Source organism: Schistocerca gregaria, chromosome 6, assembly GCF_023897955.1.
Source record: "Schistocerca gregaria isolate iqSchGreg1 chromosome 6, iqSchGreg1.2, whole genome shotgun sequence".
Lineage (NCBI taxonomy): Eukaryota > Metazoa > Arthropoda > Insecta > Orthoptera > Acrididae > Schistocerca > Schistocerca gregaria.
The window spans coordinates 86,065,920-86,354,277 of record NC_064925.1 but is presented as its reverse complement, the minus strand read 5'-3'; the positions used below and the strand labels follow the sequence as shown (position 1 = coordinate 86,354,277).

At 41.5% G+C, this 288,358-nt stretch overlaps 1 protein-coding gene across 2 annotated transcripts; it reads right to left on the bottom strand.

The window, feature by feature from the left end:
- Positions 1–87,921: 87,921 nt before the first annotated feature.
- On the bottom strand, positions 87,922–243,866 carry LOC126278356 (THO complex subunit 5 homolog). 2 transcript variants are annotated; one of them, XM_049978411.1, is made up of 14 exons: positions 243,668–243,866; positions 243,081–243,430; positions 222,678–222,753; positions 222,036–222,221; positions 210,003–210,135; positions 203,758–203,864; positions 186,905–187,028; positions 174,381–174,486; positions 166,792–167,008; positions 154,216–154,318; positions 120,393–120,584; positions 107,898–108,013; positions 88,268–88,455; positions 87,922–88,159 (listed from the first exon to the last, which is right to left on the bottom strand). In XM_049978411.1, the coding sequence occupies exons 1-14, from the start codon at positions 243,764–243,766 to the stop codon at positions 88,093–88,095; spliced, it is 2,064 nt and encodes a 687-aa protein (XP_049834368.1). In that variant the 5' UTR covers positions 243,767–243,866; the 3' UTR covers positions 87,922–88,092. The 2 variants fall into 2 exon arrangements, with proteins under 2 accessions (XP_049834368.1, XP_049834369.1); XM_049978412.1 differs by having other exon boundaries at positions 243,703–243,782.
- Between the last annotated feature and the right edge of the window lie 44,492 nt (positions 243,867–288,358).

The window sequence follows — 288,358 nt, the reverse complement described above, 5'->3', positions numbered from 1 at the left end:
ACGAAATACTATAAACCGGTTCCGCAACATGCTGTTTACTGACGAGACCTCATTTGATCGTGATAGTGTTTTGAACAGCAGGAATAGCCATGTGTGGGATGAGGGAAAACCCTCACGCTGTAGTAGAGTTGCACCATCACGTACTTTTTGCTGTGAATATTTGGGCCGGCATTGTAGACGACAATCTCAACGGGCCATTGAACCGGTACGGCTCGCTACTAATTTTTTTTTTGTCTTTTGAAACCACCCGCCTTTTCGGTACTCGCCGCTATGTCAATCTCGAGATTGGATTGGAGTCTCTGGTCGCCGCATATCTTTGGCGAGTCGGTTGTGGGGGGGGGGGGGGGGGGGGGGGAACGCCATAGGCTCGAAGATCCTAGTGTGGAGGGCCGGTGTTGTCCCGAGGAGGATCATCGTGTGGTTATTCAAGGGCTGAGAAGTGATTTCTTGGTTCTGGCCTTGAATTCCGACGAAGAGTTACGGCAAGTTTGGTGCATGAGGTGAACACAAGGATTCTAAAAAGGTACACTTTGGTGGCGCGTATAACAGACTTGTGTGTGGTGTAAGCTTTGCTTCGATACTGCAGTCTGCAGACAGAGCGCTGCTTGGGAGAACAGCGTTGATATTGGCATTGTCATATGTTTAGCTGCTTTAAAGTAAATGAGTGTTTTGGATCGAAGGTGGATCCAAGTGAGGCACCGAATCATTGCTTATCTTATTAAGAAACCTTAGTCGGACCCAGCGTGTTCAACTGTTATCTACAGTTATATCACATAATTTGACACTCTCGTAGTGTCTACGAGTGAACCTTGGAGGTACTGTTAAGTGTTTGTAGTAGGGGAAAGATTGACTGAGGAGCTTTTCAGTCGGACGCTTATGAATCGTGTTAGTTACATTTCACTTCTTATGGTATTTTACGGATATATGTGTGACAGAAACCGCCGATAGTATTTTCATAATTTAGCTTGGGACGTCATTCTGTGGTTTGGTGTGGCCTTCCCAAGAGTTTAAAACCCCAAATATTTTCTTACTGCCTTGCTGGAGTTGCCTTGCGTCAGTTGTTGATTTGTGTCTTGTCTACCTCACCGTACTGCTGTTTGGTGCGGTGCGGTATAGTCGAAGTGTTTAGCAGTACCGTATGTACTCCCTCGCCCGCTTTAAGATTTGCGAGGTGCATCCACATCGAAGTATATTCCTAGTATGCAAGTTGTGTGAGTTGGTTGCGCCCTGTCAACGTTTTGTTCATCGTGGAAAATCTTTCTCGTGCCGCATATGACTCTGAAGGACAGCGCATCACCACGACAAAATCAAAAGATATGTACTGTACATTTTTAACGGATGTAACCACTGAGTTTAAGAATAGATTTGTGTTTTTTGATTGAACAGTGATTTATTATCAAAGGATATTCTTAAAAATTTATTTTATTTACTAGAGATTCATCAAGAATATGAACTGATTTAATCACACTATGTAAGCATGGAAGTAGTTGCCAGGGAGTAACTGATGAATTCATAACCAAATTCCTTTTACCAAATGGGAATTTTATTCACTTTAATAGTGCCTAAAAGCATTTTTTAAAAGAAACAGTTTTAAAATTATAATCAGAAAGCACCCTCTAAATATCAAAATTACAATTTATTCAGAGGGAGAAAGAAACAAGTTTTGACTGTATGAGCTTTTGGACAGAGAACCTTGCCGCTCCTTTTCGACACGGCCGTAGTTATGACCGCTCACAGCAGCCTCTGAAAGACTACACTGGTGCAAATCTGCAACACACCAGATAACTTTAAACTAAGAATTTTAACAATTTACACAAGCACACACACTATGCACCCCCCAGTACAAGGGATGGAAATGGTACAAAACAATAACTATTAAGAAATTAGCCTTGCCACCGAAGGAGCAACTTGATTTTAACTTCTAAGAAAAGTCTTATGGTGAAACGGTGGCAACTTTATATACTAAAACGATGATTTAAATATAAGCCCATGAAACGCAATCTTATATAAAATTCTTCATGGTTGGCCAAACAATAGTTACGATGCTCTACAGTACACAGATGCAGCCTCTCAAGATCATAGCCAATAGTATCAAAGCTTCCAAAGATATTGGGGTATTAGGCCGTTACACTCCAAGCATTAAATTCGTTAACACACCAAATCTGACAAACATGACAGAGGCAGCTGCTAACGTACGGTAGATTGATAGGGAGGTTACCAAACAACCCGAACCACAGGTTGCTCTATTCCGCCCTTACTCTACAAGGGAAAAACGGACCACCCAATTTATAAACAACCATCTTCCCGCGGATGGGAAAACGGGGAAGAATGGTGGGACGACCCCAAAGCAAAACGGCTGGTGACCTCGCCAAGAAACAAGTAGAATTTAACAAGAGTAAATCAAACAACATATCACCAATCGCTTAACTTCTAATAAACTGCGATTTCTCGAGAAGACCTGGCGCAGCACCCCCAAATCGCTCTCCCGAACAGTCCGCTGCCAGCCGCTTCAACGGACGCAAGAAGGCGCGCCGATCTCCCGTCTCACGGCGGCGCAGCTCGCACCGGCCAGACTGATGTCGTGGGTTGACACTGTTGGTGCCGTTTCGGCCGCGAAGTCATTACCCCTCGCTATACGCCGCGGCCCACTGGACTCACGTGGGCCGACGCTCAAGACGGACAAGTCATCTTGTGTCTCAGTGCGCGACCGACCAACGGATCGATCCAACCACCAATGACCATTGCCTGAGCAAACTCGAGTAGACTGACGGCCTAACACGCAGACTCAGGTGCAGGAACTAAGCCCCGACCGGGCGAACACTCGCTGAGTTCTCTTACTGGCGGAGTGGAAAGACTCTCATTTTGCCGGCTTTGAAGGTTGATCCGAATGACAGACAGACACTAACTGCCTAACAAATGCGGACGAGAGACATAGTAGCAAGCTGGGGACGAGAGACTGGCTCAGACTGACCGACTGGTGAGCTCATAGCGTCCCTTAAATGCACGTGAACAGGCAACCTTTCCGCTTTCCAACCAGAGGGAGGCACCAAAGCTGCGACTGCCACAGCGGCGTCACCGCCAGAAAAGGAGGGCTGCTTCACACTACGCGATGCGGCGCGCGGCGCGCTCTTCAAAACAGCAATTTTCACCACGGCTCATTGATTTTGAAAGAGAAAGTTTTACATACCTGGTTAATTATAAAATTTATGATTAATTATGTCATATTTCGTTGGCGGTAGTATGAATCATACATAAGGAAGTTTATGGCGTAAAGTGTTTAAAAGGAAGGGAAATATTTTGTGATACAGTGCACATTATAGAGGCTATGGGATTTGAGTGCACATTGACGGCAATCAGATTTTATTGCATTTAAGTTGTTTTAACTAAAAATTTTGGTGATCAATATTTTATTGCCTTTAGAGATCACAGGTCATATCTACGAAAATTTTGGTATTGCCATGTTGCGTTAGAGTCTTTTATTTAACCTTGCAATGTGGAATTTGTATTTTTTTCCCTGTGTTTAAAAAGGATTTTGAGTTTTAAGTGTTGTAATTTGATTTTGAGAGCTGTACTTTGACCTATTAAAATACTTCAGGAACTTTCATTAACAAACTACACTCCTGGAAATTGAAATAAGAACACCGTGAATTCATTGTCCCAGGAAGGGGAAACTTTATTGACACATTCCTGGGGTCAGATACATCACATGATCACACTGACAGAACCACAGGCACATACACACAGGCAACAGAGCATGCACAATGTCGGCACTAGTACAGTGTATATCCACCTTTCGCAGCAATGCAGGCTGCTATTCTCCCATGGAGACGATCGTAGAGATGCTGGTTGTAGTCCTGTGGAACGGCTTGCCATGCCATTTCCACCTGGCGCCTCAGTTGGACCAGCGTTCGTTTTGGACGTGCAGACCGCATGAGACGACGCTTCATCCAGTCCCAAACATGCTCAATGGGGGACAGATCCGGAGATCTTGCTGGCCAGGGTAGTTGACTTACATCTTCTAGAGCACGTTGGGTGGCACGGGATACATGCGGACGTGCATTGTCCTGTTGGAACAGCAAGTTCCCTTGCCGGTCTAGGAATGGTAGAACGATGGGTTCGATGACGGTTTGCATGTACCGTGCACTATTCAGTGTCCCCTCGACGATCACCAGAGGTGTATGGCCAGTGTAGGAGATCGCTCCCCACACCATGATGCCGGGTGTTGGCCCTGTGTGCCTCGGTCGTATGCAGTCCTGATTGTGGCGCTCGCCAAACACGCATACGACCATCATTGGCACCAAGGCAGAAGCGACTCTCATCGCTGAAGACGACACGTCTCCATTCGTCCTTCCATTCACGCCTGTCGCGACACCACTGGAGGTGGGCTGCACGATGTTGGGGCGTGAGCGGAAGACGGCCTAACGGTGTGCGGGACCGTATCCCAGCTTCATGGAGACGTTTGCGAATGGTCCTCGCCGATACCCCAGGAGCAACAGTGTCCCTAATTTGCTGGGAAGTGGCTGTGCGGTCCCCTACGGCACTGTGTAGGATCCTACGGTCTTGGCGTGCATCCGTGCGTCGCTGCGGTCCGGTCCCAGGTCGACGGGCATGTGCACCTTCCGCCGACCACTGGCGACAACATCGATGTACTGTGGAGACCTCACGCCCCACGTGTTGAGCAATTCGGCGGTACGTCCACCCGGCCTCCCACATGCCCACTATACGCCCTCGCTCAAAGTCTGTCAACTGCACATACGGTTCACGTCCACGCTGTCGCGGCATGCTACCAGTGTTAAAGACTGCGATGGAGCTCCGTATGCCACGGCAAACTGGCTGACACTGACGGCGGCGGTGCACAAATGCTGCGCAGCTAGCGCCATTCGACGGCCAACACCGCGGTTCCTGGTGTGTCCGCCGTGCCGTGCGTGTGATCATTGCTTGTACAGCCCTCTCGCAGTGTCCGGAGCAAGTATGGTGGGTCTGACACACCGGTGTCAATGTGTTCTTTTTTCCATTTCCAGGAGTGTATATTGAGGATCTTGTTATTCGTGATAACGAATGTTCATTCACTATCTCAAAATCAAGTTAATAAAGTTGTAAAATTTTAAAGAAAAAAAGGACTTTTATTAGAAAAACAGTGCCTACCCGTACCCCCCAAAACTTCCATGTATTCAAAGCACTGGCCTTCGGACGTTGTCTGATGTTTTCCCTGGTATCTGCCGGCCGTTGTGGCCGAGCGGTTCTAGGCCTGGAACCGCGTGGCCACTACGATAACCCTGCATCAGGCATGTATGTGTGTGATGTCCTTAGGTTAGTTAGGTTTAAGTAGTTCTAAGTTCTAGGGGACTGACGACCTCAGATGTTAAGTCTCATAATGCTCAGAGCCATTTGAACCCCAGTATCTCTCACAGCCAATGCCTGTGAGTCGTCCTAATGGCCACCTGTACTTGAGGTTCTTGCAATGGGTTTTACCTGAGTTGTTGGTGAACGTGAAACGTCCCCTTAGAAAAATTGAACAAAACTGTGCTTAAACTGACACACAATATTTTTAGCGCAACGCAATCTGACTTCCAAAAATCCCTACAAAAGAATGACCCTGACTAACATTAACCTATATGTTTCACAAATCACTTACCTCACAAAAATCTTTGTTACTCGAACTACTGCAATACAGCAAGCGCCACTACTGCCAGCTAAATAAAAGATTCAAACTACGGAAGGCACTAACTACTGATAGGCATAGTTAGCAAATGAAAGTTTTTAATACAGAACAATTGTATTTACCTTACTAGTGTTCAAAAGTCATAATGTATATAGCAGTTCATGACATCCAATCTTACAAATTTCAGAACTCCGCCACCTCTCTCCCCACATCCACCACTGCTGGCGGCTCACCTCCAACTGCGCAACGCTACGCGCCGTTCACATCCAGCTGCCCAACACTACAATAGCGAGTATTACAACAATGCCAACCAGCCACAGACTGCACGCAGCACAGCCAGTGATCTTCATACAGAGCGCTACGTGGCGTTACCAATAAAAAAACTTAAACAGCCTACTTACAAACGTACCCTTGGGTGTTCGTAAGAGGATGTGGATACAACATGATGGTGCACGGCCTCACTTCAGTGTGGATGTCCTCAACCATCTCAATGCTATACCTCCCTGTCACTGGACTGGAAGGGGAGGTCCTATTTCATGGCATGCGTCGTCACCTGACCTGAATCCACTTGAATATTTCTTGTGGGGATATCTAGCTACTTGTGTATGAGGCCGCAGTGGATGAGGACATGGAATTAGTTGCCAGACTTGTAGCTGCCCGTGATGTGATTCAAAGACACCAGGGATATTTGTCAGAGTGCGTCAGAACCTTGTTCGCCGATGTCATTGGTTGCATTGAGGTTGATGGCCGTCAGTTTTAGCACATTTTGTAAGGGACAGTACAAATGATACGTTCATTGTGTCAATAATAGTGTCTGCAGTTAACTGTAACTAACATACACTACTGGCCATTAAAATTGCTACACCACGAAGATGACGTGCTGCAGACGCGAAATTTAACAGACAGGAAGAATATGCTGTGATATGCAAATGATTACCTTTTCAGAGCATTCACACAAGGTTGGTGCCGATGGCGACACCTACAATCTGCTGACTTGAGGAACGTTTCCAACCGATTTCTCATACATAAACAGTTGTTGACCGGCGTTGCCTGGTGAAACGTTGTTGTGATGCCTCGTGTAAGGAGGAGAAATGCGTACCATCACGTTTCCGACTTTGATAAAGGTCGGATTGTAGCCTATCGCGATTGCGGTTTATCGTATCGCGACATTGCTGCTCGCGCTGGTCGAGATCCAATGACTGTTAGCAGAATATGGAAACGGTGGGTTCAGGAGGGTAATAAGGGAGTGTTGGATCCCAACGGCCTCTTATCACTAGCAGTCGAGATGACAGGCATCTTATCCGCATGGCTGCAACGGATCGTGCAGCCACGTCTCGATCCATGAGTCAACAGATGGGGACGTTTGCAAGACAACAACCATCTGCACGAACAGTTCGACGACGTTTGCAGTAGCATGGACTATCAGCTCGGAGACCATGGCTGTGTTAACCTTGACGCTGCGTCACAGACAGGAGCACCTGCGATGGTGTACTCAACGACGAACTTGGATGCACGAATGGCGAAACGACATTTTTTCGGATGAATCCAGGTTCTGTTTACAGCATCATGATGGTCGCATCCGTGTTTGGCGACATCGCGGTGAACGCACAATGGAAGCGTGTATTCGTCATCGCCACACTGGCGTGTCACCCGGCGTGATGGTATGGGGTGCCATTGGTTACACAACTCGCTCACCTCTTGTTCGTATTGACGGCACTTTGAACAGTGGACGTTACATTTCAGATGTGTTACGACCCATGGCTCTACCAATAATTCGATCCCTGCGAAACCCTACATTTCAGCAGGATAATGCACGACCACATGTTGCAAGTCCTGTACGGGCCTTTATGGATACAGAAAATGTTGGACTGCTACCCTGGCCAGCACATTATCCAGATCTCTCACCAACTGAAAAGTCTGGTCAATCGTGGCCTACCAACTGGCTCATCACAATATGCCACTCACTTCTCTTGATGAACTGTGGTATCGTGTTCAAGCTGCATGGGCAGCTGTGCCTGTATACGCCATGCAAGCTCTGTTTGATTCAATGCCCAGGCGTATTAAGGCCGTTATTACGGCCAGAGGTGGTTATTCTGGGTACTGATTTCTCAGGATCTGTGCACCCAAATTGCGTGACAATGTAATCACATGTCAGTTCTAGTATAATAGATTTGTACAATGAATACCCGTTTATCAAAAAAGTACACAGTTCTGTGATTTTATTTATATTATCTTCTTAATTGGCTTCTCAAACTCCAGTTTCCCTACCTGAAATTGTTCAGTAGAGCATCCTCTGTGTCCTGTTAAATTTTTGCGCACTCTTACGGAAACACCCTGTAGATACATGAACAGACAAAATGTTGCGCATGAATTGGCATGAACATAGCAAATAATATTTTAACATAATTTCAAATGTGCTAGTATAACTAAGTGTTATGGAGTTTAAGGGAAAAATCTATATAAAATACTTACATAAAAAGAAAAAATAATTTTTAAACAAGAAAAACAAACATTTGTTTTGTAAATAAAACCGCTTATACATGCTACAACTTCATTTGTTTTTCCCAGACGTGTTTAGCCTTTTCCTTGCTCTAAGGCGTCTTCAGTGGGGTCTATATCAATACAGTTTTGTTATATTTAGATTATCAAACAGTTCACGTTTTTTATGTAATTAAGTAATTACTTACTGTTTGCTGTGCTCTGGAGGTTGCAGTACCACTTTATTTTCGAAATGTAACTCAGTTTTGTATTCCGAACTTTTTCACATTGTTCACCATGCTTCTACTTATTTCTTGTGGTGTACTATTATTCTTTTGTCACTAGATATCGCTGTTTACCCAAACACTGTGCTTTTAACAACGTATATATTGTAACTTCATTGTGTGTTTCCGCCTCTTTGGTTTGTTTACCTGCACGTTGCCAACCTAATGAAATATATGTTCAAAACCAACTTGTATTCATGACGTTTATATTTATGTGTGTGTGTGTGTATGTGTGTGTGTGTGTGTGCGTGTGTGCTGAAGAGTGTGTATATGTTCTTTTATTTTTTATATATATGCACACTCTTCAGCTCTCTCTCCGCACGCACGCACACACACACACACACACACACACACACACACACACACACACACACACACACTTTGGGTAGAGTATTTACTAAACAAATCGTTCTGTGAGATTTCGATGCCCTTGTGTTTTGTGTTCGCCTTTTTCAAATATAACGATGCTCGTAATTTTCCGGATTCTGGGCGCCCATCCCTGCAAAAGACATTTGTTTAATAACACGGACGTGTATGGTACAACTTGATCCACTAGCTGTTGCAACACTCTGCAACAATTCTGTCTTCTTATTATTGTCAACCTCAGTTTCTCCTGGACAAATGGAATCACAACATCACTATTCATACGCTGCTCTATCCAGAGCAAAGTTGCTGATGGTACTTTATGTCTTCCGTGGTTCGGCAACACAAATCTGAGTAGGTGCTGCACTGATATCTCCCAGTCTGTCTTCATCGAGCCATCGTATCGTCTCTGGGTTGATAATACAGTGGGTGATCGAACCTTGTTTGTTACAAGTTTGTATGGAAATCCCCAACCATCTGTTACCATTTGGTCCCTAACGTACGCGTCCCATTTTTCTACTCGTGTTTCTTGTAGTAAGTAGTTCCTTATACTATTGTGACTGTTCGGTAGAAACAGCCTTCTCTGTCGTTCAGTTTCCCCAAAGTGTAAGTAGGCTGTTTAGGTTTTTATGTTGGTAACGTCACGCAGCGCTTTGTATAAAAATCACTGACTATGTTGAGTGCAGTCTGTGGCTGGTTGGCATTGTTGGAATATTGGCTATTGTAGCGTTGGGCAGTTGGATGTGAACAGCACGTAGCTTTCCGCAGTTGGAGGTGAGCCGCCAGCTGTGGTGGATGTGGAGAGAGAGATATTGTTTTGAGAGCGGACGATCTGGACCTGTGTCCCGTCAGAAAAGGGAAATTTGTAAGACTGGATGCCATGAACTGATACATATATGATGACTTTTGAACGCTATTAACGTAAATGCAATGTTTGTTCTCTATCAAAATCTTTCATTTGCTAACTATGCCTATCAGTAGTTAGTGCCTTAAGTAGTTAGAATCTTTTATTTAGCTGGAAATATTGGCCCTCGCTGTATTGCAGTAGTTCGAGTAACTAAGATTTTTGTGAGGTAACTGATTCATGAAAGGTATAGGTTATTGCTAGTCAGGGCCATTCTTTTGTGGGGATTATTGAAAGTCAGACCGCGTAGCGCTAAAAAAAGTTGTGTGTCAGTTTAGTGATGATCAGAATAAGTAAAGAGAGAACTGTCTGAGTAGATTCAGTTTTACTCAGCCGTCTTTGTATCAAATAACGTAGAAGTTTACAAGCACAGTAATTCATAATTTTTTTTAAGGGGACGTTTCAGAAGGATCTCTGGTAGTATCTTTTCACCTGCCTTGCTCTGCATCTTGAAGACCCTTTTGAATTCCTAACAAATTCTGGGATCGCCTTCTGTTGCGCCACCTGCAACGCTTGCACCATTTCGTCGGCTTTGACGCCAACAACTTCTTTGAAGTGGTTGTAAGTTGAAATCTGTCATTAAAAATCTGTTGTTGAAATCTGCCTTTAAAAGTTCCCAATTCGCTCTGCATAGATTGTATGGTCTCTCGTGCTGAATCTTAACGTCAGCAATTGTTTAGTAAATGAGATTATGGCCACTTGTTGGAAGTTCGTCACATACGTTCCAGTCTACAGTGTTGTCACTGAGTTTCGAGCTTGAGAGGGAGATACCTATATTTGTTGCCGCACCTATGTGGTTTTGGAAAGTAGACTCATGAAATGAAGACAAAGTTGTTGTATAGTGTCCTGAATGCAGAGTCCCCAGAGACTTGCCGAGCGGTTCTAGGAGCTACAGTCTGGAACGGCGCGACCGCTACTATCGCAGGTTCAAATCCTGCCTCGAGCATGGATGTGTGTGATGTCCCCAGGTTAGTTAGGTTTACGTAGTTCTAAGTTCTAGGGGACTGATGACCTCAGAAGTTAAGTCCCATAGTGCTCAGAGCCATTTGAACCATTTGAACCCCAGAGACTTGGCGATGAGTGACACGTCAGAGGTACTGTGCGGCGTTCTTTTCGTCTGCCCCTGAAGCTTCCGTGACATAACACGAAACTACTACACTCGCGGCCGCAGTGAGGACAGACTTGGCGATGTGCGGTGCACAAGAGGAACTCCGTCGCGTTCCTTACGTCCTCCCTAGATGTCTCCGTGGCGTCACGTGAAACCATACTCCTCAACGCAGCCAGGATTCCTCACAGACTTCGCAACGTCGCGCGACAGGAATTGTGCGGTGCACTGTTCTGTGAATTTGGTCGGAAACGATTACCGCCGTACTCGGATTAGCAGCCTGATGTGCTGCCGGTGGTAATCTGTCGAAAATAATGGTCCCAAGCCTCGCTTTTATGCACGAAACAGGGTTATGCTTCACTAATCCAACGTCAAAAAGTCCAGTAGCTACCCATCTACTTTCAGGTAAAATTCCTAGATCCGGCAACTGGATCGAAAAGATTCACCGGTAACAGAAATTGCCATTGATAATTACCCAAACAATCAAACAGCGAGACAGTTCAGTGTCCACAAGGGAAAAAGTGACTCAAAAGATATCACTCGTTTATTACTTTAGAACCATTTAATTACAACTCAACAAAACCATTTTTTATTGCCGTACACTTTTCACCTGTATTATTTGCAAGGTGTGTTCAGTGCACTGGAATATATATGTATTTGTGTTTAAAATATTTTGCTTTACGTTTCACACATTCTATATCGAGATTATCAACAGTTCCATACTTTCTTCTTATCTATGATGGAGTGATGGTAAAAAATTTCCACTTAAAAATTCGTAGATGCTGGACTATTAGTATTCTTTTTCCTATTTTACACCTGTTTTTCTTTTGCTTTCTGTCACACGAAATTTCGTTTCCACAGTACTAGAAAATGAACATTTGTTTCCCTGATGTTATGTTCTGAATGGTGTTTACCACTCTTGAATTATGTTGCTGACTGTTGTATGTGTTTATGTACTTTAAGTGATCTATCCCTGTATGTGTGTGTGTGTGTGTGTGTGAGAGAGAGAGAGAGAGACAGAGAGAGAGAGAGAGAGAGAGAGAGAGAGAGAGAGAGAGAGAGAGAGACAGTAAGTTTAAGTACTGGCAGAATTGAAGCTGTAAGGACGAGTCGTGAGTCGTGCTTGGGTAGCTTAGCTGGTAGAGCACTTGCCCTTGAAAGACAAAGGTCCCGAGTTCGAGTCTCGGTCCGGCACACAGTTTTAATCTGTCAGGACGTTTCAGTACGTTTAAGTGATAATGAAAAGTTTTTTAAAAACTATTTTTGTCTTTGTAACTCTCTCTCTCTCTCTCTCTCTCTCTCTCTCTCTCTCTCTCTCTCTCTCTCTCTCTCTCTGTGTGTGTGTGTGTGTGTGTGTGTGTGTGTGTGTGTGTGTGTGCGTGTGTTTGTTTTTTTTGCGTGGTTATTTTAATGTGGTTGTATATATGGTTTCAACATGGCTGTATGAATGACAGGAATTTTTTTTTACTTTTTCATGTCTTTTGTTAAATTTAGAAGAGTGAAAATCTCATTTTGGAAACATCCCCTAGGCTGTGGCTAAGCCATGTCTCCGCAATATCCTTTCTTCCAGGAGTGCTAGTTTTGTGTTGAGATTTGTCTGGCTGTTTATCACACTGTTTTCTCTGCTATTACTTTCTGGGAATGCTAATGCCCCTACATTGTCATAAGCCACTTTTTCAGGTTGTTTGCCCTAATTATTTTCATTATTTTGTTCTAAGTTGGTTTGACGGTTGCTGTGGTGTTATAAGTGTTGGCACCAGCATCTAAAACATAACAACAAGTAAACAAAGGTTCATTTCCTAGTCGTGTGAAAACGAAATTTCCCATGGCAGAAAGCAGAAGAAGAACACACGTAGACCAGCATCTACAAAATTTGTAAGTAGAAAATCACAAGATCATAGAGAAGCAGAATGTGCCACAACGGCTTATAATCTCAGTATACAATGTTCAAAACGTAGAACAAAATGGTTGGACACATATATGTGTACTTTTCAGGCCACTAGACGCTTTACCAGCAACAAAGATGAAGATTCCTTTGTTTAATTGTGATTACACGGTTCTAGAGTAGTAATTATCAACTGAGACCGACAGGACAGAAAATAGTTAAATGACTCTTAGGTTTACATAGACATAATTGAAGTTTGCTGGTATCAGTTAACCTCCGAGCTAAAACAGTCTCATGCACTAAGACAGTATTGTCAACTAGCTATTCTCGCCACGAAAGGCTCTGAGTTCTCTGTTTTCGTCAAACGATGTCAACGCTTACTGACACACAATACTCGCTGAAAAACAGAAAGGTGCCTGAGAAGAGGTCGACTCGCGTGCACGGAAACGTACTGCGGATTCTCTCAGACTTCAGTACTCCATTCATTCTCCTGGTTGATCACAAAGGCTCACCTACTTGTGGCTGCACAAAATAAAGAACGGGAGACAACACCTCAGCCGCAGAGGGTACACGACTTCCCACATGTGGCGTCGGCAAAATGCCGCGATTTCGTGAGTTACCCTCCGCTTCGTGAAATTGTTTAAAATACAGCCCTGTCAGACACTCAGAAAGCCGTAGCCAAAAGTGGACGTTCTCACTGACCATACTCCTGCTGCTGCTTCTTGATGCCCTTCTGTCTGGTGCTGACCTTTGTCAGGACATTAAGGACCTCTTCTGGAACCGCCATCATGGGCAAATTTTTCGCTGTACTCGCCACGTAGGCTCCAGCATAGGGTAAAACACAGGGTGACCCACAAGTACATTATATTTGAAAAATCAACACATTTTGAAAATTCGGTATTTCACGGAATAATGTAGGCGGAGACGTAAAAAATTGACAGATATACATGAAACTACGTGGGGTTTTATTGAAACCAAAAAAGATGCGCAAAATGACCAACAGATGGCGCTTCGTACTGTGCAAAAGCAATAATTAGCATAACAAATTATTTTTATCAATGACAATGTTCTTTATAACAATTTCTCTACATGTGGAGCGTCATACACCATCAATACCTTGCAGTCGAGGAACAATATTGTGAAGAATATTGTATAGCATATCGCAAGGTATGCTGAGAAATTGCTGTTAGGTGTTGTCTTTCAGTATCCCTAATGAGGTCGGGCGACCGCGGTCGGCCTGCGACTTCTCGTAGTCCCGAAACCAATAATCACAACCATTGACATGTGGCGACCTGGGAAGCGGAAGTGTTGGCTCAGTAAGCATTCCTCTCCAAACGATGTTCGTAAGAGATCTTTCACATGGGCATTACCCATGACGCTAACAGTCTGAAACGCATCATCCCCCGTTTCCTAGACGAAAAAGGGTCCGATCACGATTAATGTGGCAACTCCACACCACACAGTGACTTTCTTGTCATGCAGTGGGTTATTCACGGCAGTTCTAATATTTTCGGGAGCCCAAGTTCTGCAGTTGTGAGTTTTGCAGACCTGCAAGGTGGGAAATGGGCTTTATCGGTCCACAACACATTAGACATACATGGAAGAATCCTGGAGATACTAAAAGGTATCAGATAGATTATATAATGGTAAGACAGAGATTTAGGGACCAGGTTTTAAATTGTAGGACATTTCCAGGGGCAGATGTGGACTCTGACCACAATCTATTGGTTATGAACTGTAGAGTAAAACTGAAGAAATTGCAAAAAGGTGGGAATTTAAGGAGATGGGACCTGGATAAACTGAAAGAACCAGAGGTTGTACAGAGTTTCAGGGAGAGCAAAAGGAAACAATTGACAGAAATGGGGGAAAGAAATACAGTAGAAGAAGAATGGGTAGCTTTGAGGGATGAAGTAGTGAAGGCAGCAGAGGATCAAGTAGGTAAAAAGACGAGGGTTAGTTGGGTAACAGAAGAAATATTGAATTTAATTGATGAAAGGAGAAAATATAAAAATGCGGTAAATGAAGCAGGCAAAAAGGAATACAAACGTCTCAAAAATGAGATCGACAGCTGAATAAAATCCCATTTCTCCTTGTGAGCGGACGTGGGCCATCCTTAGCCAAACAAAAATCACCATTTCCAAGCAACCGGAAACTGGCCTTCATCTTTAGCTGAACAAAGATCCCTATTTCCATGCGAGCGGAAACTGGCTGAGTTGGCTACAAAGTGATGGACAAAATGATACGTCACAAGTCTTTCTGCATTTGCTTATGAGCGTCCAACAAAAATCTATGCTGTAGACAACACCTTCGTTAACAAACAATCTTGTAGTGCTGATAACCCTATGTGACAAGTCGTTTCTGCAGGGGAGACCAGGAATAGGTGGCATAGCTTTTGTTTCTTGATTTTATATTATTTTGCGCAATATTTTGAGAGGTTTAAAGACTGCAGCGGATAGCTTAACTTTTTAACTACAAAATCATGAAAGACCCACCAATTAAAAATGTGTTTTAGGTAACCCAATAAACACTTTTCCTCTACGCTTGTGACTCTATCAACCAATCGTGGCTGCAGGGTTAGTTGGCATGCCCCAGGGGTAATTTAGTATGGATTAGGCTACTTAGGCAGAACACGGCAATTTTCGAGGAAAAACAATTCGTTTTATCAAAAGATTGGGTAACTTCCTTTTCAAAGAATAAATTATTCAACAAATAAATTCATCGTAAATAAATAGCACTTGAATAGAAATAAACTCTTTTAACTGTATAAACAACATTATGAACTTAAATGTATAAAAAGACAATGAAATCTTCAAGATTTTTTTCTTCTCATTGGCCCATCCAGCCGCGATTCCATCTTTGGTAGGAATATCTGTTAGAATAGCAGTAAACTTTCTTTTTGGATGACAAATGAATTGCTGTCGTGTCCCAGTTGTGGGTAAAGTGCGAAAAATAAATTTTATGTATTGTTATAGCTACCTATAGTTATCCAAATAGAATTAGCTCAGTGTTTTAAATTAAACACGCATGCAAGAGTTGGGAGCTGGTTTATTGGAACATGTGGGTTCAATTTACGTACAATTTTACTTTGGTCATAGGTAACTGAATCACCCTCGTCTGTCCACTTCCAGTTTTTACCGTACTGACAATGGTGGACACACGAATCCCTTTGACATCTATTTCAAAGGTCTTTCCAGGGTCCTTACGGGCATGGTACTTTAACAAAAGGTCATTTACACGGTCTTCAGGGTGATCAGGAGGTCCTTGAGTTTATGAGGAATCCATTGTTGGTCTCGGTTGATGTGAACTGTTGGCATCTTTTTGCGGTTCTCCAGGGTTCATGAAAACTGAAATGAGAACCCTCACCAGCATCATGACAGGAGGCTGACGGTGCAAGCTCTTCCCCGTCTAGAAGTTCGTCAGCCTCTGAACTATCGTTATCTGTCGTCTCTCTTGGCATAACTAATTTTTAATACGTCGTCATCAAAATTCGTAGAAGAAAAATCCAAAATCGACGTTTCCAGGGAGGTTCCTTCTTCTTCGACTTGTCAGTCTTAGCCACGCTGCTCTTCTCCACTGTAGATGGCTTTTTCTTCTCAATGGCCCATACAGCCGTGATTCCATCTTTGGTGGGAGTATCTGTTAGAATAGCTGTAAACTTTCTTTTTGAGTGACAATTGAATTGCTGTCGTGACCCAGTTGTGGGGAAAGTGCGAATTTCTTCTGAGGTGATGTGCATTTATTTATTTTTTACAAAAATTGTTTCTTTGTTAATGAATGGTAAGGAGGAGTTAGTGGGCATAGCTGTGGTGCAAGTTGCTATAGGTATGCCAACTGACTCCATGTCTCTGCCAACTAGCTTGACAGAAATATCAAAAAGGAAATCGATAACACACAATGCTAAAAAAAATGGTTCAAATGGCTCTGAGCACTATGAGACTCAACATCAGAGGTCATCCAGTCACCTAGAACTTAGAACTACTTAAACCTAACTAACCTAAGGACATCACACATATCCATGCCCGAGGCAGGATTCGAACCTACTACCGTAGCCGTCACGCCGTTCCAGACTGAAGCGCCTAGTACCGTTCGGCCACACCGGCCGGCGCACAATGCTAAACGTGAGAAACAAAAGATTATGTTACATCCATGCAACCACAGTTAACCACTCATTCGAAAACCGCCATAGGTAGCCCGTAAATTCGGTCTATAGGTTCACCAACAGCCGTGACGAGGTGGATACACCAGTTCCCATCAGATCACCGAAGATAAGCACTGTCGGGCTTGGCCAGTACTTGGACGGATGACCGTCCAGGTATACCACGCACTGCTGACGTTTCTCCCTTTGCCTTTACGGTAGAGAGAACAGGACGGGTGGTGGCGTGGAATCCCTAGTCACAAGTCTTTGGGCCAGATGTCCTGAATTCAATTCCAAGTCTTCCTGCAGTCTCATGAAGTGAGGACAGGTAACATTGTTAATGGTGATCTGTCCATTAGATGGGCACTTCAAGTTCGGCGGCCCCTTGATGGTCTTTGAGAGGAGTAGGCTATGTGCTGGTACCGGGTTCGCCCTCTCCCATCTCTCATCATGTCCAACACGAACATAACAATCTACACACACATACACAAACACACTGTAAGGTGGCTACAATTTCACACCTTAAAAGCACTCATCCACATACTTTGCCGTGATCTACAAACACAATTAGGTATAACATGATATGTTGTACATCGTATATATGAATATATAAAGGAGACTGACATTGTCACGTACATATTGTAAATAATTGTTAACACATATTGCATGAAAGATGACGGAGTGTCTTTACTATAAAAATGGCATAATGAATGATTGCCTATACTAGTAGAGGTTGGAATGCCAGTGGAAATGAAACGGCTGGTGGAACTGAAGTCCTGGGTGGAAGGCCCACATAGGTGTGTTGGTCCTGCTTCAACACAGGAAATAGCAAGACGGACGTCGTAGCGCCTAAGCGCTGGAGCACAGTAGTCGCGACCGGTCGGTGTTGTAGCCGAACCGACGGATTATACTTCGGAAGCGCTGAAAATCTTGGACGCAGGTGAGAGGAATGGAGAAGCGGCACCTCGGAAACCACGCAGGCTGGGTTATTTCCAAGGGGGGGGGCTCTCCTCTCTAATTTCTTCCTCTTGTTAGGAGTTGTTGCGGAGAAGATTGTTGTCCCGCGGGGACATTTCCTTCGCTGTTACTTTGTGTGTTGGGATATTCTGTTCTTTAGGTATTCTGTTTTGTTGAGAGGTGTGTGATTCGTTTGTTTTACTCAGGAGAGTATTGTCTTTGGTCTCTTATATTTGTCATTTGTTTGGTCGTATTGACCTAGTGTGTTGATTAGCTGGTTTTTTGCGGTTTCGGCTGTGGCATAAAACTGTTCTGCCAGGAGTCGAAACCGTGTTTGAAGTGTTTCGATATCCGCAGCAGCATGTAGATCTGCTGTGGGGAATCGTGGAGGTACGTTTAGGGCTCGCCGTAGGGCTCGGTTTTGAATTTTTTGTAGGCGGCCTATTGTCGATCTGGCTGCATATCCCCATACGGGGCATGCGTATTCCAGTATCGGCCTAATAAGGCTTCTATAGACCGCCACTCCAGTGCTGGGGTCTAGTGTACTGTGTTCATTCAATATTGGGTAGAGGACCTGCATCCTGCCAAGGGCTTTTCTGCGGAGTTCCTCGATGTGGCACTTCCAAGTTAGTCGCTTGTCCAGTGTCACACCGAGGTATCTCGCCGTGTTCCTTCAGGGGAGATTTTGCCCTTGTAGCTGCAGCAGTTGGATGGGTCGTCTTAGGGGGCGGCGTTTTCCGAGACGTCTTGTTATCATTAGAGCCTGCGTCTTTCCGTATTTAATGAAATTCGCCATTTCTTGGCCCATGCGTCTGTGCTATTTAATGCTGTTTGTAAACGTCTGGTAGCCAGGTTCCTGTTCGTGGAGCAGGAGAAGAACGCGTTGTCGTCTGCGTATTGCGCTCTTTGGACGTGCTGCGTGACAGGGATGTCGGCAGTATAAAGGTTGTACAGGGTAGGACCCAGTACTGACCCTTGAGGCACTCCTGCGCGTATTCTTCTCCTGCTCGACTACGATCTATCGATCTTGACGGAGAATGTCCTACCGGTTAGATAGCTCTGTATAAGTTTTACTATCGTCCCTGGGAAGCCTTGGGTGTACATTTTGTGTAAGATTCCGGTGTGCCAGACTGAGTCAAAAGGCTTGGCAACGTTTAATAAGACAATCCCGCAGTAGCCCTTTCGGTTGAAGCTGTCTGTAGCTGCTTCAACTACCCTCATTATTTGTTGGGGCGGAGTGTTGTTGCTGGAAACCGAATTGAAATTTTGGAATGATTGCTCTCTTTTGATGCGGTCTTGAATCGGAGTTAAGAGGAGGCGCTCGTACAGTTTGCTGAGGGTGGACAGGAGACTAATTGGTCTGTAGAGCTGCGGGAACACCGGGTCTTTTCCTGGTTTTGCGATCGCGACTACTTCTGCGTGTTTCCATTGGGTCGGGATATTTCCAAGGATTTTTACTCAGAAGCGTACCATTGCACGAGTATAGGTTTTTCCTCGCAAACTTTCCCCACTGGACGACAAAAGACTAAAATATGGTTGGTCGGCGTTCGGAAGAATCTGTAGAGAGGGAGAATATTCCGTGGTTTCGGGAATATGATTCGTTCTCGGAATCACGAGGGTGGGGAGCCAAGCCTTCCTGGGAATCCAGCGCTGGAGAGACGCGGTCTTCCATTGTGAGCGCCCGTGTGTGACGGTCGCTCAGTATCAGCTTCTTGTTGATACGGCCGGACTTGCTGTCTTTGCTCTCACGAGATTTTGTAGTTAGAACGGTTAGGCACTGTACTGCTGTGAACTTATAAGATGCTGGACTTCGGCTCTGGGCTGGAAGTCGTCGTTGAGTATGCAGCGTTCAGTGATTGAGACCACTTTTTCAGCCTATAGTTACGTTGAGACGTTATCTGAACTCCGTCCTTGTGGCTGGGAATTCGCGTTTCTTGTCTGTAGAACACAGAGAGGAGAAGGCAGTATTAGAGTATAGTAGCCAGAGGACCGCCTTCAGCCGTCCTACCCTTTGAAACAGTTTATTTTGTGGCTGGAGTTCTTCCAACGTCGCAGACCTGTACGAGAACCATCACTCCGACGCACCGGACGCAGTACATACGGTGATATTGCTAATTGCTTTGGCATATTAGGGGCTATGTGGCTAAACAGCTGTGATCACATAGGATACATTTCCACTGGAGTTGCACTCGATTGCAGATCATCTTTAAAAGCTGTGTTTGGTACATACACTCCTGGAAATGGAAAAAAGAACACATTGACACCGGTGTGTCAGGCCCACCATACTTGCTCCGGACACTGCGAGAGGGCTGTACAAGCAATGATCACACACACGGCGCAGCGGACACACCAGGAACCGCGGTGTTGGCCGTCGAATGGCGCTAGCTGCGCAGCATTTGTGTACCGCCGCCGTCAGTGTCAGCCAGTTTGCCGTGGCATACGTAGCTCCATCGCAGTCTTTAACACTGGTAGCATGCCGCGACAGCGTGGACGTGAACCGTATGTGCAGTTGACGGACTTTGAGCGAGGGCGTATAGTGGGCATGCGGGAGGCCGGGTGGACGTACCGCCGAATTGCTCAACACGTGGGGCGTGAGGTCTCCACAGTACATCGATGCTGTCGCCAGTGGTCGGCGGAAGGTGCACGTGCCCGTCGACCTGGGACCGGACCGCAGCGATGCACAGGTGCACGCCAAGACCGTAGGATCCTACGCAGTGCCGTAGGGGACCGCACCGCCACTTCCCAGCAAATTAGGGACACTGTTGCTCCTGGGGTATCGGCGAGGACCATTCGCAAACGTCTCCATGAAGCTGGGCTACGGTCCCGCACACCGTTAGGCCGTCTTCCGCTCACGCCCCAACATCGTGCAGCCCGCCTCCAGTGGTGTCGCGACAGGCGTGAATGGAGGGACGAATGGAGACGTGTCGTCTTCAGCGATGAGAGTCGCTTCTGCCTTGGTGCCAATGATGGTCGTATGCGTGTTTGGCGAGCGCCACAATCAGGACTGCATACGACCGAGGCACACAGGGCCAACACCCGGCATCATGGTGTGGGGAGCGATCTCCTACACTGGCCGTACACCTCTGGTGATCGTCGAAGGGACACTGAATAGTGCACGGTACATCCAAACCGTCATCGAACCCATCGTTCTACCATTCCTAGACCGGCAAGGGAACTTGCTGTTCCAACAGGACAATGCACGTCCGCATGTATCCCGTGCCACCCAACGTGCTCTAGAAGGTGTAAGTCAACTACCCTGGCCAGCAAGATCTCCGGATCTGTCCCCCTTTGAGCATGTTTGGGACTGGGTGAAGCGTCGTCTCACGCGGTCTGCACGTCCAGCACGAACGCTGGTCCAACTGAGGCGCCAGGTGGAAATGGCATGGCAAGCCGTTCCACAGGACTACAACCAGCATCTCTACGATCGTCTCCATGGGAGAATAGCAGCCTGCATTGCTGCGGAAGGTGGATATACACTGTACTAGTGCCGACATTGTGCATGCTCTGTTGCCTGTGTCTATGTGCCTGTGGTTCTGTGAGTGTGATCATGTGATGTATCTGACCCCAGGAATGTGTCAATAAAGTTTCCCCTTCCTGGGACAATGAATTCACGGTGTTCTTATTTCAATTTCCAGTAGTGTAGATGATGTCATTCATTTCGCGTTATTTGTATTAGATCGCTCAGTCATAATAAAAGGGCAGAGTTGCTCAATGGATCAGCAATTTCAGTTAGGAAATATAAACATTTGTAATAAAGATTGTTTTTAATATACAATAAATGTATAAGCAGCAACAACGTTTATCATTTCTCTTAATCATTCATTTCTGTTTACGTTGGATTTTATATGTTAAAGAGCATTAAGAGATCCTAAGATCTGCTTCAGGGGGTAGTCAGACAGGGCCAAATCTTCATTTTAGCGTTTATTATTTTCCGTTGCGCACAGTCATTTAACACCCGCCTGCAGTAGCATCTTGGAACGAACACACACACACACACACACACACACACACACACACACACACACAAACACGCACGCACATCACAGTCACCTACACTTAACAGATATACTTAAGTAAAGAGCTTCCATGCTTCACGCAGGAAAGGTACCTGCGGGCGCGAAGGCTAGGGTAACCTTTCCTATTAGACAACTGAACCTGCCCTTCGGTATCTCCCAACCATTCATGCAGTACTACTCTTTCTTCAATAAAAAAAAAAAAATTACGATGACAAAATGTTCTCACTAGTCAGAAAAACGATGAAACGAAGGTTGTTGCTTCGTGACGCTTCCAAGCAGACTGAAGTTACGGTGGATAGTGCACCTGTACATACGCTCCCCGTTAGTTCGTTGACGGCGCTCTAGTTCCTCGATAACAGGAAATAGAAGCTATATGCCAACTAGCCCCTTATGCGAACCAACCCTGATCTCTACTACTATTAGAGGTTCTATTATACTTCGCAGAGTCACGCCTTAATGTTATATTCGTTTCTGCTGCGTATTTACCGTTCAGAATAAGGTACTGGATTCTATTAGTCAAACTTTCATCGAGCCAGTGGAACAATGTAAAACGCGGTTAGGAAACCCAAAATGACGGAATCAGTCTGTTCACGTGCTTCTACTGTTTGCAAGATGTCGTATACGAATAAAGCGACCTGAGTTTCACACGAGTGGTTTGTCCTCAAGTCATATAGATCTTTCAAAGAAGCAGCTCCAGGAGACTGCACTGTCGGGCTGGGAATTGAAACGTATTCCTCTAGAATCCGAGTCCATTGACTCAGTATTGTAGACTAGGCACTGGTTGCTTCAATGAAATTTTTCCCTAGTTCCAAACAAGAATGTAATAGTATTGGTACGAAGGCCACTATACATTGCACAGTAGAGACAAAGGATCGAACTGCGACCATAGAAGTCGCTGATAGTAGTAGTCTTTCCCTACGTTTTCGTCGTTCGTACGGTCACATTTTTGGCAATACTGGATGATTTGGTGGACATCTTTGACGTAGAAGTCTGCCTCTTAGCAGTTCAGGAAAAGATCCACTTCGAAAATTACTTCGTTCTCATTCTGGAAATGCCTAACACTAAATGGTTTCTTTCATCTGAGGAGAGAAGAAGTTCCTGAGGACCTTCTCTAAAGCTCTGGAAGAATTTACCGCCTACTGTAATGACAACCTCCTGAAGCCAAACACTGTCAAAACTCAGACCTGTTTATTAGGCCTCAAGAAGAAACAAGCCGCTAAGACTCTTCAGATCGTCTGGGAAAGAACTGCTCGTGAACAGTCAGACTCTGAATTATCTGGAAGTGACTCTGGGCTGTACACTTACATTTAAGAAATACTGCGTAAACATGAAACAGAATGTGTCTGCCAGAAAGAACGTAGTGCAGCGATCGACAGATACCAAATGGGCAGCTCACCCATGCAGAGTGAGAAACAGTGCGCCAGCGCTATGTTACTCCAGTGCTGACTGTGCGTGTTCGGCATCATGGTGCAAGTCCAGCCATAACAGAAACGTTCATGTGACACCTAATGAGATCTCTCGCGTTATGCAAGGGAAAGACTACGGAAGCCCACACTTTATGTTGCTGTCAGCAGCACATCCTCAGCTGAAATCAAGAAAGAGCTTCTTGGCAAAAACTGAAGATGTTACAGGAACACCACAGCAAGCAAGGATCTCAGAGTGGCGGGACAAATGTCAACATTTGGAAAAATGGATGGTTCCGAAGGACAATCTCCCTCCTGGTCATTCGGAGAAGGAGACCACATGGAAGGCTCTCAACAGACTACGCTCCAATACCGCGAGATGCAAGAGCAGTCTGCAGAAGTGTGCCTTCCTGCAGAGTCGGTTTTTTTACAAGTGTGATGCTGCGAAGACTAATAAACATCTGCTGTAGTGTTCTTCATTTCTAGCGAAATGCACCATGACAGAGCCGAACGAAGGCGACAGTGAAAGCACTCAATGTGGTCAGTTATACTAGTCAACCAATGTACAAACTGATGTCAGCGATCGATTTCCTTTTGTTGATTACAAACTTTGTACTTCTGACACGGTAATACATAAAAATGTCAGTAGAACATGGAGGGTGGAGGGGGAGCGGGGAAAGAAGTAACATTTTGATTGTGCACTCAACAGAATGAACTGAGTCACAGTTGTGGGACAAACACACCCTCTTGGAGATGTTTTCGCCGCTCTTCAACTAGAAGGGCTTCCGTAACCGCTTCTGGAGGTTAGTGTGCTCCAGTGACGGTACTAGCACGCTGTGTTACCATCACTAGGTGGCAGTCCAAAAAAACAGTATGACATTGCCCAATGGTGTTTGGGTCTTCACTCTTTAAGGTGGTGTTGAATCCGTATGTTTCTACTGGTTGTTTTGCTCCTTTGTTTCGGTGTCGTAGTGATTAGGTGGCTAAAGGAGACACCTGGATTGGACTGACAGAGCTGCAACACTGCTGCTGTTGTCTCGGTTTGGCGGGCTTTCTGAATGGGTGCTCACAGAGCGCCAAGCCCCCCCCCCTCCCCTCCCCCAGTTATCTTGTGAGCCTTGATTCTTCACACAGACAGCTTTTGCCACGTAGTACTCCGTCACTCATATTTGACCACACTGGAAGCTTCTGCACCACCAAACCACTGTGTCATGTGATGGAGCATTGCAGTACACTCAACCAACTAAGCACGGGTTGTTCCAGGCGTTGTTCACCTTAAAACGCGGGAAAAGAGTTACTGCATGACAATTCTCTCTATTTTGGCTCGTCTAGCAGCTTGCTACGGCACTGTGGCGCGGGGATTTGAATGTGTACCAGAATTACCGGCATGTTCTGGCAAACAAACGGAAAACTAATCACGTAATTTTATGTTTTCCAGGAGATAATTAAAACTTTACGACTACCCCTTCGATGTATAATAATGTTCCTGAAAATTGCAACACCCAGAGGTAATTGTGTGAATCACTCCAAAATCGGAGGGTGTGTAGAACAATTGAATCATAATAAGTGATTAAGATTGGAGAGAGATGACATGCAAGTAGGCCCAGTAACGCCATCTTTCGTGCGTTCACATGCATCAGTGTTAGCCACATCTAGTTAGTGCAAAGGTATCATATAAATTGGAAACGTGCAAGCAAGTGTGCGATGTCTCATCGATGTCAAAGGTTCGAGAATCAACATGTGAGTAAGGTCGAATGTGGCAAAGTGATTGGTCTGTGGGAAACGAGTTTGCCATATCGTGACACTGACGCTCATACATTGCACATGCTATGACAGTAATGATGTGTGAGGAACTGTGGATGGAAGAGGTTCACACACAGTAACAAATGGGTACTTGACCAGGCCAGGATGATCGCTACCTTGTCTTATGACTTTAACCAGCGGAACAGCTCTGTTAAAAGTTTTGGTTCGATGCCATCTGCCATCTGCTGAGGACTGGACTAGTGGCATGCAGGTCTTTGTGTTGATTTTCACTGACTAGAGACCACCATCGTCTCAGACTGTAATGGGCATGTCATTTGTGCTGAGTGGCAAAATGTATTGTTGTTGGAAGTGTTTCGCTTCAACTTGTCCTACAGTGACGGCTGTGTGTGTGTTACATGCTACCATTGTGAACGCAGTGGGGCAGACTGCATTATTGAGCAGCACAGCGGACAAACGCAAAGAGTGGTGATTTTGGAGCTCCATTAGCTGTAATATGCAATCTTGCTTCCTATGTCTTGAAGGAAATCTAAACAGCAACCACTACGTCAGGAAAGTTATAGAGTCTGAGGCACTGCTTCTCCGAAGAATGATGTGTACGACTGCTTTCCTGGCCTGCAAATTCACCTCACAAGTGGTCCTTCATACCTGTCTGGCATAGGGTCGGCAACTTGTTCATTCTGATCCTCCTGCAATCCCTGTCAGTGTTTTATAGACACACCTAGAAACCAAAAAGACCTAGAGGCTATGATTGCAGAAAGTGGCAGCTCTACACTGCATTGGATTTTATCATTCAAAGTGCATGAGCAGTTCTGTATTTATTTATTTATTTTATTGTTCCGTGGTACCAAATTAAGAAGAAGTCTCCATGGTCATGGAACGAGTCAATACATGAAATTATAACACGACAGTAGAAACAGATAAAATGAAATATAAGAAACATATTCAGGCGACAAATCGTAAATTTAAATAAAGAAAATCAACAATGTAACACTGGAATTTGCTTAATTTTTCAGCTCTTTCAGGAGCTCCTCGACAGAATAGAAGGAGTGAGCCATGAGTAAACTCTTCAGTTTAGACTTAAAAGTGTTTGGACTACTGCTAAGGTTTTTGAGTTCTTGTGGTAGCTTATTGAAAATGGATGCAGCAGAATACTGCACTCTTTTCTGCACAAGAGTCAAGGAAGTGCATTCCACACGCAGACTTGATTTCTGCCTAGTATTAACTGAGTGAAAGCTGCTAACTCTTGGGAATAAGCTAATATTGCTAACAACAAACGACATTAAAGAAAATGTATACGGTGAGGGCAGTGTCAGAATTCCCAGACTATTGAATAGGGGTCGACAAGAGGTTCTCGAACTTACACCACATATAGCTCGAACAGCCCGTTTTTGAGCCAAAAATACCCTTTTTGAATCAGAAAAAAATAATACCATACGCCATAAGCGTATGAAAATATGCGAAGTAGACTACATTTCATGTTGAACTGTCACTTGTTTCAGATACTGTTCTAATGGTAAATAAAGCAGCATTTAGCTTCCGAACAAGATCCTGAACATGGGCTTTCCACAACAGCTTACTATCTCTCCGAACGGCTAGGAACTTGAACTGATCCGTCTCGCTTATAATATGCCATTCTGTCTGATTAAAATATCAGTTCTTGTTGAAATGTGAGTTAGAAACTGTAAAAACTCAGTCTCACTGTGATTTAGCATCAAATTATTTTCCACAAGCCACGAAGTTATTTCATGAATTACATTATTTGATACTGTTTCAATATTACACACAAGATCCTTCACTACCAAGCAGGTGTCATCAGCAAACAGAAATGTTTTTGAATCATCTGTAATACTGGAAGGCAGATCATTTATATAAATAAGAAACAGCAGTGGCCCACGCACCGACCTTTGGGAAAGGCCCCACTTAACAGTGGCCCATTGGGACTGAACATCACTACCACTCTCAATACTGCGGAGAATTACCTGCTGCTTTCTGTTCTTAAAGCAAGAGGCGAACCAATTGTAAGCTACTCCCCTTACTCCATAATGGTCCAACTTCTGCAGTAATATTTTGTGGTCAACACAGTCAAAAGCCTTCGTTAGATCAAGGAAAACACCTAGCGTTCGCAACCTTTTATTTAATCCGCCCAAAACCTCACAGAGAAAAGAGAATACAGCATTTTCAGTTGTTAAACCATTTCTAAAACCAAACTGTACATTTGGCAGCAAATTATGTGAATTTAAATGCTCCAGTGACCTTGCATATACAACCTTCTCGATAACTTTAGCAAACACCGATGGCATACAAAAGGGTCTAAAATTGTCAACATTACCCCTGTCTCCCTTTTTATAAAGTGACTTCACTACCGAGTACTTTAATCGGTCTGTAAATGTAACCGTTCGCGTACTCTCAAGTTCCTTACCTGTAGAATAAATTTCATTGTAATCACGTGTCCCTGGTGTTGCAATTTTCTCAAACAGTGGTCTAGATGTGGAGAGAAACTACCCATCCCAATCAACGCCATTTAAGGATTCAAAGCTGCACAGTGACATGGCGGACACATGGTGCCCGGACCAGGAGCGATCGTCTGACGTCACAGCCGCGCCTCCAACGACGTGGCTGGAAAGAGATGAGGGCGGAAAGCAGGCGTCTGCGGCTGGCCACAAAGGCGCTTTGTCCCGAGAGCGGTAATGGCGCATCCCGTTAAGGCCTGGGGATATCGCCTGCGTTAATTACAGCCCCGGGCCCGCCATTGTTGTTCGAGGAAGTCCCGAGCATGCACGCGGGGACATTACGTGCCCTTGTTGCCCTCCCGACGAAGGGACACGCCCTTCTAAAGAGCAGTGATTTGTCGTCGGCAGCCGATGTAAGATAAACTCCGCGAATGTGTGCGACGGAGTTTTGCATAAGACGTCGCCTCCTTCTACTTGACAGCGAGCGAGCTAGCACATTTGGTGGGATGCTCGCCCCCTAACACGAAAACTACTAGGGCACAAGTCGCGACTGGCCCTCTTACAGACCTCTCGCCACTATTGTATGACTGGCGTGTTTTCCGACCATCCTCACCACGGAACTTACTTTCCACTTCCCTCCACACATTAATTACGACAATTAACTGATTTAATAGCCTTTACCTCCCATCATCCATTCAGTAAAAGCATTTCCAAACACCGTTTGTATTGCTGCTTACCGTCTCCGGAACACATTACCTGACTCTAGTTCATTTTTATATTCACTGTACAGTGGCAGGACAAAAATACGGAAACACAACGAGAAATGCATGATCGCACATAAACGCAGGTGCTAGCCAAACCTGCGGATTGCGCTTTTGTATCTGGCTAAGAACAACACCTGCGCAATGCCCTCGATACATTGAAACTGTCATTCGTTGTCAGAACAGTGTTCTTTGTAATCGTTGATTGCATTATGTAGGAGCTAAGTGAATTCAAACGTGGGCAAATTGTTGGTGCTGCTTTGATGGATGCTTCCGTAACGAAGGGAACGGAACTGTTTGGCGTTTCAAGAGGTGCTGTATTGCAGAATTTTTACTTGAGCCTTGGTGGCTTTCTAGCGACATATCAATATCACTATTCTGAAGATCTTTGACTAACATGTTGCTGTTAATTAAAACTTCCAGGCTAAGAGGTATTTGTCAAACAGTAGAAAATCTTCCTCCTGACGTTTTCTTGCCAACTGTGGACGACATCTTCCGAGGTGAGTCAACGACTGGCTGCTGGGCCCTTGACGCCCCGTTTATGATATATACACTACTGGCCATTAATATTGCTACACCACGAAGACGACGTGCTACAGATGCGAAATTTAACAGACAGGAAGAAGATGCTGTGATGTGCAAATGATTAGCTTTTCAGAGTATTCACACAAGGTTGGCGCCGGTGGCGACACCAACAACCTGCTGACATGAGGAAAGTTTCCAACCGATTTCTCATACGCAAACGGTAGTTTGCCTGGTGAAACGTTGTTGTGATGCCTCGTGTAAGGAGGAGAAATGCATCCTATCGCGATTGCGGTGCATCGTATCGCGACATTGCTGCTCGCGTTTGTCGAGATCCAATTACTGTTAGCAGAATATGGAATCGGTGGGTTCAGGAGGGTAATAGGGAACGCCGTGCTGGATTCCAAAGGCCTCGTACCACCAGCAGTCGAGATGACAGGCATCTTATTCGCATGGCTGTAACGGATCGTGCAGCCACGTCTCAACCCTTGAGTCAACAAATGGGGACGTTTGCAAGGCAACAACCATCTGTACGAACAGTTCGACGACGTTTGCAGCAGCATGGACTATCAGCTCGGAGACCACGGTTGCGGTTACCTTTGACGCTGCATCACAGACAGGAACGCCTACGGTGGTGTACTCAACGACGAACCTGGGTACACGAATGGCAAAACGTCACTTTTTCGGAAGAATTCAGGTTCTGTTTACAGCATCATGATGGTCGCATCCGTGTTTGGCGACACAGCGGTGAACGCGCATTGGAAGCATGTATTCGTCATCTCCATACTGGCGTATCACCCGGCTTGATGGAATGGGGTGCCATTGGTTACACATCTCGGTCACCTGTTGTTCGCATTGACGGAACTTTGAACAGTGGACGTTACATTTCAAATGTGTTACGAGCCGTGGCTCTACCCTTCATTCGATCACTGCGAAACCCTACATTTCTGCAGGATAATGCACGACCGCATGTTGAAGGTCCTGTGCGGGCCTTTCTGGATACAGACATTGTTCGACTTCTATCCTGGCCAGCACATTCTACAGATCTCTCACCAATTGAAAACATCTGGTCAATGGTGGCCGAGCAAATGGCTCCTCACAATACGCCAGTCACTACTCTTGATGGACTGTGGTATCGTGTGAAGCTGCATGGGCAGCTGTACCTTTACACGCCATCCAAGCTCTGTTTGTCTCAATGTCCAGGCGTATCAAGGCCGTTATTACGGCCAGAGGTGGTTGTTCTGGGTACTGATTTCTCAGGATCTATGCACCCAAACTGCTTGAAAATGTAATCACATGTCAGTTCTGGTATAATATATTTGTCCTATGAATACCCGTTTCTCATCTGCATTTCTTCTTGGTGTAGCAATTTTAATGGCCAGTTATGTAGAGCGCATAGCGGGTGCGACCACTCGTCACTTGCTGTCGACAGTGAAAGTGTCTCTGGCTAACGTCATTACTACCGATCACAGATAATCGATTGTCACATCGTTGCTACAAAGTCGACCACCACATCGTATCTAACTTTAAGCCTTCTTCTTCTTTTCTATTAATTTTTTTTTTGTGTTTAAAAATTTCTATGACTTCTCTGTAAATACGTGCATACTAATGCGATGCCTTAGCTAGCACGCTTGTCTCACTAAATTTCATTTCATGATCACCGTCTTCAGAAACATGCTCCACTACAGTCGATTTGTCGGTGTTTCCTAGACGACAGATCCCTTTTGTGTTCGGTTCGGCGGGTGTTAACATTTCTTTTCGTGGTTCCAATATCAGCTTTACCACAACTACACGGAATTTTTTACACCCCAGGTTTTGCAAAAGGGTGTCGTGCGTCTTTCGTCGATATTAAACATTCACTGATCTTTTTGGTGGGTCTAAAGGTTGTTTCAACTGAAAATTTTGCCAGAACTTTTCCAATACGGTCTGTAATATTATGGATAAAAGGAAGGAAAAAACTTTCCCAGTCGACGGCTGTTGTTGCTGTACGTTTTCGGACACTTTTCTTCTAGGATGGAATGCTCGATCTATCTTATTATCAGCGTATTCATTTTTGTTAAAAGCTATTCGCAAATGATTTACTTCCTCTTGCAAATGAACTGGCTCACAGATTGTTTTAGCCCTGTCCACCAATGTTTTAATAACACTTCTGTCTGGGATGATGGGACATTTGCGAAGTAGCACTCCTCGACATGCAGCACCTACCATTTATGTGTAAGAAATAACATTTTCGACTGCACTTAATCAATATAAAAGTTCATTTTGTGTTACTTGCATGTAGGTGTAATATGGAGAAATGGCATTACGGATCTTGGCTGTAGTTCGTCTTGAAGCCGGAACGGCGTATTAAGAACAATACAACGTTAGCTGGCTACTCTCCACGATAGCTTCTTCTTCTTATTTACTGTCGTGTGGACGCAGCAGTGGTTTTAAATAGTAGTTTAATGGCGCTTATGTGAATACCACTGTGTAAGGAAAACATTTTCTAATTTTAAATGTGTTCACTGAGTCCCGTAGTTAAATTTTATTGAAAAAATTGCATCTGCTCGTAAGCGTCTGTTTATACACCGGAATTAACACTCTGCACATTAAAAAGTGTCGTTACAACATACGTTTGACCAGAATAATGGTTTTGTACCGTTTGTATAACATGTTACCAAATTACCAAGACTCCACATTATACTAAATAATTAACTAGTTATTAAACTTCTCTGGGAATTGCCCAGCTGCTCATATGCGTCTTTTTCACACACTGAAGAGTCAAAGAAAAAAATGTGTGTGAAATCTCGTGGGACTTGACTACTAAGGTCATCAGACCCTAAGCTTACACACTAGCCGCCCAGGGTGGCCGAGCGGTTCTAGACGCTACAGTCTGGAACCGCACGACCGCTACGGTCGCAGGCTCGAATCCTGCCTCGGACATGGATGTGTTTGATGTCCTTAGGTTAGTTAGGTTTAAGTAGTTCTAAGTTCTAGGGGACTGATGACCTCAGAAGTTAAGTCCCATAGTGGTCAGAGCCATTTGAACCATTTGAACTTACACACTACTTAACCTAAATTATCTTTAGGGCAAACACACACACCCATGGCCGAGGGAGGACTCGAACCTCAGCCGGGACCAGCCACATATATTGTGTAGCGCCCCCGCGATCACGCAGAACTGCCGCAACACGACGTGGCATGGACTCGACTAACGCCTGAAGTAGTGCTGGAGGGAATTGACACCATGAATCCTGCAGGGCTGTCCATAAACCCGTAAGAGTACGAGAGGGTGGAGATCTCTTATGAACAGCACATCGCAAGGCATCCCAGATATGCTCAATTATGTTTATGTCTGGGAAGTGTTTAAACTTAGAACCGTGTTCCTGGAGCCACTCTGTAGCAATTCTGACATGTGGGGTGTCGCATTGTCCTGCTGGAATTGCCCAAGTCCCTCGGAATGCACAATGGACATGAATGGATGCAGATGATCAGACAAGACGCTTACGTACGTAACACCTGTCAAAGTTGTATCTAGCTGTATCAGAGATCCCATATCACTTCAGCTGCACACGCCCCACACCATTACAGAGCCTCTAACAGCTTGAACAGTCGGCTGCTGACATGCAAGTTCCACGGTTCATTAAGTTGTCTCCATACTTGAACACATCGATCCCTTTGATACAATTTGACACGAGTCTCGTCCGACCAGGCAATATGTTTCCAGTCATCAGCAGTCCAATGTCAGTGTTGATGCGTGCAGGCGAAGCGAAAAGCTTTCTGTCGTGCAGTCATCAAGGGTACAAGAGCGGCTCCGAAATCTCATAGCGAAGATGTTTCGTTGAATGGTTCGCACACTGACACTTGTTGATTGCCCAGCACTGAAACTTGCAGCAATTTGCGGAAGTGTTGCACTTCTGTCACATTGGATGATTCTCGTCAGTCGTCGTTGGTCCTGTTCTTGTAGGATCTTCTTCTGGCCGCAATGATGTCGGAGATTTAATGCTTTACCGGATTTCTGAAAGTCACGGCACACTCATGAAGTGATCCTACGAGAAAATCCCCACTTCATCGCTACTTGGAAACGCTGCGTCCCATCGCTCGTGAGCCAACTATAACACAATGTTCTAAGGCACTTGAATCTTGACAACCTGCTATTGCAGCAGGAGCAACCGATCTAACAACTGAGCTTTTTTTTCCTTTATTGTATTTCAATTTCCCATCGGGGCGGGCTGGCAGCAGCATATGAGCTGCTCTTCAGCTGAAAGACATAGAACAAACAATAGAAAACATTTAAAAATAACAAAGGAGAAAACATGGTGAACATAGATATAAAAAAGGGGGAACATCATGGAACAAAATAGACAAAAAGAGGCGACTGTAAAATGGAAATAAAAACCGCAAAAAAGGAGCGCACACAAAAAAACACATACTGGGAGAATTAAAAGAACACAAGGCACAGTATGACCGGAGCATAAAAGTATCGACAGATGGCGTAGCACAAAACAAACTGACAGTAACGTTAAGTACAAGGCCAGCACACAATTAAAATCACACCTCTCAATGCACAGGAGAAACAACACTAAACACAACACTGACGTCACACACTGATGATCAAAAGGTAGGATCTGCCAGGTGCAAGGATATGAGGGAGAAGGGAAGAAGGACGTTAGGGTAAGAGAGAGGGGCAGATGGGCAGGGGGCGCGCCGAAGAGGGCCAGGTAGGGAGGAATGTGGAAGGGGAAGAGACAAGGATGGGGTGCAGGGTCTTAAGGGGAGAAGGAGGGAAATCCACCCTGGGGAGGAGGGGAACAAGGCCAGATTATAGTTGGAAGGAAGAGTATATGTCACGGTGAAGTTCACCATCCAGAGGGGGAGGCGCTGGAATTTGCCCTGATGAAGGAGATGGAGGGTGTGGAGGTGGAGAGAGGAAGGAATACAGTGATAGAGGCACGGCAATGGGTGGGGGTGGAGAGGAAGGAGGAAACCAGGGGGTGGGGGGGATCAAGTCTGTGGACAGTGTTAAGGATGTGGAGATGTTGGAGGAACAGGAGGAGGTGGGGGAAGGGGATGAGTTCATACAGGAGCCACATGGGGGATGGAAGGTGGATATGGAAGGCAAGGGGAATGCATGGCGTTTGAGGATTTGGAGGGCCTAGTAAAAGCGGGTGGGTGCGGAGATCCAGGCAATGCTGGCATAACAGAGGATAGGACAGGAGGGATTTGTAGGTGTGGAGGATGGTGGAAAGATGCAATCCCCATGTCCGGCCAGACGGGAGTTTTAGGAGGGGGAGGTGGGAATGGGCTTTCTGCTGGATAGTTTGCAGGTGAGGGGTCCAGGTGAGGTGATGGTTGAGGGTAAGGCCAAGATATCTCAGGGCGGGGGTGAGCTGGATGGGACAACCATAAGGGGGTGAGGTAGAAATCATGGGGACGGAAGAAGTGGGTGGTGCGGCCTATGATGATTGCCTGGGTTTTGGAGGGGTTGAGACAGAGGAATCACTGGTTACACCAAGTGGTGAACTGGTTAAGGTGGGTTTGGAGGGTGTGTTGGGACTGTTGAAGGGTAGGATAGAAAGCCAGGAAGGCGGTGTCATCAGCATACTGGAGGAGGTGGACAGATGGGGCTGGCTTGGGTATATCAGCTGTATACAAGAAATAAAGGAGGAGGGAGAGGACAGAGCCCCGGGGGGACCCCAGCAGTGGGATAAAAGATACGGGAGTTGGTGTTGTGGAGGGTGACATAGGAAGGACAGCATGAGAGGACGGAAGCGACCAGACGGACAAAATTTATAGGCAGGGCATAGGTTTGGAGTTTAAAGAGATCGGGATGCCTTATGCGCTCATAGGCATTTTGGAGGTCGATGGAATCAAAAATGGCAGAGCGATGGCAGTTGAGCTGGAGGGAGAGAAGGTGAACGAGGTTAAGGAATTGGTCTTAAACAAAGATGGAGGATCAGAAGCCACACTGGGTAAGGGGGAGGAGGTGGTGTTGATTAAGGTGCTGATGGATACAGTCGGAGAGGATGGATACAAAGAACTTACTGAACATGGAGGTGAGGCAGATGGGACGATAGGAAGAGGCTACAGAAGGGGGTTTGTTGGGTTTGAGGAATAAGAGGATACGGGAAGCCTTCCACAAGTCAGGGTAGAAGCCAGTAGAGAGGATGACGGTATAGAGATAGGCAAGGATAGTCAGGAAGGAATAAGGGCTTTCTCTAAGGTGGTGGTAAGTGACACAGTCATGATCAGGGGCCGTGTTGCGTTTGGACTGGAGGATAAGTTTAATATCTTGTCCTTTGATTGGAGTGTTGATGCTGGAGGGAGACAACTTCAAAAAAAAAATGTTCAGATGTGTGTGAAATCTTATGGGACTTAACTGCTAAGGTCATCAGTCCCTAAGCTTACACAATACTTAACCTAAATTATACTAAGGACAAACACACACATCCATACCCGAGGGAGGACTCGAACCTCTGCCGGGACCAGCCGTACAGTCCATGAATGCAGTGCCTTAGGTGGCTTGGCTAATCCCATGCAGTGGGGGCAACTGCCCCAAGTACTGGAGACTAGGAGCAAGTGGAGTGACCGAGGTACTGCCACGTTCCACGATGTTGGGGAAAAGAGAATAATCAAAATGGGGATCATGTGGGATGGAGAAGACGTCGGAAAAGTGGGAAGTGAAGTGGTTGGCCTTACTGAGGTTGTCAGGAAGGGGGCGGTTGCTATGGAGAAGGGAGTAGTGGGGAAAGAAATGGGACCCATTAAGGCGATGGAAGGTGGACCAGTACTTGGAGGAGTTGATAGGGAAGGTGGCGTTGAGTCGTTGGCAGGTCTGGCGCCAGTCTCAGCGTTTCGTTGCTGTAATAAGGTCCCGTACGTGTCACTGTATTTGCTGGTGGCGTTAGAGTGTATCCCTGTCATGAGTGCGCAGGTAGGAGCAATAGAGGCGGCGGGATTCACTGAGAAGAAGGAGGAGGACAGCCTGCAGAGGGAGAGTCGACAGTGGGGGTGGATGGTTTTAGTAGGAGCATCGGCCTCCACGGCGTCAGTAATTACCTTCTGAAGGAAGGACGAAGGATGGGTGATGTCGTCAGGACGGCGATAGGTAAGAGGGTGGCTTTTGACCTGGGTGGCGGTGGAGTCCCAGTAGGCATCCCAGTTGGCGCAGTGGTAGTCATGGACGACCTTGGCAGCGGTTGTAGGGTGGGGAGCCGGAGGGGACAACTGCACCAGACACTTGTTGTCTTATATAGGCTCTGCCGACCGGAGCGCCGTATTCTGCCTGTTTACACATTTCTGTATTTGAATATGCATACCTATATCAATTTCTTTGGTGTTTCAGTGTATTACGATTAGCGCCCTCATCTGCTCTCGTTTTACACTAAAAAGTGTTATTGTTTCATTGTGATTATATGTAAACTTTGTGATCAAAAGTATCCAGACACTTGGCTGAAAATGACTTAAAAGTTCGTGGTGCCCTCCATCGGTACTGCTGCAATTCAATATGGTGTTGGCCCACCCTTAGCCCTGATGACAGCTTCCACTCTTGAAGGCATACATTCAGTCAGGTGCAGGTTCTTGGTGAATGATAGCCCATTATTCACGAAGTGCTGCACTGAGGAGAGGTATCAATGTCGGTCGGTGAGATGTGACACGAAGTCGGCGTTCCGAAACATCCCTAAGGTGTTCCATAGGATTCAGATCAGGGCACTGTGCAGGCCAGTCCGCTACAGGAATGCTATTGTCGTGTAACCACTCAGGCCGTGCATTATGAGCAGGTGCTCGATCGTGTTGAAAGATGAAATCGCCATCCCCGAATTACTCTTCAACAGTGGGAAACAAGAAGGTGCTTAAAACATCAAGGTAGGCCTGTGCTGTGATAGTGCCACGCAAAACAACAATGGGCGCAAGCCACCTCCATGAAAAACACGACCACACCATAACACCACTGCCACCGAATTATGCTGTTGGCACTACACACGCTGGCAGATAACGTTCACCCGACATTTGCCATACCCACAGCCCGCCATTGGATCGCCACATTGTGTACCGTGATTCGTCACCTCACACAACGTTTTTCCACTGTTCAATCGTCCAGTGTTTACGCTCCTTACAACAACCGAAGCGTCGTTTGGCATTTACGGCGTGATGTGTGGCTATGAGCAAAAAAAGGGACTTCACAGCTATGGTCATCAGCCCCCTAGAACTTAGAACTACTTAAACCTAACTAAGCTAAGGACATCGCACTCACCCAGTCATCACGATGCAGAGAAAGTCCCTGACCCCGCCGGGAATCGAACCCGGGAACCCGGGGGCTATGAGCAGCTGCTCGACCATGATATCCAATTTTCTCACCTCCAGCCTAACGTTCATAGTATTTGCAGTGGATTTTGATGCAGTTTGAAATTTCTGTGTGATGGTCCGGATAGATGTCCGCCTATTACACATTAAGATCGTCTTCAACTGTCTGTGGTCTCTGTCATTCAACAGACGAGATCGGCTTGTGCGCTTTTGGGCTGTACGTGTCGCCTCACGTTTTCACTCCACTATCACATCGAAAACAGTGGCCTAGGGTTCTTTAGGAGTGCAGAAATCTAGCGAACAGACGTATGACACAAATGACACCCAATCACCTGACCACGTTCGAAGTCCGTGAGTTCTGCGGAGTGCCCTATTCTACTCTCTCACGATGAATATTGAGGTAGCTGATAAGGAATACATGGCAGTAGGTGGCAGCACAATGCATCTAATATAAAAAACGTACGTTTTGGGCGGTGTCTGGGTACTTTTGATATATAGCAATAACACTTATTAACATAAAACAGGCACAGATCGGGACGCTAATCGCAATAAAGAAGGGACACACGCGCCATATTAATTTCCCGCAACTGAAAAATCATGTAAAATTTCTTTCCAGCTATGCAATTATCGTAGATAGCATAGTCCAGAAGCAAATGTATCCAAATCCAACATACATAACATACAGTTTGTTTTAAGCTTAACTAAAATGAACTTGACGGGTCGGTAAAAAGCTGTCAGTCGGAGAAGTCAGTCCCACTAACTGTAGAATATAATAAAATCATCTGTTTTATTTCTGAAACTCAAGGATACCGTAACACTTAACCTTTAAAATTATAACAGACTTACATTGACAACTTAAAGTTAATTTCCATGAAGCAACAATTTTATACGAACTCCTTGCACAAAATTAGGATTTCAATATATGAATTCAATAACTTTCTTTCAATATAAAGTAAGTAGACACAATCATACGATACAGTCTGTAAATTTCAGTAGGTAATTAACAATTTTGTCATTTATTTTGTCTAGTGTCTGGAGTTTTTGCGGTGTAAGGTATCGTTTAAAAATGTCTGGCTGTTGGAACAGAAAACGTGTTGCACAGCAGGAAGCCACAAGTACGAAGGTAATGTAACATTCGTTCCCGAATGACATTCAACTGTAGAAAGTCTGTATTACGTACTGCCAATGAAAAGTTCGTTTCAGTATTACATAACCGTATGTTAGGTATATTTCACATCCAATGATTACGTCTGTGACCGGCAAGCAGAACTACTTACATTTTCAGTTTCCAACGGTACCGGGCTAGAAGTTATATTATCATTATTGCGTAGTTACTCTAATAGCTGCAATTTGTTTTGACAGTGCCGAATGTGTATTGCATTAACATTTCCTGTCGCACGTCTCCACTCTCCGCAATGGCACTCAAATAATTCCATTCATTCCGCCACCCACACACGCTAACGTCTTCTTCTTTTGTGCCACTTACACTTGCCCGTCGCAAGTCGCAGCTGTGTCGAAAGATCCATGTGGCATATTTGTAAACAACGTCGGTATCTGTATTTATACAGGTATACTGAATATTTGTTCAGCAATACTTGGCGTAAAGCGTCCCTATGTACCTATGCTGGTGTGCCACGCACCCCTTGCACGCCCTGTTAAAGACCACCCCTTCAGTTATTTCCGCACTTATACCTGTAAGGCTTTCGTTAATCTGACGTGACTATTCCCTTCCTGCTCGATCCAGTGTTAGTTTTATCTGCTCTGACTGTTATCTGGGTGCCGGCCGCCGTGGTCTAGCGGTTCTAGGCGCTCAGTCCGGAACCGCGCGACTGCTCCGGTCGCAGGTTCGAATCCTGCCTCGGGCATGGAAGTGTGTGATGTCCTTAGGTTAGTTAGGTTTAAGTAGTTCTAAGTTCTAGGGGACTGATGACCATAGATGTTAAGTCCCATAGTGCTCAGAGCCATTTGAACCATTTGTTATCTTGGTATTTGATGTATTGTTAATTTAATTTTATATGCTGGTTTCAGGATACTTCCATGCATGTATCCAGACTTTTTCCTTAATCTTCCAAATTGCTTTTCATTTTGTCATCTTGTCTCTTGTCAAGATCATTTAGCTTCGCGTCGACATCTTGCGAGATACGGTCAGAATTACTTTTTATCATTTTTTCTAGTCTCTGACATAACATCATGAATGGATCTATTACTCGAGGTGGTTGTTGAACAGTTTCAGATGAAGGCAGATGTACCTGCACCTCAGTCTCAATGGCGACCACGTCTGTAATTTCGACAATAAATTCCGCCATGTCGCAGTTTTCGAAGCTTTCTTGGGATGGTATTTCCTCTACGTACCCTATGTTATCTATTTCACCAGCCATCTTCATAACAAAATTAAAATCCAAAATTAAAATCCAAAAAATTAATGTCCTTTACTCAAGCGTGAGCATGAGCAGCGCCGTTACCAATAATGCAGTCCTTCACAGAACTTTCAAGCAGAAGCGAACCACATTACAGAACAGAGCAAAGTAGCGCCGACATTTTAACTACACGTGCTGCAAAAGCGGCCATCTTAGTGCCACCAACCTTGAGTATACAACATTTAGAACAATTACAAATTTTTCTTGAATTTCAAATTGAAAGAAAATTTCTAATAGGTTATGATACGTCCATGGTAAAATCTCAAGATTCGTGACATTAAAAAGCAAGTGGCTCTTCAACGTTGCCCTCAGCTGGTATTTTTTCTGGTTGTTGTGATGGCTGCAATGTATTATCGTAATATTGGATATTATCCTCTTTAAGTTCCAACACATACAAAGTGCTGCTTCTTTTAATTTCCTGTTTTATATTTCTCTTTAAGCTTGCCTTCGTCGTAATATTTTTGTTTCGTCAGGCACCATATTCAGCCTAAAACATACATACACCAAAGAAAATATTTTTAACATCTGCACATACAATTAGTTCAGTCGCACGTCGCCGAGTGCAACAATGTATCTTTCCTTACCGGCCGAATAAAATTTGGAAAAAATATTTTGCTGTTACGAAAATGTATGCAATGCAGTTAAGAAAGGTTTTCCTCGGGAAAAGCATGTCACAAATACGATCCCACGATGGGGTTACTAGTTTAATACACATCACAAAATTTATAATTACTTAGTTAACTCTCATCAGGTTTAATGCTTTACTTATGGAATCACGATTTAGAGTCCTCCGTACCCAAAGACTGCAAAGTTACACAGGTCACAGCAATATTCAAGAAAGGTAGCAGGAGTAATCCACTAAATTACAGGCCCATATCGTTAACGTCGATATGCAGCAGGATTTTAGAACAGATATTGTGTTCAAACATTATGAATTACCTCGAAGAAAACTGTCTATTGGCACACAGTCAACATGGGTTTAGGAAACATCGTTCCTGTGAAACACAACTAGCTCTTTATTCACATGAAGTGTTAAGTGTTATTGACAAGGGATTTCAGATCGATTCCGTATTTCTGGATTTCCGAAAGGCTTTTGACACTGTACCTCATAAGCGACTTGTAGTGAAATTGCGTGCTTATGGAATATCGTCTGAGTTATGTGACTGCATTTGTGATTTCCTGTCAGAGAGATCACAGTTCGTGGTAATTGACGGAAAATCATCGAGTAAAACAGAAGTGATTTCTGGTATTCCCCAAGGTAGTACTACAGGCCCTTTGCTATTCTTTATCTATGTAAACGATTTGGGAGACTACCTGAGCAGCAGTCTTCGGTTGTTTGCAGATGACGCTGTCGTTTATCGACTAATAAAGTCATCAGAAGATCAAAACAAAATTGCAAAACGATTTAGAAAAGATATCTGTATGGTACAAAAATTGGCAGTTGACCCTAAATAACGAAAAGTGTGAGGTCATCCACATGAGTGCCAAAAGGAACTCGTTAAACTTCGGTTACACGATAAATCAGTCTAACCTAAAAGCCGTAAATTCAACTAAATACCTAGATATTACAATTACGAACAACTTAAATTGGAAGGAACGACTAGAAAACGTTGTGGGGAAGGCTAACCAAAGACTGCGTTTTATTGGCAGGACACTTAGAAAATGTAAGAGACCTACTAGAATACTGCTGCTCGGTGTGGGATCCTTACCATATAGGACTGATGGAGTACATCGAAAACGTTCAAAGAAGGGCATCACGTTTTGTATTATCGCGAAATATGGGAGAGAATGTCACAGAAATGATACAGGGTTTGGGCTGGACATAATAAAAAGAAAGGCGTTTTCCGTTGCGACGGAATCTTCTCACGAAATTCCAATCACCAGCTTTCTCCTCCGAATGCGAAAATACACTCCTGGAAATTGAAATAAGAACACCGTGAATTCATTGTCCCAGGAAGGGGAAACTTTATTGACACATTCCTGGGGTCAGATACATCACATGATCACACTGACAGAACCACAGGCACATAGACACAGGCAACAGAGCATGCACAATGTCGGCACTAGTACAGTGTATATCCACCTTTCGCAGCAATGCAGGCTGCTATTCTCCCATGGAGACAATCGTAGAGATGCTGGATGTAGTCCTGTGGAACGGCTTGCCATGCCATTTCCACCTGGCGCCTCAGTTGGACCAGCGTTCGTGCTGGACGTGCAGACCGCGTGAGACGACGCTTCATCCAGTCCCAAACATGCTCAATTGGGGACAGATCCGGAGATCTTGCTGGGCAGGGTAGTTGACTTACACCTTCTAGAGCACGTTGGCTGGCACGGGATACATGCGGACGTGCCCAGGAGCAACAGTGTCCCTAATTTGCTGGGAAGTGGCGGTGCGGTCCCCTACGGCACTGCGTAGGATCCTACGGTCTTGGCGTGCATCCGTGCGTCGCTGCGATCCGGTCCCAGGTCGACGGGCACGTGCACCTTCCGCCGACCACTGGCGACAACATCGATGTACTGTGGAGACCTCACGCCCCACGTGTTGAGCAATTCGGCGGTACGTCCACCCGGCCTCCCGCATGCCCACTACACGCCCTCGCTCAAAGTCCGTCAACTGCACATACGGTTCACGTCCACGCTGTCGCGGCATGCTACCAGTGTTAAAGACTGCGATGGAGCTCCGTATGCCACGGCAAAGTGGCTGACACTGACGGCGGCGGTGCACAAATGCTGCGCAGCGAGCGCCATTCGACGGCCAACACCGCGGTTCCTGATGTGTCCGCTGTGCCGTGCGTGTGATCATTGCTTGTACAGCCCTCTCGCAGTGTCCGGAGCAAGTATGGTGGGTCTGACACACCGGTGTCAATGTGTTCTTTTTTCCATTTCCAGGAGTGTATTTTGTTGACACCGACCTACATAGGGAGAAACGATCACCACGACAAAATAAGGGAAATCAGAGCTCGTACGGAAAGATATTGGTGTTCGTTCTTTCCGCGCGCTGTAGGAGATTGGAATAATAGATAATTGTGAAGGTGGTTCGATGAACCCTCTGCCAGGCACTTAACTATGATTTGCAGAGTAGTTGTAGATGTAGATGTATCAGGTCGTTGGGGCTCTTTTACGTTATCATGGTTGAAAGCGTTGTCCGCGAAAAGTATTATACTGACTTCCACGCACAAAGTGGAAAAAGGTATGAGATCGGACTTTGAAAAAAAAAAAAAAGTTCTTTGTATGTGCGTAGGATTTCCGTATCTAGCTGCGACCTCGTCGTTGCACTCTGGGACGGGGGTGTAGAAATAAAGTGAAAAAATTGTTTACTATAATTACTTTTTATTTAGAACACAATTATATGGGACTTGTTACTGAAGTAGCTGGTACACCATATTTTTTGGAAGATTTCAACTTTTTCAGCAGATCTTTTTCCCTTTTGCGTATTTATAAAACCTCATGCAAGTCACTTTGTAGTTAAACTGGCACTGTAAGATTGATTCCACAGTCCCTGGCAGCAGCCGATTTCTTTCATCGCACTGGATCGACATCTTCCCACAGTGACGTTGTGTGCGCTAATAGAACACAAATACTCGCATGATTTTAGCGGCGTGCATTTACGTTCAGGATTTTAGACTTCCTTAAGAAAGTAAATCCACCTTTCTCCTATGGAGTGTTTAGACTTTCCTTCTTCCGAGTCACGCTTGGTGTCTAAAAAGCTTTGCAGGTTCATATATTCCTGAAAACAATTGTCGCCTGAAATCTTCACGCCATTTTCAGTCAGGAATAGAAATCCATTGTCTCTTCCTCAAATCTCGAAATAAAACCTATTATTTCTTGGTTAGAGTTCTCATTCTTTTATTTGTTCTAATTCATCTTGGTTTGCATGCCAATAAAATTGGCTCTCTTCCTTTCATTGACATCTTTAAGTGGCGATTAATATATTTCTTGTGACGTTTCAGGCTTTTCCGAGGTTCTGTTGCAAGTACATTTCTCGGGTTTGCTTCCGGATCGTATTGTGTATCTCCCACAATATTTCATCGACGCAAGTGCTCGACACCTTCAGGAACAACTACCACTACCTGAAGATCGGACTAGTGAAAAAATGTGAAATTTTTAGGTGGCCTGTCTTCGGCATAAAGAAATTGTTTTAATGGAATCCAAAGCTTAAGAATTCTCCCAACTCGGGCATTAAGGATAGCCATCTTGTTTCTGAGTGATATACAACAGTCTGAACACAAGGTATAAGCAGAACTCTTCCAGCTTCTCTGACCTTACCGTATATATTGAAACATAATTAAATATTTTCATAATGATTATTTCAATATCGACGGAGAAGACTCCAGCAGCGCTTGATTGTGAAGAGTATGGGCAGGGCATCCAATTCCTTCGACATTTTTTCCCCTAGTTTTTTAATTTAATGAAACACATTATTCCGCTGGCCACGTCGATGAAGCCTTCCGAAGTTGTCTCCACAAAAAGTGATTAATTTATCTAATAGAATTTTCAGTTGTCTTAAAGTGTCTACAGAAAAAATTGCAACTATCTCCGATGTTTCGTTGTTCGGCGAATCGGACTTCAACAGCTTTCGTTGGATTCCGTTAGTTTCAGTAAAGTATTGAACAACGAAAGTAAACATCTTTTCAGCGTTGTAGTTCGGTGGCTATACCGTAAAATGAAACATCTGGCAGTTGTTTTATCAGTCGGACACGGAGTGTTGTGCGCGAATATTTTTAACAGTCGCTGTAGTTTTGAGCCTGGCTGTAGACAGCTTTGGAGTCAGGATACATTGCTGCATTCAATTTTACGCTACAATCAGCAGAACTGAAGGACTGATAATGTCTGACGGCTTTATGAGTTGTTGTTAGTCCTGCAGCAGCAACGAGCAATTCTTCCTGGATATCTTCTTTCATCATGAATGTAGAAATAGCCTTTGTTGTTGATGCTACCACGAACCCACTTCTACGATTCTTCGTAGAAATGTGATTCCTCACATCTGCCTTTCCTCCGCGAGTTTCTGAGATGAAACAGCTACTAACCTCACACAACGCTTCCTGACCCGTACGTTGTATAACCATCCGAAAAGTGGCACTTTCTCTGTACATCTTTTGGCATTTTCATAAGCTGCGAAAAGTTTATTAGACGGTAAACCGTCGACAGTAACACTATAACCATCGAGAATCACGTTAATATGCACTTCACCTCCTATATACCCGCAATAAACACTTGAAGTATTACTAACTTGCACTCTTTGTTCGTTTGACGTTTAGAAAGAATCGTCTTATCAGATCACTGTTCAAATGGGAATTGCCCGAGTCTTCAGCGTGGCAGTACTTAAATAGTTCCAGCCTCGTGCTACTGGAGAAGTCTGGTTTTTCGAATGATGGCACTAGATCTAGAAGGTGCTTGCATCGTCGATACATGCAACGCTATGTGTGAAATGACTTCGTCAACACAACCTTGTTGACGTAAATAAAACTGAGGCTTCATTTACATGTTGCTCTAAATGTAAATGTCGTGTGACTATGACCTCCCGAGGGTAGACCGTTCGCTGGGTGCAAGTCTTTCGATGTTGCGCTAATAGATGGCGCTACTTCAGTACTTGAGCCAAGAGGGTGATAATTTTTTTTTCAAAATTGGGAAAAAATTGGGTCTTCTCCGGGTGTTGGTTCAAGAAGGTCAATGACGGTGACGGTCCCGATATATCGGGGCGGATGGCAACACTGTATGTGCATAATTGTGAAACGACAAGACGTGATAGGCTATCGGTCAGTTTGCTTCCAAACAATGTGCACAAAATCTTGATACACAACAGGAATATTAAAACTCATAAACCAGATTAACGTATTTAGTTCAAACGGATCCGGCAAATGACTGCCGACACATTAGTCTAAAGTTGACTTATTATTCAGTAATAATTGCAAATTACACAGAGCAAACACAAGTTCCTCTGCTCACTAAGCAAACACAAGAAAAAGCGGACATCAGAAGAGAAACACAGCGCTTCTGTACTCTTATCTTTAAAGAAATGAATAGCGTTCGGATACAACCTTTGCTGGTTTTCGATATACACAGTCTGTGAATCAAATCTACAATTCACTCTCCTCTGATTAACATCAAATTTATCCTCCATGAAATAACTCTCATATAGCTTGATTATTTCTTCACAACATAGAGAACAAACGAACTTCAGTACACTTTTAAAAGAGTCGTTCCATATCTAAACATCTTCAGGGGAAAAAAAATCCATTCAAAACATTTATTTACATTGATCACAGTACTCCAGATTTTTACGCCCTACTCAGCTTATTTGATATTGTTAATAATATAGTCACATTATTCAGCAGTACTAAGAAATTCATCAATGTAGAGAGTTGGCCACGCCAAACCTTTTACGGCTACTGGCAAGTTATTGAAGATTCGTGTTCCTGAATACTGGATACCTTTCTGGACCGAAGTATGTGACTTTAAATCTTTCTGAAGATTATTCGTCTTTATAGTGCTGATTCCGTTAACTGAGCTGTGCACAGATCTCCCCTTTGGAGGTTCGAGTCCCCCCTCGGGCATGGGTGTCCTTAGCATAAGTTAGTTTAAGTTAAGTTAAATAGAGTGTGTAAGCTTCGGGACCGATGACCTCAGCAGCTTGGTCCCATAAGACCTTACCACAAAAAAACTGAGCTGTTCAGTTGAAAAACACATTATTTATAATAAATTCCATGAAGGGCTAAATATATTGAGGAGGAGCAGTTCATTGAACAGGCTTCTGAAGGACGTTCTTCAATTCACATTACAAATAACTCATATGTTTTTGGACTTGGGAAACTTGGAACGGCTCCAAGTGAGCCGCTACATGGCTTGTTACAAGAGTCACATGTTCAAAACACACCTGGGTGTCCTTCCGACACTCAGGGAATTTTAATCTGGAATCATGTTACATTATCACTCTTAGTATAGTCTGCAAATGTGAATGCAGATCGTCTGCTGGAATATGCGTGGGCTGTCTGCTGTGGCTTCTCTGAATGTGGAGATGCAGTTTAGCCAACCATTGTATCAAATAGAGTGCGACTGCACTGGACCAGAGAGACATAAATTCCCCGCGCGTTAGCAGGCCCCGTTAGGCTGGCAAATAGCCGCTGTGCAGACTCTCTGAGCCCTTCCGGCCACTGTGTGTGGACACCGGACGAGGAGAGACGGTTAGGCATTTCCTGCTGAGACTCTGGTGAGTATAGACGCTCTGCGTGATGGCTCCTATAGTTATCTTAGTTAGGACATATAGTCAGGTTGCACAAAGTTGCTAATTTTTTTTTTGTATCAGTGATGACGGGCCATCATTCCATAACCATACCATTAAGTAAAGTGAGTGATCAACGAGTTATTTTCATGATTTTATTAAATAAAATGTTGTTATGTAAAATTGTTTGTCTTACAGCGACGTCTTATTTCCGTTACCATTCCAGTTAAGTTATTCAAACTCTCAACTTAAAGTTAACCAATAATCAGAAATTTTGTAGTGATATTAGCTTAAGCAAACGGTCTTAGGCGTCTTTCACAAAAGATACAGGTTCCATTTTCAAGTTGAGAATGCCTGCCAAGGGTTTGCGGAAAGCAAGTATCATGCAAACTGTACCTTGGCTTGATGAGCTGCCCCGAAGTAAGACACCGTGTGACATTAGGGAACCAAAGTAAGCGCCGTTTATTGGCTCTTTTATTTTTATTTTCTTACGTCTGAGAACACCTCCATTCCAAACAAACATTTCTTCAGGCATTTCAGCAATTCTGTGGTTTGTTCTTCTCAGTGGACTTTATAATCAAACTGTAATCCCAAGAATTTAACACTGTCAACCTCTTCTGTTTGCTTCTCTCATACCTTAAGCTTAACTTGGGAACCATCTGTTCAATATACATACTGAGTAACAGGAGGTATAGGCTACAGCTGTGTCTCACTTACTTTGTTACTGCCTGTTTTCCACGTCCTACTGCAGTTTGATTCTTATATGCTGCACTAAAAATATTCGGCAGCCTGTTAGTAAGATTAATATGGGGTGTGTCCACTTAAGCCTTTACGACGGCTTGAATTCTGCTGAGGACACTTTCAGTGAGGTGTCTGAATTCCTGTGGAGGAATGGTAGCTTGTTCTTCCTCCAGGGCCAAAACCATAGAAGGTAGCGGTGTTAAGATGCTGGGGCCCAGAGCGAAGGCGACGTTCTGAGTCATTCTGAAAGTCTTCCAATGGATTTAGGTCTGGACTCCGAACAGACCAGTCATTTTCACGAATGTTATTGTCCATCAGCCATTGCCTCACAAATGCTGCCTTATGCCAGAGTGCATTATCATTCTGATACAAATAGTCTCTGAACTGTTCCTCTGTTGTACGCAATACACAGTGCTGTACATGGTGTTTAAAAAAAAGGACTTTACAACTTTAAATTTCATATAAATTTATTGAAAGAATATACAGAGCTGGGTGTAGTGTTATTTTGTAGGGAAACACATCAACGGTGTTTTTTTTTTTTACCTTAAACTGAAGATGTTGTATGTGACTTGCGTTAATTATCCTGCACACATCCCATCGGACGTCGGTTTCTTCCCAAACTCGCTGTAGCATTGTAGTGGTGTAACTTGATCAGTGGCACAGTTAATTCTTGCTCTTAAGTTCAGGTAGAGAAACCGGTACAGGAGATACAAACACGATGTCCTTGATGAATCCCCATAGAAAAAAAATCGAGTGGTGTCAGGTCTGGGGAACGTTGGGACCATGTAATTGGAAAATGACGACAGAACCATTGACCTGGAAAGCGGACACTGAGAAAATTCCGGACGTCAGCCCGGTAGTGGGGTGCTGCACCATGTTGTATGAAGCAAACATTTCGTTCTTGGTCATCCTCATCGATCTGTGGTATCAAAAATTGTTGTAAACGCGTTGATAGTTCTCTCACGGAAAAAAAGGAGCTGTACACTTTGTTCTTGCTCAATGCACAAAAAAACGTTCAGTTTAGAGCTGTCACGAAGATTTTGCAATGCTTGATGTGGATTTCCACTGCCCCAAGTGCTACAGTTATAGTTGTTAACCTTGCTACTTAAGTGAAAAGTCGACTTGTCAGAAAAGATGACTTTGTCCAAGAAATGTTCAGCCTCATGTAATCCATTAAACATATGCACACTCTACTTCTTGCGAGCGACTTTATCAATGTCTTTAATTGCCTGTACGATCGCCAGTCTGTATGGTTTCAAAACAAACATTTTATCAACACACGCCAAATAGACGTATGTGAGATTTGTAGTTCGTGAGATGCACGCCGGGTCGATTTTGTAGGGCTGTTGACAAAACGGTCTCACTAGGTCGACGACGTCGCTAGAGTTGCTTGGACGACACGATGATTTTCCATGTTTTACCGAGCACCCTGTTTCTGCAAAACATTTGTGCCACTCATAAACTGTAGGTGTACTAGGAGGATTTTTAGCGTACTTCATGCGGAAATTACGCTGAACTGTTGTCGCCGACTTCGATTCTACAGACCAAAACACACAGCTAGCACACTCGGGTCCAGTAAGGCAGCCATCGTTAGCGCAACGGCTGCCAGCGCTCCTTACGGTGCGTTTCGGCACTATCGAACTACGCGAGACAAAACTCGTATTTCCCTACAAATCCACACTGCAATCATCTCTGTAGGTACTATTAATTAATTAATATGAATTTTCAAAAGTTCTAAAGTTCTTTTTGAAACACCTTGTACAATGTGTTCTTATACAATAAAGCGCCAAATAAACTGGTATAGACGTACGTATTCAACCACAGAGATACGTAAACAGGAAGAATATGGCGCTGCAAAATGGTTCAAATTGCTCTGAGCGCTATGAGACTTGACTTCTGAGGTCATCAGTCCCCTATAACTTAGAACTTCTTAAACCTAACTAACCTAAGGACATCACACACATCCATGCCCGAGGCAGGATTCGAAACTGCGACCATAGCGGTCACGCGGTTCCAGACTGTAGCGCCTAGAACCTTGTTGCCTGATTGGACGAGTCTCATTTCCAATGGACGTGTACGTGTATGGAGATAACCTGCTTAATCCATGGACCCTGCATATCAGCAGGGGACTGTTCAAGCTGCTGGAGCCTCTGTAATGGTGTGGAGCGTGTCCGGTTGGAGTGGATATAGGACCCCTGATACGATTCTGACAGGTGACATGTACATAAGCATCCTGCGTGATCAACAGCATCCGTTCATGTCCATTGCGCATTCCGACGGACTTGGCATTGCGACACTCTACACGTCCAGGATTTCTATATAGCGGCTCCAGAAACACTCTGAGTTTAAACACTTCCGCTGGCCACCAGTCTCCCCAGACATGAACATTATTTAGCGTATCTGGGATGCCTTGCAACCTGCTGTTCAGAAGAGATCTCCACCCCTTCGTACTCTTACGGTTTTATGGAAAGTCCTGCAGGATTCATTAAGTCAGTTCCCTCCTGCTCCACTTCATACATTAGTCGAGTTCATGCCACGTCGTGTTGCTGCACTACCGCATGCTCGCGGGGGACCTACACGATATTAGGCAGGTGTACCAGTTTCTTTGGCTCTTCAGTGTACATTCGCATTAAGCGGCTTCATAAGCACAATACGGCGACCACACCCTCACCACGAAAACTGCGAACATACTTCAAGATCATATCCTTCGTACTTCATCGTTGGTGTTCCAGTTGATGCCAGGTAATGTTCTCCAGGCGTTCGCCAAATCTAAATTTTGCTATCGAATTGCCACAGGGTATAACCTCATTAATCATCCAAATCACTTGGTTCCAGTCATTCACTGACCAGTGGCGTCACTCTTTACGTCACATCAAGCTTGTCATTCACTACAGTCACGCGCGGAGTGCTTGGCCATAATACCCCACTTGCTTTAATGCACTATGCACAGACATTTAATTGCTGGTCTGCTGGTAGCATTTCGGAATCACGAATATTCCTCTCCTTGATTTCACATGATTTTTTACAACGAACCCTGCCTCCCACCTCTCCCCATGCCTATCTTTCAGTACATAAGGGCTGTCTGATCAAAATTTAGCTATGTCTGTTCCTTCTCATTTCCGCTACACCAACAGTCAACTTTGGCAGCTGTAGAAGGGTTGAAATATATCTGACGGATTTGTGACTCTGACGACATCCAATGACCAGCCCTTGTTCGAAGTCATTGAGATATCATGGCCGACCCACTTTGCTATCACTGCTTCTCTACTTTCACTGAAAATTTCCGTACATACCTGTCGGCACTATACGTGATGGCAGGCTATGTTCTCCAGGTATCCGCCAAATCTAAACCCTTCCACGGACTGCCTTTCCTTTTTTACTGGCCTTTCGTGACGTCTAATGGTGAACTCCACATCACACAACTTTCATCAGATTGTGAACGAGTTGTTCCTAAATTCATGAACTTTTATCCAAGATTTTGACTCTTGCAGTGGTGAGAGGTCACTGCAAACGTGAGAATTATTCCAAGAACCAGCGGCGTTTTATAACTAGACTCTTACCCGCGTCGGCCGTGCGACAATAAATTTGCAGACGCAGGCCACACACTCTGTCCGTCGCAACTTTCGGGACCCAATTAGCTTAGAAATATGCGCTGGATGCCACTCGCATCTGTGCTGAGGAGTGGCCTGTTTACTTTACCGCCATGTTGGGAGTGCTGCGAGACGCACAGACAGCTATTATGTCCGCGTTCGGCGAATTTACGCAGAGTAAGTTCGGTCGTAACAGAGCTCCGCGTTCAATTAAGATTCCTCCGCTGTGGTATGGGGCACCGGAATTAATTGCTCGCAGATGCTGCCTGGATGCCTAAGACCATGCGACATGTTTTCCTCCCAAGGAGCTTGTTGCAAACTTACGGTTCGTCTGGGGTTCCTACGTATTTTAGAGCTTCAGTCTTCTGCTACGGAACTTCACTATTATATTGTTGTCGCAGCACTTCTGCTCTGAAAGCATAACCTTCAGCTGTACTTTTGTTTTCATAATTATGCCTTTTGCTCTGTAGTTCTAACCCCATCCCAGAACTCTTATCGTCTTCCCTATTTTTCTGGCATTAACAAGTTGCTTATCCAAAACAATCATCTGTAGCACATTTTTTGGTTCGCGTGATTGTTATTTCTTCCATGGTACTTCCATACATTTATACTGTAGAGTGCATAGCGTACGAGGTGCGTTCAGAAAAAAATGCAATTTTGTCACTTCACGTGTTCTACAAGTCCAGTTCACGCTAGTCTTTCGTAATTGTTAAGATGATGAAAATGACAAGCGTCGTGAACGTCCCAGCGCGTCGTAAAGCGCAATGAAATAGTAGTAGTAGTAGTAGTAGTAGTAGTAGTAGTAGTAGAAGAAGAAGAAGAAGAAGAATATCAGTTTTACGAGGATGTTCGACATGTCTTCGTATCTCATAAGAACAACAAAAACCAAGTAATTCGCATAAACAGACATTTACAGTTTCGCAAGTCTAGAATGATAAGGAAGGGACAGATAGTCCGCCGTGGCCTTATAGTAGGAACCAGCCTGGAGTTTGCCTGAAATAGTTTAGAAAAAACACGGAAAATCTCAATCAGGATGGCTGGATGAAGACTGGAGCTTTCAAACTCCCCGACATCAGGACACTATGTTTAAAACAGTGCTACCTCATTCGGTTTACCGCTACTGGACGGTACTGTTTTACAAATAAGTTATTTAATAATAATAAAAGAATAATGCTTCACTTTTCGTTCATTTCTGTCTCCCAGTCACTATACACACTACACAAATGGTTCAAATGGCTCTGAGCACTATGGGACTCAACTGCTGTGGTTATCAGTACCCTAGAACTTAAAACTAATTAAACCTAACTAACCTAAGGACATCACACACATCCATGCCCGAGGCAGGATTCGAACCTGCGACCGTAGCACACACTACACACCCATTGTTTCATAACACTACACACGCCATCAACTTATATTAGGATCATTTTGTGCAGCCCAGCTTCCCATTTGCTAGCCTGAAAAACTAGTCAGCATCCCTCCACAAAGAGTGAGATGTTGAGCTCAGAAAGAGGACAAGGTGTTATTATTATATGTAGCTACTCTGGGTTATCGAAGTAATCCTTCAATGTGCACAATGTCTGGCCAACAGGTACTTTTTAACTGTCTTATTAAATAAGTTTGTTTTAGCAATTTCTTTAATCTCCATGGGTAATTCATTACACAGCCTTTTGTCCTGATAGAAAGTGCTGTTTGGGTTTTATGTTTATTCTAAATTGGTAAATGTACCGTGGAATGTAATGGGAAAAACTAAATATATGGTTATTAACGATCACTGAAACACAATCAGAGAAGTCGCCGATTGGGTTGACATATTAATTACCTCGTATCATGAAATTATTTCGGACGTATTGAGTAATAAGCGTGTGACAGAAAAATTTGTTCCAAAATTGCTGAATTTTGTACAAGAACAGCGGTGAATGAAATTATTCAGCAGTTAGTAGATGAAAACAACAACAAAGCAGAATTATTGAAACGTTTCTTCACAGTTGCTGAAACATGGGTTTACGGATATGAGGTCAAAACTAACGCTCAATAGTCGCACTGGAAGCATTCTGAATCGCAAGCACTGAAAAAAGCCCGACAAATGCTGTCAAATGTGAAGGCTATGCTTAATACGTTCTTTGATTTTTAACGGCATAGTGCACCTTTAGTTCTTGTCACAGGGTTGAACGGTCAACAACGAGCACTACTATTAAAGTTTAACGCCGTTCGCTTCAGGCAATCATAAAAAGCCTGGATTTGTGGCTTTTGCTTCGAGACAACGCACCGTCTGACACTTCGTTGCTTGTTCGTAAATTTCTTACCAAAATAACATTATAATGATGTTCATAATTTTTAACATTTTTATGCAGCGACAGCAACTGATATTGTTTATATAGGAATATACAGCCTACAGTTGCGCGTTAACTTTATCGTTTACCTAGGTTTCAACGTTAGTAATAACGTCTTCCTCAGAACGTGCAAAAATTTATTGTAATGTGCTAGTAAATTATATTAGATATGGTTATCCTACAGGATGCATCATGTAGTACTTACATAAAATATTATTTAAATGTTTGCCTAAAATAAGCCATGTCCTAAGTCAACTTTATAAAACTTGATTCATAACCATAAGGTTTTGTCACTGCCATTAAACAAGCTGCAGCAAATTCACTTTAAGCCCGTTGTATGGGCCTCATCGTGTGACTAGAGACTGCGGACCGCGAGGGCTTCGCGGTCTGCCTCACAGAGGGCGGTGCGCATGCCCGAGACGTATAGAACCAAACACTTATTACGCACGCGTCAGATAACATTTTTGCTATGAATTAATTTTATACTTTTTGCAGGTTCTGAAGAAGACGTTATTACAAACGTTTAAACGTAGGTAAACGATAAAGTTAACCTGCAACTGTAGGTTATATATTATAATGATGTCTCAGCCTGCTTATCCGACAGACATGGCCCCATGTGATTTTTTTTCTTGTCAAAAATAAATAAAAGCTTACAGAACTGTCGTTTTAAAGACACAAATGAACGCTGGGATAAGTGTGTGATACGTAAAATTATATGGACGCTACAAATAATTCAATACCTTTTTGCTGACAGTACGAGTAATGTAACTGATAATGATAAACAGAAGGCCGAAATTGTAAACCTAGCTTTCGAAAACCTCGTTTACGGTAGAGGACTGCAGCACTATTCCCCCTTTCACCTATCGAACAAAAGCAAGGATGGCTGACATAGTGGTTCTTGTATCTGGGATAGTAAAACAGGTAAGATCCTTAGACGCCAGGAAGGCATCGGGAGCAGACGGTATCCCCGTAAGATTTTATGTTGACTATGCTACAAATATAGTACCGTTCTTATCCATCATCTATCAGAGATCATTGAAACAGCGGAAAGTTCCACGGGACTGGAAGAAGGCCCAGGTCACAGCTTTCTATAAAAAGGGTAAAAATCGGATGCACATAATTACCGGCCAATTTCACTGACATCGATTTGTTGCAGAATCATAAAACATATTTTTTGTTCAGACATAATGACCTTTCTAGACTCTGAGAAGCTCATCTGCAGAAACCAGCACGGTTTTAGGAAACAGCGTTCATGCGAGACACAGCTGGCCCTCTTTGTGCATGATATACAACAGGCTCTAGATACCGGCTCCCAGGTTGATGCCATATTTCTCGACTTTCGAAAGGCGTTCGACTCAGTTCCGCACTGTCGCTTGCTCCAAAAGGTGCTCGTTTACGGTCTATCCGATGACATGTGCGGTTAGACAGAAAGTTTTCTAACAGACAGGGAGCAGTATGTCGTCCTGAACGGGGTGACTTCAACAGAAAAAAGCGTAACTTCAGTTGTGCCCCAGGACAGCGTAATAGGTTCGCTGCTTTTTACAATTTGCACAAACAACCTGGTTGATGGTATTGACAGCGGCATTAGACTGTTTGCCGATGATGCTGTAGTCTACAGGACAGTAGTATCACACGAAAGTTGTGAAAAAATCAATCAGGATTTGCAGAAAATGGTGTTATGACTGGCAGTTATCTCTCAATATTAGTAAGTGTTACCTACTGCGTATAATAAGGCTAAAATCCCAATTAATGTACGAGTACAAAACAAATGCCCAGTCTCTGGAAGCGGTAACATCCATAAAGTATCTGGGTGTGACTATTCGAAATGATCTCAAATGGAATGATCAGATTCCACAAGCAACGTGTAAGGCAACTCTAGATTGCGGTTTATTGGTACAATCCTGAAGTGATGCAGTCCTCCAACGAAGGAAATAGCTTATAATACGTTACTTCGTCCAGTCTTAGAGTATTGTTCGTCTGTGTGGGACCCTTACCAGTTGGATCTCATTCAAGAGATTGAGAAGGTCCAAAGAAGAGCGGCAAGATTCGTGACTGGTACATTTAGCCGTCATGAGAGCGTTACAAATCTCATAGAAAGTTTGAAGGGGGACACACTTGCAAGTAGACGGCGCGCTAAACGGAAGTGGCTGCTCACTAAATTCCGAAACCCGATCTTAACCGAGGATGTAGAGCATATATTATTACCACCAACTTTAAAATCGCGCAATGATTGCCATTCAAATATAAGGGAGATTAGAGCTCGTACTGAGGCGTTCAGAGAGTCGTTTCTCCCTCGCACGATCCGTGATTGGAACACAGGGGGGAATATGACATTGGCGCGAATTGTGCCCTCCGCCACGCACCGCTTGGTGGCTAGCGGAGTATATATGTAGATGTAGATACCTATTTGGAATTATTTTGAAGGGGATAACATTGATACGAATGAAGAATAGAAATTGTTTCACAAAAATTCCCATTATTCTTAACATACTGTAAACCAGGGTTACTTTGCACCACTTTATTGACAAAAAGTTGCGTCCGAGCAAAATGAGACAGTTGTAGATAGAATATTCAGATTAAATTTATTTGTAAACCTCCAGAAGGATTTAGGAACATGGTAAATCAGTTATATTTTTGAAAATGAAATTTCTTTTCTATTTATGGTCAATTGAAAAATTGTGCAAAGTTAACCATAGGAAGGGGTTACTTTGCACCATCATGACTTTGCTATTTCGTTATGAGATATGTTGCATTGTTTGACAGTCTGAGTCATACATTGGATCTTAAAATCAAGAAGTAATCAACGTTTTATGTTTTAGATGCAAAAAAAGTCAAATTTTATAATTTTCAATGCGATAGGTTCCGCCGCTGCGATGAAATTTTTGAATGATTTCTTGAAGCCTTCAGCTGCCATTTTCTTTACTTCCTGTACGATTGTACAATTTCGGCCTTAGGCCATTTTCAAGTATCTAAAACGGAAGTTTCATACTTTGGATACATTAGTGACCTTTGTGTATTTGATGTAGGAACAAGTCATATCTGTAGATGTATTGGGTGCATTATAACTTACTTTATTGATTATTTCTTGGTATTAGATGGTGGTTCATGGTGTGGGTTCCTGATCCTGATGTCATGTCCTAGTTCATGAACCACGGGCAACGTATGAGTGGCCAAGTAAGTGGTCCTGACAGTCGGGTTAGCAGTTACTTTGGAATAAGGCTGGGCATCTCGGACATATCCTGAGTCATTGTCACCTTTGTGCTCAAACGGCAAAGACTTCCAAAAAACCGTTAGGGTTAAAACCCAATGGGACCTGGGGCAAGTAAGGCTAGCAACCTGCTTCCCTGGTGCTTTAAATGTGTTGCTGGCAGCAATCAGAGCAAAATGCCTCGGACCTTTGGAGGTGACGGAGGTCCACCTCTAATTGACAAACCAGGGACTTCTAAGATGTGACTCGGCAAACGAATGGTAACGAGATGGGGAGCTATTAATATCAATGGGGGCTACTCTGGGAAGAAGGTAGAGTTGCCAGATGCTGCAAGTAATATAGGGTTGGACGTTTTAGCTGTTATTGACATTCGGGTAAGGGGTGAGAAAGTAGAGGAAGTGGGAGAATACAAGGTTTACCTGTCAGGAGTCAAAGCAGGAATAGCACAATGGGGTGTAGGGCTTTACATCAGGAAAGAAATGGAACCCAGTATAGTTGCAATAAGGTACGTAAACGAACGACTAAATTGGATAGATTTGACGGTGTCTAGCAAGAAAATTAGGATTGTGTCAATATATTCGCATTGTGAAGGGACAGATCAAGATAAGATGGATAGTTTTGATGACGCACTCAGTGACGTAGTTGTTAGAGTAAAGGACAAGGACAGTGTTCTGCTCATGTGTGAGTTTAATGCCAGGATTGGAAATCGAACAGAAGGGTATGAAAAGGTTATGGGTAAATTTGGAGAGAATATGGAGGCCAACAGGAACGGGAAACAACTCTTGGATTTCTGTGCCAGTATGGTCTTAGTAATCACAAACTCCTTTTTTAAACATAAGGACATTCACCGGTATACTTGGGAAGGCAGGGGAACCAGAACTATCATTGTCTATATAATAACAGATCAGAAATTCAGGAAGGCTGTGAGGGACACACGTGTACTCAGGGGATTCTTTGATGACACTGATCACTATTTAATCTGCAGTGAAAATGGTATTGTGAGGCCAAAAGTGCAGCAAGTCAGGTCCATATGTAGGAGGATAAGAGTGGAGAAACTTCAGGATAAGGAAATCAGGCACAAGTACATAACAGTGATCTCACAAAGGTACCAGTTAGTTGGATGTAGTCAATTACAGTCATTGGAAAAGGAATGGACAAGGTACAGGGACACAGTACTCGAAGTGGCATGAAGCAAACAGCTTGGTGGAATGACACAGTCAAGGCAGCCTGTAAAAGGAAAAATATGGCGTATAAAAAATGGCTACATACTAGAACTCAGGTAGACAGAGAAAGTTATGTTGAAGAAAGAAACAAAGCCAAACAGATAATTGCAGCATCCAAGAAGAAATCTTGGGAAGACTTTGGAAACAGGTTGGAGACTTTGGGTCAAGCTGCTGGAAAACCATTCTGGAGTGTAATTAGCAGTCTTCGAAACGGAGGTAAGACGGAAATGACGAGTATTTTGGACAGGTCAGGAAAACTGCTGGTGAATCCTGTTGATGCCCTGTTCAGATGGAGGGAATATTTTGAAGAGTTGCTCAATGTAGGTGAAAATACGATCAGCAATGTTTCAGCTTTCGAGGTAGAATGGGATAGGAATGATGATGGAAATAGGATCACATTTGAGGAAGTGGAGAAAATGGTCAATATATTGCAGTGCAATAAAGCAGCTGGGGTGGATGAAATTAAGTCGGAACTCATCAAATACAGTCGAACGTCAGGTCTTAAATGGCTACACAGGATAATTGAAATGGCCTGGGAGTCGGGACAGGTTCCATCAGACTGGACAAAATCAGTAATCGCACCAATCTTTAAACATGGAAACAGAAAAGATTGTAACAACTACAGAGGTATCTCTTTAATCAGCGTTGTGGGTAAAATCTTCTCAGGTATTGTTGAAAGGAAAGTGCGACTATTAGCTGACGACAAATTGAATGAAAATCTGTGTAGGTTTAGGACTCTTAGAGGTTGTCAGGACCAGATCTTTAACTTACGACAAATAATGGAGAAGTGTTACGAGTGGAACAGGGAATTCTATCTATGCTTTATAGATCTAGAAAAGGCATATGACCGGGTTCCTGGGAGGACGTTATTGTCTTTTCTACGAGATTATGGAATAGGAGACAAACTTTTGCAAGCAATTAAAGGTCTTTACATAGATAGACAGGCAGCAGTTAGAGTTGACGGTAAATTGAGTTCATGGTTCAGAGTAGTTTCAGGGGTAAGACAAGGCTGCAACCTGTCTCCACTGTTGTTCATATTATTTATGGATTATATGTTGAAAACAATAAACTGGCTGGGTGAGATTAAGATATGTGAACACAAAATAAGCAGTCTCGCATATGTGGATGACTTAGTTATGATGGCAGATTAGATTGAAAGTATGCAAAGTAATATTTCAGAGCTGGACCAGAAATGTAAGGACTATGGTATGAAGATTAGCATCTCCAAAACGAAAGTAATGTCAGTGGGAAAGAGATATAAACGGATTGAGTGCCAAATAGGAGGAACAAAGTTAGAACAGTTGGACAGTTTCAAGTACTTAGGATGCATATTCTCACAGGATGGCAACATAGTGAAAGAACTGGAAGCGAGGTGTAGCAAAGCTAATGCAGTGAGCTCTCAGCTACGATCTGGTCTCTTCTGCAAGAAGGAAGTCAGTACCAAGACTAAGTTATCTGTGCACCGTTCAATCTTTCGACCAACTTTGTTGTATGGGAGCGAAAGCTGGGTGGATTCAGGTTACCTTATCAATAAGGTTGAGGTTACGGATATGAAAGTAGCTGGGATGATTGCAGATACTAGTAGATGGGAACAATGGCAGGAGAGTGTCCACAATGAGGAAATCAAAGAAAAACTGGGAATAAACTCTATAGATGTAGCAGTCAGGAAGAACAGACTTAGGTGGTGTGGGCATGTTCACGCATGGGAGAAGCAAGGTTACACAAGAGACTCATGGTTTCAGCAGTAGAGGGTAGGAGGAGTCGGGGTAGACCAAGGAGAAGGGTACCTGGATTCGGTTAAGAATGATTTTGAAGTAATAGGCTTCCAACGTCAGAAGAGGCATCAATGTTAGCACTGAATAGGGGATCATGGAGGAATTTTATAAGGGGGACTATGCTCCAGACTGAACGCTGAAAGGTATAATCAGTCTTAAATGATGATGATGATAACAGATTATGTCATATACGTCGTTGCTCCTATGACAACATGTTATTCTCGTAAATTATTTCGAGATATTCACGCTATTTTAGAAGCACGTTACTTTCGACCAGTTGTTGCAAAGCTGTTATATATAACATACTTAACACTAGGAAGATAATAATTATTTTACAGAATTTTGCTACTTAACCTGCATATGCTTTTGTTCTCAGTTATATTTAATTATCGCTCATCACGGGTGTAAATATGACTGTATGACATTTCTTTAAAATAACTTGTAAATATTTGTTGTTATTGTAGGAGCGCGTCATTTTTGAATAGTTGGTACAAAGATCTTATATATCACATTTATCACAGTATTCTCAAGAAATAGTACTGAGAACCACATAAGTCTAATAACAACTGCTTTATGGTTGCGTGTTGTTTCGTGTTACAGTCATATTTATTAAACAGTGTAGCGATAATTTTACATCCTATGCTTCTTTAACACTTCGCCCTAAAACTGGTAGAAAGTTGTCTAGAAATTGCCCATTTCGCAGGTCTTGTTGCTCATTTAAAATCTTTTAGAAGTATGTAGATTTCGGTCTCTTCCATTACATTCACGACGTTTCCTTTCTGTAGCTTATGTAATATTTAAAGTGATCCATCTATATTAGATATTTTTTGGTTGGTGTCTTTTAAGTGTGCAGCAAATGTGGATGGGTTATTGTCGCTTATTGTCATGTGTTCTTTAAATCGTGTACTAAATTTTCTTCCTGTTTGTCCAATGTAAAATTTCGGCAATGCTTCGCAGTTAATTTTGTAGTTTCCTGTTGTAAGTTGATACAGTAAGAAAAATATGGTTAACTTATGTGTGTTCATAACACAAATATCTATGTAAACAATTAGGCAAACCATTTCCTATCAATTTCTGGAACGGAATACAAGACTCTCCTAGATATTTGTTTGGAAGGATTAATTCCTCCGAGTACGTCCTCCCATTATTTGCATAGCCTTGATAACTACACAGTCTTCTTTAACTTTCATTATCTGCCCAGGAAATATTTCACCGTCGTACTGGAAGGTAGCAAATTCCCCACAAATCCTCTTGACAGGTTTCCAAACTTCCCTTTCACTTCTATCATCATCAAAACTGATTTCAGAGTCGGAATACTCTTGAAATGTAGAAAGTTGTCAGTATCTTCAGAATGAGAGTCGAATATTACCTTCTGCCTGAACTTCTTATTGGTTTTAGAAATGTTAGAGGCTGATGGTGGTGGCTGAATTGCAGTAGATGTGTAGGAAGTAGAACCATCACTTGCATGGGCAATAATTTTACCTGCTTCTACTTGTATTCGTTTCCTGCCCCGTTTTGGCCCTCCACCTGTCGTAACTATCTTTTGTTTCTCTTACAGGTATTTCGCCGGCCGCTGTGGTCTCGCGGTTCTAGGCGCGCAGTCCGGAACCGTGCGACTGCTACGGTCGCAGGTTCGAATCCTGCCTCGGGCATGGATGTGTGTGATGTCCTTAGGTTAGTTAGGTTTAAGTAGTTCTAAGTTCTAGGGGACTGATGACCACAGCAGTTGAGTCCCATAGTGCTCAGAGCAATTTGATTTTTGAATCTTACAGGTATTTACTGAAACTCGATTCTACGTCCTCTGCATCCTCTACCATGTTGGTGGTTCTGGTAATAGGGGTGCAATGGTGCTTGCATATATTCCACACTTTAAGAAACCAGAATTCATATTTGCAGCAGCATATTCTGTTACGGTCTCATACAGTTCCTTCAAAAGCGCTGGAAAATCTTGTTTTGGAAGCACAGTATTTTTTATTCCATTTGGGCTGTCTTTGTAATCGGACAAAATACATCTCCATTTTCTCTTCAGTGGTCCAAAGAAAGCAACATCTAAGGGCTGTGTAAGATGAGTGCCATTGGGGGGCAGGCACACAAATTCGATTTCATTTTGCATGCATAACCATAGCACATCTTGCGTGGTGTGAGAGGAAAAATTATCTCCTAACACTACTTTCTTCCCCTCTAACCGTTTAAGTCTCAGAGACAACACAGACTGGAATCAGTCAAAAAATGCCACAGAGTCAAACCAACCACTTGGTGTGTTGTTGTATCTGGCATCTTTCGGTCTATTTTCAGTCCACGTACTCCACATATTGGCAGTCTTATATACGAGGGTGAGTCAAATGAAAACCATAAATTTGTAATAACAAATCGAAATTTCTGGCCATTATCCTGTAAGTCGGTAAGCGTGCTACAAACAACGTGCAAAATGGCCTGTAGGTGGCAGCATAGTGCAGATCCACACACACCATCGCAGTATGAGTATAAAGATGGCGGCCCCACCTGTGACTTGCACCAAGGAAGAACAGCGTTCTGTTATTCGGTTTCTGCGTAGTGACAGTGTGAAACCTATTGAAATTCATCGACGAATGAAGGTTCATTACGGTGATGCATGTTTATCACAGCAGCAAGTCTACGAATGGAGTAGGAAGTTCACAAATGGTGTGACTTCAGTGCAAGATGCTCCTCGTCCAGGTCAGGCACAACGAGTTGTGACTCCACAGAACATTGCAACAGTTGAAGCCATAGTGAAGGAAAGCCGCCGAGTGGAACTGAATGACACTGCAGCATGTTTACAAATTAGTCATGGATCAGCACGCCACATTGTGCATGATCTGCTCCAGTTTCAGAAAGTGTCTGGAAGATGGTGCCACGGCAGCTGACTCCTGAAATGAGAGATCGACGTTTGCTGCTTGTGAAAAACTTCTTCGGTGATTTGAACAAGAAGGTGATGGCTTCCTTTCAAGAATAATTACTGGGAAGGAAACCTGGGTACACTTCCACCAACCGGGAACGAAGAGAGCAAGTAAGAAATGGCGCCATGCCTCATCACCAAAACCAAAGAAGTTTCAAACAGAACCATCAGCAGGGAAGGTTATGCTGACTCTCTTTTCGGACGAAAAAGGCGTCATTTTGGAGCATTACATGCCTAGAGGGACCACTGTCACCGGTGCATCATACAAAGATCTCCTAAAACAATCATCTGCGGCCTGCAATAAAATCAAAGCGACGTCGATTGCTGTCAGCAGGTGTCCTTTTGAAAAATGATAATGCAAGGCCTCACACTGCCCGTACAACAGTTGCAACAGTCACAGACCTGCATTTTGAGTGTCTTCCTCATCCACCATACTCACCAGACCATGCCCAAGGGGGGGGGGGGGGGTGGAAGTTCCGTTGTGATGAAGAGGTACGCCAAGCGGTGCGAGGACTACCAAAAGCATTTTTTTCTAAAGGAATTTAGGCACTTTGTAAGCGCTGGAGGACTGGCATTGAGCGTGGGTGAGATTGTGTTGGAAATTAATACAGCTTTGTACCACTTCTGCACAATAAATAATATTTAAAAAATATTTGATGTTTTCATTTGACTCACCCTCGTACAGCTTAACGAGGAAGAAGTTCTTCAGGTGCATTGCCACAGTACATCAAGGAAATGCTAGTTTTTGACATGTTTCGTATTCTCTCTGGATATTTCATTTCTCTCTCGGTAAGTACTTTCTTCTGACCAGGATTATCACTCAATTTCGTTCCACCATAGATCCATATGTTCTGTTTCGAAACATCTTTGACAACTTCAGTCAAGTGTCTTTATATATACTTACAGCAAAGTGGGCAGACAAGCACTGATGCCATTTCATAAAAGATTGAATCCAATCATTACCTGGAAAGTTGTTCTTGAACTGGGGTATACACCTTCCCCTGGCTTGCAAATAATACTTAACAATAACAATCAACAAATGTTTCTTCTTCTTGAGATGAAAAACATGTTGGTTTTCCTGGCTTCTTGGAGTGTTTACCCTTCAGTTTTTAATTAATTGTCCCCCTGGGGATTTTGCAATAACCTTCAGCGGCCCTCTGGGTCATTTTCCACTTCTCACTGCTTCAAGACACACTTCCATTTTTTCCAGTGAATAGTTATTATATAGTCTGGAACCTAAGCACCGTTTGTGTACCCTTGGCATGATAAATGAGAAATAGGAAAAATCTAAATAATTCAAACAAGTTAAATAATACTGTTTAGTATTTTAGGATGTTTCTGTAATGATGACGGCATAATTTAATAACATAGAACCAAATGGCGATATCAAAATCTAATTTCAATAACTGGTGCAAAGTAACCCCATATTAGCCTCAAATCTGTCTTGGTGGCAATATTGTTCTCTGACACAAAATACTTTAACATGAGATTAACAAACTATATCAGAGATTGTGAATTAAAAAAAAAAGTAATTTGATATGAATCTTACCTTCTTGTTATGTGTGCTGGTTGTGATCGAAAATAATTAACTTCACTTACATTTCACTCACTCGATGCTCATTGTCGGTGAGTATTGTTGACACAATGCATTTGCATACCATCTATAGACGAAAGGAGAAAACAAATTGATTTAGTTCCCTCAAATGCCACTAGAGTCTTCAAAATAGTTTTCTAAAGATGATGCAAAGTTACCCTAGTTTAAGGTACTTCATAAATGTAACTCTTTCCAGCACGATATTGTTTCATTTTGAGTATTTGACAAGAAGTTGATGTGGAAATGAAGCTGAGAGTTTGACAAGAGCTGCAGTTGTTAAGAAAATGCGTTAGATTTTCGAGTAAACATGGTACTTTGCATGTTTATGATCAGATAATTTGATATTGTTAATAATGTATACACATTAGTCGGTTAGGTCACCTTGTAAACTTTGTTTTTGAACTCTTTTATGGACATGTCTAGATGTCGGACATGGAAAGCCCCTTCCTTTATGGAGAATCTTTTACAATACCAGCAATCCTTTAAATCACAATAATAATAAAATTTCATTAAAACCAATATTTTGATCTTATTTGTTGTTTACAATATGTTTCATAGACTAAGTCTCATAACAAGAAGATAGCTTCTCTTTTCGGTTTGCCTGAGTGATTCTGTCTACATTTCCTTGAATGGCTTCATACTTTTATCACTCAAAGATAGAAGAACTATTTTATGATCATATTGTTCTCATCAGCCTAAGTAGCTACAAAGGAAAATGTAACATTTTCAGATGGCAGTCCACCACCTGCAAAGCCATTTCTAACATATTATTCTGCTTGCGGTCGAGATATGCAGGCAATACACAAAGATGCAGACACAAACGAGGATATAGACAGACCCAATGAAGACACTTCAAGTGAAAATGGTGCAGACGGAATTTATCAGTAATGAGCAAACTGAATGCCACAATCATAACTGATAAACATAGAACAGATACACAATCAAAAGCAAGATAAATCATACACACACAGGAACTGTGAAACACAGAGAACCCTTCATTTACAGTACATGTAAAGTAAAATTAATACTGTACCTCATTCCCAGGTATCTAGCTGCAAAAGGACACGCAAAATCTGTGCACTTGAGTATTAGGTTAAAACAAATCTCTCTCCCCCAAAACGACTAATTAATACTTGTCTTATTTCTACTCAACGGAAAAAGACAATCTGCTGAAGTCTTTAACTCTACAAGTCTTTATAAGTGATTGACTCAGTGTGACCGAGAAGTCTCTGAATTTTACTAACCACTCAAAAATGAAAATGCTATTTACTATGCAGTCTTAGAAGGGCGTAGCAGTATAATAGTATTTCTCGAAGGTAACGTGACCGTGGGTGCAGGTCTTGACTATACATCCATTCTGCCTCAGTCCGCACGATCTATCAGATGCTGAAGGATACCATGACGAAGTTGTGTTTCACCAAACAAAACCACTATGTATGTTTTTTAAACAGTGATCAGAATAATATTCCAAAGTTTGCGAAAGTTGTGTATCATATTAATTCTCCTGCCGCCAATTGCATCAAGCGACACACTGGCCTAACTCTTGCTCGTGAAACCATTCATTATACTCGTCGAAAGTTGACTTTGTTTCCGAGGAATTGCTTCGGCTTCATTTAATCATTTCTTCAAAAATTTCTGCAAGTTCTTGTGATTGGCTGGACGACGCTTCATGGTCGCAATCTGTCTGGGAATTTCATTCTGTAACCGCCTGGCATTAGGTGAAGTTTGAAAGTTTCCGTGGCTCAGAGTCTACTACCACAGCTCGACGTTCAGTGATAAATCTCACTCAGAAAGCTTTTGACTACGCATCTGTATACTTGATAGGGGAAGGATTAAACTTTACACCGGCTCCCAAGCGTTTGCCACTGGTTGATTTTATTAGTTCTGTTGAACTGGTTGTTTTTAAACTACCTCTTGATGTTGCAGCGGATGCTGAGGTACGTCCATCCATGAGTAATATCACAGTAACTGGTAGGGCTGCTTTAAGTTCACTTACAGTTGATCAGGATCTTATTTTTTTTTTACCTGCGGAAAAGGGGAATGCTATAACTGTTTTGGACAAACGGTATTATGTCCAAACCATGCAGTGTTTACTGTCTGATTCACCGTCTTGTACGATCTGGGCTGACCGCACAAAAAGTATTAAAATGAAGACTAACAACCTCCTGTAGGGAAGTTCCTTGTCGCAGAAGATTATTTATTTATTTAATGGTATAGCTAGGGCCCCCCGTCGGGCAGACTGTTCACTGGGTGCCGGTCTTTCAATTTGACGCCACTTCGGCGACCTGCAGTCGATGAGGATGAAAGGACGATGCTGAGGACAGCACAACACCCAGTGCCTGGGTGGAGATAAATCCCCGACTCAGCTGGGAATCGAACACAGGCGCAGGGGATAACAACCCGCCACGCTGACCATTCAGCTACCGGGGCGGACATAAAGACTACAACGAGTCTTAATTCTTATCGTACTCTTCCCTCTAGGTTATACGGCCTCCCTAAGATCTACAAGGAAGGGGTTCCTCTTCAACTGTGAGCATCATTAGTGCTCCGATATACATGGTAGCTAAAAAGCTTGCTATTCTGTTGAGTCCAATGGTGGGTCAGTGGGAGCACCACATTCAGAACTCGGCAGATTTCTTATCTCAGTTAGAGGGAAAGTGTTTGAATGCCTCTGATATTCTAACTCATTCAATGTGACCTCTCTCTTCAATAGCATTCCTCTGTCTGATCGTTACAGTTGATTGAGGTTAGGTTTGGTGCTGAATTACCAAAACAGTTTCGATGTGTTTTGTCTTCCACTTAATTTTTATTCAATGTTTGTATGCCTACGAGCAGACATACGGACTTATGATGGAAAGCTCATTGTCACCTATAATTGCCAGGTTGTTTATGGAAGATTTCAAGGAACGTGCTTTGGAGTCGGCGACCTTGAAACCTGCATGGTTTTTTTATTCATTACGTACACGATACTTTTGTTGCTTGTCCTCACAGCAGTGAGAATTTGAACGAATTTTCAGAAAATCTGGATTAAATCCACCAAAATATTTGTTTCACACTGGAGGTGGAAAAGGAAGGCCATCTTCCCTGCCTTGATGTGTTAGTCTAGAGAAAGGGTGGTGATACGTTATGACATGCCATTTATAGGAGCACTCCGACTTCAGGCCATAAGTGGCCCATCGGGACCATCTGACAACCGTGTCATCTTCACTGAGGATGCGGATAGGAGGGGCATGTGGCCAGCACACCGCTCTCCTGGTCGTTATGATGGTTTTCTTTGACCGGAGCCACTACTATTCGGTCGAGTAACTCCTTAGTTGGCATCACGAGGCTTAGTGCACCCCGAAAAAGGGCAACAGCTCATGGCGGCCCGGATGGTCACCCGTCCAAGTGGTGGCCACGCTCAACAGCGCTTAACTTCGGTGATCTGACAGGAACTGATGTATCCACTGCGGCAAGGCCTGTGCCCCGTTTATAGGAGGACTACTCACATTGACTTGTATCTGCAGGTTGACAGTTGTCACCATCAGGCTCAACGTGAAGGAGTACTTTGGCTCTTGGTTCACTGGGCCCACATCATCTCAAAGCCTGATAGTTTGTCAGTTTCATCTCGGAGTCAGCTTCCGTCAAAATGGTTACAGTGAAAGACAGATCAGACGTGCATGGTGCTATCAACGAACTATGCACCGGGCTGAATGATGATAATACCGAGGTGACACCAAAGTCTACAGCCTTTTTTTGCCAAGCACAGAGAGCATTTCGTAGAGGATTGGTCGTATTTTGCGGAAATATGATGTGCTTTTTTCGACCACCACCTAACAAGGGGACTCTGCATACTGTAAATCACAGATTTTGATGCGCTTCAAATATGTTGTAGAGGCACTTACCCTAAGTACCTGGCTATCTGGTTTTGCGCGATTTCTATACCTGTAACATTACATATATTCCGAGAAAGTCAGTGCAGTGCAGCAGTAAAGGTTCACCGCTACTGCGATGGAGGTACCGTGTTAAAATCCTCCTTGTGTACTTTTTTTATACAAAATCGACCGAATTTTTCAATTTTATTTCAAAGAGTATCAACAAACAGTGTGAGGTGTGCGAAATTATAAAGATATATTCAGTTATTAATTTATTTCAAATATTCACTCCGTTTGTGGTTCGCATCATATTCTCCTAATCATCTTCTTCATTGTAATCTATCAATTCATCATCAATAATGATCTGTCTTTCGGCCAAGAGATGCTGTATTGCGATACATATCTCATCGCGAATTGCAACGGAATTGGCAGAGATCACGCTAGGCAGTATATTCGTTACGACATTCTAATCGCGGAGTAGATTTTCGCGTATTTAATGGCATTTGTGATTTCGCCCTTTGATTCCTTGTTCAACTCCTCTACTTGTGGATCTTCTTCTGGCTCCACTACTGCAGAAACACTGGGTTCTTGCATTTCACAGAATTTTTTTAACACACGGCACTAGAGACGCTTTGTGAGGCAACTGATGTTGTAGTTAGATGCGAACGTAAAGGAATGCAACTCGCATCCTCATTGGCCTAGGATCTGGGGTTGCCGTCACGGGTAACGGTACTCACAGGAGAGGGGACGATAATGGGCGAAGATTGATTTCAGGTAATAAAAGAAGCAACCATTGGAAAAAAAGGACACGAGTAGAATTTGAACATGGTACCTACAACGCGGTAGCCATGAAACTTCACCGCTGCACTACGCTGGCTTGCTCGAAATATATGTAATGATACGGGTATACAAAGCACGCAGTGAACTTCAAAATCGATTTTCTCAAAAACCAAGGCCCGTCGCTAAAATACCGGATGGCCAGGTACTCAGGGTAAGTGCCTCTACAACATACTTGAAACGCATAAAATGTCGTGATTTACAGTATGGAGCGCCCCTTGTAAGATCAGGATCCTTCTGGGTTCCATAAAGGATGATCTTGGTGTGCGTAAGCCATGTGTCTACCATATTCCTTGCAGTTGTGCCATGTTATATATTGGTCAGACTATCAGAACTGTGGAGAACCGGTGTACTGAGCGCAAGCATCACATACAGTTATAGTATCCGAGCAGATCTACCATTGCAGAACATTGTCTTGGCACCGGTCGTCCTATGAAATCTAACAACGTGGAGATTCTAGCATTCATTTCCAGCTATTGAGATAGTGTTTTAAGGAAGATGCTGAAATTAAATTAGTACGTAACCTCATAATTAGAGATAGTAGTTTTTGTTCAAATTCTGCATGGAATCCTGCTCTCTGCCTCGTCAAAAAATAGCTGGACGGAGTTCATGCTACCTCACCTGATTGAGATCGGTCATCTTTGGTTTGTAGTGGCGCTAGCGGTTCTACTATATGAGTGTTATCTTTCTGAACTTTCTCTGAAAACCGAGGTTTTATATCATGTAGGCAAAAAAAGAAGGAAGTTGTCGTTAAGTCATAAACCTGAAGCCATCTTAAGTAGCCCAAAACATTACGATCACAGCACTCATACCCCCATGGTTCATAATTGTGGGGCAGGCGCTGAATGATGCGTGATAGGTAAGATTTCAGAGTGAGAAGATGTGTAAAACTACAATGAAACTAATGCACTGACAATCTAAAAAAAAACAAGAACTCTATTCCGCTTGTAAGTATAACTATGCAGTTCTGTATCTTTGACATTTCACTAATCCTTCACTTTATTGGCATGCACAAGACACTGTAGCGACGCTGCCGTGGGCTAATTCAAGCTCGCCGGTGTGTGTGTGTGTGTGTGTGTGTGTGTGCTGTGCGCGTGTGTCAGTGCAGTGCTGTGCTGTGCGGTCGTAATTACTGTACACGACGTTTGTGTAGTTCCGCGCTCAGCCTCCAGAGGCGCTGTGTTTTCTAGCTTTTATATACGTTCTGTTTATTATTATTATTCCTTGTTTTTTGAGTTAGTAAGAGTTCCGTGCCTCCTGGCTTGTGTGGACGAGTACTATTTTCTCTCCTAACTACGGAAGTTTTCCGAGGATTAAGGATCCTTCTGTAGAGGCCGGAAGCAAAATTTTGTAACTCCGATCGGTCCATGCATGCCGGACGTCGTCAGATACGCGCTCGCAATTAAGTTATTGTTGCTCAACTGAAGGTCTTCATTCTTATGAATCACGTTAAGCAAAGGTCGGACAGCCACCAGTTTAGCTGAACCCGACAACACAATAAGATGCCTTGCTTCGTTTCTCCTTGTACACGTGTGTATAGTCTAACGAAGAACACATACGTATTTGCAAACGTGAACATTAAAAATATTATGCACATGAGCTGAGAGCCGAAAATGCCACAGACAGGAAGCAGTAGCTGTAAGCAAGCAACCGTTGGTCTCGAAGTTCCAGCTTCATTTGCTATCGATAAAAATATAGCAAAAGTGCAATAAAATTTATTACGAAGGACTATTTTCACATCATATCGATCTCTCTTCTTGGTTATTAGAGATCTATCAACAAAAACAAGTTACTTTAACGAGGCCAAATGTGCCGTATTACTGGAGCAATTACGCATTCAAGAACACAAAAACATTCGAAATTGCCTTGCTTATGTTGTTCACGTAACCACTGTAATTTTTAGTGTTTAAAACAGCTAGTGCGTGTACACGACACAAACAATGAAGAAGAATCAATCGCTAACAGTAGTCTGCTAATGTTTTGGATTATTTAAGATGGTGGCAGGCCCCGCCCACTCAGGCGTCAAAACAACGCACGGCGTAAGTCTTTAGTGCCATCTACCTCCATGTTTTAAATTCCCTTGCACAGCACGTATTTGCTGCAGACATGCCTCAACAAGTGCAGGGTGTTTTTCGTGTGGAAATATCCGCGGTTGTCGACGTCTTCGTCCGGATACTTTCCCGTAAGTTATTTGAACATTAATCACACTGTACTTTGAAATGAGTATTACACTTTCCGACACAAATCGACTAACTTCTGACAATGATAGCGTCGTAGTTTTTCATAGAACGTCATTTTGACATCACGCGCAATATCGACAACCGCATGATCGGCTGTCGACGTTGTGGCAAGGAAAAATATGAATGCTATTGCTCCTCGATTCACTTGCACCAATTAAGCTGTACTCTTAGGTTCCTGCCTAACCACACATTCAGAAATCGCTAAATGTTTATTTTATCCTTCGATCTCATATCAGAAATAACGTAAAGAACAATGAATGTTGCAGGGCATACTTGTATTACATTCACAAGAGAAACGCTGGCTGAACTAACAACGCTAACATGAAAAAAATATTTGAATGTGGTTGGAGGTACCCTCGAAAACTTCTCTCCTTCATACCTCCTCTGTGTTGCCACAGATGACGTGCCACTGATCTCATTTGTACTGAGAACGCAGAACACGCGAGGTGCCGATTTCCTCCCATCGCCATGAGTGAAATGCATAAATTCTAATTAATGTTCACTGACCTGCAGTCTTCTATAGCTGTTGTTCCGTGCACAGAAAACAGCGCGTAGGTCTTGAGGCTGTCATATACCAGCGAGGAACTGATATCTTAGAAATAATTCAATTTCCAATTGGTTTGTTTATACAGGACGCCACTCCCTTTTTTATTAGCAGAATACCAGAAACTGCACAATTTCATTCCAATTTAGAGTCACAAATAACTTCCATTCTTCAACAAAATAACGAACTGCGTATTTCCGTAATTACTATCACACTGTTCTCAACTACATGACCAAATAACCAAAAATGATAATAAAGTCTAAACTGTTACTGCGCAGACAACTTGCCCGTTCTCTGAAACTGCCGAACCAGCTCTTGACATTTTACAGCCTCACTACTTTGTCCGCCATCGAAATTCGGCGCCATCCGAAGATCACCGAAGTGCTTTGTCCGCCTTTGCGTTTAGCAGTTCTTTATTATTCTTCTGGTTATTAATACTTGTTAAATAATGGAATAACAGCACGCTATTAAAAGCTGCTTTAATGTGAAATACACGTAAATATGCTGTTTAGTTTGTTTAATATTAATAACAGAATATTATCGTTTTGGCGCGCAACATCCGAATGCAGCAGCCAATTTCGGAGGAGGAGCACAGTTTAGGCGGTCTTTCTCACGATACCCATACCAAACAAACCATCTGTCATTGGTACCCCACACCATATTACGCCATCTTGCCACTGCTGGTTTCTCAACATCTCTAAAAAAAAAAGAGCTTCTTGTAGCCGAATGTGATGGCTGTAAAGCCAGAAACATTACACAACCCCTCCATCTGAGATTTCAAAAAATTGAGATGTTGGCGCTGGTAACAATCAATCTGGGAAACTAAAAAAAAAATTAATCAAATTTTCGTATTTTTTTAGCTCCCATCTCTCAATTTGTTATTGTTTTTCAAAAATAGAATCTATTTTATATTTATTCATTCCCAGATTATTAATCAACTTATACAATCATAAACTTAAGTATTTTGTGATTAGATAAAACTGATTGTTACTCTCAATAAATTCGTGTACCACTTTATATCCCAAAATCATCAATCTTTAGTAACACTTTCTATACTAATTACATTATCCCTTTAAATAGTCAAGATTTTTCAAAGTAGTATTATTCTGCACCTTTATTTTGTCGGAAGTGTTTCGTTAATTTACAATCTACCATTCCTGCTGTAATACTCTACAGCATTCCACTATCTTCTAGCCAATTTTATTCAACTGTTAAACTACTATTGACGCATTGCCATCCATTAAATTCAACAAAGTATTTCTCATAAAAAGTTAAATTGCTACACCACTAACATTGGCGCATTGCCGCCCTTTCAATTCGGTGAAACCTTCTTTAACTTTACCTCTTTGTTATATCGGCACCATACCGTTATGCACTTATTTATATTTGAATGCATCATAAGGAGTCCACTTCATATGGTTAAAAACACTGCTTTTTTCTAAAAAAAAAAAAGTTTGAAGGTACTCCAACATAGGATATAATCGAAAATTACTTATAACTGAAGCATGGGATACCACCCATCTGCTTTTAACCATGACGTCATCATGTCGAACTTAAAAAAAAAAAAAAAAAAAAAAAAAATCGAACTTAAAAAAAAAAAAAAAAAGTATTGCACTCTTCAGTTGACTTAAAACAATTCAAGGAAATATTATCAAACACATATTTTAACCTATAAAACACCACTTAAAGACACAATACAACAAAAACCATCCACACCTATCACCTATCAACAACAACAATAGAAACTACACGACAAAAATCTTTTGTAGCCTCGTTTGGCTCCCAAAATGGCACAGATGCTGGATGGTATCCGGGGTTTCAATTGGCCCAATTTTTAACACAGCTGAAATTTTTTTTAACTATAAAACTACAGTATAACTTACGTTAATAGCATTACAACAGTTTCCAAACTGACTTTAGTTCATGGCTGCTGTAGTCTTCACATTTTCCTACTTTACTCTTGCCATCAGTAGCAAAGATGTCTGCCTTTTATGAACCAAGACCGTACGTAGTCTATGGGCTGGAACAACATCGGTGGAGGACCAACCAACTTTATGAACATCAGATTGCTGACTGTGGAAAGATGAAATGAAGCTCTTGTTGGTTGGCTGGGGTGGCCGAGCAGTTCTAGGCGCTATCTGGAACCGCACGACCACTACGGTAGCAGGTTCGAATCCTGCTCGGGCATGGCTCTGTGTGCTGTCCCTAAGTTAGTTAGGTTTAAGTAGCTCTAAGTTCTAGGGGACTGATGACCTCAGAAGTTAAGTCCCATAGTGCTCAGAGACATTTGAACCATTTGAGGCTCTTGTCAGCAAGATGATCAGATTCATTTGGGAAAACCTACATTCATATTCACTCGTTGATAAAGGAACACATTTCAGGGCATTCTGAAGAGGAAGAAGGGATGCTGGAATTTTATTCTCCATCAAACAACAAAACAAAGACGGCAATGAATCGCGAAGGATCATGGTAGCGGGACCGTAGAGACATCTATCGGTAGCTCGGCATTTGAGCGTTTGCATATCTGTTTAGCACTACTGTCGACCACTATTAGCAGGCAAGGGCACTACATGCTTGTCGAACTGGCTGCCAGCGATTCAATTGTCGAGAACGGTTGCCGCAGCTTCGAAATGCTTGAAACTGTCAATGACATCGCTTTTTAACCAAAAACTGCACTGGTATAGTTCGTATTGCAATTAATGACACGAAATCATGAAATAAAAATTTACGTCCTTGAAATAAATCTTTGGCACTCTCCCAAGTTCTCAACATCGTAAAAAAATTACTTCGTTGACGGAAAAGTTTAGGGGTACGCATCCCCCAGAAAAACAGGACTGGTTACAAATATAACAAACACACCACCGATACATTACATAAATGCGTGGAGACGAAAGAACTTTACACTCACACCTTTTACAACAAAATAGGCAAGTAGCTCACAACAGCAACCCATGTGGTCTTGCATTGTGAAACTCCAGACTCTTCAAAGTGGTGTTCTCCCAAAGTGTCCATTCTCCCCAGCTCCAGCACAATTCCACGAAACAACACAAAATTATTTAAATTAGATTCCTAATAATTTTAAACAAATCTTAAGTAAATGTGTTTTCATACGCTATTACACTGTAAGTATATAACACATGATGTTTTGTTTTGATTTTGTGAGATTATAAAAAATGCCACTGTTTACATTGTATTACGACAGTGGTTCATCAATTTTTTTGTTTTGGTCACAGCTGAAGCTATACAAAGCTTGGCCATTGCCTTCACCCTGTTTACTCATTTCATCTGTTGCTACCGACCTGCTTCGCTAATGACTCACGCCGAAAGCCGGTGTCACCTACTATGCTCTTTAAATTTTGCCTACGGAGGCTCACAATTGTGATTCAGATACATTGAGAAAACCCTTCAGAATATTGCTTCCACCACAATGCACAAACACTCATTTATCAAATCGTTGCTTCATTCCACACTATATGGTATCATGCCTTCTACATTTTAGTGCTATTGTTGCTACAATAAGTACTAGTGCAACTCTATTCCTGTAATGACTGTGTTTTTTCTACTGACTTCCATACATGAGCATTATGTGACTTAGTGATATGTTGGGGCTAATTGTCTTATTCTTAGCTAGACCTTTATTCCAAATTACTTTCATATTTAAAACCAGTGTGTGGCATTACTATCTATACTTCATATTAAGTGGCCTTCAATTTGAATCTTATTTACTATGTTTGTCTTTTATGAGACCATCTCAGTGTTGTGTCTTATTTTGACAATATGTCTACTCCTTTGCACTTCATAAAATAGATGGCGGAAACCACTCCACCCATTAAATACTACTACTTAACGGCTGACTCACTTTCGAGTTTCCTGTCGCCTAATAACAATACTTGTGCTTTATCTCCCTACGTAAATAATTGGCTGACTTTTCTGTCACCTAATCTACAGCTCTCCATTTACCTCTTTTCTCTCTTCATAAACAACTGGCAGACTTTTCTGTCGCCTAATAACCATAACTCTCTAATTACCATAAACCTCTATGGCAGGACCACTCCTAGCCTATAAGTGTGTCATAATTCATTACAGCGGAAACCACTTCACCATTTCAATTCATAACGATATGTCTATGTTGACACAATATGTACATCATCTTGAGACAACATTTAGTTATTTCCATTATTTTCGCCACCTGAATTGCTTCTATTGTGTGTTGTCATATTCACTTATCTGTTTTATAGTCGCCCACTTCTTCTGCAGCCTTCAGCTTATTTCTGTGTGTTATTTCAGCTGCGTTATGTATAATAGCTCGTCTTGCTTTCTTTTTCTCAGAATATTTTCAGACATAAAGGTTTGTGTAATGCTGTTATAAATATTTAAAAATTGTTCCACTACATATTTTTTGTTATGTGCATTAATCTGGTACTGGTGTCTTTTTGAAACTGTATACTGTTTCTTCTCGTTGATGTATCTGTAATCCTCTCTTGTACACTCTGGCCTGTTACAATCAGTCAAATGTCTGTTCTGCACCCATGCTATGCGAATGTTTATTCTGCTGGCTTACTTTATTTGTGTCGTAGCTTGTTTCTTGTTGTCATATTCAGTATCAGAAAATTTGCTCATCTTAACATTGATAGTGAAGAATGCTAAAAAGGGCAGATGTAGTTCTGAATGAAAGAAGGGGATGAACTAACAGCAGTATGAAGTATGCTGTGAGTTAACTCGGGAACCTGGTAATCGTCAATTACCAAGCAATACAAAGCACGTTATTGCCCTTGAGGTTAGAATTCCTAATATTTTTTTCATTTCACTGATTGATATTCCATCTAATAATTGTTACGTCGATATGTCCATGATAGAATGAGGCACTTCATTCACAACTTTCTCAAATTCAACCACGTAATCTAGCCCCATATGATGCTTCTTGAAACTGAACTGATAACTTCGTCTCTCAAAGATGAATGCAGTATACAGTTGACCATTTGTTGTTGTTGTTGTTGTTGTTGGGATGTTTAAGGGGGACTAAACAGCTAAGGTCATCAGTCCCCCATTCCAAAAACAGGCGAAACAAAATTTACGGAACAAGTAAAACCCCAAGGGGGGAGGAGACACCCCTACCCCCAGTCACTGAAAGAACACCAATGTGGCAGCGAACACTAGAGACAAGAAGAGTACAGATGAACACCGGACAGAAAGAAACGGAAGAAAAGAAGAGGGCCGGAGACTGGTTGACTGACCATGGGAACAAAAATTGGGAAAGAGTCAACCATCCGAATACACATTAAAATCTGCAACCAATGAGACACTCGAGGACAAGATACACAGAAAGGGAAAGGGACAGGTACCCCTAAATGGAACCATAAAAAGGACTACCACGGATAAAATTTAAAACGTCGTCAGCCATGGAGGCATCGTCGCATAAAACCAAAGGCAACGGGAGATTAAAAGTCTGCCGGAGGGTGCGCAGGCGGGGACACGCCAACAAAATGTGGGCTACTGTCAACCGGGACCCATACTAACACGGGGGGGGGGGGGGATCCTCCTGACGCAAAAGATGTCTGTGCGTCAGGTAGGTATGGCCGATTCGGAGCCGAAACAGTATGACAGAGTCCCTGCGAGAAGCTCGCAGGGAGGACCGCCACACATCGGTCGTCTCCTTAACAGCCCGCAGTTTATTCGGCGAAGTCAGGCTACGCCACTCGTCACGCCACATCTAAAGCACCTTACGGCACAATGCCAGCTGCAAATCACGAGCCGGGAGGCCGATTGCCAAAGTGGGGGCGTCGACCGCCCCTTTGGCCAGCCTGTCGACACGTTCATTCCCCGGGATGCCAACGTGACCTGACGTCCAAACAAAGATCACCGAACGACCAGAGCGGGTAATGGCAAAAAGAGACTCCTGAATAAAGGATACCAGAGGAGAAGAGGTATAGCAGCGGTCGATAGCCTGGAGGCTGCTCAGGGAGTCACTGCAGATGTCGATGGACGTACCTGAGCAGTAATGCATATGCTCAAGAGCGCGCAATATGGCCACGAGCTCTGCAGTAAAAATACTGCAGCCAGCCGGCAAGGAGCGCTGTTCAACATGGGCAGTGTGAGCAAAAGCATAGGCAGGACGACCATCCACCAGGGAACCATCAGTGTAGACAGGCTCACAGCCTGAAAATGAGGCGACGAGCGCAAGAAAACGGTGACGGAGGGCCACATGCGGAACCGAGTCCTTGGGTTCCCGTGCCAAGTCCAGGCGGACAGACGGACGGGTCATACACCAGGGAGGCGTGGGTGCACAGGTCCGGAAGGGCGGCAGAAGAGGGAACGACCCCAGTTCCGACAGCAGGGAATGGACGCAGACAGCAATGGAAAGCCCAGACCTAGGTTGCCGGTCGGGCAGAGGGAGGACCCTGGCAGGGAAAAGCAGGTGATGATTGGGATGGCCCGGTGAGCAATGCACGTGGACAGCATAGTCGACGAGCAGTCGGTGGCGGCGAATCCGCAGTGGGGGAACCCCGGCCTCCACCAGTAGACTATCCATGGGGCTCGTACAGAGAGCGCCAGTTGCAAGCCGAACCCCACAGTGGTGTATGGGGTCCAACAACGTCAACACTGAGGGTGATGCAGACCCATAGGCCAGGCTCCCATAATCAAGCCTGGACTGCACAAGGGCTCTGTACAATCGCAACAGTGTGCTGCGATCTGCACCCCAAGACACATGGCTCAGGCAGCGGAGGGCATTGAGGTGCTAACAGCACTTTAGCTTCAGCTGAGTAATATGAGGAACCCATGTGAGCCGGGCATCAAAGACGAGTCCTAAGAAGCGGCTAGTGTCCACCACTTCAAGTAGGTGACCGTCGAGGTAAAGTTCGGGATGAGGGTGGACCGTCCGACGCCTGCAGAAGTGCATAACTTGAGTCTTGGCCGCAGAGAACTGAAATCCATGAGTCAGAGCCCATGATACCGCCTTGCGAACGGCTGCTTGCAGCCTGCGTTCGGCGACTCCTGTAGTCGTTGAGCTGAATGAGATGCAGAAGTCATCGGCATACAAAGAAGGAGACACCGATGACCCCATGGCTGCAGCCAGACCATTAATGGCCACTAGAAATAAGGAAACGCTCAACACCGAGCCCTGCGGGACCCCATTTTCCTGTATATAAGATGAACTAGAGGCGGCACCGACTTGCACCCGGAAAGAGCGGCGCAATAAAAAGTTGTGAAGAAAAGCTGGGAGCTGACCACGAAGACCCCACTCGCGCAACGTAGCAAGGATGTAATGCCTCCATATTGTGTCACATGCCTTCCGCAGATCAAAAAATACAGCAACGAGATGCTGACGGCAGGAAAAGGCTGTACGGATAGCAGATTCCAGCCGCACCAAATTGTCCGCAGCAGACCGGCCCTGACGGAAGCCACCCTGGGATGGAGCGAGGAGACCGCGCGACTCAAGGACCCAACTGAAACGCCGCCCCACCATACATTCGTGCAATTTGCACAAAACATTGGTGAGGGTAATGGGACGATAGCTGTCCACCGCCAGAGGGTCCGCACCGGGCTTCAAGATGGGGATGATAACACCCTCTCGCCATTGCGACGGGAACACGCCCTCGCTCCAAATGCGGATAAAGATGGTGAGGATGTATCTCTGGTAGTCCCCGGAGAGATGCTTCAGCATCTGCGCGTGGATGCAGTCCGGTCCTGGCGCTGTACCAGGGCAATCGGCGAGGGCAGCGAGGAATTCCCTCTCGCTGAAACGAGCATTGTATTTTTCAGAACGACGTGTGTGGAATGATAACGACGTCCGCTCGGCGCACTCCTTTAGAGAGCGAAAGGCAGGAGGGTACGTTGCAGTCGCAGAGCTCGTAGCAAAGTGCGTGGCAAGGTGGTCAGCAACGGTGGCAGCATCCGTGCAGACAGCGCCATCCAGGGAGATTCCAGGGACACCCATAGGGGTCTGGTATCCATAAATCCGCCGGATGCGGGACCACACGAGCGACGGGGAGACACAGGAGCCCAAGGATGAAATGTACCTCTCCCAGCACTCCTGCTTACGCCGTGCAATAAGACGACGGGCCAAGGCACGGAGCTTCTTAAAGGCGATGAGTGTCGCCAGAGACGGGTGCCGCTTATGACGCTGGAGAGCCCGCCTACGGCCGCGAATAGCCTTAGCAATCTCCGGCAACCACCAGGGGACAGCCTTCCTCCGAGGGAGTCCAGAAGAGCGGGGGATGGCTGTCTCGGCCGAAGAAATTATTGACGAGGTCAAGACACGGACCACCTCGTCAATGTCACCCTGTGGGGGAGAAGCAATGGTGGCAGCAGAAGTAAAAGCCGGCCAGTCAGCCCTGTTGAGAGCCCAGCGGGACAGGCGCCCAGAAGAATGACACTGGGGCAGTGACAAATAGATGGGAAAATGGTCGCTACCACACAGGTCAGGATGCACTCTCCAGTGAAGGGATGGGACAAGTCCGGGGCTGCAAAGAGAGAGATCGATGGCCGAGAACGAGCCATGGGCCACACTGTAATGCGTGGGAGCACCGGTGTTCAAGAGGCTAAGGTCGAGCTGAGCCAACACATGCTCCACAGCGCGACCGCGGTCATCGGAGACAGTCCCACCCCATAGAGGGTTGTGGGCATTGAAATCGCCCAGAAGCAGCAATGGCGGCGGGAGGTGAGCCAGCAGCGCAGCCAAGACATGTCGGGGGAGCTGCCCATACGGAGGAACGTAAACAGAGCAAACAGTAATAGCCGGCGAGAGCTCAATCCTGACAGCGACTGCCTCTAAAGGCGTCAGAAGCGGTACTGGCGAGCTACAGAGTGGTGAACAAAGAGGCAAATTCCACCTGAAGCTCGTTGACAGTCAGCGCGGTTCTTATAGTATCCCCGATAACCGCGAAGGGCAGGGGTCCGCATTGCTGGAAACCAAGTTTCCTGAAGAGCAATGCACAGAACAGGGGAAACACTCAGAAGCATCCGCCGCAATTCCACTGGAGAATGGAAGCAGGAAGGGACTGGGAGGGCGTGAAGGCGACTAAGAGGCAGACGGCGCTGCAGAGTCAATGGCCGCCACTGGGCGAGAGTCACCTGTGTCCATAGGAGAGGCCCCCGAGGGTTCCGTGAGGGCGAAATCCGCGGCAGAGGCGAGGATCTCCACCTCATCCCCAGAGCCAGAACTATTGACAGCAGGTGGTACCGAAACTGCCGGAGCGTCCTTCTTCTTGGACACGTTCCGTTCCTTCTTCTCGCGTCTGTCCTTTGGCTTAGAGGGCTGGGAGAGTTTCTCTGAAGGAGCGTCGGAGGCTGACGACGACGCAGAAGCCCTACGACCAGCAGGTGGAGGAACCTTCAGCCACTGGCTGACATCCAGCGGGGTAGCAGAAGAAACGGAAGAAGGGAGGGCCCCGAGGGACCCCTTCCACGAGAGAGGAGCCGGCAGAGACAACGCCGGCGGAGAAGGATGGGGAGGGGGAGGGATCAAGCCCCCTGGTTTTGGAGCAGATGTCACTCCCGAAGCATGTGCGGGGGGAGTGACAGAAGGGGGTTTGCCCCCAACTGCTAAGGGGGCAACAGAGGAAGGCTTTCCCCCAGACACGAAGGGAGCAGACAGAGATGTACGGCCCTGACGGCCCACTGAAGGCGGCACAGAGGAGGCGACAACTGCCGCCTGCGAGGGCGACGATAATGTGGCTGAAGCATAAGAAGTTTGAAGAGGGGCAGGATGCAACCTTTCAAATTTCAGTTTTGCCTCGCGATAAGTAAGCCGGTCCAGGGTCTTAAATTCCATAATCTTCCGCTCCTTATGAAGAACGGGGCAGTCCGGCGAGCATGGAGAGTGGTGTTCCCCACAGTTGACACAGACAGGCGGAGACGCACATGGAGAATCGGGATGAGAGGGGCGTCCACAATCTCGACATGTGGCGCTGGATGGGCAACGGGAGGACATATGCCCAAACTTCCAGCACTGGAAGCACCGCATCGGGGGAGGGACGTATGGCTTGATGTCACAACGGTAAACCATTACCTTGACCTTCTCAGGCAATACAGCACCCTCGAAGGCCAAGATAAAGGCACCGGTGGCCACCCTGTTGGTCTTGGGTCCTCTGTGCACACGACGGACAAAATGCACACCACGTCGTTCCAAGTCAGCTCTCAGCTCGTCATCAGACTGTAACAAGAGGTCGCGATGGTAAATAATCCCCTGGACCATATTTAAGCTACTGCGGGTAGTGACGGTAACAGGGACGTCTCCCAGCTTATCACACAAGAGCAACGCCCGTGACTGGGCTGGGGAGGACGTCTTGAGGAGGATGGACCCATTCCTCATTTTAGACAACCCCGCCACTTCCCCAAACTTATCCTCCAGGTGTTCCACAAAAAACATAGGCTTTGTCGAAAGAAAGGAGTCACCATCAGTCCTGCTGCAGACAAGGTATTGTGGTACATAAGGCTCCTGCTTGGCACTAGATCTGCGTCCCTCCCACGGCGCAGCCGAGGGGAACGACTGAGGATCATATTGTGCAGCATCGAATTCAATTCTGCCTCGCTTAGAGACGCTGGTGGCAGTGCGACCACCAGCTGACCATTTGTTGCTAGGGCCTCTGAGATATACTGACGCCGCACAACTTTGGTACGAGACCTTCTATTACTGTACTCCTATCCATTTCTGGTACAATGACTTTTTCACCATCAAGCCTTCTGCCAACAGATACTTCAGACGTCAGCTGTCACTCTGTTTCGTGTGCCGCAAGACCAGTCTTGATTCAAGAATGGTTGATCAGATTCTTTATGTGTTTTACATGTGATACTGACCTCTGTTCCCCATAATTTTGCTGCTCCTTCTAACCTACTGACAACGAATTAGATTTTTTTGTTATTCAATCGTGTTTTCAGAAATGATGTCCTCAGACTGTCTAACGAAGGCCAGTGGGTGTATAGTTCCCTTGCTAGAGAAATGATGGAACTTATACGCATTAACGTAATTTGCTATGTTACTTACATGAACCGCACCAGCCTTTCTTTCTTGTTCACACCAAATTTCTACTTCATTTTCTACTTCGTCTTACATTTCAATAAGTACTTTTTGCTCTATTTCTCTCAATTTGTCCTGAATCGCACTTGTGAAATAACTAAGTGTTTCATGGTCACTTTGGATACTTTGTAAATTATTCCAACGTAATGTGTGCTTATCCTGACACGGTTTGATAACTTTGCTTTGCTAATTTCATTAATTGTTATTTTTATCATCCCATTTTGATCCTGCAAAATCTTACCTAAAGTTTTGGTTTTATGGTCAATCTTTTGATTCATTTCTGTCTTACAAACATCTAATTTTTTACCTGACTCTTTCGTTTTATAATCTATTTACTTGCAATGTCCTTCAGGTTTAGCTTCAAGATTTGTAACATTTTGTTCCAAAGCACAGAACTCCTCGGTAATTGGAGCTATTTCTACCTTAACTTCTTTAAACTCCTCCTTATTTTCTTTTAATTGCTTACCTATTTTCTGATGTGCAATTTTTTGTTTTTGTAAAATTAATTTTAGCTTGGACCTTATATCCTGATTATCCTGAGTTGGTAAAGTGTTAGCTGACACTGTACTATGATTACTTCTTTTACCGCACACATTTTACTAATACTAATGTTCCAACCACAAATCTTAGATTGCTATATATATAACCGCAAAATTTACACTACTTGTCTTCTTCCATGTACTGCTGCTGATTTTCGTAGCTGTGGGCTGCACCGCTGGCTTCAACTCGGCTGTTGTGGTAGGCTAAAGCTGACACTTCAGAAGCGCCATGTAGTGTTAACTGCGCTGGCTGCTGCCTGCTGCCGTCGCACCTGTTGTCTGTGGCCGCCTCACACTGCTCTGCAGGCTGCGCCGTCCCCTAACCTGAAGTATCTTGAAGTGATGATTTATAACTAATCCCATGGACCGCGCACACAGCGTAAACTTTTATTCTCATAGCACTTCAGGATTTTCTATTCCTCAGCTAACGATACTACTGTCATTGTATCGGAAAATTTGATTTTGCAGCATCAGATATTACAGTTCAACTAAAGTACAAAAACAGTTCAAACATAGTTCAAAGCCTACATATATCAGTTCTCATGCAGTTCCCTGGTCATTCACAGTTCACACATCTCACAGTACTTGTACAGTTCACTGTTTGGTTACAGTTCATAGTTCTCGCTAATAAAATCTAGCCTCATAATCCCAAAGCAGTTTTCAAAGATTATTCCCTCCAGGGATGCCATGTATCGGAAGATGAAAAAGAGAGAGAGAGGTGAGAGAGAGAAAGTGTATACGTGCCTATTATAAATTCATTCCCTCGAAAACATCTCTCCTCCTTACCTCCTCTGTGTTACCACACATGACATGAGTAGTAAGATAACGAGAGCATCATCTCATTGCGGGACGCCTACACCAGGGGCAAGCATACATTCAGGGGTAAACCTATTGTTCTCTTTTGATTGACAGGCCCTTAACCTATTGTTCTGCTACTTAGACCATGACCCCCTGGGGATTATCCTTCTCTTTGATTGACAGGTCATTAACCTGTTGTTCCCCCACCCTTTCCTTCCCTTCGTCCTCTCAAGCCTTCAGGAAACCTCCAACCCCTTCCCCACCCCCTCGCTGATACAAGTACACTTTTGGCCCTAAGTTATTCGAATATCCCCCTCTCACTCTACCAATTTGATTGATTACTTAATTAAATTGATGAATTATTAACCCTTCCTCATCTGGTGAACCCTACAACCCTCTCCTCCTCTCTCCCGTACCTAGAAATTGACAGCTCTATGCTGAGAAAGGATCTCAAGACAGGAAATTCAATTAAATAGCAGAGGTTAATTGCTTATTTATAAAAAAATTCCGTATTCTGGGGTTGGATCTCTCTTGCTCATCATTCTCAGCTGACTGGGAGGGTCTTGTAAAATACATTGAAAACAAGTAATTAAATCGATTGCCTTTATTTTCAGGCAGATTGCGCAAGGGGTATCGTCATGAAACACCCGACACACATAACTACACCATCACAGATCCCTTAAACATGTGTGAAAAACTTTTTCACCTCTCTTCACCCATGCAGACTGTCCCAGCCATGCACCCCAGGGCCCGCACCACACCAGCGAGAGCCTGAGAAGTGGGAGCATGCTCAGGCCCTGCGACTGACAGACCAGATGTCACGCTAATCACCAAACAAAAGCACCCGCGAAACTCCTATCAAAACACAAGATATCTCTCTATTTCTCCTCGTGCTACAGAAGAATGCTGAAGATTAGATGGGTAGATCACATATCTAATGAGGAGGTATTGAATAGAATTGGGGAGAAGAGGAGTTTGTGGCACAACTTGACAAGAATTGGTAGGAAATGTTCTGAGGCATCAAGGGATCATAAATTTAGCATTGGAGGGCAGTGTGGAGGGTAAAAATCATAGAGGGAGACCAAGAGATGAATACACTAAGCAGATTCAGAAGGATGTAGGTTGCAGTAAGTACTGGAGATCAAGAAGCTTGCACAGGATAGAGTAGCATGGAAAGCTGAATCAAACCAGTATCAGGACTGAAGACCACAACAACAATGTGCCATTGCCAGTCCTTTACGCACTATCGATTGCAGTCGGACTGAACCGCAAACAAAAAGCAGCCTTTTTTCTGTAAAACCCTGTGGAATACCGACGCAAGCGTGAACTCCTTCCAAGGCAAATGCCTGACTGAGAATAGATGCAGAAATATTGCTCAAGTTAATAAATAATTAATTTCCAGTCACATGATAGTGATGTAGGGGATATAAGGGTGACATGGTAGCTAAAATCTCACACACACAAACTGACGATGTCTCAAAACTAATAGCCAGCTGACTCGAAATACACCTTTAAAAAAAAAAAGATCATTGTATACAGAGAGAGAGAGAGAGAGAGAGAGAGAGAGAGAGAGAGAGAGAGAGAGAGAGAGAGAGAGAGCTGTAGTTTGCTTGGCAGATGACACAGGAACTAGCATGAGATATTTCATTCAGCCATGGACTCTAAACTACCCCAGCCTTCCTGTGCACTTACCTTGAGGTACACTTCATGAACTTTTTCAGGAGGTATTAAATCTGGCGCGGAATATCACATCTTGAAGATGTCACAGATGTTGTTTCAGAAGAAGTGCAACGGCAAATATTAATAAATCATTAATGTAGCGTTTAAACACTTTGCTTCATACACTTTAAAACTACTCAAAATAAGAAAAATATCGACACTACAAATTAGTTTGTGTGCATAAACAATAATGTTCAGTTTTTGATGAGAAATTTCATTAAATATTTGATGTCACGACTGGAACTGGTGATGTATGAAACTGTAGTTGGAATTTCAGATTTCGAGGCGAATTTATACCATCACAGGTACAGAGTCTCCAACCACTACAGGTTTGCTAAGCGTATTTTCTTTTTTAAAAGATCTGTAGACTTTGCATGTTGATTGGTGCTCTCCACTACACAAGAACGAAGAAGGAGCAAGGAAAGGATCTACTGACGGTAGGATGGTAACATCAACAAAAACCACCGCGATTTATTGAGAAACACGATCAATTAATGGCTAGACGACTTATACCATTGAAAACACACTCACATCCCACATACTCACCTTCCAGACACCCACACACACCTTGTTGCAATAGAGTGCCAGTGCTCAGAGACCGACCGTAAATGTGGCCCCTGACCGCAGCCATGGTAGCACGTGTCAGCCAGAGAGAAGCACACCTGCTATGGAGGGCCCCCACCCTAGGAGGACATGGTGGTAGGAGCTCGAACACTATCAATATTCCCAGTACAAACAACCATCATATCGAGGCAAAACGCTGAAACACTCTAAATATTGTTTGACAAAGGTGTCACAATGATCACAACAATCATGAAACTGCATTTGTGTGGTAGAGTTTGGAAATGGTTGTGAATGGTCATCATATCTTTATTCGAACAAACCTAGTTATTCTCATCAGCCATCATGCCAAGTAGTGCTTGGCAGCGGCAGGAGATATGGCACGAATTTTTACAACTTTTATACAAGTTTATCTGTTCAAATCCGGTGAGTACAGTGCCCTGGTGTCAAGAAACTTAACCATGTAATATCTGTAAACACTACAGGAAGGCCAACATTATTTTTTTTCTGAACAAATATTTTTTCGTAATGCATAAATCGCGGGAAAGTTATAAATATGTTGACGCAAAATTGGGTGCAAATTAATATTGTGGACATAGGTAATTTGACAGGAACGATAAAAAAATGACGTAAATGGAAAAATGTTAATTCCGGGAACATAAAACTGGGGTTATACTGTATTTGGAGTCTGTTGTCAGTGACCTGAAAGACGGTGAAGGGCTGTGTTAGACATTGTAAATACGTGTCCAAGTCTCTCTGGCATTTTTAAAGGGGAGAAACATAGATGGGCACTTTCACCCTGGGAAATGACCACTGTCTGTATTGCACGGTTACTTTGTGTTAGTTGATCCTTTAGAACTGAATTTATAGGTGGAGCAACTGAATTTGCTGTTCATGTTATTGTTGAAACTTGCTGTTCGAAGAGTTTCATGAGCTTTCTTTCCATGGTACTCTGATAATCTTTTACCTCATCGCCAATTATTATAACCAAGAGTTGACTGAATGTAGGGAATGACACAAAATGCTGTAATGACTGTGGTCAGGGACCGTCAACAATTGGATCTCCCGAGTGTGAACAGAAAAGACAATGAGGAAATGGACAAGTCGAGACTGCGCTACATACAAACAAAGTCCAACAACTGATACAAAGAGAGGAAATATGAGACTTCATGAAACAGACCAAGCACAAATAGTGCATTACAACAGTGAGACAACAGGAGTGTGAATCGATCAGAGTCTGATACTGCTGCACATTGTAACTTTGTAGAATGGTCATGGACTCTTAATAGGCTAGCAGGATGGTATGTGGTGCCACAGGGTTCTGTGCTCATTGTTTTCACAAACTGGTTGCCATAATGTAGCTTACTGTTCCATTAAAGTTCCTTAAAAGTGTGCCACATTCTTTACTTTCCTTTTAATATAAAGGCCAAAACTTTTGTTTATAATTAGAACTACTCAAATTATTGCCACTCTTATATGTTATCGACTATTATGTTCTTCTTTTTAATTGTCAGAATCTAATACACAATGCTCAGATCCATTACTCACTCAGTTTTTCATCCACGTACCACCAACACATTCATCTGAAGCTATACAAGTAATACTCAGAGAAACTATATCAGAACTACAGAATCATTATGCTGAACTGTTAATCACTTCCCATGTCTTTTCACAATGCTTATAACAGTAGAAAACCAGCATGAATTTACTACCATTGTGATACACTGTTATGTTTCTACCATGTTAAGTACTGCTTTGCTCTTCAGGTTACAAAAATACTGCACACCACTGAACTCAAGATAGTATACAACACTACAATACACACAAATTTTTTCATTGGCCACAGCCAAAACTTTAATTTTTAATTTTTTTTAATAAGCTTTGTGAACCAGAGTTGGAAAAATGCAATAATTAGATGGATTCCATCAATCATTTTTGGTTGTTCACAGAAATAATGTAAACTGATTTCAACTCGCACAATGTGAATGTTCTTCCAACTACCGCTGTGTGAATATACCACCTCCAAGTTGAAGATATTTGTATGGCCTGCAACGATTCCGTCCCCTGTAATGAAAAGAGAATATTTAACACTGCTGATAGTTCAAAAAACATGTGACAGAACTTCACTCTCTGCCACAACAGCCTCAATGATACTGAATCAGAGATACTTACTTTACAGGTTTCAGAAAAATTTTATCTCTCGGGAATTCTGGTGGAGCTATACCCGTTGCTCCTGATGCTTCCAGAAAGACATCAAAGCAGGACATGAGGCGCATAATCTGACACATCAATAATGTCTGTCCCCAACTGCGGCCTTGTATAAGTTCCATCCAGTGTGTGTTAAGTTCTTTTTCCATATCCTGAAATCATTGACAAAGTCTCAAATAATAGATAATATGGTAAAACATTCATGTTGTGAAAGAACTGTGAAAGCTGTAAGTCATTTTGAACAAATGAGCATATAGTGGAATCACAACACATAAGATGTTTCAAATAAGTAGCCTATACAATTATTTTAAGATTCATGTGATTATGTAAGTGTTGCCATCTTAATAGAGAACACAGTTACTGTGTCAATCACCTGTTGATACAAGTTCTCCAGTTATGTGTCTCTCTTATCTTTTCCCTTTTCTTTCACCCATCACAAGTCAATTATTTTTCTTTGTGATGAATCTAGGTTTTGGTAAGATATTTGGAATGTTATAGCCGTGTGCATCACTGCTGAAGCATTACCGCCTGTTACCAGTTCACTGAGCCACCTCCACCACAGTCACTCCACATTGATTCATTCCTCTAGTTGGTAAGTAAGAAATAACTTTCACAAACAATGATTGTACATTTGTAAAGTGTACTGATATCACCACAGTATTTTGTCTTCAATTTTGTAATTCACAGTGAATATCTTCAAACCTTCTTAGATTATGGAATTTCTGATAAGATCCAGTGATGCATCTATGAACTCTCAGAAATTTTGTTTCAGTTGCCTGGATACTACTTTTGTCTCCAAAGTTTCTCACTGTAGTTTCATCACCCATCTGCAGTCATCTCTCTATAAACGTAGGTGTGTCCATAACCATTGTGGGAATAGTTGTGTAACGAATTACAGACAACAACTTCAGGCTTATCATCAGATGGAGGTGTTATAAGAACATTATGCTGTGGACCAAGTTTAGCTAGATGCTGTGCTGATGCTGCTGGCTGAAATGATGGAAATTTAGTAATCGGTGCTGAAACATTTATGAATCCGAAAGTTTCTTATGTTTCAGGTAGTTGCAGTTAACTGCCTTGTGGTAACCATATCAAATATATTCCTATGATGTACATTATCATGCTATGTACACAAATATATACAGTATTTAGTTGCACTTGGTTCTACACTGATGCACCGAAAATTAAGAATGGATGTTTTTACAAAGAATATGGGTATGATGGATGTCACACTTTACTACCTCATGGTCTTTGGCATGAGATGCATTGTATTACAGTGCAAATATCAGTAGTACAGATATTACATTTAAGTAATTCTGCTAGCTGCAAGAATTTTTTATATGGGCAATATAAATGTAATATGGGTTAAAAGTAATGCAAAGGTAAACGAATAGAGTGGAATATTTATACTGTGTGTGTGTGTGTGTGTGTGTGTGTGTGTGTGTGTGTGTGTGTGTGTGTGTGTGTGTGTGTGTGTGTGTGTGCGTGTGTGTGTGTGTGTGTGTAAGTTACAGGTATGTTGTAGTTGTTACATGACAAGGAGAACAAAATTAATGCAGGAAGAAGAATATGTGTTAGTATTGTCTTTTTGTTGTTTTCGTGCCAGGTTGTCCTGGAAATACTAAAAGAAAAAGCTCTATGTTGATTCAGTTTGTTCACTTAGGATCTTTTGAGGTGATTTCAGTTTGTGGATGTAAATCTTGTAATTGTTCAAGGAGGTATTCCTTTCTCAGCAATGTCTAATACAGAAAGATTGTCATTGATATCACCAAAAGTGTGTTCAGGATGAGCAATATGTGATATAAAGCTGGACTTATTTAAGTTTTTGAGTCAAAGGGCATCCATATGTTCTTTGTAGTGGGTTGCAAAATTTCTCCGTTTGGCGTATCTAGAAGCAAGAATTGGAGTTCGTATATGCCAGAATTGTTATGCCAGTCTCCATAACAACTATTATTGTGAAAAAATTTATTTTGTAATCAATTGTCAGCGTGGAAGACAGGCAAATTTTGGCATTTCTTTCTTAGCTTGTAATGGTGATGGTGGTTGCTTAAGTTAACTTTGGATTTTTTCAACTATGCTGTTTATCACAGAGGTGTTATAACCATTATTTTGGGCTACAGGTTTAAATATATTCATTTCTTTACATGCATCTTTTTCAATAATAAGGGTGTGGAGCATATGGTTTATAGATGACCTCAAGAAAGCAGTTTCATGCTCGTCTGGGTGGTAGGAGGTATTGTTAATGGCAACATCACTGGTAGTGAGTTTTCTGTGTATTTGGAAGCTATGCTTGTTATTGTGGGTAGAGATAGCCGTGACATGGAAATTAATTCCTTCAGTGGTATGATGCTCAACTGTGAATTTGATATTTGGGTTATACAGCTCTTTGATAAACACCATAATTGGGGCAAAAAAAAAAAAAAAAAAAAAAGTGAACTTAAGCAACCACCATCACCATTACAAACTAAGAAAGAAATGCCAAAATTCGTCTGTCTTCCATTCCTAGGGGAAATGTCATATAAACTTGCAAATCTTTTCAGACCACACAACATAAAAATATCCTTCCACATTAACAAAAAAACTACAAAATAAAATTGTTCACAATAATAAATACACTGGAGAGTGGTATAAAAATTCTGGCATATAGAAACTCACATGCTCCTGTTCTTGCTTCAACATAAGTCCACCAGGGAGGAATTTTGCAAAATGCTACAAAGAACATACGGACGCCCTTCAACTCAAAAACTTTGTCCAGCTTTGTGTCACATATTGCTCATCACAAACACTCTGTTGGTGATATCAGTGTCAATCTTTCTGGGCTAAACATTTCTAAGAAAGGAATACAGATGGACTTACTTACATCGTACATATCCCACTCTTATTTGTTTACCTTTGTACAACTTTTAACACATATTATATTTTTATTGTCAGCATAAAACATTACTGCAGGTAGCAAAATTTAATTGAATATAATATCTGTACTAAATGGAAAATGAAGGATGGAACGTAATATTATTCGAAAAGGATATTTGCTACTCTCTATAAAGGGGAGATGCTGTGTCACAGATAGGCACAGCAACTGTCTGAATATGAGCTTTCGGCCTTTGTCTGAGATAGGACACACACACACACACACACACACACACACACACACACACACACACACACACGTCTGTCTCTGGCTGCTGAGGCCAGACTGCGAGCAGCCCAAATTGATTATGTAAATTATAGGAACATATTTGATATGGATAACACAACACAGTGTACTGTAAGTACCTAAAATATAAGAAACTTTCAGTTTCACAAATGTTTCATCACCAATTACTAAATTTCCACCAGCAGCATCAGTACTGCATGGAGGGGGGGGGGGGGGGGGTAATGCTATGGAGAATATATATATATATATATATATATATATATATATATATATATATATTATGGCGCTGGTATGCCATACTGGTACCTGTGGTGGGAAAAAACGCTAAAACCGTTACTTTAAGACATCTAAATTAAAAAATAAACTCTCCCCCCTCCCCCCAAAAGGGTAAGCAGTAAGAGACATCTTGTACAGGCGTGTCATAATATTTTCTTAAACTCTTATAAAAAACCACACACCTCTGAAAATTCTCCCAGTGACTGGACATATGATTCAGAGGAACCAAATTCACTGTAGATTATGAGAACTAGTTCTCTGTACCATAATTAAATGTTCTGAGACCATACTTTACAGTATTATTTATGACATGCAGTTGCAATTAGCTCAAAGTGGATGAATTTTAGATTTTTAGTAAATTTTCTTCCACCACAGTTCAATGGAGAATTGACAGCACAGTACGCACTTACTTGACACAGATGAAAACCGTCACATACTGTAAAGTTTTTTATTGCATGGAAAATGTATTTGTGTGTTTCTTTGAAGTGTCCTTTGGCAATCTCTGACATAGTCCATGTTTAAAATCAAAGTACTGAACTGAATAAGGAAAAGTTTTATATATTTCCTCAGTTTGAAGCATCTAACGACACACACACACACACACACACACACACACACACACACACACACACACACACACACACAAAAAAAAAAAAAAAGCATTACGCAGTTCATCTACGACTACATCTCAACTGTATGGGTCAAGAACATTTTCCGAGATAGTCGTTGCCTAAGTTCATCACCACGGCATCTTCTTCAGACGTTATGTTTCTTCCAAAAGAAAATTATAATTGTTTTATTTTTATGACACTACCATTGTGCCAGAATGTCTTTTTGTGTCTTCTGATATTTCACTACAGCTTTCCTTCCTTCAAACTTTATCAAAAGCATGGTGGGCAAATCACACACTTTGCTGTAAAGTCATTTTCTTTCATGAAGCATGGGGAAAAAATCATTGTTTCCTAACCAGTCTTTGTTGTAAGCCATGTATCTTTTAACTTCATACTACTGAAATGACAAGTGAAATAAATGTTAGTGTCAGTGGTGTAGAGAAACAGCTGAATTCATTACAACTGAACAAAGTTTCAGCATCCAATAGAATCCTTACCTGATTCTGTGCTGAATTTGTGACTGAGTTTGCCCCTCTTTTAACCATAATCTATCACAGACACCTCAAACAAAAAGTCATGTCCAGAACCGATTTAACACCCGATTACAGCAAGAGTAGTACAACTGATCCACAAAAGTATCATCCAATATCGTTGACATCCTTTCGGTGTAGAAACCTAGAATATACTCTGAGATCAAACATAATGAATTATCTTGAATAGAATGACCTACTCCATGCCAACCAGCACGGATTCTGTAAACATTGACCCTGTGTAGTCCAACTCACACTTTTCTCACATGACACATGGAAAGCTTTGGATCAGGCATTCAGGTAGATGCACTATTCCTTGGTTTCTCAAAAGGATTTGGCTCAGTCCTACACCAATGATTATTATCAAAAGGATGACCTTATGGGGTATCAGATGAAATCTGTGACTGGATTGAGGACTTTTTTGTTAGGGAGCACACAGCATGTTATCTTGGATGGAGAATATGTAAAAGTAACTTAGGGGGGGGGTCACCCAAGGAAGTGTGTTTGGACCCTTGCTGTTCATGTAATAAATTAATGACATTGCAGGCAATATTAATAGCAATCTCAAACTTTTTGCAGATGATACAGTTATCTATAATGAAGTACTGACCGAAAAAAGCTGTATAAATATTCAGTCAGATCTTGATAAGATTTCAAAGTGATACAAAGATTGGCTTTAAATGTTCCGAAATTTAAAATTGTGCATTTCAAAAAAAAAAAAAAAACCTTAACATCCTATGACTACATTATCAATTAATCACAGCTGGCCAACTCATACAAATCCCTGGGTGTAACAATCTGTAGGGATATGAAATGGAATGATCACATAGGCTTACTCATGGATAAAGCTGGTGGTAGACTTTGGCTTATTGGTATAATACTGGAGAAGTGTAATCAGTCTAAAGAGGAGATTGCTTACAAATCACTTGAGCAACCCATTCTAGACTATTGCTGTAGTGTGAGACCCATACCGAATATGACAAAGTGGGGATATTGAAGATATACCGAGAACGTCAGCACGAATGGTCACAAGTTTGTTGGACCTGTCGAAAAGTGTCACAGAGATGCTGAAGAATGGAACTGGCAGACTCTTGAAGGTAGACGTAAAGTATCCTGAGAAAGTCTACTACGTTTCAAGAACCAGCCTTAAATGACTCTAGGAACGTACTACAATCCCATACTTATACCGTATTTACTCGAATCTAAGCCGCACTTTTTTTCCGGTTTTAGTAATCCAAAAAACCGCCTGCGGCTTAGAATCGAGTGCACAGCAAACGGAAGTTCTGAAAAATGGTAGGTGCCGCCACAACTAACTTCTGCCGTCGAATATATGTAGCGCTACACAGGCATGCTTTATAGGCACAAAGATAAATACTGGCGCCAAAACCTCTGCGTCAGTAAATAAATATAAAATAAAATAAAAAGAGGTGGAAGACGAGCTTTTTTTTTTCTCCGCCCCGAGTTTCGACCAGTGCATTTTCATACATTATCCAACGAAGTAAATACAAATTCCGTATTGTTCATCTTCGAATGTAGCAGAATTTCAATGTACGACGAAAATCCGACTGGCAAGACTGTTTGGGATGTTAGTCAATATGGCCAACTCTACGTTCTGATTTTTTTTTCTACCTGTGAGAAGAGATGGTTGCTAATAGGAACCTGATGAAATGTGAATCACAGGCAGTATTCTCTTCACCATAACAATAATACGAGTATAAACATTTTGCTATGTATTCTTTCGTATTTGCTGCTACCTCACTTAAATCCTGTCTGCCTAATAAACTACGAAACTAGAGTAAGACAACAGCAAACGCGGAAGAATATACGTATCGTGTCATGCTTATATTCGTATTATTCTTATGCCTAATAGTGATATAGTCAGAAATGAAGCACGGCAACTGACTAGATTTTTAATTGATGTACTAAAGAAGCGGCAGCAAAGATTTTCAAATGGAGAAAAATTTTCGCCTAACTCTCGTTCAGAACATGTTCTATCATACGCAGTCTATTATTTGGTTCTTGTTGATCATTATAAAAAAAAAGGCAGCAGTGTAAGTAACAACAAATAGAAGTCTCTTGCCATTGTTTTCTCTTTTTTTTTTTTTTTTAATTGTAAGCGGCGGTAGACCGCACAAAAGCAAGCCATGCCGCGATCGGCGACAGGCCGTAAACACGCACTATCAGAATGTGACAAACAATGCATGACACAGTACAGTAATGCATTTTCAGCTTAGAGTGACGTAAACACCTATAACAAAGAAAACGGCACTTATCAGATCAAAGCAAAATAAGCAATTGAAGCACGTGAAAAAGGAAGGGTACCCGTATAAATATGGACAGAGCGCCTGACACATAGCAAAGGCTACCTGGTAAAGCTTAACTGCTAAGCTTACGACTCGAACCAAACTACTGTAGCTGTATCGTCATTCATTCGACCTAAATTGTATCTCATATTACAATAGACCAACTCTGTTTCGATTTGGAGATGCGGCCTGAAACTTTTCTCTCCCCTTGAATTTCGAGTCTCAAATTTCAGGTGCGGCTTAGATTCGGGAATTTTTTTTCCCCTTTATTTCGAGCCTCATTTTTCAGGTGCGGCTTAGATTCGAGTAAATACGGTAACTCACATTGGGAACATAAGGAATTATAATACTTACAGCATGTACAGAGGCATTCAAACCATCATTCTTCCAGCACTCCATATTTGAAGGGAACAGGAAGAAACCCTAACAACTGCTAAAATGGCACATACCCTCTGCTGTGCACTTAACAATGGTTTGCAGTGTATAAGTGTACATGGAAATCTAGAACTTTCGTCTTTGGAACAGATGAACTTGACGAACTGTCTTCATCATTAGAGGAAGGTCAACACATGTTTTCTGAACACTGATTATTTCTAATTCTAAAATGCTCAAACTGGATGTGAAATGTGTTGACAACTTAAATACCCAATAATCCCTAATTTAACAGGTAAATACGTATACTGAATCATAAATAGCGATTGTTGGGGGGGGGGGGGGGGGAATCACACTTTGTTTGTTCTTCCTCGCGCAAGGTGACATAAAAGCTTGTTCTAAGTTCCTTACCAAAATCCTGGACAGTACTTTAAATTCTGGACAATTCTGCCAAAAACTGGATGGGTAGTAACCCTCCGTATCATACTTATGTAGACAGGTTGAAAGTCTCTGTATTAGATGACAGACTTAACCTGATTTTAACCACAAACGAACATCATAACATCTAAAACAGTTTTCGAGAAATGACAGCCACAAGGAAGTCATGGTCACAACCGGTGTCTACCTTTCACCTGTTATCATTGCATCCCATGCTAACAAACATCAGAACAGTTGTTACATATGCTTGATTTTGAATGCTGTTCAATCCAATATAAAAGTAGGGCGGGGAGTGGTGGTGGTAATGTGGCCTATGACCTTGACATATGTGAAAGATTAGACTTCTTGTAGAGAAATATCTATTACACACAAAGCTAGCCCACAATTTGGGATGGATTATTCTATTGAAAGCCAAAGTAAAGTATATTGATATTGTTTGTTTTTAAATTACGTTCTTGTCATTTTGTATGTGATATCCTTCTGCCAAAATAGTTTTATGCTTCTTCAAGCACATTATTGACAACTGTATGTACACTTTCAAAATAAATCTTGGAAACAGAATTGAATAAATTTATCCTGCATTTTGAGAGAACCTTGACTGCATCCCATTACTTTGGAACATGCCTCCATTTTCCTCAGAAAATAGGGGAAGGAATGATGATGATGATGATGAGCCTGAAAATAAAAATAGGACAAACCACAAAACGCAGAAAAAATGTAATGCTGTGGTGATGACTTCTGCTGTTATGCAAAGTTTTGGAAGGTGATAATGGAATCAATGGTGATGTCTATTAAAACGCATATCATTTGATTGAGATACAAAGCACTTGCAAAGGAGGCCATGACGTTGGTATGACAGATTTACTTCAAACTTTGTACACCTTTAGTAGGCCATTAAAACAACATAATGTGCAAGTAGTAAGGTGCACTATGCTGGCAATTTTGAAAAAATTGCAAGAGAAGTTTTATGTGTCTATTATGTAACTGACGTATCTGAGTGAAGGAATCCCGCAAACACATATGTTCTTGAAACTTCCTGGCAGATTAAAACTGTGTACAGGACCAAGACTCGAACATGGGACCTTTGCCTTTCGCGGGCAAGTGCTCTACCAACTGTGCTACCCAAGCATGACTCACGCCCCATCCTCACAGTTTTACTCCTGCCAGTACCTCATCTCCCACCTTTCAAACTTTACAGAAGCTCTCCTGCATACCTTGCAGAACTAGCACTCCTGAAAGAAAGGATATTGCAGAGACATGGCTTAGCCACAGCCTTGGGGATGCTTCCAGAATGAGATTTTCACTCTGCAGCGGAGTGTGCGCTGATATGAAACTTCCCGGCAGATTACAACTGTGTGCCAGACCGAGATTCGAACTCGGGAGCTTTGCCTTTTGTGGGCAAGTGCTCTGCGACAGGCAAAGGTCCCGAGTTCGAATCTCAGTCCGGCACAGAGTTTTAATCTGACAGGCAGTTTCATATCAGTGTACACTCCGCTGCAGAGTGAAAATCTCATTCACGTATGTTCTTAATCTATATTTTTTCGTCACTGTTCACATTATTTAATTTATATGACATTTGAGAGGTAATATAATGGAAGAAAGTGAAAAAAACAAGAACGTGCATTTTTGTGAAGTCGGAGTGAATTTCATTTGTTATTTGACTATTTACTACTATTAATTAAATTTTCAAGGACAAAGGACAGGCTTGGAAACCCCAAGTCACACCTTGATAAATAATGATGCAAACAATGTTATTCAAAATCAGTAGTGCAGTATGTCTCAATGTTCCAGACCACAAGAGTAATGTACAATTACTTGTCGGATGTGCTCTCAACATTGCAAGTTGCAGGATGGTATTTATCACACAGATAAGGAAAACATAAATTGAAACAGCATCTACTACATTGATGAATGCAGTTTTCCTTCATTTATAGGGAATGTTCAGAGTTGACATTTTGAAAAATGTCTTTTTCATCTGACAGTTTGGATGCAAACCATGCATAACGCAACATTTTGGCAAACAAAGGTGCTGACAACTGCTGATATACTATGGAATGGATTTTAATAGCATCTTTGCGAGAAGCACTTTCTCATTTGTTGTCAATCAAAAATGAACATTTCTGAAGGCACTTGACAAAGTTTTTTACTTGCTGACAGAAATAAATGTGGCATGGTTGGCAAATCAGAGTACGTATGATGTATGACTTTAGCTGTGCAAGCTGGAAGACCTGCGTCAATGGTAAAGATGTCATCGCATGAATCAGGATGTGTTTCTTCCTTTACTTGTCGAAAGTTGTAAATATGTTTGTTCTACTAATTACATTTAATTAAAAATATAAATAGTCAAAGGACATACAATTCAGTACAACTTCATGCAAATACATATGCTTTTTTTTAAAAAAAAAAACTGTATTACTCTCAAATGTCACACAGATGAAATAATATGACCAGTGATGAAAAAATATATAAGTCTGAGCATGATTCGAACCGTCACCTTACATACATTTGTCTTACTTAGTTCGAATGCTAATCACTTGACCACCATGAACTCTAACGTCTAGTTCTTATGCACACATGCATAAACTCTCTCCTCCTAAACAGCCCATGAAGGCCCAATGGTACCGACCGGCCGCCGTGTCATCCTCAGCCACAGGTGTCACTGGATGCAGACATGGACAGGCATGTGGTCATCACACTGCTCTCCCGGGCGTATGTCAGTTTACGAGACCGGAGCTGCTACTTCTCAATCAAGCAGCTCCTCAGTTTGCCTCACAAGGGCTAACTGCACCCCGCTTGCCAAAAGTGCTCGACAGACCAGATGGTTACCCATCCAAGTGCTAGCCCAGCCCGACAGCGCTTAAGTGTGTCGTTAGCCAATGCACGGTCTGGAGCACCACACTGCACTACTGATGACATCATCCAGCTGGTGAATGCACTCACTACCAAGGACCGCTGAGTGACAGTGAAAGCCATAGCCCCCGTGGTCGGATAGAGCGTCGGAAGTGTTCACACCATCATGAAGGAACACCTGCACATGTGCAAAGTGTGTGCCCAATGGGTGCCCCACACTCTCCAATCACACCAGGAAGCATGTCGAGTGGCCCACTGTCTTGCTCATCTGCAGCACTATGCTCGGTAAGGGAATGTGTTCCTGGCACAAGTGGTGGCTGGAGACAAGTCATGGTGTCATCACTTAGAACCAGAATCAAAATAAAGTCTCCAGTGGAAGCATCCAGGATCACCATCAACAAAAAAATCCAAGGGCATCCACACGAGTGCAGGAAAGGTTATGCTGACATTTTTCTTTGACCAAGATGGCCCCCTTCTGATTCACTTTCTGCAGCATGGGACAACAGTGAATGCCCAGTGTTACTCGCAAACCTTGGCCATCCTTCGCCAAGTGATCAAATCAAAATGACCATGCAATCTCACCCATTGGGTCATTCTGCTCCACAACAATGCAAAGCCTTATATGGTCAACACAGTCGTGGGACTCCTGCAGAAATTCAAATGGGAGGTTTTGCTCACCCTCCATACAGTCTGGACCCCTCTCCCATTATTATGGCACTTTTTGTCCCCTTAAAAAGGCTCTGAAGTGCAAATGATTCACCTCGGATGACAATGTCCAGCTGTAGGTGTGTAACTGGTTAACATCGCAGCCCCGGGAAATTTATGAGACAGCCATTCACCGCCTTGTGTCACAATGGGGCAAGTGTCTCAACAGCCAGGGTCAATCCTTCTAACAAACAGGTATTGGATTCTGTAATTATGCCTCTGGCTCATTTCTTTTTGAATGCCCCTTATACAATAGCTGTAGTGTTATTTGAGTCCTAGATATTAAACAGTGGTCACTGCACACATATGAGATCGGGCAGTGTGATGGGAGTTTGTTTCCACAGATTATGAAGGCAGAAAAGCAAACACAGTACCTCTGTTAAGATATATCAGACTCGTGAAGTGACCTATGCTAATTAATAATACTGGTTGTCTGACACTAGCAGTTGAATATAGTTACAAAATAGATAATATAGATGTATTCAGAATACAAGCTAGATTTTTTCTGGACAACAGACCACATGTAACCACCAATTTTGATCCTTAGCAACACACTAAACATGCCAGGCATGTGTGAATGTGTGCCATTCTCTTGCAGCACAAACAGGGTTTAGTGACCCTCTGCAACTGCTTATAGTGGGCTGACTCTCTTGGTAATCGATCAGGGGCAATTCGAATCTCGCTGCTATTATTTAGCAGTCAACATCACTTACTTACTAGCTGAATATTTTAATTTCCTACAGCATTCTATATATGCATAAATATGAACTATCCCTGCTGAGATAGCAGTTCCGCTCTGTCTGTATATTCGTGTGTGCTTAATAAATGTACTTTAAGTGCAAAATGTTAGTTGATGGTCTTGCTTTTGCAAATGATACCTGACTTGGGAATCTATGTGACAATATAATCACGTGATCTCCTAATAAAATAATGTACACAATCATAAGAAAATGCACACTGCAAATCATTTTATGGAATTTCAAACAATACCTTATGCTCAATATGAAATTGCATCATGGTCTGGGGATAGTGTGTCTGACTACTAATTTACACATCCTATGTTCCAGGTTTGATACCAGCTACTGCTTAGATTCTGAATAAAAGCCATCAGCAATGGCCACTCACAACATCCATTGTAAGGAGTTACCCTGTTTCTGCCAAAGTCTCGTCAAAGAGGACGGAGGTGTAGAGATTCAGGATACATTCCTGCCTTTGAGGTGGTGAACTGCCCCTGAAGGCAGATTAATCCATAATGACCAATGGCATGAGAATGCAATGGAAACCACTGCAAATAATGCATAAAATGTGTGCCCACAAGGTGTGTGGCCTGTATAGAAAAGTATCATGACCATCTCTCCAGTGGCAGAAGATTAGAGATTAGTTCACTATTTGATCTGCAGGAAGCGTCTTTCAAGGGCATGCTGAGGAAAAGACTGAAAAAAACTATGAGAGAGTAACATGCTATGAGGTGAGCTGGAGTATGGAGTGTCAGCAATCTGAATGCGGCAGGGAAGCTAAAAGATCTGAAAATGGTAGTGCTGCAGTGTCTGGGATGGTCAGCCACTAACGTAGGTGATACTACTGAGTAGCTCAAGATCAGAAGGTCAATGTACCATTACCCTGGTTAGGGAGACCAGTAATGAATGGATGCCTGCTAGATGCCCAGTGGCGTATAACAGACGCAGTATGGACAACATGTACTTTTTCTTTTGGCTTTACAACACTGCATGGCTCTTTGCTCCTTAACAATTTCCTTCCATTCTTCCCCTCTCATTTACTTTCATTCTCTGTCCTCTGATTCCTAGGCTCTAATGTTTTCTCCCACACTGTTCAGCCATCATTTACGTGGTCTTTCTTTTAATCTTCTTCCTGCTGGTTTATATTAGAAGACCTTGTTTGTAGGCCTTGTGTTCTCCACCCTTAGGATGTGTCCCAGGAAGGCTATTCTTTTAATTAGTCTTGCAATATCAGTTTCCTGTATGAGGTAATCCACCTCCTAACTGGTCCTTGCTCTCGCCAAGGCCAGCCCATTTCGGACCCCTCAATAACTTTTCCATAGTATTCTTCATTCAAATATTCTGAGTTGTTGTTTATCAGTGCTGGTTAGTGTCCATGTTTCACATCCATATGTAACCACTGGCCTAACCATAACCTTACATACAGTCATTCTGTCAATTCACCATCCCTGATGTCATTAGTTTTTTAAATGCACGATAACACTTATTACCACTTGAAAAATGTGCTTTCATTTTAGTGGACATGGAGTTTACTTTATTAATATTAGCCCCAGGATATTCAAAATCCTCTACAAAACTCCATTAAAACCTGCTGCTGACTAGTTATCCAAGTTGTTCTCTCCTATTCTATGGACCTTCACATATTTAGTCTTTGATTCATTAATTTCCAGTCACTTATGCTGTGCCAGCTTTGTCCAGGTCCACCACTACTCTCTCTTTTGCCAACTAATAACTTCAATGTAATTAGCATACGCAGCCAGCTGTGTGGTCCTTATACCTATGGGCCTTATTAGTTGTTGTATAATTCCTTCTAAGGTAAAACTGCAAAGTACTGTGGAAAGATCACCACCCTGTCCAACTCCTTTATTGATATTGTAATGGTTGGTTAACTCCCCATCCACTTTAACTGTTGCCTTGTAACCTGCCACTGTTGTCTTAATAACCTAAATATATTTGGATGGTATGCCAATCAGTTTTATTCTTCTTCCACATCTTCCTTATTGAGACTTTGGAAGGCCTGTTGACGTAGATATCATTGAGTTCTATATAGAAACAAGATTAAAATGTCTCCAATGAAATACGAAGAATTAAGCAAACTACATATAATGAAAAGAGGGTAGAAGCAGCAAGCGTATGTAGAAAAATGAGACTTAAAATGGAAGATATAAGATATGAAAGAGCATTACAATAGGAATGAGAATAGAAAGTTTTACAGGAAGTTAAAGAACACATGGGTAGACTAAAAATAATTGGCTGCAAGGATAAAGATGGAAATTTGCTGACAGAAAAGAGAAAAGTGATGGACAGATGGAGGGAATATTTAAAGAAATCTTGGAGGGTGATCATACTGACTGAGAGCAATGGATATACCATTCAATAGAACCAAAAATAGAAGAGGCTACTCTTGCAGAAGTACAGAAGGTGATAAACTGTCAAAAAATCACCAAATCTTCAGGAGAGGATGGAATAATTGCCGAGCCATTACACAGAGGAGGCATTATTTCACACAAATGGATACATAAACTTATCTGTTTAGTCTGGAATCAAGAAGGAATTCCAGAAGAATGGACTATAGGTGTAATCTATCCTGTATATGAGAAAGGTGACAAGGCATGTTGCTCTAACTACAGAGGGATCAATCTGCTGGATATGACATGTAAAGTTTAGTCTGTTACCCTCTGCAATAGACTGGCCCCAAGTGTGGTGGATATAATGAGTGATTTTAGGCCTAAGTGATCAACTGCAGCCCATATATTCGTTCTTAGACAAATACAGAATAAAGCATACAAATACAATACAGAACTTAACAATATCTATGCGGACTACAAGCAGGCCTTACACAATCTAAATAATATTGACAACAGAACTATTATTATTCAAAATACAACAGTAGTTGGTGTGTTGCTCCTGGCAGCCATTGCTCTTAGGTCACAAGCAGCATGCACACAATCAGGGGTGCCTTTGTCAGCACATGGCCAGCGTTCAGAGGTGGGTACGACTGCTGAGGCAGCAGGTCATTCCCTTGCACATCTACTGCACTGCCTAATGGCAGTCAAACATCTAAGCACAGGACGTGCTGAGTTTGCAGCTCTCTCCCTATGACATCATTTTGCTGCATTGGCACCAGACAATTCAATGACCCAGAGTAGGGAGACTGTCAACACTCTCCCTTTCCATGGCTTATTGCATTACCACACAAGGCATCTCAATTTTTACAGGCCTGGCTATGCTAAGTACATTATTTTGTGGTGCAACAGTGCAATGATTCAATACAGTATGAATCAATGAAGTGGAGTGGAAAGAGGATAAGGATTTCTAATCAAATGTGCAGTAATGCCAAATGCAGCAGAAAACATCATAACAGGAGTTGGAGTTCAGTTACAACAACATCATAAACAGAAGATGAAGTGACTGAGAAAGTGTATGAGCCACTTACCAAGCAACTCAGTAGATAAAGGGTGGTGAAAAACTGATCATCAGGGGCACTGGAAGGAATAGAAGACACTGGGAGAATATGGGCTTGGTAGCAGGAATGGGAGAGGATTTTTTGTGCAAATACACTGAAAGTGAGAAGCAGCAAAATCTAACATCAGTATGCCATTCCAATGTCAGATTAAAAATTATCAAAATAATAGTATCTATATGATGGGTATAATCACACTTTGTAAAGTGGAGTCATTGCCAAGCCATACCAAACTGGGTGTCTCAGCATGTAGATAACTACAAACTCACTGAAATGTATGGCAGACAGGTACTTATACTTATTTACATGCAGGGACAGCCAGTTCAACAGATCTTGACAATGATATCATTTAGAAAACTCTAATTATACCCAAAATGTAAGTAGTATTAGTTTGATAATTTTGGATCTGACACTGGATTGGCACGCTAATGTTAAATATTGATTCTTCTCCCATTCTATGCATTTTTACATAATATTTTATCAGTATTGTACTTGATAGTGGTTTAAGGCCGAAAGAAGTTTGTATCGTCAAATTGCAGAAATATCATTCAAATATTATTGCATAACTATGACTCAAAAATATGAAAAGATTATCAAACGTCAGATAGTAATAGAAAATACTTAACCAATAACTGCAAGATGAGGAGGAATATTTGGAAAAAACCCCGCAAGCTCAGAAAGTTACCAGCTGGATTAAATCATAGCGAGAGAGAAATCAATTATTGGACTGAAAGGTACGCCCTGGAGAAAATGCAGAGACAGATCACAATTTAGCAATCATTAAAAGTAAGGTGAAGTTTAAGAGAATCACCCAGAAGAAGCAGTGTATAAAGAAGTGAGATACTCAAACAATGAGGGATGATGATGATGAAGAGTTTGAAGTTCTGGTAGCCTGTAAATACTCGAATCACAGTAGGTAATTCTGTTGATAAAGAACAGACTTCCCTAAAAATGACACTCACAGAAGTCTGGCAGAAAAATATGTGGGCAAGGAAAATAACTGTGAAGAAATCTTGGGTAACAGAAGAATTACTTCAATTGACCAAAGGAAGAAGGAAATGCAAAAATGATCACGAAAATAAAAGATTACAGTAATATATGTAACTTAGGAATGAAACTGATAGAAGTGCAAGGCACCTAAAGTGAAATGGCTCCATGAAAGAAGTCGAGAATTCAAAAAATAAATTGTTGTCAGAAGCATAGCTTTGGCATATACAAGTGAGAATTCACTTATGAGTGAAATTAAAAGCAAAAGTGTCAACTTTGTGATTATACAAGGAATTCCACAGTTAAAAGCTGAGAAAAGAGTTGGTACATGGTATGGCTACACGGAGGACCACTCTTAGGGGAAGGAAAGTCTGCTGATTTGATGGATAGATGAGTTTGTAAGGAACTGAACTAGTGTGGGAATTGGTCTTTCAAAAATGGGGAAAAAGTTTGATTTTAACTTGGGGAATAAAGGGAGGTGGTATAGGACAGGTGTATGAGGTATGTATTAAAAATAAATTATTAAAGTAGTCAGGCAATAACAGATAATATCTTACAGGGACAGAAGATGCAACTACACTTGACGTCGCTTTCAGATTTGAATACACCTAACAAATGACTAAGAACATTATGGTAAATATGTTTTTGAGCTCTAGGCAACAGAGAGTGGCAACGAAGAGAAAATGTTGGTGAGATACAAAAACCGACCAAGCAGTTAGGAAGAAAGAAGTGTGGCGTACTATGTCCTGCACACACAAATACAGAGAGCTGTTGAGTTCTCATGAATGGAAGTACCAGAAGCAGAGGAAACCACAGCCTTCTGCTGGTGCACGATCCATAAAGATCTGCAAGAAGCGTGCTGCAAGATGTATGTATAACCATCTACAGAGACTACTGGTTATTAGTGTAGCATCAAAGATGGTGTGTTATCTATTACTAGGGATGGGAAAATTTTGAGAAAATGATAAGTGTGAAAAATAATGTGAAATTTGTAGTTTTTAACACAACACAGGCAATTTTTACAAAATGTCATGGTATTTGTCATTTTCCATTATTAGATATGTTATAAATCTTCTGAGGGCAACAGTTTAACAATGTTTGTAACTAATAGTTAATGAACAGAGATATAGCATTTTCTCTACTGATCTCCTTGAGGCTGGGATCCATGTATAATCTTAAAAAGACAGTTCACTTCATGCATAATGAAGAATAATGTGACATCAGAAGTAGGGGGAAAAAAATCACCAGAACTGGCAAAAATCACTGAATTTGGCAATAAACACACCGAATCTGGCAAGAAGTAACACCAAATTTCACAAAAAATAACACCAAATTTGGCAAAAAGCACATAATTTAGGAAAAACAACTCTGTAATATAAAAAAATATAACAGAAATTGACATACAATAGCACGGATATTGACAAGAACACGGAAATTAGAAAAAAACAACACCAAAATTGGCAAAATACAACACCAAAATTGGCAAAATACAACACCAAAATTGGCAAAATACAACACCAAAATTGGCAAAATACAACACCAAAATTGGCAAAATACAACACTGAAATTGGCAAAAAACAGTACTGTAATTGGAGAAAAATAAAATCGAAATCGGAGGGGGAGGGGTAGGGGGAGGGGGGGAGGGGGAGGGGGGGGAAGGGGAAAGGGGGAGGAGAGGGGGGAGAGGGGGGAGAGGGGGGAGAGGGGGAAGAGGGGAAAAGGGGAAGGGGAAAGGGAAAGGAAGAAAAAATGCAGGAAAGGAAAATACATGCCGAAACTGGAGAAAAATACACAGAAGAGGGAAAATCACAAACAAAGGGGAAAAAATGCATCAAAGGAAAAAAATAACATGGAAACAAACAAAATAAAATAATAGAGAATTTGACAACAAAGTGGCATTTAGTGTGGCAAAAAATAGTATCAAACTTGGAAAAAAATAACACCGAATTTGACAAATAGAAACCAGCAAATCTGGTAAAAATAACATCAAAATTCACCATGAAATGAAACGATTTTTTACTGCCCCAATGTATCACATTCCATGCAAAAGTGGCACAGTCTATACTGGATAAACAACTAAGCCTGTTGAGATCTTATATTCAAAAGACTGAAGACACATGAGATTAAATACACTAGGGCTAAAGACACACGAGACTAAATAACCTATCGAGTTGGCAAAACACTGCTTCAAACTAGAACATAAAGGTGAGGTACGACAACACTAACAAATTATGGCCCAGATTTCACAATCCTGTAACAGCTTTATAAGGGAATCTGTGGAAACACCACCATCAGAAACATTCGTTAACGGGGTGACAATATGCCACTTCAGCAAGGCACAGGATCCTGAACTAAGCCTACAAATGGAGTGGAGACGGTGTGGGATCAAATTCAAAATAGTTTGTTACATCTCCTGAGGCTTTTGAGTGCAGCGAATCTTGTAGGAGAAGCTCAGAAGTGATTCAGAACAGATTATTTCATGTTGTCCTGTTGAGAAGAGTATATAAGCTCAAAGAATCCTATAAGCTACAATGTTCCAGCTCAAATGCCAGCAAACTGGACTCGCATTCAGTAGGATGAAGGTTCAAACCCGTATCTGGCCATCCTGATTTAGGTTTTCCATGATTTCCCTAAATTGCTTCAGTCATGCCTGGAGGGAGTTCCTTTGAAAGGGCATCGCAGACTTACTTCCCCATACTTCCCTAAGCTGATGGGACCGATGACTTCCCACAAATCAACAAACCTATATATCAAATGCCCACTTGTGGGCAGATGGATGGCTGCTGGCAGCAGTGGATAGGGATGGACAAACAACTGATGAATGGTCAGTCAGGTAGCCAAGCTGCAGCCAAGGTAATGCACCTGCCAAGTGCAAACGGGCACAGGTAGTCAGCCGGCTCACACATGAGCAGATGTGCAATAGGGGTACCTCACAGGCACCCTATCCACCCTGTACCTGCCTGCAGGGGAGCTGAGCGATCTCGCAAGTACCTGTGTCCCATGGGGCAATGCTCTATCAGATTGTTCTAGGTCCTTCAGCAGTGTCAGCAGCGGCTGACAGTGCAAGTGAATCACCTCTTTTAATTACTGTGAAAAAAAAAACACACACACACACACACACACAAACTTAATTTCTCAGTGATGATCTGTGAATAGTGCACTTACCCTGACAGCGTCATTGTTTGTGCTGTTGTGTTCCCCATGCCACAACAGTTGGAGACAGAATATAGGAGGAATTCGAGGATAATCACATTTAATCGCTATCAGTGAAACCAGTTTAGCTGCAACATTTTCAAATCATAAAACATTAACTATCACGCATTTATATGTTGCTACAAGAAATGATTTATAAATTTAAATGCTAGACTAGGTTACAGATTAAAAATTCAGTTAAAAATAGTGCCAACCACTGATTATTGCAGGAAAATTTTTTTGAACTTCTTTCAGTGCCTCCATGACACAAAACAATGTTTTGTACTGAGTACTCAAAGGTTTCCTTTCTAGTCATACAGAGCTTAGCATCAAAGACTAATATAAAATATCAAATGGAACAAAAATATTGAATACACAATCACTGAAAATGAATGGAGAACCAACTGTCTCCTCCTGGTAAAAAAAGTCAATGAGACCTGTCACTTGGGTATCAGTGCCACAATACTGTAAAATACACGATTTATTACTCAGCATATTTACAATGATGATACACGAATGAAGAACACTCGTGTAAGAGAAACTTTGCAGTAACTAAATGCTTTAACATCACTGTGGAATTATTCACCACATCTCACAACTGTGTTATTTGGACTAAAACATTTCTCTTTATTGCTGCATTTAGAGTAGAAATTATAGCAATATCGAGCTAAGCACATGCACAGTTCAAAAGAAATTTGTATTTAAAAACTCAATTTCAAAACATTACTGATACAAAAATAATATAGCTTCATTTTTTATGGCCTTCAATTCGAAGATTGGTCTGATTGGGTTCACAACACTAGCCTATCATGTGTAAGCCTCTTCGTCTCTGGCAAACTACTGCAACTAACATACATTTGAACCCATTTACTGTATATTTGGCTCTTGGTCTCCCTCTACAATTTTTACCACTTACTTCTCTCCATTAGCAAACTAGATGGTTGACACCTCATGGTATGTGCTATCAATCAATCCTTTCTTCTTTTATGCCACAATATTTTTCCCAATTTCATTCAGAACTCCCTCATTAGTTATTCAATCTACCAATCTAGTCTGCAACATTCTTCTGTAGTACTGTGTTTCAGAAGATTCCATTCTCTTCTTGTTTGTATTGTTTATTTGCCAAGTTTCCCTCCTTACAAAGCTACACTTAGACAAATATCGTTGGAACACATTTTCTTGCATTTAAATTTATATTCCATATTAACTACTTATCTTTTTCAGATATGCTTTTCTTGCTACTGCCAATCTGCATTTTTATATCCTCCCCACTTCTGCTGTCCTCAATTATTTTGCTACCCAACTAGCAGAACACACTGACTGCTTTTAGTGTCCCATTCTCTAGTCATAGATTCTATCAGTATCACTTGATTCAATTCAGCTAAATTCCATTGCTTTTGTTTTACTTTTCCTGATGATCGCCTTAGAGAGATCTTTTCAAGAGAATACCCATTGTGTTCAGCTCATTTTCCAAGTCTGTTGTCATGTCTGACAAATTTCTTCTTGGTTTCCACCATCACTTGCACACCAGATGGAATAGTTTTGTCATGGCTGAGCCTCCAAAGAATCTTGATAATTTTGAGGGAATATCATCTGCTTCAAGGGTTCTAGCAAATTCTTCTCACAGTATCATATCTCCTATTCCATCTTAATCCACTATTTCTCCCTATTCTTTAACATTGTCTCTGACTTCATTTCCCTTGTAAAGTTTTCGCATATGTTGTTTCCAGCACTGCCCCTGGAAATGTTTTGCAAGTTAGACTCTGGTTTTGAAATATCTGTCTTATTACTATATAATCAAACTGAAACCTTCCGATGGCTCTAGGTCCCTTTGATACATACACCTTTGTTTCATGATTCTTAAACCACTTATTAGCACTGATTAAACTATGCTCTAAGAAAAATTCTACCAGGTGGCTTTTCCTTTCATTTATTTCCCCCCAGTCCAATGTTCTACTATTATTTCAACATTTTAAATTCCATAGTTCTTACTTGCTACAGTTTTACCTTGAAAATGACAGGGTGTGCACCTGTCAAAATATTGGCAGTTGTCAGTAAAATCAACCAGCTGCATTCCCTTAAGTTATTTGAACATTGTAGATACTGGGAGAAAAACAGGTCTCCTCAGACAGTATTTGAATCTCTTCAGCATTTGTGGAATGGATCTAGTGGACTTGCAAACATATACTATATTGTAGGAATTGGCTACATGTCTATCTTGGCTAAAATAATGTGTTCACTATGTTGTGCATAACAGCATATCTGCATTCCCATTTTCTTAGCCATTATTAGACCTATTACTGCATTACCTCTATTTGATTTTATATTCATAATCCTGTACTCATATAATCAGACGTCCTGTTCTTCCAACCACCACACTTCATTAATTTCCACTATTCTAACTCCAAACTGTTAATTTCCCTTTTTAAATTCTCTAGCCTACCTACCTGATTAATGGATTTAAGAACCTACGCTTTGGCATGCAGAATGCCAGTTTTGTTTTTCCTGATGACTACATCCTCCTGAGTAGTTCCCATCTGGAGATCTGAATTGTAAGCAACTTCACCTTCAAAATATTTTACTCAAGAATATGTCATTGGCTTAGGTCCTATAGTAGAGCTGCATGCCTTTGGGGAAACAAGAACTGTAGTTTCCCCTTGCTTTCAGCTGTTCATGGCAGTAGCATAGGAAGGTCATGTTGGCTATGTTACAAAGCCAGATCAGTCAATAACCCAACCGCAACTACCGGAAAGGCTGTTTTTACCACCTCAGGAGCCACAGGTTTGCCTCACATCTCTACATATATTTCTCCATTGTAGCTACTTGGTATGGTACTATTATTCAGGAATGAAAGCCACCGCATTCCCAATAGATCCAAGGTTCATGATGGGAAATTGTAATAGTATGATTATGAATAAAAATTATATTCAGGCTATTGTGCATTATATGTTATAATCAAGTCTCTTTTTGTTATTTAAATAACACAGAGTAGTTTCAGTAACTAAAACAGATAGGATCTTTACATGTAAGGTACAGTAGCCTAGATATAATTTTAATTGAGACTTCAGTGTTAGTATTAATTATACATTAGGATTTCACCATGACTACTGGGAAGACTAACATCGACATGTAGACACTGAGCTCAGGTGACAATATATAACTAGAAGAGACTGCGATTATACTGTTGTAAAAGCTGCTTTCAAATGTACAATTAAATCATTTGTCTAATCAACATTATAATCAATATTTTTTGCAAAAGCGAGTTAGGAGTTAGAATAGCTTGGTATCTGACATGTGTCATCTGCTGGTTAAATTGTGTCTACCTCACCATTGTTGAAATACAAAATTCTTTATTGTGGTGAACAACATTGTACACGAAGGCATCGGGGTGACACACCAAATGTTGTAACAAGCAGGGAGCAAAAGCACTTGAATAAAGGGAAGAAATGTAAAGTTAATATTTGTAACTAAAAGGACAATAAATACAAGACAGCAAGTGATTGTGGATGCCCTTATTTATGAAGGAGAACTGCTCCTGTACCTGGAAAAGCTTCACCTAATGAGTTGATTGGAACAGTGTTGTAATTGCTGCTCATAACAAAAAAACATTTCTCACAATTCGGTAGCCAATAAGTTGTACACAAGGTGTGGCAATTAAATAACTGACCTGGTTCCACAAAATATTTTATTGGTCACCAATTACATTATAAACTTTATCACCTTCAATGTACTCTCCCTGCAGATATCTACAACACTCCATATGAATTTTCCTTTGTTGAAAGCAGTGGTGGAAGTTCACTGCTGTCAACTTGTTGAGAACATCTGTTGCTCTAGCTTTCACTGCTTCTTCATTGTCAAATCGTATTCCCTTTGCCTTTCTGGCTTTTTTTTTGGGTGGGAGGGTGGTGGGGGGAGAGACCACAGGGAGCCAGGTCAGGCAAATGCTGTGGGTGGTCCAGTTCTGCAAATAACACCTTCACAGATAAGGCAGAAAGGACTGGCATACTCTTGGTAAAGTATCCCCAATTTGCCTTCACTCATTCATGATTGTCTCAGTGAATGTAGATAATTCCACACTAGACAAAGAGAAAGAAAGAACAGTCATCATGGCTTTGAAACTTGATTTGCTCATCTTCACCCCACCCCCAGTAAGGTTCAGCTCTTCCACCGTATTAGTTGGCACTTTGTTTCCGGGTAAGAAATCATGACTCATCACAAGTAAGACTCTTGTCTTTTTCTGTGTAATTATTAACACTGTTTCAAATGACTGCTGAAATGTTCATTTTCGATTCCTTTTGGCACTATTTTCATGCAAACATTGTGCATGTTGAATGAGTCATGCACAATATGAGGTATACTTCCTCTGTTAATTCCTGAGATTTCAGCAAGAGCTTGGAAACTCAGACAACAATTTTCATGGATCAATTTACGAAGTTTCTCAATGTTGCCATCCATTTTTTTATGTTGATAGTTGTCCAGGATATAGATTGACTTCGATCATTTCATGTCCCTCCAAAAAATCTTTGAACCATTAAAAAGCTCATATTCACAATGAACATTCACATCCGTACAGTTCTCTTTCTTCATGTCTATATATTTGTTTCTCAATATAGTCACCCTGGCGGCCAACACATTGTTCCCAATCAGAGACCAGTTTGTTAATACGATCACTGTAGAACATTTGACTTTGTTGATGGAGTCACAGCATCACCTCTGCTTGCACTGCTTCATCACTATCAAAGTGAAGTTCTCAAAGGTGTTTTTTAAGTTTTGGAGATAGATGAAAATCAAATGGGGTCAAGTCGGAACTGTAAGGAGGATGACGAATGACCGTGAGCCAAAGGCACTGGATTGTTGCATATCACGCAGCACTTCTGCGTGATATGGTACTGTCATCCAGAATCAGAGGGTGCTCCATCTGTGGACGAACTCTTCAAATTCGTACTTTCAGTTTTGTGAGAGTTTTCTCATGCGCTGACACAGTCATGTTACACAGTGCCATGTTACACACAACACTTAAGAGCCCTCAAGCAGCTGAGGGTTGCAATTTGCATCAGCAAAGGGGGAAAGTTGACCAGGTAATATGCACAAATGTAATACTTCAACTGATATTGAGAACAAAATAAAAAAATTTGGAGGCATTATGTTTTGACATAACCACAAATGCTGGAACGAAGAGGTGAAACGAAAGACCAGAGAAGGCAGTGAAGAATCGGCAGCCAATGGTAGATGGAATCGGACTGTATCGCGCCATGCGCGACACCTGCAACAGGTGCATATAAAAGCAGCTCATGCTAGCCTCAGCCGCACAAGATCAGTCTGAGTCTGCAATGTGATTATTGCTACGTTGTACAGATCTGTAACAAGTGGTTACTTGGACTTGGTGTATAGCAAGAACTGTATTGTTTTTACGTTGCCTCTCACTAGCGACATTTGCTGTAGAAAAGTTATGTATTGTCAATTTGCCTTCCTAGAAATAAAACTATTAATGTTGTTTGTTTGAAATTGTTATATAGCATTCTGAGAATGCTGCAACCTGTAGGCACCTTATTAGCGACGAGAGGGCAAGACAACACACATTACTTTTTAGCATATCCTCATATTAGTGTAACACTTAGTCAAAACTGGAATGTTGTTAACAGAATTCCTGTCTTTTAGATGGTTTTTATTTGATATTAGAAATTATGTTAGAAATGTTTAAAATATTAGGATGGAATTTTGTTCTTTTTTTAGGAAAGAATTTACCACTGTAAGTTTTTATATGGGAGATTTTACACACATGATTATGACAAGCAGCCTCAATGTTTGGCTTTCCAGTGGACTGAGATGGCTGCTGAAAGTAACACTGCTTCCACGAGGTTTTTGCATGAAAGCATTGCCAGGAAGGGCACAGCAGAAAAAACTTCAGGCATTCTAAAGTATGTTCTTACACATTTCAATTCGCTCAATGATGGTGGTGTTTGATATCTGATAATCTGGCCTGGCTGTTGTATTGAGGAGAACAACAAGCTGATGATTTCCTTTTTAAAAAATCTGGTTGCCTATGAATTTTTCACATAGCATCTCAACAGAGGTAACAAAAATATTATGAGTGATGTGGACTAGAGACAACTGTCACACCTCATTAATGAGATTTGGTTTCAGCCCAACAGGTACTGCTGCTTTCAATGACCGCAGGTTCATTTTGACTATTTTCTGTATGAAAAATATGAAGGGCAAGGCATTCAACAGTCATTTGCAATTGTGCAATGCAAAATACCATGGTCCCTGTGCCACATAATCTTTAATGTCTTTGATGGGCCAAACAACACAGGAATTAGACAGTACCTAATTGTGCCATGCAGAGTTGATGCGCAGTTAGAGGAGCCATGTCACGGATTGCACAGCCCCTACTGCTGGAGGTTCGAGTCCTCCCTCAGGCATGGATGTGTGTGTTGTCCTTAGCATAAGTTAGTTGAAGTAGTGTGTAAGTCTAGGGATTGATGACTTCAGCAGGAATTCACACACATTTGAACATTTTTGGAGATGTGGTGCGATCTGAAGAGCCACAATTTTGTCCCTTTCAAATAATGTATGGTGTATGGCGTTGAGTGGTCTACCGTCCCACTGAGTAGGATAAACTGCAGTGTGTGGAGGGTACAGTTTGGACTGGAGGGGTTCTGTGATGTTATGGAGGTATTTTTTATACCATGACTTTGGCCCATTCATTCATGTTACCCTGACCATGAACTAAGACATTTACTTGAAAATCTTTGGTGTACAACTGTTGCCACTACTTCTGCATCTTCGTGATGAGTATGTCGTGGACACTTCAGTTTTCTAAGATGACAACACATACCATCAAAGGGCAGCATGTCTTTGTCCCTGGTTGTCAAACACTCTGACTTTGACAGGCTCACTATCACACAAAAACACACACAAAATTCAAGCTTTCGCAACCCATGGTTGCTTCATCAGGAAAGAGGAAAAGACAAAAGGATGTGGGTTTTAAGGGAGAGGGTGAGGAGTCATTCCAATCCCGGGAGTGGAAAGACTTACCTTAAGGGGAAAAAAGGACAGGCATACACTCGCGCGCGCTCGTGCGCGCACACACACACACACACACACACACACACACACACACACACACACACATATCCATCTGCACATATACAGACACAGGCAGACATTTGTAAATGCAAAGAGGTTGGGCAGAGATGTCAGTCGAGGCAGAAGTACAGAGGCAAAGATGTTGTTGAATGACAGCTGAGGGGTACGAGGGGCGGCAACTTGAAATTAGCAGAGGTTGAGGCCTGGTGGGTAACGGGAAGAGAGAATATATTGAACGGCAAGTTCCCATCTCCAGATAACCCGCACAGTGTAACACTGTGTCAAGATGTGCTGGCCGTGCACCAAGGCATGTTTAGCCACAGGGTGATCCTCATTATCAACAAACACTGTCTGCCTGTGTCCGTTCATGCGAATGGACAGTTTGTTGCTGGTCGTTGACACATAGAAGGCTTCACAGGGTAGGCATGTCAGTTGGTAAATCACGTGGGTGCTTTCACGCGTGGCTCTGTCTTTGATCGTGTACACCTTCCGGGTTACAGAACTGGAGTAGATGGTGGTGGGAGGGTGCATAGGGCAGGTTTTACACCAGGGGCAGTTACAAGGGTAAAAGCCAGAGGGTAGGGAAGGTGAATTGGGGATTTCATAGGGATGAACCAAGAGGTAACGAAGGTTAGGTGGACAGCGGAAAGACACTCTTGGTGGAGTGGGGAGGATTTCATGAAGGATGGATCTCATTTCAGGGCAGGAATTGAGGAAGTCGTATCCCTGCTAAAGAGCCACATTCAGAGTCTGATCCAGTCCCGGAAAGTATCCTGTCACAAATGTGGCACTTTTGGGGTTCTTCTGTGGGAGGTTCTGAGTTTGACGGGATGAGGAAGTGGCTCTAACTATTTGCTTCTGTACCAGGTCGGGAGGGTAGTTGTGGGATGCGAAAGCTGTTTTCAGGTTATTGGTGTAATGCTTCAGGGATTCAGGACTGGAGCAGATTCGTTTGCCACGAAGACCTAAGCTGTAGGGCAGGGACTGTTTCATATGGAATGGGTGGCAGCTGTCATAATGGAGGTACTGTTGCTTGTTAGTGGGTTTGATGTGCAAGTGTATACCTGTCCTTTTTTCCCCTTAAGGTAAGTCTTTCCACTCCCGGGATTGGAATGACTCCTTACCCTCTCCCTTAACACCCACATCCTTTTGTCTTTCCCTCTCCCTCCCTCCTATCTTTGTTTTATATATATATGTGTGTGTGTTGTGCCTGTCTACCAGCACTTTCCCGCTTGGTAAGTCTTGGAATCTTTGTTTTTAATATACACTCCTGGAAATTGAAATAAGAACACCGTGAATTCATTGTCCCAGGAAGGGGAAACTTTATTGACACATTCCTGGGGTCAGATACATCACATGATCACACTGACAGAACCACAGACACATACACACAGGCAACAGAGCATGCACAATGTCAGCACTAGTACAGTGTATATCCACCTTTCGCAGCAATGCAGGCTGCTATTCTCCCATGGAGACGATCATAGAGATGCTGGATGTAGTCCTGTGGAACGGCTTGCCATGCCATTTCCACCTGGCTCCTCAGTTGGACCAGCGTTCGTGCTGGACGTGCAGACCGCGTGAGACGACGCTTCATCCAGTCCCAAACATGCTCAATGGGGGACAGATCCGGAGATCTTGCTGGCCAGGGTAGTTGACTTACACCTTCTAGAGCACGTTGGGTGGCACGGGATACATGCGGACGTGCATTGTCCTGTTGGAACAGCAAGTTCCCTTGCCGGTCTAGGAATGGTAGAACGATGGGTTCGATGACGGTTTGGATGTACCGTGCACTATTCAGTGTCCCCTCGACGATCACTAGAGGTGTATGGCCAGTGTAGGAGATCGCTCCCCACACCATGATGCCGGGTGTTGGCCCTGTGTGCCTCGGTCGTATTCAGTCCTGATTGTGGTGCTCACCTGAACGGCGCCAAACACTCATACGACCATCATTGGCACCAAGGCAGAAGCAACTCTCATCGCTGAAGATGACACGTCTCCATTCGTCCCTCCATTCACGCCTGTCGCGACATCACTGGAGGCGGGCTGCACGATGTTGGGGCGTGAGCGGAAGACGGCCTAACTGTGTGCAGGACCGTAGCCTAGCTTCATGGAGACGGTTGCGAATGGTCCTCACCGATACCCCAGGAGCAACAGTGTCCCTAATTTGCTGGGAGGTGGCGGTGCAGTCCCCTACGGCACTGCGTAGGATCCTACGGTCTTGGCATGCATCCGTGCGTCGCTGCGGTCCGGTCCCAGGTCGACGGGCACTTGCACCTTGCGCCGACCACTGGCGACAACATCGATGTACTGTGGAGACTTCACGCCCCACGTGTTGAGCAATTCGGCGGTACGTCCACCCGGCCTCCCGCATGCCCACTATACGCCCTCGCTCAAAGTCCATCAACTGCACATACGGTTCACGTCCACGCTGTCGCGGCATGCTACCAGTGTTAAAGACTGCGATGGAGCTCCGTATGCCATGGCAAACTGGCTGACACTGACGGCGGCGGTGCACAAATGCTGCGCAGCTAGCGCCATTCGACGGCCAACACCGTGGTTCCTGGTGTGTCCGCTGTGCCGTGCGTGTGATCATTGCTTGTACAGCCCTCTCGCAGTGTCCGGAGCAAGTATGGTGGGTCTGACACACCGGTGTCAATGTGTTCTTTTTTCCATTTCCATGTTGAATATATCAAAGAAAGTGTATGAGGCTATGTGGAACAGGAAGTGAATTTTGGCAGCCAACACCTCCAACATTTGGTGGCGTATGGAGTTAATCACCAATAAGTGGCTTCAGCTAGATATGATATACACAAAAACATTTATGGACTCTCTTTATTGCCAAGTTGAGACCTTTGTGAAAGCCAAAGGCAACATTACACTGCTTTAGTTTGGTGTCTCCTGATGATGTCTAATTTTTTGTCAATTGTGTTTGTATTCCATTCTGAATTTAGAATTTTGCTGCTATTTATCTGCAGTCTTCATGAACTTTCTGCCCCTAACGCAATGTTGGTATTAAATGTTACTAATTCTGGGACTTTACATGAATGCTCCAGCAGTTTTCTGATATTATATTAACAATTCTTTTTTTTCCGATTTGCAAGGACAAAAGTTCCCACTCAAAGTAATGTGGCTGACCTGTCTTCAGGTTTGGTTGCCATTTTATAATGGATGTGGAATGGGTTCTAATTGTACGCCCCCTCCCCCTGTGCCATGTGCACACCACACGTACTCTATTTCATGCTGAGTAACCCCTTTCTTCGTGTAGTGATTGTCTAATCTATTAAAGGGGGGGGGGGGGAGGTTGGTTGGTTTTTTGGGGGAAGAGACCAAACAATGAGGTCATCGGTCTCATCGGATTAGGAAAGGACAGGGAAGGAAGTCGGCCGTGCCCTTTCAGAGGAACCATCCCGGCATTTGCCTGGAGCGATTTAGGGAAATCACAGAAAACCTAAATCAGGATGGCCGGATGCGGGATTGAACCGTCGTCCTCCTGAATGCGAGTCCAGTGTGCTAACCACCGCGCCACCTCGCTCGGTGGGGGGAGGGGGGGGGGTCGGGGGGGGGGGGGGGGGGGGGACCTGTGATTTTTCCACCCAACAGAGATTGAGAAATTGGCATTCGACATAGTCACAACATCATTTGAGACACTGGTTTACACCTTTTCTGAATACAATGCTTGCATCTTTGTCTACACCCGCCCTCACTACAGGTGGGTCCATGCTTCACCTGTCCTTCCATTTTAACCACCCTTAACCTACCTGCCTCTTCCCTTAAAGAAAAGAGCAAATATTTCCAAAAGCTTGGATAGTGTGCCATACTGTTAATTTACTAAATATATCACCTCCTAAATGTATGTACTGGCTAGCAATGCTGTCCTATATTTTAATAAATTGTACTTTTCTCTTTTTAGCTAAATTTGATCGAAGAGGATGCTTTATTGTTGCTATATGCACCATGTGATCAGGTGAATAATTACAGGGCTAACATCTACTTCATGACAGAGGTTTGAATTTAGAAATAAACTATCAATCACTGTAGTGCTGTTTCCTGCTACTTGTTACTACTCTGAACAATACTATCTGAATTGGGGTCAATATTGAAATTGCTATGTACATATGCTTCCCAATTACTGAAGCAGTTCAATACAATACTTGCTGCAATACTTATTGAGACATATGTTCTTTGATTTTATTGTTTACAGAGCCACTCAAACTTTCCTTTAACATATATTAAAAACAAAGATTCCAAGACTTACCAAGCGGGAAAGCGCCGGCAGACAGGCACAATGAACAAAACACACAAACACACACACAGAATTACTAGCTTTCGCAACCGATGGTTGCTTCTTCAGGAAAGAGGGAAGGAAAGGGAAAGACGAAAGGATGTGGGTTTTAAGGGAGAGGGTAAGGAGTCATTCCAATCCCGGGAGCGGAAAGACTTTTCCCTTAGGGGGAAAGAAGGACAGACGTACACTCGCACACACACACATATCCATCCGCACGTACACAGACACAAGGTGACATATTTAAAGGCAAAGAGTAAGGGCAGAGATGTCAGTCGAGGCGGAAGTACAGAGGCAAAGAAGTTGTTGAAAGACAGGTGAGGTATGAGCGGCAGCAACTTGAAATTAGCGAAGTTGCCACCGCTCATACCTCACCTGTCTTTCAACAACTTCTTTGCCTCTGTACTTCCGCCTCGACTGACATCTCTGCCCTTACTCTTTGCCTTTAAATATGTCACCTTGTGCCTGTGTACGTGCGGATGGATATGTGTGTGTGTGTGTGCGAGTGTACACCTGTCCTTCTTTCCCCTAAGGGAAGTCTTTCCGCTCCCGGGATTGGAATGACTCCTTACCCTCTCCCTTAAAACCCACATCCTTTCGTCTTTCCCTTTCCTTCCCTCTTTCCTGAAGAAGCAACCATCGGTTGCAAAAGCCAGTAATTCTGTGTGTGTGTTTGTGTGTTTTGTTCATTGTGCCTGTCTGCCGGCGCTTTTCCGCTTGGTAAGTTTTGGAATCTTTGTTTTTAATATATTTTTCCCATGTGGAAGTTTCTTTCTATTTTATTTCCTTTAACATACTTAGAATAATGTAATGCAAACTTGTACTCCTCTACTACCAATAGTATTTGACTCTTTTCAGTCTTTTCCCATATTATACCACATCTACATTACTTCATTATAGGCCCAGTCAAAGTGAAATGCAGGTTTTCCACTGCATTCACATTGGCAACAATACACAAATATGAAATCTATTAGTTAACATGTAAAGTGAAAATGAAAAGAACTACTGTATGGCAATACTTCCCTTAAAATAGGTTGTCTGCTACTTGTTAGACACAATTTGCCACATTAAATAAAAATTTAACAAACACCTACCAGTTCCTCTGGTCAAAACACACACGTAGAATGAGTCTGCATGAGTGACAAAGTTCTCTTTCACCAGAGCGGCAGTGTACGCAGCACTCTTATATTCTTCCCAAGTAACTGGTTGCCAAGAACTTAGCGTACAACACAGCTTTGCAGGAAAATTTTTACGTAGTGTATGTGGCACAGATACAACACCAGTTTCTGTAAAGCAAGAAAATCTTCAATGACACACAATGAAATCAATTTTCACAAATGAATGGTATCTATATTTAATTACTAGAAACTTTCTGATCGGAATTCTTCACAATTTTCATTATGCACCATGTTACAAAATTTATTAACAACTGAGAAATAAAATGTGTTACACAGTATAGCATATTTATGCAGCTCACGGATGGGAGGAAAACTTCGAGGACATGTCAAAATCTTGTTCTCAACATTTTGGGAACAAATAAAGAGGCTAATCAAAACTTTAAATGTTCCTTGTCTCAATGGTGGTTAGAACTGAAGGTAAATTAAATAAACTACACTATGTTAAAAGACTAACACATTGTAGGCAGCTGTGCCATCTGATAATACTAAAACCTCGGGTGCAACAGGATTCTGACCTATCCAAAATTTTTATAATAGCAGTGTGTTTGGATGGGTGTGTTCTGAAAGTGTGCTGGTGACTAATATTAACTATAGCTTGTCCAGGTGCTGATCACATGGGTATGTCCCCTTTCTCTTGTCTTTACAGTAGTGGAAGATAATTCTGAACAGTTTCCCTCCCCTTCTACTGAGAACCTGATGGGTCGACAGTGGTACAATGAGGGAATCAGAGCAGACAAGGACTGTTGAAGCTGTGCACAGATACATTAAATTCAATACAGAGCCGAGTCCCAAACATAAGCCAAAGAAAAATTGATGGGCACTAAGAGAGTGTCCATGCTTGAGTCAGTCAATGTATTTCACTGGAAGCTGAGATTCTCTGTAACCCTGACAGGTGACCTGGATTACTGTTAGGTAATTTACTGTCCTATGTGTGTCCATCACACTCCAGTAATTTTAAAATGAAGCTGAGCTTCTTGAGCTTTTAGTCACACAAGAAATTTTACCCTGTTCAAATCTCTCAATCGTAATCTGATAAGTATTCCTTTGATTCGATCCCAAATGGTATTCCTACTCTCAATCAGTTGTAGTACAGGCTCCTGGAAGTTTGTCTGTACAGTGGTACTAAATTGTGAGCAATGTACTAAATTATGAGCAATCAACTGTTCACCAGTTTCTGCATTTATGCTACCTACAGAGATTGTCTAGCTAAAAGTATTCCTGGGTGACTTCAGCTGTGAAAGCCTTAAAATTTTCCTATCAACTTAAAGAAACAGTTTAAAACTGCAAACAATGTCACCCATGAGTTCTGTTACAGTAAAACTACAATTAGCTGCATGAAAATGGGCTATTGGTTGCCACTTCTAATAAGATACCACTCTACAATCACTTGAGGAATGCTATTTACTGGGGAAAAGATTTGAAAATCTGACAGCAACAAACACTTCACCCCACGCAAGTCAGGAACATTATTAGAACTGTTCTGTTATTTACTTTACCTTAAAAAAATAAACAAATAAATAAAAATTTATAAAAAATAATCTTATACTTGGTGCGAAAGACCTCTAGCATCAAGGCTAGGTTATCTACAAGGGTCATCTTTTAAATTCTTACAATTTCTAGATGGAACTGTTGTGATGTAACATTACCGTTTTAAAATTTGTCATTTTTTATCATAAAATGGCTGAGTAGTTTAGAGTAAGCGATTAAACAGACGAAAAAATGAAAAGTTCATGAGAAGGTTTTTGCTGTATGATTTTTTACTATTTTCGCAAAGGCCTAACTCAACAATAATGTCTTGAATCACTTCATACAACTTTTGGCAATCAATTGTCTCCAGCAAAGGAATATTTTGTATAGGCTGTATATACATGCTGTCTTTTTTCTTTTTAAGGTCTCTCATGGAGAAAAAATAAGGAAAACTGAAGATGCTTTAAATAAAGGAAAATGCGCCTAGTCAAAATGCAGCTTTTGAAAGTATGGTGTTACATTTGACAATGGAAGAAATAATGGCTTAATATTTAGAAGACCGAAACTTTTGTGTGGTTTTGTTATGTTTTTTTGCATGTGGTGAGTATACTTAGGGATGCATAGTGTCTTCTGGATGGGATGGCGACTGCAGTAACTGCACAAGAGAAAGTACCTGTGTGGCCGCCTCCGCACATTTCATGCATCATCATCCCAGATTGGGGTTTTGCAGTAAATCCAGAGCAAATGCTCCAGCATTAACAATATTGGGAACAATTCATAAAGAAACAGCAGACAAATCAAGAAAGTCTTGTTTAGAAGAGCTAACTGTATTGTGCTGCATGGAATATATGGAAAATACTACTGAAGATTCACTTTGTATTTATTTCAAAGAATTTTATGTTGAGTTAAAGAATCTTACTTCTAGTAATATTCCATACTGCAGAAGGGAAGTCGAAGAAATTCACACAGCTGCAGTCAACAGCTATAATGAGGAAAGTAGTACTCAATAATTTTTAGCTCACCTAAAAATCAAAACTATGAAAAGTTAATATTCTCGAAGGAGGGAAAATCACAATCTCGCATCTTTGTGACAGCATCTAGAACAATAAATGTTGGAATTGGATCAAGTTCCTGAAGAATGCTAATAATAACTAAAAAATGGGAAATTATTCAAGCAGAATTTGGCATTTTAAATGAAGTTTTACTGGGCAATTATCACTGTTGTTAACAACAGAATGTTAAGAATGGTGTAGTTAAAAAATGAAAACACTGTCACATAGAAGAAGGTGTAAGTAGCTGAATGATGAACACTAACTTCCCTTAACAAAGGTTTATTCAGCACTTGCACATACAAGAGCGCAGAGCGAACTGCCTCTGGCCAGAATGTATACAGTATATATACAGCTACAGAATATTCCAGTACAATGATTCTTTACATATGTGAATACATCTAAAATGTACTCGAACCGAATATACAAACTAAAATTCTACAGTCCAGGTGAGTTTTAAACTCATGACCCTCCGTGCAACAGTTTAGTATCATAACCACTACACCACAGTTCTACTCAGCTTCTTCTACGACATTGCTCCCTCCTTAAGAGAACAGCTTCTCGGTGTTAGGTCCTCCTAGTCCGGGAACTAGTCATCAGTCCTGTGTACTCCGACTCCCGATGACTGATGCTCGCCCTAGCGATGATCTTCTTAGAACTTCTTTTGCCACTATGTTCTTCGTCACCTTTCCACTTGTTGTCTGTCGCTGGAGCTTCAAATTTACCCTGGATTGCAGGATTCTTGTAGGGCTTCATTTGAAGGACGTCGTCTTTTATCAGGGTCGAAATCTTTAACTTCATAAGTAACATCAGACAACTGTCTTACAACCTTATAAGGTCCAAAGTAGCGACTGAGGAGCTTCTCAGTGAGACCAGTCTTCCGAACAGGAGTGAAGATCCAGACAAGATCACCAGGTTGGTAGATAACATGGCAGTGGCTTTTGAGCCTGCAGCGTGCAGAGTCGAGCTAACTGCTGAGCTTCCTCAGCTCTGGTTAACGCCTGGCTAATGTAGTTGTCGTCCACGTCATCAGGAGGGAACGGATACACAGTGTCCATCGTCGTAGTCGCCTCATGCCCCTGCACCAGGAACATTACATAAACCCTGTGGTGTCTTGTTTGGCAGTGTTTTAGGCAAACGTCACGAAAGGTAGCACCTCATCCCAGTTGCTCTGCTCAACACCGACGAACATTGATAGCATGTTGGCCAAGGTATTATTAAAGTATTCAGTAAGCCTGTTAGTTTGCGGATGGTAGGCAGTTGTCATGTGCTGAGTTGCACCAACGGTTTATCTCTGTCACAAGATTCAACTGAAAAACTTTCCCTCAATCTGTAATTAACGACCTTTGGCCATCGTGTTTTAATACAATGTCTTCCACAATGAATTTGTCTACCTCAGATGCTTCGGCTGTTTTCACAGTTTTTGTAATGGCGTAGCGTGTACACAAAATCAGCGCAAACAATAATGCATCTCGTATTGCCACTAGCAGACATTAGAAATCGTCTGTGGAGGTCAATCCCAACACACGGGAAAGGTGTTTCGGCTGGTGGAATTGGTATGAGTCGGCCAGGTGGTTTCTCCTCTGGCACTCTTGACAGTGTGACACACTGTGATAGACACTCCTAAATAAACCTGGCCAGAAAAACCTCTTGCAGATTCTATTGTATGTCTTAATAAATCCTAAATGTCTGGCCTCAAGTGTGTCATGGAATTTCTGTAGAACATGTAGGCACATGTGTTCAGGAGTCAATGGCAGCCACCTCTTTCCAAACCGATCAAAGTTTTTCTTGCAAAGCAATCCATTAACTACCTTAAATTGTCCTTTCACATCCTCAGACCGATTTAAGGCAAGCATAATTTGAGATATCTTGGCATCCTTCTTTTGCTCAGCAGAGAGAGCCTGAGTGCAGCAAGACAGTCACTATCTTCATCAAAGTCTTGATAGTCTTGCACGGGGTTTCTTGAGAGACAGTCGGCATCTTAGTGTTTTCTTCCACTTTTGTACACTATGGTAGGGTCATATTCTTGAAGATGTAGTGCCCACCTGGCGAGTCGTCCTGTAGGATCCTTAAGGCCTGTCAATCAACAAAGTGAATGATGGTCTGCAACAACTGTGAATGGTCTTCCATAGAGATACTGTCGAAATTTGCACATGGCCCAGATCACAGCAAGATATTCCCTTTCTGTAGTTGAGTAGTTTCTCTCGGCTTTTGTAAGTGTCCTAGAACCATAGGCTACCTTCTCTTTTCCATCTGAAATTTGCACCAGAACAGCATCCATCCCATACCCACTGGCATCTGTGTGTAGTTCTGTAGGTGCTCTCTTCATACAGACCAAGTTCAGGGTCAGTCATCATAGCTTTTCACATCACATCGAAAGAATCTTGTTGAGCGCCACCCCAGATAAATTTAGCATCAGCTTTTAACAACTCTTGGAATGCTCTGGCTTTGATACAAAAGTCTTTGTTAAAATGATCCTAATAAGAACATAATCCGAGGATGCTTCTCACGTCCCTAATAATTTCAGAAATAGGAAATTCCATTATAGCTCTCATCTTTTCTGGGTCTGGTCACACACCATTTGACACAACGTGTTCAAGCATTTTGATTTCTTTTGCTCCAAAGAGACACTTTCATTGATTAAGTTTCAGTCCACCTTGTTGGAGACACTTAAGAATGGCCCTCAGTCTTTTTATATGTTCATCAAATGTCTCTGAGAACACTATAATGTCATTTAAATAACAAAGACACATCGTTCACTTCAGGTGACGTAGAAGATTATCCACCATCTGTTCAAAAGCTGCTGGTGCATTACACAAACCAAATGGCATTACCTTAAACTCATACAGGCCCTAAGGGGCGATGAATGCAGTTTGCTCGTGATCAGCCTCATCTGCTTCGATTTGCAAGTAACCCGAGTACATGTCCAGTACTGAGAAAAACTTAGCCCCCTTCAGACAACCTAGTGTACCGTTAATTCGGGGACGAGGACCACTGGTGAAGACCACGGGCTCTGCGAAGTTGAATGATGTCATTCTTCACCGTTTTCTCTACCTCGTCACAAATTATTCGACGTTCCATTGCTGAGACACAGTGTGCTCTCTGGCTTATTGCTGATGGTCTCCAGTGCTGATCCGGCGCTTCACCTTTGATTTGTCTAATTTGCTCTTCACCTGTGGACTGAAGCATTCAGAGAACTTTTGAAGAATGGCAAGTAGCTTCTTCTGTTGTTCCTTAGTGAGATTTGGTGATAGTCAAGCAGATCTTGTCTCACAGTGGTAGCACTAATTTCGTCCACAGACTTGGCATGGGAGGTTTCTACGATGCTCAGCTGTTCTTCAATTTATGGCTCAGCATTTGCTACGCACATGTGTCTTGGAAGGATCTGCGGTTCTCGACGACAGTTAACTATCCACAATTCACCGAATCCATTCTTAAACGAGATGACAGAGGCTGGGATGACAAAGTTATTCCTCAGTGGTATGCCTCTCTTACATTCCACTACAAGATCCATGGGTTGATGCGAGGCATGACACTTGACAGTTGCCTTCCTAGCGCTGATTGTAGGAATGATCACTTCATCAAGCACACATAGTCTCCACACAGTCGAATGCACATCTTCCTGTCCACAGTATCTCATCTCCTTTAGCATAATCTTCAAGCAACTGCAATCTAAAATTGCCTCAGAAGCAAAAAGTCCCATCCCAGAATGACGTCATGACTACACTCTTGTAAGACGATGAAATCTAAGGGCTGTGTATGGCCACTTATAGCCACACGAATGGTACATCTTCCTGTAGGTTTTACATATTTCCCATTAGCCACCTTCAGCAGAGATGTTTTGTTGTCGACGAATACGGTTTTCTGCAACTGGCAACGCTACTTCTCTGAAATGACTAAAGTCCACAAGAGCTTGGGCTGGTCGGCCATCCATGAGGATATCGACGTAGTTTCCTATCATTTTTGTAATGATCAATGGCGGAGGATTTTTCTCTTCGGCAGCCTCACCTCCAAGGAAGGTCGCACCCTTTAGTTTTCCAGGTTGCGACAGCTAGGTGATGGGCTGGAGCTTCCAAACGGTGATGGAGACCTTGATCAGCATGTTGGGGAGTGTTTTCTCCAGCGGCTAGCTTGCGGCGATGGTGACATACACCATCCTGCACCCACATCTTCTTGTTCATCATCGTCATCTCGGAGTTGGCGTCGGCTAAGATTGGTCTGCTGTCTTCTGGTGCAGGCATCATCAAATATCTGCTGCCTTTGTCAAAAATAGCACACCACATATCTCAGTCGCCCGCAGTGGAAACATACTGGTTGGTTACCTAGCGTCTCCACCAGAATAATGTCACGTAGAAGAAGGTGTAAGCAGGTGAATGATGAACATTAACTTCACTTACGAAGGTTTATTCAGCACTTGCACATACAAGAGCGTGGAGCCAACTGCCTCCAGCCAGAACACATACAGAGTATATACAGCTACAGAATATTCCAGTGCAATGATTGTCTACATTTGTGAATACTTTTAGAATGGACTCGAACCGAATATAGAAATTAAAAATTCTACAGTCCAGGACCTTCCGTGCAACTGTTCAGTATCATAACCCCTACACCACGGTTCTACTCAACTTCTTCTATGGCAATATTACGAAAGTCATAGACTGCTTTCACCATATGGTGGAGATGTTGAGTCACAGACAGGGACAACAGAACGACCGCTAAACAAGTAAGCTTTCAGCCAAAAGCCCCCCCCCCCCCCCCCACACACACACAGATATATACATGCAAATCACACACACAACCACTGTGTGGCTGCTGAGGCCAGACTGTGAGCAACAGTGTGTGTGTGCAGGGTAGGGGTGAGGGACAGTAAAGTGCCACTTGTGGGAGCATATAGGGATGAGCTGTGGGGGGCGCTGGTGGAATAGAAGGCTGTGCAGTGCTGGAGTGGGTTGAGGCCAGGAGGGTTATGGGAATTTGGGGTGTATTACAGGAAGAGTTCCCTCCTGAGCATTTCAGGAAAGGTAGTGTTGCTAGGAAGGATCCACATGGCACTGACTGGGAAGCAGTTTTTGAAATAAATGACTTGTGCTGAGCAGTGTGCTGGCAATTGGGTGGTCCAACTGTTTCCTGGACACAGTTTGTCAGTGACTATTCATGTGGACAGAAAACTTGTTGTTTTGTCACAACCCTGTAGAACACAGCACAGTATTTGCAGCTTAGCTTGTAGATCATATGACTTGTTCCACAGATAGCCCTGCCTTTGATGGGATAGGTGACGCTTGTGACTGGACCGGAGTAAGTGGTGGTGGAAGGATGTATGGGACAGGTCTTGCATCTAGGTCTATTAGAGGAATATGAGCTATGAGAAAAGGGAATGGCAGCAGGGGTTGTGTAGGGATGTACGAGGATATTGTATAGGCTCGGTGGACGGTGGAAAACCACTGTGGGAGTGATGGTGAGGATAGCACATAGGACATTCCTCATTCCAGGGCATGATGGGAGATGGTCAAAACCCTGGGGGAGAATGTGATTCAGCTGCTCCAGTCCTTGGTAGTACTGAGTCACGAGGGGACTGCTCTTCTGTGCGTGGTTGGGACTTTGGGAGGTGGTGGGTGACTGGAGAGATAAGGCAAGATTGGGAGGGTAATTACAGTCTGTGAAGGCCTCAGTGAGATCCTTGGTATATTTCAAGAGGGACTGATTGTCACTACAGATGTGTCAGCGATAGGTGGGTAGGCTGTATCGAAGGGACTTCCTGGTACGGAATTGGTGGCAGCTCTTGAAGTTAAGATATTTCTGGTGGTTTGTAGGTCCGATATGGAAAGAGGTACTGATGAAGCCATCTTTGAAGTGGAGGTCAACATCGAGAAAGGTAGCTTGTTTGGTTGAGAAGAACCAGGTGCTGAGATTCTGGAGGAATGTGGATAGGGCATCATCACCCTTGCTCCAGATCACAGAGGTGTCATCCAGGTATCTACACCAGGTGAGGGGTTTGAGATTCTGGGTGTTAGGAAGGATTCCTCTATATGAATCATGAATAGATTGAGACAGAATAATACCAGACAGGTACTGACTGCCATACCCTGGATTAGTTTGTAGGTGATGCCGTCAAAGGAGAGGTAATTGTGGGTAAGAATACAGTTGGTCATGGAGACCAGGAATGAGGTTGTATGTTTGGAATCAGTCGAATGCAAGGAAAAGTAGTGTTCAATAGCAGCAAGGTCATGGGCATTACACAAGTTAGTGTAAAAGGAGATGGCATCAGTGGTGATGAGCAGGGCACTTTGCGGTAAAGGAACAAGATCTGTGGAGAGTCGGAGGAGAAAACAGTAAGTACCTTTTATACAGGAGAGAGACTGTGGGTAATAAGACTGAAGGGGTTGGTCTATGGCAGCAGATATTCTCCCAGTGGGGGCACAGTAAATGGCCACAATTGGGCATCCTGGGTGGTTGGGTTTATTGACTTTAGGAAGCATATAGAAGGAAGCAGGCAAAAAGGAATACAAACGTCTCAAAATTGAGATTGACAGAAAGTGAAAAATGGCTGTAGAGGCTTATCTCACTAGGGGGTAAGATAGATACCACCTACAGGAAAATTAAAGAGACCTTTGGAGAAAAGAGAACCACTTGTATGAATATCAAGAGCTCAGATCGAAACCCAATTCTAAGCAAAGAAGGGAAAGCACAAAGATGAAAGAAGTGTATAAGGATCTATACAAGGGCGATGTACTTGAGGACAATATTATGGAATTCGAAAAGGATGTAGGTGAATATGAAATGGGAGATATGACACTGTGTCAAGAGTTTGACAGAGCACTGAAAGACCTGAGTCAAAACAAGGCTCGAGCTACTGACAGCCTTAGGATATCCAGTACTGACAAAACTCTACCATCTGGTGAGCAAGATGTATGAGACAGGCAAAATACCCTCATACTTCAAGAAGAATATAGTAATTCTAATCCCAAAGAAAGCAGTTGTTGACAGATGTGAAAATTACCGAAGCATCAGTTTAATAAGCCACGGCTGCAAAATACTAACACGAATTCTCTACAAACGAATGAAAAAACTGGTAGAATCCGACCTCAGGGATGATCAGTTTGGAATCCGTAGAAATGTTGGAAGACGTGAGGCAATACTGACCCTAAGACTTAGAAAAAAGATTAAGAAAAGGCAAACCTACATTTCCAGCATTCGTAGACTTAGAGAAAGCTTTTGACAACGTAGAGTGGAATACTCCCTTTCAAATTCTAAAGGTGGCAGGGGTAAAATACAGGGAGTGAAAGGCTATTTACAATTTGTACAGAAACCAGATGGCAGTTATAAGAGTTGAGGGGCATGAAAGGGAAGCAGTCAGGGAAGGGAGTGAGACAGGTTTGTAGCCTCTCCCCGATGTTATTCAATCTGTATATTGAGCAAGCAGTAAAGGAAACAAAAGAAAAATTCAGAGTAGGTATTAAAATTCATGGAGAAGAAATAAAAACTTTGAGGTTCGCCAATGACATTGTAATTTTGTCAGAGACAGTAAACGGCTTGGAAGAGCAGTTGAACGGAATGGACAGTGTCTTGAAAGGAGGGTATAAGATGAATATCAACAAAAGCAAAATGAGGATAATGGAATGTAGTTGAATTAAGTCGGGTGATGCTGAGGGAATTAGATTAGGAAATGAGACACTTAAAGTAGTAAAGGAGCTTTGCTATTTGGAGAGCAAAATAACTGATGATGGTCGAAGTAGAGATGATATAAAATGTAGACTGCAATGGCAAGGAAAACATTTCTAAAGAAAAGAAATTTGTTAATATCGAGTATAGATTTAAGTCAGGAAGTTGTTTCTGAGAGTATTTGTATGGAGTGTAGCATTGTATGGAAGTGAAACGTGGACGATAAATAGTTTGGACAAGAAGAGAATAGAAGCTTTCGAAATGTGGTGCTACAGAAGAATGCTGAAGATTAAATGGGTAGATCACATAACTAATGAGGAGGTGTTGAATAGAATTGGGGAGGAGTTTGTGGCACAACTTGACTAGAAGAAGGGATCGATTGGTAGGACATGTTCTGAGGCATCAAGGGATCACCAATTTAGTATTGGAGGGCAGTTTAGAGGGTAAAAATCACAGAGGGAGACCAAGAGATGAATACACTAAACAGATTCAGAAGGATGTAGGTTGCAGTAGGTACTGGGAGATGAAGAAGCTTGCACAGGATAGAGTAGCTTGGAGAGTTGCATCAAACCAGTCTCAGGACTGAAGACCACAGCAACAACAAAATAGAAAGTAGTTTTGCAGGGAGTGATAGGAGTGAGGAGAGTACAGACTACAGGGAGAGGTTCTGACAGGGGTGCTAAGGATTTGGGGTGAAATGGATATCCTGCTGTATTTATGGAATGGGGTCACTGTGGCAGGGTTTGTAGGTGGATGAATATTACAGCTGGAGGAGTCCTTCAACCAGGTATTTCTTGTGGTTCACGACAACAGTGTGGAGCCTTTGTGAGCAGATAGGATTATAAGCCAGGATCAGTTTTTAAGTGGTGAATTGTGGTTTTTTTTCTGCAGATTAGCTTGCATATTGAAGGATTTGGAGACTGATGGAGAGGCAAGGTTCAAAGTTAAGAAATGATGGAAAGTTAACAAGGGGTAATTTGTGGGCAGTGGGGGTGTATAACAGTTGGATGGAGGTGCTAACTGAGACAGGTAGGTTTCAACATTGGTCAATGGCTGAGTTTAATTGGTGGTGTTAGTGGCAAAAAAGTGTTTTAACTGTAGGGACAAGGAGAAGGAGAGAAGGTCTTTAATAAGTCCACCATGACTGAATTTGGGAGTGGGGCAAAAGGTAAGGCTGAGGGGAGGTTGGGAAGTTTTGGAGACTGCTGTAGAATTGGTGGATAGTGGTAAAACAAGGCAGGCGTAGAATGCAAACAGGTTGGAGAGTTTTTTGAGGTGGTGTTGTGCCAGCTGCTCTAATTTCTGGAGAGCAAGAGTTTTAATGTGTGAGATTTGGGACTGCACAGCAGGAAAACTTTATGGAGGGAAAGGAGGTTTTGGAAGGAGGTATGGCAGTGATTTATATGGTTTTGGACTATGTTGGTGAGGGTTAAGGGCTGGTGGAATCTGAACAGATGGAAGTCATTGTGGAAGGAAGGATTGTGGCCAGAGATGAGTGATCTGATGGTGAAGTCCTCTGGGGGGATACCACAAGCCAAGAAACAATGCAAGACCAGTAGGTAAGACTGGCCTCAGGTGAGGAATAAGGAAACTTCTCTGTGTAGACACATATGGAAGTAGCAAGGCTCTATGGTGGAAGACAAAAAGGCATACAAATATATAAATAACATTAAAATATGTCCAAAAAATCAGCAAAAACACGCCAAAATACGTGGGAAAAATCAAAAAAAGGGTGGAATGGATGAAGTATGGGGAACCAAGATGAAACCTGAAGAAGTAAGCTGATAGTGAAAGGTGAAAACAAACCTACATAAAAGTACCACGGCACTATCTTATGCCTATCTATTCAAGGGCCATCTAGAGGAATTCTTCCTAATCACCCAGAATCCCAAACCCCTCACACGGTTTAGATTCACTGATGACATCTTTGTGATCTGGATTGAGTGTGAGGACACCCTATCCACATTTCTCCAGAACCGCAACATCTTCTGCCCCATTTGCTTCACCTGGTCCTCCTCACCCTAACAAGCCACCTTCCTCAATGTTAACCGCACTTCAAAGGTGGCAATATCAGTACCTCGATCCATATCAAATCTAATAACCACCACCACCACCTCCACATCGACAGCTGCCACCAATTCCATGCCAAGAAGTCACTCCCATACAGCCCATCCACCTGCCGTCGCATCTGTAGCAGTCAGCCCCTCCTGAAATAGACCGCGGGTCTCATCGAGGCCTCCACACACCAAAATTACCCTCCCAACCTAGAAAAGATGGTGCCTTGCCCCTCCAGTCACCCACCATCTCCAAAGTCCGACCAACCAGCCACAGAGGAGCATTCCCCTTGCGACTCAGCAGTACCACTTGGGATTGGAGCAACTGAATCATATTCTCCATCAGCATTTCAATTACCTCTTGTCATGTCCTGAAATGAAGAATGTCCTACCCAATATCATCTCAATCCCACAGTGGTACACTGCCGCCCAGTGAACCTACACAATATCCTTGTCTATCCCTACACAATCCCTGCTCACAATCCCTTGTCTCATGGCTCATATCCCTGTAATAGACCTAGATGCAAGACTTGGCCCATACATCCTTCCACCACCACCTACTACGGTCCAGTCACAAGCATCACTTATTCCATCAAAGACAAGACTAACTGTGATATCTGTCACGTGATCTACAAGCTAAGCTGCAACCTCTGTGTTCTCTATAGGCATGACAACCAACAAGCTTTCTGTCCGCATGAATGCCCACTGACAAACTGTGGCCAGCAAACAGTTGGACCACCTAGTAGCCAGCACACTGCTCAACACAAGTTGTTCATTTCAAAAACTGCTTTGCAGGCTGTGCCATGTGGATCCTTCCTAGCTTTCTTGAAATGCACAGGTGGGAACTCTCCCCCTGTAATATATCCTACATTTCCATAACCCTCTGGCCTCAACCTTTACTAGTCACCGTCCATCATCCGCCTATCTACATCTACATCCATACTCCGCAAGCCACCTGACCTATCCCCTTCTCTGCTCTCAATCCAGCATTACACAACTACACAGTCTTCTATTCCACCGACGCCACCACAGTCTTTTTATTTCCCTCCTTTTCCACCCGCCCCCCTCACCCAAACCTAACCTCCCGGCTGCACCTATCTGCCCTATCCTCTCCCCACCTCATCCCTTTTTGCTTCCAAAAGCAGCACTATACCATCCTCCACTCTTATCCTGCTATCCCCCTCCCTCCTTGCTCCAGCCTCTTCCTTACTCCCACCACCCAGACTGCTTCTGCCATCAAGCGCTGTTGCTCACAGTCTGGCTTCAGTAGCCGAAGTCAGCGGTCATGTGTGTGAGTTGCATATGGTGTCTAATTCAGAACAAAACCTTTTGGTTGAAAGCTTACTTGCTTAGCAGTCTTTTTTTTTCCCACCTGTCTGTGACTCAACATCGCCACTATACGGTAAGTAGCAATTTATCCTTTTCATACATTGTTATTATTCCAGTCTGGATTTTCCATTGTTCTATTCTGCACTGCTAAATACAAGTATGGAAGGTCAAACATTTAAGACGATTCCACCCCCCCCCCCCCCCCTCCCCCGATAAGCTACAATCAAAGTGGAACTTCCTACCATGAAGTTTCAAATCAGTGCATACTCTGCTGCAGGGAGAAAATTCATTCTGAAAACGAATTTATCAACAGAAGATACTGTTGTAGAAGAATGCTAACTCCATGAGATGGAAGACTGGCAGCTGACAACTATTAACAGAGGTAACAGTACTCACAAGATTCCCATGGAGGAGACAGCAACTAGCAGTATCAACAGCAGTTGCTAAACAACCTACAACAACTCAACAGAGGGCAGCGAGCTATTTATGTATTCCATAGTTCTTGTCAGTACTGACATACAACTAAAACACTAATAAGTTTATGACAACTCTTCGCCAATCAGTCACTGTCGAAGTAACTCATACTTCCACAGTGACTGGTTGGATAAGAGTGGTTGTAAATTTATTAGTGTTTTAACCACATGCCAGTCCAGACAAGAAATTTGGAAGAGAATCTGCAGGAAAATTTAAAACAGCTTTGTGAGCAATTGAACACAACAATAGATGCTGACAGTTCAGAGTTAAAAGCCAGGTTATGTACCACTAACGCCAATTTAATAGTTCTTGCTGTTGTAACATGACTCACTGACTTAACTTCGTTGGTCCCTTTGGAGACACAGGACACTCCAGGAGAACTCGCCATCCATCTGTGTCTTTGGTTATTTTCCTCAACACCGCCCAACTGTTGCCAATTCTCATTGCTTCTGCTTCCACCGTCCACTTCCAAGTAATTATAAGCCTTCCTCTTTTCCATGTTACTTGAGGATTCCAATCCAATGCCTCCTTTTTGAATGCTCCATCTGGCTTTCTCAATGTGTGCCCCATCCATCTCCATTTTCTCTCATTTATCTATTCTTCTATAGGTGTCTGGTTTGTTTTTCTTCAGAGATCCTCATTACTTTTTTTCTTTGGCGTGCCAGAGACAGCTAATTATCCAAGTTCTGTAACTACCATCTTTTTGTCTACTTTCTCATCTTTCACTGGCGTAGAGAACGACTGCTTTCACATTCGTATTAAAATATGAATTTTAGTTTCGCATTTGATGTTTCTGTTTCTCCATATTGGATACAGTCGTATGAAGGCAGCATTTGCCTTCTTTATGCAGTTCTTCTCATCATCTAATCATCTATGGCTCCAGCATCACTATCACCACACCATCCAGGTACAGGAATGAAATGACAATCTCCACTATAAACAGTGGCACTTCCATGTTTCCAGAATTCATTCTCATTTCCTTTGTTTTAATTTAGTTTTCATATCTGTCAGCCTTTGAGCTAATAAAACTTTACTGTCTGAGAAATCCAAATCCTCCCGACATTCATGGAACCATTATTGGATTCCTCATCTCCCCCTTGCTGTGACTCTCTCACAACTGAGTCAAGGACAAGGGGAAGAGTGTTGGTGACAAAGTACAACCCCGTTGGACACTGGTTGTTACCTCTACTGACTCTGTGATATACCATACTTCTGCAACATGTGCCAGAGCATTTGATGTGTCACATAATCAAAGGCCTTTTCAAAATCAATGAGTGCTGGGTACATGGTTGCCTGGAAGTATTTGCTTTGCTATAATATGATCCTAAGAGTCTTAAAAAGATCAACACAACTGCATTGGGCCTGAAAATAAACCTTTTCTTTACACACTTTTTTTCAACTGAATCTTTAATCTTATTTTACATAACTCTGATCAGGATGTTACTGGACACTGATAGCAATGTAATACCATGTCAGTTATTACAATCTGACAAATTTTCTTTTTTTTAAGAGCTTTACCAGTAGTCCACTTATCCAGTCCTTTGGAGATATCTCTTTGAGCCAGATACACTTCAGCAAGGGGTGAAGTAGTTTAACAGCACTTTCGATATCAGCTTGTTAGCGCTCTGGTGCTGTACTGTCTAGGCCTGGAGTCTTCGCATTTCTTGGGCTTCTCAATTCACTCCTGGTTTCACCCAATGTGGGACACTGCAAATTTATTTCTTGCTGTGCTTAAACTTCCTCTGGAACATCTCTTGCCTGTTTCTCTTGGTTGTCTTACTGAGTTAACAGCTTTTTTAAATGCTCCTCCCATTCCTGTAGCTGTGTCTGTTAGGTTATAGCATCACCCCATCCTTGCTCTTAATAGTTTTTCATGTGTAAAGTTCTTCTTTGAGAGTCCTTTGGTGATATTGTACAGCTCATTTATATTTCCATGCTGGGCACGATATTCTTTTTTATGACTCGTATTAACCTTCCTGCCTCTCACAATGTTCTTACAGTCCAAAATTCAATGTGGGTTTTTCTTTCACGCATTTGCAGATCTTATCCTTACGGTCCATCTGGCTATTTCTCCTTTTAGTTTCTGCCATTAGAAACTTTTTGGTGCTGTAGGTTCTCAGTTGACAGCCTCTGTGTTTTCTGGTGGGGCAACCACCTCATAGCTTGGGTACCAGCCAAGGTTTTATTTCAAGATCTTAACCCTTAAATAGCTTGCCTTCACACTGGCTACAGAACACTATCCATCCCTCTGCAGTAAGGCCTATTTGCACCACTACTGTCCTGGTTACCAGGGATTTTCCACTCTCCACATAATGTGACTGCACCTGCTGCCACACAATCACAGAGAGGAAAGGGAAAGGATGATGTGAGCCTACTTTGTCTGGATCTTTTGTGGAGATCTTCCCTGCTTGTAAAATGTCAGTTCAAAATAGAAGTAAATAAAGTGGGTACATATATGTATGGTCCCAATTAATGTTCATTACTGAACATTAATTGGGACCACACACATACTACTCACTTTATTTACTGCTATTTTGGATGAACATTTTACTTGGCAAACATTGGTGGGTTGGAGAATGGGTGTAGCCCAAAACTGGTCACTGACTAAATAAACATCTGATTTAGTTCCAAAGTTGAGTCTCTCTTCTCAGATCATAAATGAATAAGTATTCACATTATAATCTGTAGTTTCAGCTTTAACAGGAGAGTTAAGTTCTGAAAGTATTAAACAGTGTGACTTGGTGACCAATGAGGTTACTGAACAATTTACAGGCGTGAATAAAGATTTAAAACAGGCTAAAGACTTCTCTGAACGGGTGCTTACCGAGGTACATAAGTAGATTTCAGATCTGACTAAAGGTGTTAGAAAAACAAAAATAACTGTAATATTCGAATTTATTCTTGCAACACTGGAGGAGCGCATCAGAGATTTCACTAATTGAAAGTTTCTGGAAAAAAACTGAACTGTCTGTCAGTATACCCCTCATGCATATGCAGAGGCAGACAAACAGGGTATTTGGGAATGTATATCATACTCATCAGCCTGCTTCCATAGCTGCAGATGGTTGCCATGCAGACCTGGGTTCAATACCCAGTACTGTCAAGAACTTTCCCTTGGTGGGAGGACTGGTACGAGATGCACTCAGCCTCATGATGTCTGTGGAGGAGCTACTTGACTAATAAGTAATGACTCCAAGAACTGGAAAGTTGTGAAACTGGTCAGGACAGCAGTGTGTCAACAACATGCCCCTCCACATCTCATCCGCATGACGCTGAATGGCACAGGATGAAACGGCAGCTGACTGATATCCCTTGGGTCTTCTAGGCCTGGACGTCATTATATGCTATTCAGTATACCTCTTATAGCTTATTATAGTTCCTAGGATCTACTAACTTAAATGCTAACTTTTCCCCAGAGTGCTTGACAAACAATGGTTTTTTAAGTGAATTCCTTAAACTCAGAATGGGCTGTTCCCCATTCGGCAGCATCTCCTTTTAAACAAATAAATTTTTTAGAATCATCCTATTGTTTTGCAGTGATTTTGAAAATTCCCTTAAGAAATATTTAGTACATATGTCCCCTTTTGGTTCAAACTTTGGAAATTGTTTATAAAAGTTGGCCCCATTCTTCAGATGGAGTTGTGTTAATGCTGCAGGGAACCTACAGTTGTTAAATGCTTCTTTTTTATTAAACTCATCTTTTGTTTTAGCTAATTCATCCCATGGACACAAAAACTTCAGGCATGGTTAAGGAATGTGTGTAAAATCAAGGTAAAGGAAGAGAGCTCTTTCTTTTGGGAAACTTACCCAGTACCAATGACTTTTCAAACTGCGTAGCAAGAGAAGAAATACAAAAGACATTTGATAATGATATTACGGAACATACTCTTAAGCCTTTATAATAATCCAATATTATTGGTGGTGTTCAGTTAGTAGATGAGGAATCGAAACCACATACAGCATCCTTATTTGAAAGTGATCTTACCAATTTAAGGTATTGCTCTTTGATTTGAATGGCTCTGTAGGCATTTTATTTTTGTTTTGAACAAATCTTTATGAGACAAATTAGCTGTAGAAATTATTATGTATTTAGATGATTTGCTACTTGTTTCTAAGACTGTCAAGTGTTAACACAAACTTTAAACTGATTAAGAGAAAACCATAGCAATAAAAGTTTCCAAATCACAGTTTGGAAGACAGAAATTAAAGTTTTTGGATTATATTTTGAAACGGAATACAACAGGACTCTGAAAGGATACAAGGTATTAGAGGGATGTCTTGACCGGAAGAATGTAAAACAATAGCACTCTTTTGTAGGCTCATTGGTTTCTAAAGAAGATTCATAAAAGGATAAGCTATGAATGATTCACAGTTCTTAATACTATTGAAACAAAGAACTTAGCGGATCTGAGATGAGGGTGCAGGTGAAGCTTCCAATAATATCAAACAAGTGCTGTTAGGAGCTAAGATTTTGGATCATCCCAAGATGAATCAGGCAATTAAATTGGCCACAGATGCACCTGAATATAGTTTGGATCATGAAATGTTCCACAGAAAGTGGATCCAGAAAACGGAAAATATTGAAGCATTGCCTTTGTTCGTAAAAGTCTTCGTAAGCTTGAGTTGAGTTACTGAGCTACTGAGAAAGAAGAACTGCCTGTTGTCTGGTGTCCATAGAAATTTCAGATGTTGGTGTGGTGATCAAAGATAGTAATGTATAAGAACCATGAAGCTTTAAATTTTGAATAGAAAATAGGTTATTACAATGTCAATTAATGAGATAGGTTCTATTTTTATGAGAGTTTATGTTGGATGTCAACTATATTAAGGTTTCACTAAATGTGGTGCCTGATACACTATCGAGATTACCATAAGCCATGAATAAAAAGTATTGTATTGAAAATCATGGAGTAATGTTTTAGAGTTAATTTTATGTCAGTAAGTTATTCTAACACTAATTACAATTGTTAGCTGGACAGTTAAGAGAAGGATGAACAATTTGGTGCTACTGTTACATCCTGGAACAAAGAAATATTGTTGGAGAGAGATGAAACAAGTCATTCCTATAAAAATTCAAACCCTGGAAGGGGTATGTTCCTTACACAGCAGTCGGGGATCTTGTATGGTATTCACATAAAGGCTACAAACATTTTGGAAAATGAAAGTGTCTTAAATCAAATAATGGAAAATCCAGGATGGAACGTAACAATACAATGAAAAGGAAAGTTGCTACTCACCTTATAGTCACAGATAGGCAAAAAGACTCTCACAATGAAAGTTTTCGGTCGTTAAGGCCTTCATCAACAATAGACCCCCCCATACACACACACACAAATGCAACTCGCACACACAACTGCAGTCTCAGGCAACTGAAACCACACTGTGAGCAGCAGTACCAGTGCAGGGTAAGAGTGGCAACTGGGTGGTAGTAAGGAGGAGGCTGGGACGGGGAGGAGGAAGGATAGTATGGTGGGGGTGGTGGGGTGGGGTGGTGGGCAGTGAAGTGCTGCAGGTTAAATGGAGGGCATGGGAGAGGTGGAGATTGGAAAGTGGCGGAAAAGTAGAGAAATAAAAAGACTGGTTGTGATGGTGGAATGATGGCTGTGTAGTGCTGGAATGGGAACAGGATAGTGGCTGGATGGGTGAGGACAGTGACTAACAAAGGTTGAGGCCAAGAGGTTTTTGGGAATGTAGCATGTATTGCAGGGAAAGTTCGCACTGTGCAGTTCAGAAAACTGGTGTTGGTGGGAAGGATCCATACGCCACAGGCTGTGAAGCAGTCATTGAAGTGAAGGATATCATGTTTGGCGCCGCTTTCAGTAAGAGGGTGGTCCACTTTTTTCTTGGCCACAGTTTGTCGGTGGCCATTCATGTGGACAGACAGCTTGTTGGTTGTCATGCCTACATAGAATGCAGTGGTTGCAGCTTAGCTTGTAGATTACATGACTGGTTTCACAGGTAGCGTGCCTTTGATCTGATAGGTGATGTTAGTAACCGTACTGGAGTAGGTGGTGGTGGGAGGATGTATGAGACAGGTTTTGCATCTAGATCTATTACAGGGGTATGAGCCATGAGGTAATGGAATGGGAGCAGGGGTTGCGTATGGATGGATGAGTGTATAGTGTAGGTTCAATGGATGGCAGAGTACCACTGTGGAAGGGGTGGGAAGGCTAGTGGGCTGGACATTTCTCATTTCAGGGCATGACAAGAAGTAATCGTAAATCTGGCGGAGAATGCAATTCAGTTGGTCCAGTCCTGGGTGGTACTGAGTTATGGACGTTGGGACTTACTTTGGAAGATGCTGTCAGACTGGAAGGGTAAGGCACAGGAGATTTGTTTTTGTACAGGGTTGGGAGGATAATTACAGTCAGTGAAGGCTTCAGTGAGACCCATGGTATATTTTGAGAGGGACTGCTTGTCACTGCCGATGCGACAACCATGGGGGGCTAGGCTGGATGGAAGGGACATCTTGGTATGGAACAGTGGCAGGTATCGAAGTGGACATTTTGCTAGTGGTTAGTAGTTTTGATATGGACAGTGGTCCTGATGTAGCCATCTTTGAGGTGGAGGTCAACATCTAGGAACGTGACTTGTTGGGTTGAGTAGGACCAGGTGAAGCAAATGGGGGAGAAGTTGTTGAGATCCTGGAGGAATGTGGATAGGGTGTCCACAACTTTGATCCAGATAGCAAAGATATCATCAATAATCTGAACCAGGATTTTTCAGAAGGATTCCTCTAAATGGCCCATGGATAGGTTGGCTTAGGACGGTGCCATGTGGGTGCCCATGGCCATACCACGGATTTGTTTATAGGTAATGCCTTCAAAGGAGAAGTAATTGTAAGTGAGGATATAGTTGGTTATGGCGACTAGGAAAGAGATTGTTGATTTGGAATCTGTTGGGCCTTGGAAAGGTTGTGTTCTAGAGCGGTAAGGCCGTGGGTATTAGGATTGTTACTGTACAGGGAGGTGGCATCAATAGTGATGAGCAGGGCACTTCTTAACCTTGAACCTTGCTTTGCCATCATTCCCCAAATCCCTCAACATGCAAACTGACCTTACATCTGCAGAAAGAACCACTGCCCACAGTCTAAAAACTGATCCTGAGCTTATAATCCTACCAGCAGACAAAGGCTCTACCACTGTTGTTTTGAAACTGCAAGGCTTATCTGGCAGAAGGGCTCTGCCAGCCATCAGATACTTACACCTACAAACAATGCCACAGTGACCTCATTCCAGAAATCCAGCAGGATCTCTAGTCACTACTCAAATCCTTAGGCCCTTCACAGAATCTCTCCCGAGTCTATCTCTCTACTGATCCCTGCAACTCCCCGCACTCCTATCTTCTACATGCTTCCTGAATTACATAAACTTATCTACTCAGGACATCCCACTGTGGCGGGTTACTGTGCCCCCACTGAGAGAATCTCTGCTCTAGTAGACCAACACCTTCAACGGACCCTACCCTACTATATCATTTCATCCACCATTTTTCCACAGTTCCTGGCCCTTTACCACACAGTGCCCTGCTTGTCAAAATTGCTGCCACCTCTCTGTACACTAACATTCCTAATGCTCATGGACTTACTGCTATTGCACATTACCTTTCCCAATGCCCAATGGAATCCAAACAAACAACCTTCTTCCTAGTTGCCATGACCAACTATATCCACACTCACAATTACTTCTCCTTTGAAGGCATTACCTACAAACAAATCGGGGTACGACTATGGCACACACATGGCACTATCCTATGCCAAACTATTCATGGGCCATTTAGAGGAAACCTTCCTAAAAACCAGAATCTTAAACCCCTCACCTGGTTCAGAATCACTGATGACATCTTTGCATCTGGATCGAAGGAGAAAACACCCTATCCACATTCCTCCAGGACCTCAACAACTTCTCCCCCATTTGTTTCACATGGTCCTACTCAACCCACAAGCCACCTTCCTAGATGTTGACCTCCACCTCAAAGATGGCTACATCAGTTCGTCTATCCATATCAAAACTACTAACAACCAGCATTATCTTCACTTAGACACCTGCCACCCCAACCTTGTACAAAAGCAAATCTCCCGCGGCTTATCCTTCGAGTCTGACAGCACCTCCTGAAGTCCCACCATCCGGCCACAGAGGAGCATTCTCCTCATAACTCAGTACCACCCAGGACTGGAGCAACTGAATTACATTCTCCGCCAGGGTTACAATTACCTCTCAACATGCCCTGAAATGAGAAATGTCCTGCTCACTATCCTTCCCACCCCTTACACAGAGGTATTCCGCCGCCCACCGAACCAACTTTTCTGCTACTTCCCACCCCCCACCTCTCCCATGCCCTCCATCTAACCTGCAGCACTTCACTGTCTGCCACTCCCACTATACTATCCCTTCCCCTCCCCATCCCAGACTACTACTTACCCCCACCCAGTCGCAACGCCCATCATGCACCGGTGCTGCTGTTCGCAGTGTGGTTTCAGTTGCCTGAGACTGCAGTTGTGTGTGCGAGATGCATTTTGCGTGTGCGTGTGCGTGTGTGTGTGTGGGGGGGGGGGGGGGGGGGGGCGCGCGCGCACGCCAGCGTGTCGTCTATTGTTGACGAAGGACTCAATGGCTGAAAGCTTTAATTGTGATAGTCTTTTTGTTGTGCCTATTTGCGCCTCAACATCTCTGCTATATGGTAAGTAGCAACTTTCCTTTTCATAATATTGAAAGTGTATTAAACATATGGTTAGGTTCTAATATTTTAGGAATTTAAGTAGGCAGATAAAATGGATTTTATGATTATGTTATGTATGTCAGGGATTGAAGTATAGCAATAGTTAAAAGTTACGAACTGTTTTCTATAATACCAAAGCATTAAATGATTTAACAGAGGTGCTAATTTATTTGGACTTTCTCCAGAAGATAATAGATGGGCTATCTTATACTTTTATTGAAATTCAACACTAGTCACAAAATGTTAAGTCACCTCCTATTAAAACAGCAAATAAAGGTGCAGTGATTAATTCTTTAAGAGATTATTTTGCAAATGTTGGTAAACATTTCTGGAACTGCTTTACAGGGTGCAGAGTTGGACTCCTCATAATAGGTCAGGGTTACACTACACAAAGAAAGCAGCTACTCGTGTAGTAGAGTACTTGTGGACTGCGCATGGTATTTTTGTTTTGGGGCAGCAGTAGTCTAAGGTCCCCTGGTGAACGCTCACCAGTCAATCTGGAGAGAGCGAAATCAGATCATGAATATAGGAAATACACTTCAGCTGCCAAAATTTTGAAAGTAAATTGGCAAGTTAATTATCTGATGTCTTTTACCACTGTAACAGTTATAAAATCATTCAAAGGAAGTCTCCGTTTAATAGTGTGGAAATCCCCAGATCTTACATTATTAGTTAGAGGTGACTTTAATATACTGAGTATAAATTGGGACATCTATGGATTCGTGGCAGGTGGCATGGATAATCTTCCAAAGTACTTTTCCAAAAATAACTTGAACAACTAGTTACATGACCCACACACAATGAAGCAACAAACAGTGAACTTATTGACAGTGTCAGTGTAGAAATAGGCATTAGTGGTCATCACATCATTATAGCGATGATGATTACTAAAGTTAATAAACCCCTCTATGAGGCCTGGGGAGTATTTATGCCAGAAAAATCAGATAGGCAATTGTTAGCCTCCCAGTTAGAAAATGAATGGACAGCATTCAGTTCCAATACAATGGACATAGAGGAATTATGGGCAAAGTTAAATCACACCCTGGATATGTATGTACCAAGAAAGACGATTAAGGACGAAAAAGACCCATTGTTGTTTAATAACAAAACTCGGAAAATGCTGAGGAAGCAGTGATTGTTGCACACTTGGTTCAAAAGAGAATGCACAAGTGATGACAGGCAAAACTTGTAGAAATTTGTATGTAGGAAGACCAACATGTGACGCATTCAGCAACTTCAAACTTGAAACTTCCTGGCAGATTAAAACTGTGTGCTGGACCGAGACTCGAACTTGGGACCTTTGCCTTTTGTGGGCAAGTGCTGTACCAACAGAGCTACCCAAGCACGACTCACGCCCCATCCTCACAGCTTTACTTCTGCCAGTACCAGACATCGCTTTGCCACAGCCTGGGGGATGTTTCCAGAATGAGATTTTCACTCACCAGCGAAGTGTGCGCTGATATGAAACGTCCTGGCAGATTCAAACTGTGTGCTGGACCGAGACTCAAACTCGGGAGCTTTGGAAAGTAGGAGACAAGGTACAGGCAGAAGTAAAGCTGTGAGGATGGGGGTGAGAGTCGTGCTTGGGTAGCTCAGATGGTAGAGCACTTGCCCTCAAAAGGCAAAGGTCCCAAGTTCGAGTCTCGGTCCAGCACACATTTTTAATCTGTCAGGAAGTTCCATATCAGTGAACACTCTGCTGCAGAGTGAAAATCTCATTCTGGAACTTCAAACTTCCACTGTCATACCTTCATGTAAGATTTTGCGCAGGACCTGAGAAAATACTGATCATACACAAAATCACTGAACGGTTGAAGGCTTCTATCTTGTCAATAGTCAACAAGCCCGGGGTGGCAACAGAAAACAGCCAAAGGAAAGCTGAAGTTTTAAATTTCACATTTAAGAAATCTTTCATGCAAAAGGCTCATTCAAACATACCACTGTCTGACTGTCATGCAGGCTCCCACAGGGAGAACATAGAAATTAATATCTCTAGAGCAGAAAATCAACTGAAAGAGTTGAAAACAAATAAGTTGCCACATCCAGATGGGTTTACAATTTGGGTTTTACAGACAGTACTCTGTGGCACTGATCTCTTACTTACTGAATCTCTTGCCTGGTGCAAAGTACCAAGCGATTGGAATAAAGTGCAGGTGGCTCCTGTACATAAGAAAGTTAAAATAATGGATCCACATAGTTATATGATTCAGTCAGTTTGTTGAAGAATACTTGAACACATTCTGAGTTTGAAAATAAGAAATCTCCACAATACAGAAAAGGTTCTGTACACAAATCAGCATGATTTTTAAAAGTATCACTCATGTGAAACTCAGTTTCCTCTTTTCTCATGCAATATCCTGCAAATCATGGAGAAGAACAATAGCTAGGTGTGTCACTGTAGACTATTGATGAAGGTCTAAGCACAATACAGATTAGATTCCCAGATATGAGAGTGGCTCAAAGACTTCTTACATAATAGAACCCAATACTTTTAACACATGTGAGAGAGGAGTTGATTATGCTGTTTTTGAATCTGAATGATATCATACTTCATGAAAATAAAAATTAAGATTATTACTGTTGCTATTACTGAAATATATTTTAAACGGGAAAATATCTGCACAGAAATCTTCATAAAATAACAATACATTCATAATCATTGCACCAGCTTCATTCAAGAGATGGCAGGAAAAAGTGAGAAGTAAAGATGGACTGAGAGAAAGAGAAAGAGAAAGATGGTATGGAATAAACAGTGCCATTAAGAACCATGAGGTAAGCAGAAAAGGAGCTGAGGAAAAATCAAGATCTTGCTCCATTTTTACTACTCACTCTTTCCTTCATTACGTCTGACCTAATACTGCTCACAACTATATCCCCCTCCCCAATCAAGCCCTGTCATTCTCATCTCCCTTTGTCTTCATAATGGATGGGTCACTCTCATCCTTGGAGTCTGAATAACATAACCTCCTTTTGTCCCTATGAAGAAACTTAACAGTTACAAAAAGTAGATACTCCCAATTTTAGTAAAATATTTCTTGCAGTAGTACAAAAATTTATGAGATATAACATGTATAACAGAATATAGAAAAAAGGATGGTGTAGAAATGAAATGTATAATGTATGTAAAGTGAGGAGAGGAAGGAACAGGATGAGACAGGGTTAAGATAAATTGCACTGGATGTAACACGAAAGTGTATGAAAAGGCAGCAGTCATAAGCATGATTCTAACAACAAAAATAATTTTAAATAACTAATTGAAATTATAAGCAAACAATAATTCTTAGAATCCATTGATTTTAACCCTCGAGTAGGCGCACCAGTGTATAAAATGTTCCACCCAAAAATAAAATGATTTTGTGCGGTTCCATTCTTGTTTCACAACTGCAAACCATTACCTACTCTTTTGAATATTGCTTCAGGTAAAACAGCGATAAATTGTGTTTTGAAACATCCAAGTGAGCAACAGTAATATAAAATACAACGTTAGCTGTGGTGTCACCACCAGACACCACACTTGCTAGGTGGTAGCCTTTAAATCAGCCGCGGTCCCTTAGTATACGTCAGACCCGCGTGTCGCCACTATCAGTGACTGCAGACCGAGCGCCGCCACACGGCAGGTCTAGAGAGACTTCCTAGCACTCAGTCCCAGTTGTACAGCCGACGTTGATAGCGATGGTTCACTGACTTCTACGCTCTCATTTGCCGAGACGATAGTTAGCATAGCCTTCAGCTACGTTATTTGCTATGACCTAGAAAGGCGCCAGTATCCGTACTATTCATATTGTGAATCATGTACCATAAAGAGCGACGTTCTCCATGAATGGATTAAAGTTAAGTATTCCACCAGCTACGTCCGTTTTTCTCAATTCTAATTCCCTTGTCATGTTCCAGACTTCACGTCAGCCTGCGTGAGCTAAAACGCGTGCATTTCAGCCTCCTTTAACCATACGGTTGGCTCTCCTGCCAACCACAACATTGGCGACGAGAGTGAAAGTGTTATTATCGATATTGCCCTGATTTACTTGTGTAATGGCTTCGCCACAATCTCCAGATATACTGTCCGAATTTTATCGCTTACAGAATCAGCAGACGCAGGCCTTACTGGATGCCCTTGGACAGCTCGTCCAGGGTCAACGTGCGATGCAAAACAATGCGGCGGCAGCTGCTTCATCGCTAACGCAGCCGCAACACGCTGTTGCACCCACTTTCCGCCCTTTTCATGCGGCACTGGAAAGCTGGACGGAGTGGTCACGCCAATTTGGATTCCATCTCGCCGCCTACAGAATTCAAGGTAACGAGCGGCAGCCCTTTTTGTTGTCCTCAGTAGCGGTACAAACGTACCGTGTGATAGTCAAATTATTTCCCCGACGCGACGTAGCAACTCTGTCCTACGAAGAAATTTTGTCTGCATTAGATGCGTATTTCCAAGAATCAGTCAATGTAGTTGCGAAAAGGTATACCTTCTTTCGTACAAAACGTATGGCAGGTCAGACTAATCGGGAGTGGGTTGCAACCTAGCAAGGCCTTACTAGGGATTGTGCTTTTGAGTGTCAATGTAGACTCCCTTATTCAGATACGATGGTACGTGATGCAATTGCACAGAACGTTTCTGATGTTCGTATAAGGGAACAGATTTTGAAACTAGTAAATCCCTCCCTTCAACAAGTGATGGACATATTGGATCGGCAGGACACACTTGAATTTGCTCAGGAATCATTTGAAACTTCACCAGCAGTGTGTCAGATTAACCGGCCCGCCGGGCGAGCTGCACGAAACAGTAAACAGTCCTCGCGCCCGGCCGCGCCACTGCCGCCAGGCTCTCAGCCACGTGTGCCGCGCAGGCAAGCAAATGCAGTGATCAAATCATGCCCGCGGTGTGCTACTAAACATTTGCGTGAGAATTGCCCATCACGCCAAGAGATTTGCTTTTCTTGTAATAAAAAAGGTGATGTTCAGAGTGTTTGCCAGAAAAAGCTCAGATCGAAAGCTCAAAACCGTTCCCGGCCCTTTGCTTCGCTCCGGAATTGGAATCGAACCAAGGATACTCAGGCTCGCGAAACTTCCCCCATGGAAATTCATGTAGTTCATTCCACTCCGCCCAGTACCACTCTCTCTAACAGTGACTGTGTTTGTCCCGAAAATAGCGTGCGTCGATGTCGCCGGAACTCCCATCAAGTCGCAAGTGATTATGTACCAGTGTTAGTTAACGTTGCACGAGACAGTCGCTCTTGTCGTCAGCAGGACAATAAACTTTTTGTAGGCTTGGACATTAATGGCAAAGTGATACCATTCTAACTCGATACCGGAGCTGCAGTTTCACTGATCAATCAAGACACTTACAAACTGCTGGGCACACCTCCGTTACGTGCCGCAAATGTTAAGTTAACTAGCTATACCGGTAACGATTTCCCTGTGTTAGGACAGTGCAGCCTTATTGCAACATACAAAGGACAAACAAAACTTGTGTCATTTTACATCCTTCATTCTTCTTCTGCAGTGAACTTGTTTGGTTTCGATTTATTTCAGTTGTTTAACTTTTCTATAGTAAATAAGGTCCTATCAGTGAACCAGACTGTGCCTTCAGACAGTGTTTCTCGTCTATGTGAAGAATTTGCAGACATTTTTGCACCGGGCCTTGGTTGCTCTAAGAACTATAAAGTGCATTTGGAACTGAAAGCAAATGCATAACCGAAAGTTTTCAGAGTGCGCAATGTTCCCCACGCATTGTGTGATGAGGTCGCAAAAACATTACACAATTTGGAATCACAAGGTGTGATTGAACGTGTGCAGGCTTCTCTCTGGGCATCACCCTTAGTAATTTTGCCAAAACCTTCCGGAAAGTTAAGACTTTGTGTGGACTTCAAGGCGACTGTGAATCCACAGCTAGTGATTGCAACATTTCCTTTACCCCGCCTGGAAGATCTTTTTGACAAACTGCGCCCGGGTAAATATTTTTCGAAGTTGGACCTAGCAGATGCGTACTTGCAAATACTGGTACACGAAAAATCCCAGCGTGTTTTGGTGGTTAACATCGATTCAAACGACTGCCATTCGGGTGTGCATCCGCCCCTGTATTGTTTCAGCAATATCTACAAACTGTTTGTGCGTCGGTCCCTACTGGAGCTAATTATCTGGACGATATTGTGATCTCTGGAAAGACAGAAGAGGAACATTTGACTAATCTCAGAACATTATTTCAGGTCTTGCGACAAAATGGTCTAAACTTGCGAAAGGACAAATGTGTGTTTTTTGCTCGGGACTTGCCATACCTGGGACATGTCATCAATGCCCAAGGCATACATCCCAGTCTCACGCACCTTCGTGCCATTCAAGACTTGCCTTCGCCGCAGAATTTGAAGCAGCTACAGTGTGTGCTGGGAAAAATCAACTATTATCATAAATATATTGCGCATGCCTCTTCCGTTTCAGCTCTGCTTCATCACCTACGCCGTAAGGGTGTTCTGTTCATCTGGACGACAGAATGCGAACGCACATTTCGCCAGTTGAAATCGGCGTTGCTTTCCAATACTTGCCTTATGCCATTCGATCCCCGGAAGCCCCTTTTGTTGATGGTGGATGCATCGCATTTCGGGATCGGTGCTGTGCTTGCGCACAAAGATAGATTACACGATCGCCCTATTGCCTTTGCGTCCAAATTGCTCTCGTCTGCGCAAAGAAATTATTCACAGATTGAGAAAGAAGCATTGGCTGTCGTATTTGGTGTTACTAAGTTTCATGATTTCTTGTATGGTCGTCACTTTACCATACTCACAGACCACAAACCTTTGACATCGCTTTTTCATCCGACCAAGCCTGTACCTCCACGTACAGCGCAGAAATTCATTCGCTGGTCTATTTTCCTCTCGCAGTACCTCTACGATATCTTTTATCGGTCCACTGCTAAGCACGGAAACGCCGATGTGTTGTCGCGCTTGCCTGTTGCTGAGGATATGGCATTCGATTCCTCCGAACTTGCTTCCATGTTCATTGATGCGGAAACCGATGACGTGGCCGAATCGTTTTCGATTGATTTTCGTTGTGTAGCTGCAGCCACAGCAGCCGACCCTGTCCTTGCTCCAGTTCTGCGTTTTGTTGGTACGCAATGGTCCTTGTCAAAGTCACGGATCGGGGACCCGTTGGTTCGCTGATTTTTTGCTCACAAGGAGAGACTTTTTGTACGATGTGGTGTTTTGCTGTTGCGTTCTGATAATGATCAGTCCAGGGTTGTGGTCCCACGTTCGTTATAGTCCTCTGTCTTACAACTTCTCCACCAAGGACATTGGGGTATAGTGCGAACAAAACAACTTGCTCGTCAGCACTCTACTTGGTTCGGAATCGAAGCCGCGATTACGAATGTGTGTTCTTCTTGCATGGTGTGTGCCGAACTACAGTCAGCACCACCGCGGAAATTCTTTCCATGGCCAAAAGCCACTTCCCCTTGGCAACGCTTACACATTGATTTTGCTGGTCCATTCTGGAATGCTCGATGGTTGGTTGTGGTAGATTCATTCAGTAATTTTCCTTTTGTTGTCCGGATGTCTTCCACGACGTCATCTGCCACCATCCAGGCGTTATCCGCTATCTTTTGTATTGAGGGTCTTCCACAGACTATTGTTTCTGACAATGGCCCACAATTCATATCCGCAGAATTTCAGTCATTCTGCAAGGCCAATGGTATTCAACACCTGACGTCCGCGCCGTTTTCGCCACAGTCAAACGGTGCCGCTGAACGATTGGTCAGGACTTTCAAGTCACAGATGTTGAAGTTGAAAGAGTCGCATTCTCGGGAGGACGCATTATTGCTCTTTTTGTCTTCGTATTGCTCTCAGCCTCGAGATGGTCTCTCGCCAGCTGAGTTGCTCCACGGTCGTCATAATCGAACCTTGATATCTTCGCTACATCCGCCGCATCAGGTTCCTGTACCGCGGCAGACACCTGCTTTTGCTGCAGGCGACGTTGTCTACTATCGCCACTATCGAGGTTAACGGCGTTGGTGCAAAGGGCGCGTTCTTCGCTGTCTTGGACGTGCTATGTATCTGGTTTTGGGGGCCTCTGGTGAGGTGCGTCGGCATCTCAATCAGATGCGCCTCTGTCGTTGCACGGGATCTGCCGCTCGCCGTCTGCTTCCAGCGACGGTGCGTGTGGTCAGCGCCCTGGGGACCCATCTACTGGCCCACCTCAGCCCCAAGTGTTACCGACGCTGCCTTCCATTTTGCCCCATTGTGACACGCCGCCGCTGCCGCCTGTTCTCCCGTCGGCGACGCCCGCAGTGGACGCGTCGCAGCAACCGCTGGGCGCCTCCCTGGGTCACGTGCTGCCGATCGCTTCCCGTGACAATTTGTCCTCCGACATGGAACTCTTGCCCGCTCCGGACCATATGTCGTCTTCGCCCGTCGGGTCCCCCGGCCTGATGGAGGTCGACCCATCGGCCCCTTCTGTCTCTCTACGGGCGCATACACCCCATGTTGGCATGCACCCTGAAGCAGGTTTTCAGACGTTTCCTAGCTCCCCGCGGTCCGAATGGCAGGGTGCGGGTGGCACAGCCTCGCTTGTTGTTAGGCTCCCCACCTCGTCACATACGTCAACATGCGGTCCTCCCCACGGCGGGCGGAAGCCTTATACCACAACCGTACGCCGATTTGCGGGGGAGGAATGTGGTGTCACCGCCAGACACCACACTTGCTATGTGGTAGCCTTTAAATCGGCCGCGGTCCGTTACTATACGTCGGACCCGCGTGTCGCCACTGTCAGTGACCGCAGACTGAGCGCCGCCACACGGCAGGTCTAGAGAGACTTCCTAGCACTCTGCCCCAGTTGTACAGCCGACGTTGCTAGCGATGGTTCACTGACTTCTATGCTCTCATTTGCCGAGACGATAGTTAGCATAGCCTTCAGCTACGTTATTTGCTACGACCTAGCAAGGCGCCAGTATCCGTACTATTGACATTGTGAATCATGTACCATAAAAAGCGACGTTCTCCATGTATGGATTAAAGTTAAGTACTCCACCAGCTACGTCCGTTTTTCTCAATTCTAATTCCCTTGTCACGTTCCAGACCTCACGGCAGCCTGCGTGAGCTAAAACGCGTGTATTTCGGCCTCCTTTAACCATACGGTTGGCTCTCCTGCCAACCACAATATTAGCTAGGCGAGAAAAAAATTTATGATCCATGCAAAAAAGTGACCCCGATTACGAACTAGCAACATAATCCCACTTTGAGGCAGTTGTCTAAAAGATAATTAGTGACCAAATAAGCAGCTGGCTGGGACCTGATGCAACTGCACTGCTTAATGCTTCAAGTGGATCGTTATTGTCTCTGTAACACCGTCCTTGACAACAGAATGTTATAGTGAAAATTTATTTTACTATTGTTTAATGAAATAGTGGTTTAGAATGTATTATGTAAGTTTATTTTCTTGCTGTTTAAATAAACAAAGATTAAACTGTGATTTTGATCATACATAAAGTTAGCTATTCCATATAAGTGTACAAAGTGCACGGCACACCCGCTCGTGTTATGAAAAATGGCACGCCCACTCGAGGGTTAAATACAGTGTGCTCTCCCCCTCCCCCACCTCCTTTGTGTGGGGGAGAGTGGAAGAGTCAGGCACACATCTGCCCATATCTGCTATTAATTTTAATGTAAATTTCTATGAAATGATCTACATAACAACATTTCACTGAAAAAGTGTGACATTTTTGGAAAGCAACTGATATATCAGGAGGGAAAAAAGAATAAGACCCATGTAACATGCAAATAACTAACATGGAGTGTGTGAAACATCAAGTTTATGATGACATGGAGAAAAATGGTGAACTTTCGTTCCTGGACATGTTGATGTGGAGAAAAGAAGATGGCACCTTGGGTCACACTATGCACCACACAAATACTTACAGCCTTATAAATGCAGTCAATCAGCTGTCACAATCCTGCACAACAAAGTGACATGCTTGTGACATTGTTCCACAGAGCAGAAGCCACATCAGATTTAGACAGCTTATCTGATGAGCTATGCCACCTATGAACCATATTTTTAGATAATGGTTATTCTGAATGCAAGATTTGCCATGCCTCGTACCCAGTACATGCTAGACAGAATGAGGATCTGGAAGAAAGTGAAAAACAAAGAGGAATGGTCATCTTGTCATACGCTGGTAGTGTTTCTTCAAAAATAGGAAGATTATTGGAGGAACATAAAGTTAAACGTGTCTTTGTCTGCCAACAAAACTCGGAGTTGTTTTAGGCTCACTGAAAGATAATCTTGGTTTAAGAAGGCCTTGTGTCTATCAAGATTCTCTATAACTGTGGGTTTATCACATACTGTAAAAACTTGTCGCAGCATGGAGGACAGATATGTTAACATCGACGACACACACATCTGTTGTAGCGAGAGAAATCTGCATTGGCTGAGAATCGTCTCAGATCAACACTCATTATGCAATATAAAAACATGAAGATTCTCTCGTCACTGTCTTCATATTAAGACAGCATTATTAAAGATGCAATGGAAACTTGTAGCTTGACTAATCTGCTGAACAAAGACACAGGATACCAACTTAGAACAGCACAGCATCCAGCACTGAACATGTTAAAATCACAGTGACCACAAAGAAGAGCTTTTGTTCATACAAGGAATATTCATGCCTGCACAGTTTCTTCTGAGACTAGCACAAATAGGAAGATGTCGGACAGCTGCGCTGATAAAATATTGTGAAAATTTCGCTGATAAAATATTGTGAAAATTTAACGACATCAGACATCTCATCCGACAACAATATTTATAACTTACACCTAGTCTGGTGAAATGACACACAAAAACCCTGTAAAATTCTTCACTACAAATGTGTTTATGATTATGCTTACTCTACATGCAAAAATGAGAACGTTTATAATGTGTTAAAATATTTGTTCTGGAACTAGTGATTAACAAGAAGAGCAAAATACTTAATAATGAATTGAAAATATGCACACTCAATTTAATACCAACCTAGAGCCTGTAGTTGGCAGCATAGTGCTAACCTGGCCTTCAAACGTTGTCTAATGCCTCTCATCACATTTTCAACACAAGCCTGGCTCACTGCAGTTTTTGGCTGTGAGAACATGAAACAATTTTTAAAGTGCAGAGTCAAAATATAGCAATGGAAAACCCAGCATGGACTGTGACAATATTATGAAAAGAATAATTGCTACTCATCATGGAGATGCTGAGTTGCAGATAGGCAAAACAAAAAACACACGCTGTGGTCTCAGCAGTCAGAGACTGCGATCATTATGTGTGTGTGAGTTCTGTTTGCATGAGTGTGTGTGTATGTCCTATCTCTGATGAATGCCTTGTTGGCTGAAAGCTTATTTTCTGACAGCCTTTTCATGGTGCCTATCTGCGACTCAGAATCTCCGTCATATGATGAGTAGATACTACTCTGTTCATACCATTGCTACAATCAAAATATATTATTTCTAACACTTAACTAAAAAATTTTTAGCACTGCACAGCTCTTCTCAAAGGTACATAATATGGAAATTTATTCCTTAACAATAACAAATACAACAAGAAACATCCAAAAATTATGTAAGAAAACACAGCCACAATCAGATCAAATAAAAGACACATAATGCAAGTGCACCTCTTCACACAGGCTGTTGCAGATAAATGCAAATACTTGTTCACTAATACAGAAATAATTTCTAATCACACCTACTGTTCAGAAATATAGTTTGGTTGAAATCAAGCCAGTCTGTTGCCCCTATCTGAGTTTTTGCTTTGTTTCTAGTGACCCCATTCTCTATGGACAGTAAAACAACAGTTACTTTCCTCTATGTAAAATCTGGAAAAAAATCAGCAGCACGCCATATCATATTTTGTACCATAGCTATCAAGTTGAAATCTCTCCCTAATGTCACAGCTCGAATGAAAAGTTTGTGTGGGGTATTCTTCAAGTTTTCCCTGAAGCATTCAGTCACTATCTACCTGAGACAGAGGCTCATAAAAGAAACTGACTGTAACTTTTATTACGCCCATCTGACCCACTATATCTTCTGTATGAGTGAAGATAGAAATATTGTGGTGAATATTAATTTACAAATGGAACTATGAAGTTTCTATTTTCAAACAAACTATCATATTTCACAAGGATATATCTCTTACATGCATGCACTTACTAACTTATGAGTACTTTACATGAATACGTTCAGGATTTGCCTCTCACAGGTATTCACGGTGTCTTCCCACTGGAAACACAATAAACATCTACTATCTAACTGATACGCAGACTCATCCAAAACTATTGCTATGCAGCATCACAGTTCAACAAGAGTTGTTGGAAGGGGAGGCACATAGATGAAATCTTTCACAAAGCAACCCCCTTCCCCAAGATAGGTGAGGGGGGAGGTGTGTGGCGGAGGGACACCACCATGAGATCAGGCAACCTTGAAGACCAATAGTGTAATGTGAGATAGATATGCTCTTTATGGCGAAAGTGTTGAATGTGCTTTATGTCTTGAAAGAATATTCTAGGTATCTTGAAACTATTGGTGCCATCATTAAATGCTTGAAGAAGTAGGAAGTGCAGTGGCATACTCTCAGAGAAAATCACGGCACACAGTTGTATCTAACCTGCTGAAATGGAGATTTCGAGATGCTTTTTGTTGCTTTGTTAGCATTATCTTGATCTAATGCACACTGAGTACCAAATGAGTCAGCGACCCTGGTGGTTCCACACTGCTGGTACCCACATGTACCAATATCTTCCAACTAGTGCCTGGGTAAACTTTTTAGATTTTATGCATAAGTTAAAATTTAAGCTATGTTCCTATCTCAGTTCAATACAAGATAAAATCTTGTGAAATTAAATTAATCATTTTGAAATGCCCTGTATTCTTTTTTAATTGGAATGGGTAATAAACTCACAGACAAACAGATACAATCAAAATCTTTACAGCAATAAATATTCTGCCACCATTACTATCCCAATGATCCTTATAATATATATTCCAACTGAAATTTAGGATTTTGCTCATACCCACATTATGTTTCAGTCAGCTTTCTGTTCCTTGGACCACCTGAGAATTATAGCTGCTAATAAGTGAGATTAATTCTGGGACCTTATCCCAAATCTTTTCTGGGAAACTCATTTATAGTTTCTCATTCTGAATAGTAAATAATATGCTATCCACATAGCAGTTTTCTGTGCATAGAGCAAAGCAGCCCAACATTTCCTTAGCCAGTTACACAGATTAAGAAATCCATATCTTTGTTCAGGCCATCAGGTTTAAGCTCTCCAACTGGCTCCAAACTAAAGGACCTGTTCATTATCCAATGCAGCAAATCCTGATTTGTTTTTCTATTCTGTGAGTGAGGCAAGCAGTTTTCATCAATTCAACCAAACAGCTAAGGGAACTAATGACGAGCTCTGAACTACTGACACTGACACAAGCTATGACTTGCAACTGGTTGTAACCAAAGAGCTCAACTGCCAAGGGCTATAAGATCTCCTGGAAAAAATACTGGGTACACACAGGATTTTCTTCCTAACCTGATAGCTTACATCTAGAAGGGCCCCCACACTCCTCTTATTGGAGTTCGCAACAACCAGCAAGCATATTCTACTTACTTGGTTGGGCCTTTCAGGAAAATTGGCCACAGTTCTCAAGCTTCGGTGCTGGTGCAGATAACATCTCATATCAAATTTGTTACTAACGTTTAGGGTGCTGGCTTTGTAGAAAACTGCCGTTACATGCATACTGGGTACAAGCTGTGTTTCTTTTTGGAAGTTATAAGTCCTGTAGCTGGAATTTTGAAACTATGCCATTGGTAGTTTTGGTGCTGAATACACACATGAATCGTCAGTTTCATAGTATTTATTGCACAAAAATTGCAATAAAAATTATCTTCAAACATAGTAAGGATATGATATTTTTGTTTGAATTTCTTTCATTGTAAGTTTACATGCCTAGAACTCAGGTAGACAGAGAAAGTTATGTTGAAGAAAGAAATAAAGCCAAACAGTTAATTGCAGCATCCAAGAAGAAATCTTGGGAAGACTTTGGAAACAGGTTGGAGAGTATGGGTCAAGCTGCTGGAAAACCATTCTGGAGTGTAATTAGCAGTCTTCGAAAGGGAGGTAAGACGGAAATGAAAAGTATTTTGGACAGGTCAGGAAAACTGCTGGTGAATCCTGTGGACCCCTTGGGCAGATGGAGGGAATATTTTGAAGAGTTGCTCAATGTAGGTGAAAATACGATCAGCAATGTTTCAGCTTTCGAGGTAGAATGGGATAGGAATGATGATGGAAATAGGATCACATTTGAGGAAGTGGAGAAAATGGTCAATATATTGCAGTGCAATAAAGCAGCTGGGGTGGATGAAATTAAGTCGGAACTCATCAAATACAGTCGAACGTCAGGTCTTAAATGGCTACACAGGATAATTGAAATGGCCTGGGAGTCGGGACAGGTTCCATCAGACTGGACAAAATCAGTAATCGCACCAATCTTTAAACATGGAAACAGAAAAGATTGTAACAACTACAGAGGTATCTCTTTAATCAGCGTTGTGGGTAAAATTTTCTCAGGTATTGTTGAAAGGAAAGCGCGAGTATTAGTTGAGGACCAATTGGATGAAAATCAGTATGGGTTTAGGCCTTTTACAGGTTGTCAGGACCAGATCTTTAGTTTACGGCAAATAATGGAGAAGTGTTATGAGTGGAACAGGGAACTGTATCTATGCTTTATAGATCTAGAAAAGGCATATGACCGGGTCCCTAGGAGGAAGTTATTGTCTGTTCTACGAGATTATGGAATAGGAGGCAAACTTTTGCAAGCAATTAAAGGTCTCTACAAGGATAGTCAGGCAGCAGTTAGAGTTGACGGTAAATTGAGTTCATGGTTCAGAGTAGTTTCAGGGGTAAGACAAGGCTGCAACCTGTCTCCACTGTTGTTCATATTATTTATGGATCATATGTTGAAAACAATAGACTAGCTGGGTGAGATCAAGATATGTCAATACAAAATAAGCAGTCTTGCATATGCGGATGACTTAGTTGTGATGGCAGATTCGATTGAAAATTTGCAAAGCAATATTTCAGAGCTAGATCAGAAATGTAAGGACTATGGTATGAAGATTAGCATCTCCAAAACGAAAGTAATGTCAGTGGGAAAGAAATACAAACGGATTGAGTGCCAAATAGGAGGAACAAAATTAGAACAGTTTCAAGTACTTAGGAGGTATATTCTCACAGGATGGCAACATAGTGAAAGAACTGTAAGCGAGGTGTAGCAAAGCTAATGCAGTGAGCACTCAGCTACGATCTGCTCTCTTCTGCAAGAAGGAAATCAGTACCAAGACTAAATTATCTGTGCACCGTTCAATCTTTCGACCAACTTTGTTGTATGGGAGCGAAAGCTGGGTGGATTCAGGTTACCTTATCAACAAGGTTGAGGTTACAGATATGAAAGTAGCTAGGATGATTGCAGGTACTAGTAGATGGGAACAATGGCAGGAGGGTGTCCACAATGAGGAAATCAAAGAAAAACTGGGAATGAACTCTATAGATGTAGCAATCAGGATGAACAGGCTTAGATGGTGGGGTCATGTTACACGCATGGGAGAAGCAAGGTCACCCAAGAGACTCATGGTTCAGCAGTAGAGGGTAGGAGGAGTCGGGGCAGACCAAGGAGAAGGTACCTGGATTTGGTTAAGAAAGATTTTGAAGTAATAGGTTTAACATCAGAAGAGGCACCAATGTTAGCACTGAATAGGGGATAATGGAGGAATTTTATAACAGGGCCATGCTCCAGACTGAACGCTAAAAGGCATCATCAGTCTTAAATGATGATGATGATGAAGATGATGAAGATGATGATGATGATGATGATAAGTTTACATGAAAAAGACATAACATACAAGATCTAAGATAAATTATTGGTTTATAATGCAGTACAGTGTCATCCCAGAAGCAACCAAGTGCACAGGTGGCAGCAGCTGCATATCACTGCTCATGCCAGCACTGATGACACTTGTCGTCTGGATTCTGAGGCCATTCTCAGTTTTTTTATTGAGACTAATGGAGTTGATGAAGACATCTAGCCTCACTTGTGACTTCTCTGCACAGCTCTCAATTTGTAGCATCTATTAAGAACTAACAGAGGCGTTCTGTGTTGGAGCCGGGCAAAGGGTCTAAAATAAGTGGTGTGCACATTTTTTAAAAAATCAGATAAAAGTCTGAGGTTCTTAGTAGAAAAACCATCATCATATAAACCAATTAGTTTAACAGATCAGGTAGCAAATGTAAACAATAATAATCTCAACATAGTAGTTGTTAACTGTGACACCGGATTATTGTACTAATAAATACCACACAAGGGGAGTTAAGAGTATATCTATGTCTTATCGCTGATGAATGATACTTGCAACAAAAGTAATTTATAAAGTAAGAAAAATAACTATGTAAAATAATATGTCTAATTTAAATATTCAGATACTGTGGTTGGTTTTATTTTACTGTTCTTGTCGAGAGCCATACTGAGGAATGACATGCATCGTCAGCATGGGTCAGCTGACACAGCAATTTAATGCGCTGAAGCACCTGCCTCTAAGCGGAGACAGGTATTCCACTTGTGCACGCAACACACAGCTTATGTTATTAATACATGACACCTCGTAGGCAACAGGTAGACCTTGTCTTCCAAATTTCTGAAGGGCGTTCAACTCCACCAAATCATTGGCTACCAAACAAGATACAATCATGTGGATTATCTTTGCAAATATGTCATTGGCTCGATGGGTGTTTGAATAATAGAGGCCAGTATGTTATACTGGACAGCAAATGTTCCACAGAAATAAAAGTAACTTCAGGGGTGCCATGAGTAAGTGAAACAGAACCTTGAATGTTTTCAATATAAGTACAGCAAAACTCACTATTAACAAACCCACTCTTAAGGAATCTCCACTTTTAATGAAAATTTCTGTCGGTCCTGGTAAAAATGCCACGAGAACAATTTACTTAAAGTTGGTTTTAATGAACCCTGCTTTTAAGGAGTAAATATTAAACAGTTTGCAAACTGAAACATAGTTATTACAAAATTCCCAATTTTTGAACCAGTAGGGTTAAATGTTTGATCAGAAAAGTCAGTAATTCACTATCAATTCTTGCTGTCCATAGGTAGGTTATAATATATGGTCAATAATTTCAAAGAACTGCTGACTTCCATACAGAAGTCACGTGGAATAATGTCACAGAAAACATTGCCGTAAGTCCCAGCACCCAAATTGGTCAGATTGTGCCGTTTCTCCAAGTACTGAATTCCACACCGTAAAAGTCCTTTGAACTTATGGCCAGACAAAAGTTTTGACAGAAGCTGAAAATTATTCATTATTTTGAAAACAACTGGAACATCAAACTCTTCAACATAGCATAGAAATGATTTGGCGCTGTTTTCTTTGTGCAGTATATACCTAAAAATAAGCAGGCATTACTGAATCCTGATGCTCACCGTTCATCTGCATTAAAGACAGAGAAGATTTGTGCTTCATTGTTTAAAGGGACTACACACCTTTAGTTTAACTGTGCAGTTATCTGTTCCAGTCACAATCTGTACATACACCAGATTTGTAACTATATAAGGCTATAAGGCTGCATTCAGTTTTCCCCACAGTTCTCTCTATCCTGCCATCCATCCGGTCATCAGGTTACGTTCCATTAGGAAAATGGGTGCACTCAGCGACTGTTGTGTAATTTATAAATGATAGAGTCGTCCTTTTTTCTTGCAGGTTTTATTATGCAAATCCAGATTTTGGCTAGTGCCTAGCCATTATCAATGCACTATTGTTTAATCTCGATGCACATTGGTTTCCTGTATTTTGGGCATCAGTCACAGTTCTTTGAATACTACTGTGAACTGTGACTAACGCCTGAACAACAGGGAAATAACATGCATCGAGATTAAAAAATTGTGCATTGATAATGGCTAGGCACTTGCAAAAATCTGGATTTAAAAAGAAAAAAAAAAGGCTGACTGCTTTGCTCTATCATTTATAAAAAAAACACCCATTTGGTGTCCGTGATGATAAAATGACAATGGGGAACAGCAATATGAGGTCTGCAGTTTTCTGTGTGATTACAGCCATGTTCTTCATTTTCTTCACTGGACCATTCAGACACATTAGATGCCAGAATGTTTTAGATTCATATTAAAACATTGTACGCACAGAATATGGAACACATTCTATATTCCAATCTTCAGGAAAGTTCCAGAAACATTCAATAAAACCCTAAAGCACATCCTTTCTCCCATGGAGGTAACTATAGCAAGAGGTTGAGGTTCAGGCGACAGGCAATGATAGAAATGTGAAAACTGTACCGTTATCTGAAGAAACTGCATAGTTCGTAGTTGCTAAAGATCATGTAGCTGGATGGTGTGTCTGAAATACATAGTTACCTCAGGTAATCATACATTTTACTGCTCAGACATGGTGTCATGCTTAATAAGCTGTGCAGCTAACCTAATGTGCCCTCATATTTTAATCTTGCCACAATTTTTTATTTCTCTTGGCGTTATGGTTTTCTGTGGTAACTTAATACAAAGCACGCATGACACGCGATACATCTGCGATAATTTTCCTGCCATTGATGATTGTTCAGAACCAAAACTGATAGCAAAATAAAATAACTTTATTGCAGACAGCACAGTGTTATTCATTTTTTAAAAATTTGTACATGCAGTTGACTATTGCCTAAGCAAGATGATTCTACAAAGTTCAGGTTTTACTGACTGATGTACAAAACCCTAACAATGTTGTAAAAGGGGAAACAGCAGTGGCCCTGTCAAAGTGAAGAAACACCATTCAATTTCAATATAACAACAAAATCCAACTTTATCAATTTCAGCCATGGGTTAAGCAGCAGCTTTCGTCATCATCAGCCCCTTAATGCTTGTCTCGCAAAAGTGAAGGGAGCTAAGAGTACAGGCAAAAGAAGAAGGAACAGTTTCTTTTCCCTTTCCATTCCAAGTGAACACATCAAGATAATCACACCAGAAGAAGATAAGAGAATCAATGACAACTGGTACACTGGAGTATAACTTACTGAGATGAAGACTCATTCAACTGCATCTGTGAAGTAACTTACAGGTTGGCCAAAACACAAGCATTTTTCAAAGAACTCCAAATCTGGTCCTATCTGCATCCACCTCACAACCCAGAAGAGGCCCCATGGAACTTCTACTCCTCCCTAATGCTAAAAAGTAACCTCTAGCATTCTCGTCTGGAGCCTTGGAAGTGGGTTTACCTTTTCCAAGGTGGCGTATCATAGGTATCAATAAGTAGTCTGAAATTTATCGGGAGTCACCAAAGTGTCCATACCACTGTCTCAAGATGACATAGTTCAGCAGGGATGCTATACATACTGGAAATTCTGTGAACCTATGAGCATATGTGCAGCATGGTATCATGTATGGAAAAATTATGACAAACGCTAGTGGTTGTAGGATACAGAAGCACCAGTTTCCCAGAAAAACCATGTTCTTAAGACTCCATCACTACTTTCCTGAGGAGGTCATCGAGGAATGAGGAAAACCATCTTTCTCCAGTTCCCTGGATGTGATGGTAATGTAGACAGTACAATCCACCACACACTCATGACTATATTAAACAAATGTCTCAATTGCACATGTGGAAAGATAAAAGTAAGGATAGAGCATCATGAAGTTTTTCAGTACACACTGTATGAGTTCAACTATAACCACCAAAACTGGCTACATTCCCTACATGTTTGTAAAAGTTATCAGAACTAACAATGGGCAGATGTGAGGACATTACAAAAATCTGAATTGTGGTCCCTAATAATTTTACACACACAGTCATATAGCATACCTGTAAGAAGAAATAGACTATAATTATCATTAACAAAATGGGCAATGAATAAAGTTAACTACTGTTCAATGAAAGGGATCTAACGGAAACAATATATGTTGCCTCTGTGATGCCCATATAGAATACTGAGGACCCTTGTTCTAGATGGCTTACAAACAGTTGTTGACATTGAGGATGTAGTGCTGTATTCACAGAATTAGAAAGTGCAACACTCCTAATGAGTTGCATATTTCTTTTTGTCAGATCAAGGTAGAAGGGAAAACAAAGACATCAGCTGGGATAAAGCACTAACTCGAGTGGGGGAGGTTAAGGGAAGCAGTCCATGTAGGCACTCACCTGAGCTGGATGTAGGAAATTATGAAGAAGCTAAACCGAGATAGGTAGCTGGGAAATAAATTCTGTTCCTCAATGAGAATCAAGTGCCTTAATTGTTCTGGCATGTGCCTATGATTACACACCTTCTTACTGAACAGAATGTGAGTGGAAGAACAAAAATTGGGAAGTTTGTAAGCTCAAGGAGGTTATAAAAACCAATTAAACAAAAAAGCCTATCACAACAGTTAACAACATTCAGTAGTTTTTATTGTGTTCTTCAGTCCAAAGGCTGGCTTGAAGCAGCTCTCAATAGTAGTTTATCTGTGCAAGACTTTCATCTCTACGTTAACGACAACCTAAATCCTCTGAACCAATTATCTATAGTCATGCGTTTGGGTACCTCTAAACTTTTTATTCCCAACACTTCTCTCTCTTACCACACTGATTATTTCAGACTCCCTCAATTTCACAATAATTCTGCAGTGTCACAATACTTCCATCCCTATTGCCATGCAATGTAGTTTTCACATTTCTTATTTCTGGGACGTAAAAGTCTGGGTTGGTTTTTAAGAATGAAGAGGCCACAAATGCATCAACTTTCAGAAGGTTTCCACTATCAGCCTTCACAAATTTCCTTTCCATTTTACTTAAAAGTTTTCCATCACTAATCAATGAAACTTTTTGCAGAAAAAGTACTGAAAAACACTAGTAACTTCAGCTAACACTTTTATAACACACATACAGCTTCATCTTACTCCTAGCCTGTGATACCACCAAAGCTTCATCTAATAACAGAGAAATTTTGAACATGATCAAAACTTGAAATTTAATGATTATTAAGCTTTAACTAAATAAAAATAACAGTTATTTTATGAGAATATTGACCAAAAATGCTATCTGAATGTTATAATAATTCAAAACAACATCTAACAGAATCATATTTTTCACACAGGAATATAGCCTATTCTCTCAATGAGTCTGCTATCTTACGTAATCAGTCAATGTTGTCTGTTGGCATCTGGTATCTCACATTTAGCATACTATTCTTTTTTAAAAAAAAGAAATGGGGAAGTATGAGTAAAATTCACACTTAACTATGTATGTAGACTGTTCAGCTATTCTGGGAACAGAGAATCTCAACCATTTTAGCCTGTTATCAAATCGATACTGGCAAGAGATTGGTCCCAAAGATTCCAAAGCTTTTGGGAAAGTTCTAATTACAACAATATAAACACGACATAAAGTCATGCAGGAGTCATGCAACCATGATTATAATAACCAGAAGCTTTCCATTCAGGCTGACTGGATTGCAGTGGTAAAATCAGACATCAGGCAAGGAATGACTTTATTGCTCGTATGATGCATTTTCAGAATTTATTCATCATCAAACAATGGAAAATTGAGGATGGAATATAACAATATTATGAAAAGGATAGTTGCTACTCACCACATAGTGGAGGTGCTGGGTTGCAAATAGGCACAACAAAAAGACTTTCGGAAAGTGAGCTTTCAGTCAACAAGACCTTTGTCGAAAATACACGACACACACACACACACACACACACACACACATGTGACCACAACCTCTGGCTGCGGAAGCCAGACAGCGAGCAGCAGCAGCACGTGATGGGAGAGGCAATCAGGTGGTGGGGGTAAGGAGGAGGCTGGGGCAAAGAGGAAAAGGGATAGCAGGAGGGTAAGGGCGGGGAATGATACAGTGCTGCTTGTGGTGGCACACAAGGGTGAGGTGGAGAGAGGGTAGGGCAGCTAGGTGCAGTCAGGAGGCTAGGCAGGGGGAGGGGGGAAGGAAGGGGTGGAAGGTTGTAAAAAAAGACTTTGTAGTATCCTGTTCCCATTCCAGCACTACACAGCCCTCTATTCCACCAATGCACTCTCCGTCTTTTTACTTCTCTCCTTTCCTGCAACTCCCTCTCCCCCTTCATTCTCTGTCTAACCACCAGACTGCACCTAGCTGCCCTACTCCCTCTTCATCTTGTCCCAGTATGTTCTCACAAGCAGCATTTTTGCGTCACCCACACCTATCCTGCTATTCCTCCCCTTCCCAACCTAGCCTCCTCCTTACCCCGCCACCTGAGTGTGTCTCCCATCATGTGCTGCTGCTTGCAGTCTCGCTTCCGCTGCCAGAGACTGTGGTCACATGCATGTGTATGTTGTCTATTTTCAATGAAGGCCTTGTTGCCCGAAAACTCACTTTCCGACAGTCTTTCTGATGTTCCTATCTGTGACTCAGCCTCTCCACTATGTGGCGAATAGCGACTATCCTTTTCATAATATTATTTTATTCATAATTAGATATCCAGGAGTGATAACTGCATGTAGATATGGCATTTCAAGTTGTATGTGATACAAACATTCAGAGGCTAGACTAAGAATATTTGTTTCACTTACAACTTGAAACTCCATATCTACACGCAGTAATCACTCCTGGATACCTGATGATGGATAAATTCCAATATGCATCATATGAGCAATAAAGTAATTATTTCATGATGTTTGACTTTTACTGTTGCGACCCCGTCAGCCTGAATGCAGAACCACAGACTGTTTTTATTTCCAAATTGATGTTGGATAACAAATGACAAAAGAAATATTTTTTTTCATATGACTGCAAATTAATAATTTTCACATTTTTTTCTTTACTTGTACTGTTACACCTTGTTTCTCGCCAAATGTCATGATTATTGGTCAATGGGAAGTACCCTATAGGTTTTCATGTGTGAATTTGCAAGTATCAAAATATATGATGTAAATGGCAGTATCTTTTGATTGCATTGACTTAAAAGCTTCTATTTTTTACACCACCAAAGGACCACATACCTTAGCGACAAATTTCAACTTGATACACCTACCTGTACCTGAGAAAAAGGATTTTTAATAGTTGGACAGACAAACAGACTGGCGGATTTCCCCTAAGTTACACCAAACAGACTGACGGATTTCCCCTAAGCTACACAATTTTTTTAAGTCCCTTGAAAAGTGTAAACATGGAGTCTAGCTGTATCTAAATGACATAAAGACAAATATGAACAGCCATCTAATGGTGAACTTGTTAATCTGAAATTGTAGCATCATTATTTTTTACTACACAGAATAATTAACAACACCTGCTTTTATTTTCAGTTAACAATATACTGGCAAAAATTTCAAAGACTATACAAATTTGTACATGATTGAAATACATTCCTGAAATTATTGAAAGCAGTCATTCTTTATTGCTTACAAATTTTTATATTCACATTAAGCAAGTGACAATATACACATGGTATCTTCTAACTACAAAAACAAAACCTTTTCCTCTATTTTTATGTCTACTAAATGCATGCAAAAAGATATTTTATCAATGATTTTACATCTTTATACCTGTGCTTCCATGATTTCATGTGATTTAGAACCTGTGAAATCCAAGCCAGCAATGTTTTGAGCCCATATATAAGGAATGCCAAGTTCAGAAATATAGCTCCCAAACCCATCAAGTCCCATATGTTGTAGCTGATACAAATTTGCAACATTTGGGCTGTCCAGTCCCAAATCACTTGGGAAAAGTGAAGACAAAATGTTCTGAGGTGCAATCAGATCACTGAAAATGTCAAAACAAACAAATTTAAGAAGTATATACATAAGTCAAATTATGGCAGATTCATATTTCATATTATGGCAGTTTGTGTATTTTATTTAAATATTGAAATGTTATGAAACTCTTTACTGTTCAACACATACTGTATACAGAACAAACAGCATGAAAATTAACATAACATTATATATGAAACCAATGGAAAAAGTGACTTAACAAGATGGTCTAAAAACTACAGTTCTTTCTTCGATATGTCTTATCAGAGGTGGTATGAACTTATATTTCTCAAACTTGAGATCTGGTTCACCTATACAGTCATATCAGCATCTAAAGTACGATTTTCAAACATGCACGACAGCAGTAAAAGTCACGTCGAGTGCCTGAAAAGATTATGATCAACAAAGATCCAATCCCAAACATCTTTATCCACATTCACTTTTGCACAGATTATGTGATACATCTGCTGACAAAATTATAACATTAAATGATTCTGCGATAAATGACAAACATTAAAAAATCTTGCTAACTACAGCAAGGGAAAAAATAATAATAATTTTATAACTTTGTGACTGACAGATGTCTTTGATGTGTGGTGGTGGTGGTGGTGGTGGTGGTGGTGGTGACTGAGTGAGTGAGTGAGTGAGAGTGAGTGTGAGTGTGAGTGTGAGTGTGAGTGTGTGTGTGTGTGTGTGTGTGTGTGTGTGTGTGTGTGTGTGTGTGTGTGTGTGGAAGGGGCACATTGTATGCAAAAACAACTACCTGATATACCATGTGACTGAGCAACTTACTTTCACTGAAGCAGAGTGAGAGTAACAAGGATGGACAGAATAAGAAGTGAAAGATAAGGAAGATTGTAAAGGAGTACTCTTACAGGAGCCGATAGAATCAGCACAGCCTAAAACTGTCAGTACAAGGGACGAGGCAGCTTATGTTGACGTGCACACACATGAGATATCTCACATCATGAGACACAGCACCGTCGGCACATGGTACGAGCTGATTGGTGTGATTTTGCGCTCTCCATTAGTTGGAGGTTGGAGGATTTATTTGGCTAACAAACCACAAAGTTTGTTCACAAAAATGGATGCACATGGAGTTCCTACCTTAGCTCTATTAAAATGGACATTTCCTTTCCTGGCTGTATGCTAGCAATGTTGTTCTCTCTTTGGTGAACATAAACAAAAAAATTATAACTGTGAACTTATAATAAGACAAAAAATGGAAAATACATGTCCACATAGATGTCAGCTTACAAAAGTTCACCAAATCAGACAGACTCACTTCTGACACAGAGCGCACTCATATTTACATACCACCAAATATTACAGAAATTATTTCTTTTAATTTCATATGAAACTCCCAGAACCTTCTGGAAAATGCGAAGGTGGAAGAAGAAGAAGAAGAAGAAGAAGAAGAAGAAGAAGTTACATATGACGGGATGTGAACCTTTGTCCGATCTACTGGTGGTTCTGTGATGCAGTTGCTCAACCACCTGTGCTAAATTGTCATGCACCTCCCAAATCTTCTTCTTTTGTGATTTATTCTGCAAAATGTTATTGATTCTTAACCCTTTAATTGCTCAGGATGTGTTAATGTGTGCACCTTTGTACGTGTCCCAGTGTACTATGAACGTGTTTACACATGCCACCAGTAGACACGTTCAGAGTACCAGGTAGAAGGACTGATGGCGTGCGAACACATTCAGAGCAAACAGGGACAGGTACAAATGTGTGCGCATTCACACGTCCAGAGCAGTTAAAGGGTTAATAAATCACAATAAGAATAACATGTTTTCATGAATCTTAAATAGGTCATTACTTTAAATTGGCTTACTCTCATTACACACGAGCTACATCGTAAACATAACAAAATGCAAAAATTCTTTAACCACCAATACGACTTTTCCAGTGATTTTATAACAACAACTTGTACTAATAACAAATTGTCTCAAGACATTCAATGTGCTGGTGCTTAGAAACAGCATATATTATTTATAGGGTGTAACGTATAATATAAAACCCATTGAATATGGGCTTCCGCTGAACATGACAAGTACAGTATGGCATCTTGCTTTCTGCTTGTGACATAGGGAGCGTTCTTGCTTCCTACAGGTTCTACTTTATGTGGCACATTGCTGAAATAGTGCAGAACTTATTTTGTGTTTCATATGACAAAATGGCTTCTCAATGAGAAGCAGCAGGAAGTGATGTTACAAACCTTGTTGAGCACCACATCAACATTAGCTAACTCATCCCGTGTGGCGACGGCATAGGTGATAAGGACATGTAAAGGGAATGAATGAGGTGTGATAGAACACCCAGGAGGATGCACGAACTGAAGCTCCAAGACAAGACTAAGAGGGATACAAAGGGATATTTAGATGGAAGAAGAGGAGGTGAATTTTTAAGGAAAAGGAGAGGGTGTTAGAACAGTGGTGGGGGGTTACGGGTGATAAAGGACAAAGGGAGGCATATTGACTGTTGGCTTCTGTATCGAATTCTTTGGTCACTGATTGTTTCACAATGTTTTCTATGATTCACCAGCACAAGTGGCTGGCACTGTCAAAGCTTCACCCTCCACTGCTGGTGGCAGCCTGAAGTCAAGCTCACAGCTGCAGATTATAGATACGTTTTGTGCCAACATCTGTGAACTTTTCCCTGGTTGTTGCCATTGTGGTTCTCCCTTTGCTAGCTGTAATGGCCGTGTACTGCAGCACAGGAATCCAGAATGCATTCACTTTGAGGCATTCCTATTTCTTGGTGAAACTATTATCATTTCTGGAATTGCTATAGCTTCCCTTAACAAGTGCCCATGGTAGCTCTTCTCAGCAGTGAGAACATCAGTGCCAGTGAATTTTATTATGTGGTCAGTGCTCTGCACAGCCAATTCCTCTAGCTGCCCCAACATGCAACCCACTTATATTCTGTGATCCTCACATTGGCAGATCATCCAGTCATTCCAGTGCAGACTTGTTCACACATACTTGATATGCAGTATACTCCCAATACTGCAAATGGACCCCTTTCATCTTTGGTCTATACGAGACATTGTCTGATCTTTTTGATCAGTCTGACAATAGTATTTATGCCATGTTTACAATAGTCTTTATGCCATGTTTCCACAATATAGGGCCTATTCTGTCCATCACCCTGGGGATGTATGTCAGAAAGGCTGTAACTGACATTAATTCTTCAGATGTTACACTTTGTTGAGTGTTCTTACACAACTGGTGAATTATCCATTGCTCCTCAGAATGCTTTCCAGGTGTTGCATCTTACATCTCTGTTGCTGGTGCTCACATATTCATCTTGTGTGCAATATGAGCCTACTGCCTATTAATCATTCCTCTTTTCTGGCTTGGGTGACGATTTGGCCGTCTGTGCAGGTATTTGTCTATGTGTTGGCTTTCGACATGTACTGCATCTACGTTCTCACCCTTCCTCACACCTAGTATATCTAGAAAGGGTAGCTGTTGGCGTTCCTTTCTACCTCCACAGCAAATTTTACGTTGGCATGGAGACATTAGATGTCTTAGGAATTCACTGAGCTGTTCCTCGTCATGGTTCCACACAAAGAAGATGTCGCTAACACACCTGTATCACACCTTAAGTTTACCAGGTCCCAAGTCTAGTGCCTGTGTTTTGTAATGCTCCAAAAAAAAAGTTGGCCACCATTGGACTAAGTGGATTACCCATGGTGACACCTTCCAGTATTGCAAAAATCATCATTCTACATAAAACAGCTCACAGTAAGGCATGTATGAAAGAACTTGTTGATGTCATGCTGGAAAATGGAACTTATCTACTCCAAAGAATCATTGTGTGGCACTTTGGTAAACAAAAAAACAACATCAAAACTGATCAGTATATAGTTTGGTCCAAGTTTTAGTTTCTTCAGCTTCACTATGAAATGTTCTGAATCATTTATGTATGTGTCTTTCTTTCCTAGACATCGCTGAAAGAGAGGTGCCAAGTGTTTCACCAGTTTACAAGAAGGGGAACCAGAAGCGCTTCTGATTGGTCTCAGTGGTAAGCCACACAGCTGAAGTGAAAAGGCTTATATTGGAAGGTTCTTCAGTTTGTCTGTTGAGAGAGAAGATCCCTTGATCAACCAATGTGTATTGAGTATGATATGCTGCCTCAGATCTGCGTTTAGCTTTCAGTATGTCTTCGGATTTAATAGGTCCTGAATTTTCTGCTTATAATCTTTGATCTTCATTTACAATGGTCACAGTTCCCCTGTTGGCAGGCAATGGAAACATACTTTGGTTAGCATTAAGGCTCTTCACAGCTTGTCACACTTTTTTTTGTTTGCAAGCTGGTGGTCTCACTTGTGCAGTATCCTCATGGGTTGAATTCACATTTCCTCAGTCTTTTCACAAAGAAGGGTTAGCTGGCCACTTTGGTGTCAGCAATGATATCCTTCATAGACAAAGTTCTGGGGCTGATAGCGAAATTCTCTCTGTTTTGAAGGACAGCCTAGTCCTCTGAGGTCAACGGTTGTTCACTGAGATTGATCAGAGTGCATTATATGTCAGGAATCAGCTTGTCAACCTGCTTTCTGTATCATGCAAATTTTCTCTTCTGTCGCTCAGTGCAATGGTTGAGTTCATGTTTCATGCTCCTATGAGTGATGCTGTCTATCTTGCTGCATGCTACCACTTAGTTGATAGCAAATGTCCAAAATTGGCCATCAGTCTTGCGAAGTCTATCCATGTTGCATGAATTCATTCAGGATGAACATCTCATCCCATTCAGTCATAAATACAATGTGTCTGGCAGTAGTGATTAGGTGCTTACAGTTCAGGAACTTTGTTGTGGTCCCTTCATCCCTCCATTTCAGCACCACAATACAAAGGCGAGACAGGACAGCAAACAGACTTCCTTCTTCCATCTTTGGTCAAGACTTTGGCACAATCTTGAAATCTCTTCCCCGTATAGGCATAGTACAAAGATGTTGAGGTTTTCATTGCCACTTGCTGGCATATTGGGTGTTGGCTTATGTTTTGGCTGCTTCAATTGATGTTCACTTGACAATTTTCCTGCTGTTTCTCCAGCATGAGTAGCTCACACCGTCAAAGCATCTTCCTCCACTGCTGATGGTAGACTAGAGACAGGCTCATGGCTGAAGAGTATGCGTTACCTGTTGCATGAATGTCTGAAGTGTTTGTGTGGATGTCGCCGCTGTGACGCTCTCCTTTCTACCAGTAACAGTCACTCACTGCAGCATGGAATCCAGGATTTATTCACCTTGTCTTGAGGCTTTCCTCTTTTTTTTTTAAATTGAAACTACTGATCCATACTTAGCAGTCATATACAACCAATCATATGCAGAAATATCCATATTTAAAGACAAGACAGTTGGACAGGTCACACAAAACTCAAGAAAGGAAAGAAGAGTAACATGTTGAAATACAGACAAGTCACTGATGTCAATTTGCAGTAGGATCTGAACACATACTATGTCTGAAAATTATGAATTACCTCAAAGAAAATGCCCTACTGACACAGAGCCAGCAGAAAATATTATTCTCGTGAAACACAACAAGTTCTTTATTCACACAAAGTAATGGGTGCTACTGACACATAATGTCAAACTGATTCCATACTTATAGATTTTCAGAAGGCATTTGATACCATTCCTTACAAGCGACTTCTAATCGAACTGAATGCTTTGTATGACTGAATTTGTGTTTTCCTATCAGAAAGATCACACTTCATAGCAATTGACAGAGAGTAATTATGTAAACTAGAAGTGATGTCTGGCGTTCCCCAAGTGGTAGATGCCCTCTGCTCTTCCTAATCTACATAAACAATTTAGAAGACAATCTGAGCGGCCATCTTAGATTTTTTGCAGATGATACTGCCATTTACCATTGCATAAAGTCATCATAAGACCAAAACCAACTGGAAAAGATTCAAATAAAACATCTGTATGGCGATAAAGTGGCAAATAACTCTAAATAATGAAAAGTGTGAGGTCATTCACAAGGGTACTAAAAGAAATCTGTGAAACTTCAGTTACATGATAATTCACACAGATCAAAAGGCTGTTAATTCAACTAAATATCTAGGGATTACAGTTATGGAGAAGCTAAATTCGACCAACCACCACATACTGTTGGGGGAAGCTGAACTGAGACTTTGTTTTATTGGGACAGCACTCAGAAGATGTAACATGTCTACTAAAGAGATTGCCTACATTACACTTGTCTGTCCTTTCATTTGTACTGCAGTGCAGTATAGGATCCTTACCTGACAGGACCGACTAAGGACATCCAAAAATGTACAAAGAAGAGTAGCTTGTTTTGAATTATCACAAAATGGGGAAGAAAGTGTTACGGATATGATACTGTACATTAGTTGGTGTTTCAATCATTGAGAAAAAAAAAAGGCATTTTCCGTTATGAGAGATCTTTTCAAAACCAACTTTCTCCTCTGAATGTGAAAATATTTTGTTGATGCCAAATTATCATCATAATAAAATAAGAAAAATCCAGAACTTGCACAGAAATGTTTAAGTGTTTGTTTTTACCATGCACTGTTTGATAGTGGAACAGTACAGAAACAGTCTGTGAATTACAGGATAGATGTGGCTGTAGAGTGTTGTATCTGAATTTCTATGGTTTCCCTGAACAAGCTAGTGTGGTAGTTCTTCTCCACTGCAAGAACCTGTGTGTTGGAGAATTTTATTACATGTTTGGTCTCACCCAGCATTTTACTCCACCATGGCTGATTTCTTCACATATGGCAGCGTATGCACTGGGTAAGAACAATCACATAATGAACTTTACCAACACAGAGATTCTTGTGGTGGATAACAGCAACATTACCCACTTATTCCATAGAAAATTACAAACATGTCAAAATTTTCAAGAAGGAAGAGGAAAGCCTTAAGGTGAGTGGATCCTGGATTTATATGCTGCAGTGAACAACCGTTGGAGGTAGCACGGGGAGAACCACAGCTGTAATGACCAGAGAAAAACCCTCCAATGTCGCCACCAGCAATGAAGGGTGAAGCTTTGACAACACCATCTGCTTGCGCTGGCAAAATGTCAAAAAAACTGTAGGCCGAAGAACCCAAGACAGAAACCAACAGGCAATGGAAACACTTGACCATGAACGCCACAACAATTTTGAGAAAGGAATGCTTATGTGCAAAGCTGACCTGGCCAATGTCAGGAAACTGTTGTTATTGTTGCTGCTGCTGATGATGATGATAATTACAGCATGGTAATACTTCAATAAATAGGGGAGTAACAAGGATTCACTGCACAGTATGCACTGGATAAATAATTATATTGGTTATAAAGGTAAAATAGTTGAAAAGACAAAACAAGAATTACCATCAACTAGAATAAATAGTTCATTAAACTTACCCTGCACATATTCCATGAATGGCATGTGAAAGATTAACTTGGGGTTTTACTGTAACAACATGCAAGTTCACCAAATAACTGAAGTTTAACGACAGGCTGTTTCCATCTAAAAAAGTGAAATGCATAGATTATTAAAGTGTTAAGTTTATTTATACATTTTCAGGTTTCTAGACAAGTTGACAGTTCCACGTAGTGCACACTATTTCGATGGCTGACCCAGTCATGAGCAGCAAATATACTGCGAATGCCACCCGGACTGAGAAGTACTACCAGTACTGCGCCACTATTAATAATTGAGATAGATTCCCATCTCACATGATCCCTTTTAATGCGCATATATTTTGCCATGTCCGTGCCACTAATCCCGAGCTCACCTTCTCTGATGTCATCTGGTGCTGACAGATGAGATTATTAACAAGAGTGTAATAAACTGGTTACTAGACCCTATTCTTTGTTTAAACTGAAACTTTGCTGATGTCCTTGACATCTCTCTTCTACTGCTGTGTGTCTGCTGCACATTTATGTGGAATGTAATATGTAATATAATATCCACTATACAGCAGATCTAGTTTTGTTCAATGCAGCTTGTGCCCCCCCCCCCCCCCCACACCCACACCAAATTTCATCCACCCTGTCTCTCCACAGATGGTGCCAGAATAAGTAAGGTAAGTGACCTGTAATTTTTCTTTGTCAGACTCATTCTCTTAATTGATCTACAAACGATGACACAACACAACAATACTGCTCAGTCTGGTCCCAGACTGGACACGGCAGTAGGCACAGTAAGACCATTGTTTGGACCACCTCAGACAGAGAACAAAACTAGGTGTCATCTACATATTGTGCACAAAATGGAACCCTTAACTCATCTAAAAAGATAAAAATCATAGTTACAGAAAATAATGCTCAGGAATTATAATGTTAAATGTGTTTAGACTTATTACAGATACAATGGACAAGTGTTAACATTTATACTATAGAACAAGAAATTTTTCTTCATGCACAGGCTTCTTTTTTTTTTTCAGAACTAATTACCAGCTTACAACCTACTGCATCTGGCATGGCCAGTTCGAGTGACATTTTAGTACTATTGTGCAGCTTCGCTAACTCCATTCCTGAAGGAGGACAGCTGTGATCCTGCACGCAGGCTGCTGTTATGGTACAGGATTTTTATTGAAAGTTGCCTTTCAACATTTTGGGGATTGTGACAGATATCCTTATATTACCATTTGACAAGTAGAATTTCCTAGTCATAAATAAGTGGACTTTTGGTGTATTTATTACACAAGAAATTAAAATAAAAAGTTTTTTTTGTAAATTTATGAATCATGTGACTGGTTCTGATCATCAAATCATGACTGCAGTGGTTATCGGCACTACATAGTGGGGTGCTCCTTGCCATACTGTCTCCTGCCATCATCTTTTACTCCTGTTTTGTTAGTTGTGAAGGCGATCAACTGGATAATACATGAACTTAGGCAACAGGCCCATTATGATGTCTGAAGTCTGTTGTTGTTGTTGTTGTTGTGGTCTTCTGTCCTGAGACTGGTTTGATGCAGCTCTTCATGCTACTATATCCTGTGCAAGCTTCTTCATCTCCCAGTACTTACTGCAACCTACATCCTTCTGAATCTGTTTAGTGTATTCATTTCTTGGTCTCCCTCTACGATTTTTACCCTCCACGCTGCTCTCCAATACTAAATTGGTGATCCCTTGATGTCTCAGAACATGTCCTACCAACCGATTCCTTCTTCTTGTCAAGTTGTGCCACAAAATCCTCTTCTCCCCAATTTTATTCAATACCTTCTCATTAGTTACGTGACCTACCCATCTAATCTTCAGTATTCTTCTGAAGCATCACATTTTGAAAGCTTGTATTCTCTTCTAGTCCAAACTATTTATCGCCCATGTTTCACTTCCATACAAATACTTTCAGAAACGACTACCTGACACTTATATCTATGCTTGATGTTAACAAATTTCTCTTCTTCAGAAATGCTTTCCTTGCCATTGTCCTACATTTTATATCCTCTCTACTTCGACCATCATCAGTTATTTTGCTCCCCAAATAGCAAAACTCCTTTACTACTTTAAGTGTCTCATTTCCTAATCTAATTCTCTCAGCATCACCCAAATTAATTTGACTACATTCCATTATCCTCGTTTTGCTTTTGTTGATGTTCATCTTATATACCCCTTTCAAGACACTATCCATTCCGACTGCTCTTCCAAGTCCTTTCCTGTCTCTGACAGAATTACAATGTCATCGGCAAACCTCAAAGTTTTTCTTTATTCTCCATGGATTTTAATTCCTACTCTGAATTTTTCTTTTGTGTCCTTCAGTGCTTGCTCAATATACAGATGGAATAACATCAGGGAGACACTACAATCCTGTCTCACTCCCTTCCCTCACTGCTTCCCTTTCATGCCTCTCAACTCTTATAACTGCCATCTGGTTTCTGTACAAATTGTAAATAGTCTTTCGCTCTCTGTATTTTACCCCTGCCACCTTTAGAATTTGAAAGAGAGTATTCCAGTCAACATTGTCAAAAGCTTTCTCTAAGTCTACAAATGCTAGAAATGTAGGTTTGCCTTTCCTTAATCTTTCTTCAAAGATAAGTCGCAAGGTCAGTATTGACTCACGTGTTCCAACATTTCTACGGAATCCAAACTGATCTTCCCCGAGGTCAGCTTCTACCAGTTTTTCCATTAGTCTGTAAAGAATTTGCGTTATTATTTTGCAGCTGTTACTTATTAAACTGATTGTTCGGTAATTTTCACATCTGTCAACACCTGCTTTCTTTGGGATTGGAATTATTATATTCTTCTTGAAGTCTGAGGGTATTTCGCCTGTTGTAACTACGACCAGGACGTTTGTGGGGTAGCAATGACGGAAAGCACGGCGGGACCCACGAAGAGGCCTGCGAACAACACAACAGAAGAGGACGGGCACGACCAACGAAGGACAGAACAAATACAATAAGACCAAACAACAGAGTCACAAGGAAACAAACACGTCCACTCGTACACGATCCAGGAAGTAAGCAGTCTAGTGCAAAGCGAGGTGTAAACCAACGTAAGCGAGATTATACTGACTGACTGGCTGACTGACAGGCCGGTGCTTAAGTACGCTACCGGAGGTGCCGCTATTGGACGCTGGGACCACGTGTTCAACTGTGGTGCCCTCACACTAAAAGCGGGGTAGGAGTGATTTAAAATGGAATGATGATATAAAGTTGATCGTTGGTAAAGCAAATGCCAGACTGAGATTCATTGGAAGAATCCTAAGGAAATGCAATCCGAAAACAAAGGAAGTAGGTTACAGTACGCTTGTTCGCCCACTTCTTGAATACTGCTCAGCAATGTGGGATCCGTACCAGATATGATTGATAGAAGAGAGAGAGAAGATCCAACAGAGAACAGCGTGCTTCGTTACAGGATCATTTAGTAATCGTGAAAGCGTTAGGGAGATGATAGATAAACTCCAGTGGAAGACTCTGCAGGAGACGTTCAGTAGCTCGGTACGGGCTTTTGTTAAAGTTTCGAGAACATACCTTCACCGAAGAGCCAAGCAGTATATTGCTCCCTAATACGTATATCTCGCGAAGAGACCATAAGGATAAAATCAAAGAGATTAGAGCCCACACAGAAGCATACCGACAATCCTTCTTGCCACAAACAATATGAGACTGGAATAGAAGGGAGAACTGATAGAGGTACTGAAGGTACCCTCTGCACACACCGTCACGTGGCTTGCGGAGTATGGATGTAGATGTAGCTACCCATTCTTCTTCTACTGTATTCCTTTCCCCCATTCCTGTCAATTGTTCCCTTATGCTCTCCCTGAAACTCTGTACAACCGCTGGTTTAGTCAGTTTATCCAGGTCCCATCTCCTTAAATTCCCACCTTTTTGCAGTTTCTTCAGTTTTAATCTGCAGTTCATAACCAATATATTGTGGTCAGAATCCACATCTGTCCCTGGAAATGTCTAACAATTTAAAACCTGGTTCCCAAATCTCTCTCTTACCATTATATAATCTATTAGAAACCTGTCTGTATCTCCAGGCTTCTTCCATGTACACAACTTTCTTTTATGATTCTTGAACCACTTGTTAGCTATGATTAAGTTATGCTCTATACAAAATTCTACCAGATGACTTCCCCTTTCATTTCTTATCCCCAATCCATATTCACCTACTATGTTTCCTTCTCTCCCTTTTCCTACTCTCAAGTTCCAGTCACCCATGACTATTAAATTTTCGTCTCCCTTCACTATCTGAATAATTTCTTTTATCTCATCACACATTTCATCAATTTCTTCATCATCTGCAAAGCTAGTTGGCATATAAACTTGTACTGCTGTAGTAGATGTGGGCTTCATGTCTATCATGGCCACAATAATGTGTTCACTATGCTGTAGTAGCTTACCTGCACTCCTATTTTTTTATTCATTATTTAACTGACTCCTGCATTACCCCTATCCCTGTATTCGCCAGACCAAAAGTCTTGTTCCTCCTGCCACCGAACTTCACTAATTCCTGCTATATCTAACTTTAAACTATCCATTTCCCTTTTTAAATTTTGTAACCTACTTGCTCAATAAAGGCATCTGACATTCCACGCTCTGATCCGTAGAACACCAGTTGCCTTTCTCCTGATAACGACGTCCTCCTGAGTAGTCCCCGCCCAGAGATCCAAATGGGGGAATATTTTACCTCCGGAATGTTTTACCCAAGAGGACACCATCTTCATTTAACCATACAGTAAAGCTGCATGCCCTCGGGAAAAATTATGGCTGTAGATTCCCCTCGCTTTCAGCTGTTCACAGTACCAGCACAGCATGGCCGTTTTGGTTAGTGTTACATGGCCAGATCAGCCCGTAAAACTACTGAAAAGGCTGCTGCCCCTCTTCAGGGGCCACACATTTGTCTGGCCTCTCAACAGATACCCCTCCGTTGTGGTTGCACCTATGGTACGGCCATCTGTACCGCTGAGGCACGCAAGCCACCCCACCAACGGCAAGTTCCATGGTTCATGGGGGCGGGGAGTCCAAAGTCTAAGTAATGTGAGTTTATCTTAGAGGGATCATAGCTTCAATTTAAGCAACACTACAGGTCTGGGGTTCAATTTACCAAGTGCTTGCCAGCCACTGATTTGTTTACATCACATAATACAGAGGTAGTGTTCATACAGCCATACGGCACTGCTTAAATGAGAGCCATGATCCCTGTCACATGGACTTCCTAATTAGACAGCGCCAGAGACCAGAAAACTTCATACGGTTTGCTGCAATCAGAGTGGGAAACAAATATTTATATTAAAGAATGGGACACAGGGAGAGCGAGAAACAGAGTGCACAACTGACCACTATCTCACAACCTGCAGTGAACACATCTTCGACTTTTGCTGTAGAACATAATTATATAAGCTTTTCTTCTACGACTGCAACTTCCAGAACAAATTTTTCGTTTACTTTGTTTGTATTTCTTGGCTTCTCCATCTTTTGAAATGTAATTACGAATGAATAAGCAGAAAAATAATTGAGGTAGGCCACACCACTGTATTTAGAGACTCACTGTTTATAATAGAAAATCTGTTACAAAAATGTGAATGTGCCTCTCTCTGCATATGCTCATCTGTAGAACTTTCAGAAGAAGATGAATATATCTGCTTTCTCTGTTTTCATTTGTTTCGCGACAACTGAAAATTAAATGGTGACAGAGGAAAAACTGCTAAAGTGAGCACGTTATTGATATTAAAGAATATCTGATGAGAAAAAAGGATGAAAACATTAAATAAAACCACAAAACTAAAAGTGAAGAATTATGCCGCAGCTAGGGGCGGAATGACATACTACAATATGCTTAAGATGCCAATGACAGCTGTCAAAATATAAAATATCTTGCAGATGACTGGAAGGGAGAGAAGGAGAGAGAGGGGGGAGAGGGGGAGAGAGAGAGAGAAAGAGAGAGAAAGAGAGAGAGAGAGAGAGAGAGAGAGAGAGAGAGAGAGAGAGAGAGGGGGGGGGGGGGAGAGAAAAAGAGAAAGAGAGAGGGGGGGTGGCAGGGGGAGAGAGAGAAGATAAAGGCTCAAGGCTCTATCAAGATTATTAAATGTTACATTTTTAAGGAAGAATATATTTTCTTTATTGTTTGTAAAGAGCCAGTCTCCTGTGCATTTGTTTTTCGTTTTTCCTTAATAGTTTGTGTATAAGGAAGAACAAAAATTCTACACAACATCTAAGTGTTCAATGAAATGTAGCAATAATAATTACTATATTTTGAGACACCATAGGGAAATTTATTGATGGTCAGCGATACTGGAATGGTCTGTTGCATGTGCAAGTTGTGTTTCAATTATTTTGTTGGCTGGTTTAAAGTAATTACATGTGGTACTGTTTAGAAGCTTTCGAAATGTGGTGCTACAGAAGAATGCTGAAGATTAGATGGGTAGATTGCATTACTAATGAGGAAGTAGTGAATAGGATTGGGGAGAAGTTTGTGGCACAACTTGACCAGGAGAAGGGATCGGTTGGTAGGACATGTTCTGAGGCATCAAGGGATCACCAATTTAGTATTGGAGGGCAGAGTGGAGTGTAAAAATCGTAGAGGGAGACCAAGAGATGAATACACTAAGCAGATTCAGAAGGATGTAGGTTGCAGTAGGTACTGGGAGATGAAGAGGCTTGCACAGGATAGATTAGCATGGAGAGCTGCATCAAACCAGTCTCAGGACTGAAGACCACAACAGCAACAACTGTTTAGAACTTTCATAAATACTTTAGACCTACCCACTCCCTGTGCTGGCAATTTTGGTTCTTGCTATTGTATAATTTTGGTTTTTGCTATCGTATAATTTGTTACAGATAGGATCCAAGTCAGGAGGTCATTGTGAAGAGATGTAATAACTGAACACGTATTGCATTCAGTCATTAATTTGTCTTTGCTCATAGCAATCAGCAATCTTGAGACTAAAGGCTGATCATTTTAATTTATCTTGCATTAAATTCATGCAAGAGATGTGTGAATGAGTTCTGAACAATGTTGATGTCAGTCTTTACCCTTGTCAAACACAGGCCCCTGTTTAATAATTAGATGGTCCACCGTATTACAATGACGTGTTGTTCTCCTATGAAATTACAAGAGTAAAGTAAAAGAGACATGCAACATGTCAAACTGGAGAAGGAAACTGGCCATACCCTTTGAAATGAATCACCACACCAGTTGTCTCATGTCATTTAGGAAACCTAAATCTCGATGGTTGGGTTAGGATTCAAACTACCATTCTTGGATACGAGCCTGGGGTTTTACCACTGCACTGCCTGCTTCAATAGCCAGGCACAAAGAGATTTGCATTTCAGTGCTACTGTTGTTTCCAATTTCTGACATAATGTAACAGTAAACTCTGTAAATGAATAAATCAATGAAGAGCTTCTGCCTTGAAAGTTACCAAAAGAGATTCGAAAATGTTGCCCCAAGTTATTTCCATAATACAATTTTGCAAATTCTTCTCCTTTAGTGGTGTAAAATAGAAGGTGCTATATGAATAACAACCTCAGAAATGGTCAAATAATGAACCACAAGCTATGCCAATAGTGATCTGTCTTCAACTGGAGGCTACTTGAAATGATTAAGTTTCTTAACATAAAGTACACCACTTATTTTGACAATATTATGAAAAGGATAGATTGCGGTTCATTACGTAGAGGAGATGTTGAGCTGCAGACAAGCACAACAAGACTGCTAAACATGTGAGCTTTTAGCCAAAAGGCCTTCTTCTGAAGTACACAAAACACACACATTCACACAAGCACATCTCAAATAAATGTGACCCTGTCTCTGGCACTGACACTGTGCTGTGAGTGTTTAATCATTTCATTGATGCTCATCAATTTTTGTAGAATATGAACCTTTCCATATCTTAAGACAGAGTTAATAATTACAAGCAGATGTAGCACAACCTAACAACAATATAGTTTATCCTGTATACAAAAATATCTTGTGAAAAATGATGCACTGTGTTTCAAGTACAAGTCAATACTTTGCTTGTAACTGTATTTAATCTACAAGAGTTTTGCCTTATAAGGAAATAATTATTTCACCTCAGATTTGTTGAATGTTTCTGATAATTCTTCAGAAACACAGCGAAAAACTTTTTCTTTAGTAATGGCTTCAATTTTAAGTATTACACTGACACGTAATCAATAACCAAACAGCATTTTTTCACTTTCTTTAATAAATGTACCTACATCTACATCTACATCTACATGATTACTCTGCTATTCACAATAAAGTGCCTGGCAGAGGGTTCAATGAACCAGCTTTATGCTGTCTCTCTACCATTCCACTCTCGAATGGCACGCGGGAAAAACGAGGACTTAAATTTTTCTGTGCGAGCCCTGATTTCTCTTATTTTATTGTGATGATCATTTATTCCTATGTAGGTGGGTACCAACAGATCGTTTTTGCAATTGGAGGAGAAAACTTGTGATTGAAATTTCATGAGAAGATACCGTCGCAATGAAAAATGCCTTTGTTTTAATCATTGCCACTCCAATTCACCTATCATGTCTGTGACACTATCTCCCCCATTTCACAATAATACAAAATGAGCTGCCCTTCTTTGTACTTTTTTTATGTCATCCGTCAGTCCCACCTGATGCGGATCCCATACCACACAGCAATACTCCAGAATAGGGTGGACAAGCGTAGTGTAAGCAGTCTCTTTGGCAGACCTGTTGCACCTTCTAAGTGTTCTGCAAATTAATCACAGTCTTTGGTTTGCTCTAGCCACAATATTATCTATGTGATCATTCCAATTTAGGTTATATGTAATTGTAATCCCTAAGTATTTAGTTGAATTTACAGCCCTCAGATTTGTGTGACTTGTCGCGTAACCGAAATTTAGCTAATTTCTTTTAGTACTCATGTGAATAACTTCACACTTTTCTTTATTCAGGGTCAATTGCTACTTTTCGCACCATACAGATATCTTATCTAAATCATTTTGCAAGTCGTTTTGATCATCTGATGACTTTACATGATGGTAATATATGTTGTTAATATAGATCAGGAACAATAGAGGGCCTATAACACTTCCTTAGGGAACGCCAGATATTACTTCTGTTTTACTCGATGCCTTTCCATCTATTACTACAAATTTTCCACTTTTTCTTTTGAATTGCCTTCATATAGATTAAGTTTATTCTTGAAATTATTGAATTGGGATATAATACATAACATTTCTATTGGATTTTTCAATATACATCAGTAATATTTGTAAAATAAGACCACATGGACATCCCTGGTCAACCTAACCTTGTTGTGTAGCTCATGTTTCTCACAGCCTACATTCCTTTTTTGTCTGTAGTTCCCTTAATGTTGAACTGTGGACTTGACTATCAGTTTTAATTTGAATATATGTCAAAAATGCACTAAATGCACAACAGAAACAAGATGCATTATGTACACCACTCCAACGGACATCCTACAATGTACTCTCAGGACAGTACATTGTGAATCAAGAGCAAATCCGTGAATTTGAAATTTTGACAGTGAAGTCTGCCTATTATGATTAATTGTTAAGGACAGTCCAACAGCGCATTATAACAGTAAATGTTAATTTGGACGTGCCCAGCACATTCTCTGTTGAAATAATTTTGGTTTCCTTGTAACAATAGGTTTAAATGGTATTCATTCATTTGATATGTCCCACAGATCCATCAAGAATCTTCAGTGGTATGGAATGAGTGAAGATAAGAGATTTTTTTCTTTTTCTTAAAAAAAAAGGGAAGACAAGGACACCAGAGAAGTTGAGTTGTATGCTGCATAAACAATAAAATATCAATATAATGCTTAATGGTTTTTCATGCTTATGTCGTGTAAATTTAACAAATTAAATTAGAAAGAAGGCCAATTCTGCCTCCTCAATTTTGCAAGAGTCATTCAATAAAAAAAACTGAATTTTTAAAGAATCTATTAAGAGAATGCAATGCAACACTTATTTATTTTCCACATAGTTCACCTAAGATTCGGTGCACTTATGCCAGCGATGGACCAGCTTCTCAATTCCATGTGAAAAGAATTCTTGTGGGCTTGCTTGAGGAACCAGTTATGCACTGCTACCTGGACTTCCCCATCATCAGCAAACCTTGAGCAACTACAAGGTTCTTTCAATGGGTTAAAAATGTGATAATTTGAAGGTGCCAGATCTGAGATCTTCCTGCACACGTCCCTATATCTTTCTTTCATTTCTGATGTCAAATTTTTGGAACAAACATCAATATGGTGGGCTTATCCAACACTAATGTTCATTGTTGTTGCAATATCCCTCACTGTAATACACCTGTTTTCCTGTATCAACTTATCAGTCCTCAGAATACTGTTCTCCATGACTGCATAGACAAAGTATCCTGGACAAAGTGAATCTTCAACACTTTTTACACTCCATTTGCACTTATCTGCCTACTGGTGCATTTGTGTTAACTCAAACAACTTTCACCATACCCCACTGCCTCCCAATGGTGAATTCAGATTGGTTTCAGTCTTTCAGCTAACAGAAATCTAAAGTCTGGTGATACATCTTGGTGCAAATCAAAAAGGGTGCCAACACCTTGTTTCACTGATTTTCAGCATCCTGTTAAAAAAGTAGGCATGCTAGCCCAGTAGTTTTAAGACAGCACCAAAAAATAACATTTATTTATTGAATAGACCTTGTACAAGAGAGCTACTATTTGCCTGCTATTAGTAGCTCACCAGATGAAAAAATTAGTCATGTTACACATCATACTATACTGTGGAATTCTACTCCTGGACTTCATAAGTATTTCACGTCCGGGTTAAGCCACTTGCTGAGGGTTTGATCGCTTAATTTCATCAAATTGTGGGGATGTTGATGATGTAATTTTACCTGCTGTTCCAACATGCTCCACAGATTTTCTACAGGGTTCAAGCCAGGTGATTTTGCAGGCCATTTGATCAGGGGAGATCAGATTGTGTTCCAGAGAAATGTAGTACTATAGGAGGTATTACTGATCCCATGAATTGAATTATAAGTTATGTTAAAGGAAAGAAAACCTATGTTTATGTAATTTGTTGATTTAGAGAAAGCTTTTGACAATGCTGACTGGAATACATTCTTTGAAATTTGGAAGGTAGCACGAGTACAATACTGGAAGTGAAAGGTTATTTACAGTTTGTACAGAAACTAAGTTGCATTTATAAAAGCAGAAGGGCATGAAAGCAAACAGCAGTTGACAAGGAAGTGAGATAGACTTGTAGTCTATCCCAAATGTTATTCAATTTGCACACTGAGCAGGCTGTATTGGAAACCAAGGAGAAATTCGGAAATACAATTAGAGTTTAGGGAGAAAAAGTAAAAAGACTTTGAGGTTCCCAAATGATACTGTAACTCTACCAGAGACAGTCAAGGACATGGAGCAGCAGTTGAACAGAATGCATAGTGTGTTAAAGAGAAGTTATAAGATCAATAAGAACAAAGTAAAACAAAGGTAACAGCATGTAACTGAAATAAATCAGGTGATACTTAGAGAATTAGATTAGAAAATGAGACACTAAAATCAGTTGAGTTTTCCTAATTTTGCAGCAAAACAACTGATGATGCCCAAAGTAGAGAAGATAAAAAAATGCACACTGAACCCAGCAGGTAAAGCATTTCTCAAAAAAATAATTTGAACCCAGCAGGAAAAGCATTTCTCAAAAAAATAATTTATCAGCATCCAATACAAATTTAAGTGGTAGGAAATCTTTTCTGAAGTATTTATTGAATTGTAGCCTTGTACAGAATAGAAACGAGGACAATAAGGAGTTCAAACAAGAGGATGATAGAAGCATTTGTAATGTAGTGCTACAGAAAAATGCTGAAGATTTTGCTAAAATAACTAATGAGGAGATACAGAATCGAACTGAGGAAAAAGAAATTTACGCCATAACTTGACTAAAAGAAGGGAGCAGCTAACAGAGTGCACCCTGAGGCACCAAGGAATTATCCGTTTTGTAATAGAGGGAAGTGGGGGTGGAAAGGGGTAAAAATTGTAGAGGGAGACCAACAGATGAATACAATAAGCAGGTTCAAATGGATGTAGATTTAATTATTATTCAGAGATGAAGAGTGTGGTACGAGATAGACAAGCGTAGAGAGCGGCATCAAACCAGTCTTTGGACTGAAGATGATGTCAGACGACAATTGCAGCTTGTAATGTCCAAGAGGGTGAAATAAGCTAACTGCATAATGATTAAATATGATCTTAAATTCAAAATAAAGAACAGGCTATGCAGAAAAATGACTTCTTTTAAATCGCTTATGACACTGTCCTCTGTTCACATGAAACTGAAAATGTGGCCAAGGCACTGTAGTATAATGCATTTCTTGTCATTAACTTTCTAATCGAGTTTAGAAAGTACTGTCTGCACTTTGGCTCACTTTTTCTGTGTCCAGTTGCCTTTCTCCAGACTACACTTAAGTTATGGACACTGGTGTATATTTAGCAGGTGTTACATCTCACCTTTCTGTTTGATCACAATCTCCACAGACAGCGGGTGTCTCAGAAGAAGCCGTTTCTTTCTCTCTTCCATTCTATCTATTTTGGACAATTTCCTGTGGTGTCTATTCTGAAATTCTGTAGTATCCTGTAGAAATAAAGAACAATGTACAGTTCTTTGATACAAAAATATCAATATTTAAATAAATGAAAATGTATAAATGTAGAAACACTATCAACAAAACAAGTTTACATGCCAGAAGCACCTACGAGAATGTGCCCCCTCACCTCTGTGAAAGTCTTGAACTACTTTTCCACATTTAGGCATACCTGGCAATTTTCCTACACAATGTACGAGTCATATGTTTGTGTTTCTCAAATGTTTTTGACCTATATCCCCCATAGACTTAACAGAATGTCTCAGCACACTATTTCTGTTTTTCACAGGCTTTTATGAACTTCACATACTTGAAAGTGCCTTAGTGATCCAAAATTTTTATCTATCATTACTTGAATTCTTTTGTTATTTGATTAAACTGAAATTTTTTACTCATGCATCAGCCTTCCCTTCTTCTCCCAATCAATTGCTCTTTCCTTCCTGAAGAAGGAACATGGCTGCTTCAAGAACTGAAAGTACCACCTCTGAGTGATTTTACCATAAAAACTGGAAGGTGTGTACCATGTCTCTGTGAATTTCACAGCTTTTCACTCATCTTTGCCTCAGAACTTACTTTCAGTGAAAGGTGGATAAGAACTGTGCCAGCGATAAAAGGGCATTTAGGGCAATAGATGCAATCTGTTCTTTGCCTCAACTATTAACTACAATAACTAATGCCATTATACTTTTTGATGAACTTAATCTGGTTACTTAGTTGTCAAGTGAGGTTGAATGGCTGTCAGTGCTGGAGTGAAAGGCCTCGAAATGGAAGACAAATGTGAGCACTGGCCACTCAACTGTTACCTATGACTTAAAAATAGGTACCAGGTGTTATCCACTGCTGAGGATACTTCAGACAGAATGAGACACATCATATCCTGGGACTGGTGTCAGCCGTGCTGAAAGGTTTGGACAATCATAGGGGTGGGTATGATGGTTGTAGGGATCTAAAATACTGGGCACGTAACAGTTATTAATGGTGAGGTCAAGAGAAAAGTACAGTGTGTATTCAGTAAGACTGCCCAGTGGGCATCTAGTGTGAATCCATTTGGTGCAGCTGTCTGCAAATTTAGAATTGCGTAGGAACCAATCACAGCCGTGGGACAGGTATTCTTATCTTGTGAAAAATAGCAAATTTCAGTGTAATTAACAGTGTGTTGGAGCATGTGATGAACTATTTACTTCTTTCTCACAATCAGCATGTTGTGTGTCTCAGTACATACCTGTCGAGTATTTGCACCTCCTTGCACTGTTCAGCCTTACATCCTTCAAGTGTTTGGCTGACAGACAGCTAGCAGTTCTTGAAAAGCTAATTATTTGCAACGGAATTCCCAGAAAATACACTACAAGAAATACACGTGAAAGCCAATGACCTACTTTATAATCCATAATAGCCACATTAATAATCATCAGTTTCATGCTATCAAAATTAAAAACTGAAGTACAGCAATCAATTTGTATCATCCACTGAAACAAATCAATAGATTCTGTGATTTTGACTAACTACTGAATACTATCACTTGATTGGCTATGACCGATAGAAATGTATTACCAACAGCAGCACACAGCAAAAGAGCCACTGACACCGTAAGTGCACTTTAAACCAAGGAGCATACTCCAGTCAGCACTGTCAAACACTTTCTTTAAATCTGCAAATGCTGTAACAGTAGATTTCTTTTTCTCTCTTTTTTACAGCAAATTTCCAGCATTTAACCAGAAGCCAAATTGATCTTCCATGAGATCAACTTCCACTAGTCTTTCCTTTCTTCTGTAATACTTATGGCTGTCAGTACCTGCCTCCTTTGGAATTGATATTATTTCATTTATTTTGAAGCCTGAAGCCTTCATGTATCTCATACACTATGTGATCAAAGGTATCCGAATACCCCCAAAAATATACGTTTTTCATATTATATTGTGCTGCCACCTACTGCCAGGTACTCCATATCAGCGACCTCAATAGTCATTAGACAGCATGAGAGAGCAGAATAGGGCACTCCGTAGAACTCATGGACTTCGAATGTGGTCAGGTGATTGAATGTCACTTCTCACATATGCCTGTATGCAAGGTTTCCACAATCCTAAACATCCCTAGGACCTACAGCACACAGGCATGCAGACCGACCTCGTCTGTTGACTGACAGAGATCGCGGACAGTTGAAGAGGATTGTAATGTGTAATAGGCGGTTTCTATCCCGACCATCACACAGAAATTCCAAACTGCATCAGGATTCACTGCAAGTACTATGACAGTTAAGCGGGATGTGAGAAAAGGTGGATTTCATGGTCAAGCGACTGCTCATACGCCACAAATCACGCCCGTAAATGCCAAACGACACCTCGCTTGGTGGCGATCAGATAGCAGCGTGTTGGTATGGCAAAAGCCTGGTGAACATCATCTGCCAGCATGTGTAATGCAAACAGTAAAATTCAGAGGCTATGGTGTTATGGTATGGTCATGTTTTTCATGGAGGGGGCTTGCACTCCTTGTTGTTCTGCATGCCACTGTCACAGCACAGGCATACATTGATGTTTTAAGCACCTTCTTGTTTTCCACTGCTGAAGAGCAATTCTGGGATGGTGACTGCATCTTTCAACACGATCGAGCACCCGTTCATAATGCACGGCCTGTGGCGGAGCGGTCACATGACAACAACATCCCTGTAATGGACTGGCCTGCACAGAGTCCTGACCTGAATCCGATAGAACACCTTTGGGATGTTTTGGAACGTCGACTTCGTGCCAGGCCTCACCAACCGACATAGGTACCTATCCTCAGTGCAGCACTCCGTGAAAAATGGGCTGCCATTCCCCAAGAAACTTTCCAGCACCTGATTGAATATATGCCTAAGAGAGTGGAAGCTGTCACCAAGGCTAAGGGTGGGCCAATACCATATTGAATTTCAGCATTACCAGTGGGGGCGCCATGAACCTGTAAGTTATTTTCAGCCAGGTGCCCGGATACTTTTGATCACATAGTGTATGTATCTCCTTTTGCTTACTTTATTTCTTGCCTTTTTATATTTTCTATTATCATCAATTAAATTAAGTTTCTTGTGTGTTATCCAACATTTTATCAACCTTGGTTTTTGCTTATTTGATCATCTGTTGCCACAGCTTTTTCAACTCATCTTCTATTGTATTCCTTTCTTAGTTTTAGTCAATTGTTGGCATATAATTCTTTTGACCATCTCATAAGCCAGTGGTTCTATCAATTTATCCAAGTCCCACTCCCTTATTTTCCAGCCCTTCTGCAATTATTTCAGTTTAAGCCGGCAGTTCATAACCAATAATTTAAGGTAAGAGTAAACGTCTGCTCCTGGAAACGTTTTACTGTTTAAACCTAGCTTTCAAAATTTCTTACCACTCTATAACCTTATCTGAACAATTATGGAGTCTATTGATCTCTTCTGCATGTGCATATATATTTCATGATTTTTCAACCAAGTGTCAGCAATGACTAAATTGTGCTCTATGCAGAATTATGTCAAGTGGCTTCCCCTTTATTCCTTTCCCCACTCCATGTTGTCATTTTCTCTCTCTCTCTCTCTCTCTCTCTGGCAAAATGAAAACATTTCAACACAAATGTCCCATCCCAGTTTACAATGAGCTTAGGTCCTGTGTTCAATACACATGAACTATATCATTTTCCAAGATGTTGACAAACTGGCCCACTGCACCACAAATTTCTGATCATTACCATCTACATAGCTGTCTTTTCCACATGCACTTCAACCTTGTGTGCGATCACCCACTTTCATAAAATGTAGTTGTTGGCCGAAATGGTCACCCAAGTACATCATACTCATGTTTTGCATTTAGTTTGCCAAGTGCCTGTACTTATTTGTCACTAGAGGCATTTTGGTACTGAGCATCGATATAGATCAAAATGAGCAGCAGGTGCTGCAAGACCAAGTTTTAAATGTTTGCAATCACAATCATTGGGAAGTATCTTGCATGAAATTCTAAGTTATTCTGGTGTCGATATTGTTTGTATGACGGATGTGTACAGAAGGGAGTAGAATAGTTGACCACTACATTAAATTCATTATGGTTCATGTCACTCAATTGTAATCAAACAATTTCTTTTCTCTTAGAGCAAAAGTTCATATGATGGTTATTTGTTTATATTTTCATTTCTTTTCTAAATTCTTTCAGGGTGTATATGTGGCCAAGGAAAACATCTCCAATTTTCCAGTTACAAATAACTTTTTCCCGCATGAAAGTACACTATACTCCATGTGTTCAGTGACACTATATTTTCCATCTGAGCTGTAAAACTTATTAATCATTTGAATGGAAAGGTTTTATACTCCAGTGTACAACTTCCTATAACTTTAGGAAATGAAACCCTTGCAAAAAGGAATGCGTTTTGGAGGCATGGCAACATGTACACTGTATATCTTCATACTGTGAAAGTACAAATAAAAATTGCACCAAATACAGCACAGTAGCTTCTGAAGCACTGAAATTGGGATTGCTTAGTGCAATGCACTTTTGTCAGCCAATCGTATCTCATGTCATGTGATCTCGCCTGCCATAGGCAGCAGATATTCAGAGCGTAGGACATGTCATGTAGTCAGACAACAGCAACATTTCCTTCTCTTCCTGTACTGTAAGTCTCCCCTGACCTGGGGTTACTGGTGACTTTTCTGAACTGTATACCTTTTCCTAAAACTCTGCAGTCCTTTTCCTTCATCCTTCAACTCTTATGCTGGAAGAAGGTGACACTGGCCTCAAAAGCTTTCATAAGCTAAATCTGTGTGTGTGTGTGTGTGTGTGTGTGTGTGTGTGTGTGTGTGTGTGTGTGTGTGTGTGTTTTCTCCTGCTGCCACTTGGTGAATACATTTTATCAACCAGTTACATTATAACATCACTGTTAAGTAACATGAACCCATAAATAGGAAAAATTAATGGTTTAAATTAATATAATACTACATAACTACAAGAAAAACTAAGCTCTCACGTATACCATTGGTTGTTAAAAATTTTTTGCTGTTTCTTTAAGGGTGTGTTGAGGCAGGACCCTAACAACACAGCTTACATTGTACCAACTGAAAATTTCTGACAAGCATTATTATAAATTTCACTGCTGTGCATCAAACATTTCATAGGTTAGCTGGCTGAATACATTTTCCATCGAAAACTTTGATTTTTCTATGGAAAAACCAATTTTGCATGAAACTGCTCATAAGTTCACCTCACACTTTTTTTAAAAGTATAATTATACTTTCTGCCATTGTTGTTGCATAATTTGCAAAATTTGTAATCTATAAAAGAACTAATATAAATATGATAAACCAACATTGGAGCTTGGTCATTTGTGTGTATGTTACTCTGTAAGATTTATCAAACACAAACTGATTGTTCAGAACAATACTATCATGACTACACTTAGGCAGAAAATGAAGTTACAATGCCACTTCATTGTCCATGCCAATATTTCGTCTGTGAAATGACATCACCAGTGCTCCGTTCCCTTTAGTGATCCATCATACAAAGATGATGTCTGAATGTTGTAACTACAGACTCTATATTTTCAGTGTTAATACTACTGAAACTGCAGTTACGATCCTTTTGCACTCATATTTTTAGCAGCTTTCATGGACTTTGATCGAAACTTCTTTTATGATTCAGTTTCGCTGAACAAATGAGAGGAGTGGAAATGTAGGTGAAACATTATCAAAGAAGTTTATCAGAAGGAATAGTACATATTAATTCAAGAGGAAAAGAAGTGTAGGAAAAGCTGATGGATCCAGGTCTTGGAATAGCTGCAAGGTGCAACTATACAGGTAAAATATCATTAAATCAAAGACAAAAATTGTTTGACACATTTTTTAAATACAGACATTCCTGTCTGTACTTAGAAAGTACAGCTGAACAACCAGATAATGAAAATTCCAAGAAGAAGAATTTGTACTTGCACGTAATAGTATAGGTTTATTCTTAAAAATCAAGTAGTAAAGGTATGCAAAACTATTTTTTGCATACATTTGCTATTTCCGATCAGTGGGTGTAAACCATTTTAGGGAAAACTAGTCCAGAAGGTTTAGTGAGTAAGAGCAAATGTGGCAAGCACACTAATCATCAGCGAACATCACATGACATTATAAAAGGGATCAGAAATCATATAGATTCATTTGATTAAGTAGTATCACTCTACATTAGAAAGGATAATTCATGCAATATCTCGACAGCACCCTCAGTGTTCGAAATGGGTACAGAATGTACATTCGGAAGTGCCAACAGGATGGGAAGGAGTATGCATTGGCTTCGATGTATGAAAAAGTTTTCAATACAGAATACATCTTGAGTTTTTCGAATCTAAAAGGATTACATGCGAGGAGTGAGAGGTCTACAAGAACGTTGAACCAGAAAACAAGACTACTTTGGAGGAAAAAACATAAAGATATCTGAAAAACAAAGACATGGTTCGAGCAGAAAAAGGCTGCAGAAAAAGATGCTGACAAGCTGAAGGTGAATATTGACATTACACTTTTGATTGCTTGTATTGATTTACAATAGGAACTCAACACTCCACAGTGTGAAGTATCCTTGATCTATTACAAAAGAAAGCTGAGCAATACAATCTTACTATATACCACATAGGTAATTAATGTGCTTCATGTGGCACAAGGGAATCAGACACAGAGGAAGCAGAGACATAGCTAGTTGCATGTACAAATTCCTAAAGCAGCAAAGTGAGAATGGCTACAAAAATCTGTCTTTTATAACAACTAAAGTGGTCAGAACTGAAACAGATTTACATTTTCCAAATATCTGTACAGTGTGACGACCCTAAAAACTGATTCGATCACCCAAAAGTTTCTTGAGAAGGGGCATACCCAGAATGAAGGGGACAGCGAGCACAGTGTTATCAAGAGAGCAAAAAAGGGCATGAATATTTGTGTAGCACAGCAATGATACACGCTAGCAGCCACACCCAAGCAAAATGGAAAAAGGTATGACATACATGAGCTGTCACAGAAGGATTTCTTTGATTTCAAAGGGGCTTCATCGAAGGCCCAATGAGGAACAAAAGCTGAAAGTGGAGAAAGGGTAAGATGGTTTGATATCACTGTAATAATTGTGAGGAAAAGAGAACCATGGATGATGTAATTTGCATATGGAAATGACTTAAGACTGCAATATCATTGGTTTAATGCGCAAGTTTCGAGGTCACAGAACAAGTGTAGAACATGTTGTGGAAGACTCGCCATATGCATATCCATCATTACTACCACTTTCAGAGAAAGAGGTTCCTGATTTGATGCTGCTCTGCCAGAAGAATATTATTCCAACAGGTTACCAAGGATTCTACAAGAATCTGAAGCATGGAGAGCCTCATAATATAGAAGAAAAAGAAGAAGAATGAAGTATTACAATTCCCTTGGAATTATTTTGTTGTTATTAAGTTGTGCTGACATATTATCATAGTCACTTGCTAGAAAGGTTTGGAAATAAGAAATGTCATACAGGCGTCATTCCGTCAACAGAATTTATGAAATACAGATATTCACATTTGTAGCTACATGCTGATTTAATACAATTTCAGTGAAGTATGATGGTAAGTTAGTCAGACATCAATAACTTTATGATTATTATATTTCCAAAATAACTTCTGGAACACTTTTTGCTGTAAAGTACTTAATAACAATGGAACAACAGGGCATTCTAAGCAGCAATCACAAGTGTACGTTTCCAGTATGATTTCTGGGAAATACTGGAACTTTCACTTTGCCATATTACAAAGAATAGTTAATGCTAGTTACAACTGTATTGCTCTGAACTGGCAAAATGAGCCAGTAAAATTTTAAATAATGGCATAAATGACTTGTCTTCTGGATCTAAAATCTTTCTACATGGTTTGTCCTCAAAATGTTAAGTTTTGAATGTGAGTCAAATGCTCTGTGAATTAAGGAATTCATTCCACATTCTCACACTTAACATAATCCATCTTTTGTAAAACGAAATTTAGGTTGAAAGTCACAATTCTCAAATCAACCTGTTAGGAATGTAAACAGTTGCTATGAAATGTTCATTGAAGGCAGTCTGTTGTTACGAACTATTGTATAGTCTTTGTCCTAAAGGGTTTCAGACATTTTGCTGTTGGTAGATGGTTGTGTGTCGTCGTGTTTTGTTGTAGTAAATGGCTCATTCTTTCCAACTACAGTTTTATTTGGGTGTTATTCCTGGGCTTTTCCCACATGAAAAAATTCCACGTTTTTCCTGGATTTTCCGATTGTACCAGTGCATATACACCGTGTTTCTTTTTTTTTTCTTTTTATTTCCTGGAACATATTTTTGGAGATTTTTGTATATTTTGTTGTGCATTAAAGCATGACTAATTTTAATATATGTTCAGAATAATTTCTCGTTCACTGACATAAGAAAAATTAAGTGATAGTTGTGAATCTTTCACTGTTGTATCGTGATTCTATCTTTTACTGAACTGATGGAACGCAACCAAAGTTAGGGTCACACTGCTGACACTTTATACCAACATCCCATTCTACGAGAAGACTTGATGGCAATGCTCATTCATTGATAACTGGCAGTGTATAGGTTACCTAAATAAGAGCAAAGAAAATTATAACATGTGACGCTATCAACTGGAGTGTTTTTGGTTTTTAAAGCAGTTAGGTACTCCCTGACATTATCAATTCTAACAAGTCAGTCACTGAATCTTAGCTGCAACTGGCCAGTCTATACGATGCAATATGATAATGCGCAATACCTATAGGAGGGGGCAGGGGGGGAGATGCATTATTGGGGGGAGGGGGAAGGGGGGGGGGGGAAGAAGATGAAGAAGAAGAAGAAAAAATTGACAGTTATTGAATTATATTAACATACTTTTTAAAGAGGTACTGATGCGTAAGTACAGCACAGAGCCTAAAAATACCTTTTTGTATACTCTCAGCAATATCAACAAACTTTCAACTAGCTTATGTGTACTAACAACTTTATGTCTAACACAAAAAGCGAGTTTCTGAACTTGGAAACACTGAATATGACATTCGTGGAGGGGGGAGGGGGGGGGGGGGGCGGTGACACCTACTACTGAAACTTACATTTTTCAGTGAAGTTTAACTGAAAAATTTAAAACTTATAATGAATCTGGTAGAATAATTCATTAAAAGCAATAAATATTTTTCAAAATTTTAAAATAAAATGTAACTGACAAGATTACATTTTTTTCAAAAGATGGGCATAAAGTACCCCCCGGCCCCCTTCCCCCCCATGGCATTGTAAGGGTTAATACAGGAAATTCATTTCCTGAATGAGTCTGTGATCCTACTGAATATTTTGTGAGTAAAACCGTCTAGATTGCTTATTAAATTTTCTTTATTTATAATGGATTTTTGGCTGTAGGCATAGTTTTAATACTGACAACCTCTGACAACCATGCCTCCATCCATGCTTCCCCCCAGTTTTCCTTTCCCTGTTGCTTCATAACCTGGGTTGTGAGTAACTATATCCACTTTCCCTTCTTCCCTTTCTTTCCACTCTCTCCTCCCTGATGAAGGAACATTTATTCCGAAAGCTAGGAGTGTAAATTTTTGGTTGTTTTTTGTGTATCTATCGGCTGTACTGAGCTGAGGTAAGTACTGGCCAGCCCCTCTATCTCTTTGTTAGATTATATCATTTGAAATAATAAGTTTTTGGGGTGGCCAGTGCCCCAGAAATATTTCAAATGTTCCTCAGGCAAATGCTGCAGTTCGTTCTGGGCACCATAAATTATCTTGACAACATTGTAGTAATGGGGCCCACTCACAACAGAAGAACACTTGGGATAATTGCAGCAGTTGTTTCACAGCCTCCAGCCTGCAGGCCTCAAATGCAATCTCTCTCTTTCAACTGTTGGTGGAACACCTGGCGCACACCACCTCTCATTAAAGTTTTAAGCAACACAGAACTGTTGACGCTGTCATCGCACTGCCTCGCCCCACAAATTTAATGGTAAAAATACACTCCTGGAAATGGAAAAAAGAACACATTGACACCGGTGTGTCAGACCCACCATACTTGCGCCGGACACTGCGAGAGGGCTGTACAAGCAATGATCACACGCACGGCACAGCGGACACACCAGGAACCGCGGTGGTGGCCGTCGAATGGCGCTAGCTGCGCAGCATTTGTGCACCGCCGCCATCAGTGTCAGCCAGTTTGCCGTGGTATACGGAGCTCCATCGCAGTCTTTAACACTGGTAGCATGCCGCGACAGCGTGGACGTGAACCGTATGTGCAGTTGACGAACTTTGAGCGAGGGCGTATAGTGGGCATGCGGGAGGCCGGGTGGACGTACCGCCGAATTGCTCAACACGTGGGGCGTGAGGTCTCCACAGTACATCGATGTTGTCACCAGTGGTCGGCGGAAGGTGCACGTGCCCGTCGATCTGGGAACAGACCGCAGCGACGCACGGATGCACGCCAAGACCGTAGGATCCTACGCAGTGCCGTAGGGGACCGCACCGCCGCTTCCCAGCAAATTAGGGACACTGTTGCTCCTGGGGTATCGGCGAGGACCATTCGCAACCGTCTCCATGAAGCTGGGCTACGGTCCCGCACACCGTAGGCCGTCTTCCGCTCACACCCCAACATCGTTCAGCCCGCCTCCAGTGGTGTCGCGACAGGCGTGAATGGAGACGTGTCGTCTTCAGCGATGAGAGTTACTTCTGCCTTGGTGCCAATGATGGTCGTATGCGTGTTTGGCGCCGTGCAGGTGAGCGCCACAATCAGGACTGCATACTACCGAGGCACACAGGGCCAACACCCGGCATCATGGTGTGGGGAGCGATCTCCTACACTGGCCGTACACCTCTGGTGATCGTCGAGGGGACACTGAATAGTGCACGGTACATCCAAACCGTCATCGAACCCATCGTTCTACCATTCCTAGACCGGCAAGGGAACTTGCTGTTCCAACTGGACAATGCACGTCCGCATGTATCCCGTGCCACCCAACGTGCTCTAGAAGGTGTAAGTCAACTACCCTGGCCAGTAAGATCTCCGGATCTGTCCCCCATTGAGCATGTTTGGGACTGGATGAAGCGTCGTCTCACGCGGTCTGCATGTTCAGCACGAACGCTGGTCCAACTGAGGCGCCAGGTGGAAATGGCATGGCAAGCCGTTCCACAGGACTACATCCAGCATCTTTACGATCGTCTCCATGGGAGAATAGCAGCCTGCATTGCTGCGAAAGGTGGATATACACTGTACTAGTGCCGACATTGTGCATGCTCTGTTGCCTGTGTCTATGTGCCTGTGGTTCTGTCAGTGTGATCATGTGATGTATTTGACCCCAGGAATGTGTCAATAAAGTTTCCCCTTCCTGGGACAATGAATTCACGGTGTTCTTATTTCAATTTCCAGGAGTGTACAATATTAGGGAAAATTTATCCCTGGCATGGCATTGATTGCGCATTTGGTCAACAACCTGAGGAAGAAGGGCATGCCTTTCATATTGTTGGAGTTGTGTGAACAGGTGTTCAAGACATTGAGGCAGACCCTGCTACTGGTACATTGTTTCACATATTTCAACTGAGCAACCAGCTAGTGGTGGCGGCAGACGCCCCTGAATGGGGGCATGGAGGCCGTCCTAGCTCATACAGATGCGGATCGCTATGAACATCTATTGCGTTTGCACCGAAGGCACTCAATGCCGCACATAAGAAGTATTTGAAATCGCCTCTTTACTGAAGGAATTCCATGTTTTCCCATACAGGACACACTTTTCCCTCATTATGGATTGTATGCTGTTGATCTCCCTTTTCAGTCCTGCTGCAAAGCTACATGAGGGGATGGTCCACCTTTCTCAGCGTGTACAATCACAAATCTCACTTCTGCAATACCACTCAACATGCCAACATGGATACCCAGTCCTGTCTCAAAATGGGCCCTGACCTGGAATTCGACCAAGACATGATCTTGTGCTTCCAGTAAGACAAAGAGGCTTAACAGCTAGTATACGCTTTTCCCATCACAGGGGCCCATAGGGCAAGGGCAATGGCCATGGCGAAAGACACCACCTTGCAACAGGTATGGTGGTACGTGCAACAGTACCAGCCAGACTGATTTCCTAGTCGAGAATCCAAACCATTGCAGTATTATTTCCACCTCCGCCACCAGCTAATCCTGGTGGATGGAGTTATCCTGCAAATCATGGATCAGTTGCTTCACCAGGTAGTCATGCCGCAAGTTCTGTGCCCATTAATCTTTTGGCTCTTGGACCAAGGCCACAGTGGTGTCTCATGAACTAAACTACTCACCCGGCACCATATGTACTGATCAGGCATAGACCAGCAGGCTGAACATCTTGTGGGCAATTGTCATCAGCATTGGAGTAGACCCATGTCGATTTCACGAGCCTCTTCCTGGATACTACCTGGCTCTGCCTAACTGCCCTTGATGTGTACTCCAAATTTCTGTATGTGGTCAACTGTTGATCAATGAGTACAGAGGCTATGATTGCAGTGCTCAGCAGAATTTTCACTACTGAAGCACTTCCTCTCGCACTGGTGTCAGACAATGGATAACAATTTCACTTCTAGGTTTCAGTGATTTCCGCCGCAGAATAGGCATTCAACACCTCCTGTTTCCACCTTTCCACTCCCAATCAAATGTTGAAGCCAAAAGACTCTTGCAAACTTTTAAAACACAGATGAAGAAATATTTGGTGACTTTCCTACGGATGAGGTGCTAACACTTTTTTCGAGTTCCTACAGGTTGACACAGCAGAAGAGTCTAATGGAGCACCTCCGTGGTTGTGAGCCCCACACACTCCTCTACCTCATGCCACCAATGCCAGTGGACGCCATCCACAGCACTGTCTCCACACTTGTGGCCAGGGTACCCACACCTTTGGATGCCAGAACAAATGGATTCCGGAGGTCATCCGGCAGCAGCAGGGATGTTGCAGGGGACTGGATGGTGACACGTGATCAAAACCAACTCCGCCTATGGTGGGAAACCTGGCTACTCCTGCTTCCAGCCCTTCTGGCACACACACACATTGTGGCAACACCACCTGCAGTTTCTCTTAGCCTGAACCTCAGCTATATCCCGTCCTGCTCCTGAGCTGTTAATGCCCTGTGGTTCTCAGCCCCATTCACCAATACTGGCCATAACCTCATCCCTCTCTGTTTATAGGCCATCCAAGAAGGACCACATGCTGGAAGCAGATCAGGTTTCTGTACCAGCCCCAACCGCACCACTGCAGCTCCTTTCTGTGCCAGGACCTGACATAGATAAGTTGTGGCCTCTGCTACGAGCATTGAAGCCATCGAGTAGGGATCTTCTGGGCATATGCTCCCATCCACACCAAATGGAAGCTGGTAAAATTGGAGGGGCTGTCCATTGTTCCTGAAGACATTGGCCTGGTTTGGAGCACAGCCAGTGTGCCTGGTTGGGCAGGGGCCAACTCATGAAGTTGCTGCTCACTGCATCCCCATGGAAGAAGGGATGTGTTAATTCACAGGACTATCATCTAGATGTCGGACACCAACCAACGTCTCCTACATTGTCCATCATCGCAGATTGGCACATATGACACCACAGTCATGACAGCTGCACAGGTGCCTGCCAGTGACACACCATCTGCATATGCGATCGCTGAATGGCAATTGCTCTCAATCTGCTCTTGTTCCTTGTGCTATTCACTACACTAGCTAGAACTGTACTGTACCTGTTTTGCCACATTGCTACACTGTACATTGTAACCATTGTGAACTATTGTCCTTTGAGAATGTTAAATATACCTGTTCCGTATGTGTCGTCTCATATTTTTTTTTTATGTTAGGAGTTACAACAAGAATCTTCTTTAATACATTCTATGCTCTTTGATATCTGATGATAGCAGTAGTTGAAACATCATAATAAATAAAGATTTTTAGGAAGTGATCTAGATGGTTTTATTCACAAAACATCAATGAATTAAATAGCAGAGGTTGATAGCAACATATTTTTCTGTGAGAATATGAACATTAGGATCCTTAATAATTTTTTTTGCATGTCAAAATGTTTCCATTATTGTTTACAATGCACTTGCACCTGGTTGTGTAGGGAGAAATACAAGTTATTATTCCACTGCAATTATGAGGAGAGTTATTACATTTTACAGTATATGATAATGGTTTTGATGAGAAACTGTGTATTATCTCCTTCAATGAAGTGCCTTTTTAAATTACACATTCATATGTGACAATGTGGCTAACTATTTAAAATTTTAAATGATAAATTCACACTGTAAAAGTGTTTTTGTTTTGTTCAAAATAACAGTTCATTCTTAAATTAAAGTGAAGTTTGATTCTCTTTATATTTTTCGCCACAACTTTGCATATTTCTGATATTCTTTTTTCATTGGCTGTTTCTGTTTTTTTTTTTTTTCAGAATTATATTTCAGCCTGCCTTTATTATATTGTGCCTGGTAGTATATCCAAGTCTTGTTTACTGCTAGAGTATTTGGATCCCCACGAGGATGGATTAAAATAAGACACCAAGGCCCTTCAGAGGTGTGCTGCTACATTTGCTACTGGTAGGTTCAATCAACACGTAAGTACTGCAGGTATGCCAGATGAACTCAGATGGGGATCCGTGGTGGGTAGATGATGTTATTTTTGTGAAACACTACAGAGAAAATATGGAAGCAGATTTTGAAAGGCTGGCTGCAGAACAATTCTCCTGCAACTAAAGTACATTTATGTAAGGACCGAGAAGATAAGGCAGGAGAAATTAGGACTCTTAGAAAGGCTTGTAGACAGTCATTTTTTCCTCACTCCATTTGCTAGTGGCACATGAAAAGAAGTGACTAGTAGAGGTACAAGGTACCCTCCAGCATGCATTATATGATGGCTTGTGTACTATGTAGGTAGGTGTAGATGATTAGGAGAGATTGACATGTTATTTCATGGATCATTGTATTCAGGTTTGAATGCTGTCCCTGTTCAAAATTTGAAGTTTAAAAAATAGCTAGGTGCATGCTTGCTACCCCATTCATGCCCCCACACAAGTACATTTTTAAAAATAAAACAGATGTAGATGTCTAAGAAATTAAATTGTCTTGATTAAATAGTGTTTTCCAGTATTTCCTTCCCACAGGTTTAGGGTTATCCTAACATCAAAATACAGTTATTCCACTATGTATCACTAGTTTTAAAAGCACGTCTTTAGTACAATCTACTATATAGCACATATGGTGCTGACAAAGTACCACAGAAATAAAGACAGTTAGATGAACAGACATTGCCATAGCAGAATCACGGTTCTAGTAATGACATTTACAAATGCTTCAGAATTGTCTCAATTCAAGGAAAAATGAAAGGAAACAACCATTAAGTTGACAATGTACTGCATGCTGATGTTGATGACAATGACTATTATTATTATTATTATTATTATTTCAACTGGCTCAACCGTCTGTTAAAAGTCTCTCAAATGGATGCCACTTTGGTGATTCCATGTCCATAACCTACTCCAGTGATCTACTGGCGAAAGGCGACCTATAGTTTAATGTGGAGTCCGAACCAGGTGATGTTTCTGGTGAATCTACACTATAGTAAAGGCTTCCTGAATACAGTAAATGATTCTTTTTTCTATGCTGATTTTGGAGGGAGTGATGCAGGGAGCTGGTGAAGCAACACCATGCTATGCAGGGAGCTGGTGAAGCAACACCATGCTATGCATGTACTGTCAAAGAGAACAGGATTGGAAAGAGAATGAGCCTGCATCCCTCATCAAATGAAAGCTCTGCATTCTGTCCCAGGTGGGCCAATAAGCACTAACCAACCACTATGTCATCTGTCACTGGCGTCATTTAGATGTGGTATGGGGGGACTTGGGGTTGGCACACCACTCTCTCAGTCGTCGTTGGCTTTCTTGACCCTGAAGCTGTCATTTCTTAATCACATAGTTCCTCAATTGTCATGTGAGGCTGACTGCACCCTCTTCCAGTCCTCCCGCGAGGGAAAAATTCCTGTTAGTACTAGAAATCAAAACCAGATCCTCTACATTGCAGCCATACATACTGACCACTGATCTATGAAGGCAGACTCACTCAATGAAGTTACTGTAATTATCCTCTCTGCTTCACACACCTCTGGATTTAGATGTGACACACAGAAATAGCACTCGTTTGACAGACCTGAAAACAAGTACTAACCAGTGGCTTCTGGAACACTATTGAATAAAATATTACTGAAGTGTTAAGATTGGCAGAGAACAAATACAAAACATAAGTGCTATTATATGGTACAATTTCAACTGACTGAAATGAATCAGTGTGAACTGTAGAAAATGACTGAATTTAATTGCCTGTGTCTCAAGATCTCTCTTTTATGCAAAAACTTCTACAAATCCAACACATATGCCTTTAAAACACACACACACACACACACACACACACACACACACACACACACACACACACAAGGGTCAATAATTTAAAGAAAACAAACATCCTGAACATGTACTAGTGTTAGGAAACAGTAACAATTACTAGCACAGAAAGAAAGTGAAGACTATGAACATTCCTCGTTTATGTAGCAAAAAATTCCTGTTTACTTTGTGTTCCATAGTTTCGTGCTTCACAATAGCAGCGATGAATTGGACAGCAGCACGCACTGTACACGGAATGGTCCACTCACTTTTAACATCTTACTTTGGGTGTACTTGACAAGAATGGCCCTCCTGCAAGATGGGTCAGTACTGTACTTCTACAACCTACCTCCTGATCTGAGTCTGACTCTTCCAGTGTTTCAGATTCTGCCAACGACTGCTTCAGTGACTTCGCCTCTTCCTCATCTCCATTGACTGCTACTGTCATTAATGGATCTGGAAAAAAAGATTGGTATACTATGTAAATTCAACAGTTTGCCATGATAAGCTCAGTACCTGGTATCTACTATAGAAAGACCTGAATTTTGGTCAAATATGCTAATGGGAATACCCTACACAGGGAATGGAAAGTAAAAAAGATAAATCCTTGCATAAGATGTGAAAAAAACAATAATTCCAAGAAGCATTAGTTAAGAGAGATCTACTTCACCACTTATCCAAGGGAGCATGAACATTGGGCAACACAACATTTGAAACTTTTAAACTCACAAATTCTTTAAAAATTAGCACTTCTACATGTTCACATGGGACTAATGGAAAAGTCTGTGAAAGAAAAAATCAAATACGGAGAAGTACGTCTGAAAGGAGATGTGTTAGTTGTTTCCGACATTCAAAAAATGGTGTTCTAATCCAGCTTTGAACAAAAAATGAGTGGTAATGAGTGACAGGCTTAGGTAACATTCAAGGAGGTGGATGTTACATTCCCAGACAAGAGAAAGAACCCACTTTATATTTCTGTTGTAGCCAATATGCTGGAAATTGTTCACGAAATTAACCTGTTTAATGAATCTTAAGACTTACTTTTCTTAACACTCATCTTGATTAATTTCCCTGAAAATTTGGAAGATGTTGGTGAGGAAAAGGTGACTGCAAATTTTGAAGACGTTGGTGGGTACTGTTTGTCACTTCACCAAGATGCACAATGCACAATTCATCAGAAAAAAGCTATGTTTGATGATTTCAGGAAAAGAGAGGAAAGAAACATAAACTAATGGATACATAATTCGCATGTAATAAAAAGGTGTTATCATATTCATACTTCAATAACATCTTTGCTAATGCTAAAAATTAAATTACTTTTCATTCCAATTATGTGTGTTTTGATAATGTTTTAGTTTATGATGAAGTCACTTTATCACAACTGTATGCTTTTAAAAGAAAAACACCAACAAAAATTAATCAAAAGCATTTTTCCTTTGAGCGATGTAATGAAGGGCAATATCTCTACTATTTCTAAAGAATCCATCTCTTGCAGTTCTTTTATAGACATGTCTTGTAAGAAAATTTTGATTCCGCTTACCCACAATTAATAACAAATTATCATTACTGAGTTTTCACTTTTCTGTATATTCACTGACATAATTTTCTTACGTTAGAGATTTAATGTGTGACCCCTACTTTAGCTTGTCTGGCGCTGACCACTCTATACCCCATTCTTCATTGATTTCATTATGCGAGTTATGTATCTTATTGGCATAAGTCATGTTCTTAGGTTGGGTTGGTTGGGGTTGGGTTGTTTTGGAGTAGGAGACCAGACAGTGAGGTCATCGGTCTCATCAGATTAGGGAAGGAGGGGGAAGGAAGTTGGCTGTGCCCTTTCAAAGGAACCATCCTGGCATTTGCCTGAAGCGATTTTGTGAAATCACAGAAAACCTAAATCAGGATGGTCGGATGCGGGATTGAACTGTCATCCTCCCGAATGCACTGTTCTTAGGTGTTCCAATAGTAACTACATCTGATTTTATCCATAATGTGTAGCAGTCATGATAGTAAACAATTTCACAAGTAAATAGATGGCTGAGCACACATTTTAACACTGAATATTTACATTACTGTCTACAGTGAGATGCTGCAGATGCTTTTTGATTTTGTCATAAGTTTTGATACAATTCCCACTTTCTAGTACAGGATACTCTAATCCCTTTTTTTATTCACTGTAGTTGGATCTCACTACAAATTTGTTTTGTGTATCAGCCAATGCAGCTTTGATCTGTATGGAAAATGCAAAATACTCTTCTATTACATTCTTGTAATAATAATACTCTGTACCGATACCTACCAGTGAAAGTGACATGATTGTAACTCTTGCAAATAAAAAATAACTAAAGAAATTACAAACATTCAACACAGCCGAAAACTAGTTGTCACTTCCATGCAAAAGCATGTAAAAAACTAAGCTAAGCTATTTACAATTTTCTGGATCTTGTGGAAAAAAAAAGAGTAAGTTGAGTATCACACAATCAATGCTGTTGAAGTTTTGTTGATTCCTGCAAAGGAATTGTTCAGTCTATATGCAAGGCATCAGATATGAGCAAAAAATATGTTCCACAATTCTACATAAACATTACACCAGTGAGATAAGTTTGAAACTCTCCCCCATTACACCTGTAGTAGACTTGGAATACCTTGTTATTTAGTTTTTAATGATACAGCACAAATTACTGTTCCAATGATCTACAGTAAATTGTCAATGGAAAAATGGCCGTTCCTTTACATAGAAGATACAAAAGCACAGTTGTATCCCATCCGGTCCAGCAATCACTATCACACAATATTGGCTGCACATATCTGATTCACCAATGAGACCTCAATCCCCCTTTAATGCAGAACATTCATAGCCAACATTGGTTCAGCTACAGTGTTTGTGATGCACTGCAAGACTATTTGATTCTGGAAAATGACATCTCTCAAGGCAATACTTTATTTGTTTGTAAATATCAACAACATTGCAAATACACTTCCCGGGTTTGCTGCACGATCGTGTTGTGTAAGCCCCACAATGTTCCATTGTTGCAACTGCTCAAAATCTTCAGGTGGTGGTAATTGCTGTTATCATTGTTGCAAAATTTGTCAGACCAGGACCAGGCGAAACATGTGTGTGGGAAGACACTCAAAGCTGGAGGAAAGCAGCGCTCCTCAGGCACTCTGCTGGGAGCCACAGAAAGGTCTTCCACACATGCACTGTGGTCAATGACTATGCTGCCAGACACTCCTGTCATTAAAATCTGAATTAAAACTCAGCAGTGTGTTGCATCAAGTCATGAATCAATGATTCATGCTTTCCTTGTTTTGATTTAATGGCAGCCAGTGCTGGATTCCAGGTAGTGGTTACTTGGAAACGTGAATCCCTGTTGATAAGATTGTCCACCGTACATATGTGTATGACCTCCTTAACTACACAGTCCCAGGAAGATGACACTGGGGATAAAATTTCAGTATTTTCGTAAAACATGCAAAGCCTCTCATATTTAGGCAGTGCTCCGCCACCGCTGACTTACCAGGTATCCCCAGGCACTTATGATGATGGTATGCGACACGATGTTCTTGCATGGTTTGGCAAGTTTGCCCAAAATAAGATTTCCTAACTGGCATGGGATCTCATACACCCTATGTTTCCTGAGACCAAGGTCATCTTTGACCAGGCACAATAAATTCCTCAGTTTTGCTGGTGGCCGAAAAACACACCTGATGTAATGCCTTTTGAGGCTTTTTTCTATTCTTGAAGACATGCTGCAGAAATATGGCATGAACGCCACTGCCATGGGTGCCTCCACATCTTCATTTACATTGTTGCTTTGAATTTGCTTAGAATTAAATGTATGGCTTATCTGTCTATCGAAATAACCATTCTGCTGGAATATCATTCTTAGGTGTTGTAGCTCACCAGGTAAAATGTCAGCTTCTGGGACCACATGTACTCTATGCACCAAAGGCGTAAGACACTACCATGTTGCAGACACTGTATCCCAATGTACCATTGGCTTTTCTTCTGACCATGACATACTGGAAATGTAAAATACTATCTTTTTCCACTTCCATTGTGATGCAGTGAGTTGAGATGCTGGAGAAACACAGGTAATATCTCTAGTTTGTGGGGACACACCACAGAAGTGTCGTCTACACACCACCAGGAGCAGGAAGGTTTGAGACTTGCTGACTACTGTGCTTTTTCCTCTGTTTTCCACAAAACAGTTGACCACCATGGGAGACACAGGACTTACCACGGCAACACCATCCACTTGTTCAAACAATGCCACAATGTCTTTCTCAAACTGGCTGCTGATAAGCTATAAGGAATCCTGCAGAGCCACTTTCGTAAATAAAGATACAATATCAAAGCTAACCAAAAGATAAGACAGTTGTAGCTTAAGTAGTGCACATGACTGAGCACTATGGGACTTAACATCTGAGGTCATCAGTCTCCTAGAACTTAGAAATACTTAAACCTAACTAGCCTAAGAACATCACAGACATTCATGCCCGAGGCAGGATTCAAACCTGCGACTGTAGCGATCGCACAGTTCCAGACTGAAGTGCCTAGACCTGCTCAGCCACTCTGGCCAGCAAGCTTAAGTGTCTTCAGTTATCGTATGAAGTGCTCCGGAGTCTGGATGTGGTGGTCACACTTGCCCAGGAGATATCCGAACAGCATAGTATGATGAAACTTCCTGGCAGATTAAAACTGTGTGCCGGACCGAGACTCGAACTCGGGACGTTTGCCTTTCGCGGGCAAGTGCTCTACCAACTGAGTTACCCAAGCACGACTCAAGTCCTGTCCTCACAGCTTTACTTCTGCCAGTACCTCACCTCCTACCTTCCAAACTTTACAGAAGCTCTCCTGCAAACCTTGCAGAACTAGCACTCCTGAAAGAAAGGATATTGCGGAGACATGGCTTAGCCACAGCCTGGGGGATGTTTCCAGAATGAGATTTTCACTCTGCAGTGGAGTGTGTGCTGATATGAAATTTCCTGGCAGATTAAAACTGTGTGCCAGACCGGGACTCGAACTCGGGACCTTTGCCTTTTGTGAAAGGCATAGGTCCCGAGTTCGAGTCTCGATCCAGCACAAAGTTTTAATCTGCCAGGAAGTTTCATATCAGCGCACACTCTGCTGCAGAGTGAAAATCTCATTCTAGCATAGTATGATATTTGGCCAGAAAACAGGTAGGGGTTCCAATGTTGCTCACTATTGGGCAAAGTGGAGGCCCATACATAAATATCTTCGGTAGGCCATACGGTCTTGGGGGAACTGCAGCTTGTTGGCATAGGCTCTTGATGACTTTAGAAGGAATGGAACTCTACTTGAGAAGATGTATAGTCTTTTTTTGTATTATGCCAGTCACATCCTCTCTTAGCTTGCAATACGCAGGATCATTAAGAAGTGCCTCCATCTGGCTGTTGTATTCAGCTCATGAGAGAAGGATGGTGGTGTTCCCCTTGTCAGCAAGTATGTCTTCAAGAACAGAAAGAATTCTCAAAAGGCATCAGGTGTGTTTTTTGGCCACCAGCAAAATTGAGGAATTTATTGTGCTCGGTCAAAGATGACCTTGGCATGTATAAGATCCCATGCAAATATGGAAAATATTAAATTGGGCTGACATTCCAAACTATGCAAGAACGTTGCATCGAACACCATTGCCATACACACCTGGGGCAACCCGATATATCACCAGTGGCGGAGCATTGCCTGGACATGTGGCACCATATGTTTTATGAAAAGACTGAAAATTTATCTCCAGCACCATATTTCTGGGACTGTGTTATTAAGGAGGACGTACATATCCACACGGTGGACAATCTTATAAACAGGGATGCAGGTTTTCAAGTAAGCACTAACTGGAAACCAGCACTGGCTGTCATTAAATCAAAACAAGGAAAGCAAGAATCTTTGATTCATGACTCAATGCAGTGCACTGCTGAGCTTTACTTCAGATTTTAACAACAGGACCATCTGGCAGCACAGTCATGGCTCCCAGCAAAGGGCCTTAGGAGTGCTGCTTTCCTTCAACTGTGAGATTCTTCCCGCACACGTGTTTTGCCTGCTCCTGGTCTGATAAATTTTACCATCACTAAGTGATTATTATCACTCACGTCTTGCAGCAATGACAGCAGCAATTACCACCACCTGAAGATGTCGAACAGTTGCGTCGATGAAAAATTGTGGGATTTACATAATACAATCCACTGGCAAACCTGAAAAGTTATTTGCAACAGATCTGCCAGTAAGCCTGAAAAGTCACATCAACAACATTTCATTAATCACAAAATGACTCATTTAATGTTTTCTTCTTTTCAGCCAGTATTAAATGTAATGTAGAAAATAGGCTCAATATGTTGCATTTTATGTTCCAAGTAACAGAAATAATGATGTTATCTGCTCATCCACCTATTCCAAAAAGCACTGCAATGAGATTCAAAATTGCTTATCATCATGTAATAACAATATGACTTTTGTTCCCAAAGATGGAGCATTGGTAAGACACCAATAGGACTTTGCACCAAAATAATCTTGTACTAGGGCACTACAGAACTACATTCCAAGCTATTTTAATGTATTATACGGAAGTGACTTACCACATGCTTCTCTATAGGCATCAACTTGAACATACAGCACATACAATGGTTTAGGAAGTAAGTATGAAATCTCATGCTGCTTGCGAATTCTGTCCAAGGGCAGACCCAAATAATCTTGTAGTGGTTTGGTTGCCTAAGAAGAATGATTTCCTATAAGTAATGTGGAGCACACTGACTCATTCTTAACTCTAAACACAAATCAGAATCTATAAAATTTCTTGCATTTTTCTGAAAACTTTTAAATTTATTAAAGTTCACAATATTAAGCAGTAGCTACAAATGTACAACAATTCAGCAGCATACACATGAGAACAATGAGGCTGATACTGTTATACCAGAGCCAAGTTAGCCCCTGAGGGCTGGCAACCCATATCACACCACAGAGGATGGAGTTGTCTACGTCCAAGGCGTACCAAAAGCACCATGGTAAACACCGGCTATTTACATACAAGATAATGGAAACAGACATTCTGAGCACTACTCCCTGCAGGGGGAGCTCAAGTCACGGCCTGCAGCAAGTACCACTATGCCAAAAACTGATCGGCTGGAGACAGCTATATAGGGGCTAGAACCAGCCCCGATGTTCAGTTCATGCTGGATGCCGATCTCGTGTACTGCAACCATTGAAGATTACGTCTTTGTCTTGGAATAGGACTGTTACAAGTGTGTGGGTGTGTTATCATGAACCTTTGTGGAACATTAGAAGTGAACTTTTGTTTGCCTCAATTAGGAGACTTTTGCTGGCATCGTTATCATTACCTTTCATTTGTACGTTCAGTCATCAACCTTGCGAACTTACATCAATAACAGTTGTGTTTGTGAAAAATTGCGAATTGTCAGTCACAACAGATACGTAAACTCAAGTTTATATAACGAGTTCAGAAAAAAATCATCACTTCTGCGCGCATCTGGTGGGCTAAGAGACCAACAAAAGGGGAAGGATTGGAATTAAATATGGGAGTCCTACAGCCTATGCACAAGACGAACATACCATCTAAAACTGTAACAAATGTTCAACTATTAGAGTGTAGCTTATCTCCAAAAAATGTAAAGTCATTGTGAATCTTAGAAACTGGGTATGTTGAATGAAACCTGGATTTTATTCAGTGATAGAAATGACAGGCAACACACTTGTCATCCCACCAGACGTATCAACAGATACAATTATGCTTACATTTGGAGAGGTCGCTAGGTGCAGCATGGAAGGATACCTCCAACCATCATCAGGTCACATAGTAAAACATCCAAAACAAATTTAAGGGCTGTCACAGATGCCCATGGTCTCACTTGTCATCCAGCTGATGTTTACTGCAGCTTCTCTGTCGTATATATTGCTGATAATCCTGTGATAAGTGGTTTCTTCCTGGACTATGGCTAGGAATTTGTTGTTACCTACCAACAACAAGTGGGTAGTGCACAGCTATGTTTGTCAACATGTTTGAGTGGCTCATGGCTACATCAAGATAGTGGTTGACGTGGTTTCCAGTGTTCTCCAGCACTGACATATGATTTACTCAACAAACTTATAAAGGACTGTATTGATTCTGAGATATCCATGTCCAGACATGTTCTATTTTGTCTATTCCCATAAGAGGCAGGAAATGTTACTTTCATTACTTAATCATAAATATATTGTGCTTAATATAATCTGTGTTGCTGAAGTGAATTTGCAACAAACACCATACATAGAAAACTCCAGAACATAACACTATTGCTGCGTAAGGAACACACACCAGAAAGACAAAATTAACTGCATGGAGTATGTGTGGTCTTCAGTCCTGAGACTGGTTTGATGCAGCTCTCCATGCTAATCTACACTGAGCAAGCTCTTTCATCTCCCAGTACCTACTGCAACCTACATCCTTCTGAATCAGCTTAGTGCATTCATCTCTTGGCCTCCCTCTATGATTTTTACCTTCCACGCTGCCCTCCAATGCTAAATTTGCAATCCCTTGATGCCTCAGGACATGTCCTACCAACCGATCCCTTCTTCTAGTCAAGTTGTGCCACAAACTTCTCTTCTCCCCAATCCTATTCAATACCTCCTCATTTGTTACGTGATCTACCCATCTAATCTTCAGCATTCTTCTGTAGCACCACATTTCAAAAGCTTCTATTCTCTTCTTGTCCAAACTATTTATTGTCCATGTTTCACTTCCATACATGGCTACACTCCATACAAATACTTTCAGGAACGACTTCCTGACATTTAAATCTATACTTGATGTTAACAAATTTCTCTTCTTCAGAAACGCTTTCCTTGCCATTGTCGGTCTACATTTTATATCCTCTCTACTTCAACCATCATCAGTTATTTTGTTCCCGAAATAGCAAAACTCCTTTACTACTTTAAGTGTCTCATTTCCTAATCTAATTCCCTCAGCATCACCCGACTTAATTCGACTACATTCCATTATCCTCGTTTTGCTTTTGTTTATGTTCATCTTATACCCTCCTTTCAACACATTGTCCATTCCGTTCAACTGCTCTTCCAAGTCCTTTGCCGTCTCTGACAGAATTACGTCATCGGCGAACCTCAAAGTTTTTATTTCTTCTCCCTGGATTTTAATACCTACTCCAATTTTTTCTTTTGTTTCCTTTACTGCTTGCTCAATATACAGATTGAGTAACATCGGGGAGAGGCTACAACCCTGTCTCACTCCCTTCCCAACCACTGCTTCCCTTTCATGCCCCTCGACTCTAATAACTGCCATCTGGTTTCTTTACAAATTGTAAATAGCCTTTCGGTCCCTGTATTTTACCCCTGCCACCTTTAGAATTTGAAAGAGAGTATTCCAGTCGACATTGTCAAAAGCTTTCTCGAAGTCTACAAATGCTAGAAACGAGTATGGTGAGACAAAATTTTAAGAACTGTTAGGACAACAGAATTGATTTCCAAACAACAGGGCTTTCCAGAGAAACAAAAAGGTGAGTAGAATAGAAATGAAATAAAGTGCAGCTAACAGAAGCATAGTTCTTGTGAGTTTACTGAAGATCTGTAGCCAATAGAAGATTTATCCGACACTATTACTCTGTAACTAACATGTGAGTCCACAAGCCATATAGTCCACAGCTCTGTTCTCCATCTCTTTATCTTATGCTTAGCACTTCTTTTGCCTCTGGCTAAAACTTGCATATGTGGAAAAATGTCAAACTGCACCACTATTCGGAGTCAACATTAAACACCTTAACTGGCAAAGTCAGTTCAAAGGTTGGATGAATGCAAGGCCACACCACCTCCACTGGAACCAAAACCCCATAAATTGCTTTCAAGTTCAAATGAACCTTGTGATTGGGCCCTGCTTTACCTTAAATCAACAGCAACATTGAGAAGAACATACAAGGCTGAAAGGGAAACTAAATTATAGAACACAAAGTAATATAGTGAAAACAGAGAGAAAAAGTGGATCACAAATATAAATGAGTCAAACTGAAGAGCAGAGGCAACAATGTGGTCAGAACAGATACAGGAGACAGCCAGCACCAAAAAGATTATATGAGGTGTAATCAGGAACAGGCAGGAACCCGCCACATACTGGAAAGGACATTCTAAGCTGCCATCTTGCAGGAGACATAAGCTATTTAGTAGTGTTATACACAATGCAGCAAAGTTATTGTAAGTGCATCACCCAGGTGTCAAGGAAAGGTGTACACATCAGTCACAAAATCTTGCACTAGTGTTACAACATAGCAGTGGAAAGCTACTCAGGATAAAATGGCAAGAGTTTATGTAACTGCCCTGCCAGCCAAACTTCACTAAATAAAACCACCTGAAACTTTTGTCATTTGTTAAACATCTTGACAAGCTCCATCACAACTGTGGCTGTGTTGTGCAGCTGAGACATTACAGTTACTCCTCTGAATGTGAGGAACAATTAATAATACCTCTATCACTCAGTGCTCTACTGAAAAATGATTCTGGCCACAAATAATTCAGTTTCACAAATGACTGTTACAACAGCAGGCTATCAGTTCTGGACTTCACTGATTATTTATGAGCTTTACATTTAATTTAAAAGTAAAGAATCAATAATACCCAAAGAGCAGCAATACACAAAGCAGAGCTCCAACACAATTGTAACATACTGCTTCAGAAGAAGAAAGTAAGAGTAGTTCAGACTAAGGAAGGATGTGAAGGAAATAGGTAGAGTTATTTTCAAAAGAAGTATGTCAGCATTTGAGTTATGCAATTTCTGTAACCATGGGAAACCTAAATCTAGATGACAGAACTGAAACAACCCACTGCACTGCTGAACAACAGTGCAGCACCTTACCACTTTGCTTAGTGATGTAGAGTTTCATTTAAATACTTGTACTTAATTTTATATGCATTCATTGGTGCCAAATTCACACAGTGACTCATTTTAACAATATCATGAAAAGGATAGATTGCTACCATCATATAGTGTAGATGTTGAGTCTGAGACAGACACGACGAAAAGACTGCTGAACAAGTAAGCTTTCAGTCAGAAGACATTCTTCTGAAATAAACACACACACACACATATTCACGCAAACACAACTCTCACATCCATAACCATTATCTCTGGCTGCCAAGGCCAAACTTGGACATCAGTTGTCAGACTCTGACCTTGGTGACCAGAGACAATGGTCATGTACATGAGAGCTGTTTTTGTGTCAATGTGTGTGTGTGTGTGTGTGTGTGTGTGTGTGTGTGTGTTTCCTTCAGAAGAAGGCATTTTGGCCTGTTTAGCATTCTTTTTGTTGTGCCTGTCTGTGACTTGACATTTCCACTATATGGTGAGAAGCAATCTCCCTTTTCATAATTTTGCGATTATTCCATCCTGGATTTTCCACTGTTTGATTTTGCCTAGTGACTCATTTTAAGTGGTTAACTTCAATTTGAGCAAAATTGCTCAAGATATAACAGGGCTTAGTGTAGATCACTGTTATCTCAATGCAGGCCACTTTTATGTAGAATGCTAGTCTAAATAGTAGTACGATGTTAGTAATTATTACATCTTGTGTTTAATTACTTATACTCAAAGACTAAATGGTAGTATAGTGTTAGTAATTATTATGTTTTGTGTATTTTAATTACTTATAATCAAAAGGAATAATGTAAGAATTAATTACCTTTAAATTATAAATGAAATTATATGACTAAATTTCCTCTCCCACAAAATCATGGACCTTGTTGGAACGAAGTGGTTTGCACGCGTTATGATACAGACAACCATACCTTTAGGTGTATGCACTATGAGATCCCGTATTTACTCGAATCTAAGCCGCACTTTTTTCCCGGTTTTTGTAATACAAAAAACCGCCTGCGGCTTAGAATCGAGTGAAAACCAAGCGGAAATTCTGAAAAAAGTTGGTTGGTGCCGCCACAACTTACTTCTGCCGTCGATTATATGTAGCGCCAGACAGGCATGCTTTGTAGGCACAAAGATAAATACTGGCGCCAAAACCTCTGGGTCAGTAAACAAATAAAAAAAAGAAGTGGAAGACAAGCTATTTTCTGCGCCCCAAGTTTCGACCACTGCATTTTCATATATTATCCAACGAAGTAAATACAAATTCCGTATTGTTCATCTTCGAATGTAGCAGCATTTCAATGTACTATGAAAATCCGACTGGCAAGACTGGGATGTTTGTCAATATGGCCAACTTCACGTTCTGAATTTTTTCCTATCTGTGAGAAGAGATGGTTGCTAATAGGAACTTTTATAAATTGTGAATCACATGCAGTATTCTCGTCACCATAAGAGGAATACGCATATAAACATTTTGCCATGTATTGTTTCATGTTTGCTGCTATCTCATTTAAATCCCGTCTGCCTAATAAATTACGAAACTAGAGTGAGACATTAGCAAACACGGAAGAATATACATATCATGTCATGTTTATATTCGTATTATTCTTATGCCTAATAGTGAAGCAGTCAGAAATGAAGCACGGCAATTGACTAGATTTTTAAATGTAAGATGACTCTAATTTCTGTGTAGAATGTAACGTACTAAAGAGGCGCCTGCACAGATTTTCAAAGGGAGAAAAATTTTCGCTAACTCTCGTTCAGAGCATCTTCTATCATACGCAGTCTATTATTTGGTTCTTGTTGATCATTATCAAAGAAAGCAGCCGTGTAAGACAACAACAAATAGCAGTTTCTTGCCATTGTTTCGCTAATGAGACGATTCCTCTCTCTCTTTTTTTTGTTTTTTAATTGTAGCGCGCACAAAAGCAAGCCATCCCGCGAGCGGCCACAGGCCATAAACACGCACTATCAGAATGCGACAAACTATGCATGACACAGTACAGTAATGCATTTTCAGCTTAGAGTGACGTAAACACCTACAGCAAAGAAAACTGCGCTTATCAGATCAAAGAAAAATAAGCAATAGATTCAAACCAGACGAAGCACGTAGAAAAGAAAGGGTACCCGTATAAATACGGACGGAGCGCCTGACGCATAACAATGGCTACCTGATAAAGCGTAACTGCTAAGCTTACGACTCTAACCAAAGCTGTATCATCATTCATTCGACCTAAATTGTGTCTCATATTACAATGGGCAAACTTTGTTTCGATTTGGAGATGCGGCCTATAATTTTTCTCTCCCCTTGAATTTCGAGTCTCAGATTTCAGGTGCGGCTTATATTCGGGAATTTTTTTTTTTCCCCTTGATTTCGAGTCTCATTTTTCAGGTGCGGATTACATTCGAGTGCGGCTTAGATTCGAGTAAATACGGTAATACTGAATAACTAAATGGGAATGCATGTAAGCTACTATGAACAGCATAGTGAACACACCATACAATATAACCCTTTTTTTAAATTAATCTCTGAGGACCAAAATATTTTTTCCTTGAATGGTGGTTCTCCTAAACAGGAGTTCAGCTCCTGCATGCTAGTAGAGTGACTCAAAATCACAATTTTTGGTGTTTAGGCCATATCAAATATGCACATGATTTGGCAATAGCAAATCCTAGTATATATATTAGCGCCATACACTCTTCATTTACTCATTAAGCCTTCATTTTGAAGTTGCATGTAAAATCACCAATGGGTGTCTCAATTTAAAGACAGAATCCAGAATGATGAAGAAATTGTTTATATACAAGAGTGGCTTTATTCAACTACTGTAATAGCATAGATAAATATGAGTAAACGAAAAGAAAAAAGACTATTAAATATTGCCATTTATATCTAGAATACAGAAATTGAGAAACAGTCTGTTTTTTCCTGACAGCATAACATACTGAGAAGAATTGTCACAAAACTTAAGAGCTGAATCCTCCTCCTCCTCCTCACATCATCATCATCATCATCATCATCATCATCATCATGGCTACCCTACCCCAATTTTAATACTTAATAACAAAACCATTCAGTCACTTATGTCTACCTAATTTTCAAAAGTCAGGATGTCATCACCATGACACAGTCTTTGAATGAGTCACTTGTTGAAATATCTGTGAAAGCATTCAGGGAAATCATTATCGTCATCCTCGTCTTCTATAGCAACTGCTGCTGGCCCAGGGTCAGCATTTGTAAACTGGTTCAACACATGTTGTCTTACAACATACCATGCAGTAACAAGCAAGTGCACAGCCTGTAAAATATTTACTCTCATTATGTCCTTTATTTTGAGGACTGAAACTGACCTCAGCATCCATTCTGTAATTAGCTTCCACAAGACGAATTATGCTCAAATCTAGAGGATGCATGTGAGTTGTACCAAGCACATTCAACAGGAAGAAACAAAACATAAAGTCCCAGCGGAATGTCATCATCTTTTGATGTGTAGGGCATCTGCTGCACCTGTCTTGGGGTTTAAAAGCCTTACAAACTTCGTATAAAATTCAGCAATCAACTAGGCAATAAAATCATATGCGCAAAATAGTATTTTAAAATCAACTGGAGTTTAAAATGTTCGCTTTATTAATGACAGCAACTTCTCACTGTCATCACTCTAACACACTACAGAACATCATTCTGTCTTTTCTTTTTTTTTCTCTCTGTGCATCTTACTCCTGTTTCTGAGGGAAGCAAATTATAATCCTATCAGCATCAAAAATATTTTAGGGCTCATATCCATTAGCAGCGATGACAAAACATTCTTGTACCAAGGTTCAGTATTTTGTCTACTGTCTCACATTCGACAGGTCAATTTAAAGTTCATAAATGTGTGACCATTCGACACTAAAATAACTGTGTAGAGTAGTTCAGTACCCAAAAAGTTTTTAGTTACCAGATAACGAACTTACTCACTACCAAGAATAACAAGACAAGGCTCAAATCTGGTTAGTAACATACCAAGCCTTCAATTCAATTTTTGGAAGGAATTAAAGAAGCAACACCACTGCAATCACAAAACTAGCTGCAGTGCTCTTTTTCTATCGCCTACTGTCGTATTTTTGCAACACAAACTCTACAGAATGACAGAATTGAGGGAACTGAGGGGAGAACTAAATGCAGTCGACACACTCTTAGTTCAGATAACCGTACATATTTTGAATGGATAATTGCACTATTAAACTAAAAGTGCAAAGGCCCCTTTCAATGATGAAGCACGGACGTTCTCCCTTTTTAATAAGGAAGGTTCTTGAGTTTCAGCATTCAGGACTGCGTTATTATTTTTCAGTACATACTGCACAAAGAAGATGGCACGAAATGATATTTCTTTTTCTCCATGTTAATAAGTTTGCAAATTCGACAGTCTTCGACATCATGAGTAATGTCAGCCTCTAGTGAATGTGAAGCTATACTCTTTTTCCTGGCCATAACTACACAAAACTTCCACACAGTAGAATTCAACACTACAATAAAAAAACACACAGCTATCAATTTGTGTGCTTGGCAAAGTTTTCTGTGATGTCATATCGCGTAACCTTCATGCAGATACTGGCATTGTTCGAAATTATCATTCACAAAGTATAACTTATCTAGCTGCTATAATAATTGATTGTGAAATACCGACTTTTCTGAAACACCATTTTAATTCAAAAATGAAAGGAATAATTCCAAACACACTGATATGTTAGCAATTTCATCACAGCTGGATTTATTCCTTAAAATTGACTTTTTTTTTTACATCAGCTTCCATTATAACTGGAGTTCAGTAACATTGCTTCTGCAGAAGTTTCCTGGACCAACAGAAATATTTGTTAAAAGTGGGAATTCCTTAAAAGCAGGTTCATTAATATGGGATTTTACTGCAGTAGCTGAAGACATACATAAAGCCAACATGCATCTCAGTGGTACAAGTTTATATGCCAATCAGATCTGTAGCAAAAACAGCAGTAGTACATTGACTGGTGGAGGGGAATCAACGCTAGTTTAAAAATTATGAAAAGGTTAATACATGATAGAGACATGGAGATACCAGAAAGTTTCAAACAGTTTATGTGATGATAAGACAGGGATCTTGAAACCAGAATTTGAGCTGCAAAACATTTCTAGGGGGAGATGTGGACTCTGACCATAATTTATGGGAGGTGAACTGCAGATCAAAATTGAAGAAACTGCAGAAGGGTAGGAGATGGGACCTGAATAAGTTGAAAGAACCAGAGGTTACCAAGAGTTTCAAGAGGAGCATTAGCAACAATTGACTGAAACATGGATAAGAAATAGAACAGAAGATGAATGGGTATCCTCGACAGACAAAACATTGTAGGCAGCCGAGTATCATAATAGGCAAACAGAAAAGGCCCAGTAGTAATCCTTTTATAATGCATGAGATACTGATGAAAAACAAAGATTTAAAATGCAGCAAAAGGGAATGCAGATATGTAAAAAAATGAAATTGACAGGAAGTGCAAATTGGCACATGAGAACTGCATGGTTGCAGAAGCTTGCATGACTGCAGGAAAGAAAGATGCAGCTTATAGAAAAATTAGAGATACCTTTGGAGAAAAGAGACGCAGTTGTATGAATATTAACAGCTCAAATGGCGTCCGGGATAACGCTCTGCTGGCACTGTGGAATATTCTAAGTCCCACTGAAGGTCACACGTTATCGTACGTCTATATAAGCGAGCAAACGCCGCGCAGCGGCTTAGTCGTGCTGCTGCTGCTGCACAGGCAACTGCAGTGAACACTGCCAAGATGCCTTCGAAACAGACCGTCTACAAAACCATCAAGAACATCGAATTTGTTACAACGTCTGGAAACAAGAAGAATCTTATACCAGTCAAGTCTGTTGCTGCCCAAGCTTTGCTGGACGGACCGTCTGTGTTGTGTGGTTGTCGTCTTAATTTTAGTTTAGATATTAATGATTCATTTGGTCATGGTAACGGATGGTTTACTGTAGCTAATGCACGTGGAGGTACAGGAGTACCTAGTGTTGGTGGACTTGAAAGTTTTGTTGATAGAGACATTATTGCCTTTCGCACCTATCATATGGTAGAACTTGCTAATAAAGACTTTGGAAAATCTGTGTATATGTCGCCTTCTGCTTTGTCTTTATATACTCATGATAGGAGATAAGAAAAGCCTGAAATGTGCAAGGAGGGAAAAACAATGTAACAATTAATTATCTGTAAATTGTAAATGAGATTGTACATGCACATTATACCTCCATGAAACTTGGATGCTGTCAGGATGGCATGGCTCATGTGCCTCTACAGTAAAGCGAACTCAGGCAGTGCTGAGGGAATTAGATTAACCCTTTCGTTGCTATGGCCCTGATCTCTGCATTCCGTGCTGGTAGTTTTTGTTACGGCTCTAATACTCATCAAATGCTAGTGCCTGCACTGAGAGACAGTGTTCAAGCCAAAATGAAATATTCATCACTGATGTTTAAAAAAATATGAGATGAAAAAAAATCTGGTTTTCAGACATCTTACACTCCAAAAACTGTAGAGGAAGTCAGAGACTGGAATACATCCAGCAAATAATTGAGGACGTAGGATGCAAGTGCTACGCTCTGAGATGAAGAGATTGGCACAGGAGGGAAATTCGTGGTGGGCCGCATCAAGCCAACCAGAAGACTGATGACCCAAAAAATAAAAAAAAAAAAATAAAAAAAAATCCACAGTACTTACTGCTCTTCTTCTAATTAAATAAAACATTGCACAAAATTTTAAACAGTTTGCAGAGATACAAATACACTTCATAAACTTTGCATATGGTTGATCTTAGCTCGTACTTTACAGTGAATTAAATGCAGATACAATATCAAAATTTTACTTAAACCTGAGAGCAGAATGGCATCTCAATTCATTCTCAAGTTATTGGGTATGATATCCAATTGACAGTTGATGCAACGTGCCCATTTACGTCCTTGCGCATCACGAATCGTGGTCATAACAATAGTCATAACTCATAAATGATTCACAAGATCAAAACGAGGTTTTCTGCAAATGGTAGTATGCTATCAGGAAATGTCAGAAATAGTCTTTTTTTTTTTATTTGCCAAGTGAAGTGAATGTGGTGTGTGCTGGTGGTCACTTCATCACTGCATAAAGTGTATGCATGATGGCAACATTATTCGCCTAAGTTGAAAACTGTATTGGGAAGAATGCAATATTTATTTATTTACCTACTTGTGTTGCTCACAGACTGGTGCAAACCCTTCTATCTGATATCCTTTTGGTGGTTACATATTAGTTACCTTACCTTACATCATCTCATAGTGGTGATTGTGACGTGCACGCGCGCGCGCGCGCGCGCGTGTGTGTGTGTGTGTGTGTGTGTGTGTGTGTGTGTTTGTGTGTGTGTGTGTGTAACGTAGCATTATTGTTGTTGTTGTTGGTGGTGGTGGTGGTGGTGGTGGTGGTGGTGGTGGTGGTGGTGGTGGTGGTGGGCTGAAACCAAATGTTAGATGTAGGTGTAGATGCAAGCACTAAGCCAATTCCTCTCAAAAAGTACCAAGCGAAGATTGATATTCAAATGGCTGTGCCCAGAAAATGAGCTGTATCATTAACTTTCACACATATAAATATTTTATCTATACTGGAGTAGTAATTACAATGGTAACATACAAAATATCACAATATAAACAAACCATAACCCAATCATTATCACTATGCTGCAGCTACTAATTATTATTGCTATACTGTGAACAAACCTCGAGTATAGTTTTTAGGCGAGGGGTAAGATTATCGAGAAGTTCTCTTTTCTTCTGTATTTCTTTCGCTACCAGTTCCTTATCACCCTGCAGTTTATGACAGAGAGCTGCGAGCTGTTTGCGCTGCTCAAGTTCCCATTCCAATCTCGCCAGTTTCAACTGGTGCATATCATTCTGCGTCAGTTCCTTAAACGAAATTCGATAACATTGTAATGAATCTTTTAGTACAGAGCACATTTACTGACTATGTGTAAATAAGAGCAACTTCTTACTTAAATTATAAGTGACAAGACCTAAAGAGCACAGTCAGGAAACCGGAACAGATAATGTTATAAGTAACTTAATGTGTCACTACAGTTTGTTGCAGCAGAAATACTAAATTAACAATCACTTTTTGGTGGAACAAACAACAGGTTCAATAGAACCATGTTAAATTAGGCATAACCATAATACACGTGTTATGCCTGTGCTACCACCAAATCGCTCAGCAAGCTTTAACAAATGACAATGTGATGTCGGTAATCTGAGCCATCATGTGACTTTACACTATTTGAGATCACAAGGCAAACTAGATGTGACTCTTACAGTAAGGATCACAGAAAATTTAGTGTCTAAAGAGAACAATGATACACAATTTCTTACCAGTCTTGTGATTGATTCAGGAGCTGTTTTATAGAATTCTTCCACTGATACCAATTCTATCTCCTCATCCTTTGACCTGCAAAAAAAAGGTACATTTGAATATGTTTTAGGTTTAAACTCTTCAGTTTATGACATGAAAGTGGAACATCAGAATAATAAAAATCTGTTAAGAGAGTGATATAGGTTTCAGTCATTTGCATTATTGACATTTCTTTCTACTGAAAACATCACCGTTATACTTCCTTGCACAGAGATACTGTCTTCACTGCAAAATTATTACCCACATTTCATACACTCATTCAGAGCCATCATACTGATATTGACTGACTGGGATCACTACCCTTCACCTACAAGAAATTATTTCAGCATACATGTCAGTAGCACAGTGTGATCCCTTTGCAGTTTGCAATGTATACAACTGGCTATCCCCTGGTGGCTATGATGTCAAGGATCATCAGATGAATGGTCAGTTTTCTTGATTTGAAGTCACAAGGACCCTTTACAGGGAACAATAATTCCAAATGACAGCATATACTGCACTATCACAGAAAAATTTCCAATTTGGCCACTTTTGTTTTACAAAGAAAGGACACACTTATTTCCAACTTGACAGTCAGAATTTCAAGAATGTGATTAACAAACATTATGTAGATATACTAACGAACCAGCCCAGCTATTTCCAACTTGACAGTTAGAATCTCAAGAATGCGATTAACAAATGTTTTATAGATATACTAACGACCTGGCCCGGCTTCATATGAATGTCATTAAGTACCTACAGGTGGACAACTTGTGTTGTGTAGTGTATCTTGTTTGTGGGCCACTGCACAGAGTTATGAATAAATTTCAGAGAATAATGTTAAGCAACTGAATATCATTACTTTCATACAACTTATGTGACATAAGCAGAGCATGGAAGGAAAGCTGTATGGAGGCATGAATGTTGTGTACCCCATATTGAATTGGCATCTGGCATGACATCTCACTGCAATGGTGGGAGAACACTGTGATTTAAGTAACATATTTACAACCAATGTAAATATTGTATGCAAATGATGGGTGTGTGAGAGATTCAATATGTATTGTAGGTTGGCTGAAGGGACACAAATAAAAGAAAAGAATATGAAAAACACACATCATGTCCATGTTTAATTTGTATTAAAGCACTCCTCTTATGAAGCTTAGTATGCACTGTGAAGCATTGTTGAGACTCATTGCCACAATTCTTTGTCATGAACTTTCCGCGGCAGACTTCTTCACTGCGCAATGCAAAGACACCTGTCCACATCTAGGTTTGAGTCAAGGAAAACAGGAAGCTAAAAGTACTGCTGCTGAAGGAGTTTAATCATGTGGACAGTATAATGAGTTCACAGAACAGTCTTGTTTATATCATGAATGTCTTAATTTATCTGTAAAAAAAACACCTGTATATTTTTTTCACTCATTACATACAGTATTATTTTCTGGGGGTCTGAAAAAATAAATCTACTCAAAACTTCTAGACTACAGAAAAAGGTTAATAAAGCCATGGTGGGGGCTAAAATAAGTAATACTGAAAATCTCTACTTGAAAACCCAAACCCAACATCCATTCCAAGTATATGTAATACAAATTTTCATTTCTTCAGAGTTAAACTAACAAATTTTTGGGAGCCACTCATCCCTGCATCAGTGTACGACACTGATCAAGCTACATTTTACTTTGCCACAGACAAACAGTGAAAGAACACTTTAAATGGGAACGAAATTTATAGATAAAATTTGGAAGTGTAAATCTGACCTAAATCCAAAAAATACTGAAGCAGGTCTAGAAAAACACCCTCACAAGCAAGTGCTATTATAGTGTAGGAAATTTCTTGAATGATAATCATTAAAAACTGGTATCTTTAATAGCTATATGTGTCCACTAATATAATCAACCATGTCTGCTGCCTGTTAATATGAGCTGTCACAACTGAGACAACAAAGACTGAATGGCAGAGCATGGAATATCAGAAGTTTGAACATGACAGGGAAGCTGGGAAACCTGAAAATGGAAAAGTAAAGGTGAAGTGTGTATATAGTGGAGGTGACTGAAGTGAAATCTGAAGAAGTTAAGGTTTTATGGTCAGATGAATACAGAATAATATCAACAGCTCTACAAAATGTTATAATGAGTGCAGGGTACTTAATGAATAGGAAGGTAGGGCACACAATTAGTTACTATGACCAGTTCAGTGATAGGGTAGTTCTCAACAAGAATCGACAGCAAGCCAATGCCAACAAAAATACTTCTGATATACGTGCTGACATCACAAGCAAAAGGTGAAGAGACAAAGAAAGCATAAAACATATGAAGATATTGAAAGGGAAAGTCAATGTAAAGGAGATATAATCTAATAATCATTGGAGATTGGTACAATGTAGTTGGGGAGGAAACAGAAGACAGAGTTTTTGGAGAATATGGGCTTGGTAATAGGATTGAGAAAGACTGTGTTCTGTCTCAAATTTTAGTTAGTGATAATAAATATTGGCAATGGCAAGGAAAGCGTTCCTGAAGAAGATAAACTTGTTAACATCGAGTATTGATTTAAGTGCCAGGAAATCGTTTCTGGAAGTATTTGTATGGAGCGTAGCCATGTATGGAAGTGAAACGTGGACGATAAATAGTTTGGACAAGAAGAGAATAGAAGCTTTCAAAATGTGGTGCTGAAGATTAGATGGGTAGATCACATAACTAATGAGGAGGTATTGAATAGAATTGGGGAGAAGAGGAGTTTGTGTCACAACTTGACTAGAAGAAGGGATCGGTTGGTGGGACATGTTCTGAGGCATCAAGGGATCACCAATTTAGTACTGGAGGGCAGCATGGAGGGTAAAAATCATAGAGGGAAATCAAGAGATGAATACACAAAGCAGATTCAGAAGTGTAGGCTGCAGTAGGCACTGCGAGATGAAGAAGCTTGCACAGGAGCCGGCCGTGGTGGTCTCGCGGTTCTAGGTGCTCAGTCCGGAACCGCGAGACTGCTACGGTCGCAGGTTCGAATCTTGCCTTGGGCATGGATGTGTGAGATGTCTTTAGGTTAGTTAGGTTTAATTAGTTCTAAGTTCTAGGCGACTGGTGACCACAGATGTTAAGTCGCATAGTGCTCAGAGCCATTTGAACCATTTGAACCTTGCACAGGATAGAGTGGCATGGAGAGCTGCATCAAACCAGCCTCAGGACTGAAGATCACAACAACAACAAATATTGTACACTGTTTAAAAATCACATGACGCGGAGGTGTACCTGGAAAAGACCTGGAAACAGATGGTCAGATGGAGACTCTGAAATCAGATAAGGCATACACACGAGCAATACAGACCTTGATCACAATTTGTAAAGTCCAGAAGTAGACAGAAATTGAAGAGGATCATCTAGAAGAATCAATGTGGAAAGAACTGGGATACTGCAGTGGTGTGGAATGATGAGGTGCATTTGAAATTCTCTAAGGCTGTAGATACTGCAATAATGAACAACACAGTAGGTGTTTCAGTTGAAGACAAATGTACATCTCTATAAAATGGGCACAAGCTGGAAAGATAAAAAGAGGTACACGAAAGCTTGAGTAACAGAAGAAACATTTTAAGTGATACAACAAAAGAAATCAGTACTAAAATATTCAGGGAGAGACAGGAATACAGCACTGCAAGTCATTTAGGAGCTGTAGGGAAGCCAAGGTAAAATGGCCTCAGGAAAAATGTGAAGAAATCTAAAAAGAAATGGTTGCTGAAATGACTGATTAAGCACACAGAGAAGTCAAAAGCACACAAAGAAGTCACAACAACCTGTGGTGAAATTAAACACAAGGCCGTCAATATAAGCGAGTGACTGCGTGTGAGATCGCTTTCCAAGTTTTTATTTACTTTTAGGTTTCAGATACATATTTTAACAGTTTTTGTGATAATATTTACTATATAAGTGACTTATTAGTGGTTTCTTCATTCACCTCTGCCTTTCTTGTGTTGTGACCTAATATTTGTGAGTGTTTCATATTGAGCAACGTAACCTTTTACCTGTGTTTACATTCCGCACTGACCAGTTGCAGCTGTAGCGGCGCATCGAAAGCTAAGTACTAATTAATTGTTTGTGTATAGTGGTTTATTTAGGAACTTTAGTAGTCTTCAACCAGAGTTTTTTTGTGTTTTCTAGTGAAATAATTTCAGAAGAACCTTTTGGGAACTGTTTTCAGCTTCGTTACTGTGTCATTAGACATTTGATTCTCTTTCTGTATTAGTCTTTTGTTATATTCACATTTGTTGTTTATTAATACTGTTAATAATAGTAGTTACTTCCCTTGTAGAGTAAGTTTGTGATTATTGTGGTCAGGTTTTTAACATCTTCTTATTGTAGTAGCGGAAGTAAAATTTTATCATGAGTGAGAAAAGTGGGCTTTGCCGTAGGTTCGTGAGTAGTGGATTGCGCTGTGAGACTTGTTCGAAGTATTTTCACTGGGGGAATGCAGTGCAGAAGCCAGTGGGCATTCTGGTGAGATCCTCTCCTAGAACTGCAGGTTATGTAGCAAGAGTAAGTTGATAGAGGAGCAGGAGTGTAAGATCTGTGCCCTTCAGGTGCAGTTGAAAAACGCACAGGAGGAGCGAGATAGGATGAGGAGGGAGAAGGGGGTTGGGGAATGGGAGCTGGTTGTTGGAAAGAGATCTGCTAGGAGAAGAAGATTTTCAGATAGTTTTACTATTGGTGTTTACAATAGATATGACCAACTGTCAGAGTCTAGTGGAGAAGAATCTCTAGTAGCTATAGATGTAGGAAGTATGCAGCAGACCTCAGTAGTTACGGTGGCTAGAACAGTTGCAAAGTCGAAGAGGAAGAAGAAGGTTCTGCTGTTAGGTAGTTCTCATGGCAGAGGTGTAGGCCAGCAGTTGCAGGAAGTGCTGGGGAGTTAGTACCAGGTCACCAGCATTGTGAAGCCTAATGCAGGATTGGCTCAGGTGACTGTTAACATAGGGGGGTTATGTAGGGATTTTACTAAAGAGGATCAGGTAGTGATTGTGGGTGGGGCTGGTAATAGTATTGACAGGGATGGGGAGTATGACATAGATGGTGACCTGGAAAAGATAGCCACTCAGACTGGCAACACGAATGTGCATTTCGTGGAACTATTTCAGCGTCGCGATTGGCCTCATCTTAATACAGCCGTCAGGCATAATAACATGAGACTTGGGGGTGCGCCGATGACAGAAAGCATTGGTCACATTTCAGTGGTGTCAGTGGAGTCTATCAGCAGGACGGGTTTCACTAGACATGGCCTGCACCTCAACAGGTATGGGAAGGGGAGGTTGGTAGAGCTTATAGGTGAAAGCATAGGTGGGGTTGGTGGGATCACTCATGGGAAAATTCCTGCAGTAGTGGGTGTTAGAGCTGCACCTTTTTTAGACTGAAGTCAGCTGGTAGGTATTCCTGCTTAAGGGAAGTCTCTCTAACAAAGGAACGACTTTTGACAAAGCTTAGGTATCCGAGTAATGAGGGAATCAGTATATTTCATCAAAATATAAAAGGTATTAGAGATAAAGTTAGTGAACTGCTTATAGATGTTGACTCTGAAATTATTGGTATATCTGAATACTTCTTAAATAAGGAGATGATTCAGAGACTTCCTTTACCAGGATACAGGTTGGCTGGCAGCTTTTCGAGGAGCTCTTTGCTGTGTGGGGGAGTAGCCATGTATGTGAAAAACGGCATCTCATTTGAGTCAATTGATGTTTCAAAGTACTGCACTGAAAAGGTGTTTGAATGTTGCGCAGGTGTGGTTAAATTTAACAGAGCTAAACTTCTAACTGTTGTTATTTATAGATCCCCATACTCCGATTTCACAATATTTTTGCTAAAGCTAGAGGAGGCTTTGGTTCACTTTATAGGAAATACAAAAAGTTAGTTATATTTGGTGACTTCAATATTAATTGTATAAGTGATTGTGCAAGACAGAGGATGCTGGTAGACCCCCTTAATTCATATAATCTTATGCAAACCATATTCTATCCAACGAGAGTGCAAGGGAACAGTAGAACAACCATAGACAACATTTTTGTTCATTCCTCATTACTAGAAGGGCATTCTGTAAGCAAAAAGGTGAATGGCCTTTCAGATCATGATGCACAAATTTTAACTCTAAAAGATTTTTGTGCTGCAACAAGTGTTAAATATAGTCATCAGCTGTTTAGGAAAGCTGATCCAGTTGCTGTAGAGACCTTTGTAAACCTTAAGCGTGGCAAGATGTTTATAGCGCTGGAACAGTAGACGATAAATATAATGCTTTTCTAAAGACTTTTCTCATGCTCTTTGAAAGTTGCTTTCCATTAGAAGGTTCAAAACAGGGTACTAGCACAAACAGGCAGCCTGGGTGGCTGACTAGAGGGATAAGAATATCTTGTAGAACGAAGTGGCAATTATATCAAACCGTTAGAAACAGTCAAAACCTAAATGCAGCAACCCATTACAAACAGTATTGTAAGGTGCTTAAAAATGTTATTAGGAAGGCAAAAAGTATGTGGTATGCAGATAGAATAGCTAAGTTTCAGGATAAAATTAAAACCATATGGTCAGTCGTGAAGGAAGTGGCTGGTCTGCAGAGACAGGTCGAGGATATAGAATCAGTGTGTAGTGGGAATGTCCGTGTTACTGATAAGTCGCAAATATGTACAGTATTTAATAATCACTTTCTGAATATAGCACGTGAACTAAATAGAAACCTAGTCCCAACAGGGAATCATATAGCGCTCTTAGAAAAAAGTGTTCCGAGACTGCTACCTGAAATGCTCCTCCATGATACTGACATGAGGGAGATTGAGTTAATAATTAAATTACTAAAGACCAAGAACTCTCATGGATATGATGGGGTATCTAGCAGAATACTGAAGTATTGTTCTTTGTATGTTAGCCCAGTAACTTTTCCTTTAGGAGTGGTCAGTTTCCTGACCGATTAAAGTACTCGGTAGTGAAGCCACTTTATAAAAAGGGAGACGTGGATAATGTTGACAATTTTAGACCTATTTCTATGCCATCGGTGTTTGCTAAAGTTATCGAGAAGGTTGTATATACAAGGTTACTGGAGCATTTAAATTCACATAATTTGCTGTCAAATGTTCAGTTTGGTTTTAGAAATGGTTTAACAACTGAAAATGCTATATTTTCTTTTCTCTGTGAGGTTTTGGACAGATTAAATGAAAGGTTGCGAACACTAGGTGTTGTCTTTAATTTAACGAAGGGGTTTGACTGTGTTGACCACAAAATATTACTGCAGAAGTTGGACCATTATGGAGTAAGGGGAGTAGTTTACAATTGGTTCGCCTCTTACTTTAAGAACAGAAAGCAGAAGGTAATTCTCCGCAATATTGAGAGTGGTAGTGATGTTCAGTCCCAATGGGGCACTGTTAAGTGGGGCATTCCCCAAGGGTCGTGCTGGGGCCACTGCTGTTTCTTATTTATATAAATGATATGCCTTCTAGTATTACAGGTGATTCCAAAATATTTCTGTTTGCTGATGACACCAGCTTAATAGTGAAGGATCTTGTGTGTAATATTGAAACAGAATCAAATACTGTAGTTAATGAAATAAGTGGCTTGTGGAAAATAATTTGATGCTAAATCACAGTAAGCGAGATGGAACAGTTCAAGTTCCTAGGCGTTCGGATAGATAGTAAGCTGTTGTGGAAAGCCCATGACCTGGATCTTGTTCAGAAACTAAATGCTGCTTTATTTACCATTAGAACAGTATCTGAAATAAGTGACACTTTAACATGAAAAGTAGTCTACTTCGCATATTTTCATAGGCTTATGTCGTATGGTATTATTTTTTGGGGTAATTCCTCTGATTCAAAAAGGGTATTTTTGTGTCAAAAACGGGCTGTTCGAGCTATATGTGGTGTAAGTTCGAGAACCTCTTGTCGACCACTATTCAATAGTTTGGGAATTCTGACATTGCCCTCACAGTATATATTTTCTTTAATGTCGTCTGTAGTTAGCAACATTAGCCTATTCCCAAGAGTTAGCACCTTTCACTCAGTTAACATTACGCAGAAATCCAATCTGCATGTGGAATGAACTTCCTCGACTCTTGTGCAGAAAGGAGTGCATTATTCTGCTGCATCCATTTTCAGTACGCTACCACAAGAACTCAAAAGCCTTGGCAGTAGCCCAAACTCTTTTAAGTCTAAACTGAAGAGTTTCCTCATGGCTCACTCCTTCTATTCTGTCGAGGATCTCCTGGAAGAGCTAAAAAATTAAGCAAATTCCAGTGTTACATTGTTGATTTTCTTTATTTAAACTTACGACTTGTCACCTGAATATGTTTTTTTATATTTCATTTTATCTGTTTCTAATATCATGTTATAATTTCATGTATTGACTCGTTCCATGACCATGGAGACTTCTCCTTAATATGGGTCCCACAGAACAATAAATAAATAAATAAATAAAGACTGCAATGTCAATTATGCTGTGAAACACAGAAGAGAAAATGGGTCAGGAAGTACATTGAGGGCCTTTATGAGATGGAACAACTTGTCTGATGGCATGATACGAGAAGAAATGGGAGTTGATAAGGAAGACATAATGAAGCCAGTATTAGAGTTACTTTATCAAAACTCTGAAAGACATATCCGCAGTTCGTGGTCTAATGGCTAGCGTTACTGTCTCTGGATCATGGGGTCTCAGATGCAATTCCCAGCGGGGTTGGGGATTTTCTCTGCCTGGGGACTGGGTGTTCGTGTTGTCCTCATCATTTCACCCCCCCTCCCCACCACCATCATCCTTTCGTGACAGTAGCTAGATTGGATTTGTAAAAATTGGGGCTTTGTACAGGCGCTAATGACAGCACAGTTGAGTGCCCCAAAAACCAAACATCATAATCTCGTCTGAAAGACTTGTGATCAAATAAGACAGCAGAGATAGACAATGTTCTCATGGAATTTCTAGAGCCACTGCAGGAGGTGGCAACCAGATGACTATTCAAATTGGTATGTTGAATCAATGAGACAGGAGATGTACTATCTGACTTTTGGAAAAATATTATCCACAACATCCTGAAGCTAGCAAAGGCAGAGAAGCATAAGAACTATTGCACACAGCATAAGAACTATTGCACAATCAGCTTAGCATCTCATGCATTCAAGTTACTGACAATAATAAATGTAAAAGAATCGAAAAGAAACTCGATGAGTTGTTAGACGAGGATAAGTTCGCTTTAGAAAAGGAAAAGACAAAGAAGAGATAGTCCTGGCATACTTGACAAATCAATGTATATTCATTGAATCTGTTGACCTAGAAGAAGTGGTGTTTGAGCATGTAATCTGTAAGATGTTCAAAATTCTGAGAAAAACAGGAGTAAGGTACAGGGGAAGACAAGTAATATGCAACATAAGAACTAAGAGCAAACAATAAGAACAGAAGGTCAAGAACGAAGTGCTTGGATTAAAGATGATGTAAGACATGGATGCACACTTTCGCTCCCACTGTTCAATCTACACATTGAAGAAGCAAGGAAGGAAATAAAAGAAAGGTTCATGAGCTGGATTAAAATTCACCGACAAAACTGTTATACTCAGTGAAAGTGAAGAAAAATTACAGGAACTGTTGAAAGGAGTGAACACTAATTAGTACAGAATATGTACTGACAGTACATAAGAAAGACAAAAGTAATGAGTGCAGAAATAGAATTAGCAAAAAAAATTAACATCAAAATTGGCGACCTTGAACTACATGAAGTTGAGGAATTCTGCAAAACAACATGACACATGAAGCACAGAGGGCATTAAAAACAGACTAGTAGAGGCAAAGGAGGCATTACTGGGTATTTGAAGTCTACCACTTGCCCTATCAATTACAATCCTCAATTAATCATTCTGAGAAAGTATGTTTGGGGTGTAAAAGAAAGAATTGAAGCATTTGTGAAATGGTGCTACATCTGTTTTTGTGGAATGTGTGTGTGTTTGTTTTTCGATATATTTTCGTCCTCCTAATGTGTACGTACTGACTTTTTTATGCACCCTATTGGAATCGTGGTTTATGGTCGTTTCCGCCATATTTGTGAGTCATGGGTCAAAGCAGACAGGTGGGAATCGGACGCTTTCCAGATGTTGAAAATTAGGTGAACCAATAACATAAGGAATAAACAGGTTCTCTACACAATCAGCGAGGTGGAAAAACACGAACAAGAATGTACTGGATGATAGGACCTCCGCAGATATGTTAAGGCATCATGGAATAACTTCTACAGTACTACAGAGAAGATGATTCCACACAGTGAACTATAATTTGTTAAGGCTTGACTAAAACTTTTGCGATGTTTCCCTCTACAGCTACTTACAAAAACTGTAGGACACCAAGTTTATATTTTTGTATGGCCCGTAATAATGAGATAGCCGTGATGACTTATTGCTAAAGAAAAGGCCTGAAAAACTGAACTGCTCATATGACTTCAAGCAACTGGTTACATAGATAAACCTCACGACGGGGATGCACAACTGAATCTGATAATCTGGAACAATGCAGAATGCAAATTTTCATAGGAAAAAAAATGATACCCATGGTTCAAGGCCTAGAGTTTTTACTTCAAAATGGGTCCCTGGCATTGCTGCTTCATAGTTCACTGTATGTGGAACTGACATGGAGGCAAAAGTTGTTAGTGATAACAATAGCTACAATATCATTAACTGTGATGACAATGAGGATGACACTTAAAACTGATTGCTGAGGAATTCCACTCTACATTATCTACATATTGGTTGCTGAAATAGAGGAGTTGGACAGAAATATGGATACATCTGAAATACAACACATTACTCTGTCTAATATGGTGTAGGAAATGGGTTGGCAATTAAAACAGCTCCCGGTCATCTCGGAATGGATAAACACAGGTTCTGTGTGGTTCCCACAGTAACACTATATTATTCTTCCTGCAAAACTGTGGCTACATCTGGTAATGATGATGGAGCTGGATAATGATCGTGCACTATTATCTCCAAGGTAGACCACAATGGCTCAATAATATAGAGATCTGGTGACTGCGGTGGCCAAGGGATATAGAACAATTCATCCTTGTGCTCACAAAGCCAGTCCTGAGTCCTGGACGATGTGAGCTATGTGAACAGGGGTCGTGTCACCTTGGAACACAGGATCAACATACCAATGGATGGACATGGTCAACTAAATTGGTCATATAACAATTGGTAATAATGTGACGTTACAGAGTAATCGTGAGACCCGTAGGATAAAGTGATATGGCTGACCAAATCAGCACTAAAGTCCCTCCATGTTGCACTCTTGGGAAGTAAACTCTGCTGGAAGTTGGAAACTGTGTGACTTTGGCACATCACTGATAAGTAGTTTTGGAATTTCAGCTCACTCTGCAATTTCCTGCTTATGGAGCCCCTTTCATGTTATTTTGGTGCTGACACAATTTGACAGTGTATCATTTAGTTCTGTAGTGACTTTTGCAGCTTGTCCTCTTACTTTTTGTCACAATCCTCTTCAATGACCATGCCTCATGGCCATTCAAACCACATTTTCATCTGTATTGTAACTAACAGGAAGATGTCATTCCACATTCTTCAACACGATGCCTCTTGAAACAGTACACACTTCGGCTATCTTGGTTACAGAAGCACAGACCATACAAGCACTAACAATTAGCCCAAGTTCAAACTCACTTAACTCCGACATAATGCACTTAGAACCTCACAGAACACTGATCTGAACAGGACTGACACATACAACATATTGAGGGCATTGCACAGGTGTTGTCAGTGCTCAAACACAACAGTGCAACCTGCAGGGTTGGATAGGACCTGCATTTATGTTCAAGTATGCATTTCTTGCAGCTTTTCCATATTTTTGTCCAACAAAAGTATAGTGTAGTAACCAAAACCAACCGCGGGAACGCCTTGGGCTGCGGGATTGGAACCGCCAGGCGGGGAAGCCGCCAGCGGTGGTGCACGCACCACCAGGTAAACACAAGGACAAGTCGAACTACAGACCAACAACAACCGACACAACAAGGAAGAGATAAACAATGGAGGCTTGTAGAAACCACAACACCAAACACCAACAGTAAATCCAGTTGGAACCAGAGCCAGGCAAATGTCAACAACGACCAGAACGCAGTACCACCGAGATAGAGACGCAATCCAGAGCAATTACCAGACTGACTGGAGGGAGTGGCTATTGGCCGCAGTTTGCACATGGTGTAGAGGTGGCGCCCTTGCTGTGCGGACGAGCCGCCGCGGACGCGGAGCCCTCTATGGGCTGGCCTCGTCCATTTGTTTTGGCGCGTGTTCGACTTCCACTGCAGGACGTACTAGATATAGGGCCTACATATCTGAATCCAGTTGGTATCATTTGTCTCCTGATGATCAAAGAACACAGCAACATGATGTTAGGACTGCACAAAGGCATTTCATAGTGGGGATAGTGATCTATGACTGACCAGAATTTTCGATACAGCTTTGAATGGCATAATCCGTCAGGCAGGGGGGTTACCTTCATAGTCTCAGATGTTATTGGATTTAGCATAAGAAACACATATGTTTTTCTTTTCTCCAAAAAAATTCCTGCCCCGAGATACAGCCCTCCAAAGATGAAACCGTGAACACCATTTTGAAGATGACAACTTCAGAATTTTTTTTAAAATGCTGTATCTATGCTGCTGTAGATATTTTGTTAGGAGCTTTTTATTTGAAAGATAATTGCTTTATGATTACAATGGTATCCTCCATTTGGATATATCTGTTTAGAGTTCTTTTACTGTTGCCTCTTGAATTTTTTTTTATAATTTACAGAATTTTTTTTTTTTCTGGTTATTAGTACCACATAGTATATTTCCTGTAAAGAAGAGCTTCCACTTTTAAGTTGGACATGTTTAATTTTTAAAAATCTTTTTTTTTAACTTTCAAGGGTAATTTATGTCTTCACTGAAGTTGTTTCTTACTAATTTCTTTGTTCCAATGTTTATTACTATTGCGTTTTTTGCAGTTATTTCGTATCACTTTCTTTGTTGCAGTTATTTCTTTCCACTTTCATTGTTACAGATATTTCTCCCTCTTTGTTGTAGCTTCTTGTCAGTTTCTTTGTCATGGCTGTTCATTGCAAGTTTCTGCACTGTAATTGTTTATTGCTAATTTGTTTACTGCAGAGGCTTCTAATAAATGAGAGACCATCCAGTGAGTTTTGTGTTTTGTGAGGATTTTGTCAGTTGTCACTGCTACAGCGTGTTTAGTGAAAAGGTCTGTTTGAAATGTCTTCTCACTGGGGACACAGGAGAGAAAAGTGTGCTGACTATTTGCATATCCATACAAGAGTGATGTATAAGACAAACAAAAAAACAGACATTGTTCATGTTGGGAATAAGTGTTCTCATCTGATGACTCTGTTTCAAAGTGAGAGTATTTCCAGTGATGACTTTTTGTGTTCTAAATGTATTGACAGAATTAGAACAATGATAGTATGTGAACAAAGTGAAGCCTCCCATGGTGCAGATGATGCAGATTTTGCAATAGAGGAAGAATGAGAGTGGAAAGAAATAACTGCAACAAAAAGATGTGATAAGAAATAACTACAACAAAGACAACAGAAATAAACATTGTAACAAAGAAATTAGTAAGACACAACTTCAGCAAATACACACATTACTCTTGAAAGTTAAAAAAATGATTTTTTAAAAACAAAGCTGTCCAACTTAAAAGTGGAAGCTTTCTTTTTCAGGGAATATAGAATTATATGGTACTAATCAAAGAAAAAAGAAATCAAAATTTTATGGATTGGCATTAAAAAAATTCCATAAATTGTACAGAAAGTTCAGAACACTAAAGTAAAAGAACTTTGACAGATAAGTCCAAATGGTGGATTTCTTTTAATCATAAAGCAGTTCTATCTCAAATAAAAGAAAAGAAAATTGAACAAAATATCTTTTTTTTTAGGGGTGGGGGAAACGTGTTTCTTACTTATTCCTGAATGCTAAATCCAATAACATCAAAGACTAGAAGGTAACCCACCTGCCTGAAGTGATATGGATTATGCCACATAAATTAAGGTCCGATCCCACGCGTCGGCTTTGACCAGTGATGTATGGGTGTTGTTGGGTGTGACATCATGACGGCACGGAGTTTGGTTTGTGAGTGTGGCGTGTTTGTAGATGTTGTGTTGTGTTTTGTTGTGCTCTCTAGTGGTATGTTCAGGATTTTCGTTTGTGTGGTGTAATGGGCTCATTATCCAGAATTGTTAGTGTGTTGTGTTCGTAGTGGAATTTGTTTCTGTGAGTTAACGATTTTGTGTGGAGGTTAATTTAGTGTTGTTCGCTGTACATTGTGTGGTAATTTTAGTAAAATTAATCGGTTATTGTTTTTGTTCAGGAATGGATATGACGGATAAAATTAACAGTGCACAGGTCAAGGGAAGTGTTTGATCCCAATGTGTGGCTGTGTATGTTAATATTGGTATTGGGAGATGTTTTTGAGCTATATAGGGCAAGGGAAGTGTTTGTTCCTAATTTATGGGATCGGGAGCTGCTGTTGAGCTATATAGGTCAAGGGAAGTGTCCGATTCAAGATGTTATTGTGTTTAGTGGTATTTGGAGAGTTTTGAGATATCGGCTTTTTTCGTCGTTTTGTATGGGGGTGGGTGTCTAAATTTGTTTATATTTAGTTTGCCCCCACCTAAAAACACCCAATTTCCCATGCTTGTCCCATTAGTGTCAGTAGGCTTTTTGTGGAAAGTGTGTGTGTTTTTCAATGTATTTTCGTCCTCATAATGTGTCCGTACCGACTTTATATGCGCCATATTGGAATCGTGGTTAATGGTTGTTTCCGCCATATTTGCGAAGTCATGGGTCAAAGCAGACGGGCGGGATCGGACGCTTCCGTATTTCCTTGATAAGAGCTGAAATTTGCCAAAAAGGGCAAGAAGAAAACCATATGTATCATAAATGTTCTTAGTGTTATATATGCTGCCTTTATTTAGGAACAGTCTCTCATCATGGGGGGAGGCGTTTATTAGTTATTGGGAGCTCCAACGTTAGGCGAGTGATGGAGCCCCTTAGGGAAATAGCGGAAAGGTCGGGGAAGAAGGCCAGGGTTAACTCTGTCTGCTTGCCGAGGGGGTCTCATCCGAGATGTGGAGGAGGCCCTACCGGCGGCGATAGAGAGCACTGGGTGCACCCGACTGCAAATTATTGCTCATATCGGCACCAATGACTCCTGCCGTCTGGGTTCAGAAGTCATCCTCAGTTCGTACAGGCGGTTGGCGGAGTTGGTGAAGGCGGAAAGCCTCACTCGCGGGGTGGAATCAGAGCTAACTATTTGTAGTATCGTTCCCAGAACCGATCGCGGTCCTCTGGTTTGGAGCCGACTGGAAGGCTTAAACCAGAGGCTCAGACGATTCTGCGGAGAGCTGGGGTGCAAATTTCTCAACCTCCGCTATCGGGTGGAGAAATGTAGAGTCCCCCTGAATAGGTCAGGCGTGCACTACACGCCAGAAGCGGCTACGAGGGTAGCGGAGTACGTGTGGAGTGCACATGGTTTTTTTTTTAGGTTAGAGTATTCCCTCCCTAGGCCCGACAAGACGCCTCCTGAGACACGGCAAGGCAGGAGTAGGCAAAATGCAACAGGGAATAACAATATTAATGTGCTAATAGTAAACTGCAGGAGCGTCTATAGAAAGGTTCCAGAACTGCTCTCATTAATAAACGGTCACAACGCCCATATAGTACTAGGGACAGAAAGTTGGCTGAAACCACATGTAAACAGTAATGAAATCCTAAACTCAGATTGGAATGTATACCACAGAGACAGGCTGGACAGTGAAGGGGGAGGTGTGTTTATAGCGATAAGAAGTGCAATAATATCGAAGGAAATTGACGGAGATTCGAATTGTGAAATGATTTGGGTGAAGGTCACGGTTAAGGCAGGCTCAGACATGGTAATTGGATGTCTCTATAGGCCCCCGGGCTCAGCAGCTGTTGTGGCTCAGCACCTGAAGAATAATTTGGAAAATATTTCGAGTAGATTTCCCCACCATGTTATAGTTCTGGGTGGAGATTTTAATTTGCCGGATATAGACTGGGAGACTAAAACATTCATAACGGGTGTCAGGGACAAAGAATCCAGTGAAATATTTTTAAGTGCTTTCTCTGAAAACTACCTTGAGCAGTTAAACAGAGAACCGACTCATGGCGATAACATATTAGAGCTTCTGGTGACAAACAGACCCGAACTATTTGAATCAGTAAATGCAGAACAGGGAATCGGCGATCATAAAGCGGTTACTGCATCGATGATTTCAGCCGTAAATAGAAATATCAAAAAAGGTAGGAAGATTTTTCTGTTTAGCAAAAGTGACAAAAAGCAGATTACAGAGTACCTGACGGCTCAACACAAAAGTTTTGTTTCAAGTACAGATAGTGTTGAGGATCAGTGGACAAAGTTCAAAACCATCAAACAATATGCGTTAGATGAGTATGTGCCAAGCAAGATCGTAAGAGATGGGAAAGAGCCACCGTGGTACAACAACCGAGTTAGAAAACTGCTGCAGAAGCAAAGGGAACTTCACAGCAAACATAAACATAGACAAAGCCTTGCAGACAAACAAAAATTACGCGAAGCGAAATGTAGTGTGAGGAGGGCTATGCGAGAGGCTTTGAATGAATTCGAAAGTAAAGTTCTATGTACTGACTTGGCAGAAATTTTGGTCCTATGTCAAAGCGGCAGGTGGATCAAAACAAAATGTCCAGACACTGTGTGACCAAAATGGTACTGAAACAGAGGATGACAGACTACAGGCCGAAATACTAAATGTCTTCTTCCAAAGCTGTTTCACAGAGGAAGACTGCACTGTGCTTCCTTCTCTAGATTGTCTCACAGTTGACAAAATGGTAGATATCGAAACAGACGACAGAGGGATAGAGAAACAATTAAAATCGCTCAAAAGAGGAAAGGCCGCTGGTCCTGATGGGATACCAGTTCGATTTTACACAGAGTACGCGAAGGAACTTGCCCCCTTCTTGCAGCGGTGTACCGTAGGTCTCTAGAAGAGCGAAGTGTTCCAAAGAATTGGAAAAGGGCACAGGTCATCCCCATTTTCAAGAAGGGACGTCGAACAGATATGCAGAACTATAGACCTATATCTCTTACGTTGGTCAGTTGTAGAATTTTGGAACACGTATTATGCTCGAGTATAATGTCTTTTCTGGAGACTAGAAATCTACTCTGTAGGAATCAGCATGGGTTTCGAAAAAGACGATCGTGTGAAACCCAGCTCGCGCTATTCGTCCACGAGACTCAGAGGGCCTTAGACACGGGTTCACAGGTAGATGCCACGTTTCTTGACTTGCGCAAGGCGTTTGACACAGTTCCCCACAGTCGTTTAATGAACAAAGTAAGAGCATACGGACTATCAGATCAATTGTGTGATTGGATTGAGGAGTTCCTAGATAGCATGTCATTATCAATGGAGAGAAGTCTTCCGAAGTAAGAGTGATTTCAGGTGTGCCGCAGGGGCGTGTCATAGGACCGTTGCTATTCACAATATACATAAATGACCTGGTGGATGACATCGGAAGTTCACTGAGGCTTTTGCAGATGATGCTGTGGTGTATCGAGAGGTTGCAACAATGGAAAATTGTACTGAAATGCAGGAGGATCCGCAGCGAATTGAAGCATGGTGCACGGAATGGCAATTGAATCTCAATGTAGACAAGTGTAATGTGATGCGAATACACAGAAAGATAGGTCCCTTATCATTTAGCTACAAAATAGCAGGTCAGCAGCTGGAAGCAGTTAATTCCATAAATTATCTGGGAGTACGCATTAGGAGTGATTTAAAATGGAATGAACATATAAAGTTGATCGTCGGTAAAGCAGATGCCAGACTGAGATTCATTGGAAGAATCCTAAGGAAATGCAATCCGACAACAAAGGAAGTAGGTTCGCCCACTGCTTGAATACTGCTCAGCAGTGTGGGATCCGCACCAGATAGGGTTGATAGAGAAGATCCAACGGAGAGCAGCGCGCTTCATTACAGGATCATTTAGTAATCGCGAAAGTGTTAGGGAGATGATAGATAAACTCCAGTGGAAGACTCTGCAGGAGAGACGCTCAGTAGCTCGGTACGGGCTTTTGTTAAAGTTTCAAGAACATACCTTCACCGAAGAGTCAAGCAATATATTGCTCCCTCCTACGTATATCTCGCGAAGAGACCATGAGGATAAAATCAGAGAGATTAGAGCCCACACAGAAGCATACCGACAATCCTTCTTTCCACGTACAATACGAGACTGGAACAGAAGGGAGAACCGATAGAGGTACTCAGGGTACCCTCCGCCACACACCGTCAGGTGGCTTGCGGAGTATGGATGTAGATCATCTGTTTTTCCAATTAACTTCACCCTTTTGAGGAAAGAAATAATTTTGACAAACACCAGTTTTGGACTGACAATAAATGTGCAAGCAGACCTTGAACTTCAGTCACATAATGAAAATACCAATTTTGTATACATAAAATTTGTGTACACAGAAAATTGTGCTCCGTTTGCGGGATTATTCATTTTGGTCACATTTATTGGATACAATTATCTAACAGTCAATATAATCCTTAAATGTGAAATGCTCCATTCCAAAATGTGATACATTTGATTCCTAGAACTGATTGTGAAATTTAGTGTTGCTTCATACCATTCAAGGGCAGATGGAATACTGAGTTGGTTCAATGGCAAAGAAGCAATCAGGCAACATTGGCTAAATCAGAATTTATGGCTCTTGTCTGCAAAGTATGGTCAAATGCTTTGTAGCTGAAAAACATAATTTCAGGCTTAAAAAAAAAAAAGCATTAATTTGTCCCTACAAAAGGTGATCAGAGTGCCCTGTTCGATGACTGAATACCAAAAACGCTCAGAAATATAACAAGCACGGCAAAACAAAATAAAATGAACTAATTAATGTCACCAGTGGCAGTCTTGACGTGGATCACAGCCCTTCTTAAAATGATACCGCACCACTTTGCTGTGATGGAGGAGCAGTTGAAGCCACTAGTTCTTTAAGAAGTAATATAATCTCTATTTGCAAGAGAGAATTTGCAGCAAGTTTTGAGAATTTTCTCTTTCAGAGAGTAAAAAAAGTGATGAACCTGTAGCCAAGTGCAATCAGACAGACCCATAATCACAGGTACAACCTCAGAGGACTACACCAAACTCACTTCTGAGAAAGAAAAGCCTCCAAACCAAAAACTGAGTTAACCAAAAGGCAAAGCTATGCCTTTGACAAAAGCTATGGCAAGTATACAAAACAAAAACTGAGGAGAACAATTCCAATTCGGACATCTCTTTGAAGAGCGACCACAGCCCTTTCAAAGGACACATCCCAGCATCTACCTGGAGTGATTTAGGAAAAACATGGAAAACCTAAATATGGATAGCTGGACAGGAATTTGATCTGCCTTCCTCCCAAATGAGTGTCGAGTGTGCTAACCACTGTGTCACATCAATTGGTGAGGAGTAGAAAAGAGGAAGTCACACAGCTACTCATATTTCTGTACCATACAAAATGTACTGTGAAACAATCTGTAAGTTGTGGATCTACAGTTTGTGGCAAGGACAGAATAATTTTTAAATTAAATGACAAAGACATTTTTCTTATAAAAAAACAGTGTTGCTACTGGGATGGGATATATGAGATGAGGAATCTATTTTGTGTTTAATGGTCCTGTTGATGTCCATGACAAATAAAAAAGACAGTGATTTCCTTATATTATTATTATATTGTATTAGTGTCATATTTAAGTAGTAATTGTAAACAGTTCCTACCAAATGTTGGTTGGCTCTATATTACTTAAAATAGAAAAAAATAAATAGAGAAATTTTTGTAGTTCACTCTGAAAGAAGTACCATGTCATAAATATTTCAAAAATGTTCTCCGCAGAAAAATTCCAGTCAGCATATACATATATATGACTTTCAGTTCTCCATTTCATTTCAGAGATATCAACCTTCTATATTCGGTATACATTATGAATTCCAGTTTTGTATGGTATTCTGGACCAACCATATCACATCTATGAGTTCCAGTCAGTAAAACGAAGCAGTGCACTAGTCTACATTTGTAACTTTACAGAATTAAATATACTTTCATTTTAAATCAGCTTATACTTTATTATTAATACTTTTTCATCTATTAAAAAATACAAACAAACTTTGTTGTATTGTATCATATTTAGGGTACTTAACCGTTCTAAAAATGCAAGGGGTCCACTATGTAACTATCGCTCTTAAATTAAACTGGTGATGTAAGTTATATTACTGCTCAAGGTAAACATTTTACGTCTGGTCTTTCATATCTATATAAAACGGGGCGAACGAACAAGAAATTTTAATTACATGATAGTACTTACTTGAACTGGAGGCATTTTGTAACTTCTTTCTTCACGTGTAGAATTTCATACAGAAGGTTCTGCAGCTGGAGATGATAGCTATCTAACTGTTGCTTAGCTTTATACAGTGTCTCTCTTGATTGCTTGGTTCTAAACTTTTCTAGACGATTCAACTTTTTCAAAAGAACGAACAACAAACATCCTTGTATTCTTTTCTCATTTATTTTATCGGCGGCCTGACTGCCCTGGGTCTTTAGCTCGCTAATCTCAACCATTAAGTTACGATATTCATCGCATATTTCATAAAACCGTTTCCTGTCATATGTTGCATCCCTCAGTTGTGCTTCCGTCTCTTCAAATTCAATGACATTCTGCAAATATACACGTTATAGTAAGACGGGCATGTAAATTCAAAGAAATAGTCTTATGTGAGAGTCAAGAATATGTTTGGTTGCAAAAGGCATATTTTTCGAAACATATTTGAGGTTGAAATATTTAACTTCAGTCTAGCAACCTTTGTCATTTCGTGGAAATGCAAAATAAAATTATTGTTGTTTCATTTCAGCTCATACAATAAAAAAACGAAAACAGCAATTACTTCGTAATACCTTATATATATCGCCATCAGAAACTTTTACTGAACCTGATGAAGCACCGGAGGTACCCTTGCGACGTTTTTTAGGTGGTATATTATCCTTTTCGTTCATTGTCTCTTCCACAATTATTTACACATGCTGTAAACACACAATGCAGAGTTTCTACCTAACAACAACAACTGCAGCACTCATACACTCTGATTGTGCATATACGAAAGATATATCGACCTTTGTCCAGCAACCGAATAATTTGGGTTGAAATCGTTACATTTCCAACTTTTTTGCGAAAAAACAGTAAATAGTTATTAAGACACATGCAAGTCGAGTGCATTAAATAAATAAAGCAGGACCAAAATACTGCTTATTCAGAACAAATAGTGGTACAACGTATATGAACAGTGGCCTATTCGGAGAGGGAGGAGGCCTCCCACACTTCCTCCACATTTATAAAACTGAGTATTCCAGGGAGTAGAATCTCTCCTGGACATCAGTATATGAACAGTGGCCTATTCGGGGAGGGAGGAGGCCTCCCACACTTCCTCCACATTTATAAAACTGAGTATTCCAGGGAGTAGAATCTCTCCTGAACATCAGTATAGCCGGATTCACATCGCGACAAAAGTGACGCCACAGCTGCAGTTGCAATACAGTTGTATGAGTGAATTTCCAGTTTTTAGTGGCGCAATATAAGAGATGCAACTACTGTCATGCCACGTAAAGTTCAACTTGGTTGTAGTTTTTGTGTCACTTTCCTTTCACTACTGCTTCATGATAGCAGAACTTCGAAACACGAGCATTCTGTCGGAGTTATTGTGGAATAATTGCTACTGTACTCCATTGATTTCAATGTGTTTTCATTTCATTACTGGAAAAAGTGAAAACATTGGTCGGCAGGTACACTTTCGAGAGTCTGGTACTACAAAAACAGCAACCTATGTTTGATCTTCTGCAGTAGTGTGTGTGTGTGTGTGTGTGTGTGTGTGTGTGTGTGTGTGTGTGTGTAGGGGGGAGGGAATATTTAGAAATCAATGACGTTTCCCACAATCTTCAAAGATTTTTGGTTGAATAAATACATAAACTTAATATATGTAACCAAAAAAATGTGTTGTATAAACTACGTGAGACCAAACATTACATAAATTGCGGATTATATGTAGGAAATAATTACGGAGTCCAACGTAGCAGTTGTTAAACTAAAAATTGATTACTCGAAATGCCTATATCAATGAATACAATAAGATTCTAAAGTCTTGAAAGAGTGATATGTCTGCAGATGATATCAAGCAACGAAAAGTTCTGCAGCAAAACACAAACTGGAGAGGAAGAAAGAATTAAAAGAAAAGAGACGAGCACTCACCGGTCAGCAACACCAGCAACAAATAACAAAGGAGGTAACGAATTCGATAACACTCAACACGGGTACATCTGACAGAAAAGATACGAGCACTCACCGTTCAACAACACCAGTAACAATTAACAAAGGTGATAACGAATTCGCAACACACAAACAGGTAAGTCTGGCGCCTTTACTTCAAATGAAGGATCAAGTCCCCTTCACCACAGGCGGATGTTGAGGATAGCACTGGTTGGTAGGTCATCTAGCACACATCTTACCCAAGAAAAGAGTAATACACCAAGGGAAAATACTTTACAAACAAATGTAAAGTTAATATATGATCAAAATAATGATAATGAATATCACAGCAACCCAATGGGCATAGGTATTTGTTTAGGAACTTAATGGTAATCTAGATAAATACTATCCCATGGCCCCAGGGAAGATACTATTATCGTCATATTCTGAGTACAAGAAGAAAATCACAAATATCAAGGTGATGGGAACAAACAGGACTTGTAATGATTTGTCAACATGGAAAGGTACAAACAAATTTGTGGACGACAATCTGCTCCATCATAAACAGATGGTAGCACACATACCAAACCACAGGGCATGTTGGCCGAGAGTTATTACAAATGCAGAACTAGGCTAACAGAGTTAGCGCTGAAAGATGCTATTCAATTTTCAATTAGAGTAACTTATGTAAGCAGAATAATCAAAAGAATAAGTAATTTAGAAACTAGGAGCTGCATACTGTGGCAAATGTGATGCTCACATTTGCATCACAGTTCCTACCAGAGTATGTGACAAAATATGGGATGAAATGTAATGTTAGACCATGCACACCCCTAGCAAGGCAGTGTTTTAGATGTCTTCAATGTAATTATCTTAGTAAGCAATGTTAGTCTGAGATTCGATGCAATCAATATGGAGGAAATAATGAAATAGCTCAGTGCACAAGTGAAATAACATGCTGTGCCCACTATAAAGAGAACCATACAGTGAGAGATAAGTCACCCCCAATATATCTCAAACAGCAAGAGATTAAGAAAGTGTCAGCTACATACGATACATCCTTTCAGGAAGCTGAAGAATATGTTAGCCAGACACCTCACACTTCTGTGCCAGGGAATCTTGGTAGGAGTAAACTGGGGTGGGAGAAGGAGTACCCCCCCTCCTCATAGACATCTTTTTGCAAATGTAAAACTACCAATAACTCTTATTAAAAGAACCCACATGGACCGCAACCACACACCCCTGAACCACAACAGGCAATTATACCAAGAGGGAAGCATAAAAATATGGCAATAATCAGAGAGCTGGTGGCTGGAGTAACAGGTCAAATAACACAGCTTACCTCATTAAGTAAAGATAGTTTACATAAAGCTAACATATACAATATAGTTGCTTCGATAGGATCAGAAAAAATATGGACCACAACAGACAAAGATCATACTTACATTCTGCTCATATTAACAGAATAACAGGTGTTAAGGTTTTCCAGTGGAATGCTAGATCATTATATGCTAATAGAGAGTTGCTCATTCATGAACTTTATGCTAATGTCTGTTCTATAGCCGTTATAAATGTAACCTGGATTAAACCAAATTTGTCAATTACGTATTGAGGATGTCAAGTAATAAGAACACATCGAGAGGATGGGAAAGGTGGAGCAGCCACAGTGATTAGTACAAAACTCAACTATAAACCAATTACAGTGCCACTACCTAACCTTGACTTTCAAGCAATAACAATAGAAGTAAATACTGACAAATACCAATTGTCCATTGCATCTGTATATTGTCCCCAACTTGTAGGAATTTCGAACAATGTATGCAAACAATGTTGCAACACATACAAAAACACTTTCTAATCTGTGTGGACTTCAGTGCCCACCACACAGCATGGGGGTGTCATATGAATGACAAGGCAGGTGATCCCATAATGCCTTGCATTGATGATTATAACAAGATCATATACAATAACAGATCTCCACGTTAAACCAAGGACTATGGATGAAAGCAACGGCTGTTAATATAACGTTAACTTCTCCCTGTGTGAACCAAATAGCAGCATGGTCGGTTCTGAAGGATACCATGGTATCAAATCATTTCCTTGTAACTATAAATGTACAGTGCAAGAAAAATAACAAGCACAGATGATCAACAAATTGACTCAGAAAATGAACAAAGCAGATTGGCATAAAAATCGCCAAAGTCTTGAATTAAAATCAATAGAAAAAAAACCAGTCCCCTCGCAGAACCTATACACGACTGCAGAACAGCATATAAAATGCAGCAAATGAATCCATTTCAAAACGACCTTTATCTACAAAAGTGAGACATCTGGGTAATGAATGGTGGAATGAATACCATATGAAGCTATACAAAAATAGAAGGGCAGCATTAGCGAGTATGTTACACAATAAAACATGAACAACTTCTTGCTCTATAAACAAAAGGCAGCTATAACCAAGAAAATACTGAAAGCCATCTAGAAGAGAAGTCTGATAAAATATTGTAATAGTATGACCAAGAATACTAAAGCATCAGAGTATGCAGAAGGCTAACAGATTTAGGGATATCGACCCTGCAGTCAATAACATTTAATGATATGAGTGTACAAAAGAATTCTATGATCGTATTTCCCCAGAATAACTTATTCAGGATACAAAGGGAAACTTCTGGAACTCACTATGTGCTAACCACACAGTTCAGGATTGACTAGTTGACATCAAAGATTGCCCTAACACTGCCATAGGAATGGATCACATCATATATTTCATGATACAAAATATACCAGGCAATGCTGTACAGCTAAAACTTTGGGAAATACTAATAAAAAGGCAACTGGAATGGTGGGTAGAATCTTCATCCTTACTAGCTGGGTTGAAATTCAACTCCTGTACAGATAGGAGTTACATGGACATTTAAATATTAGTCTCCTCAGTGTTAGGTGGCTCTAGTGAGAGCAAATATACATCAGCATTATTTTCTGATATCGCAAAAGCATATGATAGGATTCAGACAAATATGCTATTAGATAAGTTACTACATTTAGGAGCTCCATCTCAGTTTGCAGAAGGTATGTCATCATTGGTCAGTATATATTAGAAAGGATACTGGATTCAAGGACCTACAAGCACTGGACAATGACATGCCATGAGGATCGATACTCAACCCACTACTATGTACAACATATATCTGTGACAGGGAAAGAGCAATAACTCAATGAGGTAGAATTATACGGTTTGCATATGACACATGTGTGTTTATTTCCTATTTCGTATTACAGGAAGCTATGAACAACCTTACATAATTGATGAAGAATCTAAGCTGATGGTTTTGTGGAAATGGCCTGATGATGGCACCAGAGAAATACTTGGTAGTCATGTTCACTAGGAATGGTTTTGTGCCAAGTAATTGTTAAATTCATGTAGACGATAAAATAATACAAGTTAAAGTACTTATTCGGTTCTCAGGAATAACACTGGGCACAAGCTTAATTTAATTGCACATATTAATACTTTAATCGAAATCAACGAGCAAACACTAAATAGTGTTCAATTACATACTGCAGCACGCTGAGGGAGTGGGTCCTTCAGTGCTGCTGCTCATATATCACTCCCTCATTAGATGCAGATTGGGTTATGGAATACATGACTTGTTAAAAATTTTGAGAAGCTGGATAGACTGCAGTAGCACTGTATATACACATGCTTAGGAGTTATGAAATTCACAGCAACAATTGCACTCCTAGTGAAGACAAGAGATGTATTTCCATACAAGAAGGGAGATGCACATGGAACGATACATAGCAGAGAAATTATCTCGCTTACAGCGCCCAGTTCATCAGATTCTATGCTTATTCTGTCCTTCCTCTGGAAATTGCAGCAAAAAGTCTTTTAATTTCTTTTTGGTGTATAATGACTTGAAAAATGAGTGCAAAGACATTTCCACAAGTGTATAGCGGCCTTTTTATCAATATGACTATTTTATTATCTGGGTTCACATATCATTCCAAGTGATGGAGGGAAGTTTGATTTCTAGGAGACAATTACAGCACTACAAAGCCAAATGGAGGAAACAAGACAATGAGTAATTCACATATACACAGATGGATCAAAGACAACAGGAGAGAACAATATAGAATGTGCTACGTACAATCCACAACTGGAGAGAGCCCAAAAATACAAACTACCTCTACCTATCTGGCCGAAGCGACCACAGTATTAAAGGCGATACCGTGGTGTATGAATCAGAAATACATATCCTATGTGATATTGTCAGACTCGAAAATACTGCAAGCAGTATCAAGTACAAAATTTTCAAAAACCACCAATGGATACCTATTCCAAATCCGTTATTGGTATTATTAATGCCTTTATATGCATGAAAGCCCACTGTGAAAACCCAGGCAATGAAAAAGCAGATCAATTGGCAAAGCAGGCTACGAGAAACAAGACACCACTAAACACAAAGCTTTCCTATACATAATATGGACAAGTTGTTTGGAAAAGGCCAGTCAAATCCTGTGAGGAAGAATTTCTAATGCAGAGCTCATTATACTACAGAGACAACTATGTGCAAATAGAACCATTAATTCCGAAATGACCTTGGTTTGAATACATTTGTGTACCCTGATAAGCAACAGCCACATGAAGTAGAATAAGGCTCAATTATGGGACATTTACAGAGCATTTATAACAACTGTGTACAAACCAAACATCAGCCTGTGATTGTGATGATAGTACTCAGTTCAGAAAATATAGAGAGGCAAGAAACAAGTTTTTAGCATTTGTTATCGAGAATAAAACCCCACAGCCAGTGACAGTCATGTCTTTGCTATATGAACCGAACATTAAAACCTATAAGAAGATAATAGAATTTGTTTGTAATGGATAGATAAATATATCAAGTTTGGTAGTAGACTATAAGGGACAAAAAAGCGTAGCTACACTAAAGAAGGCGTACACTGAGTGAACAAAGACCTTATTATTACACAGACGTGACTGTATGGTGTCTACCAGAAGTAAAAAAAAAGATATATAAGTTCTTTGGTTAACATCCGAATAAACATGATCGCAATGGTTGTTTTCCCAAGTTTTTTGTTATGAATACAGGAAGAACTCACTTAAGATACGGACAGGTTGTGTGAGTACAGGTTTTTAAATCGAGACCAAAACTTTACACAGTCTGAATAGATTGTGTTGCAATAAATATGGATAATGGACTGTCCGGGAAGGAGGTGGTCCCGCCCTCCACATTGAGTTACATATTCGCCATTTACAGCGCTGAAGTTATTCTTAATACGAGCAGAGGAAGTTGATTAATCGACAAGATTTGCGGGAAAATGTAGGCTACACTGGAATCGAACGAAGAAGTGAGGGAGAAGTGACTAGCGATCGCTGCTCAACAACAGCAGCAACAAGAAACAAAGGAGGTAACGAATCTGACAACATTCACCATAGGTATATCTGACACTATTTCTTGAAATGTAAGGCCAAGTACTTTTTCCCACAGGGGGACTTTTACTGCTGTTGTTCAGTGTTACCTCATATAACAAACATCTACAAGAAACTAAAAAAGTGTGGAGGGTAATTACTATTGCAACAAATATGAATATATTCTATCATCAGAATAAAACCAATAGGTATCATACTGATATGATTGGCTATGTTTATATCTTTGTTAAGGGTCCCAATGGCAACATCAGTAAGAACCATCCTATGGCTTAGGGGAAAGTAATGCTTACCTCAGATTGTGTATATAGACATATAATCACAAATCTCAAGGATTTAGGAAAGAATAAGGTTCAAACTGTCCTGTTAACAAGAGAGGTTGCCAATAAATCTGTGGAAGACAACACTGTAAGTAACAAACAGATGGCAGCCCTCATATCGAATTACAGGATTCACCATCAGAGAGTTTGGAGAAATATGGAACTGAACTGTCAGAGACAGATCTGAAGGATGGTATTCAGTCTGCAGTTGCTGTGACACTTATGCATAGGATGATCAAACGAATAAATCACTTGGGTATAACAAGCAACCAGCCCGAGAAACGTATTGTCAGCCTTGCATCCCAGTTTCTGCCAGAGTACATGACAAAATATGGGATGAGAGGTATTCTAGTTCATAGATACTGTTAGTGAGGCAATGCTTCTATAGTGTGCCAGCCACAGGCTCATAGTAATATATGTGGAGAGAACTGTAAGGTAACTTAGTGTAGAAGTCAAATAACATCTGTGTGTAATATAAAGAAAATCTAACATCGAAGGATAAACCTTGTCCAGTATACCTTAAGCAGCAGGAGATTAAAAAAATAGTGAGCAACACTTAACATATCGTTTAAGAAAGCCAAAGAATATATAAACTGCAGTCCTTATGCCTCTGTGGCAGGAAACTATATTAGGGGTAAAGTGAATTGGGAGAAGTAATTTCCTCTCTAACAAAACACACGACACATATTCATGACAATTATATGCCACACTAGACCAAATCCAGCAAAGCCTACCCTCTTTGTCAATATCAATTTAGCAACAGCTCTTATTAAAGAAACCATTATACACCATATTCACATACTCCTAAGCTACAATAGGCAATAGCATCTGAGAGGGAGGACAAGAACACAGTATTGATTGAACAGTTAACCTCTTCAAAAAGACAGTGTGCACTATGTAGCTCTATACAGTACCACTGTTACAACATTATAAAAAAATGTGTCTTAATAGAGATTGCCCATAATTACTTCCTACACATAGAAATAAAATAATGGATTAAAATATTCTCCAAAGGAATGCACAGTCACTCTTTACCAGGGGTGAACAATAGTTTCGGCTTGGGAGCCACTTTGTGGAAACAGAGGTTAGCAGAGGGCCACACCCTTTAAAATGATAGGATCCGTTAGTTAACTTTGCATTTCAGAAAGGCTATAAATTGTTACATAAAAATTCTGACTCTCTGGGCGGGTTGCACAAATACCATTAGTAGCCTGCTCTATACCAACACAGAGTCACTATGCATGAACTCTACTGCAGTGATTATTCTATTGTTGTAGTAGGTGAGACTTACATAAGACCAAATACACAACTGGAAATTGAAATAAGAACACTGTGAATTCATTGTCCCAGGAAGGGGAAAATTTATTGACACATTCCTGGGGTCAGATATATCACATGATCACACTGACAGAACCACAGGCACATAGACACAGGCAACAGAGCATGCACAATGTCGGCACTAGTACAGTGTATATCCACCTTTCGCAGCAATGCAGGCAGCTATTTTCCCATGGAGACGATCGTAGAGATGCTGGATGTAGTCCTGTGGAACGGCTTGCCATGCCATTTCCACCTGGCGCCTCAGATGGACCAGCGTTCGTGCTGGACATGCAGACCGCGTGAGACGACGCTTCATCCAGTCCCAAACATGCTCAATGGGGGACAGATCCGGAGATCTTGCTGGCCAGGGTAGTTGACTTACACTTTCTAGAGCACGTTGGGTGGCACGGGATACATGCAGATGTGCATTGTCCTGTTGGAACAGCAAGTTCCCTTGCCGGTCTAGGAATGGTAGAACGATGGGTTCGATGACGGTTTGGATGTACCGTGCACTATTCAGTGTCCCCTCGACGATCACCAGAGGTGTACGGCCAGTGTAGGAGATCGCTCCCCACACCATGATGCCGGGTGTTGGCCCTGTGTGCCTCAGTCGTATGCAGTCCTGATTGTGGCGCTCACTTGCACGGCGCCAAAAACGCAGACGACCAACATTGGCACCAAGGCAGAAGCGACTCTCATCGCTGAAGACGACACGTCTCCATTCGTCCCTCCATTCACGCCTGTCGCGACACCACTGGAGGAGGGCTACACGATGTTGGGGCGTGAGCGGAAGACGGCCTAACGGTGTGCGGGACCGTAGCCTAGCTTCATGGAGACGGTTGCGAATGGTCCTCGCCGATACCCCAGGAGCAAAAGTGTCCCTAATTTGCTGGGAAGTGGCGGTGTGGTCCCCTACGGCACTGCGTAGGATCCTACGGTCTTGGCGTGCATCCGTGCGTCGCTGCGGTCCGGTCCCAGGTCGACGGGCACGTGCATCTTCCGCCGACCACTGGCGACAACATCGATGTACTGTGGAGACCTCACGCCCCACGTGTTGAGCAATTCGGCGGTACGTCCACCCCGGCCTCCCGCATGCCCACTATACGCCCTCGCTCAAAGTCCGTCAACTGCACATACGATTCACGTCCACGCTGTCACGGCATGCTACCAGTGTTAAAGACTGCGATGGGTCTCCGTATGCCACGGCAAACTGGCTGACACTGACGGCGGCAGTGCACAATGGTGCGCAGCTAGCGCCATTCGACGGCCAACACCGGGGTTCCTGGTGTGTCTGCTGTGCTGTGCGTGTGATCATTGCTTGTACAGCCCTCTCGCAGTGTCCGGAGCAAGTATGGTGGGTCTGACACACCGGTGTCAATGTGTTCTTTTTCCATTTCCAGGAGTGTATTAGATAAGATCAATAGGATGGCAAAAGATGGAGCGTCTTAACTTATTAGTACAAAATTACTGATTTTGCTTCCATTTCTCAACCTCAACTACAAGCAATAACAGCATAAATAATTGCTAAAGACTACCGATTTTCCGTTTTATATGTATACTCTCCCAACTTGTCAGAATTCTGAACAATTAATATGTACAGTGCTACAACTCTTACCAAAACCATTCCTAATCTGAGGTGACTACAATGCCCTATCCACAGACTTCAGAGGTTCTGTGGCAAGCTAGACAACGACTTCCATTTCCAGGAGTGTATATCTCGTGGCATTCCAACACGACTTTTTACAATAGAAGGAAGAAGATTTTGCAATCAATGGTGGAATGATGACTCCACAAAAGTAATACAAGACATAAGAAAATACATTAAACAACCCAACAAGAAAAACTTTCTGATTTATAAAAAAAACGGCAGCTAGAACCAAGAAAATACTTAATTGGCCAAGAGAAACAGCTAGATTAAACATTGACACAGCATATTCAGAAAAATCCGAATCCATCAGAGACATTGTACAAGGTCAACAGATTCAGATATATGGTTCCTACATTCAACTTCATAGAGTCATGTGAATGGACAGAAGAATCCTGTGACCTTATTGCTTCAGCAAGTATTTGCAGCAAACCATTCTTAATGTAAAAGGAAGTACGAGCAACTCAACACCTACTAACTGCGCATTTCAGTGTCGACGAGTTGTCATTGGTCATCAAAGACAGCCCAAACTCAGCCCCACTACAGGATCAGACCTCTTAGCCCATGATGCAAAAGATGTCTGAGAATTCTGTAGAGCTGCTATTCCAGATGTGTAATGGAATATGAATGCAGCAAGAATTAGCTCATGACTGAAAGAAGTAGAGTATAAGTCCTACCTACAAATAGGAGAAACATCCATCTTTAGCTACATCCTACAGACCTATCACATTATCATCATGCATCAGTACTAGTAAAACGAAAATCAGCTTTTACTAGTGAACAAACGCTATTTATACATCAGAGCGGATAATGGCTTCAAAGGCACATCTATACCACACAGTTTGGTCATTTACCTACTCTTATATGCAATTTACACATACAACAGACATGGAAAATGTTTTAAATCAGTCGGTTTATGTCATTCACTTTGCAGAAAACACGTATCTTTTTACCTCCCACGCAATACCACAGGATATCACTAACCTTATCAATAACGAATTTAAGCCGTGGTTCTTCGGAAATGGTCTGATGATGGTGTCAGAGAAATCTTCAGTAGTCATATTTGCCAAAAATAGCGACATATCAAGGCATTGTCTAATACACATGGAAGATAAATTACTACACATGAAGGTTCATATTCAGTTCCTAGGAATGATTGTCTGCTGTAAATTTATGTGGACAGCGCATATCAATACCATTGTGCAAACTATTTAGCAGATGCTTAATATTGTCAGTTTTATCATTATCACATCATGGGTAGGAGCGTGGGGGGCACATTCATCTGTGTTGTTACCTGTGTACCATTCTCTCGTTCGATCTCGGATTGATTAAAGATGTATATTCGACCAGCAAGCTATTAGAAAAATTAGATAGATTCCAGTACTGCTGCATACGCACCTGCTTTGGGGCAATGAAATCGTTGAGGCATATGAGACATCTCTTTGTATAAAGAGGAAAATGCTTGTTGTGTGATCCATAGTGGAAAAACTATCCACACACACCAAACAATACACTATATTCTGTGATCGTGTGATACATTCCCATCAAAATGGGGCAAGACACATCATGACTTCGTTTCAATGTACAGTGAACATGCAGTTACGTGCAGCGAAATTACCTCAAAAATACAGTGGCATATCTTTTTATATGACCAATATTTAGTTTCAGGAATTACATTTCGTTCCACACAATATAGGGAAAGACTGCTTTTTAGAAGGTTAACACTTCATGGTCCCTAGGGATAAGATAAGTTAGTTGTTTCAATATTGCATGGGATATCAGTGTCACACAGACTACAATAAATTGTTTTGACACTGTGTCTACATACAATAGACACATTGTCCTCTCTGAAGGCAAATGCACCTGTGTCTAATAATTTCAAATTGTTTTTAAGTTCCACTGTTTCATGATTCACAAATTAATTTCTTTTTGGATACAATCAACATTATTGTCATCATAAATATTGTTCTTGTAACCAGCCGTTTAGTCACTAATTCGATCGAATATTTCCATTTTCTTTAATTGGCTTCAGAGCATGGTTCCAATTTCATACTTCATTTGTTTCACTTGTTGAGTTTGTGATTTTTCTAATATTTAGAATTTTTACATCTGTTATTTCTAGAATTTCCTGGTTTTCTCATTCAGTTTAGTCTTCCTTCATGTTGGAAACACGTTCATCGTGTTTCACATAAATGTGTGTTTCAATCACTGTCATCATTTTAACCATGCAGTGGGATAAATTGGCAATCATCTGATTTAATAGAACTTGCTGTGCAGCAACAGTATCTAATTCTTTGGAGGAATGTGGTTTTGTACTGCTGCAGTCTTATCGTTTTTTTAGTTCCCAAGCCATGCAGTTCTATTGCATTACAAGGCATTTACATTTCTACATTTTGTGTCATAACAGTTACAACAGCAAGAATGGTTTCTAGTTTTGATAACATATCACTTATTTTTTCTTGTGGGACCTGTGCAACTGCACATCATTCAAGAAGTATGACCTCGTCAGTTTCTGCTATGCAAATCCATGGTAAAACAAAAACTAAAATTTCAAAACAAAATGAAAATTCTTCTACCTTTAGTAGAAAAGAAGCCTTGAAAATCAGTACAATCTACTTCTTTGCTACTTATTAGCTGTGTACAATAATGGCTAATTATATGGTAGTGCTGGTGTCAACAATGGATCCTACCATGAACACATTCCTTTGTGCTCCAGAAAATTCTGAAAAATCACTATAGTTACTTAATTACTAAAAAATATGCACATAACTATTACTATTTGCCAATTATCATTAAAGTAGAATAAATGCAGCTATGGCTCAGTGCAGAACTCGCAGCTTCAATTAATTTTATTATGGATTTGTGTTTGGATCCAATGAAGATTTTTGTTGATCTAATTGTTCTATATTTTTGGATATTTTTCTTTCGTCTCTCATTTCCACTCTTTCTTCTACTATCTAAGCTGTGTTCCATACAACAAAAACAGAGAAATATTATTGTGTGTGCGACAAATGCAAAAAATACATGTCACTCACAACTAATTACCTTATACACTAAATAAAGTCCTCCCAAGCAATAGCCAGATTTATATAAGATCACATCTGCCTTTTTAAACTATGAAGTGATCAAAAATGGAGGAGATAGTATAAAAATGACTTAGGCTGTGGAATTGACACAGGATCTGGTAACACAACTTTAAGTAGGATTAATGTGGTTTGTAAAATAATTATGAAATATTCAGTTAGTTTTTCACTTTCTCTTGAGTCCTCACAAAAAATTGAGTATGCAGCATGTAATATTTTATATCATTAACCTAATAATTCTTGATTGTCTCTTACGTCTCTTAATTTAGCACACAACTAAATGGCAGCTATCGACTATTACGTGAGCTTTTCTTCTAATGATGGCAAAATGTATGTTACACCCTAGCTACGACTTAACATTATCTCAGGTTGAGGTGATACATTTAATTAATACTTTAAAAATGTATTTAAAACATTTAAGAATATAATTCCTACCCACAATGGAAAGCACAAAGCACACAAGATGTTAAAAATCCCTCAGGTCTTCATCTTAGGCTAAATATTGTTTTTGCTATACCTCAGTGCCTTGTCAGACTAGTCAGACATTGGGAAAACTTCTTTTTGGTGATGATTGATGATAGCAACATTGTAATCATAAATTCAAATGCCAGAAATCCTAGTAAAGAAAGGAATGAACATTCACTTAAACAGGAAAAATAATTTTGGAAAATTAAATGTTGATGAAAATTTTGTAAATAACATAGAAGACACAATATTTTTAGGAATTAATATTGAATGTCACTTGACATGGAATGAACCCACAAATGTATTAGAAAAAAATATATCTTGGCATGATGTGTCCTTAAAGTCCTGTCATCAGTCTGTAACAGTATATGGGTTATATTTACATACAGTTCCTATACATATATACTTCGTCATTAGCTACAGAAAAATTTTTAGGGGTCCCATACACAAAATACGTACACTGTCTTCAAACCACAGTAAACAGTAACCAAGTTGCCTGGAAAGATCTTTTCAAGCAGCCGCAGATTATAACTGAACCATGCGACTACATCTACAACTCTGTTATTCACATGAAGAAGAGCACTAGCAATTATCTCACAAACAGCAACATTCATGATAATGCAACAAGAGCTGGACTAAAATTACATTTACAATAAGTAAACAAACATAAAACAGAACTTTTTACAAGGCACTAAATTGTCTGACGGGATTAAGGAGCCAACTGAAATTAATATATTTAAAATGTCTGGCAAATAATGTCTCTTATATAATTCATACGACAAAGCGAAAAATTATTTGGATATCATATTGTAGAGAATATTTAAAAAAATTAACTTTATTTGATACATTATTTAAGAGAGAGAGAGTTTTCAGTACAATCTAATTCAGTATGTGTTTTGTTGATGTGCTAGAAATTAAGTGTATATAAGTACCAAGCAGTTATAATTAAAGTGATGGTTTTCTGATTACACACCACAGCATTCTGAAACATAATGAATGTTCATTAATTGGTGCAGTCACATGCTGAAAAAATAATAGTTCCATTTTTGGTCATCAGGTGTGTTGGTGCAGGAAATGGAAAGGAACAGTCAAACATGTGATAACGGAGGTTCTGACACACGTATTAGGATATGGTCACAAGTTACAACATGTGTTCAGTATGGTCTCCCAACTCAGTTACATGTTGCACCCAGAAGTGGCATGGTCGATAGTTGCCCGAAACATATATGGTGTTATGAGAGCAATATGTTGCTATATGCTAGCCTACATACCAGGAAGAGTCCAATATATATTTGAGATATCCCCACAGCCAGAAGTCACATGGACTTAGGTTGGGGGATCTGGATAGCCACACATCTTGAAATTGCCTAGAGATGATGCAGCTATTACCAAAGTTCAGTCGAAGCAAATCTTTCACTTGATAAGTGACATCGGAGAATGAAGGCGCTTGTGAAACCACACCACAGAGTCACATAAGCTGAATGCAGTGGATGTACCTGCACATAATGTGGAGGAATGTAGCCCCAAAAGGGGCAGTCCTTCACATTCATGGCACTGCACAGAGTAAAACTAGCCTCGTCCATTGAAAGAATATTCCCCAGCCACATGTCATCCATTTCAATGAGTGTAAAAAAACGAAGGGTAAAGTCACAGCGTTGTAGGCCGTCTTGGCGCTGCATTCGGTGCACATTCTGCATCTTGTAGCAATTCCAGTGTAAAATGCATTGCAAAATCTTTTGGACTGTTGACCAGGGCAGAGAAAATTCTCCTGACACACCTCAAGCACAGACTACAGTATCTGAGGCGTGTGCTGCACGGTCGGCTATAGCTACAGCAACTTCTTCAACAACTGCCATGGGAATGGTCCGCCTCCATCTCCCTGATGCACTACTTAATTCACCTGTTCAAATTTATTGACCACATTCTTTAGCTCATTTATTAACTAGGTTTCTCTTCACAGCTGTTTTTGTCAGCGATATTTCCGCGCTGCAGCACTGCTATTGCTGCCGTTCTGATAAAGCAACTTTACTAGCAGTGCACGATCTTTCGTATCAATAGCAACTGCGTTTCGAACGGAAAACTTAGCCTCCTTAACCCTTTGCATGAACAGTTACTTCACAAAAGAAATCAAAATGCATCACCAAGCAACAAACAACATACTGACGTCAAAACGGGAAACATTTCACATTCTGACAGCTTACAGTTACATGTTTCTCAATTGGCGGCAGAGGGTGGAACTATTATTTCTTCAACATACTCCACGAGAGCACTGAGTAATGTATACAGACACAATGTTTCAACATTCTGCGGTATACAGGGTGGTCCATTGATCGTGACCTGGCCAAATATCTCACGAAATAAGCGTCAAACGAGTAAATTACAAAGAACGAAACTTGTGTAGCTTGAAGGGAGAAACCAGATGGCGCTATGGTTGGCCCGCTAGATGGCGCTCCCATAGATCAAACGGATATCAACTGCGTTTTTAAAAAAAGTAGGAACCCCCATTTTTATTACATAATCGTGTAGCATGTAAAGAAATATGAGTGTTTTAGTTGGACCACTTTTTTCACTTTGTGATAGATGGCGCTGTAATAGTCACAAACATGTGGCTCACAATTTTAGACGAACAGTTGGTAACAGATAGGTTTTTTAAATTAAAATACAGAACGTAGGTACGTTTGAACATTTTATTTCGGTCGTTCCAATGCGATACATCTACCTTTGTGAACTTATCATTTCTGAGAACGCATGCTGTTACAGCGTGATTACCTGTAAATACCACATTAATGCCATAAATGCTCAAAATGATGTCCGTCAACCTCAGTGAATTTGGCAATACGTGTAACGACATTCCTCTCAATAGCGAGTAGTTCGCCTTCCGTAATGTTCGCACATGCATTAACATTGCGCTGACGCGTGTTGTCAGGCGTTGTCGGTGGATTACGATAGCAAATATCCTTTACCTTTCCCCACAGAAATAAATCCGGGGACGTTAGATCCGGTGAACGTCCTTCGACGACCAATCCACCTGTCAGGAAATATGCTTTTCAGTACCGCTTCAAAAGCACGCGAGCTATGTGCCGGACATCCATCTTGTTGGAAGTACATCGCCGTTCTGTCATGCAGTGGAACATCTTGTAGTAACATCGGTAGAACATTACGTAGGAAATCAGCATACATTGCACCATTTAGAATACCATCCATAAAATGGGGGCCAATTATCCTTCCTCCCATAATGCCGCACCATACATTAACCCGCCAAGGTCTCTGATGTTCCACTTGTCGCAGCCATCGTGGATTTGCCGTTCCCAATAGTGCATATTATGCCGGTTTACGCTACCGCTGTTGGTGAATGACGCTTCGTCGCTAAATAGAACGCCTGCAAAAAATCTGTCATCTTCCCGTAATTTCTCTTGTGCCCAGTGGCAGAATTGTACACGACGTTCAAAGTTGTCGCCACGCAATTCCTGATGCATAGAAATATGGTCCGGGTGTAATCGATGCTGATGTAGCATCTCAACAATTTTTTTTTTTTTTTTTTTTTTTTTTTTTTTTTTTTTTTTTTTGAGATTCCCGATTCTCGCGCAGTTTGTCTGCTACATGATGTGCGGATTAGCAGCGACAGCAGCTAAAACACCTACTTGGGCATAGTCATTTGTTGCAGGTCGTGGTTGACGTTTCACATGTGGCTGAACACTTCCTGTAACTATCCAGCGAACGGTGCGGACACTTGGATGATGTCGTCCAGGATACCGAGCAGCATACATAGCACACGCCCGTTGGGCATTTTGTCACAATAGCCATATATCAACACGATATCTACCTTTTTCGCAATTGGTAAACGGTCCATTTTAACACGGGTAATGTATCACGAAGCAAATACCGTCCGCACTGGCGGAATGTTACGTGATGCCACGCAATTATACGTTTGTGACTATTACAGCACCACATATCACAAAGCGAAAAAAGTGGTTCAACTAAAATATTCATATTTCTTTACGTACTACACGAGTATGTAATAAAATGGGGGGTCCTATTTAAAAAAAAAAAAAAAAAACGCAGTTGATATTCGTTTGACCTATGGCAGCACCATCTAGCGGGCCAACCACAGCGCTGTCTGGGTTTCCCCCTTCAAGCTAGACGAGTTTCGTTGTTTGTAGTTTTTTCGTTTGATGCTTATTTCGTGAAATATTTGGCCCGGTCACTATCAGTGACCACCCTGTACATAGACAGTCAGTTTAATTACAACCACCCAGAATTTCTTTTAGATTACATGTAAAACTGTTTGCAAACATCCATACGTATATACATAACAAACACTGTACACAACATACCAAATGTAACAACGCAACATGTTAATCTAGATCTACATGAGATAATATTACAGAGGGGCCTAGCGGATGACGCCTCTGCACGGTGTCAGGAATCACCTGGAAGCGCTTGTGGCGCTAAGAAAATATGATCATCCAGCGAATCGTTTATTCTGATGACCTTACAAATGGTGGTGCATTGTTGGTCGTAGTTGCCTCCTGCCCTGGTCGCGGACAGACTTGTTGTCAGACGCTGCACCAGTCCTTGCGCCTGCGTCCTGGCGAGACGTCGTTCCTCTTGCATCGATACGGATGCTTAGCCCCGACCGGTACATCATGGATAACTGTGTTTCCCCTAGCTGTGTCTATTGCTTCTTGTGGCATCCTGCCGCGGGAACGAGCGCGCGTGTTATTTTGCTTAGTCGCTGCCCTTTTCTGTTTTCCCACTGCTTGTGCTCTCTCTCACTCAGCTACTGCAGAGTTGCAGACTATCTTGCCCGTCTGTCTTGCATCACCGTGCTTCCTGGTCCGCCGCTAATCGTGGCGAAACCAGCCTACCTGACATCATGGTGGTTGAATTCCATTAAAAATTTAGTAACTTGGAACCTGTATCACTCTGTGCCGTAACAATATTACTGTATGTATGAAGTAGTTAATTTTTAAATGTTGTCTCCTTTTTCAATTAATATGACATGTCTAATATTATGTAAATGGTTTATGTATGAATAAACAGCTAATTAAATAACTAAAACACATAAATGAGAGGTCATGTTGTGTGCTAGACTTGTTGAGTCTGTTCCACTGAAATTCTTCTGTGGTGTCCCTGACTTTGTGCTAATGGAGTAAGGGCAGGTCTGGAAGAGGGAGGAACAAATGTGCGTAGCAGTTATTTTGTATGGTGTAACGTATAGTAGAGGGGGGGGGGGGGGAGAAATTTCCATTATCCTGGGCAATGCTTGATGCATCGCTAAATAAGCTCTGTTTTCTTTTAAAGTTGAAGCTAACTGGAATATGTTGCCATAATATACCATAAGATGGGTTGTGGTTTAATTTGAGATACATTGAGCTGATAGGGTCTGCAGGTATATGACATTCTGTGCAGTGTATATACACTAAAGAGCTAAAGAAACTAGTACACCTCCCTCATATCGTGTAGGCTTCCCAATAGCACGTAGAAGTGCTGCAACACGACGTGGAATGGACTCAACTAATGTTTGAAGTAATGCTGGAGGGAACTGACACCATGAACCCTGCAGGGCTGTCCATAAATCCCTAAGAGTACGACGAGGTGAAGATCTCTTCTGAACAGGACGTTACCAGACATCCAAGATATGCTCAATAATATTCATGTGTGGGTAGTTTGGTGGCCAGCGGATGTGTTGAAATTTAGAAGAGTGTTCCTAGAGTCACTCTGTAGCAATTCTGGACGTGTGGGATGTCGCATTTTCCTGCTGGAATTACCCAAGGCCGTCGGAATGCACAATCGATATGAATGGATGCTGGTGATCAGACAGGATGCTTATGTACGTGTCACCTGTCAGATTCGTATCTAGACATATCAGGCATCCCATATCACTCCAACGGCACACGGCTCACACCATTACAGAGCCTCCGCCAGCTTATACAGTGCCCTGCTGACATGCAAGGTCCATGGATTCATCAGGTTGATGCCTTGCAACGTACTGTTCGGAAGAGATCTCCACCCCGTCGTACTCTTACGGATTTATGGACATCCCTATAGGATTCAGGGTGTCAGTCCTCTCCATCATTACTTCAGACATTAGTCGAGCCCATGGCATTTTATGTCGCAGAACTTCAGCGTGCTCTTGGGGGCCCTACACGATATTAGGGAGGTGTACCAGTTTCATACCTGTACACGTCCATCCGCTCGATACAATTTGAAACGAGACTCATACGACCAAGCATCATGTTTCTAGTCATCAGCAGTCCAACGTCAGTGTTGACGGGCCAGAGTGAGGCGTAAAGCTTTGTGTTGCGCAGTCAAGTGTACACGAGTGGTCCTTCACCTCTGAGAGCCCATATCGATGATGTTTCGTTGAATGGTTTGCACACTGACACTGGTTGCTGGACCAGCATTGAAATCTGCAGCAATTTGCGGAAGGGATGCCCTTCTGTCACGTTGAACGATTCTCTTCAGTTGTCATTGGTCCCGTTCTTGCAGGACCTTTTTCGGCCTCAGCGGTTTCGCAGATTTGATGTCTTACCGGATTCCTGACATTCATGGTGCACTCGTGGAATGGCCAAATGCGAAAATCCCAACTTCATCACTTCCTCAGGGATGCTGTGTTCCATCGCTCGTGCACAGACTATAACACCAGCTTCAAACTCACTTAAATCTTGATAACCTGTCATTGTAGCAGCAGTAGCCGAGCTAACAACTCTGCCAGACACTTTTTGTCTTATAGAGGCGTTGCCGACCGCAGCGTCTTATTCTGCCTGTTTACAAATCTCTGTATTTGAATACACACTCCTGTACCAGTTTCTTTGGCGCTTCACTTTATATTAGTGAAACTTTCGAAGTGATTAATGAAGATCCGCGCCAGTTAACAGAGGATTGGCACAGATGCTTCGAGGACCTGCCACATATCAATACATAACACAACTATACTTACATTTCGGTGGTAACAGCTCAGTGTTGACACAGTTTTAGGCGACTGTGTTTCTCAGGCATTAATGACGACATCGTTTTGGAACTTACACCTGGAAGATGGAAACGCCACTGCCAACTGTTGGGAACTTTCTTTCACTCTGTACAGAAACATTCGGCTCTACTGCATGTCACGCTATGAACTGACACAAAATTGGGACGTTTCGAGCTGAAATATTAGGCTACACAAGCAGCATTAGCCTTTCCTCACTACTGTTTCCATAAGCGTTTTTGAAAAACTCCTCATTTGAGTGAATGAAACATGAATTACAGCCATCATTTCCTGTATGTCAGAGAGACATCCACATTGTGAATAATACCTTGGTCTGTTACCATAAAAATTGGGCTGTACACACTAGCACTCTTTATTCTAAATAACTAATTTTTAAACTTAAATTTGTACTTGCTGTATGTGATTGGTTAAGTCAGCAACGGTATTATAAATTTATGAAAATAATTCTTAATGGTTCAGACATTTTTTAACTAATATATATAGGCAGAATGCGTTTTGGCAACATATTGCCATTATCGGGTGAATTAAAATTACACACACATTAATATAAAGTGTGATGAAAATTATATGTGGGGTGTGACAGTGTGGTTACATACCAAAATTTATACACTGAAATGAACGTATCTTTCTGGACACGATTAATTTCAGAATGTGTTGTCACACTTTAGATTAATGTACATGTCTGCAGGCTTTCATGGACGTTCACACTCAACTTAAAATTTTCTGGGTTGTTAGGCCACATCATATTTCCTTCGAAAATAATCTGCGTTTCGACCCCTCTGCTGGGATCTTCTTCAAGATGTTCCAGTGTCCACTATTGCTAGAACACTGTCAGAGACCAGTGTCGCGTTCTCCTATAAAGGGGAGTTTTCCCGACTTAGTGCTGGAGAAGTGGGAGTAACTGTTAAAATTCTCGTAGCTACCATAGGTGGGCCATCGTCATAGGCTAATATTCCCGAGCTGATGCAGAAGAATGGACGTTATTGGCTAAACTATTATGGATACTATTGGTGGCCCATCGTCATGGGATAGAAAGGCACTATTCCAAACTTACGCTGGAGAAGGGTTGTTGCTCGAAATTCCTCCTACTGCTATCGGTCGGTCATCATCATTGGCTAAATGCGAAACGGACATAGCAAGAGTGGGGAAAACTTACCCAAAATATTATTGTCTGCTGATGTGACTGGCAGTGCGTTGGTTGTATTGCTCGCACACTGCGGCCGCATGTTCACTTCCTTGACGGCGGGCAGCCATGATGCCAGAAGCCTATAGCTGTCCTCTCTATAGAAATTACATGCATTCTCGAAAATTCCAACCGCTTCTCGGACCTTTCTTCTATAAATGTTAGTTTCAGTAGCCAGCACACTTACATTATTAAAGTCGATGTCACGGCGACAGTTCTGAAGATGTTCCGCTACTGCCGATTTTACACTTTGTTTAGCCACGTGTGACTTTCACGTTCCTTAATGCGTCCTTTACCAGTTCATCCGTTTCGCCTTTATATCCTTTGCTGGAGCCACATGTCACTTGATAGACGCCTGCATTGTGGAGGTAATCCGTTTTTCGTCGGAAAAAGTCCTTTATTTTATTTTGACTAAAGAAAGTTGTCTGGCTACCATTTTCCTTAGAATTCGACTTATGCTGTCAGTGACCCCAGAAACGAACGGTAACCTAACGGAGTGAGAAGGCGTTTCCCCATAATTATTATTAGAGTGATTAATATTCCGCCTAAAAGCCCTGTAGGTTGAACAACTACCACAGCCACTTGCCTTCATTGTCCTATTTAAAAAATCCAACTCCGAGTCCAGGCTGTGGTCATTGCCGATACGGCAGCCACGTGACGACAGAGTGTCGAGCACCGCTTGCCTCTCGGCTGGGTGGTGATGCGAAGTGGCATATAAATACATGTTTGTGTTGGTCGGCTTTCTATACACTCTGTGACCTAGAGTGTTATCAGATCTTCTGTATACCATCACATCTAGGAACGGGAGATCGACCTCACTCTCAACCTCCAAGGTGAATTTCATGTTCGGGTGAATTCCATTTAAGAAATTGTGGAACGCATGAAGTTCCTCTTTGCTGTGTGGCCATATAGCGAATGTATCGTTCACATACCGGAGCGAACAAGAAGGCTTCAAAGGAGTACTACCTAATGCCTGTCGCTCAAAATGTCCCATAAAAATGTCAGCAGCGACATGGGTGAGCCCATAGCAAGGCCGTCAGCCTGTTCATATAATTCAAAGAAGTGAATATGCGGCCAGGGTTTGCGAGCAATACAAACGACGCGCTGCAAGTCACCTCAGCAGACAATAATATTTTGGGCAAATATTCCCCCTGTCTTGCTCTGTCCGTTTCGCATCTGACCAATGATGATGGCCGACCAATAGCAGTAGGCGGAATTTCAACCAATAACCTTTCTGCAGCGTAAGTTTGGAATAGTGCCTTTCCATCCAATGACGGTGTTCCACCAATAGAGTTTAGCCAATGACACCCCTTCTTCTGCATCAGCGCGGGAATATTAGCCTATGACGACGGCCCACCAATGTTAGCCATGAGGATTTTAATTGATACTCCCACTTCTCCAGCACAAAGGCGGGAAAACTCCCCTTTATAATACAACACTACACTGGTCTCTGACAGTGTTCTAGTAATGGTGGACACCGAAACGTCCTGAAGAAGATCCCAGCAAAGGGGGTCGAAACGTCGATTACTTTAGAAGCAAACATGATGCGGCCTAACAACCCAGAAGATTTGAACTTAAGTGTCAACGGCCACGAAAGTGTGCATAGTTACATAAAACGCTTGTATGGGTAAGAGGTTTATACCACTAGCAGAAGCCTGGAGAACCTTCACAGAAGAAGAGGTAAATTACTAAGGCATCTCGTCTTTCTCTCCCGGTGTCGTGATAGCGATGTTATTCCCAAATTCGCCAGAATTAGCCACCACGTGCAGAAAATTATAACTAGGAGGATCTACCAAAGGGTGAACCAATCACTTCTTCGTGAAAGAATCCAGCAAATACGCGGAGACTTGAATTATGTTAGCTGCGTTTCAAATGATCTGCAGTTTTCACTGGTGGCAACTCTCTCACCCCAGGAATGGGATAAAGTGGACAGAATAACGTTTCATCATTCGACAAGTTTTTCGGATTTCAGTGCTATGAAGCAAAAAGGGTAGTACATAATGTAATATCTAACTATATACATGTAAATGTCAACAGTATGTCATCTGGCAGCCCAACATGACAAACACAAAGCTTAAATTGAGTGTCTGAAGCAAGAAATTAGATACTTACAGCCGGCGATAGTGGCCGAGCGGTTCTCAGCGCCTCAATCTGTAACCGAGCGACCGCGACGGTCGCAGGTTCAAATCCTGTCTCAGGCATGGATGTGTGTGATGTCCTTAGGTTAGTTAGGTTTAAGTAGTTCTGAGTTCTAGTTGAATGATGACTTCAGATGTTAAGTCCCATAGCCCTAGCAGCCATTTGAATTTTAGATGCTGAACTGTTCAAAATTCACCTGGAACATCAAAATCTCTGAAATATTTAATGATATCATGGATACAGTCAAAGAAAACACAGAAACACTAATAAAAACAAAATGGAATAAACATCAAGAAAAACTAAACGCCCTCTTATAATAAAAAGAAATCATAAAAAATAAAAACAGAAAGCAAACAAACCACACATTCCACAGACGTTTGTTGAAGTTTACTGAGATACAACTAACTAACCAAGAAATAAATTTTCTAGAAAAAGGCCCGAAATACAATGTTAACATACACATTATTCATAAGACAATGTAGAATCTTATCACAGAAAGTGAATACATCATAAAACAACAAAGAAACAGTAACCAAAACTTCAGTGCAGCTCTGACAGGGGAGTTACTTGCAGAAGAAATAAGATACATAATAAAGAAAAACAAGAACAACATATTGACAGGAACAAAAGCTTAAGAAGGAAAAGATGCAGAAAAATAAAACACAAACTTAAAAACAACGAGGCACTCATTATGAGATCAGAAAAGGGCAGCACCATGATAATAATCAAACAGGATGAATACAAAGATAGAACCTTATAATTTCTGGAGGCCAACAACATAATAAAACAAACCAGTCACCCAACAGAAATATACCAGAAAAACACACAAACACTTCCAAAAAATATCTCATACATATTCTCAAAACAGAAGGCTAAATGGCTGAAACAAAAGAACCCCCAAGCACCAACACTGAACAGCCTACTAAAGCTCCACAAGGAGGGCATTCCGATACGCCCCGTTGTCAATTTCAGAAGTGCACCCACATATCTCTTAGCCAGAGAAATGCACACATACTTACAGATACATTACATACACACAAATAACAGAAGCATACACAATACCGAAGACCCGATACAAAGAATCAAAGACATCAATGTATCCACAACAGTCACACTCACATATTTTGACATCACATCCATGTACACCAATATCCAGTCCACAGAGACCATCAACATCATTTAACAGCAATTACAAGAAAAGGCAGAAATTCCCAAACAGCACATGAAAGAAATAGCTAGCATTCTAAAACTAATCACAGAGCAAAACTGTTTCTCATTTGACAATCAGTCCTACTCACATGAAGACGGACTTCCAATGGGATCATCAATCAGAGGACTTCTAGCCAACATTTTTCTTAATCACATTGAAAATAAAATATTTGAAACAATAGTAGGACCCAAACAATACCTGATAATATATTGGTATCGTTATGTAGATGTCATCATATGCCATCTATGAAACCCCCAGTCGCATCCAACAACTCCATAGTGATATGAACAAATTCCACCCAAAACTAAAATTCACCTTAGAAACAGAAAACAATAAAATGTTAAATTTCCTTGTAGCTTACAATACACAGACACAACAACCTACATCAATTCTCCATATTCAGAAAAGTAACCACCACCAGCACAGCCATTCACAAACATCCCTATCATCTGACTACACACAAACTAGCTGGTTTCCAACATATGCTACACAGACTGAACAAAATTCCACTCACTGAGAGCAACTATAACAATGCATTACAGACAATCAGACAAATAGCTGTAAAGAGTGGATATGACACAAACACTATAGATAAACTGCACCACAAAATTAAAACAAAATTAAAAAAGACACCCAACACACAAAAGCCTTCTCACCAACTTGCAGACACACACAACACAAAACGAACACACATGAACAAGAAACACCAGCAACAACAAAGAAGTGGTTCACTCTCACCTACAACAACAAAGCAACCCACAGGGTAGGCAACATACTCAAAAAACAAGGGCTAAAAATAGCCTACAGGACAGACAACTTAACATAGAGGAAACTAAGGGCAACCAACACAAGCACACACAAACACAACACATCTGGTATTTAGCAACTAGCGTGTCAGGACTGCAAATCCGTTTATATAGGACAGACAAGCAGGAACTTTAATACCAGATACACAGAACACAGAAGAGCATTAAAAAGTAACAGCTGTCATTCCACATTTGTTGAACACCTTATAGACAATAAACGTAGTCCAATAGACATCAACACTGATTTTAAAATTCTCAAATGCTGCAACAGCCCCTCACAAAAACTCATAATTGAAGAAAATTATCTATTAGAAAAAGTCATAGTTGAAGGAAAGCAAGTAATAAATGAATACACAGCTCTATCCAAAACAACAACAAAGAAGTGGTTCACTCTCACCTATAACAACAAAGCAACACACAGAGTAGGCAACATACTCCAAAAACAAGGGCTAAAAATAGGCTCTTTTCTCTGTCCTCCCCCCCTCCCTTCCCCACACGTACACACAGACACATACGTACACACACACAGACACACACACACACACACACACACACACACACACACACACACACACACACACACACAAACATGAAACTAAAAATAAATAAATATAATTATAGTAATACTGATAAATCCTGAAACGTACTCTCTCTCTCTCTTTCTTTAAAACACACACACACACACACACACACACACACACACACACACCTCTGAGAAATTCAAATCAACCGCCAGTGACATCAACTGTTGCACTGTCTGCCGCAATTCACCTGGTAAACGGTGACAGTGATAGTGTCAACTCAATATGTAGAGCTTGACAATGAAGAAGATGAAAAAAGAAACTATAAGTGAAACGTAATGTAAATAGGTACACAAGCACACACACACACACACACACACACACACACACACACACACACAAACTTTCACATGAATTATTAATCTCAGGCATAGGCATAACAGTTTAGAAATCGTAATTTTTGCATGAATGTTTAGCCTACATTAAGTTGTTATAATTGCACCTGACAAACTGTAAAGAAAAACGGTCACTGTAAAATCGTAATACAGCAGGAAAATCACACCATATGGTAAGAAGTTATGAATACACGATTTTATGTGCTATTCAAAAGCTTGTAATTACGATTGAGAAACTAATATTTATATGTATTTAAACAGTAAAGAACATTCTTTATATTTAACAGCCATAATAATAAAAAAACCACGGATGACGCTGCAACTGCAGTGAAATATGTCTAGGACAAAAAACAAAATTGTGTTTTGCGGACCCCACTCAAATACATATGTTATTCTTTGACTCTTTTTTTTAAAAAAATACTTCGATTTTTTTGACAGATAACAAGAGCTTTATTCAAATCGATCGTTTCTAAAATTATCAAAAGGATGCTGACGACTGAAACAAGTCCGAGAGTTATCATGTGATTGTAAAAAGTCTCTTTCTCTGGCCGGTTTAGTATGCTGAGGTTGCGGAGAATTTTCTATATTCTACTCGGTACAATGATTGGCGAAGTAGTGTGAGCAGTCCTGAGAAATTGTATCGTTCTTGTTGTCAGACAAGCGAGCATTAAGTTTATTAAGTTCTTGTTTAATTTGACGTCTGCCCCTGGTGAAAGTTTTCAAGTGATTGAAATTCTTCAGTGTCAGTGAAGTGTACCGGTTGTGTACCTCCAGAGTGATTGTCATGATTTAATTTTAATTGTGCTGCAGTGTCAACGATTTCATCATATTCGGCTTTCAGATTGTCGTATTGGTCGTGAATTTTCGTAGTATCATCTTTAAGTGACTGTAACTGTACGGCATGACTACGCGTTTTCTTTGGCAGAGTAGCAAAAGTTTCACTGGGTACAGACCTTCTAATTTTAGCAGTAAATAGGGCTTTGTCTTGGCGCTGAGTTTCTGAAATGGCATTGTTCATCAACGTCTGCTTCTCTGTCTGACACACGTTGAATAAGGTTGTCATGAGCTGTAGTTGGTTCGCTTAAACGAGATGTGACATTGGTAACCTCTGTTGAAATAACATTTACGCGATCTGTTGAAGCTTTGTGACTGTCTTTTAATTCATCAGAGAGTGCTTTCTGATTGTCACGGAGAGCATCTAAAGATTTTTTATGCTCTTCCGATTTGTGATTAAGCTCCTCCAAATGAACAGCCTGTGCACCAAAGCGTTCCGTGAGACATTCATGATTTTTAGTACATTTATCATTAGGTTCTTGGAATAGCTTTGTAAGGGTCTCGTTGCTGTTTTTAAGTTCGTCAAAACGAGTATAAAAAGGAGTGGATTGTTCATCAAAATGTTCATTATTCTGTTTTTGCATTTCACCTAAGAACTGAGACAAACGATCGAACTGAGCTTGCCACGAGAGATTCATATTGTCAGAAGTCAAATGAAGCTGTTGCGTGACAGTTCTATCGGAAAAATTTCGTAAAGGCTGAGTGTCGGATTTTGGCAAAAGTGTTCGGGCGCTGTACAGATATAAATGATAACTGCACTGTTTGTGTAAAATGTGTATATGTTGCAGTGTAAAGTTACTGTGGCTTACATTGCGGCACGATCAGAGAAGATGAGTGTGGGTCCTGTCATGAGGGACGGACAGATTCAGCACATCGATAACCGCGAGGGTGTGAGAGAGATTTTTTACGTGGAAAATTATGTGCGCTATAGATACTGAGGTTCATTCCAGAACCACAGCTGTCAAGAGGAGACACTACCTGTACATCGATCGGTGTCAGACTGTAGCAGCAATCGTAACATTTCATTGTAGTTACACTGGTAAATACACTCCTGGAAATGGAATAAAGAACACATTGACACCGGTGTGTCAGACCCACCATACTTGCTCCTGACACTGCGGGAGGGTTGTACAAGCAATGATCACACGCACGGCACAGCGGACACGCCAGGAACCGCGGTGTTGGCCGTCGAGTGCCGCTAGCTGCGCAGCATTTGTGCACCGCCGCCGTCAGTGCCAGCCAGTTTGCCGTGCCATACGGAGCTCCATCGAAGTCTTTAACACTGGTAGCATGCCGCGACAGCGTGGACGTGAACCGTATGTGCAGTTGACGGACTTTGAGCGAGGGCGTATAGTGGGCATGCGGGAGGCCGGGTGGACGTACCGCCGAATTGCTCAACACGTGGGGCGTGAGGTCTCCACAGTACATCGATGTTGTCGCCAGTGGTCGGCGGAAGGTGCACGTGCCCGTCGACATGGGACCCGACCGCAGCGACGCACGGATGCACGCCAAGACCGTAGGATCCTACGCAGTGCCGTAGGGGACCGCACCGCCACTTCCCAGCAAATTAGGGACACTGTTGCTCCTGGGGTATCGGCGAGGACCATTCGCAACCGTCTCCATGAAGCTGGGCTACGGTCCCGCACACCGTTAGGACGTCTTCCGCTCACGTCCCAACATCGTGCAGCCCGCCTCCAGTGGTGTCGCGACAGGCGTGACTGGAGGGACGAATGGAGACGTGTCGTCTTCAGCGATGAGAGTCGCTTCTGCCTTGGTGCCAATGATGGTCATATGCGTGTTTTGCGCCGTGCATGTGAGCGCCACAATCAGGACTGCATACGACCGAGGCACAAAGGGCCAACACCTGGCATCATGGTGTGGGGAGCGATCTCCTACACTGGCCGTACACATCTGGTGATTGTCGAGGGGACACTGAATAGTGCACGGTACATCCAAACCGTCATCGAACCCATCGTTCTACCATTCCTAGACCGGCAAGGGAACTTGCTCTTCCAACAGGACAATGCACGTCCGCATGTATCCCGTGCCACCCAACGTGCTCTAGAAGGTGTAAGTCAACTACCCTGGCCAGCAAGATCTCCGAATCGGTCCCCCAATGAGCATGTTTGGGACTGGATGAAGCGTTGTCTCACGCGGTCTGCACGTCCAGCACGAACGCTGGTCCAACTGAGGCGCCAGGTGGAAATGGCATGGCAAGCCGTTCCACAGGACTACATCCTGCATCTCTACGATCGTCTCCATGGGAGAATAGCAGCCTGCATTGCTGCGAAAGGTGGATATACACTGTACTAGTGCCGACATTGTGCATGCTCTGTTGCCTGTGTCTATGTGCCTGTGGTTCTGTCAGTGTGATCATGTGATATATCTGACCCCAGGAATGTGTCAGTAAAGTTTCCCCTTCCTGGGACAATGAATTCACGGTGTTCTTATTTCAATTTCCAGGAGTGTATGTTCCTGGTGGAGGATGATTTGGCGCTTCTTTAGATAGACATGTGATGTCAGTATAAGAACTTTCACATGCCGTCAGCAGCAGAGTGGGACTGATGGCTTGTGCTGGCTGGCATCTGGTGGTGGCTCGCGGCGACGGGACATGCTATGCAAATAGGTCTTTGCTGCTGTCAGCAACAGTGCCTAGGTGAACACGTATTTCATAGGATTTTCTCAGCTATCAAGCATGTAAGGGATGTTGCCACCTCATGCTTGCAGGACCTGAACGGGCACCTGTGAGTGGCTTGGCAGCTGCCAGTGCATCCCCACTTCTGGGAGCATGTGTGGTAGCCTTCTATATGACACAGTGGACAGGGGGTGGTTGTCAGTGCCTGCATATGTTGTTTGCGTGTCAGTTGCATTATTTTGTGAGCAGGTCTGTAGGCTATGCTACGCATTATTTGGACAGTTTACAAGTTGATTTCATGTCTGCACATGTGTGTACTGCATCATTTAGGAGGAGTTTGCATCTCTGTACTGAAATTATTTCCCTAATTCAGGAGTTATTTGCGTGTCTGCAGAGTGTTATTTAGGAGTATTATACAGATCTGTGGGCTGTGTGGCGTGACCCCAATCAAGTGAGAGCATGTGTTTTGCATCAGTGTGATAAATATAGTATCTCTCAAAATACATCCCTAAATAAATTGTTCCAAAATAAGTAAAGTAATCTCCTTCCTCTCTCCCGTAGCCCAGTTGTAACATTACAGGACATATTGGGACATATTGAAGTATTCGATACTGTAGACTTTTAGGGGATGTCGATACAGATATGCAAAATGTAAAGGGAAACTTTGGTGATGTTTAAATATTGTACTGTGTCAATATTAGGACATTTTGCACAGAAAGAACAAAAATAGAATTAATGTAAATATATATTAGTGTTAGTAACCTATTTTCATTCAATTTTGTAATTATATTTCATTTGGTAAAAGAAAGACTCACTGTTTGCTGTAGCTCTGATTAATTGTATAAATTATCGGTTTTGAGCTGGGTTATTTCGTATAATATGGACAAGATACTTTTGGAAACTCACCAGCTAGGGAGAGGGTCTGTGAATGAACGTTTGGTGCACACTTCTGGAACTTTCTATGGAGGGGTTCTGTATTGTGGTCGCAAAAATACGAAAACTTGTGAAAACTGTTTCATGACCTAGTTTCGAAGGACGATTTGTATCAGGAAATATTGCTAAAAAGATTTATTTACGTTTTGAAGCACGATTTAAATCATTTTACATGTAAGTGGTTGTTCTGAATCACTCGGGAAATATCCAGAATCAAATGTCAAGATATTTCTGGAAACATCGGTACAAATCTGGTGAAGGTTATCCAGAAGCTGGTAGAAAAATGTTATAAAATCTATTTGGAAATTATGCTTGTAAGAATTTATATGTATTGATCCTTTTACTTACTTTAATCTGTACTAAAATTCTGTAATGTCTAATTTAGTTTTAAGTCGTGAATTGCTATCGTATTGTAAACAAAACATTGTCAAAGACTCTCATTGTTTGGAAAGATATTAATACACCTAGGAGTTGTCAGTTGCCAGTTCGGATATGCAGTGCGGTTAGCTCGGAGAATCAGTTGTTGAGTCTGTCAGTTCTGTTTGTAAATAAACGTCTGGAATGAAGAATTACTTGTTGTCGTCAATATGAACTCAAGACCTTTTGCACGAAGCAGACACCTCCTAATGCAACGTTTTAATTTGATTGGGGAAGATGGGATCGCTATAAGTGCAAACAAATTGAAGTGGAACGTTTTAATTTGGTGTTGAGGAAATGAGATGTTATAATTTGGTGTCGAGGAGCTGAAATGTTATAATTTGGTTGAGGAAGCTGGGATGTTATACAGTGCAGGCTGAGTTATTTCCCCCTCCAGACAGTCACCTTGGTTTATGTCAAGGATCAGACGACAGCACCCTCTGGTGACAGTACTGTGTGCTAGGTCCAGACCTCGTGATGACCACACTGTTTAACGCCATTCCCCCCCCCCCCCCTCCCCCCTGCCATCTTGGATTACTTCACAGAATGGACGACAGCTCCCTCTGGTGGCAGTACTGTGTGCTAGGTCCCGACCTCATGGTGAACACACTGTTTCCCTCCATCTTGGATAATGGTACTTGCATCATCGGCTGACGTCATGACCGCCATCTTGGATTATGTCACAAATGAGAGAGCCCTCAGGTGGTGGTACTGTGTACTAAGTCAGTTGGAGTACAGGCATCATGGTGAACATGCTTGATGGATATACTGGATCAAGTTGTTTAAATAAAGACTGGTGCATGCAAAATAAAGACTTATGTCCAGCACAGGTTGAGTATTCTCCCTGCCATTTCCTAGGATGAGGTGGCAGTCGGGTGACTTAGATTAGTGGAGGCAGCCCAGGTGTCCTTTCTTTCTCACCATTTTCTTAGGTTAGTAGAGATAGCCCAATTGACTTTTCTTTATCACCAAAATTCAGACTTTCCGCCAATCCCTAGGAAGAGGTGAAGGCCGGATGACTTAGGTTCGTGGAGGTAGCCCCACTGCCCTTTCTTTCCAACCATTTTTCTTATGTTAGTAGAGGCTGCATTGTCCTAATGGAATTTGAAGTTCCCGCCATTTTCCGGAGGAGGGGGTTAGGCTAGTGGAGGTAGCCGTATTGACTTTTCTTCCTGCCAAAATTCAGACTTTCCGCCAAAAGCCGCCATATTGAATGACGTCATGGATGCCATATTGGATGACGTCATCATCGAAGAACTTTTGGGGCACCATGTGGGGCAGAAGTGGTTTTGTCCCAATACTGCATTGGCCCAGAAAGAAACCATGGATGGGAATGTTCTCATGCCTCATCCGTACATGAGGACGATCAGTTTCCAAAGTCAAACGATAGCACAAGAAATGAATCTTTTGACTACAAGCACTTGCTTTTGGTGTGTAAATTCCAAGTTTTTAAGGGAATGGAAATGCATTGCACCAGCAGGCTTAGATTTAACATTTCGAGCACTCTGTGCATTCTAAGTGACCACTAAGGCATTATGTGGAATTTGCATGTGATTACGTCAAGGGCGAAACATTGACACGAATGCGGCCACAAGCGTGTTCGGAATGGAAGGAATCATTCTTGTGTAATTATTGGTCCAAAGCAGCCAATATAGATCCAGACACGACCTAGTATAGAGCTGGAACCTAGAAGGGTTGTAACACTCGTTTTGCTACCGCTGAAGTTGTGTATGTTCAACACAGTTTATTACTTTTAAGGTACTTGTTTTCATATTATGTGACTACAGAAATTGTATTTTTCTGTTTTCATGTAATGGCTGATCACGAACAGAATGTATGACACTTTTCAAGATGGGCCATGCTGCCGAATATCTGGTCACAAACTGTAGCGCGCCAAAGACATCGTCCAACAGAGCAACTATTAAGTATTATCCCTGCTTTTCCCGTAAGACTTTGACTGTGAATTAGTAACCTTATCTCCAGGATGAAATTTTCACTCTGGAGTGGAGTGTGCGCAGATATTAAACTTCCTGGCAGATTAAAACGTATGACGGACCGAGACTCGAACACGGGGCCTTCGAGTCTCGGAGGCCCCAAGTTCGAGTCTCCGTCCGGCACACGTTTTAATCTGCCAGGAAGTTTCATATCTGCGCAAATTCCGCTGCAGAGTGCAAGTTTCGTTCTGGAAACATCCCCCAGGGCTGTGACTAAGGCATGTCTCCCCAATATCCTTTCTTCTAGGAGTGCTAGTTCTGGTACTTTCGCAGGAGAGCTTATGTGAAGTTTGGAAGGCAGGCGACAGTTACTGGCAGAATTGAAACTGTGAGGACGGGTCGTGAGTATAGTAACATTATGTTATTAATGGAACTGGCTCACTTCAGTTCAGTTATTATCGAGATGTTGTTGAGACTTTGTCAGTTTAATTTTTCAGGGAATAAAAGTTAATGGTGAGCCAGAACAGTTGATGTTTACTAACATCAAGTCATCCAATATCTGATCCAAAATATTCTGACACTTCAGTGTAAAGTGGAATTGACCACTAGATGCCACGAGTTCAGTCCCACAAGTATAAAAAGAGACAGTGAGTATTGTCAGTGGAGAAACGTTAGCAGCAGAATGCATCGCTGAGGACAGTTTAGTAATTTCGAACGGGGCCCAATCATTGAATGTCAACTGAGTAACAAATCCATCAGGGACACTTCAAGCCCTCTAAAGCTGGCCAAGTCAACAGTTGGCGATATGACTGTGAAGTGGTAATAGGAAGGAACGACGGCAACTAAAGAAATACCATGTGGACCTCAGATACTGACACAGAGGGACTGTCGAGCATTGCGGATAGTGGTTGTAAAAAAATCGCATGAAATCAGCAGAAAGAATCACTTGTGAGTTTTCAAGTGCTACCAATTGTCCAGATAGCACAATAGCTGTGCGTAAGGAATCGTTTTTCCCTCGCTCTGTCTGTGAGTGGAGTGGAATAGGAGACGACTAGTAGTGGTAGCATCCGCCATGCACCGTACAGTGGCTTGCGGAGTGTGTATGTAGATGCAGATGTAGAAGAAGAATGAGGTGCAACAGTCGAGCACGTGCTCATAATCTATACATTTCTGTACTGTATGAGAAGAGACACTTGAGGTGTATAAAGAGCAATGCCACTGGAGGACTGGAAGCTAGTGATATGGTGTGATGAACCGCTCTGTACCCTGCAGCAATCTGACAAAAGTTTTTGGTTTTGGTGAAAGCCTGGAGAATGTTACCTGCCATCACGTTTAGTGTAGACGGTTAAGTGTGGAAGAGGTGGCGATAAGGAATGGGGGTGTTTCTCACGTTTAGGTTGTTGTCCCCTTTTACGCTCAAGAAAACACTTGATGTGGACGGATATGAACACATTCTACAGCACTATGTACTGGGTACTGTAGAGTAACAGAAGATGGTTGCTTGTGTCAACACCATGTAATAAAGCAGCATCTATGAGGCAGTGGTTTGTGAACAATAACAATCCTGAAATGAAGTGGCTTGCCCAGAGTTCCGACCTGAAGCTAATGGGTCACTCTTGGGTAGAGTTAGTACAACGACTTCCCTTCACACCCCAGGGGCCTCTGGTTTCGGCTCTTGAGAAAGAACTGGTTGCCATTCCTGCACAGACATAGAGACACCTCATTGAAAGTGACTCCAAGCAGTCATAAAGGCGAAGATTGGGTGCACTCATTATTAACGTCTACAAACATGTGTTCGGATATTTTTGATCAGATAGTGCATTTTAGTGGAAAGTAGTGTACTGATTTACTAAATGTCAAGCAATGTATTTTATTTTTACAATCTGAGACGACAGATACACCTCGTGATGACTGGGTGTTGTGTGATGTCCTTAGGTAAGTTAGGTTTAAGTAGTTCTAAGTTCTAGGGGACTGATGACCATAGATGTTAAGTCCCATAGTGCTCAGACCCATTTGAACCATTTTGAACGACAGATACACTAGTTACAGAATATTTTAAGCAGAAAGTAATATATTTTACAAGAGTTGTCACTTTAGGCGGGAGAAGAATTTGATTATTGCGGCAATTTAACGAAGACTATTGACGATATACACGGCGTCCCACATAAAACCGGCGCCCCCTCCCCCCCCCCCCCCACGTTGTTGTTGTTGTGGTCTTCAGTCCTGAGACTGGTTTAATGCAGCTCTCCATGCTACTCTATCCTGTGCAAGCTTTTTCATCTCCCAGTACCTACTGCAACCTACATCCTTCTGAATCTGCTTAGTGTATTCATCTCTTGGTCTTCCTCTACGATTTTTACCCTTCACGCTGCCCTGCCCTCCAATACTAAATTGGTGATCCCTTGAGGCCTCAGAACATGTCCTACCAACCGATCCCTTCTTCTGGTCAAGTTGTGCCACAAACGTTTCTTCTCCCCAATCCTATTCAATACTTCCTCATTAGTTATGTGATCTACCCATCTAATCTTCAGCATTCTTCTGTAGCACCACATTTCGAAAGCTTCTATTCTCTTCTTGTCCAAACTATTCATCGTCCGTGTTTCACTTCCATACATGGCTACACTCCATACAAATACCTTCAGAAATGACTTCCTGCTACTTAAATCTATACTCGATGTTAACAAACATCTCTTCTTCAGGAAAACTTTCCTTGCCATTGCCAGACTACATTTTATATCCTCTCTACTTCGACCATCATCAGTTATTTTGTTCCACAAATAGCAAAACTCCTTTACTACTTTAAGTGTCTCATTTCCTAATCTAATTCCCTCAGCATGACTCGACTTAATTCGACTACATTCCATTATCCTTGTTTTGCTTTTGTTGATATCCATCTTATATCCTCCTTGCAAGACACTGTCCATTCCGTTCAACTGCTCTTCCAAGTCCTTTGCTGTCTCTGACAGAATTACAATGTCATCGGCGAACATCAAAGTTTTTATTTCTTCTCCCTGGATATTAATACCTACTACGAATTTTTCTTTTGTTTCCTTTACTGCTTGCTCAATATACAGATTGAATAACATCGGGGAGAGGCTACAACCCTGTCTCACTCCCTTTCCAACCACTGCTTCCCTTTCATGCCCCTCGACTCTTATAACTGCCATCTGGTTCCTGTACAAATTGTAAATAGCCTTCCGCTCCCTGTATTTTACCCCTGCCACCTTCAGAATTTGAAAGAGAGTATTCCAGTCAACATTGTCAAAAGCTTTCTCTAAGTCTACAAATGCTAGAAACGTAGGTTTGCCCTTCCTTAATCTAGCTTCTAAGATAAGTCGTAGTGTCAGTATTGCCTCACGTGTTCCAACATTTCTACGGAATCCAAACTGATCTTCCCCGAGGTCGGCTTCTACTAGTTCTTCCATTCGTCTATAAAGAACTCGCGTTAGTATTTTGGAGCTGTGACTTATTAAACTGATAGTTCGGTAATTTTCACATCTGTCAACACCTGCTTTCTTTGGGATTGTAATTATTATATTTTCCTTGAAGTCTGAGGGTATTTCGCCTGTCTCATACATCTTGCTCACCAGATGGTAGAGTTTTGTCAGGACTGGCTCTCCCAAGGCCGTCAGTAGTTTCAATGGAATGTTGTCAACTCCGGGGGCCTTGTTTCGACTCAGGTCTTTCAGTGCTCTGTCAAACTCTTCACGCAGTATCGTATGTCCCATTTCATCTTCATCTACATCCTCTTCCATTTCCATAATATTGTCCTCAAGTACATCGCCCTTGTATAGACCCTCTATATACTCCTTCCACCTTTTTGCTTTCCCTTCTTTGCTTAGAACTGGGTTTCCATATGAGCTCTTAATAATTATACAAGTGGTCCTCTTTTCTCCAAAGGTCTCTTTAATTTTCATGTAGCAGTATCTATCTTGCCCCTGGTGAGGTAAGGCTCTACATCCTTACATTTGCCTTCTAGCCATCCCTGCTTAGCCATTTTGCACTTCCTGTCGATGTCATTTTTAAGACGTTTGTATTCCTTTCTGCCTGCTTCATTTACTGATTTTTTTTCCTTTCATCAATTAAATTTAATATTTCTTCTGTCACCCAAGGATTTCTACTAGCCCTCGTCTTTTTACCTACTTAATCTTCTGCTGCCTTCACTACTTCATCCCACAAAGCTACCCATTCTTCTTCTATTGTATTTCTTTCTCCCATTCCTATCAATTGCTCCCGTATGGTCTCCTTGAAACTCCGTACAACCTCTGGTTCTTTTAGTTTATCCAGGTCCCATCTGCTTAAATTCCCCCTTTTTGAAGTTTCTTCAGTCTTAATTACAGCTCATAACCAACAGATTGTGGTCAGAGTCCACATCTGCCCCTGGAAATGTCTTACAATTTAAAACATGGTTCCTAAATCTCTGTCTTACCATTATACAATCTATCTGAAACCTGTCAGTATCTCCAGGCTTCTTCCATGTATACAGCCTTCTTGTATGAGTCTTGAACCAAGTGTTACCTGTGATTAAGTTGTGCTCTGTGCAAAATTCTACCAGGCGGCTTCCTCTTTCATTTTTTTGCCCCAGTCCATATTCACCTACTACGTTTCCTTCTCTCCCTTTTCCTACTACCGAATTCCAGTCACCCATGACTATTAAATTTTCGTCACCCTTCACTATCTGAATAATTTCTTTTATTTGATCATACATTTCTTCAATTTATTCGTCATCTGCAGAGCTAGTTGGCATATAAACTTGTACTACTGTAGTAGGTGTGGGCTTCGTATCTATCTTGGCCACAATAATGCGTTCAGTATGTTGTTTGTAGTAGCTTACCCGCATTCCTATTTTCCTATTCATTATTAAACCTACTCCTGCATTACCACTATTTGATTTTGTGGCTATAACCCTGTAGTCAACTGACCAGAAGTCTTGTTCCTCCTGCCACCGAACTTCACTAATTCCCACTACATCTAACTTTAAGCTATCCATTTCCCTTTTTAAATTTTCTAACCTACCTGCCCGATTAAGGGATCTGACATTCCACGCTCCGATCCGTAGAACGCCAGTTTTCTTTCTCCTGATAACGACATCCACTTGAGTAGTCCCCGCCCGGAGACCCGAATGGGGGACTATTTTACCTCCGGAATATTTTACCCAAGAGGACGCCATCATCATTTAATCATACAGTAAAGCTGCAATCCCTCGGGAAAAATTACGGCCGTAGTTTCCCCTTGCTTTCAGCCGTTCGCAGTACCAGCACAGCAAGGCCGTTTTGGTTATTGTTGCAAGGCCAGATCAGTCAATCATCCAGACTGTTGCCCCTGCAACTACTGAAAAGGCTGCTGCCCCTCTTCAGGAACCACACGTTTGTCTGGCCTCTCAACAGATACCCCTTCGTTGTGGTTGCACCTACGGTACGGCTATCTGTATTTCTGAGGCATGCAAGCCACCCCACCAACCGCAAGATCCATGGTTCATGGGGGGGATCGTCCTTGTATGGACCTTCTATATACTCCTTCCACCTTTTTGTTATCCCTTCTTTGCTTAGAACTGGGTTTCCATATGAGCTCTTGATATTCATAGAAGTGGTTCTCTTTTCTCCAAAGGTCTCTTTAATTTTCCGGTATGCAGTATCTATCTTACCCCTAGTGAGATAAGCCTCTACATCCTTAGATTTGACCTCTAGCCATGCCTGCTTAGCTATTTTGCACTTCCTGCCTACCACATTTTAGAGACGTTTGTATTCTTTTTTGCCTGCTTCATTTACTGCATATTTATATTTTCTCCTTTCATCAATTAAATTCAATATTTCTTCTGTTACCCAAGGATTTCTACTAGCCCTCGTCTTTTTACCTACTTGATCCTCTGCTGCCTTCACTACTTCATCCCACAAAGCTACCCATTCTTCTTCTATTGTATTTCTTTCCCCCATTCCTATCAATTGCTCCCTTATGGTCTCCTTGAAACTCCGTACAACCTCTGGTTCTTTTAGTTTATCCAGATCCCATCTCCTTAAATTCCCACCTTTTTGCAGTTTCTTCAGTTTTAATCTATAGCTCATAACCAATAGATTGTGGTCAGAGTCCACATCTGCCCCTGGAAATGTCTCACAATTTAGATCCTGGTTCCTAAATCTCTGTCATACCATTATATAATCTATCTGAACCTGTCAGTCTCTCCAGGATTCTTCCATGTATACAACCTTCTTTCATGATTCTTGAACCAAGTGTTGGCTATGATTAAGTTATGCTCTGTGCAAAACTCTACCAGGCAGCTTCCTCTTTCATTTCTTAGCCCCAATCCATATTCACCTACTACGTTTCCATCTCTCCCTTTTCGTACTCTCGAATTCCAGTCGCCCATGACTGTTAAATTTTCGTCTCCCTTCACTACCTCAATAATTTCTTTTATCTCATCATGCATTTGATCAATTCCTTCATAATCTGCAGAGCTAGTTGGCATATAAACTTGTGCTACTGTAGTAGGCGTGGGCTTTGTGTCTCCCTTCGCCACAATAATGCTTTCACTATGCTGTTTGTAGTAGCTTACCCTCACTCCTATTTTTTTATTCGTTATTAAACCTACTCCTGCATTACCCCTATTTGATCTTGTATTTGTAACTTTATATTAACCTGACCAAAAGTCTTGTTCCTCCTGCCACCTAACTTCACTAATTCCCACTATATCTAACTTTAACCTATCCATTTCCCTTTTTAAATTTTCTAACCTACCTGTCCGATTAAGGGATCTGACATTCCACGCCCCGATCCGTAGAACACCAGTTTTCTTTCTCCTGATAATGACGTCCTCTTGAGTAGTCCCCGCCTGGAGATCCGAATGGGGGACTATTTTACCTCCGGAATATTTCACCCAAGAGGACGCCATTATCATTTAACCATACAGGTTATGTAGACTCCCAGAACTGCAGATACTGGTTGCAGGACAACCCACATATTCTGCATGAAGAACCTCTGCACTCAGAGAAGATAGGTGTTTGGTATGCGTTGTCTGGCATGTGGATTATTGGCCCCACTTTTTTCAGTTACACCTTCTACAATCTGAGATAGCTATAGATCTTTGACTCTTTCTACGCATAATTAACAGATGCAGCAAAGTTGTATGCAGTATTCCAACACGATGGAGCAACCGCTCAAACGTCCAACCAAAGTATGACCGTCATCACCAACGCGTTTCTTGAAGACAATCTTGACAGTACGGGCCTCTGGCCCCCAGGATCCCCGGACTTAACATGGCGTGATTTTTATTTATGGGGCACACTGGAAAGCTAAGTGTATACTGAACAATCTTTGCACCATAGAGGATCTTAAATGGAACATTAGTACAGAAATTAACAACATCACACCTGCAGAGTTATAGCCTGTTGATGGTAAAGTCATCGAGCGAAGTCAGCGATGCCCATGGCCAGCACTTCAAGCATCTCTTATAAGCAGGTAGTTTTTTTTTAACGTCACTGTTTTCTACTCTTTTCAGTTCATTGCTACCTGAATATCGAGCGTGAGACATACCAGTTTGTTGTGGGACATCCTATACGCAGGGTGGTCCATTGATCGTGACCGGGCCGAATATCTCACGAGATAAGCGTCAAACGAAAAAACTACAAAGAACGAAACTTGTCTAGCTTGAAAGGGGACACCAGATGGCGCTATGGTTGGCCCGCTAGATGGCGCTGCCATAGGTCAAACGGATATTAACTGCGTTTTCTTTTTAAAAAATAGGAACCCCCATTTTTTATTATATATTCGTGTATTCCGTAAAGAAATATGAATGTTTTAGTTGGACCACTTTTTTCGCTTTGTGATAGACAGCGCTGGAATAGTCACAAACATACGGCTCACAATTTTAGACGAACAGTTGGTAACAGGTAGGTTTTTAAAATTAAAATACATAACGTAGGTATGTTTGAACATTTTATTTCGGTTGTTCCAATGTGATACATGTACCTGAGAACGCATGATGTTACAGCGTGATTACCTGTAAATACCACATTAATGCAATAAATGCTCAAAACGATGTCCGTCAACCTCAGTGCATTTGGCAACACGTGTAACGACGTTCCTCTCAACAGCCTTCCGTAATGTACGCACATGCATTGACAATGCGCTGACGCATGTTGTCAGACAGTGTCGGTGGATCACGATGGTAAATATCCTTCAACTTTCCCCACAGAAAGAAATCCTGGGACTTCAGATCCGGTGAACGTGTCGACCATGGTAAGGTGCTTCGACGACCAATCCACCTGTCATGAAATATACTATTCAATACCGCTTCAACCGCACGCGAGTTATGTGCCGGACATCAATCATGTTGGAAGTATATCGCCACTCTGTCATGCAGTGAAACATCTTGTAGTAACATCGGTAGAACATTACGTAGGTAATCAGCATACATTGCACCATTTAGATTACCATCCATAAAATGGGGGCCAATTATCCTTCCTCCCATAATGCCGCACTATGAATTAATCCGACAAGGTCGCTGATGTTCCACTTGTCGCAGCCATTGTGGAATTTCCGTTGCCCAATAGTGCATATTATTCCGGTTTACGTTACCGCTGTTGGTGAATGGCGCTTCGTCGCTAAATAGAACGCGTGCAAAAAATCTGTCACCGTCCCGTAATTTCTCTTGTGCCCAGTGCCAGAACTGTACAAGACGTTCAAAGCCGTCGCCATGTAAGTCCTGGTGCATAGAAATAAGGTACGGGTGCAATCGATGTTGATGTAACGCTCTCAACACCGACGTTTTTGAGATTCCCAATTCTCGCGCAATTTGTCTGCTACTGATGTGCGGATTAGCCGCGACAGGAACTAAAACACCTACTTGGGCCTCATTATTTGTTGCAGGTCGTGGTTGACGTTTCACACGTGGCTTAACACTTTCTCTTTCCTTAAATAACGTAACTATCCGGCGAAAGGTCCGGACACCTTGGTGATGTCGTCCAGGATACCGAGCGGCATACATAGCACACGCCCGTTGAGCAGTTTGATCACAATAGCCATACATCAACCCGATATCGAACTTTTCCGTAATTGGCAAACGGTCCATTTTAACACGGGTAACGGATCACGAAGCTAATACCGGAATGTTACGCGATACACACGTACTTATACGTTTGTGACTATTACAGCGCCATCTATCACAAAGCGTAAAAGGTGGTCTAACTAAAACATTCAATTTCTTTGCGTACTACACGAGTATGTAATAAAAATGGGGGTTCCTATTTAAAAAAAAACCGCAGTTGATACCTGTTTGACCTATGGCAGCACCATCTAGCGGGCCAACCATAGCGCCATCTGGTTTCCCCCTTCAAGTTAGACGAGTTTCGTTGTTTGTAGTTTTTTCGTTTGATGCTTATTTCGTGAGATATTTGGCCCGGTTACTATCAATGGACCACCCTGTATATTAGAAGATTATCAGTCTCGTCATGCTTGCTACATGTGTCCGATTGTTATTTTTTCTCGCGCTGGGTACAATCTCGAACTGGCAGACTAGAAATGGAAATAAGTGTTATCAGAGAATGAAGAACTCTGGCATACAGCAGACAACGTAGAGTCTTATTTATAAATCTTTGCTGTCTGAATTGTTACGCAGTACTCATCAAATTTGGGAGTCATACAATATCAGAAGTAAGAACTACAATAGACGTCGCAACACCATAGTACGTATGTACACAGTTCGGGTACTCTGTTTCGTACTGAGGCAGTCAGGTTTTGGGGGAAATGTGTAATGTCAAATTATCAAAAACATTTATCCCGTCCTGCTTGCTGCATCACTCAGCGTACGGAAAGGACGGAACAGCGGAAGGAGGAGAGGTGGGTACGGAAGACAGAACGACTGGAATTTGAGGGACGGGCCGGCAGTCGACCTCCAGACTGGAACAACTCCTCTCGTGATTTAGCGTGGCTGTTTGCCGGGGCTTACAGGGGGGCTCCGGCGCGGAAATGGAAACGTCAGGCGCAATGCGAGGCTTACGTCACGACGGGCATTAATCGCCTCAGGCTGCCTCTGGGCAGCCCAAACAAGCAGCAGCTCCCACCGTCGTCTTGAGTGTCAATTAAAGGCCAGGTATTAGAGGAATGAAGAGCGATGCCCCAGCGGGAGCTCTGGGGATAGGTTAAGGCAGCTCTGTGCCATTTAAGCGTGCGCCAAGAGTCTTAGAATTCAATGCATTCTCGACTTCCAACCTCTGGTTAGTTTCAATGCTTTTTTGAAAAAATGTGTTTGTCTCTGGTTCATAAAACTTCTCCATGGTCATGCAAATCGATGGAAATACTTCATGTTCCGTCAAATAAACCATTATTACACTACTGGCCATTAAAATTGCTACACGACGAAGATGGTGTGCTAAAGACGTTAAATTTAACCGACAGGAAGAAGATGCTGTAATATGCAAATTATTAGCTTTTCATAGCATTCACACAAGGTTGGCAGCGGTGGCGACACCTACAACGTGTTGACATGAGGAAAGTTTCCAATCGATATCTCATACACAAACAGCAGCTGACCGGCGTTGCCTGGTGAAACGTTGTTGTGATGCCTCGTGTAAGCAGGAGAAATGCGTACAATCACGTTTACGACTTTGATAAAGGTCGGATTGTAACCTATTGCGATTGCGGTTTATCGTACCACGACATTACTGCTCGCGTTGGTCGAGATCCAATGACTGTCAGCAGAATATGGAATCGGTGGGTTCAGGAGGGTAATACGGAACGTCGTGCTGGATCCTAACGGCCTCGTATCACTAGCAGTCGAGATGACAGGCATCTTATCCTCTTGGGTGTAACGGATACTGCAGCCACGGCTCGATCCCTGAGTCAACAGATGGGGACGTTTGCAAGACAACAACCATCTACACGAACAGTTCGACGACGTTTGCAGCACCATTGACTGTCAGCACGGAGACCATGGCTGTGGTTACCCTTGACGTTGCATCACAGACAGGAGCGCCTACGATGGTATACTCAACGACGAACCTGGGTGCACGAATGGCAAAACGTCATTTTTTCGGATGAATCCAGGTTCTATTTAAGGATACTGGCGTGATGGTATGGGG

Bases quoted from the DNA above. Each gene is read 5' to 3' on its own strand.
- LOC126278356 (XM_049978411.1), bottom strand. From the start codon at position 243,766: ATGAACGAAAAGGATAATATACCACCTAAAAAACGTCGCAAGGGTACC. The intron at 210,136-222,035 runs GTTTGTTCACAG...CATTCTTCTTAG, and splicing joins GCCTAAAAACTATACTCGAG to GCAACCAAACCACTACAAGA. The intron at 120,585-154,215 runs GTTGGTATTAAA...CTTGCTTTACAG, and splicing joins CTGCCAACTACAGGCTCTAG to AAACTGGTGTTGTATCTGTG.